We start from the raw sequence: 243,793 nt of genomic DNA, 5'->3' as shown, positions 1-243,793 counted from the left end.
CACAGCAAAATATGAATCTAGGAAAGATTCAAGCTGTAAAGACAAGAATGTGGAGAACTTCTATAAAAGGTAAAGGAAGGGCCCTGCTTTGAACATACGAGTCATAGCACTACCCACCACTCCCTGCCATGAACAATTCTTAAATTGTCAAGATATGAAAGATCCGTCTTCAGGTTGCATCAGTCTCTAGGAACAATATATATACACACACAGAGTTGCTATTTTCTTCTGATCCCATGCCCAAACCAGGTAAGCGATATCACTTCTCATCAACAAATCTAATTACAAATAGCTACATTCTCAACAGTAATGCCTATAATTAGCTGGTACCACAATCAGGCACCTAAAGAGTCTGAGGCAAACACCTTTATTAGTGTAAATCAACTAATCAGAAGATCAAGTGACAATAATATTTGGCGTTTTTAATTTAGATTTGTTTTTATTTAAGTTTAATGTTAATTCCATGCTGTGTTTCAGTAAGAACAATTACAGATTCGGTATCTGTGGCTCCAGTCAGATATCCAGTAGTACAAATCAGCTGCAAGTTACACATACTGAACAAAAGAGGTTGAGCAGGAGAAGGGGGAGGGGGCGAGGGTGGAAGGGTCAAAAAAACATTTTTGAATACGCATGCAGGCCCTTTCAATGCCACCTTCAATGCCAACCTGCTTGGAGGAGAGAAAGTTAAGGGAAGGCAAGAATGAATAGCAACAGATTCTCCAACTTCAACTAGGACAAGGTTTAAGCAACATTTTTGCACAGTTTGGAAACACTGTTTACAGCAAACCCACTACAACAGACACTCTCCAAAACAACCTGCAAAATTCAAGCTCTATACACCACTCATTTTAAACAATGGTATGAAATTCAGTTTAAACAATTAAACAAAGAAAAACCTCCAGCACAAGTTGTACAGTGCGGCTGACTCCAGCTTGTCTAGGGTCTAATGATTCACTCACTGTAAGCATTTCTAATAGTTTATGTGCTGGATGCACCAAGACATTCTAGTAATGCTGAAAAAGCTTCTCTAAAGTCCCATTAGTGTCTTAAAAACCTAAAATGCTGGAAGCAGGGAAATCCACAGGCATTCACTCTTGCCTTTAAGAATTCTTAAACTGTGTAAAAAAATGATAACCCAGGAGGGTAGGAACCTAAATCATGAGAACCAGTGTAAAAAGTCAGATCTGGTGGTCCTCAGAGTGAGACAGGGATCTTAGGAGGGGTGGACAGAGATGGATTCTCTTCTTGGCTTTAATGTCTCACTGGTTGTCATCTTCCACGTCCTGCAGGCACTCCTTATTCTGTTCATCTCCTGTAAAATAATGTAAATTCTTAGTAATGTGTATAGCTTTATGTATTAAAATGCTGCACACAAGCGGGTTCTGCAAACTCCTGCAATTCGATAGTTGGTAAAACGGTTTCAAGCCCCCTCCAGTGGTTAAATCTCACGATGCCCCTTTGTTCAATGCAACTCCGATATAAAATCCCACATTCAAATGTCACTGTTCACCATTTTGCTTGGTCTACATTGCACTCAGTCGAGAACACTTTTTGTGCATCATACATCTGTGACAGATTTACAATCTTTGACAAGAAAAGCATTCAGGTGATGTGAGGCATACAGATCAATAGTTCTAATGACCAAAGACTCAAAAGATTTCCACAAATATTCTGGGCACATAAATAAGAAAGAAAGAAAACTAAGCAGATGGTGTACAACCAACGTAGTCCGGATTCGCCCATGGGAGGCAGACTGGAGACAACATACATTTATTCCTAGCTATCAAATAGCCAGGGATCCGAAAACACAAATTATTTTTCTGTTTTTCGATGCAGAGAATGCATTCAACAGGATAAACCGTCATTTCGTGTTTAAATCCCTGGGCCTCATGAATAGGGATTTCATTAGAACCAACTGTGCCCCACTCAACTAGTCTTAACATAGTTTCACAGCAGAAAATGAATAATGACTTTTGCCATGCAGTACAAGGACGAATATTCAACTGAAACCAAAAGGATCACAAATGTAGCGTGGTAGTCCCAGAGAAAGAGTTGACTGTTTGAACCCAATGTTGGGAGAAGAAAAATCTGAATTGATTTTTGTCATGGTGCATGGGCTTCAGGGGTTGGGGAACGGGGATCAAGGACTCATTTGAAGAAAACCAAACAGCAAACCTCCACATCCAACACTGGATAGTAGGAGTATACAAAGCTTGCGATATACATCAGAAGAGGCTTTGAATGTTATCTTTAAAAAAAAAAAATTCTAACTCTTACTAATGCAAATGCTACTTACCAGTATGCATCTGTTCTTGGCATGTAGGGCTGCTGACATTCATATCTGTGCATAGTCCGCCACCTAGTGTTGGGTCCGGATGATTGCACATTGTTGTCCTGGAAGAGTCTTCGAAGTATCACGAGATAGGTGGCTCCTCCCCTGGACTACAGTGCGCATGGGCATCGCCTCCATCCCCAGATTGTTTTTAGCCATTGGCAGAGATGGAGTGAAGAAAAGTGAGTGATGACCATGCTATGAGCATATGTGTGTATATGAATAAATACTGCAGCTGCTACAGGCGCCGGGGAGGAGGGTGGGCGATATGAATGTCAGCAGCCCTACATGCCAAGAACAGATGCATACTGGTAAGTAGCATTTGCAGTTCGAGGCATGTGGGCTGCTGAATTCATATCTGTGCATAGAATACATAGCAGTCCCTCCATTAACGGCGGCCGCCCGTGCCAGCTGCAGCAGTCTGAAAAAGCGTTTTTAGAACAGCCTGACCAACAGCTGCCTGCTGTTTGGAATGCACGTCTACACAGTAGTGCTTAGTGAAAGTATGTGTGGTAGACCATGCGCCTGCTCTACAGATGTCTTCTAAGGGAATGTTACCTAAGAAAGCCATAGAGGCCCCCAACTTCCTAGTGGAGTGGGCCTTCGGTGGGATAGTGAGAGTGCGCTTAGCTTTAGCGTAACAAATTTGAATGCACTTTACTATCCATCTAGCAATCCCCGCTTTGGAGATAGAATTTCCCTTGTGTTGTGTGGCAAAAGCAACAAAAAGTTGTTTGGTTTTGCGGAAATCTTTTGTCCTGTCCACATAGTACATCAAGGCCCTTTTCACATCAAGAGTGTGGAGCATACGCTCCGCCAGCGTCTCTGGGTTTTGGAAAAACACCGGCAATTCAATTGTTTGGTTTATGTGGAACTGCGAGACCACTTTGGGTAAGAATTTAGGGTTAGTGCGGAGCACCACCCTATTAGCATGTACCTGGAAGAAAGGTTCTTGGATGGTGAGCGCCTGCAGCTCGCTAACCCTCCGTAGCGATGTAATTGCTACTAAGAACGCAACCTTCCAAGTTAAAAACTGGAGCTCACAGGAGTGCAGTGGCTCAAAGGGAGGACCCATCAGTCTTGTAAGAACCACATTGAGGTTCCATTCTGGAGCTGGTGGAGTCCTTGGTGGAATGACCCTTTTGAGTCCTTCCAGAAAGGCCTTGATAGCAGGGACCTTAAAGAGTGACAGGTGCTGCCTATTCTGGAGGTATGCTGCCATAGCAGACAGGTGAATGCGGATGGAAGAGTACGCTAGATTACATCGATACAGGTGAAAAAGGTAGCATATGATGTTTTGAATGGAAGCATCTAGCGGGTCAATGCTGTGGTCCACACAGTAGATGACAAACCTCTTCCATTTAGCCGCATAACAAGCTCTAGTAGTGGGCTTCCTTGCCTCCCGAATGATGTCCATGCAATCGGGAGGAAGATTGAGGTAGCCAAACTCTAGGACTTCAGGAGCCAGATCGCCAGGTTGAGCTGTTGCGGATCTGGGTGCTGAATGTCGCCATGGCTCTGCGTCAGAAGGCTGGGAGTGAGATGAAGCCTTTGATGCGGTACCACGGACAGTTCTAGAAACGTGGTGTACCATGGTTGGCGAGCCCACGTTGGAGCAACTAGGATGAGAGTCATCGAGTGCTGCCTGAGCTTGCGTGCCACCAGCGGTATCAGAGGTGCTGGGGGAAAAGCGTACGCAAATCTGCCTGACCAGTTCATCCACATCGCATTGCCCTGTGATTGGGGGTGTGGGAATCTGGCGGCGAAGCTTTGGCATTTTGCGTTCTCCTTTGTGGCGAACAGGTCTATCTCTGGATGACCCCACTTTTGGAAGTACGGTTGGAGTACTGATGGATGTATCTCCCACTCGTGCATCTGATGGCTGTGCCTGCTGAGCAGATCTGCCATTTGATTGTCCTTGCCCGGGAGATGCTCTGCCATGAGGAAGATGTTCCTCTGAATGGCCCACTTCCACATGCTCTGAGCCAGATGAGACAGCTGTGGAGAGTGTGTACCTCCCTGCTTCTGGATGTAGTACATGGCCGTCATGTTGTCCGTCCGGATCAACACGACCTTGTTGCACAGATGTACTTTGAACGCCTTTAAGGCCATGAAGATTGCCATCAGTTCCAACACATTGATGTGCATCTTCCTTTGCTGAAGTGTCCATAGTCCCTGCACAGTGTAGTGGAGTACATGCGCTCCCCATCCCTGGAGAGAGGCGTCCGTCGTCAGGATGATCTGTGGGACAGGCTCTTGGAATGGTCGGCCCTTGCAAAGGTTTTGTGGATTCCACCAATGCAGAGAGTTGTACGCCCGACCGCTCACCAACACTAGGTCTGTCAGTTGCCCATGAGCCTGAGTCCACTGACGTGCTAGGCACTCCTGAAGCGGACGCATATGTAGTCTCGCGTGCGGGACAATGGAGATGCAGGAGGCCATCATGCCCATCAACTGCATGAAAACCCTCGCTGGAAGCGAGTGTTGGGGTCTGAATCGTTGGATCAGCGTCTGGATACTGGCGATTCTCACTGAATGTGGCTGCCAGAGTGTCGATTGTCGCGCCCAGATACTGTCGCACGTGGGCGGGCTGGAGATGGGACTTTGGGTAGTTCAGAGAGAATCCCAGATCGTGCAGGAGGTTAATGGTGCGTGACACGTGGTCTACGCACTGCTGTTCCGTCTTTGCTTGAATGAGCCAGTCGTCCAGGTATGGAAAGACGTGGACGTGATGGCGACGGAGATGCGCTGCCACAGTCGCTAGGCATTTTGTGAATACTCTTGGTGCCGTGTTGACCCCGAACGGCAGGACTCTGAACTGGTAATGCTGGTCCAAGATCGTAAATCTGAGATACTTTCTGTGGGAAGGATGCAGGGGAATATGAAAATAGGCGTCCTTCAAATCCAGCGTAGCTAGAAAGTCCCCCTGTTGAAGCAGGGGAAGCACTTGCTGCAATGTGAGCATATGGAAGTGCTCCGAGTTGATGTACCAGTTCAGGGGCCTGAGGTCCAGGATCGGTCTGAGTGATCCGTCCTTTTTGGGGATCAAAAAGTACAGGGAGTAAACCCCTGTTCCCCGCTCTTGCAATGGAACGAGCTCTATCGCCCCTTTTTGCAGCATGACCAGAACTTCTTGCTGCAACAAGGTCAAGTGCTCGCCGGACATAGCACGGCTTCTTGGCGGTATGTCCGGTGGAATGGACGTAAGTTCTAGACAGTACCCGTACTGGATAAGAGACCTCACCCACCTGTCCGTGGTGATGGATCTCCACGCCGGCAGGAACTGCTGGAGTCTCCCCCCGACAGGTGTTGTGTGATCGGGGGGCAGTGACAAGACGTCACTGCTTGTTGGTGGTGGTGGACCTGGAGCCATTGTTTCCACGTCCCCTGCCTTTGATATTATTGCCTCTGTAGCCACCCCTGCCCTTGTTGTTGTTATACGAGGTCTGGGTGTTACCCTTGTAGTATTGTGTGGATTGGGATGCCTGTCCCCTTGAGGTGCCTCTTGAATTGGAGCGGCGAAAGGAACCACCCCGAAACTGCTGACTTTGTAAAGCCCCCATAGATTTGGCAGTTTCGGTATCTTTTTTCATCTTTTCTAGGGAGGCATCCACCTCAGGCCCAAACAGATGGTCAGGATTCACTGTTTGACTCAATATCGTGGTTTGGATGTCGGGTTTGAACCCCGAGATTCGAAGCCAGGCATGGCGTCTAAGTAACACACTTGTATTGATAGCCCTGGAGGCAGTGTCTGCCACATCCAGGGCACATTTGATGGATGCATTTGTAATGAGTTTACCCTCCTGAATGAGCATCTCCCCTGCCTCCTTGTACTGGTCAGGCAAGTGTTGCAGAATGGCCTCTAATGTGTCATAATGGGCCCCATCATAACGTGCAAGCAGGGCTTGGGTGTTAGAGATCCTCCAGATGTTAGCTGCCTGTGCAGCAATGCGTTTGCCTGATGCCTCAAAGACTTTGGACTCTTTGTCTGGGGGAGGAGCGTCACCAGTAGTCTGCGAGTTCGCCCTCTTCCGAGCGTTGGAAACCACCAGGGAGTCCAATGGCAAGTGTCCCTTAATATACGTGGGATCCGTGGGCGCCGCTTTATATTTCCTGTCGATGCGAGGGTTGACCACCCGCGCCCGGGTGGGCTCCTTGAAAACCTCCTGTGCATGTTTCAGCACCCCTTTAAGCATCGGTAGTGTCTTGACTTGCTTTTCGGCTACCGAGAAGGTGTCGAATAAGAAGTCTGCATCCACGGGGTCCGAGTGCAGTTCGACGTCATGGTTCGCTGCAGCTCTCTCTATCAAGGCATTGAAGGCCGCCGAGTCCTCTGTCGGGGATGTCTTGGCGGCGAAAAGTTGAGTGTCCTGACCCGACTGCGGGTCTTCTGCGTCGCCTCCTGCGGCCCAGGGCACATGCTCCTCTTCCGGATCCGAGTACGCAGGATAGGTGTACTCGGCATCTTCCTCGTCCGCATCAGGCGCGGGGGAATGCGTCGGCGAGTGTTCCAAGGCCTGTGGGGACACAGGTTCCATCAGAGCCGAAGAGTCCGCAGAGTACTTGTTTTTGAGCGGAATCTTAAAAGGTTCCAAGGCCGGCTCAGACGTAATCTTTCGTTTGAGGAGCGACAATTTTCCGGTGTTGGCGTCGATGATCACCTCACGACGTTCCTCCACCGCAAGCGGTTGGAGCCGAAGCTTCGACACCACCAAGGCAGCTTTCGGCGTTAATACCTCCTTTGCGTGCCCGCCCTGTTTCGGCGCGAAGGCCTTCGGCGCCGACTTGGGTGGAAGGGTAAAACGAATGGGCGTCTGCTCCTTAGTAGGCTTAGGCGTGAGCGTAGGCGCTACGGTGTCCTGAGCAGGAACCTCAGTGGACTTCCGGATCCGCTGTAAGGAGTCCCCCACTTTTTTCGTAAAGGCTGCCGAGGGCTGAACCGGCTCGAGCGACCCCTCATCCTCGAGAGCCTGATCACCGGTAGACTTCCTCTTCGGCCCCGACGGCCCATGTTTAGTCGCGTCGTCGGCCTGACGTTTCCTCGGAACCGTCTTCGGGTCCATGACCACTTTTCGTCGGAGACCTTCGCCTTCGGCGCCGACCCAGAGGGCTTCGGGTCGGCCATTTTTGCGTGGCTCTTCAAGTCGGCCATTTTGGCGTGGCTCTTCGAGTCGGCCATTTTGGGTTTCTTGGAAGTTGACGCCTCCAGAACCTTCTTCACCAGCGCCACTTTCAGTTTCGGTTTCGCATCCGAGGGTGCGTGACCCGTTGGCTTCACTTTCGTTTTCTTCAACATAAGTGATGGCTTAGAAATGTCCGTGACCGGGCCCGTAGGCGGGGACGTAGGACTCATAGTTAGATCTTGGGTAAGGCCCGAAGGCGATCCCTCGACCTGGGCCGCATGAAGAGGAACAACCCCTGAGTCTGTATGGAGATGCTCCTCCTCCGAGCTATCACCCATCGTGGCACAAGCCTGGTCGTCGTCCCCTACCTCGTCGGAGACTTCGTCATAGTCCTCCTCACCCGCGTCGCAGGTCTCCTCCTCGGACGCGGGCCCAGAGTCCGACCCTCGCACGTCGTCTTCTCCCTCGACAGATTCCTGGAAAATGTCATCTGGTGGTGGTGCCGAAGCAGACAACTGAGCCTGGAGCCGATTGGCCCGGCGGATCTTTAAAGTCTTCTTGCTTCGGAACTTTGAACACGCCATACAGGTGTCCTCGCGGTGATCCGGTGACAAGCAGGTATTGCACACAGGGTGCATGTCGAGGTGCGAATATTTAGAGTGACACAGCGGACACTTTTTGAACGGGGTCCGCTCCATAGCAAAGGGTGTAGTGTAGGCCTGTCCACGTCGAAAGCACGTGGAAGGGCAGTAAGAGATCGGAGCTGAGAGTCAGATAGAAAAAAAACGTACGCAACTATACCGACGCCCAGCCTAAAGACCTTTTGGTCTCGAGTATAAAGTAGAACAACTATCGGTTCCGACAGAGGGAACCGAACCCAATGGCGGAAAAAAACAATCTGGGGATGGAGGCGATGCCCATGCGCACTGTAGTCCAGGGGAGGAGCCACCTATCTCGTGATACTTCGAAGACTCTTCCAGGACAACAATGTGCAATCATCCGGACCCAACACTAGGTTGCGGACTATGCACAGATATGAATTCAGCAGCCCACATGCCTCGAACATTAGGTTTCTCAAAAGAATAGATCATGAGCTACTCCAGGGTACAGTCCAGCCTGCTAAATTAAGATTTTGCTTGATGTAATTAAAAAATATGTATACACCAAAATTATAAAATGCGCATTTGAAACATTTTTTTATATTTCCAGAACATGTAAGCTGAGAATTTGCTGACAAGTGGTAATTTCCAAAATATATTTAAAGCTGATAATGGAGTGATTAATCATGTGGTGTAGACTTATTACTATTAACTTGGTGCAAGCAGCATTGCAGCTATGGCTGTTCTGTATTAACCACGTAGAGATATTATACACAGACAAACCCTTTTTTACATTACTGCTGGCAAATTTGCTAAATGAACTGAGGTGATCTTTGCTGGTGTGTGGTGGCCTATAATGCAATTGTCTGTTATGGTCAATATTAGATCACTAACACTACTGATAAATAGTTCATGATGATTTTTATTGTACATGTAGCTCATTTAAATGGAAAAGGTTGATGACTCTTTTCAAGATGTTAGCCCCAGTAGCAGCCCATCAACAAAAAGGAAATCAGGGCTTTCCATACTTTGACAATTGGCTCATAAAAGCTTCCACACATCAACGAGCAGCAACTACCACGTCCATCTGCCTCATTGTTCACCACACTGCCTCACCATCAACTATCAGAATTCTCACTTGCATCCCACAACGTTGACATCTTGGGAGCTTTTCTAGACATGGTGCAAAACACGGTATTTCTCTCACAAGACAGGCGGGTAAAGATGTTAACTAGCTCACAGACTGTCCACAAAAAAGTGTTTCTGTCCAGATCTACAAATCGTTCATGGGTATGATTTCTTCCTGCATTCCTCTTGTTTTAAATTGCCGACTACAAATGTGTCCACTTCAAAAAAGAACGCTCATCAGCGGAATCTCGTCCTGCATAACACATCTGGAACCGGGCTCTTCAATATCAGATATCGCTCAAAGCAGAACATGGGCTAGGAGTGCCCAACATCCTCGCAGACTCGCCAAGCAGGACCATTATCCCTTACATGGTGTGGGAGCTAGACCAGCACATTCTGGACATTCTCTTCTACCAGAGTGGCAAGCCAAACCTGGATCGGTTTGCTAAGGAGAACAAAAATGCCCATTGTTCGCAGGTTGACATTCCCAACAGGGATAGTCCGTAATCTATGCTTATGCTGATCCTGTTGGTCCCAAGGATGCTCAACAAACTGAAGACAGAGACTTGCAGACTTCTCCTCATAGCTCCCAAGTGGCTGAGACAGCTCCTGCTCCTCTTGCAGTAACCTCAATGGTCGCTGACCATGAATCAGGGCCAAGGAAGTCATCCTGACCTGACATTGCTACATTTATCAGCCTGGCTCATGAGTTCAAGGAATTCTCCATGATAGACATTCTGTCAGACTGCAGGGAATCCTTGCCAAAGCAAGAGTGGACACAACAAACAGAGCTTATAAGCTCAAGTGGAAACCAATGCTTCTTCCTTTGGTGTGTAGACTCTAATGTCCACCCTTGTTAACCAAGCAAATTCTCCCAGCTCTGCTCCACCTGGCAAGATCCAGCTTGACTCACTCTTCCATCAGAGTGCATATGGAAGCAATTTTCAGGTTTACACGGTCCACTAATGCATCTTTTCTATGGTCTGGTCGAGTTTTACCATCTCGTTACCTGAATGTGGTGCTGGGACAACTCATGAAAATACCATTTGAGCCCATTCACAAGGCAGAATTTAAGTACCTTACGTGGAAAACTGCACTTCTAGTGGCTCACATCTGCCAAATGCTTGACATTCACACTTTTACCATTAAGGAACTTTCCTACTATTCAAGACATGCAGTTTAATATTTCAAACCAATCCCAAGTTTATTCCCAATGTGCCATCAGACTTCCACTTGAAAGAGCCAGTGGTTCTACGAACATTCTTCCCGATACCAAAGAATTGCAGATATATCTCTACATTATCTAGATGTCAAACGAGGTCTCAAGTTTTACTTACACAGAACCCATCAAATCTGCAGAGTGGACCAATGTTTCTGGCTTACGGGGATATTAGAAAAGGTTTCCCAGTATCCAAACAATCGCCAGATGGATTGCATCCACCACACAATTTTTCACTCGCAAGCCAGAGCTAGAGCTTTTTTGTTGGTGTACCCATCAGCATATATGCAGAGCAGGAACATGGTCCAGGAGGCACACATTTATGAAAATTATTGCCTGGATTAGACTCATAACATTCTAAAAGAAGCAAGGAGTCCTACCACCAGAGCTTGCTATGCAGCAAAATGGAAAAGATTTGTTGTATACTGCAATAAAAAATCAATCCTTTAGATGCTTCCATACAAACGTTGCCGGGTTCATCACGACCTTAAGACCTTTCCAGCCAAATAACAATTGGGATAGCCCTCACCGATTTCTTGGTAGGTTCAGAGGCGTGGAACTTAATAAAATATCTACTTGTCCATGGGACAGGTTGCTTTATAAATCTAATTGTCCTGTAACAAAATGCACTTGCCCCTTTGGTGCCATGTAGCGCAGCAACAAATTATGGCGGCAATCTCATTACATAAGAGCTCTGATAAAGCCTCTCTGATTAGGCCAGGGCTCATACCATAGCAGTGTCTGAATATTTGCAATCCCCTTGTGTTGCCACATTTCCGCAGATCTACATACTGGGGCTGAAGGTAGTGGCAAACAATGGTTCCAGGGTTAGAATGTCCCTTTGAGTCTGTGCAAACCTACTAACTTGCATGTTTTAAGGGTTTTCAACAACTCTTCTCTAATATTTTCCCGTACTGAAAAATGTTGGAAATTTACTCCAGACGATGGCAGACGTAAACCTTCTTCCAAAGTTCGGGAAAAAAATGGTTGGAGGGAATGTGAGCTTACAAACACTCAGATTTTTGCATGAGCAAATCTACTCGTGCATGTTTGTTCATGCTAAAGGAATATGCTACTTACCAGTATGCATCTGTTCTTGGCATGTAGGGCTGCTGACATTCATATCTTGTGCATAGATCGCCGCCTAGTGTGGGGTCCGGACGATTGCACTTGTTGTCTTGGAAGAGTCTTCGAAGTATAACAAGATAGGTGACTCCTCCCCTGGACTACAGTGCGCATGGGCATGCTCTCCATCCTCAGATTGTTTTTCGCCATTGTGGCAGAGATGGAGATAGTAAAGTAAGAGATGGCCATGCCAGAGAGAATGCTGCAGCTGCCTCAGGCACCTGGGAGGAGGGCGGGCAATATGAAAGTCAGCAGCCCTACATGCCAAGAACAGATGCATACTGGTAAGTAGCATATTCGGTTCGAGGCATGTGGGCTGCTGAATTCATATCTTGTGCATAGACTGCATAGCAGGATCTCCTCTAGCGGTGGCTACCTGTGCCAGCTGCAGCAGTTTGAAAAAGAGTTTTGAGGACAGCCTGGCCTACAGCAGCTTGTTGTTTTGTTTGCACATCTACACAGTAATGTTTTGTGAAAGTGTGTATGGTGGTCCATGTGGCGGCCTTACAGATATCTTCAAGAGGAATATTTTCTAGGAAAGCCATGGATGCCCCCATTTTCCTATTGGAGTGTGCTCTTGGGGGGGGACGGTTAAAGTGTGTTTTGTCTTTTGATAGCATATCTGAATGCATTTAACTATCCATCTGGCTATTCCTGATTTTGAAATTGGATTCCCCTTGTGTTGTGGTGCAAAGGCAACAAACAGTTGCTTTGTTTTCCTAAAGGATTTAGTCCTGTCCACATAGTAAAGTAGAGCTCTTTTTACGTCTAGTGTGTGCAGGGCTCTCTCAGCTACGGACTGTGGATTTTGAAAAAACACTGGCAGTTCTATTGATTGGTTGATATGGAAATTGGATACAACCTTAGGCATGAATTTAGGGTTTGTTCTAGAACCACCCTGTTGGCATGTACCTGCAAGAAAGGTTCTTGAATGGTAAGCGCTTGTAATTCACTCACTCTTCTGAGTGAGGTGATGGCCACCCAGAATGCAACTTTCCACGTTAGGAACTGTAGTTCGCATGAATGTAAAGGTTCGAAAGGAGGGCACATGAGTCTGGTAAGCACTATATTGAGATTCAGACTGGGGAAGGGGGACGCCTAGGAGGAATCACCCTTTTTAAACCCTCCATGAAGGCTTTGATTGCTGGTATTCTAAACAGTGAAAGGTGTTGCCTGTTTTGAAGGTATGCTGCTATGGCAGCGAGGTGTAGCCGTATTGAAGAGTATGCTAAGTTACATCTTTGTAGGTGCAGCAGGTAACATATGTTTTGTATTGAAGCATCTAAGGGGTTGATTTGGTTATTGGTGCAGTAAATAACAAATCTTTTCCATTTAGCTGCATAGCACGCTCGTGTGGTTGGTCTTCTTGCCTCCCTAATGATATTCATGCAATCTGGGGGCACGTTAAGGTATCCAAACTCTAAGACCTCAGGAGCTAGATCGCTAGGTTAATTTGATTGGGATCTGGGTGTCTGATTTCTCCATAGTTCTGAGTTAGAAGAGGAGGTGCAATCTTTGATGGGGAACTACAGAGAGTTCCAGGAACGTCGTGTACCATGGTTGTCTCGCCCATGTGGGAGCACGAATATGCTACTTACCAGTACGCATCTGTTCTTAGCATGTTGGGTGCTCCGACATTCATATCTGTGCATAGATCGCCACCTAGTGTTGGGTCCGGATGATCGCACATTGTTGGCCGGGAAGAGTCTTCGAAGTATAACAAGATAGGTGGCTCCTCCCCTGGACTACAGTGCGCATGGGCATCGACTCCATCCCCAGATTGTTTTTAGCCATTGCGGCAAAGATAGTGTAACACCGAGTAATTAGGAGTGCTGCAGACGCTACAGGCACCGGGGAGGAGGGCGGGCGATGTAAATGTCAGCAGCCCTGCATGCCAAGAACAGATGCATACTGGTAAGTAGCATATTTGGTTCGAGGCATGTGGGCTGCTGAATTCATATCTGTGCATAGAATACATAGCAGTCCCTCCATTAGCGGTGGCCGCCTGTACCAGCTGCAGCAGTTGGAAAGGGACTTGTTCTATGGCCCCCTTTTCTAGCATGCAGTTCACCTCTTGATGTAACAGGGTGATGTGTTCTCTGGACATTGGACGATGTCTGGGTGGTATGTTTGGTGGTGTAGAAGTCAGTTCTAGGCAGTAGCTAGACTGGATAATTTCTCTCACCCACCTGTCCGTGGTAATTGCGTTGTAGGAACTGTTGGAGTCTGCCTCCGACCGGTGTTAAGTGGTCTGGAGGTAGTGTGATAAGAGTCCCGGTTTTGAGGCAGTGGAGGCTCTGGTGTTATTGCCTCCACGTCCCCTTCCCTTGGTATTGTTACCTCTGTAGCCTCCTCTGGTTGTGTTTTTGGTTAAGGAACTTTGTGTGTTACCTTTATATGAGGCCGTTGTTTGAGAGGTATGTCCTCGTGTATTCGCCCTGTACGAGGAGCGACGAAAGGAGCCCCTATGTTGCTGAAATTGCAATGCCCCCATTGATTTGAACGTCTGTGTCCTTTTTCATTTTATCTAAAATGGTGTCGACAGAAGGGCCAAATAGAAAATCCTGATTAACAGGTTGATTAAGGATAGTGGACTGCACCTCATTTTTAAAGCCATAAATACGCAGCCATGCATGTCTGCGGAGTAGAACGCTAGTGTTGATTGACCTAGCTGCAGTGTCTGCTGCGTCAAGCGCGCATTTGATGGTGGCGTTTGTTATGAATTTTCCTTCCTGTATGAGATCTTGGGCTTTGTGCTTTGCATTAGGGTCTTTAGCTGGTTGTAATGCGCCCTGTCGTAACGAGCCAGTAGGGCTTGTGTATTAGCGATCCTCCACGAGTTGGAGGCTTGTGCTGCTACTCTTTTCCCTGATGCCTACAGTATTTTTGACTCCTTGTCTGGGGGAGGTGCCTCCCCAGTGGTTTGGGAGTTGGCTCTTTTACGTGCGTTGGCCACTACCAGGGAATCAAGTGGTAACTGTCCTTTGATGTAAGTAGGATCTGTAGGAGCTGCCCTATACTTTTTTTCTATTCTGGGGTTGATTACCCGTGCCCTGGCTGTATCCTTAAATATGTCAGGTGCATGTTTCAGAACTCCCTTTAACATGGGAAGTGTTATGACACTTTTTTCTGATGAAGGGAAGGTGTCAAACAAGTAGTCACAAGAAGTCTTCCTCAACAGGGTCGTTATGCATATCCACGTTGTGGAACTGTGCAGCCCTGTCTATGAGTTGATTAGTAGGATAAGGGGACATATCAGGGATGGGATGGGTGTTGTAAGGGCCAGTTGGCTCTTCCCATGGTTCCTCTTGTGGTTCAGGGTCCTGTGGGAAGTCATATTGAGGCTGTGGCTCATCCCCCGTGTTACCTTCATCGTCCCCGTGATGAGGAGAATAAGGAGTGTATGGATTAAAAGTAGTAGTAGGCATGATAGGTTGAAAAGGAATGAAGGGTCTAGAAGGAGAAGTCCTAAAGTCCTTTTTCTTCAGTGGAATAGGGGACTGAGGTTTAAAGTCCAAAGGCCTCTATTTCCTATGCAGGATGGTAACTTTACCAGTCTCTAGCAGTCTCTGGGTTGATATAAATTTTTGCTTGGTCGTCAGAGGGATCTGGGTGGAAGAGTTCTTCCTCAACAGTCCTGGGTTGTGTGTTCGACTTTTGTTTGTCGACGACTTTTGGTTTAGCAGCCGATTTTTTCGGCTCGGGGCCTTTTTTCAGGTCGACGCGTTTTTTGAGTCCCGTAGATCGACTGGAGTAGTTTCTTTTGAACGAGTGCCCTTTCCCGAGTCGATTGTCTTTTTGGATCGACTGGTGTTTTCGGAGCTGGTGTCTTCAGGCCGATAGGTCGTTCTGGCTTCGACGCGGGCTTCGGTACGGCGCCTTTTGGCGGGTAGACGGATTTTGGTGCCGAAGGCTTGTTTGTGTCGGCGACCTTCTTTGGTTCGGCGCCCTTTGGTTGTGTGGCCTTGTTCGGTTCGACAACCACTTTTGGCTCTACAAGTTTGGGCTGCATGACCTTCTTGGGATCGACAGTCTTTTTCGGCTCAATGCTCTTTGGCTGTGCGGCCGTTTTCAGATAGACGACCTTCTTTGGCTCTGGAACCTTCTTTGGGACGATGTTAGTGGGCCCTGGGATTTCGGTTTCGGAGCCGAGCCGGATGGCAGGGCAAGCAAAACTTTATGATCTTGGCTAAGGCCCTTTGGCGATGCCTTGACTGGAGCCGTTGTTAACGGGGTAGATGGTGTCAGGGGCAGGGTACTCATGATTTGCCCCGGTGGGATGTCGTCATCTGAGTCCGAGTAATCCTCTACGGTGACGTTCTGTAGGTCCGAGTCTGGCGCTTCTTGTAGATCTTGGTCATCATCGAAGATGTTGTCCGGGTCTGGTGCCTATCGCTGCATTTCTTGCCTTCCGAATAGTTTTCTTGGATCAAAACTGTGCGCAGGCTGGACAGCTTTCCTCCTTATGGTATGGGGAAAGGCACTTGTTGCATACTGAGTGCTTATCAGTATGTGGGAACTTGGAGTGGCATTGTGGGCACCTTTTAAACGGGCTTCTTTCCATCGAAGGTCGGCTCACGTGGCGTCAAAAAGGCCCAACGGGCCGCGTCGACGACCGCTTGGAGATGGAAGGCTGGATCGAGTAGAGGTACCGTGCGAGAACAATACTGTTGAATCGAAGGCCTTCAGAAAACTTTTGTTTTTGATTCCAAAGTTGGAGTATAGGAGTTTGCATCCGAACCCAATGGCGGAAAAAAACAATCTGAGGATGGAGAGGATGCCCATGCACACTTTTTGATTCCAAAGTTGGAGTATAGGAGTTTGCATCCAAACCCAATGGCGGAAAAAAACAATCTGAGGATGGAGAGGATGCCCATGCACACTCTAGTCCAGGGGAGGAGTCACCTATCTCGTGATACTTCGAAGACTCTTCCAAGACAACAAGTGCAATCATCCGGACCAAACACTAGGCGGCGATCTATGCACAAGATATGAATTCAGCAGCCCACATGCCTCGAACATGAAGTTCACAAATATTTTCTAGGAGTACTATTTCTTGTCCTACTTCTGTAAATTCTTGGGCATTCACGAAAGCCGTATAGCTGCACTTTATGCAACGACAAATACTGTCTTTAATTGGGCCCCTAATTTGGTCTGGCGTGGACAGTGACCTTTTATGTTAATTAAAATGGTCTCTCTCTCTCCCTGTATCGGCTTGCTTCACTGTGAGTGACACCATTGTGCTCGTTCACAAGGAGCATATCTGCACGCAAAGTAGTTTGTTCAGTGCCAGTAACTACTCTTGCAGCGTGGGCTTTTTGAGACCCAAAAACTATTTTCAAATCTTCAATCTTGCTTTCAAGCTCAAGCAAATATTTGCATCAAATCAGCATTCTGGGAGCATTATACATGACCTCATATTGCTAAACTTTGAAAACGGATGTACACATTTTTATACTGGAACCACTGTCAGTAGTGCAGTCGGAGCTTACAACATTTACTTAGAGCGCTCTCCCTAATTATATAGGCTTTTAATTAATGAACCATAAATACAAGTTTATATAGCATTAACATATGGGCACAAGTATTACATTAACTGCAGACAGTGCCCCTCCCTGATAAATGTGTTACTGCAAACTGGCAGCCAAAGGGTTTGTGCTGCAGGCGTTTGGGCCTACTTGTCCCTAGGACAAAATACACATGAAAGCGTGTTGCACTTGACCCCAAACAATATGTCCTGGGCGTCGGGCTATAGGAATTCCACATCCCTTGAAATCATGGAGGAAACACTACGCTTGTTTTGATAGCATTAGAAGTTCAAACCATTTGACTGCCCTCTCCAAAAAGTCGCCAATGTCCTCAAGCGCAGTCTACTGGTGCTGCTGGTGGGGATGGAGCAGAGATCAGAGTAGTCCTACTCATTGGGCAATGAAGTAGTGTCTAGTATTTCTCCCTCTTCCCCGTTTGTTGTACATCGTCAGCTGGTGGCAGGGCAGGGAGGGAGGGGTGACTGGTGGGTGGGGGAGGAGCAGCTAAGGTATTTGCCAACTCTGGTAGAGGGGTGACCTCAAAGTCTTGGCATTTGACATGTAGTTCTGATGGACTACGAGCTACTCCATAGGGACCTTCATCCTCCGATTCTTTATCCTCACCTAAGAGGTGCACAGGTGTATAACAACACCTTACTCAGAGGTGTGTGAGCTGGCAGAATTGTGGCTGCAGACATTTTGGCTGTCGGCATTGAGTGTTCAATCATGGATGTTCTCTTAGTTGACAGTAAGTTAGTCGTCGATAACATCGCAGAAGGTATCACGATAGGGTCATAGTCAACGGGGGCCTCAAAGGTATAGCTGACAAACCAATCATCAACGATATCGCCGTTGAGCCGTCAACCGGATTTTAGTATCCTTGTTATGATCGCATACAGAGGTGACGAGGACATGATTGGAGATAATGCCGTGGTTAAGTTAGACATTGATGTCTTTACCATAGACTGAGTCGTTGTCAATGAGAATACACCAGCAGAACTCAATGGGACTGTGAAGCACCCTGGGGAAGTGCTTCTTTAGGGAAAGGAGCAGTGGTAGGCTTTGGGTGAATCTTTTCTGACACAAGTTTTCTCTTCTTGGAGGAAGAAAGTCAGTCCTTATACCTCTTTTCATGCCCAGAAGTAATATGTTTGGAATTTAATGGCTTTTGCAGGTGGTTCTGAGGAGAATTTTTCTTTAGATGTGAGTGTCTTGAGGGGGAGATGAAGTCTGAAGACTGATCACTATCCTCAAAGAACGGGCACTATTTGTTAGCCTTTGCAGCCAGCAAACGTTTATCTTCCCTGTATAAGAGACTTGCAACCTCATCTTATGCTTTGGATAGAGGCAATATATTTAGTGTTTAAGTGGCTCTTCCGAATGGAGCCTCTTTATCCCACAGAGTCACAGGATCTGAAAAGTCTTTTTTTAGCTAGTTGGGACATAGTGTACAGTCAGGATATGCAGGTAGCCAAAGAAATTATGCTTTTTTGAAGTAAATTCCTTCGATTCCACCGAGAGATTAAAGTAATTTGAACATAGTACAGGGAAACTCATCACACGACGTGTGGTACAAAATCTGAAGGATTCAGCCTCTCCGGGGAGTGTTCTATGGGGTGCTGTCGCCTGATTGGAACATAGGCTATAACACCTATGGTTCATTACATTCAGTCTATCATAGTAATACCCATTGCTTTATTACAGTACAGTGGGACTCAGACGCCATCAGGGAATGATTCAAGCATGTGAATCCAGTACTTGAGAACAATTGTTCTGCAACTTCAGGATATTCTGGATTCATATGCTGGGCATTCTGCAATCTGGTGGTTGGGTCGGCAAACATTACCAATTTTTTTTTTTGGGTCAACCAAATGAGGAGTCATGCAGATTTGTTTAGGAGTGAAACAAAAGTTCTCAATGCACGAGTACATACCTTGTCGCCATCTTTTGATTCTTTTGGTAACCCTCCTTACTCCACTGGCAAGGTGGGCAAGTTGTGGGAAGCAGGCTCTGTATATACCACACCAAAATGAGGTATAGCGTGCACAGAGACCAGTGGAACCCCAAAGGTAGGCAGAGGTAAAAGTAGACAGCACCTTAAGCTTTATTTGTGGTAGTGAGGGCGAACAGTAAGGCTTTATCAGGGGGTAGTGTTTAGAATTTGTTGTACCCACTCAGGCAGCAAAGGATGTCGCACTCAAAGACTGAATTCAGACCAATTTGTTTAGGTATATTTATTTTCTAGAACCAAGCAAGCCTGGTACAGCTCTAAGTGTAAATGGTAATTTTCAAAGCAGGTTGAACAATACAAGCAAACTGAATGAAAATGTCTATTACAGGTTTTTAAATCTTTTCAATATAGTGGAAATTACTGTTAGATTACTTTACAGATGGCTTTGTAGATATCACACTGACATTTCCTGGAGAAAAGGTAAGTAAGCTGTTTTTAGTCATTTGCACTTTTTCAAGTTCTCATACAAAACAACTCCACATTAGATGAATTTAAGGAAAAACAGTAAATTTATTCCTATGGAGAAAATATGGTTATCGGTTTGAAACGCCCTCAGCGGCAATAGGGCGCTGGGTGCCGAGGTTAAATGTTATCCAATGAGGGTTAGGAGGCTTCCAGTTGGAGGCGGCTCACAAGCAGGCCACAGAGTTGTGGGAGCAAAACTCCTGGTGTGGGGCTCGGTTCAAAGGGAGATAAGAGTTAGCACCCAGAGTACACCTGCAACGACGCAGGGGTGGCATGGTGCAGGGTGTTTTGGCATTGGTTGCCCTGTTGATTTCAATGGGGATTCTTCAGTTGCAACAAAGACTTGCTAAACTATCTTAAAAGGAGTTGACTAGAGGAAAAACATGCACAGTCCATTTAACTATAGGTGAGTCACAGGCTATGAGACTCCTCCACAGTACATGGCCAAAAACCAGGTGATTATAAAGCAAAAAATCCAGGCGGAAATGATGGTCAGAACCACCTTCTCACACGTAGGCATCGAACATTTAGAGTTAAACCCCTACTTGTGTGAAGCTTAACGTATGCCCCAGAAATCTCTCGATGCAGTGACCATCTTCAAATTCTTTTTAATTCCCAAGGTTTGTCAGTATTCTCTGGAGTAGAGTTTGCAATTTCATCTCAACTGATGGAGGTGGGTGGTTGCACGTGGATCCAGAAAATTCTTCTAACTACAAAACTACTCCTCCTATAAAGTAACCGTTTAGTTTAGCAGTGTGAATCTTTTGATTCACATGATGTGCATGGATTAAAAAGAGTGTTCTCTCCTGTGGGTTTGCCGGGGTCTTTCTAGGATGTGTTTACAAATGCTAGCGTACTGTTTGTACCACTCCTGCTTCACTGTTGATCCGATGGTCCATGCAGTAGTGCTTTGTGAAGGAATGTACTGATGACCATGTAACAGGAGCACAAATGACTACGCCACCTATTAAGGCAAGTAGCAGACTTTCTTCAAAATTAAATAAATAAACACGCAAGCTCAATCAGGTCTTAATTTGCAAACTGTGGTCTGGAGTACGTGTTCAATGTCTAAAATCTTAACAGGATCAAACAAGACTTCCAGATGAGAAAAACATGCTGCCAGAATTCGAGATTGTCATGTTTTGTTGTGTTGTAGTTTGAAAGAAGTACATTAGCAACTTTATCTTGGGTAGTCACCCATTGTGCATTAGAAGATTGTTTTCTCCTAAAAACAACGTATACCAAGGGCGAACAAACGTACTGTTTCCCACAAAGCCACAACAAATCATTTATAAACACGCACAAACAGGCACTTCAGACCCAAATGATGCATAGAATCCAAGCATGCTCAGTCAACCTAAATAACTACAAAAACACAAGCAAGTTACCAAGACAACCAAGCATCATAACCTTAGAATCCATTTGACCTCAATTCACAGTGATAAAAAAATTGAGAATCCCATTGATTTTATGGAACCCAGACCACTGGACAGCGAGAAGCCATAACCAGAGTAGGGCATAGAATGGAATTTAAGGTACAGACAGCAGCAAAATAGATGCAAAAATGGACTAAAACATAAGAGCAAGCCATTAGATGGACTTACAAAGGCTGATTTAAAGAAGGGATACGTTGAATTTTCCTCTAGGAATCTAGACAATAGGTAGAGAAGTGGAGACACAAGTTGTATAAATCACACTAAGAGTAAAACAAATTGCTTAAGAAATGTTACTTAAAGTTAGTATTTTGCACTAAGGTACCCATCCTTCAACAAATGACTAAAATCTGAATGAACGGCTTGAACTAAGCTCATGTAATTTCACCAACAAGGAGTCTGAGAACTTGCATAATTGCCTGAAGAGACATGTCAGTTGGGCTTCTATCCCAGTTTTGTTCTGTTACAGAATATCTAAGGAATTGCATGCTTAACACAGACTGAGAAAGGATAGTATAGTAGCCCCGGACTAATAGTGAACTTGTAAACTATTATGTCTTTCCCTGCCCTGGCCTCTAGACTGCCACTGAAATGGCATTATCTGCATTTCGTGAACACCCGAGGGGCGGTGGTAAGGCCAAAAGGGACCACGGTGAACCGAAAATGCTCATGGCCTACCGCGAACAGCAGGTAACGCCGGTGTTCCCGCAGGACTGGGATGTGGAAATAAGCCTGTGTTTCTTTCAGATATTTTGATTTACATATTTTAACCTATTTATAGTGTTTTATTAAGAAACGTACTTGTTGGCTTGAGACACAAACAGCAGACAGTGGGATATTGGGTTAGTGAGGAGTTAGCTAGAAATGAAGATGGGGAATGAATGTTGATCACATCTAAAAAGCTCCTGACTCGCCACTGCCCCCGCCCACGGAGGGAGACGCTTCACAATGGTTGCCGCAGATTAGAGTCTTGGTGAAACAGGTGCTTGGAGTGCTGTTTTACTGCCCCCGATTCTTTTGCTATCTAATTGCTGCTCGCAACACGCAAAGTTGTTAGTAATGAGAACCTGACTCTAGCCCAGATTGAACTGAGTATCGGCCACGTATGCGCGTATTCTTTCTCTGTTCAAAGAGAGTTGGGGCAGCTGCCGCCGACGCACACCTAACTGGGAGAGGCTTACCTTTGACCATGAGGGGAACGGTCCAGCATCTTCCTCATTTCCTAGCGAGCTCTGTGCCAGAGGGAACGCTCCAGCTTTTCGCCGCGAGGAAGGTGACTCTAGGAGAGTAGGGTCTGCAATCCTATGATCACCCAGATTTTTTGCTTTAGTTTCACTGGTTTACGACTTTCTCTGGCTGTGGGCCTGCCAATCAGACCCACAGCCTTGCTGTTCTCTCACTAAATTGACATGTGTACCTTAGGTGCATTATCCAATTGGTACTGGGCCACCTTATCAGACCCTGTAACTCAGGGCATAGGTGTACCCAGGTCCTACCAGGGGCTGAAGCATGTATTATGCCACCCCTGGCTGGCCATCTAAATCTAACACAACTGGCTGCACGACAGCTGGGGCAAGGTGGTGTAATCACCCCTTGCTTTAGATATAGTATACCTATATCTAAGCCTCAAATGGACACACAGATTCCTATCAGTCACTCCTATGGCAGGCCTTGACTATCCTGAAGGCAGAGTGCTTGGAATCGTGTGAGATGGTGCTCTGGCAAGAGCTGAGCCCGTTTGCAGCTTGCGGAACCAAGTCCTAATAGCTGTTCCATGATAACGCATACCATATACTCCGAAGTGCATTATAATCCTCGGGGATAAATGCTATCATTGGTATCGCTTTATCAAAACATGTCGAGTAAGGTGTCATACGAATTGGAATACTAACCCCTTGCCAATTCTGGCGACGGGGTTAGCATTCCACCCTTCTAGAGGGACACGACATGTATGTAACTGTGAACCCCGGTTAAAGTTTACTCAAGCCTCAGCATCACAAAATGGATGCTGCCACCACAGACACGAGTCTGACCCCCTGCAGCTGGGAGTCCTTCCAGCGAGGGGAGCTTGGACAAAGGGTTTCCTGTCAGGGGCGGTGCTAGCACCATCCCAGACAGGGTTTTGTGTATCCTGGGTAGGCAGGGCTTTACAGGAAGGTGACTGCAAGTTGCACCCCGGTGCTCACTACGCATCTGCCGGCTAGAACCAGTTCCAGGGGCACACCAGCCCCTGGCCTGGGGAAAGTCCGGCGTGGGAGAGGGGTGTAACCACCCCCCTTCCTGGTCCCACCCCTAGGGCAGGACCTAGTCGCGTACCCACCCCTTTCTTTAGGATAAAGGCAGGAGCGGGGACCCTTCCAAATTAGATCTTTGAATCAAGAAACTACTTTCTACGAAAGGAACTCTCGACTTCTTCTCAAGATTTCTCCCTTGTGGCTAAGGAGTAGTCACCCTGCAACCGCAGGCACCATCTAAGAACTCTGCGGTTTGCTGCACGTCCTTCCTCCGGAATCCGACTGACCAGCTCGACGAGACCCGGCTTCCCTGGCACCTCTGACCTCTACCTACCTCTACAGCTAAGCTGAGAACCGTAGGTGCGACGAGAACGAGGGACCGGCCATCATCAGAACTGCACGACTTCTACCCAGCACGACTGCCGAGGGATCCGCTGGTGAGTGCTTTGGGGTCCGAGAAGCCCCGACCCTGAGCAGCTCCTGCACCGAAGTCCAGCCCCCCAGCATCCACGAGATCTGCGTGGGGCCCTTCTGCTTTGTGGCTGCTCACCGCGTTGTCTGGCTACTAGCCCGCTGGCTTGTGGCCTTCCCGACGACGACCGACGACATCACCACTGCTGGTCTGGTTGCTCCAGACTGGCCCTTGCTCCCTTCCAAAAGAGGAGCACCCCGGACCCTCCTGGTCCACTCCAGACGCCATTTTAGGTCCACTGCGTGGGCTTGAATTTGCTAAGACTTGTTGCCCCAATCTTGGGTCCAGCGACGTCGACAGCATCAACCATCGTGGGACAGCTCGCACCTCCATCCTGGTCGCCGACAACGCCTCCTGGTCCGTGAGACTGCAGAGCCCAGCGTCGCCCACTCACCTGGTCGAGGTGACTTCGCCCGGTGCCATCCTGGTGCCCACACAATCACTGGCTAGTGATTAAGAACTTGGTCCCCTCTGCTTTCAGGTGTCATCCATCTTCGATCCAGGCTTGGATCCATCGAACAATCTTCACTGGTCGCCTGCCAGCAACTTCTTTCTTCAGGCTCCTGGTTCGTCAACGAGGATTCCCGACGTCTTTTCAGACCTATGCAGCCGCAGCCCCTGGGCTAGGTAACTTCGGCATTTCGGTGCCCCAGCATAGCCTCACTATCCAAGGGTCCAGATCCACTGTCGTTTTTGACCTACCTAGTCGGGTTCGCCCGAGAACACTAACTTTGCTTTTACTAGCTTCCATAGACTTTGTCCCGCATCCCGCGTGAGTGCACACTCTGCACCCGAGTCCCCTAGGCCTCCTACTAGTAATCTGAAGGTTCAGTAACGTAGTCCTAGCGATTCCAAAGCCTATTAGTTCAGTACTTACCTGCTAGTAATTTCGCATTCCACTTTCATAGTATTGAATATGCTACTTACCAGTATGCATCTGTTCTTGGCATGTAGGGCTGCTAACATTCATATCTTCGCATTAGATCGCCGCCTAGTGTTGGGTCCGGATGATTGCACATTGTTGTCCTGGAAGAGTCTTCGAAGTTTCCTGAGATAGGTGGCTCCTCCCCTGGACTACAGTGCGCATGGGCATCGGCTCCATCCCCAGATTGTTTTTCGCCATTGTGGCAGAAGATGGAGTGAAAAGTGTAAAGGATGTCCATGCTAATGATTGAATACAATAGTATATCTGCAGCTGCGACAGGCACCGGGGAGGAGGGTGGGCGATATGAATGTTAGCAGCCCTACATGCCAAGAACAGATGCATACTGGTAAGTAGCATATTCAGTTCGAGGCATGTGGGCTGCTAAATTCATATCTTAGCATAGAATATATAGCAGTCCCTCCATCAGCGGCGGTTGCCCGTGCCAGCTGCAGAAACCTGAAAAAGTGTCTTGAGAACAGCCTGTCCTACAGCCGCTTGCTGCTTGGAATGCACATCAACACAGTAGTGTTTTGTAAAGGTATGTGGTGTAACCCACGTGGCTGCTCTGCAAATGTCCTCTAAAGGAATGTTCCCTAGGAAAGCCATGGATGCCCCCAATTTGCGTGTGGAGTGCGCCCTTGGGGGTACTGTTAAAGTGCGCTTGGCCTTTTGATAACAGATTTGAATGCACTTAACAATCCATCTGGCTATTCCTGCTTTGGAAATCGGGTTGCCTTTGTGTTGTGGTGAGAAGGCAACAAAAAGTTGTTTTGTTTTCCTAAAGTGTTGTGTCCTGTCTATGTAGTACATCAACGCCCTCCTTACGTCTAACGTATGGAGCATTCTTTCCGCCACTGTTTGTGGGTTTTGGAAGAATGCCGGCAAGTCGATAGTTTGGTTGAGATGAAATTGTGACACCACCTTCGGAAGGAATTTGGGGTTAGTACGTAGCACTACCCTATTTGGATGAATCTGAATGAATGGCTCTTGGATTGTGAGCGCCTGTAGCTCACTAACACGCCTTAGTGACGTAATAGCAATTAGGAAAGCTACTTTCCACGTTAGGAACTGTAGTTCACACGAGTGCAGTGGCTCAAATGGTGGTCCCATCAGTCTGGTGAGGACCACATTGAGGTTCCACACCGGAGCTGGCGGTGTTCTTGGGGGAATGACTTGTTTCAGACCTTCAAGGAAAGCTTTAATGGCAGGCACCCTGAAGACAGAGAGATGCTGCCTGTTTTGAAGGTAAGCTGCGATGGCGGATAGATGTATCCGAATAGAAGTGAACGCTAGCTTGTGTAGGAAGGTACATCCTGACTATGGTTGCCCCCAACTTTTTGCCCTGTGTTTTAGCTGGTTTTGGACATAGTCGACCTGGGATCCTGCCAATCAGGACCCCAGGCCTACTGCTCTCTCTTAAAAATGGATTCCATGTACCCTAGGTACATTTCCAATTGGTACTGGGCCACCTTATCAGACCCTGTAACTCAGGGCATAGGTGTACCCAGGGCTGCCAGGGGCTGCAGCATGTATTATGCCACCCCTGGCTGGCCTCCTAAATTTGACACAACTGGCTGCATGACAGCTGGGGCAAAGTCGTGTAATCACCCTTTGCTGTAGGTGTAGTATACCTATACCTAACCCTAAAATGGACACACAGATTCCTATCAGTCACTCCTATGGCAGGCCTTGACAATCCTGAAGGCAGAGTGCTTGGAATCGTGTGAGATGGTGCTCTGGCATGAGCTGAGCCTGTCTGCAGCTTGCGGAATCAAGTCCTAATAGCTGTTCCATGATATCGCATACCATATACCCTTAAGTGCATTATAATCCTCGCGGTTAAATGCTATCTTTGGTATTGCTTTATCAAAACATGTCGAGTAAGGTGTCATACGAATTGGAATACTAACCCCTCGCCAATTCTGGCGACGGGGTTAGCATTCCACCCTTCTAGAGGGACACGACATGTATGTAACTGTGAACCCCGGTTAAAGTTAACTGAAGCCTCAGCTCCACAAAATGGATGCTGCCACCACAGACACGAGTCTGACCCCCTGCAGCTGGGAGTCCTTCCAGCGAGGGGAGCCTGGACAAAGGGTTTCCTGTCAGGGGCGGTGCTAGCACCGTCCCAGACATGGTTTTGTGTATCCTGGGTAGGCAGGGCTTTACAGGAAGGTGACTGCTGAGTGGCACCCCGGTGCTCACTACGCATAGGCCGGTCTGAACCAGTTCCAGGGGCACACCAGCCCCTGGCCTGGGGAAGTCCGGCATGGCTGAGGGGTGTAACCACCCCCCACCTAGTCCCACCCATAGGCAGGACCTAGTCACCGGGTCAGCCCCCTTTTTTAGTATAAAGATGGGAGCGGGCCCCCTGTTAAAATTAGATCATCTTTGGAATCAAGATACCACTTTCTTCGAAAGGACTTCACGATTTCTTCTTCAAGATTCTCCCTTGTGGCTAAGGAGTAGTCACCCTGCATCAAGCGGGCACCATCCTAAAGAACACTGCGGTCTGCTGCAAGTCTTTCATCACGAATCCGACGACCCAGCTCGACGAGACCCGGCTTCCCTGGCACCTCTGACCTCTACTCACCTCTACAGCCAAGCTGAGAACCGTGAGTGCGACGAGACCTCAAGGGACCGACGATCGCCAAGACTGCACGACATCTTTACTGCAAGCCCACCGTGTCCTCCACTGGTGAGTGCTTTGGGGTCCGAGAAGCCCCGACCCTGCGCAGCTCCAGCACCCAAGATCAGCCCCCCTGCATCTCCACGATCGGCGTGGGGCCCTTCTGCTGTTTGCTGTGCACCGCGTTGTTTGGCTACTAGCCGGCTGGCTTGTGGCCTTCTGAACGACGCCCAACGACTTCACGACTGCTGGTCTGGTTGCTCCAGGCTGGCCCTTGCTTCCTTGTTCAAGAGAGGCACCCCGGACCCTCCTGGTCCACTCCAGACGCCATTTTAGGTCCACCGCGTGGGCTTGAATTTGCCAAGGCTTTGTTGCCCAATCCTGGGTCCAGCGACGCCGACAGCTTCCATCTTCGTGGGACAGCTCGATCCTCCATCCTGGTCGCCGACAACGCCTCCTGGTCCGCGAGATCTTCGAGCTACAGCGTCACCCACTCACCTTGTCGAGGTGGCTACCATCCGGTGCCCTCCTGGTGCCCACTGACTACTGGCTAGTAGTCTCGAACTTGGTCCCCTCTGCTTTCAGGTGTCATCTATCTTCAAGATCCAGGCTTGGATCCGACTGAACTTTCTTCACTGGTCACCGGCCAGCATCTTTTCTTCCGGCTCCTGGTCCGTCTACGAGGATTCCCGACGTCTTTTCAGACCTATGCAGCTGCAGCCCCTGGGCTAGGTAACTTCGGCATTTCGGTGCCCCAGCATAGCCTCACTATCCAAGGGTCAGAATCTACTTTCGTTTTCTCCCTACCAGGTCGGGTTCGCCCGAGAACACTAACTTTCTAATTCCTAGCTACCATAGACTTTTGTCCCGCATCTCGCGTGAGAGTGCACACACTGCACCCGAGTCCCCTAGGCCTCCTAGACATAATCTAACGATTCCCTAGTCAAGTCCTAGCGATTCCAAAAGCTATTAATACTGTACTTACCTGCTAGGAATTTCGCATTCCACTTTCAGAGTATATGGTTTTCCGTGCCCCTCGGGCATTTGTATATACTGTGCTAACTTAAGTATTTTTGTAAGAGTTTTGGTTTGTGCTTAGTACCCTGTCCTCATAAAGAGTACAGGGCTGTTGTGATCTTAATAAATAACTGTTTATTTTCATAACACTTGTGTGGTGTCCTTTCACTTGGTATTCAAGGGGTATATGTGTGGTAAACAGCTGGCTTAACACGCCCTCTCGAGTCTTTAGCCTTAGACTGCTCGTATCCATGCTACTAGGATAGCTGGTCTATAAGGTTGACTTACAACCAATCATCAATAAGGGTTGCTGGACTGATACATAGTGTTCACTAGAATAGTGAGCACTGCATATCAGGCCACCTTCTCACATTGGTGAGCAGCGGTTGGGATTTGAGCTTGCTGTTGTTTTACCACACGTATCCTAAGAATATCTTGTTGAAAGATCACATAAGTACTGTTAGGTACATATAACTAAAGCTTAGAATACTCTGAGTTCTACTGAACCAGCTGTTGTAGCTCCTCAAGGCTTAGCACACCTTGGCTACAACTCTAGCAAGGGATCAGTAGGTAACACATAGTGTAGGTAGGTGCATCACTTACACCACACTAGAATCAGCATGTCAGACAAAGGAGGAAACTCTGAGTATCCCCTTGTGTCAGTGGACCCTCCACAGGTCCTTACTTCAAAATATGCTGCTCTTAGCTTCCATGAGATGAGACAAGTGTGTACTCTCAGGAAACTAAAACAGGGGTCTAACCCCACCACTTCCTTTCTGATTGGTCTCTTAGAGGCTTATGATGCCAGTAGGGCTGGTAACCCAGACCCTTCTAATCCAGATGGAAGTTTGCCCTCCTTACAGGGTCCCTTTGATATCCATCCCCTCCATGAGGCAGATGATGCTGAGGAGGAGGATGAGTTGTCTGGGGATGAGGCAGATAAGGGACAGGTAGAAGTCAGAAGACTAACCAGGTCCAACTTAAGCAGACATGAGATTGGTACTGGGGGACCCCTGGGCCCACTCTCAGGTCAGCTTAACATTGGGAATGGACGAGTTAGGTCTCTATCAAGAGGCTCTAGCAGATCCTTTCGAACCAATGGCTCTCTCAACTCTTCTCACAGAGGGATGTCTTCCCCTAAGAGGAGAGTGTATGAAGCTGAAGAAAGGGCAGTCAAACTGAGGATTGAAAGGGAAGAACTTGCCCTGGCCAAAGAGAGACTTGCCCTTGCTAGAGAGCAAGAATTATGTGGGCTAGTTCCCACTGGTGGCAGCAATAAACCTAGCAATAGGGAAAGGAGTTTTGATACAAAGCACCTGAATAAGATAGTGCCCCCCTTTAAAGAAGGGGATGACATCCACAAATGGATTACTGCTTTGGAGAGAGCCTGCACTGTGCAGGGTGTTCCCCAAAGTAAGTGGGCAGCTATCTTGTGGCTCTCCTTTGATGGTAAAGGTAGAGATAAGCTCCTCACCACAAGGGTGGAGGATGCTAACAATTACCAAGTCTTGAAGAATGTACTGGTTGATGGGTTTGGTTTAACCACTGAACAATACAGGATGCTGTTCAGAGACACCCAGAAAACTCAGTCTCAAGATTGGACTGACTTTGTTGATTGTGCCACTAAGGCTTTTGAAGGCTGGCTACTGGGTAGTAAGGTTACTGATTTTAAAGGATTGTATAATCTAATTATGAGGGAGCAAATCTTAAATAATTGTCAGAACCAGCTATTACATCAGCACCTGGTAGACTCTGAGTTGACCTCTCCACAGGAATTGGGTAAGAGGGCAGACAAATGGGTCAGAACCAGGGTTAGGCCTAAAAACCAGGGTGGTGACCAGAAAAAGGAATCAACCAAGCCTCAAGAGAAGGGTGGGGATAAATCCACAGAGAAGACTTCCCAAGGGCCCCAAAACTCCAACAAGGGTGGTGGGTCCCAGAACACTCCTTCTGAACAAAAGAAACCTTATTGCCATACCTGTAAACAGGTGGGCCATTACAAAAGTGATGCCAGTTGCCCTAAAAATGGTAATAAGGGAAATGTACCCCCAGGTAATACTCCTAAACCTCCTGTTACCACTAGTGGTAATCCCCCAGGTGGTGGGAGTGCCCCCAAGAATGTGGTGGGCATTACTTTGGGCAATCAGGAGGACTATGGCTTAGCCAGGTTCCCTGACCACACTCTTGTCTGTGAGACTGGCATGGGGTTTGCCAACTTCACTACTGGACCCCACATTTTGGGCAAGTATAGACAAGAAGTTTTAGTGAATGGTCAGAAAGTTGAGGCATTCAGAGACACAGGGGCCAGCCTCACCATGGTGAGTGACCATCTGGTCCCCTCTGCTCAACTGACCCCTGGTTTTACTTATCAGGTGACAGACATTCATGGAATGAAGAGAAGGCATCCCATGGCAGTAGTCAAGCTCAGCTGGGGTAATGTCACAGGGCCCATGAGAGTGGCAGTGACAGATAACCTACCTGTAGATTGCTTACTGGGGAATGACCTAGAACTCTCAGCATGGGCTGGAGTGGAACAAGAAACTCATTCCAGAATGATAGGCCTATCCAGACAGGTTAGTGGGGCAGTAATAGCTACAGCCCCAGTCCAAGCACCATTCCTCCCTGAAAAGGTTGGAAGGGCAGTGGTAGCCACTGCCCAGGCTCAGACAGACTTTTCAGAACAGGATAGGAGGGCTGTGACAGTCACAGCCCAAACACAGACTGAGTGCCCTCCTGAAAAGGTTGGCAAGGTTGAAATGGTCTCAGCCTCTACTCAGACAGATAGTGAGGTTGTGAAGCCTGAAACAATGGATCACTCCACTCAAACAGAGAGCATTGAGGAGGAAGAAGAGTCTTCCCCCTCCCAGACACTAGGTGAGAGCCAGTCTCCTCAGGGAACTGACTCTACCCCTGTTGAAGGAACTGCCCCAGAGGTAGTCAGGCCTAGCCTGGCAGAACCCCTGATGGCAGTGGACCCTTCCCAGGTGGGACCCAGTCTGGAGCAGGTAACCTGCACCTCTCTACCCTGCCTCAGTCAGCCCAGGGCTGAAGAGACCAGGGAGGCCAGTGGTGGACCCCAAAGGGCCCCCTGTCCAAAAGAACCCCCTAATCAGCAGATTAGGATCACTGAAGCTGGTAAACCCAGCCAAGTGAAAATAAGTCAGACTCCTGAGGGATCCCCCTTAAAAGTAGTTAGGGAACTCCCACAGCTGGACACTGTTGGGCACAGCCAAACATGGGGCCTAAAAACCCCAGACCTGACCTGTCCCTCCAGTAAGCCAAACAGAGGGACTCAGCCTCCAGCTGTAGGTAGCCAGAGGCTGACCCTGAGAGCTCAGTGCATCTCAGCTAAAGAAAGAAAGGCACACATGATGAATGGTGATTGGAGGAAGTTGAGCCCAAAGGTAGAGGAGCCTCACTTCAGTACTCCATCCCAGCATCAGCCTTCTTCTTTCCCAAGACACACCAGAGACAGAGATTCCCTATGGTGGAGACCCTCAGATACCCTTAGGGTGAGGGGTTGCCTAGTGGACCATGACACAGGGGGAAACCAAGCCAGAGCTGGTCCTTCCTTATATGGCCACTTAGGTAATAGAGGCTTACCTGGACAAGGATAGCCTTATCTCCTTTCGTTTGGGGGGGGGTTGTGTAGGAAGGTACATCCTGACTATGGTTGCCCCCAACTTTTTGCCCTGTGTTTTAGCTGGTTTTGGACATAGTCGACCTGGGATCCTGCCAATCAGGACCCCAGGCCTACTGCTCTCTCTTAAAAATGGATTCCATGTACCCTAGGTACATTTCCAATTGGTACTGGGCCACCTTATCAGACCCTGTAACTCAGGGCATAGGTGTACCCAGGGCTGCCAGGGGCTGCAGCATGTATTATGCCACCCCTGGCTGGCCTCCTAAATTTGACACAACTGGCTGCATGACAGCTGGGGCAAAGTCGTGTAATCACCCTTTGCTGTAGGTGTAGTATACCTATACCTAACCCTAAAATGGACACACAGATTCCTATCAGTCACTCCTATGGCAGGCCTTGACAATCCTGAAGGCAGAGTGCTTGGAATCGTGTGAGATGGTGCTCTGGCATGAGCTGAGCCTGTCTGCAGCTTGCGGAATCAAGTCCTAATAGCTGTTCCATGATATCGCATACCATATACCCTTAAGTGCATTATAATCCTCGCGGTTAAATGCTATCTTTGGTATTGCTTTATCAAAACATGTCGAGTAAGGTGTCATACGAATTGGAATACTAACCCCTCGCCAATTCTGGCGACGGGGTTAGCATTCCACCCTTCTAGAGGGACACGACATGTATGTAACTGTGAACCCCGGTTAAAGTTAACTGAAGCCTCAGCTCCACAAAATGGATGCTGCCACCACAGACACGAGTCTGACCCCCTGCAGCTGGGAGTCCTTCCAGCGAGGGGAGCCTGGACAAAGGGTTTCCTGTCAGGGGCGGTGCTAGCACCGTCCCAGACATGGTTTTGTGTATCCTGGGTAGGCAGGGCTTTACAGGAAGGTGACTGCTGAGTGGCACCCCGGTGCTCACTACGCATAGGCCGGTCTGAACCAGTTCCAGGGGCACACCAGCCCCTGGCCTGGGGAAGTCCGGCATGGCTGAGGGGTGTAACCACCCCCCACCTAGTCCCACCCATAGGCAGGACCTAGTCACCGGGTCAGCCCCCTTTTTTAGTATAAAGATGGGAGCGGGCCCCCTGTTAAAATTAGATCATCTTTGGAATCAAGATACCACTTTCTTCGAAAGGACTTCACGATTTCTTCTTCAAGATTCTCCCTTGTGGCTAAGGAGTAGTCACCCTGCATCAAGCGGGCACCATCCTAAAGAACACTGCGGTCTGCTGCAAGTCTTTCATCACGAATCCGACGACCCAGCTCGACGAGACCCGGCTTCCCTGGCACCTCTGACCTCTACTCACCTCTACAGCCAAGCTGAGAACCGTGAGTGCGACGAGACCTCAAGGGACCGACGATCGCCAAGACTGCACGACATCTTTACTGCAAGCCCACCGTGTCCTCCACTGGTGAGTGCTTTGGGGTCCGAGAAGCCCCGACCCTGCGCAGCTCCAGCACCCAAGATCAGCCCCCCTGCATCTCCACGATCGGCGTGGGGCCCTTCTGCTGTTTGCTGTGCACCGCGTTGTTTGGCTACTAGCCGGCTGGCTTGTGGCCTTCTGAACGACGCCCAACGACTTCACGACTGCTGGTCTGGTTGCTCCAGGCTGGCCCTTGCTTCCTTGTTCAAGAGAGGCACCCCGGACCCTCCTGGTCCACTCCAGACGCCATTTTAGGTCCACCGCGTGGGCTTGAATTTGCCAAGGCTTTGTTGCCCAATCCTGGGTCCAGCGACGCCGACAGCTTCCATCTTCGTGGGACAGCTCGATCCTCCATCCTGGTCGCCGACAACGCCTCCTGGTCCGCGAGATCTTCGAGCTACAGCGTCACCCACTCACCTTGTCGAGGTGGCTACCATCCGGTGCCCTCCTGGTGCCCACTGACTACTGGCTAGTAGTCTCGAACTTGGTCCCCTCTGCTTTCAGGTGTCATCTATCTTCAAGATCCAGGCTTGGATCCGACTGAACTTTCTTCACTGGTCACCGGCCAGCATCTTTTCTTCCGGCTCCTGGTCCGTCTACGAGGATTCCCGACGTCTTTTCAGACCTATGCAGCTGCAGCCCCTGGGCTAGGTAACTTCGGCATTTCGGTGCCCCAGCATAGCCTCACTATCCAAGGGTCAGAATCTACTTTCGTTTTCTCCCTACCAGGTCGGGTTCGCCCGAGAACACTAACTTTCTAATTCCTAGCTACCATAGACTTTTGTCCCGCATCTCGCGTGAGAGTGCACACACTGCACCCGAGTCCCCTAGGCCTCCTAGACATAATCTAACGATTCCCTAGTCAAGTCCTAGCGATTCCAAAAGCTATTAATACTGTACTTACCTGCTAGGAATTTCGCATTCCACTTTCAGAGTATATGGTTTTCCGTGCCCCTCGGGCATTTGTATATACTGTGCTAACTTAAGTATTTTTGTAAGAGTTTTGGTTTGTGCTTAGTACCCTGTCCTCATAAAGAGTACAGGGCTGTTGTGATCTTAATAAATAACTGTTTATTTTCATAACACTTGTGTGGTGTCCTTTCACTTGGTATTCAAGGGGTATATGTGTGGTAAACAGCTGGCTTAACACGCCCTCTCGAGTCTTTAGCCTTAGACTGCTCGTATCCATGCTACTAGGATAGCTGGTCTATAAGGTTGACTTACAACCAATCATCAATAAGGGTTGCTGGACTGATACATAGTGTTCACTAGAATAGTGAGCACTGCATATCAGGCCACCTTCTCACAGCTTGCACTTGTAAAGATGTAACAGATAGCAAATGATGTTAGGGATAGATGCATCTAGCGGGTTTATGTCATTGGCTGCACAGTAAATGACAAAACGCTTCCATTTTGCGGCATAGCATGCTCTGGTTGTTGGTTTCCTCGCCTCCTTGATGATGTTCATGCATTCAGGAGGTAGGTTGAGGTATCCAAACTCTAAGACTTCAGGAGCCAGATCGCTAGGTTGAGCTGTTGCGGATCTGGATGCTGAATTTCTCCATGGTTCTGCGTCAAAAGCCTGGGCGTGAGGCGCAGTCTTTGATGCGGTACCACAGAGAATTCGAGGAACGTGGTGTACCAGGCCTGGCGCGCCCACGTTGGAGCAACTAGGATGAGTGTCATCGAGTGTTGCCTTATTTTTCTCGCCACCAGTGGTATCAGAGGTGTCGGCGGAAAAGCGTACGCAAATTTGCCTGACCAGTTCATCCATATCGCATTGCCCTGTGATTGCGGGTGTGGGAACCTGGCGGCAAAGCTTTGGCATTTTGCGTTCTCCCTTGTGGCGAACAGGTCTATCTCTGGACGACCCCACTTTTGGAAGTACGGCTGGAGTACTGATGGATGTATCTCCCACTTGTGCATTTGATGGCTGTATCTGCTGAGCAGATCCGCCATCTGATTGTCCTTCCCTGGGAGGTGTTCTGCCATGAGGAAGATGTTCCTCTTAATGGCCCACTTCCACATGCTCTGAGCCAGATGAGACAGCTGCGGTGAGTGGGTGCCCCCCTGCTTTTGGATGTAGTACATCGCGGTCATGTTGTCCGTCCGGACTAACACGACTTTGTTGCACAGATGTACAATGAAGGACTTGAGCACCATGAAGATCGCAATCAGTTCTAGATAGTTGATGTGCATCTTCTGTTGCTGCGTCGACCATAGTCCCTGCACCGTGTAAGTGAGCAGATGAGCTCCCCATCCCTGGAGAGATGCGTCCGTTGTCAGGATAACCTGTGGCACTGGCTCCTGGAACAGTCGGCCCTTGCAAAGGTTGTGTGGAGTCCACCAATGCAGAGAGTCGTATGCCCGACTGGTAACCAACACTAGGTCTGTTAATTGTCCCTGAGCCTGTGTCCACTGATTTGCTAAGCACTCCTGGAGCGGGCGCATATGCAGCCGTGCGTGAGGGACTATGAAGATGCAGGAGGCCATCATGCCTATCAACTGCATGAACACTCTCGCTGGAAGTGAGTGTTTTGGTCTGAACTTTTGGATTAGAGACTGCATGCTGTCTATCCTGACTTGGTTTGGTTGAGCTTTGGCCGTCAGGGTGTTGATCGTCGCACCCAGAAACTGCCGGACATGTGCCGGCTGAAGATGCGACTTTGGGTAATTCAACGAGAAACCCAGGTCGTGAAGGAGGTGAATGGTAGTTGACATGTCCGCGGCGCACTGTTGTTCCGACTTGGCTTGAACGAGCCAGTCGTCCAGGTAGGGGTAGACATGGATGTTCTGCCTTCTGAGGTGCGCTGCTACTGTCGCCAGACACTTGGTAAACACCCTTGGGGCTGTGGTTGTGGTTGTGGGGCTGCTACTGTCGCCAGACACTTGGTAAACACCCTTGGGGCTGTGGTGACTCCGAAGGGTAGGACCTTGAACTGATAATGCTTGCCTTGGATAGTGAACCTGAGGTATTTTCTGTGGGACGGGTGTAGTGGAATGTGGAAATAAGCATCCTTGAGGTCTAAGGTTGCTAAGAAGTCTCCTTGGTTTAACAAGGGAAGAATCTGTTGCAGTGTAAGCATATGGAAATGTTCTGACAGTATATACAGATTGAGGGGACGGAGATCCAGAATTGGTCTGAGAGATCCGTCCTTCTTTGGAATAAGGAAGTACAGGGAATATACCCCCGTGCCTTCCTCCCCCACTGGCACGAGCTCGATTGCTCCTTTTTGCAGCATCAGCACCACTTCCTGCTGCAATAAGTGCAAGTGCTCTGCGGACATAGGTCTTTGCCTTGGTGGAATGTTGGGTGGAGTGGATTTCAACTCTAGACAATAACCGTACTGGATAAGTTGTCGCACCCACCTGTCTGTGGTGATGTTGATCCAGACGGGCAGGAACTGCTGTAGTCTCCCCCCGACAGGTGTTAAGTGGTCGGGGGGGCAGTGACCGAGAGTCACTGTTTGCTTGGGGTAGAGGAGCGTGAGTTGTTGTTTCCTCTGCCGCGTCCTCTGGTGCTGTTTCCCCTGTAGCCCCCCTTGTTCTGTTTGGGGTACGAGGATTGTGCTCCACCTCTAGAGAATTGTGATTGCTGACCCATCTGTCCTCTGGTGACTCCACGGGCACCTGAGCGACGAAAATTATTGCCACGAAACTGTTGTGATTGTAGGGCCCCCATAGACTTAGCAGTTTCGGTGTCTTTTTTAATTTTTTCTAGGGTGGTGTCAACATCTGGACCAAACAGTCTATCAGGATTGACTGGTTGATTAAGTATGGTTGTTTGAATGTCAGGTTTAAACCCAGATATGCGGAGCCACGCCTGTCGTCTCAGCATGACGCTAGTGTTAATGGTCCTAGCGGCTGTGTCCGCGGCATCAAGTGCACACTTTATGGCCGCGTTGGAGATCAGTTGCCCTTCCTGTATAATCATTTTGGTGCCCTCTTGAAACTGCGGAGGCAGGTGTTGCACAATTTGCTCTAGGGTGTCGTAATGCGACCTATCATAACGTGCCAATAGTGCCTGTGTATTTGCAATACGCCAGAAATTGGCAGCCTGCGCAGCTACACGTTTGCCTCCTGCCTCTAGCACTTTGGACTCCTTATCCGGGGGAGGAGCTTCACCCGTTGTTTGGGAGTTGGCCCTTTTTCGGGCATTTGCGACCACCAGGGAGTCAAGCGGCAACTGTCCCCGAATGTACGCAGGATCTGCAGGTGCCGGTCTGTATTTCTTTTCAATACGTGGATTGACCACCCTCGCCCTGGTAGGCTCTTTAAAGATGTCCGCAGCATGCTTGAGGACTCCTTTGAGCATAGGCAGTGTCTTTACAGTTCTGTCTGAAACTGAAAAAGTGTCGAATAGAAAGTCTTCTTCAACTGGGTCAGCATGCATGTCCACATCATGATTAGCAGCTGCCCTCTCAATGAGTGCATGGAAACCTGCAGAATCCTCTGTTGGGGATGCACGTGTACTGAAAGGCTGTGGGTCCTGCCCCACATTTTGGGTGTCTTGGTCCCCAATGTCATCATATGAATCCGGCTGTGAATCTGGTTCATTGACTGGGAAAGTGTATTGGCCATCTTCATCATAACCCTCACTTTCAGAGTGGTCGGGAGACGGAGTTGGGCTCCTTCTTGGAGGAGGCTGGATAGGTTCCATGAGGCCTGAGGCGTCTTGGGGAAACTTTTTCTTCTTTAGGGGTATGACATAGTCCACCGGCTGTGAAGTGATCCTCCTCTTGTAAAGGGTCAATTTGCCAGTGTCTGCATCGATAAAGCACTCAGAATCCTCTTCTGAGTTGAGTCCTCGACCTGAAAGTGCCCCTGCCGTCGAAGAATCAGACTTCTTTGGCGTCGATTTTGTTGAAAAGGCCTTCGGCGCCTCTTTTGGCGGCAGGAGGAAGAGGAGTTTACTCGCAGGCTTGACCGGAATGTCTATCGCCTTCTGCGGCGATGGCGCCTGCGCCGACGAAGCAGAGGCCATCTCCCTAATTCTTTGTATTGAAGAAGCGATGGGGGACGCGTCACTGACAGTGGCCTTTGGCACCGACGAGGAGGCCTTGCCTTCGGATCCGACGTCGTGTTGGCCCTTCTGAGTTTTGGACGATGATGCCGCGTCCGCCGACCCAGAGTCCTTGGACCGATGCGCAGATGCGCCAGCCTTCGATCCGTGTGACTTTGACGGCACTGCTTCCACCACGCGTCCGACAACCGAAGTCCCAGTCGGAGCTGGAGCTGTGTCGCTGGCTTTGGCGGGCTTAGCCGGCGTCGCAGCGCTTGACCTGTGCGTGCCACCCTTCTTAGAGGATCCCTCCTCTCGCGCCGATTTCGACACTGTGGTATCGACAGATTTCTTCGACTTCTGTGGACCGGAGGTCGACGGAGTCGATGAAGCAGCGGGCTTAGTCGTTTTCGCTGGTACGGCCGCCATCTTAGGGACGCTCGAGTCTTTAAGTTTCGGTTTCGGTTTTGGCTCGGCCATTTTAGGTGTAGTCGATACCGTAGGTTTCAGTTTCGGTTTCGATACCCTATGCGCAGCAAGTATGTCCGTGGCCGGGCCTGAAGGCGGGGCCGTGGCTTGCGCTACGGGGTCTTGGGTAAGGCCGACAGGCGATCCCGTGACCCGCTCTTTATGTCCGTAAACTTCGGGGCATAGCTCGTCCCCTGAGCTATCTTCCGCGGCCCCATAAACCTCTTCACCGTCCCCTACCTCGTCGACGTATTCAAGGCCTTGATCCACGACTCCGTCGTCGTCTTCCGGATCTGCCTCGACCTCCGTCTCAGGCGGGGAGATTTGAAGATGATGGCTCTGGTCCTCCTCTTCTCGGTCGTCGAAGATGTTTTCTGGATCCGGGGCCGCTTGTTTGGCCACAAGGCGCACCGCGCGCCGAATCGTGAGTGTCTTCTTTGACCTGAAACTCGCACAGGCCATGCAGTTGTTTTCGTTATGGTCTGGTGAAAGGCATTTGTTACAGACCGGGTGTACGTCTATATGTGGGTATTTGGACCCACAGAGCGGACAGAGTTTAAACGGACTCCGCTCCATGCTGGAAAGTCGCTGTCGAGTCGCGATGAGAAGGCCTCGATGTCCGAAGAGTGCAAATACTCCGCTGATTCCGGCTCCGAGAGACGGAAGAACTCGAGACCGCACGCAAACAATACCGACGTAAAGAATACAAGGCCTTTTGGCCGTTTAAAGTTATGTTTTCTCGGTTCCGACAGAGAGACGTCGAGACCGCATCCGAACCCAATGGCGGAAAAAAACAATCTGGGGATGGAGCCGATGCCCATGCGCACTGTAGTCCAGGGGAGGAGCCACCTATCTCAGGATACTTCGAAGACTCTTCCAGGACAACAATGTGCGATCATCCGGACCCAACACTAGGCGGCGATCTAATGCTAAGATATGAATTTAGCAGCCCACATGCCTCGAACATGGTTTTCCGTGCCCCTCGGGCAGTTGTGTAAATTGTGCAACTTAAAGTATTTTCGTAAGAGTTTTGTTGTGTGCTTAGTACCCTGTCCTCATAAAGAGCACAGGGCTGTTGTGATCTAAATAAATACACTGTTTATTTTCATAACACTTGTGTGGTGTCCTTTCACTTGGTGTTCAAGGGGTATATGTGATGGTATAACAGCTGGCTTAACACGCCCTCTAGAGTTTAGCCCGAAGACTGCTTTTGTCCATGCTACTAGGATAGCTGGTCTATCGGTTGACTTACAACCAATCACCATAAGGGTTGTTTGGACTGATACATAGTGATCACTAGAATAGTGAACACTGAATATCAGGCCAACTTCTCACAACGGGGATATGAAAATAAGCGTCCTGCAAGTCCAACGCTACCATCCAGTCTCCTGGGTCCATGGCAGCTAACACCTGAGCCAGAGTCAACATTTTAAACTTCTCCTTCCGGAGGAAGACGTTGACGTTCCGTAGGTCCAAGATAGGGCATAGGCCCCCTTTGCCCTTCTTGGGTACCAGAAAGTAGTGGGGAGTAGCAACCACACCTTACTTTCGGCCCAGGAACGTGCTCGAGGGCCCCCCCTTGGCCAAGAGGGCCGAAACCTCCTCCTGCAGATGCCGCAAATGATCCCCCGATACGCGGTGGTGTTGCGGTAGCATGGTATGAGGGTTCGTCTCGAAGGGGAGGGAGTAGCCCTTCGGACGATTTGCAGCACCCACCTGTCCGATGTGACGGTGCGCCAGTGGGAGTGGTGATGGCGAACCCTGCCCCCCACTGGCGTCACATGGGCCTGAAAGCACGGACTAGGAAGGTTTTGAGGCGGATGCTGCAGGGGTAGGTTGGACTGGCCTCGCCTTGGACCTCCGACCAATACCACAGCGGTTTCCACGTCCGCCACCACGCTGGATGTTAGCCCGCGTGGCGGGAGGCACGTGTGGGAGCGCCCCTTCCTTGGCCACGAAAGGAGCGAAAGGCACCCATTTGCTGGCGCAGGCCAAGAGGCCCAAGGACTTTGCCGTAGCCCTGGAGTCCTTAAAGCGCTCAGTCCTTAAAGCGCTCAAGCGCATGGTCTGCCTTCTCGCCAAAGAGGCGACGGCCATAGAACGGTATGTCCATACGTGTGTTTTGGACATCGGCCGAGAAATTGGCAGACCGCAACCAGGCGTGACGACGAATCGCCACAGTCGTTGACATCGCCTTTGCCCAGAGAGTCGGTAGTGTCCAGCCCACACCGGATGGAATACCGTGCTGCATCCCGGCCCTCCACCAGGGCTTGGCAGAGTCTAGCCCGTACCTCCAACGGGCAGTGTGGCAGCACGTCCACGACCGTGTCCCACAGAGAGTGGGTGCAGCGGCGTAAGAGGCACGCGGTATTAACGGACCGCAATCCCAAACTTAAGGACGAGAATATCTTTTCCCTGTAATTCTCGTACCTCTTAGATTCCCGGTCGGGGGGGAGCCGACGGGAATGCGGTCTGGGAATTGGATGCCTGGATAACCAGGCTCTCAGGGGTAGGATGGGTAGACAGAAAGCAAGGGTCACCTGGAGCCGGGCGGTGGCGTCTGGCCACGTTCCTATCCACAGGCTGTCCTGTGGCAGGCCTGGACCAAGTGCCCAAAAGAACATCTTACAAGGCCACATTAAACGAAAGCAGAGGCTCGGCCGAGCTTGACTGCGGTTTAAGGACCTCAGTGAGGAAGTTAGTCCTCACGGCCGTGACGGGGAGCCACCCTCATCAGCACCACACTATAAGCAGCCCCCTCATCTGTAGCCACACTAGGAGGGGAGACAAAGCCAGTGTTGGGTGAAGTGTCCAGCCCACTGGCCTCCCCTAGCTCTCCTGTCCAGTCCACAGAAGACCGACACTCCCGTGCCAGAGGGTCCTCTGACTCCTCCCAATCCTCCTCATCACCCACAGCCTGGTACTCCGGCTCAAATGATGGGGCCATGAGGAAGTCCGCAATCTCCCCCGGCGTCGCGTACTGCCCAGGGACAGGCGGGTGTGGGGCAGGCTGCAACACCTGCGGCTCCTGCGTGGGCCGTGTCGCCCGAACCCCCTGGGGGGGGGGTCGGGGGGGGGGGGGGTTTGGGGACGGGCTGGGGCCTGGTCAGAAGAGCGATGGTGCCTCTTCGAATTTCTGTACCTCTTACCTCCGGGAGCTGTGGGGGCTCCGGCCCCGCAGCTGGTCCCTAGACCTCCTTTCGAACGGGACCTCGAGCAGCGCGGGGCAGACTGCCGAAGCTCGAGTCGCTTACGGGACCGCTCCCGTCTAGCCTTGTACGTCAGGGCCCGGCAGTCTGAGCAGGATTTGTCGTCGTGGTCCAGGCCCAAACAGTGCAGGCACCGGCGATGGTGGTCGGTAACCGACATCAGTCGGTGCAGAGCTTGAACCCGGGAATCCCTACCGCCAGAGTCTATAGACTTCGAAAAAATGGATCAAAAAGGATCTCAAAAGGTTAGTGAAAAAGTGACTTGGGTACAACTTTCTCCAGATCTGCTCTAGCTGGCGCGGAAAAAAGAACTGAAGTCAGCACGCGGAGGCGGCGTCTATATACTCCGACGAAGTCATCACGGCGCCCACGACGGACGCGGAGCCGCAGACGACGCCTACCGACGCGCAAGGGTACTGCTACGCAAAACATTTCTGGATCCAGTCTGACGCCTGGGGATATTCTAAGGTAAGGAATCTATCACTAACGTTTCTCTTACAGATATACCACTCAGAGGCCTGATCATCTCTACCCTCCGAATCATGATCCTCATCCGAGGAATCATCATGAGTGTCAGCAGGTCTGGAAGGCTCCTGTGGAGTTGAGGTCAGTGGTTGAAGAGACTCCTGAGGTGGTGGTACAGGAAGGTTATATGATGTTACAACCCATTCCGTTGCAAAGCATGCCTTTTCAACGCATGCGTTACAACGGAATGCCATTACCACGCATAGTTTAACAACTTTTTTCGTTCTTTAACTATGCATGATATTGGCATTTTCATGTTAAACCGACTGCATGATTGATTATGTAGTTAAAATCTATGTTTTTTTAATTATGCCTAACCTAATAAATTATTTTAATTAAAAAATATACTTACATTTTCTTTTGACGGTATTCTCCTTCTACTCTTTAAGTGGTCCTTTCTCTATTTTTGATGCAGTACGTAGACGCACGTACGTAATCACGTCTGTTAGGGAGGCTCTTTCCATGAAGGACAGAGGCACAGAAGAGCGTGTTTAAGGTAAGTTCTCTTTCTTTTTTTTTAAACCCTCTCCTTTGGTTTTTTTTGGGGGGGGGGGGGGGGGGCCTCCCCATTTTTTTTCGACTTTAACTCACATTCCTTTACTACGTATTTCGTAGTAAAGGAATGCGTGGTAAAGGTTATAGTGGTAACCACGCATGCGTTGTAAAGCATGCGTGGTTAGCGCATTCGTGGAAACTGCTTCGTTGTAGTGGCTGTTTCCCATACATAAACAGCCGTTGAGGGCGGTGCCATGACAGGCATGTTGTGCGCCACAGGAGCTGGAACAGAGTGTGTAGCCTTAGACTTGTAATCTTGCAGCATTTTATGCAGGTCCTGTAGGAAAGATGATGGTACAGTAACCATGCAGCATGACAGTAAGTCATGCTGCCCAACCACCATGCCGTGGTTGGGCAGCATGACTTTCATAGCCCTCCTCTTGGTCATATCCTCCGTCCGAGTCAGTTTCCTGGCATTTACCCAGCAGTTGAGAGGGGCTGTTGGCATAGCCATATGAGTCCTGATCCTCCTCTTCGGACTCATCCTCATCAAACAGTAGAGCTGGAGGAAGAGGGGTTACCCTCCTGGGAGAGGTCATGTCCGGGGTAATCCTGGTCATGGAAATTGTGATTCTCTTGTCCGATGACAAAATCGTCGAGAATTGAGAATGCAGCCGTCGATGGAGTATGTGTCGTCGACACAAAAACACTCAACGACATGGGCGTCGTCGATGCCGTCGACGATGAGACTGTCGACATCCCAGCTGTCGTCAATGTTGCTGTCGTCGACGACCCTGTCATCGACCTAGTTGTCGACACGGTCATCGTCAACAACACCCTAGTCTACGATGCCATCGTTGGCGAGCCCCTGCATCGACGCTGCTGTATCAGTCGTCGACGATCCTGTCGTAGATTGTCCCGTCGACTAGTCTGTCGACGGAACCAGCTTCTGTTTCAATTTCTTCGTCGACAGAGCCTTCGTCGACAACACCTTCTTCGTCGACGACTTGGAACTTCTGTCAGAAGAATGGGAAGAGGGCTTCTTGAAGGCTGGATCAGTCTTCAACCCTTCAGAAGGCATAGATGGTCCTACCCTCTCCTTTTCACCTCGGTGAGATTTGCCTGGACCCTGGCTTTCAGACTCACTGGGGGTCTTATTTGAGGCCTTAGGAACCCCTACCCCTTTTCACCGACCTTCTTGAGGAAGATGCCGATTCCTCACTGTCACTGGAGACCGTATCCTTCCTGGATTTCAACTTCTGGAGCCATGTCAGAAGCCTACCCTCACGGTCCCTGAGGGTCTTAGTTGAAAAGGTGCGGCAGATCTTACAGTCCGCAGCCTTGTGGTCAGGATAGAGGCAGTAGATGCAATCCTTATGCTTATCCTCAATGAAAAGCCTTTTCTTACCACAGGTGGAACATGGCTTGAAAAGGGTTTTCTTCTTGTCAGACATCCTGGAAGGATCAGCAGACAAACTGAAGAGAAGACTGAAGAAAAATGTTGAAGAATAAACTCCTGAAGATTAGATTGAGCAGAGCTCAAAGAAGACTCCCTAAGCACAACGTGCGGTAGAAAATCTGAGGCTCCTTCAGGAGGGTTCTAAGGGGTGAGGCTCTTCTGATTGGCTGATGCCTAAGTTTGGTCTCTTTTACACAAAGAGAGTGATGGGCTACAAAAGGGAATGAGGCCTAGGCCTTTTTCTTTCTCTTTTGTGCCTACTGCTATGCTATTTTTCTTACCGAGACTCCCATTCCAACGACTGGGAATGGCAAAAAACCATGGGAATCTATGAAAGTTCCAATACTGGGGCAAACAATACTTATACCACAAACTATAACGAATATGCTACTTACCAGTATGCATCTGTTCTTGGCATGTAGGGCTGCTGACATTCATATCTGTGCATAGATCGCCGCCTAGTGTTGGGTCCGGATGATTGCACATTGTTGTCCTGCAAGAGTCTTCGAAGTATCACGAGATAGGTGGCTCCTCCCCTGGACTACAGTGCGCATGGGCATCGCCTCCATCCCCAGATAGTTTTTAGCCATTGCGGCCAAGATGGAGTGAAACTAAGTGAATGATGACCATGCTAGAAGTATATGTGAATCCTGCAGCTGCTACAGGCGCTGGGGAGGAGGGCGGGCGATATGAATGTCAGCAGCCCTACATGCCAAGAACAGATGCATACTGGTAAGTAGCATATTCGGTTCGAGGCATGTGGGCTGCTGAATTCATATCTGTGCATAGAATACATAGCAGTCCCTCCATTAACAGCGGCCACCTGTGCCAGCTGCAGCAGTTTGGAAAAGTGTTTTTAGAACAGCCTGCCCTACAGCTGCCTGCTGTTTGGAGTGCACATCAACACAATAATGCTTTGTAAATGTGTGTGTGGTAGACCATGTGGCTGCTCTACATATGTCTTCCAAAGGCATATTTCCAAGGAAAGCCATGGAGGCCCCCATCTTTCTGGTGGAGTGGGCCCTTGGTGGAACAGTGAGAGTACGCTTGGCTTTCAGATAGCAGATCTGAATACATTTAACAATCCACCTAGCTATACCACCCTTGGAAATGGGGTTAACTTTGTGTTGTGGCGCAAAGGCAACAAAGAGTTGTTTAGTCTTTCTAAAATCCTTGGTCCTATCGATATAACTAATAAAAGAGAGAGGGACCCCAAGACCAAAGGGATAGGGTTCCACAATTGACACAAGTCAAGAAGTTAATTCCCTTTGGGCGAATTAGCATCAATACAAGAGTACTTAAAAACAAACAAAAAACTCACTAATACATAAATGTAACAAGGAAGCAATGATAAAAATGAGAAATTCAAAACACGTGAAAACACTATATTAAAATTAAATCTCAGTACAATTTATTAACATACATTATGTTGATTAAAAATAGGGAAACATACACAGGACGGAATAATGAATAAAAAACATTCCAATTGTACTGAGATTTAATTTTAATAGTGTTTTCACGTGTTTTGAATTTCTCATTTTTATCATTGCTTCCTTGTTACATTTATGTATTAGTGAGTTTTTTGTTTGTTTTTAAGTACTCTTGTATTGATGCTAATTCGCCCAAAGGGAATTAACTTCTTGACTTGTGCCTATCGATGTAATACATCAGGGCCCTTTTTACGTCAAGGGTGTGGAGCATTCTCTCCGCCAATGACTCAGGATTTTGAAAGAAAACAGGCAACCCAATAGTCTGGTTAATATGGAATTGAGACACTACCTTAGAAAGGAATTTAGGGTTAGTGCGAAGCACCACCCTGTTGGAATGAATTTGAATAAATGGCTCTTGGATAGTTAGGGCTTGGAGCTCACTAACGCGTCGCAGTGATGTAATTGCTACAAGGAAAGCCACTTTCCACGTCAAGAATTGAATCTCGCAGGAATGCAGCGGTTCAAAGGGAGGACCCATCAGCCGGGTGAGGACCACATTGAGGTTCCACTCCGGAGCTGGTGGAGTCTGCGGAGGGATGACTCGAGTCCTTCCAGAAAGGCTTTAATGGCAGGCACCCTGAAGAGTGAGAGGTGCTGCCTGTTCTGGAGATAAGTGGCCATTGCGGACAGGTGTATGTGAATGGAAGCATAGGCCAGATTACATTTGTACAGATGGAAAAGATAACAAATGATGTCATGAATAGATGCATCTAGCGGGTTAATGTTGTGGTCTTTACAATAAAATGACAAACCGCTTCCACTTTGCCGCATAGCATGCTCTTGTGGTGGGCTTCCTCGCCTCCCGGATGATGTCCATACAGTCGAGTGGCAAGTTCAGGTAGCCAAACTCTAAGACCTCAGGAGCCAGAACGCCAGGTTGAGCTGTTGCGGATCTGGATGCTGAATGTCGCCATGGCTCTGCGTCAGAAGGCTGGGTGTGAGGCGTAGCCTTTGATGCGGTACCACGGACAGTTCCAGAAACGTGGTGTACCATGGTTGGCGAGCCCACGTTGGAGCAACCAGGATGAGTCATCGAGTGCTGCCTGAGCTTGCGTGCCACCAGCGGTATTTGAGGTGCTGGGGGAAAAGCGTACGCAAATTTGCCTGACCAGTTCATCCATATCGCATTGCCCTGCGACTGTGGGAACCTGGCGGCGAAGCTTTGGCATTTCGCGTTCTCCCTTGCTGCGAACAGGTCTATCTCTGGATGACCCCACATTTGGAAGTACGGTTGGAGTACTGATGGATGTATCTCCCACTCGTGCATTTGGTGGCTGTGTCTGCTGAGCAGATCCGCCATCTGGTTGTCCTTGCCCGGGAGGTGTTCCGCCATGAGGAAGATGTTCCTCTGAATTGCCCACTTCCACATGCTCTGAGCCAGATGAGACAACTGTGGAGAGTGTGTTCCTCCCTGCTTCTGTATGTAGTACATGGCAGTCATGTTGTCCGTCCGGATCAACACGACCTTGTTGCACAAGTGTACCTTGAAAGCTTTCATCGCCATGAAGATTGCCATCAGTTCCAGAAGGTTGATGTGCATCATCTTCTGCTGTGCTGTCTATAGTCCCTGCACTGTGTAGTGGAGTACATGAGCTCCCCATCCCTGGAGAGACGCGTCCGCCGTCAGTACAATTTGTGGCACAGGCTCTTGGAGCGGTCAGCCCTTGAAAAGGTTTCGTGGTTTCCACCAATGCAGAGAGTTGTATGCCCGACCGCTCACCAACACTAGGTCTTTCAACTGCCCGTGTGCCTGAGTCCACTGACGTGCTAAGCACTCCTGAAGCGGACGCATATGTAGTCTTGCGTGCGGCACTATGGAGATGCAGGAGGCCATCATGCCTATCAACTGCATGAACACTCTTGCTGGAAGCGAGTGTTGAGGTCTGAACTTCTGTATCAGCGATTGAATGCTGCTGACCCGCACTGAATTTGGCTGTGCTGTGGCTGCCAGAGTGTTTATGGTCACACCCAGATACTGCCGTATGTGGGCGGGATTTTGGGTAATTCAGTGAGAATCCCAGATCGTGCAGGAGGTGAATGGTGTGGGACATGTGGGCGGCACACTGCTGGGCTGACTTCGCCTGGACGAGCCAGTCGTCCAGATAAGGGTAGACATGGATATTCTGTCTCATGAGGTGCGCCGCCACAGTCGCCAGGCACTTCGTGAACACCCTGGGTGCCGTGGTGACCCTGAAAGGCAAAACCTTGAACTGGTAGTGCTGGTTTTGCATGGTGAACCGGAGGTACTTCCTGTGGGAAGGGTGCAGTGGAATGTGAAAATACGCATCCTTAAGTCTAAAGTCGCAAGAAAATCCCCCTGACTGAGCAACGGGAGCACTTGCTGCAGGGTCAGCATATGGAAGTGCTCCGACAGGATGTATTGGTTGAGTGGCCTGAAGTCCAGGATGGGCCGGAGGGACCCGTCTTCCTTTGGTATTAAGAAGTACAGGGAGTAGACCCCTGTGCCTCTTTCCGGCACTGGCACGAGCTCGATTGCCCCTTTTTGCAGCATGACGATGACCTCCTGCTGCAATAAGTGCAAATGCTCGGCCGACATAGGACAGTGTCTTGGGGATATGTTGGGTGGAGTGGATGTTAACTCCAGACAATAACCGTATTGTACAAGCTTTCTGACCCACCTGTCTGTGGTGATGGACTTCCAGACTGGCAGGAACTGCTGGAGTCTCCCCCCGACCGGTGTTGTATGGTCGGGGGGCAGTGACAAGGCGTCACTGTTTGTTGGTGGCAGAGGATCTGGAGTTGTTGTTTCCGCGACCTCTGCCTTTGGCGCTGTTACCACAATATCCACCTCGGCTCTTGTTGGTGTATGTGGATTGAGTGTTGGCCTTGTAGTACTGCGTGGACTGGGAGAGCTGGCCTCTGGAAAAGCTTCTAGTGCCTGAGCGACGAAAAGACCCACCCCGAAACTGCTGGGACTGTAAGGCACCCATGGATTTAGCAGTTTCCGTGTCCTTTATTTTTTCTAGGGTGGTGTCAACCTCCGGGCCAAACAGGTGATCTGGATTCACTGTTTGATTCAGGATGGTGGTTTGGATTTTTGGCTTAAATCCAGAGATTCTCAGCCAGGCATGTCGTCGTAGCATAACACTAGTGTTCACAGCTCTGGCAGCGGTATCAGCCGCGTCCAGAGCGCACTTAATCGAAGCGTTAGAAATGAGCTTCCCTTCCTGAATAAGCATTTCAGCCGCCCTCTTGTATTCATAAGGCAGGTGCTGCAACAGGGTCTCCAGTGAGTCATAGTGTGCCCTGTCATACCGCACCAGAAGCGCTTGTGTATTGGAAATGCGCCAGATGTTGGCTGCCTGTGCTGCTACCCTCTTCCCCGATGCCTCAAAGACCTTTGATTCTTTGTCTGGGGGAGGAGCATCACCCGTAGTCTGAGAATTAGCCCTCTTCCGGGCATTCGAGACGACAAGGGAGTCCAGAGGCAACTGTCCTTTGATGTAGGTAGGATCAGTAGGCGCCGACTTGTATTTCGTCTCAATCCTAGGGTTTATCACCCCCGCCCTGGTAGGTTCTTTAAAGATCTCGCCAGCATGTTTCAGAACACCTTTCAGCATAGGCAGAGTCTTGACCGTTCTTTCTGAGACTGAGAAGGTATCAAAAAGGAAGTCTACATCAACAGGGTTAGCATGGAGCTGGACGTTGTGATTGTTAGCTGCCCGTTCGGTGAGGGCATTGAAAGCAGCAGAGTCTTCTGTAGGAGACGTTTTTGCCGAAAATAGTTGAGGGTCCTGTCCCGCTTGAGGGTCACCTGGGTCAGCACCAGCGGCCAAAGGTTCGTTGGTATCCTCAGGGTCTGTATAGACAGGATAACTATACTCATCCTCATCATCACCCTCCCCAGCGTCCCCATCAGAGTAAGTGGGCGAAACATCATGAGTCTGTGGAGAGAGTGGTTCCACCAAGACGGGATTAAAACTAGAGTCCTTCTTGAGAGGGATCTTGTAGGACTCCATTGGACGTTCTGGGGCGATTTTCCGCTTGTGGAGGGAAAGCCTGACCGTTCGACATCAATGAAGTGTTCCTGATGCTCGTCCACTGAAGGTAGTCGAGGCTGTGGGCTGGGGGCCACCGTTGAGGACTTCGGCGTCGAGGAAACCTTCTCGGGAACGCCAGCGACCGCCTAAGGAGCGAAAGCCTTCGGCGCCGTCTTTGGCGGCAACGTAAAATCGAGGGGCGTGGACGCCTTACGCGGTTTCTCAACCGGTTTCAGAGGCTGAGGATCCTTCGGTCCGACCGATAAGGTCTTGTCCCCGATGCGTTGTAGGGAGTCGTAACCTTCTTGGTGAACGCGGCGGATGGGCGCGCCGGTTCGATGGACTCCTTCGAGACCTCACCTGGAGTCGACTCCCGGGGTGCGCTGCTCTTGGCCCTGTCCCGTTGACGCGGAGTTACGAGAACCTTCAGGTCACCCAGTCCTTTTTTCGGGTCACCGAGATCTTTCTTCGGGTCGCCGATGCCTTTACTGGTGTCGACCGTCTTCGGCGCTGAGGCGCTCGGCTCGACCACCTTGACTTTAGTCTTCGGCACGGCAGTCTTCGTCTCGACGCCCTTGACTTGAGCCTTTGGCTCAACAGCACCCTTCGTCTTCTTCGGCACCGAGGGCTCCGAGGCCTTGGAGCCGACCAAAGCTATGCGCACTTTCGGTTTCGAGGACGGCACCTGCGCAGTGTCTTGTGTCGAGACTGTAGGTTTCAGTTTCGATTTGCCAGGGTGCGGCTCAACAGCAATGTCCGTGGCCGAGCCCGAAGGCGGGGCCGTAGAACCCATTGTAAGATCTTGGGTAAGGCCCGATGGCGATCCCTCGACCTGAGCCTTATGAATTGGCACGGCCCCAGAGTCAGTTTGAGGATGCTCCTCGTCCAAGCTATCCTCCATGGCCCCGAGGGCCCCGTCGTCATCCCCTACCTAGTCGACGACTTAATCGGCCTCGAACATCTCAGCATCCGCGTCGTAGCTGTAGTCGACGTTAGACGCGGGGTTTGACTCACTAATGTCCTGGATAGATTCTTCCTTGACATCCCCTGTATCGAAGATGTCCACAGGCGCCGGTGCAGAATGCTGGGCCTCCTGGCGCGCAGCTCGTCGAAGCTTAAGCGTCTTCTTGGACCTGAAGCGTGAACAAGCCTTACACTTGGCTTCATCGTGGTCCGGCGACAGACACTTGTTGCACACCGGGTGGACGTCGATGTGGGGATACTTCGAGTTGCAGACTGGACATTTCTTAAATGGACTACGTTCCATGATGACCGGTCGATAGGGTCTGAAGCGCCGACCGGGCCTTCCGCGTCGAAAGCACGCGGGTGTAGGGAATCCAGCTCAAGGCCGAGCTGGAAGAACTAAGAACGAACGCAAGACTATACCGACGTATTAGGCAAAAGACCTTTTGGTCTTAAGAAAGTTTTCTATCGATTCCGACAAGAGGAAAACCCAATGGCGGAAAAAACCAATCTGGGGATGGAGTCGATGCCCATGCGCACCGTAGTCCAGGGGAGGAGCCACCTATCTTGTGATACTTCGAAGACTCTTCCAGGACAACAATGTGCAATCATCCGGACCCAACACTAGGCGGCGATCTATGCACAGATATGAATTCAGCAGCCCACATGCCTCGAACACAAGTTTTTGGAAGGGGGGATTTGGGCTAAACTGGAAGCGGTAATCTGTTCTCATCTAAAAGAAAACAAGTTACTTACCTGTAACTTTGGGTTCCCAGTTTTGGTAACTTTCATAGATTCCCATGCTTTGTATCATTCCCCGTCGTTGGAATGGGAGCCTCGGTAAATAGAAAATACCTTAGTAGTAAGCACAAAGTGAAAAAATAGGCCTAGGCCTCATCTCATTTTGTAGCTTATCCACCTCTTTTTGTAAAAGAGACCAAATTCTTGCAGTAGCCAATCAGAGCAGCCTCACCCCATAGAACCTTCCTGAGAGAGCCTCAGAGCCTCAGATTTTCATAGCCGTTGTGAACAGCAACATCATAGGACAATAAGGCTGAGCTTTCCCAGGGGAGGAGGGTGGGCGCATGGGAATCTATGAAAGTTACCAATACTGGGGAACCAAAGTTACAGGTAAGTAACTTGTTTTCTTGCCCCAGTATTGGAACTTTCATAGATTCCCATGCTTTGTATCAGAATAGCTAGCAGTAAAGAGAAAAAGCATATTTTGTAATATGTGTACCTGAAAATGTCATACACAATTCTGATAAGAAAAACCAGATACACATTAGCATCACAAAGCAAAATAATAACAAGTAATACAAAATATGCAAACAGGAAGGCGGGATAGTAAGGAAAGCTCACCGACTTATTGGAAAAGGTTCCTCAAAACCGCCTGGCCCACTGCTGCATCCTCTTTCACAGAAGAATCCAAGCAGTAGTGGCGAGTGAAGGTGTGGACACTGCTCCATGTCGTCGCTCTACATATGTCCTTGATCGGGACACCTGAGAATAGAGCCACCGATGAAGCCATTGATCTCGTAGAATGAGCACGAACTGCTCGTTGAAGTGGTTTCCCCGCTGCTTGATGGCAAAAGTGTATTGCACTGGATATCCAGCGGGAAATGCAGGGTTTAGAAACTGGACAACCCTTTCGAGGAGCGCTGAATTAAACAAAAAGCTGGGAAGATTTTCTGAATAGTCTTGTTCGCTCCAAGTAGAACTTAAGACATCTGTGAATGTCCAAAGAGTGCAAAGCCCTTTCAGCTGGAGTGGAGGGCCACGGGAAGAAGGATTTTAAGACCACCGGCTCATTCAGATGAAATTCTGAGGGTACCTTCGGAATAAATTTAGGATTTGTTCTTAGGATGAGAACATCATTTTTGAATTGTAGAAAAGGTTCCTCAATTGTGAAAGCCTGGAGCTCTTCTAGCAGATGTCAGGGCCAAGAGAAGAGCCAGTTTCCATGAGAGAAACTTAAGATCCGCCCCATGAATAGGTTCAAATGGGGCCTTCATTAGATGTGACAGTACCAAATTAAGATGCCAGGCTGGTGGTGGAGGCCGGACTGGTGGAAAAACCCTGAATAAACCCTTCAGGAATAGTTTAATGATCCTTGCAGACCAAAGGGAAGGACCTGATGATGAACGTCTAAATCTAGAAATGGCCGCTAGATGTACCTTTAAAGAAGAAGGAGCCAATCCAGATTTCGCAAGAGAAAGGATGTATGCCAAGAGTTGGTGCGGTGCAGAAGTATATGGATGTAGACCTTCCCTCCGACACCAAAGGCAGAATCTTTTCCACTTAGCCCGATAGGTTTTGTTCGTACTAGCCGCTCGGGCCTGGGCCAAAATGTCTTTACATTCTCCTGAAAGATTTAAACCCTGGAACTCTCTGAACTCAGGAGCCAAGCTGTCAATCGTAGGGACTTCAGGTCTGGATGCAGAACCTGCCAGTGAGCCTATGTCAACAGTGACGGAACAGGACGCAGGAGAATTGGTTGATCTTGGGAGAGGAGAAGAAGTTCTGTGTACCAAAACTGCCTGGGCCATGCTGGTGCAATCAGAATCATCCTGCACGGTTCCGCCTTGAGCTTGCGGCTCAATCTCGGGATCAGCGGAATGGGAGGAAAGGCGTAAACAAATGCGCCGTACCAGGCAATCAAAAGCGCATTCCCCAAGGATTCCCAATGGTGAACCCTACTTGCGTAGGACTGGCACTGGGCGTTCTGGGGAGTTGCAAACAGTTCCTCTAGAATGGTCTGATCCAGTTCCCATTCGTAGCTGATAGTCTTTTGGCGACTCAAAGCGTCCGCTGTGGCATTGAGTGTTCCCGCCAGATGTTCCGCTGAAAGGGTGTGTTGGATCACCCAATTCCAAAGCCTCTGTGCTTCCTTCGAAAGGGTGCACGTTCTCGTTCCGCCTTGCTTGTTTATGTAGTGCATGGCTGTGGTGTTGTCTGTACGAACCAGCACTGAACGGTTGCGGATCCTCGGAAGGAAAGCCTGTAAGGCTAGACGAATGGCCATAAGTTCCAGTAGATTGATGTGGAACTTGACTTGGACTGGGCTCCAATGACCACTGACCTTTAGTTCTTGGAGGACAGCTCCCCATCCTTCCATGGAAGCATCTGTCGTCAATACCATGGGAGATGGTGGAAGTTGGAATGGTAAACCCATGGAAAGATTGTCTTTTAGCAACCACCAGCTGCTTGCCTTCCTCATTTCCGGAGTGATGACTGTGAGAAGGTGGCCTGATATGCAGTGCTCACTATTCTAGTGAACACTATGTATCAGTCCAGCAACCCTTATTGATGATTGGTTGTAAGTCAACCTTATAGACCAGCTATCCTAGTAGCATGGATACGAGCAGTCTAAGGCTAAAGACTCGAGAGGGCGTGTTAAGCCAGCTGTTTACCACACATATACCCCTTGAACACCAAGTGAAAGGACACCACACAAGTGTTATGAAAATAAACAAGATATTTATTAAGAATCACAACAGCCCTGTACTCTTTATGAGGACAGGGTACTAAGCACAAAACAAAACTCTTACGAAAATACTTAAGTTAGTACAGTATATACAAATGCCCGAGGGGCACGGAAAACCATATACTCTGAAAGTGGAATGCGAAATTACTAGCAGGTAAGTACAGTACTAATAGGCTTAGGAATCGCTAGGACTTGACTATAGAATCTTCAGATTACTTCTAGGAGGCCTAGGGGACTCGGGTGCAGTGTGTGCACTCTCACGCGTGATGCGGGACAAAGTCTATGGTAGCTAGTAATGACAAAGTTAGTGTTCTCGGGCGAACCCGAATTGGAAGGAGGAAAACAAAAGTGGATTCTGACCCTTGGATAGTGAGGCTATGCTGGGGCACCGAAATGCCGAAGTTACCTAGCCCAGGGGCTGCAGCTGCATAGGTCTCAAAAGACGTCGGGAATCCTCGTAGACGGACCAGGAGCCTGGAAGAAAGAAGTTGCTGGCAGGCGACCAGTGAAGAAAGTTCGATGGATCCAAGCCTGGATCGAAGGAAGATGACACCTGAAAGCAGAGGGGACCAAGTTCGAGACTACTAGCCAGTAGTCAGTGGGCACCAGGAGGGCACCGGATGGTAGCCACCTCGACAAGGTGAGTGGGTGACGCTGTGATCGCAGATCTCACGGACCAGGAGGCGTTGTCGGCGACCAGGATGGAGGAGCGATCTGTCCCACAATGGATGAAGCTGTCGGCGTCGCTGGACCCAGGATTGGGCAACAAAGCCTTGGCAAATTCAAGCCCACGCGGTGGACTTAAAATGGCGTCTGGAGTGGACCAGGAGGGTCCGGGGTGCCTTGCTTGAAGAAGGAAGCAAGGGCCAGTCTGGAGCAACCAGACCAGCAGCAGTGATGTCGTCGGGCGTCGTGAAGAAGGCCACAAGCCAGCCGGCTAGTAGCCACACAGCGCGGTGAGCACGCAAAAGCAGAAGGGCCCCACGCAGATCGTGGAGATGCTGGAGGGCTGATCTTCGGTGCTGGAGCTGCTCAGGGTTGGGGCTTCTCGGACCCCAAAGCACTCACCAGTGGAGCACACGGTGGGCTTGTTGCTAAGAAGTCGTGCAGTCTTGGCGATCGTCGGTCCCTCGAGGTCTCGTTGCACTCACGGTTCTCAGCTTTGCTGTAGAGGTGAGTAGAGGTCAGAGGTGCCAGGGAAGCCAGGTCTCGTCGAGCTGGGTCGTCGGATTCGTGGAGAAGGACTTGCAGCAGACCGCAGTGTTCTTAGGATGGTGCCTGCGGATGCAGGGTGACTACTCCTTAGCCACAAGGGAGAATCTTGAAGAAGGAAATCTTGATGCCTTTCGCAGAAAGTCGGGTCTTGATTCCAAAGATGATCTAATTTGAACAGGGGGCCCGCTCCCATCTTTATACTAAAAAAGGGGGCTGACCCGGTGACTAGGTCCTGCCTATGGGTGGGACTAGGAGGGGGGTGGTTACACCCCTCTGCCATGCCGGACTTTCCCCAGGCCAGGGGCTGGTGTGCCCCTGGAACTGGTTCTGACCGGCCTATGCGTAGTGAGCACCGGGGTGCCACTCAGCAGTCACCTTCCTGTAAAGCCCTGCCTACCCAGGATACACAAAACCATGTCTGGGATGGTGCTAGCACCGCCCCGGACAGGAAACCCTTTGTCCAAGCCTCCCTCGCTGGAAGGACTCCCAGCAGCAGGAGGTCAGACTCGTGTCTGTGGTGGCAGCATCCATTTTGTGGAGCTGAGGCTTCAGTTAACTTTAACCGGGGTTCACAGTTACATACATGTCGTGTCCCTCTAGAAGGGTGGAATGCTAACCCCGTCGCCAGAATTGGCGAGGGGTTAGTATTCCAATTCGTATGACACCTTACTCGACATGTTTTGATAAAGCAATACCAAAGATAGCATTTAACCGCGAGGATTATAATGCACTTAAGAGTATATGGTATGCGATATCATGGAACAGCTATTAGGACTTGGTTCCGCAAGCTGCAGACAGGCTCAGCTCATGCCAGAGCACCATCTCACACGATTCCAAGCACTCTGCCTTCAGGATTGTCAAGGCCTGCCATAGGAGTGACTGATAGGAATCTGTGTGTCCATTTTAGGGTTAGGTATAGGTATACTACACCTACAGCAAAGGGTGATTACACGACTTTGCCCCAGCTGTCATGCAGCCAGTAGTGTCAAATTTAGGAGGCCAGCCAGGGGTGGCATAATACATGCTTCAGCCCCTGGTAGGCCCTGGGTACACCTATGCCCTGAGTTACAGGGTCTGATAAGGTGGCCCAGTCCCAATTGGAAATGTACCTAGGGTACATGGAATCCATTTTAAAGAGAGAGCAGTAGGCCTGGGGTCCTGATTGGCAGGATCCCAGGTCGACTATGTCAAAAACCAGCTAAAACACAGGGCAAAAAGTTGGGGGCAACCATAGTCAGGATGTACCTTCCTACAATGACAATCCTGTCGTCGAAGGAGCCTGTCACCTGACGCCATTGTTTGTCCAACTGTTCCTGCAGTGGACGCATTCGCAGCCTGCTGTGTGGTACCAATGGTAGCAGGATGATATCGATCAGAGAAGCGATTTGTATTTGCGAACTGACAGAAACTTCCGTGTCTGTAGAAGGCGAGTCGAAAGAATTAGCTTGGACTGGCGTTCTTCCGAAGGAAAAGCCCGGCAGCACTCAGTGTCTAGAATCGCACCCAAAAACTTCACTGTTTTGGAGGGGCGCAAAATCGATTTTTTTCTGTTAAGCCAAAGGCCCAGTTGCTCGAACAGCTGTCTGCAGCTCGTGACTGCCCTGGACGCCTCTAGGAACAAAGGAGCCTTTAGCAGCCAATCGTCCAGATATGGGAAGACTTCGAAAGACTGCTTTCTGAGAAAGCCTGCCACCGGAGCCAGTACCTTTGTAAAGATCCGCGGAGCGGACCGGAGACCAAAAGGCAGTACTTTGAATTGAAAATGGCTCTTGCCTACTGTAAATCGAAGATATTGCCTGTGAGCTGGATGAATGGGTACATGGAAGTAAGCGTCTTCCAAATCTAGGGTCGCCATGTAGTCCCCTGGATTGAGAAGGCGGAGGATGTCCTGAAGAGTGATCATCCTGAAGGACAACTTGATGAGATAAGTGTTGAGCTGCCGTAGATCTGAGATCGGACGCCACTTGTCATTCGTCTTCCGAACCAGGAAGAACCTGGAATAGAACCCTTTCCCCTTTTGGGAGAGAGGTACAGGTTCTATTGCCCCCTTGGTGAAGAGTTGGTGGGCCTCGAGATGAAGGATTTTCAGATGTTTGGGTGTAAAGGCGTCTGGAGCTCTCGTTGGAGGAAGATCTTGGAACTCCGTGTGTCCTTTCTTGATGAGGTTTAGGACCCACTGGTCTGTTATGACCATCCAGTTGTTGAGGCAATGGGCAATCCTGCCCCCCACTGGTGTTAGAGGGCACAGGAACAGTAGAAAGAGCCACCTGGCCGCTATTGTCTCTTAGTTTTGTCCCTCCTCTGCTGCCCTTGTCGTCCTCTCCGCGGCTGGCGAGAGAAAGAACCCCTCTGAGAATACTGGGGTTTGTATGTTTGGCCAGGTTGTGAGCTGGAAGAGTAGCGGTGCTGATTGCCGCCTCTATAGCAGGAGAATCCTCTTCCTCTTGCTCCTCTGAAGGGCACTTTGCGATATTGTAAAGTTCCTAAGGACTTGGCTGTATCCGTATCTTTCTTTATGCCCTGTAGGGCGTCATCCACGTGTTTGCCAAATAACATCTCTCCATCGTATGGCAGATCTAGAATTTTATTTTGTACCTCCTGTCTGAACTATGTGGCTCTCAACCATCCCTGGTGTCTCGGAACCGCCGAGCCGGCTAGCGCTCGGAATGCTGTGGTTGCTATATCCATAGCGCAGTCGATTACCTCCGAAGAGGCTCGCTCTCCCTCCAGTAAGATCTTTTTTACCTCGTCCTTAGATGTATCCTGAGGTTCTTCCATGAACGGAGAGAGGTCACACCACATCTGGCGATCGAATCTCCCCAGAATCGCCAAAGCATTAGCCTCCCTAACGAGGAGGCTGGCCATTGCAGAGAATCTTTTTCCAACATTGTCCAAACGCCTGCCCTCTTTATCCGGAGGAGTCGTTAGCGGCGTGGATGGGTTTTTAGATTTGCACTGTGCGGCCTGGGAAATGACAGAGTCCGGTTTTGGTTGACCTAGTAGACATGCCGGGCTGCCATCTGGCGCCTTATATTTTTTCTCCAGTCTGGGGAGCACCAGGAGGACTGTGGCCGGATTCTGCATAGCCTTTAGGCCTTCAGACCAAACATGTTCAATGATGGGGATTGAACGTATGGATTTCCGGAATGGTTCTTTGAAAACGTACAAAAAACATAAGGACTGAACTGTGGTAACCGGAAGACCAAATCTCTTGGAAGCTCGTTCCATCAAGTTGTGAAAGCCTCCAATATCTGCTGGAGGAGAGATTGCGTTATCAGGCCCTGTGACGTCTGGATCTCGAGGGTTATCCCGATTCCAGTCTATATTCTGGTCTTGGTCAGGGTCCACTTGTTGATCCACGTCTGATGATGCATTATCATCATCTGTATCGTCCTTTATGGGCACTACCTCTTGTGGATGCTCTACCGGCTCTGTGTCACGCCCTCTTGAAGGCAAAGAGTGTCCTGCCACAGGCTGTGATAACGGAGGTGTAGGAGGGCGCACCTGTTGAACCTCTTGAGGAGTAGGAAATCGCCTCCGATAGTCCTGCAACATTAGCTGTAGATCCAAGATGAGTGCATGGCATCGCCACCATCTCCTGCTGAGATTGACGTGAAGGTTTCTGCAAAGGAACTTGCATGCTTGGCATTTCCTGCTGTTCATAATCTTGCAAGTCAGAAGGGCTATAAGCCTGGCCAAAATCGCTATAAGCCTCCTCTTCAGAATCCTCATCCAGCAATAGGTTAGGAGGAAACTTTTGGACTTGCCGTGGAGATGTCATTTCCGGTGTTATTTGCCTCCTTCTGCGTGAAAAAACAATTTTTTCAGTCGTCGACCGAGTCGTCTTAGACTGTAGTGCCTTCATAGACCGTTTCGTCGACGGAGGCGCCGACGAAGAAACTGCGCTCGTCGAGGATTGCGTCGTCGACGGGGAGAAGGTCATCGTCGACGATGGTTGGATCGTCGACGGGACCGTCGACGAACTCGTCGTCAGCAGCAAGGTCACAGGTGTCGACATGGTCGTCGTCTACGTCGTCCTAGTCGTCGCAGCGACTCTCGTCGTCGACGTGGAGAAAGTAATTTTCGTCAACGACGAACAGGCATCAGGCGTCTTAAACAGTCGACGGCGCAGGTGCCGTCGTTGCAGCCGTCGTAGACGAGGCTAATTTCACAGACAAGTCTTTTTTAATAGAAATCGTCGGCGTACCTGTGGTTTTCACTGTCGACGAAAGCTGTTTCTTGTCTGAAACGACCTCCTGAGTCGTAGTAGAAGGCTTTTTCAACCCTCTATCCCTGTCAGAGGGTGGTGAAGTCACAGGGACAACCTTCTTCGCCTTTTTTGAGGGTTGAGACTCCTCAAGCTTTCCCTGCCTCTCCTTTTCACCGCGGTGAGATTTTTGGGAAGCAGGCCTATCAGACCTATCAGAGGTCCCTGGCAAGGCCTTGAAAAGGGGCTCGTCACAAATAGAAGGGGGAGACCTACCTCTCTTTTTCGACCTTTTTGATGACACCATCGACGAGGAGCCCTCACTGCCAGAAGACATAAGTTCCTTGCGGACTTTCATTTTCTGTAGCCAAGTGAGGAGACGTCCCTCTCTGTCCCTCAAGGTCTTGGTGGAGAAGGTTCTGCAAATCTTGCAGTCCGTGGCTTTATGGTCCGGATATAAGCAGTATATGCAGTCTTCATGTTTGTCCTCGACAAACAACCTCTTTTTTGAGCAAGTAGCACAGGCTCTGAAAAGTGCTTTCTTCTCCTTGTCAGACATGACGAAAAAATAGACACAAGTTGAAGAAAATATACTAAGAATTGAAGAAAAATTAGCAGAGCTCAATGGAGACTCCCTTGCACAACGTGCGGTAGAAAATCTGAGGCTCTGAGGCTCTCTCAGGAAGGTTCTATGGGGTGAGGCTGCTCCGATTGGCTACTGCAAGAATTTGGTCTCTTTTACAAAAAGGTGGATAAGCTACAAAATGAGATTAGGCCTATTTTTTCACTTTGTGCTTACTACTAAGGTATTTTCTATTACCGAGGCTCCCATTCCGACGACGGGGAATGATACAAAGCATGGGATTCTATGAAAGTTCCAATACTGGGGCAACCAGTGTTTCAAAAATTGACAACCATTGATAAGATTTTCGCGTTTAGAGAATCAATAATCCTGCACTTGTGCTTCACATCCCGAAATGAGACCCAGCATAAAAAGACTCAAAGGAAACTCTGATAATATGGATGTAGATAAATCTGACCCCCGGGGGAAAAAAACTGTACACAATGGGAACGGGAGGGGAAAGCCTGGGACTCCAGGTCCCGTCTTATATACTACTCCGATAACATCGGAGGACCGTACCAAGGATGGCCCCCCAGGTCCTTAGTATTAATAAATCTGTACGGGATCGAAACAGTCAAAATAAAGGACACAGTAAATATGCCTCAAAGTGCGGAATATCAGCTAAATTATTCGTCCCAGAAGAGCCCTCATTCGACTCTTAATCTACCCCCACAAACTACTCCTTACATTATTGTTCTATCAAATGTTCCTCCTTTAGCTTCAGGAGAAAGTGAAGATTGGCCGTCTCTGAGGAACAAGTCCATACACTTCATAAACGCCAAAACAGGTATAAGCCAAAACATACTGTTCCCAGAACTTAAGATGGCTCGCAGGGTTAGATGGGTTGGCCCAGCCAAGAAAACAATGGAGGGAGATTGTATCGTTTTGACTTTCAGGCCCCCTGGCTTGGTAAGAGCCATAATTGATAGGGTAAATGAGCAGAACATGCACAAATCTAGGGTTTTGATACTTCCTCTAGGGTTTTTTTTATCGACATCTCGTGGGACGATCAAGTCAGATAGAATCTGTATCCCAAATAGGGCAAAAGTTATCTCCTTTGATACCCCCATGGTATCATCCAAATCGTTTCGATCCTTTGAGTTCTTTGGCTGAGGTAGATTGACTTCAACTAGAGAAGGGTGATGAAAATACCAATATAAAAATTTTTCTCTCTCTCCCTGATCCTCTGGCCAATAGCGACTCGCCGATGTCTTCTGGTACTATTGATAAAATCAAAAGCCCATTAACGGACAGCGAGGAAGAGCGGACTATGATCCAAGCTGAACATATAATAGAAAGGAACTGGTCGACTAAATCCACTAGTTAAGCAAATACACAGCCAGCTGGTCGCATTATTCGCCTGATTTCATGGAATGTAGCAGGTATTTTGACAAGGCTATCAGATGAGGCATGGACAGAATACATCAAATCCTTTAACATAATTTGTCTCCAAGAAACATGAGTAGAGCGAACCTTTTCTTGGATGGTTATAATACCTTGTCTGTTGCCGCTGAATCCTTCCCCTCTGGAAGGGCAAAGGGTAGTCTCATGACCGCAATCTCAATTTGTAATAGGTCATTGAGGACAGAATAAATATGTTCTTCTCCATGGTATTAATTGATTTTGTGCACTAATTTGATTGTTGTACCTTTGCTTATAGTTAACTGGTATTAGAACATCTTTGATACACATGTGTCGCTTGTCTGACAATTTGCAGGTGGAAATCACTTAAGTGACTGGAAACATTTCACCCTTATGTTTTACATGGTTTGGGGATTTTAATTTCAATCTATGTCCACTTAGTGGGAGCCACGTCTGTGGGTTATTGGACACTGATGAACAACCCCTGGCCCATATTAAGCACACTACACAGGGAAATGCCGTAAATAACATCATTGTGGTAAATGACCTCTGTATACTTGAAATCCGACCGATAGGTCAAAGGCCCCCCATTCCAACTTTCCAGGGTGCTAGAGAGTCGACGAGTATAATAGACGTTATTTTAATATCCAGAAGTTATGCTTTTTTAGTTGATGACTTTAGGATAGAACTGAACCCGGCTAGTGATCATAACCCCCTTACGTTATCAAGGAGTACAGTGACACCAAGGACAATGCCCCTAGAACAATCAACATATAACCACAATCAAGGGGTTAGAATAAAATGGGACCAGATCAATCCCAAGAAAATGGAGGAACGGATCCTTGAAGTTAATTCATTAGAAATAATGACATGCCTAACGGCCACGTCTGATCCAGAGAAGATAGTGCAAAGTTTTGAGGCCCTCTGTAAGAGTGTGGCCACAAATCTATTTAAACCAGTTAAGAAAGGTGTCACCAAAGATAAGAAATGGTTTAATGGGGAATGTTCCAAAGCACAAACCGTGCTGAGGACGGCTATCCATGTGGTACCCCTGGATAAAGAAATGGTCAGGAATGCAAGGCAAATGTATAGAAAGGCAGTTGAGAAGAGAAAAACTGAACAAAAAGGTGAAGGCCTGGGATGATTTGGAAAAAGCCATTGATCTGCGAGATAGTAGGTTGTTTTAGGAGGTCATAAACCGCCCACTTTTTATTAGTCAAGACAGGTCTATGATATCGCATATAACCGGGGAGGCTTGGGAGACCCACTATTGAAAAATATTTAATCCGAAAGGCATTTTAATAGTGAATGATTGTGAGGATGATGTTCCCTTAAATGTTGAGTCTGCACGGCAGCTCAGCCTATCGCTTTCCCTGGAGGAAGTGGAGGAGGCTTTAAGAAAAGGTATTGCTCTGAAGGCCCCAGGGCCTGATGCCGTACCATTGGACTTGTTTAAAAATAATCTTCAACGTTGGGCACCCCTCCTGCTAAATGTTTTTAAGGCAACTATTGTGAGACACATCCCATCATCCTGGAAAGAGGAGGTAATCGTTCCCAACTCCAAGAAGGGAAAAAAAGATGATCCCCGTTGCTATAGGCCGATCTCCCTAATCGACGCCTCATGTAAACTATTGGGGAGAGTAATATTGGCGCGATTGGAAACATGGGCGGATGTATCAGGCATTATTGTGGACTCTCAATACGGTTTTAGGAGAGGTAGGGGGACTACAGAGCAGTGCCTAAATTTAGCAATGATCAAGGGTAAGTACATGAAGGCCAGGGGTGTTTCAATACACTTGGCCTTCATGGACTTATCCAGTGCTTTAGATACTGTTTGTAGGGGAACGCTCTGGTCTTTAATGGAGTCTATGGGGTTCGAGGAGCCACTGGTCACCCGGTTACGTAGATTGCATGCTGCAACTTCTGTTGCTGTACAGTATGGCCCAGGCGGCGAAAAAAACTGAAAATTGCCTCATCTGAAGGCATCCACCAGGGCTGTAGTATGGCACCCTTCTTGTTTTTAATTTACACAAATGGTTTGGAACAGTTTTTATTGCAAAAATGCTTAGATTTTCCCAAGATAAACGGCAATTATGTACCGCTGCTGTCATATGCGGACAATACAGTTTTAATGACTAACGGCTAACAGCATGCAGAAATGTCTGGATGCTTTTTATTGAATTCATGTTGGGCTTAGATCTCAGGGGCAATTTTAATAAATCATATGCTATGCCCTGTGGCCCAGGCCGAATTAAGACCTGTAAATATACCGTGGACAATATGGTCATTGAAAAAAGTCATACATTTTCATTATTTAGGAAATCTTTTTAATAGAACTTTGAATTGGGATGACTTGATAAACACTCGGATCCAAAAAAACATCTAGATCTATAGAGGCCCTTTTCCGCTTTGCTAGTAAATTGGGGCAAAAAACAATAGGGGGTTGGATGACCCTGTATAAATCAAAGTGTGTGTCTGTGGCGACCTACGGAGCAGGGGTATGGGGATGCCATAAAAGCGAAAAGATCCAAATTATGGAAAATACATTTTTAAAGCCCTAATTATCAATCCCCAACAGCTCTTCAAATATTTTCTGCCACACAGAGGTGGGATTGCAACCTGTGAAGGACAGAATTCATGTGTCCCCTTTACTCCGCTGGGAAAAATATGGACCTCTGAGGATTTGTTATTCTCAAAAGAAATTTTAAAGGATTGTATGACACTTGACAAGGCCATGTCGATCCCCTGGTTATGCTATGTAAAGGAAACTTTATAAAATAGGGCTAGAAAGTTTTTATGATGATCCGGCCTCTATTAATTTGAACATGAAGAGGGTCATCAAGAATGCTTATTGCACTGTTGAAGGATCGCATAGGCAAGAAATATTAACATCTAATCAAGCGGTCATGTCACAACAGATTTATTTGTCTTTTACCATGCATACACAATGGCGTTTCTATTTGACTAGACTTCGGTTACAAATATTGCACTTTTTGTCTGCTTTTCCGAAACAAGGGGGCTGGTGTGAGAGACTGCCCCCTTGCCCATGTAACAATACAGCCCAACAATGCACTGTGCACTTTGTTCTCTTCTGTTCACTTCATAAAGTTCCAAGAGATCGTTTTATCAAACCCCTTCTGAAGGACATTAGACCTTGTACATATATGGAAGGCTACGAGTATCTGAGATCATTGTCATCTGTTGCTATATGTAGCTCTATGCTTAGTTTTTATTAGATCTGCACTTTCGATTAGGAATCGTTACGAGCTATGAATTTTTTTATTGATTTTATGTCTTTAAATTTGATATTTTGTATGTTGTGAATACACTTCCGTAAATTCTGGAATTTTGAATATGATCTGTGAAATACCATTTGTGATTGAATGTATGATACTTGTTATTTTAATAGTATACTTTTATTATTATTTTTTTAACCGAATAAAGTTATTTGAAATGCAAAATGAGTAGAAAAATATCAAAGGAAAGAAAATAGATGTAATGTGGAAAGGGTAAAGGACAAAGACTGAGGATTACAGCTGTATCCGACTGATGCTCTTCTCTTTGTTAGCAAATATATGCATGCTCCTGTATGAATGTATCAGCAAGAGCTTACCAAATAAATAAGACAGCTCAAGGAGATAACCCAGAAGGCTGACCAGGTCAGCCTTAATCAGGATCGGGTTAAGAGGCAATACAATGACTAGAGAATAGCGCTATAGCCCAGCAGTTTAACAGAATGAATTGTTAGCTCCCATAAGAATTAAAACTGGCAAAAACCACCCACACCGAAGAGTTGGTCTGTGATGATTGAAGCCAGAGGTAATTAATCTATCCAGAATACCATGCACTATCAACAAAGGAACAGACAATCACAGGAAAACATGAAACAAGTATTAGAGAGTCATTCAATGCTTGCAGATTAAACCCTTCCAACATAGCTCGTTTAGATTTCTTACCATCTCCCTGCATGTCCGAAGTCCATAGTGTCAGGTTATCACGTAACAACTGCATTATAAGAGTAGAGTCTTTGTAACTTTCTTCGTTCAGTGTATCTAGCTCTGCAATGGCATCATCGAAAGCTGCTTTTGCCAACCTACATGGAGAAGCAAGTTAGCACTTGTTTATAAAAGGCATCAAGACACTTTGCAAACATTGACTAGACAAACAGCTCCTTCCATTATCTTCAAATGATTAGCAGAAACATGAACACTGACCATAGGAGACAAACTGGGTACAAAACGTGACAGTTTTTATTCAGTCTATATCTGCATCTAACAAACACCTAACTCTTTTGAGAATATGTCCAATAGAGTTTTGCATGGCAAATAAAAATGCTCACTGATAATGAAGGAAGCAGAAGAAGGAAAATTCTACTTACCCGGTATGCATCTGTTCTTGGCATGCAGAGCTTTAGTCACATGCTGTGCATAAGTCTGCCATCTAGTGTTGGGCCCAGATGTTTGTACTTCGTTTTTGTTAGAAGAAGTCTTCTCCAGTCACGAGGTAGGGCACTCCTCCTTTTGGTGGTAGTGTGCATGGGCATCGACTCAATTGTCGGATTGTTTTCCCGCAGAGGGTGAGAATAGAGTTAGAGTAGAATAGAGATGTCCATGTGTAAGTATCTAATTAAGATAGCACTGCAACAGGTACAGGTAACCAGGGAGGTGGGTGGGCGCATGTGACTACAGCTCTACATGCCAATAACAGAGGCATACTGGGTAAGTAGCATTTTCCGTTCGAGGCCTGAGTTGTCTGCCGGCTACGCAGTCTGTACCCCTCATTGTGGAGCGTGGTGATTCCCCTAGATTGGAAACATTATCAGCCCATGAAAGAATTGAAGTAGCTCTTCCCTTGTCGTCTGATGTACTTATCAATGCCCCCAATTTGCCGCCTTGCAGTAGGGCATCTGCCCCTCGAGTAAAAAGGGGCTGTAGGAAGCAACAACCAAAACGGGGGATAGTTAGTGTTAGTAGGGGGATCTAAATCGATTCCTGCCCCAGCCTCTAATACAGATGAACAATTAGATGACACTAATATTGGGGTTCTAAATGGTATTCAGATGGATCAGATCATTAATTCACTAGCTGCTAAAATTGATGTTTATCTCAAGCCATTGTCTGATAAATTGGATATACTGAATAAAGAAGTTGCCAGGATAGGTGGGGAGTTAACCACCCAAAATGAGTTACTTTGGGCATTGAAAGTTACACCGGTGGTAACCCCGAAAGATATAAGTAATGCAACCGCAGAAATAACACCTGCAGAGGCAATAGGTAATGATTGGTGGGAGAACAATACAAGAGGGGGAAATAGTAAACAAATACTGTGTTCTAGGGAGAACACTCCGCATACAAGATCTCTTGAGGGAAATCGGAGTAATTCTATTAATCTACAGCCAGACTATGCCCCCTATGTGGCAGTCCTGACGAAAGTACCGGCCCTTAATCGAACCCAAGAGGAAACCCATGACTCGCTTAAGAACAAAACTATCCACTGGCTTAACCATCATTGTGGGTTCCGAATCATTCAGACCAGATCCTCACTACCAGAAGGGTCAACTGGATAGGACAATCTAAAAAGAGTATACAGGGTGATTTGGTGTCATAAACTTAAAAAACCCTCATTATGCTAGCAGTTCCATGATTAGAGCAGCAACGTTACCCATTAATGTACAGGGTGTGACACTACGACCACTTGGCTTCTTTTATAGCCCACAAATGTATGAAACCGGGGGGAGGAAAGCACAATTATCTCAATGGCCGGTCCGCACCATCTAAATCCAGGTACCTGTTGGTAATCGATTTTAAGCACTCGGCACCCTCGATTTGAATGGACAGGTTTCGTACGCCCTATATCGAATAGGGCGGACAATCATTTAACTACTGTCATAGAGGGGGAGATTATAGCTGGCCATGGAGCTAGAATTAGGGATATCCCATGGCAGGTTAATCCTCGTATATCCTTGTAATATTAATACAGGGTAGGGGGTACCACCCGAACAAAATACCAACTCCTTGAACGAACTGGTTTTGGACTGCCCCATACTGGATAAGGTGGACAATAATAGGATTTCTGCCACAGGACTAGGGATATTCAAGGGCACCCACCCGAACAAATCACCAACCCATCGACCGAACCGGCAGCTATAAGTAATAGCACAGGGATATCTATAGCAAGCTGGAACATAGCTGGGTTGGCCTCAAAAAGAGAAAAGCTGGGGTGGAAGGATTTTCTTAGCTCTTTTGACATCATTTGCCTTCAAGAAACTTGGTGTACTTAAGTGGTTAGTTATGACGGGATGCCTCATAATTCACCAGCTGTGGGTCCGGCGTCAGTAAGGGCAAAGGGAGGCCTTTTAATTCTGGTCTTAAGAAGTCTCCCACTATTAGTGACAAGCATTTACAATGCAACGGTTTCGCCTTTGTAAAAGTTAGAGCTATTGGCATTGTAAATGACAATTTTTTTATTTATGTGTTGGTTTTGAAAACAGATAAATTAATGGCATTGTCATTTAGAATGCCAATAGCTTAATCTCTCGCAAATGGACGATACCTTACACGTATTGTTTCTAAGCACTGTATTAAAGGTAGAACGACAACACATTTCACGAGCACTTAGATACATTTGATATATTGAAAACGGTTGCTAACCCAACCCAACACCCATCTTGCTACAACCCGTATGTTGAGCACTTCGAACAGCAAATATAAATTATATAGCTGCAGTACACATTCAAAACTCGGACACACAAAATTAATACCAGTCTTCCACTGGAACACCTTCCCCAAAGATTTGTTTACTTTACTATTCCTTCTCACTTTCAAGACAGAACTGAAGGCCAATGTGTTCAGTTTCAAAATACCCTAGACACCGCTCCACAGCTATGGGTCTTGCTTAAAGCGCACCTGATATTATTTAGCCCACAAAATCAGTAATTGCCTAAATGTAATGTAATTGTATTGTTTCATTCACCAATCATGCTCACTACTGTTGCATGTGACAATGTTATCACAGAGCCAACAATCCAATATACCAAATTTGTGGTAGAAATAGTTCATCAAGAAATACAGACACATGGGTATAGGTCCCCCACAGAGAGGGCATAAAAGTATGATTTACCACATGGATTCAGACATTCTATTGCACGCTGCTTTGGAGAGCCAGAATTTCGGCACAAATTTGCGAAGAACATTTTTTCTCACTACTACATTGCTCTTAAAAGTTTTTGGGGTCTAGTTCGTATCCTACTTTTCTTTTCTATAAGCAACCTTAAGGCAGCTGCAGTAAAGAATGCTGCTCTCAGCAATACAGGATGTAGAACTACTGCTGGAAAAAAACACAATGATGTTATTTTTTCCCCCGGCTTGTCCTTCTGTGTCTGTCTAAGTGTAAACCATTCCCTTATCAGCGTCAGATGGAATGAATGACTAACTTCATGAAGGACACAGCAGCATAAGTTGTCTGGTGTATTGCTTGTTTTGCATCTTCCTCGGTTATAAACAAACTTTCCAGAGACAAGCTCAGATATCTGACCAGTTTGGTTCAATAAAGAAATTAAAACAGGCACATTTAACTCTAAAAAGCATCTTACAATGTGTTATTGGCCTAAATTTTCAACCCTGAAGTGGTTCGTCCACCCAAAAGAATCAGAAGAGACGACATGGAAATTTATATACGAAGTACCTGAAAATAATACATTCAGCTTGATTTAAACTTGAAACCTGTCTGCAATATCTGCAGAAACATGTAAAAAGTGCTTTAGTATTGTAATTGTTCTTATGCCAAGCGATCCAACGCCCATCAAGTCTAGCTCACTATGTACAACTGCAACATACATTAATAGTCACTATTACACATGCCCAGTCAGTTTTATTCTCCAGGTCAATTTATCAATTCACATGTTGTATGTACAGTTAATCTACCCTGGGGAACATTAGAGAACGTCACAGAGTAACTATGAAAAGCATTTACAAAAAGACTTCTGGCAGACAGGTATGGGGGTGGTAGGCTGGAAGCAGCAACATGGAGGGACAGAGCACTCAACAAGGAGAAACAGGGGGCAACATGCAACAACACAGAAAAACAGGACGGAGCACAACAAGGATAGAAACAGGACAGTGCAGGTAACAACAGTGAGAGGAACACGGCGGATCACACAACAACAGAGAGAGAAACAGGACAGAGCATGCAACAACACAGAGAAACAAGATTGAGCATGCTACAACATGGAGAGAAACAGGATTGAGCATGCTACAACATGGAGAAAAACAGGATTGAGCATGCTACAACATGGAGAGAAACAGGATTGAGCATGCTACAACATGGAGAGAAACAGAAGGGTGGAAGTGAAGACGGTGGAAGTGAAAAAAAACGGGAAAGGAGTAGGTTATGGCAACAGCTAACAGCGGGGTAAGGAGAGAGACAACATATAAAAACACATGCACTCTTAATAGGTGCTGCAATTAGATGGGAAAAAAATTAGGCTGGGCCAGAAAGCGTGAGCAGTAGAAGGACACTCACAATGAAAGGAAGCAGTAATTGGTCCAAGCTACAGAAATACATGAAGAGAAAGTGACACTGGCTTGCACTGACCTAACAGCAGCCAGAAAATGAGTGACGCTTAAGTCAAACAAAGGTAAGCTCCAAGCCCCTTTTAACCTAACAAAATCTCTCAGAAGCAGGTGCTGTCTCGGCCAAAAACTGATTCTACACATACAAAGTGCTTAGGCTCACACACACAAACTTCCTTGCGTGGAAACATGATGTTTAATTGCAAGCATGAAAACACAGGTTGTGCAAGTAAGACTCAATTCCATTCATATTGATAGGACGGCATATTTCCAATCTTAGACAGTAATACAAATAAAAGTGCATTCTGGGAGTTGCAGTTTAATTTCATGTATATTTCACACATTGGTCTAATGTTCCAGCTACACATGATTTCTAAAGGGAAATCCAGGCCTAAAAACCTGCTGTGCTGATGACATCACGGGAAAGCTCAAGGGGCGGGGGGGTCAGGTGGTCCATGTGTGGTGAAAGCACTGAGATCTCCTAAACGAGTTTTGTCGGGCACGAGCGTTACTGGGGTTGACAAGGGCTAAAAGGTCGGGTGCACCTGGGGATGCTGGAGAACCTTACATACAGCACTGGGGCCTGTGCGGATGGTTTCTAGATAGGCAGTTGTCTCTAAAATGCTAGTGGGGCTGTGCAGAGTCGAACACAAAGCATACAAGAACACTAGGGTCACTGGTCACTTAAATGGCGGTACTGTGACACTGGAATCACTGGTCACTTAAATGGCGGTACTGTGACACTGGAATCACTGGACACTTAAATGGCGGTCCTGTTTCGGATCGGTTTTAGGAGATGGGGGACGTGGAACTAGCTAGTCTTGTAGTCAGGTGCACCGGTGGGCGAGGAAGGTTCTTACACGCGCCCATCTGCAGAAGGTGTGCATAATGCCAGTGTTTCCTGCAACTTTACACTCGTGGGCGGCACGAGGTGCACAGAGCTATGGACACGCATGCAGCTGTTCAAGCTTCTGGTAGCCTTCCAGACAAACAGTTAATGTATGTTAGTCCCGCACCTGCAGAACCAACACTGGTGCCATTTTGAAATTAGGGCCCTGAAAGGGATGTCCCTAACCCTAGGTATCAGTTCGCAGAACGGGGAGGATGGGTGGGGCGGTGAGGAATCTAATACTAACTACTGTTTCTTACAGATATATCGTTACCGAAGGTAAGTAACTTGTTCATCTGAAAGAAACAGGTTAGTATTAGATTCCTTACCTTAGAATAGATACCCCAGCAATATCAACCCCGGTGGTGGGTCTGCGAACCAATACAATGTTACACCAGAAAGTCCTGGAGGACAGAACGGCCAAAGAAGCCATCCCTCTGGACTTGACTGTCCAGGCAGTAGTGCCTTGCAAAAGTGTGCAGCGAGGCCCACGTAGCCGCCCGGCAAATGTCCTGCAAGGAGGCTCCCCGGCCCAGGGCAGTAGTAGCCGCCGTGGCCCGAGTGGAATGGGCCCGCAGCCCAACAGGAGGCTCCTTCCGAGCCAAAGAGTAGCACGCTTTGATGCACAGAACGACCCACCAAGAGATGGTCCGTTTATGTACCGCCCGTCCTTTCTTCGCACCCACGTAGCCAACAAACAGTTGGTCATCCACCCGGAACTGGCGTGTGCGATCCATATAGAATGAAAGCGCACGTTTTGGGTCCAGACGATGGAGCCCCTCTTCATCCTTTGAAGGATGCGGAGGCGGGAAGAAGGGGGGTAAGGTAATGGACTGCCCGATGTGAAAAGCAGAGACTACTTTGGGCAGGAAAGAAGGTCTAGTACGTAGAACCACCTTGTCGGGATGAATGGACAAGAAAGGAGGTTTGACAGAAAGAGCCTGGAGCTCATTTACTCTCCTGGCAGAGGTGATGGCAACCAGGAAAGCAGTCTTTAAAGTCAGGAGACGGAGAGGACAGGAATGAAGGGGCTCAAAGTGAGCACACATCAAGAAGGTTAGAACCAGGTTCAAGTCCCACTGAGGCATCACAAACGGAACAGGTGGATACATGTGTGTGATGCCCTTCAAGAATCTTGTTACAATGGGGGACTTGAACAAAGAAGGTTGATCAGGCAGCCTCAGAAAGTCCGAAAGGGCAGAAAGGTAGCCCTTGATAGTGCCCAGAGCAGAGCCCTGCTGGGCAAGAGAAAGAAGGAAGAGAAGAAAGAGGGGCAGAGAGAGGATCCACAGCCTTTGCTGTGCACCATGCCACAAATTTGTTCCACCGACAGGCATATACCGATTTCGTGGAGGAACGCCTGGCTGCCAGAATCACATCACAGACTTCAGGAAGCAAGTCAAATGGCCTCAACTGTCGCCGCTCAATCTCCACGCATGGAGGTGGAGGCTGGACAGGTTCGGGTGGAGGACCGTCCCCTGCTGCTGCGACAGAAGGTCCTCCTGAAGGGGCAGGCGGATCGGGGGACCGACTGACATGCTGAGTAGCTCGGGATACCAGTACCTTCGAGCCCAGTCCGGAGCCACAAGGATGACTTGGGCCCGGTCGCGCCTGATCTTCTTCAGCACTCTGGGCAGAAGTGGTATAGGCGGAAAGGCGTATAACAGACCGCAGCTCCACTCGCGCCGAAAGGCATCGCCGTGCGAGTGCCGTCTTGGAAACTCCAACGCGCAGAACTGATGACATTGCGCGTTCTCTTTTGTGGCAAATAGATCTAACCAGGGCTCTTCCCATCGCAGAAAGAGGCCTTGCACCACGTCCGAGTTCAGACGCCATTCGTGATCCATCGAGCACCGACGGCTGAGTTCGTCCGCCCTGGCGTTCAGAGAACCTGGCAGGTGTTGAACCGTCAGAGTCACGCCCTGACGTTCCAGCCATTGCCAAAGGCGCAGAGCCTCTTGGCAAAGGGTCCACGACCCCACCCCGCCCTGTTTGTTGCAGTACCACATGGCGGTGGTGTTGTCTGTGAACACCTGCACTACACTCCCGCTGACAAAGGGGAGGAATGCCTTCGGTGCTAGACGAATCGCCCGCAGCTCCAACTGGTTTATATGGAGCCGGGACTCCGCCGGAGCCCAGATGCCTCTGATCTCTGCCTCTCCCAAGTGGCCCCCCCAGCCCTGGAGGGACGCGTCCGTCACAACAACGTGCTCCGGTTGGGGAAGGGAGAGGGATCTGCCCCTGACCCAATCGCGGTCCGTAAGCCACCACTGCAGTTGTCTCGCAGTGCCCTCCGAGATCAAGACATGGTCGGACAAGTTGCTCTGATGCTGGGCCCACTGAAACTTCAGGTCCCACTGCAGAGCCCGCATCCGCCACCGGGCGTGATGCACCAGAAGGATGCAGGAAGCCATCAGCCCCAGCAGCCGCAGCGTCAACCTGACCGAAACCCGGGATAACGGCTGGAAGATGGGAATCAAAGCCTGTATATCCTGGACCCGCCGTTCCGGAGGATAAACCCGAAACTGCGCAGAGTCGAGAACCGCTCTGATGAAAAGGAGCTTTTGAGAGGGACACAGGTGTGATTTCGGCACATTGATGGAAAACCCCAGCTCGTGCAGTAGGTCTGCCGTCATCTAAAGGTGGTGGACGACTGTCTGGGGCGAGCTCGCCTTCAACAACCAGTCGTCTAGGTAGGGGAAGACTGAAACCCCTAACCTGCGCAGAAGGGCTGCGACCACCGCCATCACCTTTGTGAACACCCGTGGGGCGCTGGTAAGGCCGAAGGGGAGCACGATAAACTGAAAGTGCTCCTGGCCTACCGTGAACCGCAGGTAACGCCGGTGGGCCGGCAGGACGGGGATGTGAAAATATGCATCCTGCAAGTCCAACGCTACCATCCAGTCTTGCGGGTCTAGAGCAGCCAAGACCTGAGCCAATGTCAACATCTTGAACTTCTCCTTCCGGAAGAAGCCGTTGACGTTCCTTAGATCCAAGATAGGACGTAGGCCCCCTTTGTCCTTCTTGGGTACCAGAAAGTAGTTAGAATAGCAACCACGCCCTACTTCTGGCCCAGGAACGCGCACGATGGCCCCCTTGGCCAAGAGGGCCGTAACTTCCTCCTTCAGAAGTGTCAAGTGGTCCCCCGACACACAGTGGTTCTGCGGTGGCATGGCTGGAGGAGTGGTCTCGAAGGGGAGGGAGTAGCCCCTTCGGACGATCTGCAGCACCCACCTGTACGATGTTATCGTGCGCCAGTGGGAGTGGTGATGGCGAACCCTGCCACCCACCGGCGTCACATGGGCCTGAAAGCACGGACTAGGAGGATTTAGTGGCGGATGCTGCGGGGGGGAGGTGTGGTCTGACCTTGCCGTTGTCCCCAACCGCCACCACAGCGGTTTCCACGGCCACCACCGCGTTAAGTTTGTTGCGGCGCGTGGCTGGCAGCACGCGTGGGACCGCCCCTTCCTTGGCCACGAAAGGAGCGAAACGAACCCGTTTGCTGGCGCTGGGTCGAGAGACCCAAGGACATGGCTGTGACCCTGGAGTCCTTGAAGCGCTCCAGCGCGTGGTCCGCTTTGTCGCCAAACAGGCGACTGCCATCAAACGGCATGTCCATCAAAGCATTCTGGACATCTGCCGAGAAGTTGGCGGATCTCAGCCAGGCGTGGCGACGAATCGCCACCGGCGTGGACATCGCTCTGCCCAGCGAGTTGGTCGTATCAAGACCACACATGATTGAGTATTTCGCTGCGTCTCGGCCTTCATTCATAGCCTTGCCGAGCTTAGCCCGTACCTCCGGCGGGCATTCTGGCCGCAGGTCCGTGACCGTATCCCACAGAGAGTGGGTGTAACGGCCCAAGAGGCATGCGGTGTTGCAAGACCGCAGTCCCAGACTCAGGGACGAGAAGACCTTTTTTCCATATTGGTCGTACCTCTTAGATTCCCGGTCGGGCGGGGCAGACGGGAATGTGGTCTGGGAAGTTGAGGCCTGGATCACCAGACTCTCAGGGGTGGGATGGGTGGACAGGAACTTGGGGTCATCCGTACACGGACGGTGGCGTCTGGCCACGTTCCTATCAACAGGCGAACCTGAAGCGGGCCTGGACCACGTGCCCAAAAGAACGTCAGACAAGGCCTCGTTGAACTGCAGCAGTGGCTCCTGTGGGCATGACTGCGGTTTGAGGACCTCAGTGAGGATGTTAGTCCTCACGGCCGCGACGGGGAGCTCAAGGTTTAAGGCCTTGGCAGCCCTCAACACCACCACTGAATAAGCAGCCCCCTCCTCCGTAGCCACGGCAGGAGGCGAGACAAAGCCAGGGTTAGGTGAGTCATCTAGCCCACTGGCGTCACCCAAGTCACCTGTCCATTCCACATCGTACCGACACTCACGTGTCAGAGGGTCCTTAGACCCCTCCCACTCCTCTCTGTAATCTACCTCCTCTTCATAGTCGTCAACAAGGTAGACCGGTTCCACGGGGTTCACAGACCCGATCGGCGTCGGACTCTGCGTCGGGCGATGCCGGTTCGGCTCCGGTACCGGAGAGGGTATGGGGGCGCCGCCGCCGGAGAACCGGCGTCGCGCGGGGACGGCGTCGGGGGCAGCCCCGATGGAAGTGGAGCCGGGGAGGTCGGTTGGCCAGCCGGCGTCTATCCTGAAGGCCCCTGCGGCCCCGGGGCCGTCTGCAGCACCGGAGCACCCGGCGGCGTCGAGGCAGGAGCACCCGACCCGCTAGGGCCCTCGGACGGGGCCACAGGGCCAGAAGGCGCCGAAGGCCCCGTCGGAGGAGCTAGCTTCCTCATGGCCATGAGGAACTCTTCTACCTCCTCGGGCGTCGCGCCTTGCCCAGGGACCGCAGGGTATGGAGTAGGCCGCGCCGGCAGCTCATGCGGAGCCGCGGGGGTGGAGCCACCCGAACCTCCGGCCGCATCGCGTGAGCGTCGGGGGGAGTCGGGGGTACGATGACGACGCCCCGACTTCTTGTGTTTCCTACCTGAGGAACCAGATGAATGGCAACGACTTCCGGAGCGTTCGTGACGGCTCCGCGACCGCTCCCTCGACCGTTCCCTTGACCTCCGGCCGGACCGAGACCTCTCTCGACGCGGGGCCGACACCCGCAGCTCGAGTAGCTTGCGGGACCGCTTCCGTCTAGCTTTACTCGTCAAGGCCCGGCAATCGACAGGAGTCCACGTCGTGGTCGGGGCCCAGGCACCGGAGGCAGAGTCAGTGATGGTCCGTGACCAACATAGTGCGGTTGCAGTCATCACAGTTCTTAAAACCAGGCATCCTACCGGCACCGTAAGAAGATTATCAAAAACTTTGGTCAAAAACCGGAGTACTGCTCTCCTCGGATCTGCGCTAACTGGCGCGGAAAAAAGAACTGACGTCAACGCGCGGAGGCGGCGTCTATATACTCCAGCGACGTCATCACGGCGCACGACGCCAACGACTGACGCGGAGCCGCAGGGGACGCCTGCAGACGACGCCTACCGACACGCAGGGGTACTGCTACGCAAAAGTTTCCGGATCCAGACTGACGCCTGGGGATATTCTAAGGTAAGGAATCTAATACTAACTACTGTTTCTTACAGATATATCGTTACCGAAGGTAAGTAACTTGTTCGTCAAGGCTTGTTTTTCTTTGGCTCGAAAGGAGCCTCCTGTGCCCATTCCACTCGTGCCACAGCGGCTACTACTGCCCTGGGTCGGGGAGTCCCCTTGCAGGACATATGTAGCTACGTGGGCCTCGCTGCACACATTAGCAAGATACTACTGCCTGGACAGCCAAGTCCGGAGAAATGGCTTTTTCGGCCGTTCCGTTCTCCAGGACTTTCTGGTGTGATCATTGGTTCGCAGACCTACCTCCGGGGTTGGTATTGCTCGGGTATCTATTCTAAGGTAAGGAATCCTATACTAACCTGTTTCAGATGCACAAGTTACTTACCTTCGGTAACGATATATCTGTAAGAAACAGTAGTTAGTATTAGATTCCTTACCGCCCCACCCATCCTCCCTGTACTGCAAACCGATATCTAGGGTTAAGGTCATCCCCTTCGGGGCCCTAGTTTTCGTGGCATCAGATGCACAAGACTACCCATCGAGAAATGGTCCGTTTGTGCACCGCCAGACCCTTCTTAGCGCCCAAGTAACCAACAGAGTTGGTCATCCACCCGGAACTGGCGTGTGTGGTCCAGATAGAATGAGACCGCACGTTTTGGGTCCAGACGCTGGAGCCTCTCTTCCTCTTTCGAGGGCTGCAGAGACGGAAAGAAGGTGGGCATGGTGATGGACTGCCCGATGTGGAAGGCTGTGACTACCTTGGGCAGGAAAGCTGCTGCCTATTTTGGAGGTAAGCTGCTATGGCAGCTAAGTGTATCCTTATGGATGTATAGGCTAGATTGCAGCGGTGAAGGTGCAAAAGATAGCATATGATATTTTGAGTTGATGCGTCTAGTGGGTTTATGTCATTGTTACAATAAATGACAAAACGTTTCCACTTTGCCGCATAGCATGCTCTTGTGGTAGGTCTTCTTGCCTCTTTGATAATGGTCATGCAGTCAGGAGGTAAGTTTAGGTAGCCAAACTCTAGGACTTCAGGAGCCAGATTGCAAGGTTCAGCTGCTGCGGATCTGGGTGCTGATTGTCTCCATGGCTCTGCGTTAAGAGACTGGGTGTTAGTTTTAGTCTTTGATGAGGCACCACGGAAAGTTCTAGGAACGTGGTGTACCACGGTTGCCTCGCCCATGTTGGAGCAACCAAGATTAGCGTCATGGAATGCTGGCGCAGTTTGCGTGCCACTAGCGGTATCAACGGTGCTGGTGGAAAAGCGTAGGCAAATTTGCCTGACCAGTTCATCCATATCACATTGCCAGGATACTGCGGGTGTGGGAACCTTTCGGGGAAGTACTGGCATTTTGCGTTTTGTGGCGACACGGTCTATCTCTGGTTGTCCCCACTGTTGGAAGTATGGTTGAAGCACTGTGGGATGAATCTCCCACTCGTGCACCCGTTGGCTGTGTCTGCTGAGCAGATCCGCTATTTGATGGTCCTTGCCTGGGAGGTGTTCCGCCATGAGAAAAATGTTTCTCTGAATGGCCCACTTCCACATGCTCTGAGCTAGATGTGACAGCTGTGGAGAGTGTGTTCCTCCCTGTTTCTGTATGTAGTACATTGCAGTCATGTTGTCCGTCCGGATCAACACTGTCTTGTTGCACAGATGAACTTTGAACGCTTTCATTGCCATAAAAATTGCCATCAGCTCCAGTAGGTTGATGTGCATTTTCTTCTGTTGCGTGGTCCATAAGCCCTGCACTGTGTGGTGGAGGACATGGGCTCCCCACCCTATTAGGGAAGCGTCCGTCGTCAAGACTATTTGTGGTACAGGCTCTTGGAACAGTCGTCCCTTGCAAAGGTTTTGTGGATTCCACCAATGCAGAGTGTTGTATGCACGACTGGTCAGCAACACTAGGTCGTTTAATTGTCCTTGAGCCTAGTTCCACTGACGTGCTAGGCACTCCTGCATCGGACGCATGTGTAGTCTCGCGTGAGGGACTATGAAAATTCAAGAGGCCATCATGCCTATTCATTGCATAAACACTCGGGCTGGGAGAGAGTGTTGGGGTCTGAATTTCAGAATCAGCAACTGAATACCGCGGACTCTTGCTGAGTTTGGCTGTGCTTTGGCCACCAGAGTGTCTATCGTCGCTCCTAGGTACTGTTGTACGTGAGCGGGTTGGAGATGAGACTTTGCGTAGTTCAATGAGAATCCTGGGCTGTGCAGGAGGTGAATAGTGTGCGACATGTGGCTGGCACATTGCTGGGCCGACTTTGCCTGGATGAGCGAGTCGTCCAGATAGGGGTAGACGTGGACATGGTTTCTCCTCAGTTGTGCCGCTACTGTCGCCAGGCACTTGGTAAACACCCTGGGGGCTGTTACCCCGAAAGGTAGGGCCTTGAACTGGTAGTGCTGGATTTATATGGTAAACCTGAGATACTTCCTGTGTGCTGGATGTATTGGTATGTGGAAGTACGCGTGTTTTAGGTCTAGTGTTGCTAGGAAATCTCCCTGCCTGAGCAATGGTAGAACCTGCTGTAAAGTGAGCATGTGAAAATGTTCTGACAAGATGTATTGGTTTAGGGGCCTGAGGTCCAGTATTGGCCTGAGAGACCCGTCCTTTTTGGGGATTAAGTACAGCGAGTATACCCATGTACCTTGTTCATGTATAGGGACGAGTTCTATGGCCCCTTTTTTGCAGCATGCTGATGACCTCTTGCTGCAATAAGTCTATGTGCTCTGCTGACATAGGACGGTGTCTTGGGGGTATGTTGGGTGGAGTGGAGGTTAGCTCTAGACAATAGTCGTACTGAATAAGTTGCCTCACCCACCTGTCTGTGGTAATGCTCTCCCAGACTGGCAGGAACTGTTGTAATCGTCCCCCGACCGGTGTGATATGGTCCGGGGCAGTGACAAGGCGTCACTGTTTAGTATTGGCGGAGCATCTGGTGTTATTCCCTCGCCCTCTGCCTTTGCTGCTGTTGCCACGGTATCCACCTCTCTTATTTTTATTGTAGGTGGTTTGCGTGCTCCCTTTATTGTATGGTATTTGTTGTGATGCCTGGCCTCGTGTAGCTCCTCTGTTATTGGAGCGACGAAAGGAATCTCCTAAATTGTTGGGACTGTAAGGCACCCATGGACTTGGCTGTCTGTGTAAATCTGGGTTCACAGGCTGGTTTAGTAATGTTGTCTGAATCTCAGGTTTGAATCCAGAGATGCGCAACCAAGCATGCCTCCTGAGCAGGACGCTTGTGTTGATGGTCCTGGCTGCAGTGCCCTATCGTATCTGGCTAATAGGGCCTGTGTATTAGAGATCCCCCAGATATTAGCTGCTTGAGCAGCCACCCTTTTCCCAGAAGCTTCAAGTACTTTAGATTCTTTGTCTGGAGGAGGAGCATCACCCGTAGTTTGAGAGTTGGCGTGCTTACGAGCATTTAAGACCACCAGGGAGTCTAACGGCAGCTGTCCCTTAATATATGTAGGGTCCACAGACGCCGGTCTGTATTTCCTTTCAATCCTGGGGTTAATAACCATTGCTCTAGTGGTTTCCTTGAAAATGTCCCCTGCATGTTTAAGGACACCCTTTAGCATTGGCAAAGTTTTAACAGATTTCTCTTAAGTGGAGAAAGTGTCAAACAGGAAGTCCTCTTCAACTGGGTCAGCATGCATGTCCACATCATGATTTAGTGCTGCCCTTTCAATTAAAGCGTTGAACGCAGCCGTATCTTCCGTTGGTGAAGTTTTCACAGGATAAGAGGGAGTACCAGGAATAGTCTGTGTTTCCCCTTGGTCAGCAGGGTCTGTCCAGGCTTGAGTTTGGTCATCCTGATCAGTGTCCACAGGGTAATGATCATCATCATACCCTAAATCCTCAGTAGTGGGCGTGGGTGAATATGCCGAAGTGCCCGGATTCAAAAAGGACAGGTGATGTTGCAGAATCCCTTTTCCTTTTAAGTGGAATTTTGTATGATTCCAAGGTATTTTCTGACCTTATTTTTCTCGGATAACATTCTATAGCCCAGCGTCAAGGCCCGGCTAAGAAACCATTACATGAGCCATCGGTTCCACTACTGAAAACTAAACCGAAAGCCGTCGAGCCAATATCGAACCCGAAAGTGCTGAAAACAGTCTTCGGGTCGAAAACCTCGAACCCATCTGAGTCGATGAAGAAATCAGGTGTCTATGACCCTACAGGGTCAAAAGTAAAGAGTGTCGAAACTAGGATCGGGGCGCTAAAATCCGCCATTATAACCAAGCATGTCGAACCGAAGAAGTCGACGCCGATGGACAGTGACAAACAAAGGACTCTAGTCTCGGAAGGGTCTCGATCCGAAGCATCAGGTCGACAGACCACAGCTTGTCAAAGGCCTCGAGTCGAAAGTCAAAAGCGCCTCGAAGGACCACGTCGAGGCAGAAGAGCGCGCCTCCGACGCCACAAGCACCGAAGACGGCGCACGCCAAGACAATTATTAGCGAAAAGGCAAAGCTGGTCGGGCCTACATCGACGCCGAAGGTCAGTCTGCCTAAAGACACTGTACCAGCGATAAAATTCGAACTACCACCGACTGCACGCCCCAAAGCGCTCGATCCAAAGCCTGGGGTTGAAACCCCCAAACAGGTGTCATTGGAAAAAAGGAGTCATCCTATGGAAGAGGACGTTATGTACCAGGAGCCCTCATATGATGACCAGTTCAAATTACATATCGACTCAGAATCTGGTACAACTTACTATTTCTTCATGATCTCGGCTAAGGCCCTCTGGCGATGCCTCGACCTGAGCCTTTGAAAGTCTGAGGGTCTGTTTCGGGCCCCGTACCCACGGTTGGGCCTGTTTCATCGCTCGAGTCGTCCTAGACGGCTCCGATGGGGGATACGCCGTCCCTTACCTAGACGACATTTTCAAATTCGACGTGGTCTTAGTCTTCTTCATAATCGTCGGAGCCATGCTCCGAACCGGGAAACGGCTGCTGTTCTGGATCCTCAGTCTCGACGACCTCATAGTCCTCTTCATCAAAGATATTCACCGGGTCGGGCGCTGGCTTCGACAGTTTGCCTCGCTGCGCGTCGGAGTCTAAGCATCTTCTTTGACCTGAATCGAGCACAAGCTAGACAGTTGTTCTCGTCGTGCTCCGGTGATAAGCACTTGTTGCACACCGGGTGTACATCGATGTGCGGGTACTTGGAGTTACAGAGGGGGCATCGTTTGAACGGGCTCCGTTCCATCGACGATCAGGCCTCCGGTGTCAAAAAGGCCACGCGGCACTCTTCGACGTCCTGCTCAAGAAAACTGGAACAAGAACTCGGCACCGATCGAAACAATACCGACGACCCCGAAGGCCTTTTGGCCTTTATAAAGTTTCCGAACTTGAGTAAAGAAGAGTACATCCGAACCCAATGGCGGAAAAAAACAATCTGAGGATGCCCATGCGCACTGTAGTCCAGGGGAGGAGCCACCTATCTCGTGATACTTCTAAGACTCTTCCAGGACAACAATGTGCAATCATCCGGATCCAACACTAGGCGGCGATCTATGCACAGATATGAATTCAGCAGCCTACATACCTCGAACACACATGATACTTGCACATAGTAGTAACTATCAAAATACACAGACATTTCGCCAATAAATGACATATCCAATATGATACAATAATAAAATATGCTTTTCTTACCAACCAAAGGAAGGAGGGATGAGAAAGGAGGATCACCAATATTGGAAAATGTTCCTCAGCACTGCTTGTCCCACTGCTACATCGCTTCTTGCAATGTGCATCCAGGCAGTAATGCCTGGTGAAGGTATGCGTACTCCAGGTAGCTGCTCTGAAGATGTCCTGAATAGAGACGCCTGAAAATAGAGCAGTAGAGGTTGATACCGCTCTTGTGGAATGTGCACAAACATGTGCTGGTAATGGCTTCCCTGCCGCCTGATGGCAGAATTGAATGGCATTTGAGATCCATCGTGCAATTCCCCGTTTTGATAACGGGAAACCGATCCTGGGGGCACTAAAAGCCACAAACTATTGTGCAAATTTTCTGAAAGATCTTGTCCTCTGCAAATAAAATTTCAGGCAACGCTGCACATCCAGAGTCTGGAGAGTCCTCTCCGCCGCCGTAGATGATTGAGGAAAGAATCTTTTCAGGATTAATGGCTCATTTAAGTGAAAATCCGTTGGTACTTTTGGAATAAACTTGGGATTTGTTCTGAGCATCAATCGGTCTTCCCTGAATTGCAGAAAAGGTTCTTGCGTCGTAAGGGCTTGTATTTCTCCCACCTTTCTGGCTGATGTTAGAGCTATTAATAGAGCCACCTTCTAGGATAGGAATTTTAGATCAGTTTTGTGAATTGGCTCAAATGATGGTTTCATCAGTTGTGATAAGACAATGTTCAGTTGCCATAGAGGCATTGGAGGCCTAATGGGTGGATAAACTCGAAACAACCCCTTCATGAATTGTTTCACAATTCTTTCAGACCACAGAGATGACCTACTGAGCTTCTCCTGTATCTAGAAATCGCGGCCAAATGCACTTTAATTGATGCATGGGGTAATCCAGATTTTGCCAGCTTTAGTAAATATGGGATGATTTGATGCGCCTCTGCTCGCAGAGGATGCAATGCATTCTCCTGACACCAGAAGCAGAATCTTATCCATTTTATCCTGTACGTCCTGTGCCTTCAGCTCTTGCCAGGATTTCTCTGCATTCTGCCGGAATGTTTAAGCTATGAAATTCTCCGTAGTCAGGAGCCAGGCCGCTAATTGCAGTGATGTCGGGCCTGGATGCCGTGCTCGTGGTGTTTCTGTGCGTGAGACTCCTGTTTTTTGCTTTTGTGCTCCACCCTTGGAGTTTTTTGTAGGGTGTGCACTGTCAATGAGGCAGAGTCACTTGGAGGTGGTTTGCTGTCCACCCCTCCTGGTGTTTCCACGTCCTCTCGCTCTCCAGCCAAAGGACTGGCCCCTATGTTGGTATTGCCATTGCTGTTTTTGATGGCCATGTTGTGTATGGGTGTCGCTGTGGTGGGAATGTTGGAAGGACTGATGAGACGTTCCCAGCTGGTTCCCACCTCTCCCGTGTGGTCTCCTTGACGGGGTCCCTGCTCTTTGCTCCCCTGAATTGCAAGGCCCCATGGATCTTGCGGTGTCATTATCCTTTTTGAACTGTGAGAGCTTGTCGTCCACTATTGCACCGAACATTGTCTCACCGTTGAACGGAGTGTTCAGGATGCTGTGTTGCACCTCCGGTTCAAAGCCTGATATTCTGAGCCAGGCTTGTCTTCTTTCTGTGATGCCCAGCATCATAAGCCTGCTGGCCGTGTCTGCCCCGTCCAGTGCTGTTTTTAGGCAAGAGTTTGTCAAGTTCTTGCCTTCCTCTACTAGGTGCGAAGCCCTTTGTTGGTGCTCCTGAGGTAGGTGTTTCACCAACTGCCCCAGTTCCTCCATGATCTGGTAATGGTGTCTGTTGAGTAGTGCATTGGAATTAGCCATGCGCCAGTGCATAGCGGCATTCCTTTCAATCTTCCTTCCTGTTAGGTCCATCCTTCTGCTCTCTTTATCAGGGGGTGGACCCGAAGTAGTTGGCACATTGGCCCTTCTTGCTGTTGCCGTGATGATAGAGTCAGCAGCGACCGTCCCCTGTATGTAGGCTGAGTCCTTTGAGGAGTGCTTGAATTTTATCTCTGTCCTTGGCGTGACGGGTTTAAAAGTAGCAGGCTCCTTGAATGCCTCTCTTCCTTGCCCTTTGATGCTTTCAAGCATTGGCAGGTACTGTCTCCTAGTGTGCATTGGAAGTAGTGTCTCTACTTGGAAATCCCCTTTCGGCACCTCCTCTTCGAGCTTGACACTGAACACTGTTGCAGCGTTCTTGATGCATTCATTATAGAGCCCAATGTCGTCCGGTGGCGAGGGCCTCGCTGGATGTCCTGCCACTCGACCTCCTGTGTATCAGAGTATGTTGATTCTTGGTACACCGTCTGTTCGTCCTCTCTCTCCTCCTCGTAATAGGCATTATTATCTTCCTGATATGCCAGATCTTCCAAGCTCTCCGACGCTTGTTCTACTTCGAAATCTTCCTCTTTGACCACCTGTACCTCTGGTGACTTTGGCCTCGAGGGAATTGTGTAAGATTTCATTTTTTCTTCGAAATCTTTCTTTCGCTGCAGGATGTCCTCCATCTCTGCTTCGAGTCTCCACTTCTTTCTTTCCATCTCCGCGGCCTGGTCGGCGTCGAGTGGTTGTGCCAGTCTCTCAGGCGCGTTAGCTGGCGCCGAGATGGTTTTCGGCGTAGAGACTGGTTTCGGCGGTGACGCGGTTTGTCGTAGAGGCTGGTCTTGCGTCTTTCGTCGTCGACTTCGAAGATGTTTTCGTAGTTGAGCGCTCCTTTTCTTGGAGGCTTTTCGATGACTTTGGTTGATCGCTGTCCTTCGGCGCCAGGGAGTCCTTCTGAGAGGATCCGCTGGGCCTGGATGTGGCTGCGGACCATGAAGTTCTCGGCGTCTGCGCTTTCGGCGTCCTGGTCTCGTTTTTTCGAGAGTCTTGGGTGGACTGTCGAGTCTTTCGGGCCTTTTTGGGGCGTCGATTCTCCTACCTTTTCAGTAGTCTTCTTATTATCGGTCTCTGCGACCGTGTAGCCGATGTCTTCTTCGGCGACGTAATCCTCCTCGTCGGTCGCGAGTCCCAGGTCTCGAAGGGTCGGAGGTTGGGCCTTGCCCTTCATGGTGTAGTTTGCGACCCTTTGCGGTCTTCGGGGTGAATGCGGAGCAGGCCTTGCAATCTCTGCTTTCGTGGTGGACAGACAGAGGTTATAGACTGGGTGTTGGTCCTTCTGCGCGTACTTATGATGGCAGTTGCGGCAGAATTTGAATGGTGTGTTGTCCATGTCTTGCGTTCAGGAGGGCCCTTGATTGCGCAGTCTCCTCTGGACGACAACAACATTCGAAATTCTTCCCTTCTTCGTCGTCCTGACGATGGTGTAGTCTTCCTTTATCTTCTCCAATGTTTTTTTCTCCCAAAACTCAAATCTTGCTTCTTTTCTTCAAATCTCTGGAGCCCTCTCGGGAACGATCCAGACCCAACGGCGGAAATAAGAATCTGAAGATGGCACCCAAGGGTTGGAGCTTCCGCAGGAAGCATGCCGACGTCACAGGACAGACACCAAAAGGTGGGACGTCGATGCCCACCTGGGCACGAACAAAAAAAAAAACAACCAAAGAAAAGACTATGATTCCGGACCCAACCACTAGACTGCGGAATAATGCACAGCATAGTGAATCCAGAAAGATTCACGCTGCAAAACTGGCATTTCTTGTTCTGGACTGTGGCAAACAGATCCACCGTGGGTATCCCCCACTTGGCGAAGATGGTCCTCAGCGTGTCCTGATCCAGCTCCCACTCGTGACAGGTCGTATTTTGCAAGCTGAGGGTGTCCGCAGTCATGTTTTGATCTCCTGAAAGATGTATGGCCGTCAGAGTCACTCCATGATCTATCGCCCATTTCCAAAATTTTTGAGCTTCCTTTGACAGAGAGAGATCGATCTTGTGCCCCTCCTGTTTGTTTATGTAGTGCATGGCAGTTGTGTTGTCAGTTCGTACTAGCAATGATCTCCCTTCAATTCTTGGCAGGAAGGCCAACAATGCCAATCCTATTGTCCTTAATTCCAATAGGTTTATGTGAAGGTGTTGTTCTTGTTTGTTCCATCCGCCACTGACTTGTAACTGCTGTAGGACTGCTCCCCATCCTTCGAGAGAAGCGCTGTGGTAACTACTAACGGAGCTGGTTCGGTCAGGAAGGATAGACCCACCGAGATATAGTTTCTGCGAGTCCACCACTTTACCGCCTTCAACATTGGTTGCGTGACTTTAATTTTGTCTTGTCCTCGAAGGATCCCTTTGCTTAGCACCACTAAAGGTGTAACTCTTCTTGTAACGGCCGCATTCTCAAACATAGGGGAATGAGTGGAATGCATGAAGACATTGTCCCCAGAAACGATTTGTATTTTCCGACTGAAAGACTTTCTTCTGCTGAATCGTTTGGCTAGAGATACTAGTCCCAATTGCCTCTATGGATGGGAATGCCTTGTTTTGAGAGGTATCTAGGATCGCAACTAGAAACTTGATCGTTCTGGATAGCCGCAGAGATGATTTTTCCACATTTAAGGTCAGGTCCAGATTCGCAAACAACTCCATACAAGCCCAGGTTGAAGCGTGAGCTGCCTCCTGCGATGGTGCCTTTACCAACCAGTCGTCCAGGTATGGTAATATTTGATGTTTTTGTCTTCTTAGATAGGCTCCCACTGGCGCCAGATATTTTGTAAATATTCTCGGTGCAGATTTGAGGCCGAATGGCAGCACTTTAAATTGGTAATCTAGGTAGGTCATCTGATCTCCTGGGTTTAAGAGCAACACAATATTTTGGAGGGTCACCATTCTGAATGATTTCCTTGAGATAGGCATTTAGGGACCGTAGGTCCAAGTTTGGACGCCACCTGAGAGCATCCTTTCTGATCAAGAAGAATCGGGAATAAAATCCTCGTCCTTTTTGGGAGTTTGGCACCGGTTCTATTGCTCCCTTTCGGAGCATTGCCCGAATCTCCCGACGCATCTGAGACAGGTGTTTTACTTCTTGATATGTGGTTGGCGTGGGAGGAGGGAAGTGGAGGAATTCCAGAGTATGTCCGAATTTTATTATGTGGAGGACCCATATGTCCGATGTTCTTTTCTGCCACTGCTGTAACTAATAAGTTACTCTTCCACCGAGGGGAACATTTGACAGGGTAGGAGGATAAGCACCCGTAACTTGTAGGTTGTCAGTCTTTTATTGTTATCCTTCCCAGAACGTCCTCCTCGACCTCTGGGCGTGGACTTACGAGTAGCCACCAGAATGCTTCTGGCCATATTGCTGCCAGTAGGGCTGCGAAGAGGAAGAATAGGATGTGTATCTTTCTTACTGGTAGCCACCTCTATAAGAAGGTTGTCCTCTTCCACGGGCGCCTCGAATGGGCACCTTTCTGTACTGTAACGTACTCAAGGCTTTCGCCGTATCAGTGTCTCATCCACTAGACGTCCAAACAGATCTTCCCCATCAATAGGTAGGTCCAAAATCTTATTTTGGACCTCCGGTCTAAAGGCGGTGGCCCTCAGCCAACCCTGGCGCCTTAAAACTGCTGCTCCTCCTAGGAAACGAAAGGCTGTGGTAGCTATGTCCATAGCACAATCAATAACTTCAGCTGAAGTTCTCTCCCCTTCCTGCAGAACTTTCTTCGCCTCCTGCTTGCTGTCTTCCGGAAGGAGGTCGACATATGGAGCTATATCGCACCACTGCCATTTCTGGCAAGGGCATTAGCTGCTCTGACTAGGAGCTCTGATATCGCGGAAAATCGTTCAACTGTTGTCTAAACGCCGTCCCTCTATCTGGAGGTGCAGAAATAGGTGGAGATGGATTTTTTTACTTTTGTTGCGCTGCCTGCGAAATGATAGAGTCCGGTTTAGGATGGCCCAACAAACACGCCGGAGCGTCCGCAGGCGCCTTATATTTCTTGTCCATCCTAGCTAGTACCGGTGTAACCGTCGCTGGAGTCGTCATTACTTGTAACCCTTCCTTCCATTCGAGGTCAATGATTGGAATGGGCCTGATTGACTTTTGATAGGGCTCTTTAAAGTCATAAAGAAAACACTCTGCTTGAGTCGTTTTCATTAGTAGCTGAAATCTCTTTGCAGCTCTCTCCATTAAGTTGTGGAATCCACCAATATCCACCGGTGGAGAATCCGCTGGTAATTGGGTGGGTGATGGTGGAGAGGGAATTAGATAGTCATTCCATTCTCTGTGGGTCTCCGGTAGCTCCCCTTCTTCGCGGTCATAATCATCTGTTGTCACAGGATCCGGCTGCTATTGGACCGGAGATGTCTGCAGAGCAGTGTCTAGTAGGCTTTCCCTATTGCGGACTGGAGTGGCTGGAATAGAACGAGGACGTGAAGGTGGAACGTCCTGAGGGAGCCCCGATGGCAGAAACCTCTTATAATCCGCCAACATGAATTGCAAATCCATCATCATTGAAGGTGGCAGTGCGACCATCTCTTCCGGAGGCTCTTGTTGGTAGAGATGGTGTGAGACGACGTGGTATTCTTCATGCCCCTCTTCGTCATTTTCTTGACATTTTACGTGGAGTTCAGATGGGCTTGTGGCATACCCAAAGAGTCCATCATCCTCATCCGACTTTTCCTCCTCTAAAAGGTGCGACGGGACCAGAGGAGTAATCTTGCTCGGGGAAGTCACAGCGGGCGTGATTTTCTCTTCTGCTTTTCTGGAGCTGGTCTCGTCGCGAGCCCGTCGACGAGATAGTCGTCGATACTACCGTCGAAGCCGTTGTCGTCGACAGTGCTGAAGAACCACTCCCAGCCGTCGACATAGTAATCGTTGTCATCGCCGACAAATCTAGTCGTCGACATTACCGTCGTCATCACCACCGTCGACGATGTAGTCTATGTTACCGGCGTCGACGTTTCTGTCGTCAACGCTGCTGTTGACTCCCGACAACGTTGACTAATGCAATCAAAAGTAGCTTCTGTATCTCTGTGGTAGTCGCCGTTGGCGATGACTTCTTCGTCGACGGTCTTGTCGACTAGGTCGATTTTTTCACTTTCTCCTAAGGAATACTAGAGGATGGCTTCTTGAATGATTCTGGAGCTAAAGGTGGTGTCTTTGAAGGCTCAGAAGAGGCTCTTTTGGATTATTTTTCTCTCAAAGTGTGTACTTTGCTCTCCTTTGGTTTTGGTTGAGATTTGGAAGGACTACGCCCTGAAGACCCCGGAGTGGTCTTTTTGTAAGGCCTTCTCAGGACTGTCCCTAAGGAATGAGCCGGAGGAGATCTTGATCTTTTCTGCGATCTCCTTGACAAAGAGGTGGATTCCTGGTCACTATCACTAGAAACCACCTCCTTTCTGTCCTTGATCTTCAGAAGCCAAATCAAAAGGCGTCCCTCACGATCTCTAAGGGTCTTGCTAGAAAAAGTGCGACATACCTTGCAATCCTTTGCTTGGTTGTCCAGATAAAGACAGGAAATGCAGTCGTCAGTCTTCTTTTCAGTGTATAGTCTGTTTAGAGCAGGTAGCACAGGCTCTAGAAAGCCTCTTCTTCTCCTTTCCAGATATTCTCAAAGATGTAGTTAAGAAATAGATTATAAAATTCTTAATTCCACAAGAAATAGAATTAAAATTATGCTTCTACAAAGTTGGAAATCCAGAGTTTGAGCACAGCTCAAAGACTCCCTAGCACAACGTGCCGGTAGAAAATCTGAGGGGCAGAAGGTTCTCTCGGGAGGGTTCTAAAGGGTGAGTGACTGATTGGCTAAGGAAAAGTTTGGTCCTTTTTTACACAACAACGGTTATGGGTTGCAAAAGGGAATGGGCCTAAGGCCTTTTTTAGTTAGCTATATTGCTAACCATTGCTTTTTTATACATCAGTGACTCCTTACTCGACGACGGGGAAATGATTCAGGTATGTGAATCTATGAAAGCTCCAATACTGGAGTAATGTAGGCTTATTTCTCCACCTTTCAGGACATCTTTAATTCTCACTCTGCTGCATTAGAAGGAACATTTACTTGCTCCTAATATTAAGTGAAGTCAAACAGTGACTAGTCCCACCCATGTGCACAATCAGGGGACTATTCAGTATGACTATTTATGATCATCTCATTAAGTTTAGCATTGAAACAGAAAAGACATTTCTACCGAGACACTGAGCAGTGTAAATGTAATGACTAGGTTTGCTTCAAATTGAATAGAAATCGTTACAACATTTTGATCAGCACTCTGGATGTTTATTACCACTCTTTCAGTAGTTAAGCTAAAGTGGCACTGAACTCTACAAACTAGGAAAACTCAAATACATTTTGCTAGGTACCTGCAGGCACGGTCAGGGGAGTTGAGAATTTCATAATAGAACACAGAGAAGTTGAGTGCAAGGCCCAGGCGAATGGGGTGCGTTGGTGGAAGTTCTGTCATCGCAATATCGCTTGCAGCTTTGTAAGCCACTAGGCTATTCTCTGCCGCCTCCTTCCTATCGTTCGATGTTGCAAATTCTGCAAGATACCGGTGGTAGTCACCTTTCCTGTGAGACGACAAAATTTAACAGTTAACTTTTCTCAGTTTACAAATCCACTTATTGTCAAAGGAAGGTTTGAACATAATTCAGACACTGTATTCAAAATAAGAACTAGAGAGCTTCTAATCACAAAAGCACTGAACTGATGAACAATAGATGAAAAACTGAAAATCTATTTTAATGTAATCTCATTATTCAACAGTTATGCCATAGCCATTTCGTTACTTAGGGTACCTGACAAATCTGCAAACTCTAGGTTGACAAAACCTTAAAAATACGACCTTTTTTTCAAACAGTCCGTGGCACGTGCTAAAATTTTGAAAACTGCCAGCTTTTAGAAAAGCCTTTACATCCTACAAACTGCAAAGTTTACCGTACAGCCCAGTGCCAGATCTCAAGAGGCAATTCTTAACATGTGTGCTCAGACCAGACCCACAGAAATCGCAGGCTACTTTCTGTTCCAACATCCTGCCCTTTACTGAAAGGTTATTCAAAGGAGGTTCCTAGGCTGAGCCTGTAGTGATTGTCATTTGCGATAGAGGTTATTCTGCTTTTTCCAAAGATTTTGCAACTGTAGTGTTGAACCTGTAACTAGTAACTTAAGGTGCCTCTGCCAGGGGCTGTGACATTTGGCAAAGGTAAATCACGTCCCAATAGGACTGTACTCATTCTAGCGTAGGACACCTAATTTAGTAAAATGCAAACATACACGGCAACAGTCTAACTTAGTCTCAAAGAAATTAAACAAGCACTAGCAAAGCCAACAGGTTAGCTCCCAAACTTACTGGTTAATGTTCGATTTGTTTTGGGTTTTGTAAAATGTTGAGAGAGAAGATGTCAGACCCTACCAATATATAAAAAAAAATACATTGGCTAAAAACAAAGCAATTTCTGGTCTCAAAAAGCACACATTACCACAGTGATGATTTGGCGATGAAGGGAACTAATTTGTGCACAGATGTGCTCTTAACGAAAGAGGGGAATACAATTGCTCGGCAAGGCAGGCTAAAAGGTGACGTAGGCTTATCCTGTGCTTCTTGCTTTACACTGCAATGGGTGGAAGCACAATGTCACTATCAATAATGGATAAGGAGGCTGACAAAGCCTGTTTTAATTTAAACAAAATACCCTGGCTACTGTCACAGTTAAAAATTGTTTTGTGTATAAAATTCATGGGTGAGAAATAATTAAATGTTTAATGACTGTAATTTCCAGGGAGTAAAACCGGTTCCTAAGAAAAATTTAACAAGGCTGAAGGGTACACCGGAATAGTCAAAGTGTCTCCAGCACAGCGCTTAAGGTTATTAACTGCTGAAAGTAGATGATTCAAAGTCCTTTTGAGTAAGCCCAAACTTCAATAAGTTTGCCTTGAATTATATAAGCACCAATACACACAAAACTTAAAATGAGAGATCCTGAAATTAGGGGCGTGCTAATACACGTAAATTGCTTTTGTGCCATGAAGTCAAATTAGGGCAAAATTACACAAAATTATGCATAATTACGCTAATGAAAATCCATATTTTAGTGCGAAAAGCATCATGAACATCCGCTGTCCTGGTTCATTCGCCATTGTATTTGTAGCAGTGTGGATAAAAGAAGTGTTTAGCCAAACAAATATGGCATCCTTAGATTCAAGATGATTCACTGTCAGAGGAACTTTCAACACTTGGTGGTGAATGGACCTTTTACTTAAGAACAAAGGTGGGCTACAGCACTGTGGGACGGGAGTGAGCTTTAAAAACAAAAAAAAACTTTCACTGGTGGAGCATTGGGGGAATGCATGCATGCACTGTTCTCAACTGTTTATTTTTGCAAGAAAGTGTATAGTATCCTTAAATGTAAGATAGTTGGTTAGGTGGTGTGGGGATGTCTCAGACTGGGGTGGAGGTAGACAATGTTTCTTTCAGAAGGGCTACTTCTGAACCTGGTGGGGAAATAATGTATTAACATGTTAATGCAGCTAAGGTTCTTGGGAGATTTATAATAGAACATAAGAATTTTTTTTACAATACCAAAATAGGCAAACCTCTCAGACCACAGAATGGACTCCTAGAATAAACTCTTTTTTGCCTACTCTAGCACAAGCAGAAATTGTAGGTTGTGTCTGGGGAAGACACACTGGAGACAAAAAGGGCAGTTGAAAGTCAATCATAGGATGCACAAGGAAAGAAGAAAAAATGGCGTCTGATATCAACGAGTGTTCTTTTTGATAGGTTTCTTGCAAATATTAGTTTGGCACAGACTGAGTGGGTTCTAGAGACCGAGTACCCAACAGCCAGGACCATGATCAATATCAGTTACTGAATAAGGAATATGCAGGAAGAGTCAAGACGGCTCTAATTTTTGTTTTCATTGTCTGTAAAGCCACCAGCACAATAAGTTGGACAGAATGCAAACATTCAGGGGATTAAATTGGAAAGAGACTTCCAAATGTCCTTCATTTGCAAATTATGTGGAATCCCTGAAAGACTCAAAATTAACTCACAGTACTGCAGATTGTTGCAGGCATTTTAAGACGTAGGAATTAATGTAAAAGGGTGTTGGTGCGCCCTGTTGCAGCGTCCCCATGGCTGGCACTACTAGGCTTACTTGAAGAGGTCAGGGATCCAGAGGGGAGTGCAATGGTGGGTTTAGGTGCCCAAGCGGCCAAAAGAGATATTGTTCATGCCTGCACTGCGACAGAGCACCATTGATACAAGCATGGCACAAGGAAATGGACTGGTGTGGCCAGAGGCTGCTCTATGTCACTTTAATTTATTAAGCGTGCAAATCATCCCGGGAGGGATATCTCAGCTCGAATACCAAGGTAACAGGAGGAAAATACTACTTTTGGAAAATTATGTGCTCGCACAAGAGAATGTTGGAGCAATGGTGGAAGCACTATGGCTTGGAATTCGTGCAATTGTAGCAAAGAACTGTGTGGCTCTTTAAGTCAACTGTACTGACCATTTGTCATGGTTGGCTTGTATTCTATATATTTGCGACAAAACATTTTTGGTACAAAAAAAGCAAAATGGTAGTAGCTTTAACTCATTTTCAAACACACTGGGAAGCTTTAAGAACACTGTCAGAATGTGTGGGAATTATTTTAAGATATACAAAATGAAATGGACACGTACTCAAAGGACGTCCTGCCTTTTAGTGGTCAGGTCCAGAATTATTCTTTTAGCCCTCTTCCCAACCTGCCGTCCCAAACTCTCACCAGTGGTCGGGGAGGACCATTTGGTAACATGTCCTCCCTTTTGTGAAATCAGACATATGCCACATCGTTATCTTCAGATTTACGCACTCCTCTCTCCTTTTGAGACAACTTCTTCTGACTTCCTATTGTTTGTATGAGGCCATCTCTTGTGCCCTTAAAGACACCTCATTTCTGAGGAGGCAGGAAGGTTATTGTATTGTAATTGCAGTTATATAGAGCTTACTACGCCTGACGAGGCCTCGAAACGCTTTTTCGGCGAGTAGCACGCTACTCCGGGACCCACAGAGGATTAGTGTTGTATTAGTATAGTGAAACATGCAAGTACATTTGAAGTGGAGGCTAGGTTAGTCTAGAGTGAATCTTTGGTGGCATCACATTTTATGCAATTATTTTTTAGAGCTATTCTTCCCCGACTGGAGGCTGTGTGTTTTAATAACTTATGTCCCACCTGTGCCGCTCCCTTGGCCTGAATGTCTAAACAATAGCATGTGGCAATTACATAGGGTGTGGACTGAAAAGTTAAGAAAGAAATGAGTTACTTACCTGTAACTGCAGTTATCCAGTACTGGTATCTTTCATAGATTCACATTCCTGAATCATTCCCAGTCGTCGGGATGGGAGTCCTCGGTACATAAATAAAGTAATGTCCCATTAGACATAAAAAGTAATAGGCCCAAGGGCCTCACATTAGTAACATTTCCATGTCCTTTTGTAAAAAAGGACCACATTCTAGAGAAGAGCCAATCAGCTATCACCTCCCTCTAGAACCCTCCTAGAACAAGCTCCAGCCCATCAGATTTTCGTAAGCACCGTGCTAAGTAGGCGTACTTCTGAGAGAATTAGATGAGCCCTTCCAGGGGAGGTGGGAAGGTTGCATGTGAATCTATGAAAGATACCAATACTGGATAACTGCAGTTACAGGTAAGTAATGCATTTCTCATCCAGTATTAGGGTATCTTTCATAGATTCACATGCCTGAATCAGAGTAGCAAGCAATAAGCACATTTCGGATGGTACAGTAAATACAAATTCACCAGATAAGAACATATCAAAGTGACAAATAGAAAACATCAGAATGTAAGCAAAGATACCATAAAGAAATACAATAGAGAAATGTGCGTATATGAAAAAAGGATGGTGGGATGAAAAGAAGGCTCAACTCTATTGAAATAGATGACGAAGTACTGCTTGTCCCACTGCATCATCCTTCATAAGTTCTGTATCCAGGCAGTAATGCTTGGTGAATGTATGCAGCTTCTTACACATTGCCGCTCTGCAAATGTCTATTATAGGCACTCCTGCGAAGAGCGCCATGGATGTAGACATCGCTCTAGTGGAATGTGCCCTTACTTTAGATTGCAGGGTTTGCCCGGCCTGCTCGTGACAGAATGAAATAGCTGCAGAGATCCAGCGAGAAATACTTTGTTTAGTGAGTGGAAGCCCTTTTCTAGGTCTGCTGTAGGTCACAAAGAGCTGGTTTGATTTACAGAAGGTTTTCGTCTTCTCAATATAAAACTTCAGGCAGCGTTTGAGATCCAGAGAATGCAGAGTCTTCTCTGCCGTGGTGTGGGGGTTTGGAAAGAAAGAGCGTAAGACTACAGGTTTGTTGAGATGGAAGTCAGACGGGACCTTTGGTACTAATTTTGGGTGTGTTCGTAATATAACTTTGTCCTGTTTTAACTGCAGGAAAGGCTCCTGAACTGAGAAAGCCTGGAGCTCACTGTAGGAGAGTAGGGTCTGCAATCCTATGATCACCCAGATTTTTTGCTTTTGTTTCACTGGTTTACGACTTTCTCTGGCTGTGGGCCTGCCAATCAGACCCACAGCCTGGCTGTTCTCTTTCTAAATTACCTCATGTACCCTAGGTGCATCTACCAATTGGTACTGGGCCACCTTATCAGACCCTGTAACTCAGGGCATAGGTGTACCCAGGGCTGCCAGGGGCTGCAGCATGTATTATGCCACCCCTGGCTGGCCTCCTAAATCTGACACAACTGGCTGCATGACAGCTGGGGCAAAGTCGTGTAATCACCCTTTGCTGTAGGTGTAGTATCCCTATACCTAACCCTAAAATGGACACACAGATTCCTATCAGTCACTCCTATGGCAGGCCTTGACAATCCTGAAGGCAGAGTGCTTGGAATCGTGTGAGATGGTGCTCTGGCATGAGCTGAGCCTGTCTGCAGCTTGCGGAATCAAGTCCTAATAGCTGTTCCATGATATCGCATACCATATACTCTTAAGTGCATTATAATCCTCGCGGTTAAATGCTATCTTTGGTATTGCTTTATCAAAACATGTCGAGTAAGGTGTCATACGAATTGGAATACTAACCCCTCGCCAATTCTGGCGACGGGGTTAGCATTCCACCCTTCTAGAGGGACACGACATGTATGTAACTGTGAACCCCGGTTAAAGTTAACTGAAGCCTCAGCTCCACAAAATGGATGCTGCCACCACAGACACGAGTCTGACCCCCTGCAGCTGGGAGTCCTTCCAGCGAGGGGAGCCTGGACAAAGGGTTTCCTGTCAGGGGCGGTGCTAGCACCGTCCCAGACATGGTTTTGTGTATCCTGGGTAGGCAGGGCTTTACAGGAAGGTGACTGCTGAGTGGCACCCCGGTGCTCACTACGCATAGGCCGGTCTGAACCAGTTCCAGGGGCACACCAGCCCCTGGCCTGGGGAAGTCCGGCATGGCTGAGGGGTGTAACCACCCCCCACCTAGTCCCACCCATAGGCAGGACCTAGTCACCGGGTCAGCCCCCTTTTTTAATATAAAGATGGGAGCGGGCCCCCTGTTAAAATTAGATCATCTTTGGAATCAAGATACCACTTTCTTCGAAAGGACTTCACGATTTCTTCTTCAAGATTCTCCCTTGTGGCTAAGGAGTAGTCACCCTGCATCAAGCGGGCACCATCCTAAAGAACACTGCGGTCTGCTGCAAGTCCTTCATCACGAATCCGACGACCCAGCTCGACGAGACCCGGCTTCCCTGGCACCTCTGACCTCTACTCACCTCTACAGCCAAGCTGAGAACCGTGAGTGCGACGAGACCTCAAGGGACCGACGATCGCCAAGACTGCACGACATCTTTACTGCAAGCCCACCGTGTCCTCCACTGGTGAGTGCTTTGGGGTCCGAGAAGCCCCGACCCTGCGCAGCTCCAGCACCCAAGATCAGCCCCCCTGCATCTCCACGATCTGCGTGGGGCCCTTCTGCTGTTTGCTGTGCACCGCGTTGTTTGGCTACTAGCCGGCTGGCTTGTGGCCTTCTGAACGACGCCCAACGACTTCACGACTGCTGGTCTGGTTGCTCCAGGCTGGCCCTTGCTTCCTTCTTCAAGAGAGGCACCCCGGACCCTCCTGGTCCACTCCAGACGCCATTTTAGGTCCACCGCGTGGGCTTGAATTTGCCAAGGCTTTGTTGCCCAATCCTGGGTCCAGCGACGCCGACAGCTTCTATCTTCGTGGGACAGCTCGATCCTCCATCCTGGTCGCCGACAACGCCTCCTGGTCCGTGAGATCTTCGAGTCAAGCGTCACCCACTCACCTTGTCGAGGTGGCTACCATCCGGTGCCCTCCTGGTGCCCACTGACTACTGGCTAGTAGTCTCGAACTTGGTCCCCTCTGCTTTCAGGTGTCATCTATCTTCGAGATCCAGGCTTGGATCCAACTGAACTTTCTTCACTGGTCACCGGCCAGCATCTTTTCTTCCGGCTCCTGGTCCGTCTACGAGGATTCCCGACGTCTTTTCAGACCTATGCAGCTGCAGCCCCTGGGCTAGGTAACTTTGGCATTTCGGTGCCCCAGCATAGCCTCACTATCCAAGGGTCAGAATCTACTTTCGTTTTCTCCCTACCAGGTCGGGTTCGCCCGAGAACACTAACTTTCTATTTCCTAGCTACCATAGACTTTTGTCCCGCATCTCGCGTGAGAGTGCACATACTGCACCCGAGTCCCCTAGGCCTCCTAGAAGTAATCTAACGATTCCCTAGTCAAGTCCTAGCGATTCCAAAAGCTATTAGTACTGTACTTACCTGCTAGGAATTTCGCATTCCACTTTCAGAGTATATGGTTTTCCGTGCCCCTCGGGCATTTGTATATACTGTGCTAACTTAAGTATTTTTGTAAGAGTTTTGGTTTGTGCTTAGTACCCTGTCCTCATAAAGAGTACAGGGCTGTTGTGATCTTTAAATAAATAACTGTTTATTTTCATAACACTTGTGTGGTGTCCTTTCACTTGGTATTCAAGGGGTATATGTGTGGTAAACAGCTGGCTTAACACGCCCTCTCGAGTCTTTTAGCCTTAGACTGCTCGTATCCACGCTACTAGGATAGCTGGTCTATTAGGTTGACTTACAACCAATCATCAATAAGGGTTGCTGGACTGATACATAGTGTTCACTAGAATAGTGAGCACTGCATATCAGGCCACCTTCTCACATTGGTGAGCAGCGGTTGGGATTTGAGCTTGCTGTTGTTTTACCACACGTATCCTAAGAATATCTTGTTGAAAGATCACATAAGTACTGTTAGGTACATATAACTAAAGCTTAGAATACTCTGAGTTCTACTGGACCAGCTGTTGTAGCTCCTCAAGGCTTAGCACACCTTGGCTGCAACTCTAGCAAGGGACCAGTAGGTAACACATAGTGTAGGTAGGTGCATCACTTACACCACACTAGAAGCAGTATGTCGGTCACAGGAGGAAACATTGAGTCTCCCCTTGTGTCAGTTGACCCTCCACAGGTCATCCCTTCAAGATATACTGCGCTTAGCTTCCATGAGTTACGACAAGTATGTACCTCTAGGAAGATTAAGCAGGGGTCTAACCCCACAACTGCTTTTCTGATTGGTCTCTTAGAGACTCATGATGCAAGGAGGGCTGGTAACCCAGACCCTTCTACTTCAGAAGGCAATATGCCCTCCCTACAGGGACCCTTTGATAACCAGGACCATCCCCTTCAAGAAGCAGATGATGCTGATGATGAGGATGATGACTTGGAGTCTAGGGGTGAGGCAGACCAGGGACCGGTAGAAGTCGTCAGACTAACCAGGACCAACTTAAGCAGACATGAGAGGGACTCTAGGGGAGCCCTGGGGCCACTCTCAGGTCAGCTTAACATGGGGAATGGACGAGTTAGATCTCTATCAAGAGGCTCTAACAGATCCCTTCATACCAATGGCTCTCAACGTTCCTCTCAAAGGGGAATGACATCTCCCCAGAGGAGAATGTATGAAGCTAAGGAAAAGGCAGCCAATCTGAGGATTGAAAGGGAAGAACTTGCCCTGGCCAAAGAAAGGCTTGCCTTTGCTAGAGAGCAACAATTGAGTGGGACAGTCCCCACTGGTGGCAGCATTGTACCTAGCAATAGGGAAAGGAGTTTTGATACAAAACACCTTGGTAAGATAGTGCCCCCCTTTAAGCAAGGGGATGACATCCACAAATGGATTACTGCTTTGGAGAGGGCCTGCACTGTGCAAGGTGTTCCCCCAAGTCAGTGGGCAGCTATCTTGTGGCTCTCCTTTGAGGGTAAAGGAAGAGACAAGCTCCTCACCACAAGGGTGGAGGATGCTAATGATTACCAAGTCTTGAAAAGTGCACTGGTTGATGGGTTTGGCCTAACCACTGAGCAGTACAGGGTGCTGTTCAGGGATACCCAGAAAACTCAGTCTCAAGATTGGGCTGACTTTGTAGATTGTGCCACTAAGGCTTTTGAGGGCTGGTTGCTGGGCAGTAAGGTTACTGATTATAAAGGATTGTACAATTTGATGATGAGAGAGCAAATTTTAAACAATTGTCAGAACCAGTTGTTGCATCAGCATCTTGTTGACTCAGATCTGACCTCTCCCCAAGAATTGGGAAAGAAGGCAGACAGATGGGTTAGAACAAGAGTTAAACAGAACCAGGGCCAGAATCAAGGTGGTCAGAAGAAAGCAGACCAGAAGGGTAAAGATTCGAAAGGGGAACAAAATGACCAGAAGTCTTCGACAGGTCCCCAACAACCCAAAGAGGGTGGGGGTCAGGCTCCCCAAAAGAAGAAAGAAGGCCAATCTAAAAGGTGGTGCCAATACTGCAAAAGTAAAACTCACTGGTTTAGTGAGTGCACCAAGAAAGGAGGAGGGCAGACTCCTGCCACTGCAGCCCCTAAGGCACCTGTGCCCCCTAGTACAGCCAGCAGTGGTAGTGCACCTCCCAAGGGTTTAGTAGGGTTAACCCTGGGTTCTGAGGGGAGTGACAACTTAGTTGGCACCCTCACTCAGGCTGTCCTTGTCAGTACAGGGGATATGGATATGTCCCCTGACATAAGTCCCAATACTTTGGGCAAATACAGACAGACACCTTTTATTAATGGAAAAATGGCTCAGGCCTATAGGGACACTTGTGCCAGTGTCACAATGGTGACACCTGGCTTTGTGGACCCTGGACAGATCATGCCAGGTACAGAATTCCTGGTGACCAATGCAAGCAATGTCACTACCAATCATAGTATGGCAATTGTAGCTTTCTCCTGGGGAGGGGTAACTGGCCAAAAGAAGGTTGTAGTTAGTTCAGACCTCCCAGTGGATTGTTTGTTGGGCAATGATTTGGAGTCATCACAATGGTCAGAAGTGGAGCAGAGGACTCATCTGGAAATGTTAGGCTTGCCAGCACATGTGTTTGCTGTGACCAGGTCACAGGCCAGAAAATGCCCCACTGAACAGGTGCTGGATCCTGGAACAATGGACCAGACACCTTCCAAGAAAAGGAGCAGCAGGGTTAAGGCTGTGCCTTCCCCCTTGCCCCAGGTTGAGGATCAAGTCTCAGAGGAGGCTGACCTACAGGAATTGAGGGAAACTGAGCCCAGAGAGTTTGAACTTGATCAAGTTGAATTCTTGGGTTCAGGGGGACCCTCAAGGGAAGACCTGGGGAAGGACCAGTTAAGCTGCCCTTCTCTTGAACCCCTCAGACAGCAGGCTGCTGCTGAGGCTGCTGGGAACGCCACAGGTACCCACAAGGTATACTGGGAAGATGGACTCCTGTACACTGAGTCAAGAGACCCCAAGCCTGGCATGGCCAGGAGGCTGGTTGTACCCTTGTCTCAGAGAGGTTTCCTACTTACCTTGGCCCATGAGATTCCCTTAGCAGGTCACTTAGGCCAGACAAAGACTTGGGACAGGCTTGTCTCACACTTTCACTGGCCTCACATGAATGAGGATACCAAGGAGTTTTGTCGCTCCTGTGTCACTTGCCAAGCCAGTGGTAAGTCAGGTGGCACAACAAAGGCCCCCCTTATACCAATGCCTGTGGTGGGGGTGCCCTTTGAAAGAGTGGGGATTGACATTGTTGGTCCAATGGAACCCCAGACAGCATCAGGGCACAAGTTTATACTGGTGGTAGTGGATCATGCCACCAGGTATCCTAAAGCTATTCCACTTAGGACCACCACAGCACCTGTGGTGGCAAGGGCCCTAGTTGGAGTGTTCTCCAGAGTGGGCTTCCCTAAGGAGGTTGTCTCTGACAGAGGTGCAAACTTCATGTCAAGCTACTTAACTGCTATGTGGAAGGAGTGTGGTGTCAATTACAAATTCACTACACCCCATCACCCACAATGCAATGGGCTTGTTGAAAGGTTCAACAGGACCCTAAAAGGGATGATTCATGGACTACCTGAAACACTCAGGCGTAGATGGGATGTCCTGATGCCCTGCCTTCTGTTTGCTTACAGAGAGGTCCCACAAAAGGGGGTTGGCTACAGCCCTTTTGAACTTTTGTATGGGCACCCTGTGAGAGGCCCCTTGTGTTTGGTGAAGGAAGGATGGGAGAGACCTCTCAAAAAGCCTGCAACCAACATAATGGACTATGTACTTGGTCTCCGCTCCAGGATGGCTGAGTATATGGAGAAGGCATCAGAAAACCTTAAGGCCAGTCAAGAACTTCAAAAAGCTTGGCATGACCAAAAGGCTGTCCTGACTGTTTATCAGCCTGGACAGAAGGTGTGGGTGTTGGAGCCAGTGGCCCCAGCAGCACTCAAAGACAAATGGTCTGGGCCCCACACAATTCTTGAGCAAAAGGGAGAGGTCACCTACCTGGTGGACCTTGGAACTCCCAGGAGTCCCCACAGGGTACTCCATGTCAACAGGCTCAAAGCATATGTTGACAGGAAGGACATGAGCTTGCTCATGGCCATAGATGAGGGACAGGAGGAAGAGAGTGACCCTCTCCCAGACCTGCTCACTCAGAATCCTGATGATGGGTCAGTAGATGGTGTTGTCTTTTGTGGCAGCCTCTCTGAACATCAGCAGAAAGACTGTAAACAGGTTCTTCAGTCTTTCAGACATATGTTCTCTCTGACACCCAGTCAGACCAATTGGTGCACCCATGAGGTTGACACTGGTGACAGCCTGCCAGTCAAGAGTAAAATCTACAGGCAGCCTGATCATGTTAGAGACTGCATAAAAACTGAAGTGCAGAAAATGTTGGAATTGGGAGTCATTGAACCCTCAGATAGCCCTTGGGCTAGTCCAGTAGTTCTAGTGCCAAAGCCTCACACCCAAGATGGTAAGAGAGAGATGAGGTTTTGCGTAGACTACAGGGGTCTCAATGCAGTCACTAAGACTGATGCCCATCCAATACCAAGGGCAGATGAACTTATAGATAGATTGGCTTCTGCCAACTACTTAAGTACATTTGACTTAACAGCTGGGTATTGGCAAATCAGGTTAGCTGAGGATGCCAAGCCCAAAACAGCATTTTCAACCCCTGGTGGGCATTATCAATTTGTGGTAATGCCCTTTGGTCTGAAAAATGCACCTGCCACCTTCCAAAGGTTGGTGAATCAAGTCCTTACTGGGCTGGATGACTTCTGTGCAGCATATCTAGATGATATTGCTGTCTTTAGCTCCACCTGGGAGGATCACCTGGTCCACCTGAGGAAAGTGTTAGAGGCTCTGCAAGCAGCAGGCCTCACTATCAAGGCCACCAAGTGCCAGATAGGGCAGACACAGGTTGTATACCTGGGCCACCTTGTAGGTGGAGGCCAGGTTCAGCCACTGGAGAGCAAAATACAGTCAATCAGGGACTGGGCTCCTCCAACCACCCAGACTCAGGTTCGAGCTTTCTTGGGCCTGACTGGATACTACAGAAAGTTTGTCAGGAACTATGGTTCCATTGTGACACCATTAAATGAACTGACAAGTAAGAAAATGCCAAAAAAGGTTCAGTGGACAGCAGGCTGTCAAAAAGCATTCGATGACCTAAAGCAGGCCATGTGCACAGCACCTATCCTTAAGAGTCCAGACTACTCCAAACCATTCATTGTCCAAACAGATGCTTCTGAGTTGGGTGTGGGAGCTGTTCTTTCTCAACTGAATTTTGATGGTCAGGATCAGCCCATTGCTTTTATAAGCAGAAGGCTGACCCCCAGAGAGAAGAATTGGTCAGCTATTGAGAGGGAGGCCTTTGCTGTGGTTTGGGCCCTGAAGAAGCTGAGGCCATACTTGTTTGGCACTCACTTCAAGATTCAGACCGACCATAAGCCCCTCTTGTGGCTAAATCAGATGAAGGGTGAAAACCCCAAACTGCTTAGGTGGTCCATTTCCCTACAGGGGATGGACTTTACAGTGGAACATAGACCTGGTACTGATCATGGCAATGCCGATGGGCTCTCCAGATATTTCCACTTAGAACAAGAAGACTCACCTGGTCAAGGTTAGCTTATTGTCCCAAAGTTTGGGGGGGGGTCATGTAGGAGAGTAGGGTCTGCAATCCTATGATCACCCAGATTTTTTGCTTTTGTTTCACTGGTTTACGACTTTCTCTGGCTGTGGGCCTGCCAATCAGACCCACAGCCTGGCTGTTCTCTTTCTAAATTACCTCATGTACCCTAGGTGCATCTACCAATTGGTACTGGGCCACCTTATCAGACCCTGTAACTCAGGGCATAGGTGTACCCAGGGCTGCCAGGGGCTGCAGCATGTATTATGCCACCCCTGGCTGGCCTCCTAAATCTGACACAACTGGCTGCATGACAGCTGGGGCAAAGTCGTGTAATCACCCTTTGCTGTAGGTGTAGTATCCCTATACCTAACCCTAAAATGGACACACAGATTCCTATCAGTCACTCCTATGGCAGGCCTTGACAATCCTGAAGGCAGAGTGCTTGGAATCGTGTGAGATGGTGCTCTGGCATGAGCTGAGCCTGTCTGCAGCTTGCGGAATCAAGTCCTAATAGCTGTTCCATGATATCGCATACCATATACTCTTAAGTGCATTATAATCCTCGCGGTTAAATGCTATCTTTGGTATTGCTTTATCAAAACATGTCGAGTAAGGTGTCATACGAATTGGAATACTAACCCCTCGCCAATTCTGGCGACGGGGTTAGCATTCCACCCTTCTAGAGGGACACGACATGTATGTAACTGTGAACCCCGGTTAAAGTTAACTGAAGCCTCAGCTCCACAAAATGGATGCTGCCACCACAGACACGAGTCTGACCCCCTGCAGCTGGGAGTCCTTCCAGCGAGGGGAGCCTGGACAAAGGGTTTCCTGTCAGGGGCGGTGCTAGCACCGTCCCAGACATGGTTTTGTGTATCCTGGGTAGGCAGGGCTTTACAGGAAGGTGACTGCTGAGTGGCACCCCGGTGCTCACTACGCATAGGCCGGTCTGAACCAGTTCCAGGGGCACACCAGCCCCTGGCCTGGGGAAGTCCGGCATGGCTGAGGGGTGTAACCACCCCCCACCTAGTCCCACCCATAGGCAGGACCTAGTCACCGGGTCAGCCCCCTTTTTTAATATAAAGATGGGAGCGGGCCCCCTGTTAAAATTAGATCATCTTTGGAATCAAGATACCACTTTCTTCGAAAGGACTTCACGATTTCTTCTTCAAGATTCTCCCTTGTGGCTAAGGAGTAGTCACCCTGCATCAAGCGGGCACCATCCTAAAGAACACTGCGGTCTGCTGCAAGTCCTTCATCACGAATCCGACGACCCAGCTCGACGAGACCCGGCTTCCCTGGCACCTCTGACCTCTACTCACCTCTACAGCCAAGCTGAGAACCGTGAGTGCGACGAGACCTCAAGGGACCGACGATCGCCAAGACTGCACGACATCTTTACTGCAAGCCCACCGTGTCCTCCACTGGTGAGTGCTTTGGGGTCCGAGAAGCCCCGACCCTGCGCAGCTCCAGCACCCAAGATCAGCCCCCCTGCATCTCCACGATCTGCGTGGGGCCCTTCTGCTGTTTGCTGTGCACCGCGTTGTTTGGCTACTAGCCGGCTGGCTTGTGGCCTTCTGAACGACGCCCAACGACTTCACGACTGCTGGTCTGGTTGCTCCAGGCTGGCCCTTGCTTCCTTCTTCAAGAGAGGCACCCCGGACCCTCCTGGTCCACTCCAGACGCCATTTTAGGTCCACCGCGTGGGCTTGAATTTGCCAAGGCTTTGTTGCCCAATCCTGGGTCCAGCGACGCCGACAGCTTCTATCTTCGTGGGACAGCTCGATCCTCCATCCTGGTCGCCGACAACGCCTCCTGGTCCGTGAGATCTTCGAGTCAAGCGTCACCCACTCACCTTGTCGAGGTGGCTACCATCCGGTGCCCTCCTGGTGCCCACTGACTACTGGCTAGTAGTCTCGAACTTGGTCCCCTCTGCTTTCAGGTGTCATCTATCTTCGAGATCCAGGCTTGGATCCAACTGAACTTTCTTCACTGGTCACCGGCCAGCATCTTTTCTTCCGGCTCCTGGTCCGTCTACGAGGATTCCCGACGTCTTTTCAGACCTATGCAGCTGCAGCCCCTGGGCTAGGTAACTTCGGCATTTCGGTGCCCCAGCATAGCCTCACTATCCAAGGGTCAGAATCTACTTTCGTTTTCTCCCTACCAGGTCGGGTTCGCCCGAGAACACTAACTTTCTATTTCCTAGCTACCATAGACTTTTGTCCCGCATCTCGCGTGAGAGTGCACATACTGCACCCGAGTCCCCTAGGCCTCCTAGAAGTAATCTAACGATTCCCTAGTCAAGTCCTAGCGATTCCAAAAGCTATTAGTACTGTACTTACCTGCTAGGAATTTCGCATTCCACTTTCAGAGTATATGGTTTTCCGTGCCCCTCGGGCATTTGTATATACTGTGCTAACTTAAGTATTTTTGTAAGAGTTTTGGTTTGTGCTTAGTACCCTGTCCTCATAAAGAGTACAGGGCTGTTGTGATCTTTAAATAAATAACTGTTTATTTTCATAACACTTGTGTGGTGTCCTTTCACTTGGTATTCAAGGGGTATATGTGTGGTAAACAGCTGGCTTAACACGCCCTCTCGAGTCTTTTAGCCTTAGACTGCTCGTATCCACGCTACTAGGATAGCTGGTCTATTAGGTTGACTTACAACCAATCATCAATAAGGGTTGCTGGACTGATACATAGTGTTCACTAGAATAGTGAGCACTGCATATCAGGCCACCTTCTCACACTCACTTACCAGTCTTGTTGAAGTAAGTGTGAGAAGGAGTGCCGTTTTCCAAGAGAGGTACTTAAGATCAGACCAGTGTGTCGGCTCAAAGGGATGTTTCATGAGTTGATTAAGGACTGTGTTGAGCTGCCAAGTAGGAGGTAAAGTCTTCACAGGAGGAAAACTCCTGAAGAGGCCTTTGAGAAATTGTTTATCAATCTATGATAACAGAGAGAAGGTCCAGAAGAACATCTTCTGTAACGGGATATTGCCGCCAGGTGAACTCTGATAGAGGCATGAGCGAGGCCTGAGTTTGCCAAATGGAGAAGGTAAGGCAATATTTGTACTGGAGAAGAAAAGGGATGTACTTTCTGAGTTTTAAATCAAATGCAAAACCTTTTCCATTTTAAAGAGCAGGTCTTATTGGTACCGCCTGCTTCAGAACGAGCCAGAATGGCCCTACAATACGGCGGAATATTTAGATTTTGAAATTCTTTGTACTCCGGAGCCAGGTGGATAACATGAGAGATGCCAGATTTGGATGCTGGACGTTCATCGTGAGGAGAGAAGGGAACTGCCTCAACCGTACTGGCGGTTCCAGAGAAAGAATCTCTGTGAACCAATGTTGGCTTGGCAAATTTGGGGCTATGAGAATGAGCGTGCAAGGTTCCGCTCCCAATTTCCTGAGGACTCTGGGAATCATCGGATACGGTGGAAAAGCGTATGCAAAGACGTTGCACCATGCGATCGAAATTGCATTCTGGGGATGCCAGCTTGCGAAGTGTTGGCATTTGGCATTGTGTTTTGTATCGAACAGATCGATTAGAGGAGTGCCCCATTGTGAGAATATCTGGTCGAGGATCCCCTGATCCAATTCCCACTTGTGAGACGTTGAGCGTTGTCTGCTTAGTTAATCGGCTAGAATGCTGTCCATGCCTGGGACATACTCCACCCGAAGGGAGATATTGTGTAGGACCAACCAGTTCCAGATTTTTTGCGACTCGCAAGAGTGTTAGAGAGCGAGTTCCTCATTGTTTTTTGAGATAGTGCATTGTTGTGGTATTTTGTGTAGGTACAAGCACCAGAGAATTTTTGATTTTTGGGAGAAAAGCTTGAAGGGCGAGGAAGACCGCCCGTAGTTCGAGATTTATAGGAAATCCTTTTTCGAAGAGGGACCACTTTCTGCTTATCTGTAGTTCCTGAAGGGAAGCTCCCCAGCCTCCCAGTGAGGCGTCTGTTGTGATGATATGCGGTGAAGTTGGAAGCAAGAAGGGAAAGCCTAGAGAAAGGTTCTGAGGAGAAATCCACCATTGCAGAGCCTTGATCATCTGAGGGGTCATTCTTACGAGATCGTCGAATGAACCTGTGCATTGAACCCATTGTGCTGAGAGCGCCTCCTGGAGAGGGCGCATTCAAAGGCGGCAGTGTGGAACCAGCAAGATACATGATGACATTATTCCGAGAAGGGATTTGAAGAGGCGAACCGTCAAGATTCTCTTGGAGGCTACGAGAATGGCCAATGCTAAGAGTTTGTCCTTTCTTTCCTGTGATGGGAAAGCTTTCTTTAGTTTTGTGGAGAGGGTAGCACCTAGGAAATGTATACGTTGAGAAGGTATAAGGACTGATTTGTACCGATTGAGTGCGAGTCCTAAACGTTTGAAAAGTTGTAGACAAGCGTTGGAAGACTTGCACGCATCTAAGGATCGTGGCTTGATCAGCCAATCGTCCAGATATGGAATAACTTGATGGTGATGCGGTCTGAGATATGCAGCCTCTGGAGAGAGGCACTGCATAAAGATGCGAGGTGCAGACGAGCCCGAAAGGCAGGACGCAAAATTGAAAGTGTCTGCCCGCTACTGCAAACCTCAAGAACTTCTTGTGATTCCTGTGAATAGGGATATGAAAGTAAGCATCCTGAAGATCCAGAGAAACCATGTAATCTTCCACATCTAGATTGTCACCATACGAAACAATTGCTTTTTTAGGAATTTGTTGAGAGCTCTGAGAAGCAGTTCCGAGAGTGGATGACCAATAAACCAGTGATCTTCCCTTCATCTTGCCTCGTCATTTTCTTGAAACTTACAATACTGGCGACGATCCTGCGCAGGGGGCAGATTGGTCATCTCCCCTTTCCATTATCTCTCAGTGAAGGGCTGGGGTCGTGCTCCTGCAAGTTCAGTCTGTACTGCAGTGGCTCCTTGGCGCTGCTCTCTGCTGTCAAGTGGTGCTTTGCTGACTGAACCTTCATGCCATTCTGCTGTTTGCTGACAGGGTTTTCTCCTTGTCTACTGGAGTCTGCAGTGCAACTAAGCCTCCCAGCTGGAACCCCGTGCGGTTCCGCATTCTTACCAGCGGATACACTGCTTTACCTTTCCTCGACGGACTTGGTGGCGTGACCTCTCCGCTCAAGGCCTTTGCAAGTCTTTTAGGAGCAAGCTTGGCTAGCGAGCCTCGGTGAGTGGGAGGTGTACGCTCCCTGGAGTCCTCGTCGCCTCAGCCAGTCAACGCTTCGCTGCCTCCTTCCCTCTCCATCAGCACTGCGGGCGCTAGGGCCGAACCTTTGCGCAGGTTCAGGATCACCCGCAGCCTCCGCCACCCTCCCGGTTGACACTGTGGGCACGGAGGTAAACTGCACACCTCTACAGGCATCTGAAGCGGAGCCCTTCATCTCCAGTTGGCAGAGTGATCTGCAGGCTCTCTAGCGCTGCCTGCCTCAGGCTGTTCCTGCCACCACCTCCTCCTTCCGGCGCACCAGCATCTCACTCGGCCCTGACGTGTATCCTGGGCGGCTGCTCCTGAACGAGTGCTCCACGTCCCTCGTCCAGTTTGACAGTTCTTCCTTGGGGCTGTTAAGGACTTCTGTGCACCAGTCATGTATGCGGTAAGGTGCCTGGTGGAGTTTTGCAACTTATACGGTGAGACTGTTTTTTGTGATGATTTCGGTACAGAACCTCCGCATCTCTACGCTTAAAGCGTGCTCATTTTCACGCAATCTGACTCTTATTCCTCCTCACTGCTTATTTTAAATAGCCACGAAGCTCTCAGCGCCGGATGGACAGACATGTATATGCAGTCTTCTGAGGTGTGCAGCTACTTTTGCCAGGCACTTGGTGAACACCCTTGGGGCTGTTACCCCAAAAGGGAGGACCTTGAATTTGTACTGCTGGTTTAGAATTGTGAACCTGAGATATTTCCTGTGTGCTGTGTGTATAGGAATATGGAAATATGCGTCTTTGAGGTCCAAGGAAGTCTCCTTGACGCAACAGTAGCAACACCTGCTGTAGAGTGATCATGTGGAAATGCTCTGATAAGATGTATTGGTTTAGGGGCCTGAGGTCTAAAATTGGTCTGAGAGACCCGTCCTTTTTGGGGATTAGAAAGTACAGAGAGTACACCCCTGTACCTTGGTGTTCTAAAGGTACTAGTTCTATGGCCCTCTTTTGTAGCATGCTGATTACTTCCTGCTGCAATAAGTGTAGGTGTTCTGCGGACATAGGACGGTGTCTTGGGGGTATGTTGGGTGGTGTGGACATTAACTCTAGGCAATATCCATGTTGCATAATTTGCCTCACCCACCTGTCTGTAGTTGTGGTTTCCCAGACTGGCAGGAACTGCTGTAGTCTTCCCCAGACCGGTGTTACATGGTCCGGGGGCAGTGACAAGAAGTCACTGTTTGGTGTTGGTGGAGGATCTGGAGCGGTTATTTCCTCGTCCTCTACCCTTGGTGCTATTGCCACGGTATCCACCTCTACTGTTCTTGTAGGTGTTTTGCGTGTTACTTTTAGTATAAGAGGTTTGCTGTGTTGAGGCTCCTCTAAGAGCTCCTCTGTTGCCGGAGCGACGAAAGGAACCGCCTCTTTATTGCTGTGATTGCAGGGCACCCATAGACTTGGCTGTCTCTGTGTCCTATTTCATTTTGTCCAGTATGGTGTCCACATCAGGACCAAATAAATAGTCAGGGTTAACGGGTTGATTAAGTAAAGTGGTTTGAACTTCATTTTTAAACCCGGAGATGCGTAGCCACGCATGTCGTCTGAGCAAGACGCTAGTGTTGATAGCCCTGGCTGCCGTGTCTGCTGCATCTGAGGCACATTTTATGGATGCATTAGATATGAGCTTGCCCTCTTGTATCAGGAATTGTGCCTGTTCCTTATAAAGGTCAGGTAGGTGTTAAAAGATTTGTTCTAGTGTGTCATTGTGCGCCCTGTCATACCTAGCTAACAGGGCTTGCATGTTTGCAATTCACCAGATGTTAGCCGCTTGAGCAGCCATCCTTTTTCCTGATGCCTCCAGAATTTTGGACTCTTTGTCCGGAGGCGGAGCTTCGCCAGATGTTTGCGAATTAACACGTTTACGTGCATTGGAGACAACTAGAGAGTCCAAAGGCAGTTGTCCCTTAATATATGTACGGTCAACCGGGGCTGGTCTATATTTTCTCTCTATCCTAGGGTTAATGACCCGTGCCCTGGTAGTCTTTAAATATGTCCCCTGCATGTTTAAGCACCCATTTCAGCATTGGCAATGTTTTGACATTTTTCTCCGAGGTGCTAAAAGTGTCAAAGAGGAAGTCTTCATCAATGGGATCTGCGTGCATCTCCACATGGTGATTATATGCTGCCCTTTCTATCAGTGCGTTAAAGGTAGCTGTGTCCTCTGTAGGCGATGTTTTTACAGGGTATGCAGGTGTCAGGAATAGTTTGAGAATCTCCAGGATCCACAGGGTCAGTCCATGGCTGAGTTTGTGTGTCCTGGTCAGTATCCGTTGGATAATTGTATTGCTCATTGTCCTTCTACTCCCCATAGTCGTGTGGGCGAGTACATATAGGTTTCCTGTACATATGGTGTGATAGTTTCAAAGAGAACTGGAGATGTCGAAGTGTCTCTTTTCCTCTTTAGAGGTATCTTGTGGAACTCAACGGTAGTTTCAGGCCTGATTTTCCTTTTTAACAGGGTCACCCTCCCAGTGTCGGGGTCGACATACAGTTTAGACTGTTCTTCGGCTGAGGGATCCTGTTCTTGTACTACTGTAGGTTTTTCCCCCAATCTCGGCCTTTTTGGCTGTGTTGGTTCGAATCGCTATCCTTTTCTACCACCCTTGGCTTGACATGCGGAGGGAGTCCGAATTTTATCAGTCCAAGGGGTTGTTGGACCGGTTTAGTAGCCTGCATTAACTTTTTTGGAGCCGTGGTTTTCAATCAGACTGTTTTTGGTTGTTCGATAACCAGTCTGTGGTCCGGCGTCGACTTTGGAGCATGTTACTTCGGAGCGATGCTTTTGTCCATCGGTTCGACGGAGCTCTTCGGCTCGATTTTGGAATAAGTGTCTTTGTGTGCACTTGCTTTGGTTGTTCTACGCGTACCTTCGGATCGACAACCGTTGTCCGTTCGAGTCCCTTTTTAGTCTTGGCAGGCGTCGACGTCGATGTTGTCGGGTAGACTGCTTTCCGCTTAATCGCGGACGTGGGAGTAGTTGCTTTGGCCCCGACAACCTCTGCAAGCGACCTCGATGGGTCGATGACCTGTTTTTGCTTGGTCGGCTTCAACGGATCTGCCATTTTCGGTCCAAAGAATGGGATGTCGATCAGTTTCTGTTTGGCAGCTATCTCTTTCGGTTTAGATTTCTCCAGAATTTGGAAATGTCGTACCGATGGCTCTTGCAATATATTCGTAGCCGGGCTTAGCTGCGGGGCTATCAAATAGTCGATGTGATCTTGGCTAAGGTCTTCCGGCAATGACTCGACCTGAGCCTCTGGATCTGAACCAGCGAATATATTGGCCCAGTGTCATCGCCGGAGTCGTCCTCGACGGCTCCTATGCCTGGTATGTCGTCCCCTACATAGATGATGTCTTCCTCTTCATCGACGCAGTAGTTGGAGTCGTGTTCAGACCCCTGCTCCGACAGCAGATCAGAGTCCTCAGGGTCAACGACCTCTTTGTCATCTTCAAAGATGTTCTCCGGCTCGGGCGCTGACCTCTGCATCGTCTGTCGCGCCGCACGTCGAACCCGAAGAGTCTTTTTCGACCTAAATTGAGCACAAGCTAAGCAGTCGGCTTCGTTGTGTTCAGGAGATAAACACTTATTACAAACTGGGTGTTTATCAATGTGTGGGTATTTAGAGTTACAGTTGGGGCATCGCTTGAACGGACTTCGTTCCATCGACGATTGGCCCTGGTGTCGAGAAGGCCACGCGGCCCTATTTGACGTCCTGAGTAGAAAGAACAGGAATAAGTTGTAGGTACCGATCGAAGATACAATACCGACGCCCGAAAGTCCTTTAAAAAGTTAGAAATATATTTCCGAATTCAGAGTAACGAAAGTATATCCGAACCCAATGGCGGGAAAAAACAATCTGAGGATGGAGAGGATGCCTATGCGCACTGTAGTCTAGAGGAGGAGCCACCTATCTCGTGATACTTCGAAGACTCTTCCAGGACAACAATGTGCAATCATCCGGACCCAACACTAGGCGGCGATCTATGCACAGATATGAATTCAGCAGCCCACATGCCTCGAACAGACCCTTTTTAGGTGTCTCGGCCAAGAAGAAATCAGGAACCTCAGTCCAGAATATGAAGAAAATCACCAGAAACACCAGAAAACCAGTAGAGAAGAAACCTGAGCAGAGCTCAGAGGAGACTCCCTCAGCACAATGTGCGGTAGAAAATCTGAGGGACAGGAGCTCCTTCCAGGAGGGTTCTAGAGGGAGGTGATAGCAGATTGGCTCTTCTCTAGTTTGATCCTTTTTACAAAAGGACATGGATATGTTACTAATGTGAAGCCCTTGGACCTATTACTCTGTCTAATGGGACATTTCTTTATTTATGTATCGGGGACTCCCATCCCGACGACGGGGAATGATTCAGGCATGTGAATCTATGAAAGATATCCTAATACTGGATAATAAAAAGAAAATAGTGAAACAGACAAAGAAGTCGACACATTGCTATTTTGTGGTACCTTTTGAGAGGCACAGTGCCAACCATAAGACATCTGGCTGGGGCGCCTCCCAGTCAAACACTCCTCGGGTACGAATTAACGAACCAGGTTGTTTCTCAGGGAGCAACTCAACACCGCAACTCCACAGGAAAGGTGAGCGAATGTTGCCCCCTTTTTAGGTCTCGCCTAGCGATGCGGCGCATGTGCTGCTCCCTTGCAAGATCTATTGTTGTCTTGCTTCGAAAGAGGGGTGAAAGCTCCACCCATGCATCGGATTGGTGCAGGTCCAAAATTGTCATTGGAAAGGAAGCATGTTTTGTTGCCTCCGTGTCTCCTGCTCGCATGCCTGCCCGGACAGGAGATGTGCACACGTACAGCTCGCAGCGTTTCAGCACAACGCATGGCACGCATTCACTTACCCTCCGTCCCCCCAGTCGGCTCCAGATCATCTCGGAAGCTTTGTGGACAGCTTCAACAGTCTCTGAATCAGCTCACCGTTCTGTGATTCTGGGCAAGTCACTAATCCCCATCTCTTCCACCTTGTTTATTCTTTTCCCACAGTTGCGCTCTTAATTTTTTATGGGCTTCCCGAGGAGGAGGGCAAAGTTCGCAGCATTGTAACTTTATTTGGAGCTTATACTGCTGCGCAATTTGTCTGGTGCAGCTTGTTACTTTAAGCCTAGCACTTAGCTGCTGCACGCCTGCCTCACCAGGGTGGAAGGCCTCCTGCTCCGGAGTGCACTTTACTGTACCCTGGCCCAGCAATGCAATAAGTCTCGTATTTTTTTGTTTTACTTAAAACGCAGCACATTGGTAACGGCGCTAATGCATCTTCTTTGTGAAATGTGGGTAATGCTCTGGAATCATGTCAAAGGGGCGCCCTTTTGTAACATTTGGTTTCTCCTCTACCTTGTGCAGACTGTTTCTCAGGGTTAGTAGGCTGGGATCTGTTCTTAGTTTAGCAATTGAATTTAGACTACATTTCCCAGGATGCACTAGCATGTATGTTAAATATCTCGGCTATCACTCCTGGAGCCATGGGCAAGTATGGCCATCCTTCATATTGGTATGGTCTAGTTTGAAAAGTATAATTTGATTTCTGCTCTACTCCTTTGACTGAGTATGATTTATAATACCTCGAGCTAACCTAGCCTACAGGAGCGTTGAACTGGGTTCTGGAAAGAGGACTGGCGCTTGACTGCTGGAATCTTTCGACAGGTCACTTGCGCGTTGCCGTTCAGTGTGTTCCACCTTCTGCTCAAGGCGGCCAGGCTTGTTTAATCTGCATTATTCACATCTTGCAGAGAAAGAGACAGTGGCTGCCATGAGCAGCATTGGGTCTAGTGCTCCTTGGACTGAAATTCACAAGAAAAGTAGAGTTGTAGGTTGCCGAATGTAAACAATGACCTAGCAAAGCGGTTTAATAATGGCGCCAGAGAGCTTTGAAAGTAGGGTTTTGTTTTTTCAGGCTCTTTAATTTTCAACAGCCACTGCTGCTATGTAACTTGGCTCGAAGTGATTTGACGCAGTCTATGTGTTGATAGCTCCTAAAGGCCTTTTATTCACATTACAATTAACATTTACTCACTCTCCATATCAAGTCAGAACAAGCTTTATTCGATTGTTAAAATCATAAAAGCAGAGTCAGGCAATAAAAAGACAATGTCACATTTCATCAGTTTAAAAAGACATTAAACATTAATGATAATATTGAATACATACAAAGATTATTAAAAATGGGCATGCTGAAAAGTTGAAAGCAGTAAAAAAGAACACAGTATATTCAGTCACCCCGCCAGGTTATTCGGGGATAGCTTCCTGGTCTTAATACGCATGGTAGCTACCAGAAAGCTAGCAGCACCAAAAATTACATTTGTGGTTCCTAAAAGTTGTAAGTAAAAGAGAGCTGGGCGTACTTGTAAAAAACCTGCGTCTCTTAGAATTGGGGCTAAGAACCGCCTTCTACCCTCCTTGAAGTGGTCACAGAACATTACAAAGTGCATGAGAGACTGCTCTGAGAAGTTATCACAGCTACATGGGCTCAGTATATCAGGTACCTCCCACACTGGGAAGTCACCCAGGGAGTATTGTATAATGTTAAACCTGAATCTAATGAGGTGACGATGGAATGATTTACTAACAATTTTTAAATAGGGTTCTAGAGAGGGAGTAGTTAAGAGCAGAAAATTTGCTCTAACTTTTGGCGTAATTAATTCCTCCTCTTCCCTAGCCTGATTCGCCCTAGCCAGGAAGTTTTCTTTAATCCATTTTACGTCTCCTTTAACTATGTTCGGGTATTTGTAAAGATCTGGCCTGCCCATTTTATTCAACGTGTTCTTAATGTATACTAGCCAAGGAATTTTAGACACCTTGTCTAACGCCATGCAGTCCTCTCCATATGTTTTCAAGACACAAGCTCAATTTCCCTCTTTTTCCTTTTCTTTTTTATGTTGCTGTACAGCATGTGAAAAATAAAAGTTGCCAAACAACGTTTTGCTTTGTTTCCCTACACCCACTCATTTTTCAATTCATACACCCAGGATCCCAGCTTACACTTGTATATAGAATAGAGTGCGAACTTTAAAAGACAAATGGCACTAGCAGCAGAAGATCCTGTTCCTACATTTTCCATTGCAGTCACAAACATCTATGGTTTTGAACGTTGGTAAGCTCGCTGGAGTATACTTTCCTTATTAAACATAGTTTTAAGTGATTGTTCGACTGATGTGACCTTAATGGTACTTCTGTTTTTTCAAGCTAGTGATGTTTGGACACGAAATTTGTCTTTTTTGTCTAAAACCTTTAAATAAAATCACATTTTAATTTTCCTCCAAAACAGAAACTACAAATGTGCCGTGCTTTTCATGAGAAACCAACTTAGTGCACGAGCTTTAAAGGAACAGAAGCCTAGGTTGGACAATGATATTAACAGAGCCAACGAACAGATTGAGACATGGATTACCGATGCGCTAGATAAGGTAGCACCATGGAGCACGAGAATCCCTAAAAGACCAAGGGAAAAAGCACCTTGGTATAATGACGAGTTAAGGAAGGCTAGGAAATGTAAGAAATCAGAACGCATCTGGAGAAAGAACTACTGTAATAAACTTACAGAAGATTATAATAAAAACTGAAAGTCTATCATGCACGGATCAAAAAAATCTGATGTGAATTCTATATAGATAAAATAGATAGGGCCAATAACTCACATAAGGAAATGTTTATTCTAAAATCTCTCAGAAACCAAGTAGAGAAGAAAGAGGATACCCCTGCCACGAAAGAGTCCTGCAATGAGATAGCAGAATTCTTTGCTAATAAAGTAACAAATATATATGATACATTTGAGGCACGACTTGGCACCATTGCATCGGTAACGAAAGCGGTGAGCAATGTAAGAACTACGCTTGATGGTTTTAGAATACAGGAAAGTGAGGTTCTGAAAGCTACAGTAAAAGGAATAAAGTCCAGCTCTCCTCGAGACCCGACACGACCGGAGAAAATGATGGAGGGGATGGACATAATCCTACCTTATATCACAGATCTTATCTCGCACTCCTTCCAGACGGGTATAGTTGAAGAAAAAAAATGGAAACAAGCCATTGACAGACCTCAAGAAAAATCTATAGCTAGAATATACCAAGCTAGACAATCTGCGCCCCATTTCACTGCTCCCATTTGTGTCTAAAGTCGCAGAAAAAAAATCTGTACAAACAGCTGGTAGATCACATTAAAACGAATGACCTTCTGCACCCCTCACAGTCAGGCTTTAGAATGACACATTCCAACAGAATCAGCGTTACTCATGGCGGCAGATGCGCTCAGGAAATATGTTGACGGGGGACAAACAGCCGCGCTGATCTTGTTGGATCCAGGAGCGGCATTTGACCTCGTTTTGCACCCCTTGTTACTTCAAAAACTTGAGGCCTGTGGCATCAGGAACAACGCTCTGAAGTGGCTGACCTCGTTCCTGGACGAACGTAGCTTCCAAGTCGCCCAAGGAACGTTTCGGTCCGATAGCTAGCCTCTGCCCTAAGAGGTCCCACAGGGATCAATTCTGAGTCCCACCTTGTTCAATCTGTATGTGGGACCACTAGCAGAATGTGTAGTAAACATGCGGTGTCGATGGTGTCCTACGCAGACGACACACAGCTAATTGCAATGTTATCCCAGAACAAAGCTCAGGCAGCGACCCGCCTTACCTCCTCTAAGCATTTGGCAGCAGACTGGATGTCGAACCACTGCCTCAAATAAATGGGAGTAAGACGGAGGTACTGGTGGTGGGTAAAGCACCCTCCATTTGGTCATCTGCTTGGTGGCCAGAAGTACTTGGCCAGGTCCCGCACCCAAAATCAGAGGTGAAAAATCTCGGAATCTGGTTCGACTCCAAACTGTCTTTCGACAATCAGATACGGAAGGTAGCGGGGAAGTGTTATGGTGCCATGAGAACCCGGAGAAAAATCTTAGATCTACTACCATCTAAAGCCAGGAAAACCATAGTGCACGCAGTAATAACCTCACAATTAGACTATGGTAATGTGCTGTATTTAGGCGCTTCCAAACAAAGCCTTGCTAAACTACAAAGCCTGCAAAATGCTGCGGCACGTCTGGTTCTCGGCTGTCCAAGTAGAGCTAAGAAAGCCCTGTCCACCTTACACTGGTTGCCAGTGGAGAAGAGAACCACGTTCATGGCATTGTGCTATTGCCACTGCATCCTCTCACATAAAAGCCCAAGATACCTGCAACCATTGCAGACTAAATATACCCCAGGACGAAATGAGATCCAGGGACATGGCGCTAGTAAGCATCCCAAGAATATTCAAGGCCCGTATGGGGGCTCGTTCTTTTAGGTAGTTAGCAGGCCAAGGCTGGAACGCCCTGCCGATTACCTTAACCGAGCCTAATGAAGGTCCATTCCGCAAGCAGATGAAGACATGGCTGTTTGCAAAAGCTGAGGACGGCACGAACTAAGGACCTTGGTAATCCACATTCTCACTCATCTAGATATGTCTCAGCACGGGGACAAACCGTTGGTGTAACCAGGCGCTCTACAAATGAAATAAATAAATACATTTAGGTTTGAGCCCATAGTTCTCACAAACCCAGGGCTACCGTGCTGGAAGTGTAATTTCAGTCTAGTAGGATTTAACTTTTTCTATCAAAAATGGAAGTCATAACTCCTTAGCCACAAAGGATATGCCTCACTCTGAACTTCTGACATTTGGACAAATGCACTTGTGAATTGGTCAATTTTTTGGTACAGTGACTGCTTCCACCACACAGATTTCAACTTTAAAAATTTAGCAGCGAGGAAAACGCTACCGTGGCAAAAATGTTCCTTTAAAGATAATTGTTAAATTAATATTTTAATTTTTTTACTTATTGTCAGGGCCACTAGAATTGTGCAATTCTGCTGCTGTGGCGATTTCTGCAAAATTACATATTTGCTGCACTTGCTACATAATCCAGCATCTTCTGCATAATGCCCAGATTTACGAACAGTCAATAAGCATTTGCAGTTTAACAGGTCTCACATTTGCGCAAGTGGAAGCTATTGGCATTGTAAATGGCAATGCCTTTTATTTATGTTTTGGTTTTCAAAACATAAAAGGCAATGCCAATAGCTTAAGCTCGCGTAAATGCGAGACCTATTGCATTGCAAATGCTTGTTCCTCCTGCAGTGAGGCCTCAGCTTCTCCTTCAGTGTCACTCAGGCTTTTTTGTAGCATTTCTCGGTTGTCTGTACTATCTATCTTGCCATGGTTCCTATGGACACAGGTAAACTTTTGTTCACTTGTGCAAAGGAAATAAAGTTATTTTCCGGACTTTTTTTCTTGTAGGTAGTACACATGTCCTCACATCAAACACATTTAAAGTCTTTTGTGCATGTGTCTGACTGCTGGAAGAACCTAGATAGCTGAATGGACTGGTTAACTTGGAAGCATGTGGTGACCTTCCGCAGGAATGGTGGATTTGTTTTCATAAGCACCCTTTTGTGGTGTATTTGTTGGTTTCCTGTGTTTTCAGTGCAAGGAATCCACTCGCTCTGCACAGTGATAGATGACTACCAGGAAGATTGTTTTTATTGTTAAATACTGGAGTTTTCCACCTACATTGGTTCAAAGGATTCCTTCATTCGCTGAGGGAGCATTAAGCTCAGATTCCACATGGGTGCAGGTACTGCCGTACGGCGAGTCCACTCTTTGTTTGATAACTGGTGCAGTAAAAAAGCTTCTTCCTATATATCCCCTAATGTCTGTAAGCAAGGCTACCAAGTGGACCTTGAGTGACGCATAGGCTACAAGAAAATCTAGAAGAAAAGGTATCCAAGGTTTGTACGTGGTGTTTTACTGTTAAATGTCCCTTCCCTGTTCCACCAGTAAATGCATCTGTTCCACTTCACTGTGTAGTGCCTGCTCATTGTTGGCCTCCCTGAGGATCTCCATACTTCTTTGTGAGAGACCCAAGTGCCCGAATTCCACGTTCTCATATGCTCCGCTGCTAGCTTCAGCTGCCTGGCAGTCTAGTCTCTCCTGTATTGTTAGTAGGTCCTGTGAACGTGGTACTTTTACTGCTGCTCACTGTGACATCTACATCAGTTCCTAGTACCTCATTGGTCTGGCCCATTGTGGTACAAGCCTGATTAGGGTCACTGGTACTTGTTTGCACTTATCGGTGGTATTTGAGTAAAAGTAAAAGCGTATGCAAATTTACCTGATCAGTCCATCGATGGAACATTCTCTCTTGACAAGTGATGTGGGTACCTGGACTCAAGGTTTTGGCATTGTGTGTTTTCTGGTGTTGTGAACAGGTCTGCCTCACCTTCGAAACACCTTGTAATATCTGATCTTTCAGTTATTTGTGTGAGGAACCTCATTACCTGCTTCGTCCATCTGTTTCTACATCATGTACCTCTGGAAGGTGTACTGCTACCAGACCTGTGTAACTTTGATTGGTTCATTTCAAGATGGTCTGGGCCAGTTTGGAAAGAACATACAATCTTGTTCCCCTCTGCTTGCTGAGGTAAAACATGGTAGCTATGTTGCCATGTTTGTATTTGTACAGTTTTTCCTTTAATCTGGCTGTGAAAATCAGTCTGAGCTAAGACAACTGTCTTATGTCCGCAAGCTCATACCCACCAGAAGCGGGCGAACAGATAAATGCATAGCTACACTTTCAATCCATAGTATTTAGCTAGACTTAGCAAACAAATTTCTGAGGGATGCTTGTCCCACTTGTGCATCAAACTGCGCATCAGAATCTAGACAGTAAGGGCGTGTAAACTTATGCACTGAACGCCAAGTAGCAGCTTTACATATCTCTGACATAGCCACATTCCTAAGGAGAGCTGTGGTAGAAGCTTTCCCCTTCGTAGAATGCGCCCTAGGTCTACCTGATAAAGACTTGTGGGCTAGCTGATAAGCCAGTAGGATACATGACACTAGCCATCTAGAAATGGATCTCTTGGACGCTGCCAAACCAGTATTTGTAGGACCATAGTTCACAAAAAGACGGTCTGTGTGCCTCAAAGACTTTGTTTTATCTAAGTAAAACTTCAAAACCCTTTTCAGATATAATAAATGTAGAGCCCGTTCAGCCGGACTCGAAGGGTTTGGGAAGAAAGTAGGCTATGGTATGGTTTGATTAATATGTAAATCCGACACCACCTTAGGCAGGAAAGCAGGATGAGTTCTGAGTACCACTCTGTTCCCATGAAAAATAGTGTACGGTTCATTGCAACACAGAGCCTGGATTTCGCTCACCCTACGAGCAGAAGTGATGGCCACCAGGAACGCTACTTTCCAAGATAAGTGTTGTAAAGACGCTTTATGTATGGGCTCAAAGGGGGGAACCCATTAACTAGGTAAACCTCACATTAAGCTCCTAAGGTGGAGAAGGGGACCTGACTGGAGGATACACCTTCCTTAACCCTTCCAGAAAATCCTTCACCACAGGCATCCGAAAGATAGATATCTGTTTTGGCGATTTTCTATAAGCAGTTATTGCAGCAAGATGGACTTTGATGGAACTAAACTGCAAACCAGATTCAGCAAGGTAAAGTAGATAAGGCAAGATCACCTGTTCTTGACCATGAATAGGGTCAAGACCCTTACTCTGACACCAAAGGTAAAAGCGTTTCCACTTAAATCCGTAGGATTGTCTTGTAGAAGGTTGCTTTGCCTCCTTAAGGATGTTCATACACTCCGGATTCAGCTGTAAGTGCCCGTACTGGATGACTTCAGGAGCCATGCTGCCAAGCGCAGGGAGGGCAGATTGGGATGAAACGCTCGCCGCTCCTGTTTGGACAGAAGATCCGGGCGACACGGCAATCTCCTGTGTGGCATTATTGACAACTGGAGGAGATCTGGGAACCACCACTGGCGTGGCCATTCTGGGAAAATCAGAATCATTCTGGAGTCGGTCTTCTACAACCGATTGATCACTGCTGGTATCAACGGTGTCGGTGGAAATGTGTACAGCAAGTTTCGACACCAGTGTATCAAAAGGGCATTCCCTTGAAACCCTGTCTGGTAAAACCTGGATGTGAAAACGGGGCATTTTGCGTTTGCCGCGTCTGCGAACAGATCGATGTCTGGTGTTCCCCAAGCCTGGAAAATGCGGTGTGCGACGTCTTCGTTGAGAACCCAGTTGTGCGCTTCGACGAAGTCTCTGCTGAGGTCGTCCGCCTGTGAGTTGAGACTCCCTGGTAGGTGAATCGCTGTTATGGACAGGTCTCGTGCAAGTAACAAATGCCAGATGGTCTGGGCTTCTATGAACAGAGTCCTGGATCTGGTACCGCCCTGCTTGTTTAAGTAATACATTGTAGTTGTATTGTCTGTTTGCACCATGAGGGACTGAGTCTGTATAGATGGAGCCAGGGACTTGAGAGCAAGATGGACCGCTCTGAGTTAGAGTAGATTGATGTGATATCCTTTCTCGAAGTCTGACCATAGCCCTTGTACCTGCAGAGGGCCCATATGCGCCCCCCAACCTTGGAGAGAGGCATCTGTGATCAGAGTCTGCGTTGGTGGGTCCTGATGAAAAGGAACTCCCTTCATCAAGTTTGCCTTTTTCATCCACCACCGGATGGAATCTCTTGCAGACTGTTGGAGATTGATTCGATCCTCCCAGCATCCCGTCCTCTGTTTCCACTGATCTTCCAGACACTGCTGTAGAGGACGCATATGCAGACGTGCGTTTGGCACGATGAAGATGCACGATGCCATGGACCCCAGGAGAGAGGACACTTGCTGAACTGTCGGACGTGCAGACTGAAGGAGAAGAAAACACTTTGCCTTGATGGATGACCACCTCTCCTCCGGACACACGCTTTCTTCTTCCGTGTCCAGTTGAGCACCCAGGTAGTGGATCTTCTGGGTGGGGTTCATTATGGACTTCTTGTAATTGACTTGAAGACCCAACTTGCACATGAGTTGGAGACATATCGATAGATGTTCTTCCAGTAGCGATGGGGATGAACTCTTAAGAAGCCAGTCGTCTAAGTACGGATATATGAAAATCCGTCTCTTTCGAAGACAAGCCGCAACTACCGCCATACATTTTGAAAATGTTCTGGGAGCTGATCTCAGGCCAAAAGGGAGCACTGTGTACTGATAATGATGAGCAGCTACTTGAAACCTGAGAAACTTGCGATGTTTTCTGGATACCGGAATATGAAAATAAGCATCTTTCAGATCGATGGAGCACATCCAATCCCCCTGGTGCAACTGAGGGTTGATCTGATCAAGAGCCAGCATTCGAAACCTCTCCTTTCGAATGAATTTGTTCAGCCGTCTCAAATCCAGAATGGGTCTGAACTCCGAGAGTACAGGCTTTGACATCTCTGCTGAGACGGTACCGGTTCTATGGCCTTCTTCAGAAGGATGTTCGCTTCCTGTTGTAAACGCTTTATATTCCACTGTAACCTCGTTAGAGGACACATGACAGGGGGTGGCTTCTTGAATGTCAAAAGGTACCCGTTTTGAATGATACCCAGTACCTATCTGTCCTTTGTGATCTGTTTCCACTCGTCCAGACAACACACAATACTTCCTCCAACCGGAGTGGCACACGGTTGCAGAGGAAGCCTCCGTTCATTGTTTTTGAGGCTGCTTGGTAGCAGATGACTGCTGTTTATTTCCATTGCCTCTGCCTCGTACAGGTCGTCGCTGTTGGAATTGAGACCTCTGTTGATTCTGGCCTTGGTTTTGCGAAGACCAATTAGTCTGTTGGTTCCTCTGCTGGAAAGATCTCTTATCAAAGGGGCGAAAATTGCCCGACGTTTAAATTCTTTCTTTTCAAGACCTACGGCCTTAAGAGTGTCCAACTCCACTTTCATTTTAGCCATCTCGTCGTCAGCGTGAGATCCAAACAGAGTCGAACCATTATACGGTAAATTTACCATTTTCCTCTGGGCCTCAGGCTTTAGCCCAGTAAGGCGAAGCCAAGCTGAACGCCTAGCACAAACACCGTGTGCATAACCATGAGCTGAAAGATCCGCCGCATCAGCAGCTGCGCTAATGCTCTGGTTAGCCACTAATCCTCCTTCCACAATTTCCAAGAAGTCCTTCTGATCCTCTTTAGGGAGTTTATCCGCAAAACGAGCCACCGAGTCCCAGAGCAGACGATCATAGCGGCCCAATAAGGCTGCCGCGCTGGCCACTCTCATAACCGACCCCGAGGTGTTGCACAATCTTCGCCCCAAGGAATCCATACTTTTACTATCCTTTTCAGGTGGAGCAGAAGAGGTAGATGCTGCAGAATGCGCTTTTCTGACTGCCGCCACAATAAGTGAGTCTGGAGGTGGGTCAGAACGCAAAAATATTGGTTCTTCTGGAGCCTTTTACTTCTTTGCAATCCTAGAAGGACCTGAACCCACCGTGGCCGGAGTTAAGAATGTTCTCATTGCTGGTTCTATCAAACCGGGCACTAACGGCAGAAGAGGCCTGCCAGACGTCTTGTGATGCAGGGTTTCAAAGATAACCGACGTTGCCACTTGGGGAACTGCCATCTTGATGTTGAACTTATTCGCCCCACGACTTAACACATCATTAAATGTGCTCAAATCATCCACAGGAGACACTCTGGAAGGCGGAGTAGATCTAGTGGGAGAATAGTTTCTATATGAAGATCTTAAAGAAGACGACGTAGAAGAAGGTGAAGGGGTTCTACGCCGCCTCTGAGGAGGTGCCGATCGCTGCCTCCTACGCTCCCTTGAACGTGATCTCTCTCCAACAAGGGATTTCGAGCGCGACCTTCTATGCAGCTCCGTCTGAGGGACCGGAGCCCTCTTACCCATTAGTCCCACATCTGGACGCATCTTCCAATGTCTAAGACTTTCCAGCCACCTCGGTGACATGTTAATAGGTCGCTCTGTACGCTCAGGTGAAGCCTCAGGTGAAACCTGCACAATATGCAGTCCTGCTGAAGACTTGGAGGGTCTGGAAACTACACTGTGCTCAGAAACCAATGAGCCAGTTGGAGTCTGTTGTCTGGGCACCAATTGTCTGTCATCTGCCCTGAGGTTGAGCCAGAATGAGCCACCACAGAAGAGTCCTGGTGCACTGTCTCTTGACCCACCGCAGACCTGACGTCTTGCTGATCCTGCGGTGAAGACGCCACTTAAGGTTGTGGACTTATTTCTGACCTCGACAAAGACCTAAGTGAGGTCTGAGAGGCTGGTCTTGATAGTCTCGAAGCCGACCTGTATTAAGGTAAGGGAGACCTAGACACTCCATGCTTCGAGCCCAAAGCAAGCTTCGACGTCGACCTACGTCGCGATGGAGACCTTTATCTTCTCCTTTTAGGTCTCGACGTCGAATCCTTCGGCGTCGTTCTTCCTCTCTACGTCGACCTTTTCCTCGATGACGACGTACGTCTCTCTCTCTCTCGGTCTTTCCTTCAACGTCGATCGATGACTCCCTCTCGACGTCGCACCCTTTGACGTAGACACTCGATCCTTCGACGTCAGACACCTCTCTTCCCTCGACGTCGATCTCATACGATCCTTCGACGTCGTCCTTACTGCAATCGACACCAGATGTCTTGACGTCGAAAAAGATTGATGGCGACTGTCGAGACGCTGAACCTTGCCTCACCGGCAAAGTCCTCGACGTCGATGGAGCTCTCTTCGACGCAGACAATGCCGACGGCGATCTGGATCTCGACGTCGAGCGCACCTTTTTTGACGGCGACGCTCCCTGGAGTCGATGTTTTTTAGTTTTACCTTCTGGAGAAGCTGTTCTTCGACGTTTGGGTTGAGAAGATGGCTTAGCAGAGAAGCTCTTGGAACTCTTCTCACCACGGTTTTCTCTCTCCAAAAGGCCCAGCAACCTCATTTTCTCCCTTTCTCTTAAAGTCCTGCTAGAAAGGTTGAGGCAGTGATAACACTCGCCCACCTTATGAGAAGCTGGAAGACAAACCACACAAACAGAGTGTGGATCAGTTTTTGACATTTTCTTCCCACAGGAGGGACATTTGTAAAATAAAGGTGGCATTCTGACTAAAAAACACCAACAGTTTAGTCAGAAAAAGATATTAAGCCACCACCAAAGTAATTTATTGTCAACAAAGACAAGAAAAAAATTCTGAAAGAAAAAACTACAAATGAGCAGAGCTCAAGTTCCAGGTTCCTCACAGAACAAGCCGGAAAAAAGAACTGACCTAACTGACACCTGTGGTGCATGATGGGAACAGAGTTCTCCTGGAGGCCTTAAAGGCAAAGTGTGCAGATTCTCTGGGGCCTTAAAGGGAGGGTGCCAGTCTGATTTTCTGTACACAGACATTTTTTCATATGCAGCCTTGTAGGCTAATAACTGTTTACAGCAGGTTCTTTGATGAAAATAAAGGGTGTTTAATGGTTATGAAATGCATTTTAGGCTCATGCCTGTTCATTGCATTTATATATAGCATATTTTCATGCTTCAGAACGTGTGTACGGTTTGGCTTTATTAGCCTATGTATACATGTTAGGCTGCATATTATGGTGATTATACATGTATATGTGTATAATTAGTTAGTACTATGTACTTTTGGTTATATTTACACATATATATATGTATATTGTTTATGTGTTCCGGGTTCCCGCTCACGAGCGGAGATAATTCAGTGCTTATGACTATTAATGAGTATCCCCTGGAAGAGAAGTTTCTTGAGGAATATAGTGGCCATATAAAGTCTCTTCAGAAGTAGTTTGATCTCCTGCAGTGTGGTAATTTGGCCTAGTTGAGGGGGTCACTGGGGGGTGGGGGGTCTTGAGTATCAATGCCGTAGGTACCCATGTACCTTGTACTAGGGACTTCGAAGAGGCCTGAAGGGCCAATTGTGGATCAGGTTTAGGGAAAGAACACTTGTAAAGGGAACCTGGGCACCAGTACTCTACAGTGAAGGTAGCATCAAAAGCCAGGCAAAAATATGTGTATGTTTGGGGCAGTGGTACTGCAACAGTACCCCATTTTCTCACACAAGCTATAATGAATAATGAGTCCTACTAAGGGCGAAACTAGGCGTGGCAGTCCGGGCTAGACTTAACATTGAAGCAAGATCAAGACGATTTGCACATGGCTGAGACCAAACTGAAGTGGCATTGTGTGCAAAATAATGATGGACTGGGATGCAGCCAGAATAATTATCATTGGCTAGGATTAATTCCAGCATTCCATTCATCACTTTTTCATACACCTCATGTGGATATAATGGCACCCTGTGCACTTAACTATATGCACAAAATCTTTTATTTGAAGTGTTCCAGGGTCAGATACAGCAGGGAATTATTCTAATATTTAGGACTATCAATTAAGGTACTGCAAAGCAGAATAAAGACGACTCTGCTTTACAAATAAATTATAACATAATAAAAGGCACTTCATAGCTTTGACCTTTTCACTGTACTTTGGGTGACCGGTAAAAACTGGTAACTGGGATGAGGAGGAAGAAGTAGCTGCCTCATTTCTCAAGTCCGAGACCGTAAGGAGACTATAGAAAAATGCCTTTCACAAGACAATTTTGACCAACCACTCCATGATTGAATTCTTAAGGGTGTTTCATCAGCTCCGTTTTCATGAAAGCTGTCACAGAAGCATTAAAGCAAACATTTCTCATTAGACACACACGGGCAGAAACTTCAAGGCGTATTAAGAGGTTTATACTTACATTTTGTAATAGAAAACCTTTGATTCACCGCTGTTGGCACATGGGATGAGATGTTTATCCAGTACACCCAGAATGTCTTTACAGATGTCTCTTAACTCACACTCAACCTGAAAATAATACAAGGCACAAGGATTAATCAAACAAAACACATTTTGCTCCACCTACAAGTAGCCCGGTGCCAGAACACAAATACTTAGTGAATCCAAAAGGCGACTGTGATAGGAAAATTAGTTAGGCATTCTCTTACAACGCGCTACCCCTCCATCCCAAGATAGTCCAGCCAATGTTTCATTTTCCAGAAATGTAGTTTTTCAGCTTTTAAGGTCATGATGCTGCTGTGCAGTCATGTTTGAGAAAGTAGTCAAGTCATTTATTAGAAATATACGTAGTGGAGTGGTGTGGCTCACTGGTTCGAGGCGGGAGACCCGTAAGCAGAGAACGGCCCGGGACCAGGGTTCAATCCCCGACGCGGCAGGGTCGTGGACCAGGGTCAAACGGACTCGATAATTCTCACCTCGGTGCCTACTCTAACCAGGGAACACACTCTGCAACTCTGGGCATTAAGCTTGCCTCATCTCTACAACGGCCCCCCACAGACGCAGGGGATGCCTGGTTTCACCTTGGAGATACCCAGAAAGGGACCATCTCACAGGGAAAACCAGGACGGGTTCCCCAGCGGTCTTCAGCGCCAGGATACTCCTTGGAGTCACAGTGCGCTTTACAAGTACACCCACATTTACGTATTTATTAATGTTTATGAGTGGGTTTAAAGCACAAGTTGCTACTTGTGTAATAATATATCTGTAAGAGACCTTAGTGATAGATTCCTTACCTTAGAATATCCCCCAGCGATCCGGAAAGTTTGTCAGCAGTACCCCTGCGCGTCAGTAGGTGGCATCCTGCGGCTACGCGTCCATCGTTGGCGTCCTAACCGCTGAGATGACGTCACATACTAGTTCGACATCGTCCATGCGTGCGGACGTCAGTTCTGTACACTACTTTCTGCGCCAGGAAGGCAGAGCCATGCAAGAAACTGACCACTGGTGCCATGAAACTAGGGCCTTGAAAGAGATGACCATAACCCTAGAAATCAGTTCGCAGAACGGGGAGGATGGGGGGGAGGGGCAGTAAGTAATCTACCACTAATTAAGGTCTCTTACAGATATATTGTTACACAAGTAGTAACTTGTGCATCTGAAAGACACGTTAGTGAGTTTACTTACCTTAGAATAGATACCCCAGCAAGAACAATTGTTACTTACCTATAAACGGTGGTTCTCCAGTATGGAGTAGTTTGTCCTGTAACTCCAGTTCTGTAGTAGGGTATCTCTGTGTATAGTCATAATCTAGTGAATAGTCCCGTTCATAAGCTTGGACCCCGGAGCAATCAAAAATAATCTCGTAAGGTGTCTAAAAATGCAGTCCTGCACAAACACTTATGAGAGAATTTAAGACAGATAATGCAGCCTATATCCACAGGCTACACTGTCCAGTACTTCAACTAGACATTCCACCAAAAGAACAAACAGCACAGCCTGCAAAGTTTTCATCATAGAGGAAAAACTTCCCCTTTTACCAACAAAGCCTCTGGAATGATAGAGAGGAAGGGGAGGACAGACAAGCCCCATAGGCTGCATTATGTGGCTCAAAAATGCCAGCATTGTTTGATAAATGCCCGGAGTGCTCAAGGAAGAAGGCCATGTCGGACCCACACCCTGTGTGTATCCTGTGCCTCCCTTCTACTCATCTGCCTGAGAAGTGTGAGATTTGCCAGACCTTCTCCTCCAGGACCATGAGAGACAGAAAGAAGATCAAGCTCCAAGGACTGGAAGAAAGAAGGTTGCAGAGTCAAGATTGGTCTGGGCATGCTGGATCTGCTATCTCTGCTTCCATGCTGAGGCTTCTGGGGGGCTCTCCAGCATCAAGAAGGCCAAAAAGAGTCACCGTTCTCAGTTGACGACATGGACGACGGCGTCGAGGCATGACGGCGATCTGCTCCCCGTCTCCCCAGGGCTCTGGGTCGAGACTACGTCAACGTTGGTCGTCGAGGGGCTGACGAGACCGCAGTCGAGGTCGCCGCCGAAGAAGTCATCATCATCGTTGTCATCTTAGAAGCCGTGGTCGATACTTCGACGTCGTGAGGATTCCAGACTGCGTCGGCGCTCGCCGTCGAGGCGACACCGCCGTTCGCCCTCGACTCGACGATCGGCGTCGAGAAGGTCATCACATTCGACGTCATGGGGCAGATCCTCAGCGCCGAAGCCCTTCACCGAGGCATAGGTCGTCGATGCCGAGACTACGTTAGTCTGCGTCGAGGAGGCGTTAGACGCCGAAGAGGTGCTCGGCGCCTAAGAGGAAGAGATCATCCTCCAGGAGGCGTTCTGGAGCCAGGAGTACTTCCAGATCCTCCGGAGCACGACGGCAACGTCAGTCACCGACAGGGGGCGCTGCCTCTCGATCGCCTACACCAAGGAAGAAGATAAGGGAGTCACCGGGCTCGGTGTACTTGCCCCCCCAAGCCGAAGTCACCTACTCCTCCTCCTCCTCCTCCACTGCCCAAGGAGCCGCCGCCGCGCACTCCTTCGCCACCTCCTCCTCCTGTTCCTCCACATGGACCGCCACGGGCTCTGAGGTCGGTCTCACTGACGCACCTCCCTATGCCGCCTAAGGGGGCACCTCGGCCGAGGTCCCCGGTCAGGCCACCACCGCAGGCTCCGCCGCAAGCACCCGAGCAACGCCCAAGGCCTAGAAGACCTAGATCTCGCTCCGGACGGAGAGGCAGATCCAGGAGTCGCCGTCGTTCGGCGAGATCCAGATGACACCGCAGGAGGGGGTCGGTCTAGGTACACCACGGATTCGTCCAGCGCAGGGAACTATTCGCCAATTTTATCAGAATCCCCTCGGGCGAGGGTATCCCCTGTGGATGACGTGGTCTCCTTTCAGGAAGTCTTGTTGAGGGGTGCGAGCAAGCTGGGCATCCAACTGACTGTGCCGACGCCTACGACCTCCGTGGTATTTGAGACTCTCCACAAGAAGCACTTATCTAGGCCTCTGTTGCCCTTGGTGCCTGGATTAATGGAACCCGCCATGGAGCTCTTCCTCACTCCGGCGGTCACGAAGGCAGCCCCCTCCAGGCTTCCAGGCTACAAAAGAAATACAAGGCTCCTGATGCGGACCCGGCTTTCCTCCGAGTGGACTCAGTTCCGGATTCTGTAATTGTGACGGCGGCGAGGAAGTAACAAGCCACCACCCCGTCCTCAAATGTGCCTCTGGACAAGGAGTGTCGCTGGTTGGACTCAGCGAGCAGGAAGGTATGCGGGATGGCCGCTATCTCCATGAAGGCTGCCAGTGCATCTGCGCTGTTGGGGGCGCTATGATCGGGCGCTGTGGGAGTCCCTCCAACAGTTCGCCGACCTCCTCCCACGGGAGAAGGAGGATTTTATGGAAATCCTGAATGAGGGATTGCTGGTGTTGAACCAGCTGATCAGCGGAGTTCCAGACTCATCGCTCTTGGCAGCCCACGGGTACTGCCATGGAGTTAATCAGAGGCGCCACGCTTGGCTCAGATGACATCACTGAAGCCCAGCAGAGGGTGGCCAACCTGCCCTTCTCAGGCGAGACCCTATTCGGGAAACACGCCGACGATGAGATGGCCCGCATGAAGGCGGAGGCTGAGACTGACGGCTTGGAGAAGTCCAAGGACCAGAAGAAGAACTACCACCCGTTCCAGAGACGGTACGGGCGCAGGGCAGAGGGCGAGGTCCACAGTCCGGAGAGCAAACACAGCAGCAGCAGTTTCAGAGGAAGCCCTTCCAGAAACGTAAGAGTGGCAGAGGTGGTCAGCAGTCAGCCAACGCGACCAAATGCCCGGCCGGGTATAGGCCCTGAGCGATTACTTCCCCGTCATCCGTTACCCACTCCAGTGGGGGAAAGCGTTCAATATTTTCTTGCAGAGTGGAGAAAAATTACCCAGGACAAGTGGGTGTTGAATATTGTTTGCAATGGATACAGTCTTCGGTTCACCAGCCCGCCTCCAGCAATTCCACCGGGTTGCTCGCAGTTTCAGCTGAGCGAGCTCCAGGCGGAGGCAGATACCCTGTTAAGGAAAAAGGCGATAGAAGACGTCTCTGTCTCAAAGGGGAAACGGTCTGTACTCGCGATTCTTTCTGGTCCGAAAAAAGGACAAGAACGAGTTCAGGCCTATTCTGGATTTGCGGCAAGCAAACAAGTGGTTTCGCAGAGAGAAATTTCGCATGCTGTCTTTGCACCAGATTTACCCTCAACTGCAAAGGGGAGACTGGCTGTGCGTGATAGACCTACAGGATACGTACTTCCACGTGCCCATTTGCACAGAAACACCGGAAGTTCCTGCGATTCCAAGTCGGCGCCAATCACTATCAATACACAGTGTTACCGTTCAGGCTGAAGTCTGCGCCCAGGACCTTATCCAAACGCATGGCAGTGGTAGCGACACACCTGAGAAAGAACAAGGTGTTGGTCTACCCGTACCTGGAGGATTGGTTGATCAAGGCATCCTTCTCGGAAGCTCAAGCGCACTTCCAGAAGACGTCATTTCTCTTGAACAAGCTGGGGTTGCACATCAACATGTCCAAGTCCGTCCCGACTGCGGTCCAATGCCTACAGTACTTTGGAGCCTCCATCAATACGCTGTCAGCAAGCGTGTCTCCTTTGGAGAAAAGACGTTTATCACTCCTTCGGAAGGCTCAGACTCTTATGACCGCTCCATCTACAACAGTGAGGACGGTGTCTTCTCTACTGGGGTCGATGGCCTCTTGTATCTTCCTCACGCCACACGCACGGCTACACATGAGACCGCTGCAGTAGTGTCTGAAGGATCAGAGGAGAGGAAACTGGGACGACAAGATAAGACTGTCTCTGCATGCTCTACAGTCTCTGAAATGGTGGTGTTCAGCGGAGACTCTCCTCAAGGGGGTTCCCTTCCACAAGGACATTCCCACTCAGACTATCGCATTCCGGGGGAGTTACAAGGTAACATCGGCTCCACCACTGAAGAAGGAGAACGGAGTACCTCCGTTAAAATGTTAGATTTAAACTCCGCAGTTGGCAGTTCCAAATCTAAGAGTTCAGTAGCCTTTCTAATGACCATGTGATATGGTGCAACATCCTTTGATGGAACATCAGGAGCCGAGGAAAGCTGCCACTCGGGAAATAATTCCAAACCACTTGCTTCTTTAAGTTCAAACAATTTATCAGTATCTTGTAACTCTCCTTCCTCCATTTCCTCTGCTCAATACCTTTGCTCCTCCAGTATCCTTTGAGCCTCCCGCCTGGATCTCATTCTCGGGATCGGCGTCGACGGAGCCACAATCGATTCAGACAGGGCTGGCGCCGTGTTCGGATCCGGAGGAACAGCCTGGAGCGTATGAGGCCGAGTCGGGTCCGGAGACGGCGAAGATGGAATCGGCGGCGATGACCTTGGCGCCGAGAAATGCCAAGATGGCGTCGCAGGCATAAACGGCACCGGTGCATTTGACTGAGGGACGCCCAGATTGAAGGCCACTGGACCCATGGGACCAGATGGTGCTCCAGAGGGGTACATGGCTCTTGAAAAGACCACTTATATTGCATTCAGATAATGCGTTGGGTCTTGACCCGGGCCTGGAAAGGGTGGATAAGGCCCAGATTCTGCTCCTGTCGAGGAATAGCCAGAATAGAGTCAATCGGATCCGATGGATGACGCGCTGGAGTCTGAGACTCTTCAGGCAATGGAGCTTCTCTCGAGGTGGAGAGTGCGTCGACATCAGGGATGGATTCAACGCCAGAGCCTGCTCCGAGACTCTACAGGAGAAGGCTCACCTTCCAGGATTCGGTGCAATAGGAGAAGGAGACACATAGTCCTTCCGATGTCTACATTTTGGAGACTTCGGATCGGACCCTCTCCCGGAATCACGTAGAGACCCGTGCTGCTTCTTCTTGGATAGATAAGCATGCCCCGAAGCAGACCTAGAGCTGGACCTCGAACGTCTCCTACCTTTCTCCCCCTTCAACTTCGCAACAAGCAGCTTTGCCTCTCTCTCTGTGTGCCTTTGGGTTCATCTTCTTACAACAGGGGCATCCTTGGACTTCGTGGTCCGACAACAAACACCACGCGCAGTCTTAGTGCGGATCCGTAATGGACATCAACTTTCCGCACTCCCCACAAGGCTTGAACCCAGATTTCCTCGAAGACATTTGACAGCAAAAACAAGATTTAACTCGAAAAAGACAACAACAAAGTAACAAATGAGCTACTGAGGATCCCAAGAAAAACAGTTAGTGGCGACGACGCGGAAAAAAGGGAACTGATGTCATCACGCCGACAGAGTCCTATTATGGAGTCAGTGACTCCAGCAGAGCCGCGCGCGATGCTCCGTTCACGTCGGCATGAAGAGCTACAAAATAATTTTCCGAATGTTGCTGATGCAGGGGATATACACACGGTGAGGAATCCACTGGCAGATGTATCCATCAGAAACTAGCAGCAAAGAAAAGCCTCGAGGGTAGCAACACCAGTCCCAGCCGACGGGCAAATAGAGCAACTTGCCCCGCACAACTAAAGCCCCTTATTTCTGCTTACCTCCTTGTAAATATCATCCGGACTCCACCTATTATCAGGCAACTCAAGTGGGGAGGGGGGATAGTTTTGTTACAGAACAGTTCTGGGGGAAAATATACCACGATTGAACCAGCACAAATGTACATGCATATGTGTTGGTTGCCATAGCACAAATGCCAATAAAATGTCTAAAAAAAAAGAAATCATAGAAAATGCTGAAACCCTGTTCTATCAGATTAGCAGTGTTGGTGTGGAAGCAAGCCCCTGTCGATATCCCAACCCAATATCCCCACAAGCAAAGCCTCTGCTTGGAAGGCCATCAGCCCAACTGCTGCACCAATAATTAGGAAGGTTATAGAAAATTCAGTGTTGCCCTTTATTAGTCTTTCTAGAGTTACAGAGGTCTATAATGCTGAGCACCTTAAATCAGTGGCCACCTCAAGCAGTCGTGAAGCAAGAGTACAATGCCTTACAGTGTATACTCACCGTGTGTCTGTACTCTTTCATCTTCGGGACTTTGTCATGCCCACCTTTATTCTCTTCTTTCTGCTCGATGCTGCTGATGATTCTCCAGGATGCCCTTCTGGCTCCAATAACATTTTTATAGGCAACGGACAGCAAATTTCTTTCTTCCACTGTCAACTCCACATCCATTCCTGCTACTTTCTTCATTGATTCAACCATTTCTGGAAGAAAAAAAAAGGTTCAGAGCAAGTTTTGATAACTGCCCAATTTCTTAGAAGAACATGATCCTAAGCGGAGGTAAACTCAGGTCGCAAACATCCCACTCAATGCTGGAAGGATAATTAAAGAACATTTTCAGGCTAAAAGACATTAGGTAGGTATGAGCCTACAAAACAGCCATTCAGCTTTGCCAGTAGTACACCAGCAACCAAACCTTTGTGATATTTTCAAAAGTACCATGGCTCTGAATCTGAAAGGTGACTCAGTAAATTAGAATGAAAGCCACTATCAGGACAAAAACGAGGGATGTTATAACAGTTTTAGGTATATACATAGAAAAGAAAGTTAACAAACCTACACTAATACGACACAAAAATGCTGCACTACAATGTAAGCTGGGCTGCAGGTGTTATGCCCAGAATCAAACCAAATTAGCACACAAATTCAGTGCCTCATTTTCTTACTTTTCAAATCATGAAACAATGAAAATTATTTACAAGGTCTAAAAGGGCGCATATCCCCAATTATAAATACTGAATCCACAGAGATTTATTTAATGAGTATTTTAATGGATCAAATAAATTGGAGAGAAAGAGGAGGAAGCTAGAGTGCTTGTTTGTCTCCCCTGGTAAGAAGTACATATAAACAAAGAACAAGCTTAGAACTGCGCTCTAAAAATCAATCTGAAGGGTTAATTGAGCTTTTGCCTCCTTGACAGGGAAACTTTTTTTTTTTTTTTTTTTAGAAGAAGAACAGTCACCCACCAACCTAGTTGGCGGTATGCTTCATCATCAGGTTCCCACCCAGAAGGCTGAATGCCTCCTAGTTGTGCTTCGGCGCCCGATTACAGCGGAGCTGGTTTTTTTGTTTGTATTATGTGAAAGGATACCGTGAGAGTGAAAGGTTAAAACTACCTACAGGGTGCCTAATCCTTTATTATATAGTTCCTGGGGTAGGATTAAAACATTTAATTTGAATGGACGCGAGTAAGACACTGGTCTCGCACGTCTCCTCAAATTATGTGAAAAGTTAATTGTGAGGTGGTCTACATGTATCAGCCAAAAGTGTCAAATCAAATGGTTTTCTTCAGGACCCGTGGCTCAGAGTAAACCCTGAGCTCACATAAACCATGCACACACTCTAAGGTGTGCATAGGGTTGTAACTGACGTAACTAAAGTTTCTGTACCTAGAAAGAACAAGCATTTGCAATGCAATGGGTCTCGCATTTACGCAGGTTTGAGCTATTGACAATGCGCATTTTATGTGTTTTTAAAACAAAAACAAAAAAAAAGGATTGTTATTTCCAATGTCAATAGATCAAACTTGCGTAAATGCGAGACCTATTGCATTGCAAATGCTTGTTTTTAGATGCAGGCACACAAATTCGGTCCATTCAGATGCTGTACTCGAGGGACCTAATGTCAGTGGAGCTAAAGTCCCTCTTCGGGTAGAGCTTCCTGAAGCTACTTTTATGCTGCGCGGTTAAGACCGAAAACGGTGGCACTCTATTCCTGAAATGACAAATGCTTGCTCATTTTAGACAGTTTACGCAAAAGAGGTAGAAAATTCCGAAGGATTAATAGTAGTGTAGTGTCACCTGCATTAAATGTTATAGACTCACACACACACAAAGCAAAAGGAAGGCATGCGTTTTGGCTTTTCGAAATTGATTAAGGGTGGGGTTTGAGCTCGATATTCCCAAGCAAATGTGTATATTCCAAACATTCCTGTCTGAATATTAAAAGCTAAAATAGCCCTCTTTACCTAGAAGGCCTTTCAATTTTATCGCCATCTAGAGCCAGGCTTTTAATACTGCTCTGCGGGAGCCCTAGTACTTCAGGTTGAAAACCAGCAGGACATTTGTTGCATCGATTAGTTTGAACCTTTAGTCTTGGTTACCAAATGTTACTGCTAAAGGGTTGCGAAAGGCCTTTCCACGCAAAGCAGGCTGAATTTGGTATAAATGATAGCACGCCGAGAAACGTATATATCATTTACCTCAAACTGGCGGTACATGCCCTCGCAAACTCAGTGGCAATTTAAAAATTAGCACGCCCACGAACGAAAGTGAAAGCGCAAGGATGTCGAGCCGGCAAGGTGATCGCAAGCAGGCCAATGTAAACAAGCGTGTGCTTGTCCCTAATTACAAACAGATGGCCCCAGCGAACGCCACTGCTCGCTCGCTCCCGCAAGGAGGAAGCCAACACAAGCGCATGAAAAGGGCAGACCAAAGAGGTCATCTCCTAGAGCAGCGTATGCGTGCCGCCTAGGCAAGACCTAAAAAAGGACCTTTACTTGACAGAGCAGCTGTCTGCAATACATATTGTTACCAAGTTCTTAAAATGTACATAAGATTAGGTAAACCCGCCTTCCATTGGAATGCAAGAGGCACTATTTTACTTCTAAAAAGTCCTGGCGCCGTTTGCCAGATTATTTGAGGGCGGTTTAGTGAATGATGGAGAAAAAAAAAACAATTTTGGGCAGTACTTCAGTTTTCCAAAGAGTTACGTAGTGGAAAGCTATGGATGCATGCTGCTTTTTAGGAGCGTGTATCGTACTATTGAAACGTGGGTGACATTCTTCGAATGCAAGTGAAGTGTCAGGTTTCCGACACGGTTTGTTGTTTTGCCTCGGCACCGGTAAAAATCAATAAGGCAGTCTTAAAATGTGATAAACAGTAAAGGTGAATGCAACGTAGGTGAACATAATTTACGAACGCCTGTGTTTATAAGAGTTTGCAAATTAAACCCAGGCATAATGGCATTAATAATGCTAGTTAGCAAACAGAGTGGCTGTCTGTAGGGGTGTAATAACTGGACATTGGAAGGAGTGACAAAGTAGAAAGGGAATCTGGCTGTCCGTAAGATTTAGAAGCAGAGATAACTGGAAGTTGTAACATAGGGCGACACGACAAGAACTGGCCAAACCGTACATTGTAAAATGTGGGAAGGCTTCACCAGACGCCTGTGCTTCGCTTTCGAAAGTCAGTGTACACAAGAAGCAGGTATGCCACCAGTGTCATATGCTTTACACAGGATGTGGCAGGCTACGGTTCAACTACAGACTGCCAATGTTTCTCACCTGTCTCAGTTCATCTAGGATGCTGCGCGTGATGGGCATGGCCACTGGTTGTTTTTGTGCAAAGGGCTGCCTCTTCTGGTCAGTGGGAGCAGCTGCGGGCCTTGGAGTGCCAGGTGACCATGATCCCCGCCCCTCTCAGCTCTCTTCCCTCCTTGGCGTTCTCGGTTGTTGCTGGGTCCATCTACACGTTGCTATGTTTTCCATGAGTGGTAGGATCAGAGTGTGCTGACAAAGCATCTTTTTACAGTGAAGCCATACCCTGTTGGTGCTGTTCTGCTGTATACGTTGTGGAAATCTTGATACCTATACCTTCTAGTTTGCTATAATTTGATCTGCGATGGCAGTTTGACCGCGCAAATAAAGTGAAGAGCATTCGTTCTCTGTAAATTACGGCAGGCGTCCATCAAAGTAGTGGCCAGGAGAGCCTTATTAAGTAAATTTTTTTCTTATCCTTTAGGGTTTGGAGAAGCTGTCCTACTCTTAGTTGGGAGTTCTGGATAAAATATGGTATATATAGCCAGGTGGGCAGCTTGCATGTGACAGGATGGACCCCTGTCCTCTCTCACTTGCTCACAGCATTCTACAGCGCTACAAGGGGTCAGTGAATAAATAGTGGGGGACTGCAGTTGAACTTACGCTACGTATTTCAGCCATGCTCGTGGTCGTTGAAGGTTTATGTTTGCGGTTTATACTTGATGTGGTTGCGCCCCTCATAGTTTTAACATTGTTCCAGCAGCAATGATCAGTAGCAAACTATTTTTCTTTTGCCTTTTACACGGACTGTTAAATTTGATCATGTGACTGCAATTATTTAATACACTGGTGCTGGTTACTCGGAGTGAGATCACTCTCGAAGGTGGGCAGGGACGAAAAGGATTTGGTTTGAAACGCTTAGAGGTCTACCCCGGAGGAAACGGTGCATTGTTGTTGTTCCAAAGAAACAATTTCTTTGTTTGGTATGAAGAGGTATGTATTTTGTTTATCTGCAACCATTTACACCGACTCCTATTTCAGACAGCATGGGCGCACACTTGTATAGTTTACTTGAACTGGTCTTGGATGGTGAGAGGGATGCAAGTGTCAACTACAAACTTCTTATTTCCAATTCTCATATAGTCTTTTTTTTAAATTGAAACAAAAACAAACAAGTCGGAAGAGATGCTGTGCCAGAGCTAAAGACGCTGTGCGCATGCACAATCCCCATTCCGGATGGGCCAGCTGGAAAGGAGACAGGGAGGGGAGAAAAAAAGCCTCACTGCTAATCGAAGGCGCGCTTTTAACAAAGTGACGTGCGCCAATGAAAAGCAGAGGCGGAGCTTCCACCCCACTTCAACAAGCAACTCGATAACAATAGATTTCGCAGAGCAAGCAGCGTATGCCCTGCGACGCTAGGCGAGACCTAAAAAGGACAAGGAGACAGAGTAATTATAAAACAGTAGGTCAATTATGAAGAGGACCCCGCACTAATGCATGTATTTGCAGGTGGTATAAGATGGACTGCTGACAAAACAGTCAGTGCGTGGAGTACGCTGTTTTTCAGACATGCAACACTTGAGAGCGTAGTCCCTGGTAAATGGTACGCCCATGCAGTGGCTTTTTTTGCGATAAGTTAAAACGGCAATCGTTAGTTATGCCCTGTCAAATTATAGATCTGTATTTTTTTTTAGGAGCGTAATGTAGATCAAGGCAAAGCACGTATAACTATTTAAAGCCTATTTTAGTCGCTAGATGCACATTAACAAAATTGCAAGACACCTACTTTGATCACGAGTACTTCTTGTGACATAATCACATAGATCCTGGAGGTAGGCGGTGCCTATTATCACTATAATTGGCAGAGTAAGTGGACAAAATGAAGAATGAATCATTATAACGGAAAAAAAGAAGAATTTTTATTGCACGTCGGCTCAAGCGTGTGGGGAGCTAGAGCTCTTTTACTCACTGCATCAAAGTTGGCCTCCTGCATTAGAACCCAGTTGTTACGCTCTTGGGATCTCGGCGAGGCAGAGTGCCGGCTTTCTCAGTGCCTTAAAAAGTAAAATCAGGAAACCCGGCAGCAGTCAACTGTTGCCTAACTATAAAAGTTGATACAGCCTTGCGTGGGACAAAACCCAATCCTTTGTTCAGAACTATCGATTCAATTTCATACAGGGACCCTGATTTCATACAAGGACCCAAATCCAGGGACCAGCACAAGCTGAGAATAGTAACAAACCTATCCTTACGCGGTTTGAAATTAAAACATAAGCTTTGAACAAAAGATTGGGTTTTCTCCCTACACCAAACATCAAAAAATTCTCACTTAACTGCAAACTATCGGAGTTCTTCAGAAAACTCAGACTCAAGGCCCTCTTCAAGGACACCACACCACGGGAAACACCGGACATTATGGGAGACCCCAAATTTAGAAACAAATCTAGATCCTGCCCGTAAACAATGACCTCGCTGGTGGAACTTTTTATATTCAAACAGGCACTGATGGAGGAGACTGGAGAATTACAGCCGCCCAATACTTTTCACAACATGACAAGAGCTGAATCACAGGCACTAAAACAACTACGACAAGATGACATTGTGAGGAAAGAGGAGGACAAAGGAGGAGTTGTTGTGATGAACAAAACAGACTATACAACTGAGAGTAGAAGACTGATAGACAACAAGAAGAACTACAAACCACTCAATAAGAATCCATCCACACAATTAAAAAATAGGATTGGACACCTGGTGGTAGAAGTAGAGTCGAATGGCTACATCACCAACAAAAAGGTAGACTTTTTACTTAAAAAAATAGCTTAAGATTCCATACTTCTATACTGTGCCAAAAATCCATAAAATAGGATTTCCCTCCTTTTCCCATGAGAACGCCAGCCTACAGACCAAACCCCACAATAAACCCAAAGCAAAGAATACCTTGCAAAAGTTCCAGTGTTTTCACCCCAGGGCTCCGAGGGAAAACTTACCCTACGGCCAATTTCTAATAATAAGAAGGAATTTTAGCAAATTAGAGGACTTCAAATTGCAAGTGAAGGATCTCTAAAAAAAAAAAAACTGAGGACCAGGGGCGTGGCTAGCAGCCGATGATGGCGGCAGCAAACTAGAGAGGCTCCCGGAGTAAGGCGGCTTCTCGCATCAATTTGCATGCCTATCCGCTTAACAACGAACCCAGACGGGGTGCCCCGGGTCCGGTGACCGAACGGCACTTAGAGAAGTTTTGGAGCAGCGGTGCCCTGGGAACTGGTGGAAAAGACGACATTCGTACGCGGCCTGGTGGCACGTGCAAAGCAGCGGCAGCTGGTTGGGACGCTGCCCGGGAGGAAGTGGAGCCTCGGCGGTGCTGTCAACCGGAAGTGCCCGTAGTGAGGACGATCCAAGCGACGGCGGCGAGAGTCCGAAGCCCCCGCAGATCATCCAAGGGCTAAACATATCGCTCAAACGACAAGGCAGTGCTGCAGGCAACGGCGACGCTACCGGAAACCGAAGCTGAAAAACAAGTGTGCAGTCGCCGCCATTTTACATTTCATACGCCACTGTGGGCACAAACTTTCTCGACTGCCGAGCTGGGTGGCCTGTGCCGAGGTCTCCGCAAGCTCAACAACGGATCCTAAGAATACCAACGCAATTAAAGAAGGGGTGCACACCCGACTGTGGGGATCAGGCCCGGAAAAGCCCAACTAATGCGTGGACGAGGCGCCGCTGGAACTCGGGCGGCCCCATCGACCACTCGCCGCGAAGAACCCCCTGGCAAAACATCACCACAGGCTGTGTGCAACAGTGCTTGAACTCTTGGTGTGTGAACATGGCGGGCAGAGGGTCCAGGAATAGTTCCACCCAAGCTAAGCTCGATAAGTTTGCCTACGAGAAACAGTCTCTCCCCAGACGGAACAACGCAAGTCTCTGAGCAAAGGAACGGAAGGGGACGGTACGAAGAAAGCCAGGCTGGAGGATGTACTGAACGCCTTGGCCCAAGTGCAAGCGACGGTGGGGGCGACTGCAACGGAAGTAACCCTTATTCGGGCAGACCTCCAGAAAATGAGCGAAAGGGTGAAGCAAGTGGAGGTGGTAGCTAAATCCCTGGTGGAAGATGTCTCTGATCTGCAGGTAGAAATGGAGAAATTGCAAGCCGATAACAAGTTGCTCAAGGAAAAGCTGGATGACCATGAAGGACTCTCCCGGCAGAACAACGTCCGTATTTTGGGGGTCCCGGAATCTGAAACCACGGGTGCTATAGATCTATACATGGAAGACCTGATCAAGAACTAGCTAGCCCCCAAGTGTCTCTCTAACTTCTTCACTGAGGAAAGGGCCCACAGAGTACCAGGAGGAAAACCGAAACCAGGGGCCTCGCCACGGCCGATCTTGGCGAGACTTTTCAACTTTCGAGACCGAGACACCATTCTTCAGGCGGCCAGAGTGGCGCCAGCCATCTAAATTCAAAATTCAAGGATATCCTTCTTCCCCGATTACACAGCGGAGGTATCACGGCGGAGGAGGACATTCTTAGAAGCAAAAAAGACGTTGCATGAGCAAGAATTACCCTACTCCATGTTATTCCCGGCCCGGCTAAGGGTGGTCGCCGATAAGAAGGTGTGGTTTTTTGACTCTCCTGAGGCAGCCAGAGACTAGCTTGATGGATGGTGCAATGTGGGTCCCCCGCGCAGGTCCCGCAGAACGAACCATGGACATCGGGACGACAGACTGACTGGCTCACTAACGTCAGGCAGAAGAGGCGCGAGCAAGTCGCCGACACAAGAACTATCTGAGGCCTGCGGGGGGAATAATATGGACACCCGTGAACAAATTGGACGCCGACTCCTTTTCTTGACTACAGTTGCACAAAACGTCATGGATAGACGCTGGCCTGGGTGCCCTGAAGGGAGCAGGGATGTCGCCTGCTCAGGAAGACACTCTCCCCCATCGTGCAAGTACTCTGTTTTTGGGATGGGTTAAGCGCTCTGCTCAGTTGGGGAGGCGGGCAGTTGAAGGACCGTTAAGCAGGGAGGCAGGGAGGGGGTGGGAGAGGGGGTGTTGTTGGTTATTGGTTGGAAATTCACTACGGTGGTCAAAAAATGGTATTTTTTGTGTACATACTATAGCTGGATGGGTAACCCTAGGGGTCCGGATAATCCTCCTAGATTCAACTGTGCCTGCATGACCGGAAATGGCAGATGGTCTGATACGTAATGCGGGGGACGCCGAGTCACGGACACGTGGCTCCCCCCTTCGAATACGGTCGTCGAATGTAAGGGGACTTGGAGATAAGGTGAAACGTGGCCTGGTACTGAACGCGCTGAAGAGACAAAAACCCCACCTAGCGCTGTTACAAGAAACACACTTAACGGGGGGGCTTCTAAGGCCCGAGACAGGAGGGGGTACAAGATGGTGGCCCACTCCGAGTTCACCTCAGGCTCCCGGGGCACTGGCATCTTGATTAAAAAATCCTCACAATTCATCCCACTAAGCACGAAAACTGACGGGCAAGGTTGCTTCGCAGCCCTGCAGGGACAATGGGAGGGTTGCCCCCTAACTGTGGTATTGGTATATGTCCCGCCATCCCTTCACTCAATAATGCTTCCGGCGCTCAGTGACTTTTTGTTGTCCCTCCCCGAAGGTGATGTAATCTTGGGAGGGGACTTTAATGCTACAATAGACACACAACTTGACAAATTCCCAGCGACGGGCCCGACCGGGAGACCTTCCCGGTTTCAACGTTTCCTGATAGCAATGGGTCTAGTAGACATCTGGCGGCACGTCCACCCCCAGGATAGGCAGTACACATTTCATTCCACGGTCCACAACAGCCTTTCACGAATTGATTACTTTTTAGCTCTGGGTGACGGCTTACAACACGTCGATACCGCAGACATCCACCCTAGAGGCATATCAGATCACTCCCCCGATCACCCTAACAGTTTCCACTCAAGAAAAGTCTTGCAGCCGTATATATCCCATCCAGGCATCATACCTTAAAATCCCGAAAGTCAGGAAAACCCTCCAGAAGGCTACAACACAATATTTCGAGGAAAACGTGGCCACCGTGACCTCTTCAGAGGAGCTATGGGAGGCCTAGAAAACAGTGTTGAGAGGGCAGGCAATAAGCTCCATCACGGCCCACAAAAAGGAGCAAGCAGCCGAACAGTCTAAGCTCGAATCAACACTGCGCGACATGACAACTTTACAAGAGGCAAACCCCATAACAGACACGGCACACACACACACACACACACACACTCCACCAACAACTATACACGGACCATGTTCGGCAGATGGTGACGGGGCACATAACTGATACAAACAGGATATACGATGTGGGGGATAAGGCGGGAAACATGCTGGCCTGGCTAGATAAGAGGGGGGGTAGTTCTAGAGGAATCCAACAGATGAGAGAGAAGCGGTGGCATTCAGACAAGCCCTGAACGGATAGTGGAAGTATTGGCGGCACGTTTTGAGGAAGTTTATACTCCAGAACGGGTAGTGTCTACTGACATGGCACGGGCGGCGCTAGGCAAGATAGAAACCCCAATATTGCAGCCAGAAGCAGCAGCCGACTTAGATGCGGCCATAACTAGAGTTGAAATAAAATTGGCTATACGAGCACTGAAACCTGGCAAGGCACTTGGACCAAATGGCATCCCAGTGGAATGGTATCAGTCCCAGTCAGAGGAGCTAAGTGCATATCTACTCGCCATGTATGAGGAATGCCTAGAAAAGGGCGAACTTCCGCTCGATCAGAGAATGGCCACTATAGTAGTGATTCCCAAACCCGGGAAACCGCAAGAGGAGTGCTCCTCATACCGCCCTATCTCTCTGCTGAATGCGGAAGGTAAAATTTTGGCCAAGCTCCTGGCTAACCGGTTGATGGCACATCTACCTGATCTCATACATCCGGATCAATCAGGGTTTATGTCCCATAGGAACACAGCACTGAACCTTTGCAGGGTGCATGGGGTACTGGCAAAAGCAGACTTGCTCCACGATCAAGCAGTAATACTGGCCCTAGACGCGAAAATGGCATTTGATCTAGTGGAATGGAGCTACCTGTGTGAGATTCTTGTCTGTCTGGGCTTCGGCTCGAAATTTATACCCTGGATCAGACTGCTGTACACGAAACCAATGGCACATGTGGTAGCAAACGGTCACATTTCCCGAACATTCCCATCGGGGAGAGGCACCCGCCAGGGCTGCCCCCTCTCGCCATTGCTTTTCACGCTCTCCCTAGAGCCACTAGCGAATCTGATAAGACAAACGCCCTTACTTAAAGGGATACAATGGAAGGAAGGCTGGGAAGACCGGCTGTCCCTTTACGCGGATGACATGCTGATGTACTTAACAGACCCCGAGCGTGGTGTACCGGTGCTCTTGGACCTGTGTGATGAGTATGGTAAAATTTCAGGTTACACAATCAACTGGAACAAATCAGAAATGTATGTTCTGAAAGGCCTGGTCCCGGTGCTGGGTCCCGACTGCCCCTTAAGGTTAGCTGGCTTCTCTTTTAAATATTTGGGGATATGTGTCACAATGGACCTAACGGAATTTGCACATCTGAATCTGACACCGCCCTTGGAACGGCTTAAACAAGACTCCAAGTTCTGGGCGGGGTTGCCCTTGACAATGCTGGGAAAAGCAGTGCTATACAAAATGATGTCCTTACCCCGCTTCCTATACATACTAGAAAACACGCTGGTTCCAGTGGCGCCAGGGTACTTTAAAAAGGTGGCAGCAGTGGTTTCTGGTCTGCTGTGGAGCAATTGCTCGACGCGTATTGCACAAGCCAAATTACACAGGGGTTGGTACGATGGTGGAATCGAGTTACCGAATCTTAACCTGTATTACTGGGCAGCTCATCTTAAGCCTATTAACCAGTGGATATATGCCCCACAGACTGACCCAGCTTTCCAAGCAGATAGGGCACAACTGGGTACCAACACTGTGCTGGCCCCACTCTACGACCAACGTAGAGTGCGAAAATTAACGGGACCCACTAGACTTACCGCAGCGCTGTGGCATACGCCACTAGCGGCGCTGGGCTGGAAGGGGAAAATTACCAAACTCACCCCGCTCTGGGATACACGTGCCTTGGGATATCCACGGTGGGTTACCTGTGGAAAGAGGAGAGGATATTACATTTGACCGCCTGAGGGAATTGTACGAACTGGGGCCACAAGAATCGTACCGCTATGTCCAGATACGCCATGCTTTGCTCACGGCCATCCCCTCCGGGGCGGATATACCAGAATCATTCCCGATGGAGGATCGTCTTCTAACTGACTTTATGATTGAGCGAGCGACATCATTGACATACAGCAAGCTCCTTAATAACTTACCTGACCCGCTGACTTCATTGAAAGAAAGATGGGAAGGGGAAGTGGACGCCCTGGACGAACACGAATGGAATGAGGCACTAGCATCCCCAAAAGAGGTAGGCATCTCAGCCAGGCTGAGAATCGTACAGCTAAAGGTCCTACACAGAGTGTATTACACGAGAACACTATTACACCGCATCCACAGAATACAACATCCTTACTGTCTCCGTGGCTGTGGGGAGGAGGGGTCCTTCTACCACACAATCTGGGACTACTCACGCATCCAAGACTATTGGAGACAAATAATGCGCACTGTGTCACAGACTCTGGAGACCTCTTTACTTCCCGAATCGCGACAATGTCTCTTCAATGTGTGGGGATTGAATGATCTGTCCAGATGTGGCTAACTTTGGGTTACGTTAGGCATGATCGTGGCCAAGAGAGATATCGCACAGTGCTGGGTGCGACAGAATTACCCACGAAGTCGCAGTGGTGCATGAACATGGATAAGATAATGGTGACAGAGAGGGCGGTATACTTGAGTCGTGCATGTCCTGGGAAGTGGAACAAGATATGGACCCCATGGAATGTGTACCGAGGTGAAATTTGTGATCCTCTGCCAGAGGACGACCCGTTGGAGTCAGATGAAGAGGGGGAGATCGGGTGAGGTGTCACGAGAGGGTTGCAGAGGGGAGAGGATATTGTGTGTGGGAGGGGTCCCGAGGAGTGGGCAGTACGGGTAGACAGGGTTGGGACTGGAGTACAGTAACGCGTAGGCACATGGGGGTTACTGCCTGTCAATCTGGGATGAATCCATGACTATAAATAGTAGCATATACTGTCGGGGTAGACTTTCAATGCAGCTATACAGCACTAATTACTTTTGGACGACCGCAATGTGATTTCCTTATTGTTCTTTTTTGTTATTTTCATAAAAACCAGAAAACTAAAACGATAACTGATTAGCAACATATTGTCAGTTATGTACCGCTCACTTTGCCGTGTGATGAACCTTTTACTTTTCGGCAACGTGACCAAAGTATGGACTTATCCTCATGCGTGGCATCCAATGCTCAATTATTAGCGGCCAGCCCTTTGGGTTGTAGGCGAGTGGCTGTGTAACTATGTAAAGGTACAATAAAGGATTTTTTTTTTTAAAGAAAAAAAAAACTGAGGACCAGAACGAATTGTTGCAGACTTTAATAAGAGCCAGAAATCAAAATAGGGACGCACTATTAGAGAACACTGATAAGAGCATCAAAGATCCACCTCAGACATCAGTTACAACTTACAATACAATCCCCTATCAGAGTATAAAGACCACGAACTGGTGAGTCACACCAAGACTACCCCCAGAGATCAGAGCCTGATCAACGATATTCCCTGGAATACTCTATAATCCAGAAGGTAAGTGGAACTAGATTGAAGGTCTAATTACTTCAAGAGATTTATTTAGATGCTATGCTAAACGTTACAGAAAAACACTTAGTAGCAATTCCTGCTACTATAAACAAAAATCTATTAGATTAGTCCAGCTAGAACCCTTTTTTACAAGGACTCGCCTTTTTTAACATATCACAGGTAGCGCTCGCTCGGACCCATCGACAATTAAGGCTATATCAAATTTTACAGTCAGGCAACAATTAACTCCTGCCAAAGGGCATAACTAACGAACGCAGTTTTAACTTCTCGCAAAAAAGCCACTGCATGGGCGTAGTGTCTTTACACTTCAGTGTTGCATGCCTGAAAAACAACACACTGAATGCACGGCCTTTTTGTCAGTAGTCAATCTTATACCACCTGCAGATACATGCATGAAAGCGGAGTCACCATCATACTCGACTGACTGTTGATTTACAATTACGCGGTCTCCTTGTCCTTTTTAGGTCGAGGTACTATCCGAACCGGAAGTTCTGAGATTTAATGATTCTTAGAGTGGACAAATTGTCCTGCCTCTGTTTTTGCCTCTCTCCCATTGGCTGGCTTCCTAAACTGAGGCCAGCCATTGGAAGAGAGCTGTCCCTCAGAATAGGCTCCTTCCTTTTCGGATTTGGAGGTGTGTTCGGTGTTCTACTTTCCACTTTTAGGCCACGCCCATTCTCAGAACACCGAACACGCCCCCAAATCCGAAACATTTCTGAAGCTTGAGGCCGCCATTTTTCTGCTGGTAAAGTTGAGGTAGGCTGCTCTTTCCTCTCTCGCCGTTTTTTTCCCGCCCCCTCCCGCTGTCCATTTCCCGCTGTCCGTGTCTTTTTGTTCCCGGTGTGTCCGTGTCTTTTTGTTCCCGTTATATCCCGCCCCCCTCCCGCTGTCCGTGTTTTTGTATCCAGCCCCCCTTTGTTGTTTTGAGAACCAGCTTTGATGTTAAGCAGTGTGGTCAGTTTAGCCCCGGCCGTGCTGCAGGGTGTCTGATTCTGACTTTGTGCTTGTGCCTGATGACGTGCAGTCCCGCTCGATCAGGACTACACTGAAAGTGGTGTCTGTTTCAACCAGGAATTTTTTCGCCTCCCCCTGGGCCCCCCCTCCCCCCCCTGTTCTGCTGGGCGTGTACGTGTGGGCAAGAGGCAGGGACCGAGGCCTGAAGGGGCGTCTCATCCCAGCAGCAACAGCCAGCATCCTGCGGCGGGCAGGACCGGGGGCCTGGTACCGGAGGCCTGCGCCAGGCAGGGGGAGCACCCGGTCTGTGGAAGGGAAAACTAGGGTAGAGGAAGCAGGGAGGAAGTTTGGGTGCAGCGGTGGACATAAGAGAGAGAGAGAGCAGGAAACTGGGGCAAAGCAAGGGAGTCCTGGGGCGACAGGGTAGCGACAACACGTGCGGGGGTATGGTCGTAATAGCAACAGAGGAAGTGTAGGGATGGGCCTAGTAACACAGACCGCAGGAAAGAGGAGAAAGTGCTGCGAAGGAGGTGGGCACGAAAACACAGAGCTGAGGAACGCACGGGGAGGGGCTTCCAAGAGAGAGGAGGGGTGCATGAGGGTACCTGCCAGGGCAGAGGCTGCCGTGGTAAAACATCGGCGCTGGGCATCTGATAAAGGAAGGGCACTTTAAGAATCACGCGCAGCTTATGGCGTGTACTCTTTCGACTGAGAGTCGAGAGACCGGGTCCTCCGAAACTTGCCTGTTTTTGGACAAAGCTGAACTTTGAACTAATGATGGGCGAGAGCTCACAGATGCTGAACTCAGAGTAACTTCACTACAACAGAGAGACCCTGAGGTGTACGGAGTACAAGGAGATACCCGGCGTAGGCAGATGGGTGGGGTGATGCTATCAGTGAGTGCTAAGGAAGTGGAGGGCAGCGCCGGAGAGCATTAAAAGGGGAAGTGGGCTATGAGTACCGGCAGAGGAAGGCAGGAAAGGCTGAGAGGGCCGGGGAGGGACGCCAGGGGCTGCAGAAGTGTGGAGAGAGGGCGCCCAAGGCTTGATTGATTGCTTAAGTGAGTGAGTGAGGGTGTGGAGGTACCCGAGGGTTCAGCAGCTGTTGTAGTGAGAGCTGTAGTGACAGGGTAGGGGGCTGCGACACCGGACACTCCCGGACCAGCCATGAGTGTGCACGTTGTCCGGACCAGCGCCAGCACCGTGACGGTGTCCCAGGACTCCGGCCCCATCGACAGGGGCTAACTCCGAACCGTGCAGGCGATGCTCAAAGTGGTGCAGATGGTAAGTGCCATCCCCACCCCACTTCACCCCCTCGGTCAGGAGGTTGACCCTCTTTGTGTTATAACTTATTGCGTGGAGCTGGAGTCCTTTCCGACATGAGACAGGCCACACTCTGCAGCATCGTAGTATCATTTTCCGTAGCGCCGATATAAAGCCCGGATGCAACTTTATAGCACTATGTTCACATACAACGCGTTATTATTTGAACACGGTGTATTTTTTTTTATTGCCTGTCAAGCGCGGTGGGAGGCTGTAAACGTACAGAAATGCCAATAACAGTAGCAGGGAGCGGTTTTATAATGCCTATAAAGCAAAACTACTAGTACCAGCCTGCAAGAGGGATTCTGTATTCTGCTCTCAAATGACACGAGGTCACGTGACATCTTTGATAGCTCGAACATGTTAGCCTTACTCGTGAAATCACATTTACAATGGCAATGCGTTTCGAAAGCTGACTGTATTTTTCGTTATAACTCAACAGAATACATCTGGAAAAATATGTATTAGTTGAGCTTTATGAATGCTGTGCTTGTTTATTATCACTCCGCACATTCACGGACAATCTATACGCCAGTGGCGTAGGCCGGGGATTGGGACGGGCGAGACGCTTACGCCAGGGGAGCAGCTGGTGGATTGTTACTGTCGAATGGAAGGCAGGCTGGTGGAGGCTTAAGGAGACAACAGCAGGGCGAAGAGAGCAAGGAGAATGAAGGGATTAATGGTGCAGGAGAGGACTGCCGCCCCCCCCCCCTGTGACCGTCCAAGACAGGTAAAAAGCCTCCAGACGTGCATGGGGTGTTGGGTCTGAATTGCGGGCAGGCGGCTGTGACTTCATCCTGTTGCTTACGTTGAACACATCTCTTCCTGTTGGCCAATTGAGGGAGGCTTTGGGAACTCATCTGTAAGAGGCCTTACCCACCCCTTGAGGAAGGGAAGATACCCTCTTTTCCCCATTCTCTTAGGAGACGTTTTCGGACCCATTATGGTTGGACCACCAATCGTTTTGCAAAGTCAGGATCATTTCACTCGTGGGAGACACAACACCCACACTCTCTTCAGGGTGAAGCTTCATCTAAAATTGGCAGAGTGGACAGAGGCCCTTCTCATTCCCAGGAAACAGGCGCCCCTCATCAGTGGAAATAAATGCTTATATTTGTAGTGATCTGAGGCCCCTCTCTTATGCAAAAGGGAGAATAGCCCACACACCTGCAAAGGGCACTCACTTCATCAGCACGAGGCAACAATACAGCCCACTTATCTGCTAGAGGTAGAGTTGTCTAATCACATGTGCAAGAGGCAGAGTGCCACCACAATATGTAAGAACAACCAGTCACTCCATCTGCTAGATGAGAAACTCCTGTGGGTTAGAGCCCACACACAGCTGCAATGAGTAGAGTAACCCCTGCCAGGGGCTACTTTTCCATCTGCTAGATGCATGCCTCCCTCCATGCAAAAGGCAGAGAAGTGCCAAGTCTCTTCTTGTCCCCAGGGGCTGTGGCCAAGGCCAAGCCTCGTCCGCAGGGGCCGGATCACCCCTTCTCGGATCTGCAGGGAACGATCCTTCACATCTGCATGGCATAGTCGCCATATTTTCTAGGGGCAGAGCACCCTTCTTTCTAAGAGGTAAATAGATTGTCTCACCGATTTAATGTGCGGAGTTAAATAGGGTGTTCCTCCCACGCCCATTCTGTAAAGTACAGAGTACTTTCCCCATCTCCAATGGGCCATGTTGTGTCCTCCTTGCTGTCATCCTCAAAAATGCAAATGCTACTTACCAGTATGCATCTGTTCTTGGCATGTAGGGCTGCTGACATTCATATCTGTGCATGGATCGCCGCCTAGTGTTGGGTCCGGATGATTGCACATTGTTGTCCTGGAAGTCTTCGAAGTATCACGAGATAGGTGGCTCCTCCCCTGGACTACAGTGCGCATGGGCATAGACTCCATCCCCAGATTGTTTTTAGCCATTGTGGCCAAGATGGAGTGAAACTCAGTGAATGATGACCATGCCATGAAATGATATGTGAATACTGCAGCTGCTACAGGCGCCGGGGAGGAGGGCGGGCGATATGAATGTCAGCAGCCCTACATGCCAAGAACAGATGCATACTGGTAAGTAGCATTTGCAGTTCGAGGCATGTGAGCTGCTGAATTCATATCTGTGCATAGAATACATAGCAGTCCCTCCATTAGCGGCGGCCGCCCGTGCCAGCTGCAGCAGTTTGGAAAAGTGTCATGAGAACAGCCTGCCCTACAGCTGCCTGCTGTTTGGAGTGCACGTCTACACAGTAATGCTTAGTGAATGTATGTGTGGAAGACCATGTGGCTGCTCTACATATGTCCTCTAAGGGAATGTTTCCAAGGAAAGCCATAGAGGCCCCCAACTTTCTGGTGGAGTGGGCTCTTGGTGGAATTGTAAGAGTACGTTTTGCCTTTGCATAGCAGATTTGAATACATTTCACGATCCACCTAGCAATACCAGCCTTGGAAATAGGGTTACCTTTGTGATGTGGCGCAAAGGCAACAAAAAGCTGTTTAGTCTTTCTAAAATCTTTGGTCCTATCAATGTAATACATTAGGGCCCGTTTAACGTCAAGGGTGTGGAGCATTCGCTCCGCCAGTGACTCTGGATTTTGAAAGAACACCGGCAACTCAATGGTTTGGTTGATGTGGAACTGAGACACAACCTTGGGTAGAAATTTAGGGTTAGTGCGGAGCACTACCCTGTTTGAATGAACTTGGAAGAAAGGTTCTTGGATTGTGAGGGCCTGCAGCTCACTAACCCTCCGTAGCGATGTAATTGCTACCAGGAAAGCCACTTTCCATGTCAAGAACTGAAGTTCGCAAGAATGTAGTGGCTCAAAGGGAGGACCCATCAGTCTTGTAAGAACCACATTGAGGTTCCAGTCCGGAGCTGGTGGGAGTCCGTGGCGGAATGACTCTTTTGAGGCCTTCCAGAAATGCCTTGATGGCAGGCACTTTGAAAAGTGAAAGGTGCTGTCTATTTTGCAGGTATGCGGCCATCGCAGACAGGTGAATGCGAATGGAAGTATATGCCAGATTACACTTGTATAGATGGAACAGGTAACAGATGATGTTCTGAATGGAAGCATCTAGTGGATCAATGTTGTGGTTTGCGCAATAGATGACAAACCGCGTCCATTTTGCCGCATAACATGCTCTAGTAGTGGGCTTTCTCGCCTCCCGAATGATGTCCATGCAATTGAGAGGAAGGTTAAGGTAGCCAAACTCTAGGACTTCAGGAGCCAGATCGCCAGGTTGAGCTGTTGCGGATCTGGGTGCTGAATGTCGCCATGGCTCTGCGTCAGAAGGATGGGTGTGAGATGAAGCCTTTGATGCGGTACCACGGAAAGTTCCAGAAACGTGGTGTACCATGGTTGGCGAGCCCACGTTGGAGCAACTAGGATGAGAGTCATCGAGTGATGCCTGAGCTTGCGCGCCACCAGCGGTATCAGAGGTGCTGGGGGAAAAGCGTACGCAAATCTGCCTGACCAGTTCATCCATATCGCATTGCCCTGCGATTGCGGGAACCTGGCGGCGAAGCTTTGGCATTTTGCGTTCTCCCTTGTGGCGAACAGGTCGATCTCTGGATGACCCCACCTGTGGAAGTACGGTTGGAGTACTGATGGATGTATCTCCCACTCGTGCATTTGGTGGCTGTGTCTGCTGAGCAGGTCCGCCATCCGATTGTCCTTGCCTGGGAGATGTTCTGCCATGAGGAAAATGTTCCTTTGAATGGCCCACTTCCACATGCTCTGAGACAGATGAGACCCCTGTTTCTGAATGTAGTACATGGCCGTCATGTTGTCCGTCCGGATCAACACGACCTTGTTGCACAGATGTACTTTGAATGCCTTGAAGGCCATGAAGATTGCCATCAGTTCCAGTACATTGATGTGCATCTTCTTTTGCTGTAGTGTCCATAGTGCCTCCACAGTGTATTGGAGTACATGCGCTCCCCATCCCTGGAGAGAAGCGTCCGTTGTCAGGATAATCTGTGGCACAGGCTCCTGGAACGGTCGGCCCTTGCAAAGGTTTCGTGGATTCCACCAATGCAGAGAGTTGTATGCCCGACCGCTCACCAACACTAGGTCTTTCAACTGCCCGTGAGCCTGAGTCCACTGACGTGCTAAGCACTCCTGAAGCGGACGCATATGTAGTCTTGCGTGTGGGACTATGGAGATGCAGGAGGCCATCATGCCTATTAACTGCATGAACACTCTTGCTGGAAGCGAGTGTTGAGGTCTGAATCGTTGGATCAGCGACTGAATGCTGTTGACTCACTGAATTTGGCTGCGCAGTGGCCGCCAGAGTGTTTATGGTCGCACCCAGATACTGCCGTATGTGGGCGGGCTGGAGATGGGACTTTGGGTAATTCAGCGAGAACCCCAGATCGTGCAGAAGGTGAATGGTGTGGGACACGTGGTCGGCGCACTGCTGGGCCGACTTCGCTTGAATAAGCCAGTCGTCCAGATAGGGGTAGACGTGGATGTTCTGACGTCTTAGATGCGCCGCCACCGTCGCTAGGCACTTTGTGAAGACCCTGGGCGCTGTGGTGACCCCAAAAGGCAAAACCTTGAACTGGTAGTGCTGGTTTTGAATGGTGAACCTGAGGTACTTTCTGTGTGAAGGATGCAGTGGAATGTGAAAGTACGCATCCTTGAGGTCCAGAGTTGCCAGGAAGTCCCCTTGCTGAAGCAGTGGGAGAACCTGCTGCAGCGTGAGCATATGGAAATGTTCTGACAGAATGTAAAAGTTGAGAGGTCTGAGGTCTAGGATGGGCCTGAGGGATCCGTCCTTCTTTGGAATCAGAAAATACAGGGAGTAAACTCCCGTACCTCTTTCCTGCAGGGGCACGAGCTCTATTGCTCCTTTTTGCAGCATGACGTTGACTTCCTGCTGCAAGTGCTCGCCGGACATAGGACGGCTCTTTGGGGGTATGTTGGGTGGAGTGGATGTGAGCTCCAAACAATAACCATATTGGATAAGAGATCTGACCCACCTGTCCGTGGTGATGGACTTCCACACGGGCAGGAACTGCTGGAGTCTCCCCCCGACCGGTGTTGCATGGTAGGGGGGCAGTGACAAGGCGTCACTGTTTGTTGGCGGTGGAGGACCTTAAGCTGTTATTCCCACGTCCTCTGCCTTGGACGTTGTTGCCACGGTATCCACCCCGACCCTTGTTGGTATAGGAGGGTTGGGTGTTACTCTTATAGAACTGCGTTGACTGACGCTTGACCACTCGAGGTGCCTCTATTATTGGAGCGGCGAAAGGAACCACCCCGAAACTGCTGTGACTGCAAGGCACCCATAGACTTAGCAGTGTTGGTGTCTTTCTTCATTTTTTCGAGGGTGGTATCTACCTCTGGGCCAAACAGGTGGTCTGGGTTGACAGTTTGGTTGAGGATAGTAGTTTGAATGTCTGGTTTGAAACCGGATATTCGGAGCCATGCATGCCTACGCAGTAGAACGCTAGTGTTTATCGCTCTTGAGGCGGTGTCAGCCACATCCAGAGCGCACTTAATTGAAGCATTGGTGATAAGCTTCCCCTCCTGTATCAACATTTCTGCTCCTTCTTTATATTGATCTGGCAAGTGCTGTAGAAGGGTCTCTAGAGTGTCGTAGTGTGCCCTGTCGTAACGTGCAAGTAGCGCCTGTGTGTTGGATATGGGCCATATGTTGGCTGCCTGCGCAGCAACACGTTTCCCTGAAGCCTCAAACACTTTTGATTCCTTGTCTGGGGGAGGAGCGTCACCCGTAGTCTGTGAGTTGGCTCTTTTGCGAGCATTGGAGACAACCAAGGAATCCAGAGGCAACTGTCCTTTGATGTATGTTGGATCAGTGGGCGCTGCCTTGTACTTTTTGTCGATACGTGGGTTGACGACTCTTGCCCGGGTGGGCTCCTTGAAGACCTCCGGCGCATGTTTTAAAACACCCCTTTTAACATTGGCAAGGTCTTTACAGTTTTCTCAGCAACTGAGAAGGTGTCAAACAGAAAATCGACGTCCACGGGGTCAGCATGGAGCTCGACGTCATGATTGGCTGCCGCTCTTTCAATTAGAGCATTGAAAGCTGCAGAGTCCTCAGTTGGGGAAGTCTTTGCTGAGAAAAGCTGAGGCTCCTGTCCTGAATGCGGGTCCCCAGGGTCGCCACCAGCAGACCAAGGCTCAGTTCCATCCTCAGGGTCCGAGTAGACTGGATAGGCATACTCATCCTCGTCGTTACCATCACCCTCCTCAACATTGGAATGAGTGGGTGAAAGTTCATGGCCTTGAGGTGATGCAGGTTCCATAGTGGCCGAGGCACCAGCAGAGTCCACCTTTTTCTTAAGGGGAATTTGGAAATGTTCCAATGCCGGTTCAGGGGTTATCTTCCTTTTAAGGAGAGAGAGAGCTTGCCGGTGTTGGCGTCGATGATCACCTCTCGACGCTCTTCTTCAGCCAGTGGTTGGTGGCGTGGGCTTGGAACCACCGACGATGCCTTCGGCGTCGAAGAGAACTTTAAGGGCACACCGGCCCCAGGTTTCGCCGTGAAAGCCTTCGGCGCCGTCTTTGGCGGCAACGTGACCAGAATCGGCGTTGTTGTTTTCACCGTCTTTTGGATAGGCTTGGGCGGCATAGTGTCCTTCGGCTCGACTGCCGCGGTCCCCTCTTTAATACGCTGAAGGGACTCCGTGACCTTTTTAGTGAACGAGGCGGAGGGATGCACCGACTCGAGAGAGTCTTCTGAAGCCGGTTTTGGTGCGGCGACCAATGCCGCAGTCTTCGGAGCCGACGCAGCTGCCCCCTTGGCCTTGTCGAGCGGAAGCGTGGCAGTGAGAGACTTGGGGTCGTCCTGCAGCCTCTTTGTGGCCTTCTTATGGTCGTCGACCTTCTTGGTATCGATGCGACTCTTAAGTGCGTCGACCAACTTCGGCGCCGACGTAGCCGCGTCGGCCGATTTTACCTTCGGCTTCGATCCCGTAGTCTTCGGGTCGGCCATTTTGGCGCGGCTCTTGAGCTCGACGGCCATCTTGGATGTCTTCGGCGCCGAGGCCTCCGAAGTCTTCGACCCGACCAGTGCGACTTGCGCTTTCGGTTTCGATACGTTCGGCGTCGAAACAGATGGTTTCACTTTCGGTTTCTGTACCGTGAGTGGTGCCGTATCAATGTCCGTGGCCGGGCCTGGAGGCGGAGCCGTGGGACAGGAATCAAGGGTTTGGGTAAGGCCCGAAGGCGATCCCTCGGCCTGGGCCTTAGAATGGTGGCTGGCCCCGGAGTCAGTGTGAGGAAGCTCTTCTTCCGAGCTATCCTCTACGGTGGCAATGGCCCCGTCGTCGTCCCCTACCTCCTCGACGACTTCATCGAAATCCTCGTCCTCCGCGTCGTAGTCCTCCTCGACCTCCGACGCCGGGTTAGATTCCGTGATATCTTGGATAGTTTCGTCGCCGACATCCTCCGCGTCGAAGATGTCCGTCGGAGGGGGTGCCGATCGCTGGGCCTGCAGTCGTGCAGCTCGGCGGAGCTTAAGTGTCTTCTTCGACCGGAACTTGGAGGAGGCCATACACTTGGCCTCGTCGTGGTCCGACGGCACACTGGGTGCACGTCGATATGTGGGTACTTTGAGGCACACACCGGGCACCTCTTAAATGGACTTCGTTCCATGATGAAGTAGTCTAGAGCGTCGTGTAGGCCCGTCCGCGTCGAAAGCACGCGGAAGGCCAATGTTGGTTCGGAGTCGATGAAACTAACGAACCCGAACGATAACAATACCGACGCGAGTCCTAAAGACCTTTTGGTCTCGAGTAAAAGAAGTTAAACAACTATCGATTCCGACAGAGGGAACCGAAACACATCCGAACCCAATGGCGGAAAAAAACTATCTGGGGATGGAGTCTATGCCCATGCGCACTGTAGTCCAGGGGAGGAGCCACCTATCTTGTGATACTTCGAAGACTCTTCCAGGACAACAATGTGCAATCATCCGGACCCAACACTAGGCGGCGATCTATGCACAGATGAATTCAGCAGCCCACATGCCTCGAACACATTGTTATACCCCCGCCCCCTTCTCAATGATCAGGGTTGTATCTTTCCAGATCTCACTGTCCATGCCCTCATTGTCAAGGGACATAACTGTATCATCCCTTACCTTATCATTGAGGAACAGAGTCTTCATACCCACCACCGCCCAAATCCGCAAGGAGCAGTAGTACCCCTCATTGTTAAAAGGTAGAGTGCGAGAGTGCGAGAGTGCGAGAGTGCGAGAGTGCGAGAGTGCGAGAGTGCGAGAGTGCGAGAGTGCGAGAGTGCGAGAGTGCGAGAGTGAGAGAGTGAGAGAGTGAGAGAGTGAGAGAGTGAGAGAGTGAGAGAGAGAGAGAGAGAGAGAGAGAGAGTGTGAGTGTGTGTGTGTGTGTGTGTGTGTGTGTGTGTGTGTCTCTGTATGTGTGTGTGCATGCGAGCGATTAAGCTATTGGCATTCTAAATGACAATGCAATTTATTTATGATTTTAAAAAAAAAAAACACCCCAAAAAAATGTCATGAGCAATGCCAATAGCTCTACCTTTAATAATGCCGAGACCATTGCATTGTAAATGCTTGTTCTTTACAGGTACAGAAACGGACAGTAAAAACCCGTAAATAACGTCCTAAACAACCCTATGCACACTTTAGTGTGTGTGCATAGTTTACGTGAGCTCATGGTTTACTTTGAGCCACGGCTCCAGAAGAAAGCCATTAGATTTGACACTCGGCCAAAACATGTAGACCACCTCACAAAAATTCACGTTTCACATAATTTGAGGAGAGGTGCGAGACTAGTGTCTCACACATCCATTCAAATAATTTTTTATTCATACCCCAGGGACCATATAATAAAGGATTAGGCACCCTCTAGGTAGTTTTAACCTTTCGCTCCCACAATACCCACCTTTTACATAATACAAACAAAAATAATAGCTCTGCTGTAATCAGGCGTCGAAGCACACCTAGGAGGCATTTGGCATTCTGAATGGGAACCCGATAAAGCATGCCACCAACTACGTTGGTGGGTGAGGGTTCTTCTAAAAAACCAACTGCTTTCCCTGTGAAGGCCGCAAAACGTAATTAACCCTTCAGATTGGGTTTTCTAGAGCGCAGCTCTAAGCTTATTCTCTTTGTTTGTATATTTTAATTAATTTACAAAAGGTACTCTGCAATTATCTTAGTGCACTCCTCCCATCCTAAAGCCTGAATAGAATGATGTTTGAAGTATGTACACACACGTACAAAATCTTCCACGAAGGGTGTAACATAGCTTAAAGCTCATTTATGAGGTACCAAACAGATGGCTCCTTATTGAAATTTCTAATCATGCAACACATTAACTGAGGACAGTAGATGCGGTTGAATTTTCTAATGTTACCTTGGAGTTGTAATTAATGTGTCAACACAGTCCCCTTCAGGACTATTTACGAACACACACAAACATCAAATTGACGTTTAAGAAGGCGGGTTCTTTCTTTGATCGCCTTTAAGTCAACCCCAAATGCTCTAACAGACAAATCTTAAAACACTAGCTGGTGAAAATCCAACTTTAAGCAAATCGAAGTTCCATTTTAATTTGGAGGCTTCTCTAAATTGCATAGTTGCAACCAACATTTTAGAAATTAGCAATTTGTTTTCAGAACTGTTAGGAGGACTTTGGTTGAGGCAGCTTGAGGCGCTCTCCATCACCTGGTCCCATATTTCTACAACACTAGAGTTGGATGATACTTTAAATCTGTTCAAAGTCTTACTGCTTAGCAAAGGAAGTGCAGAATTACTGGGTCTGAGTGTTGCCTCTATCATACAGAGCTTGTATTTTAGGCCCTACCTGGTTCCTGTCATTGGGCTTAACCCCTAGGTGCACTACTTCTATCATACAGAGCGGCGGTTAGCCAGCATCAACTGTTTACAGAAATGCAGAAGGGGACGTTTTGTTGGGTCATTAAATAATATTATGAAACGAAGGTCTGCATACCAACGGGAAATCTGATGCTACTAATGTGCAATCTGGAGGAGAACTCTGCTGTTCTGTAGAAACCCAAACCGAAGAAAAGGGCACAATGTTGATCCACCCACCCCATGTGACACTTTGCAAAAGAGCCCAGATCTAGTTTATCCTGGAAGGAGCAGACGGGTGTTCCTATATGACAAGAACTAGAGCCAGAACATACACACAGTGGAAAAATATGAGCATATATAACAGACGTACATAGAGAGTAAGGCAGCTGCCCAAAATCCATCAAACTGCTATTAAAGGGATCACAGTAGAAAACCTTGATAAATAATGAGACTAAACAGTTAAATGCCAGAAGAATCAATTTTACCACCTTTCCTACTGTTAGCCCCACAGCTCAAATTGTTAAAGCAGTGCCAAAGAAACCAACTATAAAAAATTCAAAGAAAAACATTTCAAGGCCAGGCTTGAGAAGAGTAGGATTCAGCTGCCATTAAAGACAGACTTCCACTGAACACCAGCAGGAACATTCAAGGGGCCACTAGGAATCAAAAAACTGCTTTAGCCCCGTTCACTAGATGCAAAATGAATAATAAATAAACACAGTATACATAGTTCACCTGCATTTTACAAAAGAGCGAATAATAGCTACCGTAAAGTCAGCTGAGCACTCCCCAGCAAAAGGCACTCGCGCTCATTACCGACTAAAATATCACGATCCTGAATCAACAGAAAACATTTCAAGTCAGGCATGCTGCAAAATACAGGAAGGTACTTCTTTACTAATGCAACTCCAACAGACTTCCCACGCCTAGCCTTGTAGACTACAAGTAAGGAAACCGTTGATAAATGCATTGGAACAGAAATACAAAAATTCTGCAACTCAGGTGGTAAAAGTGGATGTGGGGAATGGGTTGCAAGGAGAGTTGGAGACCACCAAACCTAAAGTTAGCTTTGGAAAAAAATAGGCAATCCATGGTCTGACTGAGGTTCAGTTGGTTTGGAATTGTACTGCAATATATTTTAACGGGGATTGTGTTGGGGGCATTCATCTTTTTGTTTTTATTGGCCAGGAAGATGGTGAGCCTGATAGAGCCTATTTCACATTACTTTGGACGCCATTCTGGGTGCAACACTTGGAGGAGCAGTCTGTGCTCAAGCGTGCCTCCTATGTGCACCGGCATCACATTTAAGGGCGCCAATGCTCAGACCCACCAATGCCAAGCCTGTCTGCGCCAGAGATGCTGACAGCCAGGAAAATCATGGATGTATTCAAGTCAGACTCTGCTCGATTTAGACAATGATTCTGGGGCAATCTGTGAGTGGGTAAACCCTGGTAAAGGGGATAAATGGGTATGTCGGGCGCAATTGGTCTCTTGGGACTGGTAAAGGTCGAGATAGGCCGATGGGGAATGACAAAGAAGAGAAGAACATAATCAAATGTGCACTGGTTAATGCTCGATCTATGACCAAGCACTCTACAGAAATTTGTTAACTGATTTTTGCGACTCGGGTCAACTGTCTGTTCACTACAGGATCCTGGGCTAGAGCAGATTCTGGACTAGACTTGATAATTTCTACCCCACTGGGATATGCTATTGCTAGGGTGGATAGAGGCACTGACAGGAGGGGGCATGGCTATTATTTACAGGGATAGGTTGGTGTGCACTCTCGAACCGCTATCGTCCTTCACTATTGAAGGATGTGAGGTAGGGCACTTTAATACACTGTCCAGCCACTCGCAGTTACTGGCAGGACTATTGGTGTACCACCCACCAAGTCCCAAAGCACAGTTCCTAATGAACTGGAATCAGGTGCTTGAACCCCTCATAAATAGCAAGAATTGTACAATTTAGGGGATTTTAACTTGTACCAGAAGAAACAGGTTGATAAGGATACTGCCCGCCTTTGGTGCTGAAACTGATCTCCGATATTATTGAAGAAAGTTTACTCTTGGGTGTTGGGAGTTTGCCTCAGTGTTGGAAGGACGTGATTGCACTACAAAAGAAGCCCAAACAGTGATGCGGGGACCTTAAAAATCTACGACTGAGCTCCCTGCCCATTACAACATTCTGGAGAAACAAATTAACCTGAAATTAGCACAATTTTTCAATGTGTATGGACATCTGGATCCATCACAAAATGTATTCAGAAGTGATCACAGCATGGAATCTGGCGGCTGACTACATCCGCAATCAGGTTGATTCTGGGGGACCGCCTATTCTGTATGTATGTATGGCATATTTGTATAGCGCTAAACTGTCACCCATAGGGTATCCTGGCGCTTGACTTGGTCAACCATATGCTACTTTTTGCTGCCTTATAACTTTACACTAACCTGGGGAAAAGGTGTGTTTTTAGACCTTTTTTGAAGAAGGAGAGGTCCTCTTTACTTCTTAAGGACAAGGGTAGACCATTCCATAGCTTGGCTGCAGTGAACCTCAAGGAGCGCCCGCCCATCCGCGTCCTTAGGATTTTAGGGATTACCACCAAGCATGCAGAGGAGGAACGGAGAGATCTAGTAGGGACATACCAGGAGAACATCATCTGCAAAGAGGAAGGTCCCTGGCCATGAAGGGCCCTGAAGACAAGACATAGTGCTTTAAAATCAATGTGCCGAGAGATAGGCAGCCAGTGGAGGTCCATGAGCGCCAGAGAGGATGAATCAAGACGTCTGGAGAGAGCCAGCTTAGCCGCCATGTTCTGCACTCGCTGCAGTTTACCCACTAGGGCAGCAGGCGCGCACAGAAGTAGCGCGTTGCAGTAATCAAGCCTACTTAAGATGATACTACGCACTACCTCTGGGCGGGCATGAGCCGGAAGGAAAGATAGAATCTTCTGCAATGTTCGGAGCAGCAGCATGCACATTGCCACGGTTTTGTTGACAAACGCGTCAAGCTGTAGATTAGATTCATACAGCACCCCCAGGTTTCGGGTGGAGACTGGTGCTGCCCCCGTACCCTGGAAGGAAGGAGGCCAACATTCCGGTGGCAAAGGGCGAAGGATACGATCCGAGGAGCAGTGCAATAGCTCGGTTTTTGAACTATTAAATTGCAGAGAATTCAGACTCAGCCATTCTGCAGTAGCTGGCATGCAGCGGTGATAGGTCTCCTGAGACACGGCATCCCTACCCTCAAACGAGAAGATAAGTTGCGTGTCGTCCGCATAGTTGATGACCGCAATGCCAAAGGACTTAATTAAACTGACCAGGGGGCGGAGATATAGGTTGAATAAAATAGGGCTAATGGCCGACCCTTGCTGTACGCCCTGCCCCACCCGCCTGATGTCCGAACGGTAGGGCGGCAAGGCTACCACTTGGTGTCTGTTACCAAGGTAAGATACCAACCAGTCAAGGGCCCGGCCAGATACCCCAATCTCCTCTAGTCTCCTGATCTGGTTTTGCTCGACCTGTCTGCAGCCTTTGACACCATATCTCCATCTATTTAGGTGCAAAGGCTGAGACAAGTGAGACTGCACAACGCTGCATAAAAAATATTAGAATCCTTCTTGAAGAATAGAAAACTCTCAATCGTGCTCTGTCTCTTTATGCAGACGACATCATCTTGTACTTTAAGCCTCTGCAGAATAATTTATTCCCTGTAGCAAGCTTGTTTGCACAGTTCAAACGCATTGCCGGCCTACCATTAATTATGAAAAATCACAGTGCAAACCTTCCCCTGCGGCTCGAATATAATTGACCAGACTATACCATTTGGACATCATGCTACAACTGTTGCCCACCACACTTAAATACTTAGGGATACAGGTGTACAGTACTAAAACAGTTTTAATGGACTGCAACTTACACAATGCTATCTGGTCCCTAAGGGGACAAACTGCGTTTTGGACCTCACTCCCTCTTTCGGTATCGGGACGGTTGGCAATCTCTAAGATGATCATGCTCCCACGTCTTTTGTATTATTTTGTTAATCTGCTGGTGGTTACCCCTAGAGCTGTCTTCACAACCCTGAATACACTCCTGATTTCCTTAATTTGGGGCTCGGGCCAAAGGCGCCTGAGCTTAGCGAAGTTATTGCTCCCAACCGACGATGGGGGAATGGGTGCTGATTTCTATGCCTACTCCTTAGCTTCTCACCTGCAATGGCTCTCCTATTGGCTAGCTGAGGCTAGTTTACAGGAGATTGTATATTCGGAGCTAGCTCAGGGCACACTGCATAGGCTCCTCTCTCCGAGAGGCACATTACATCATACAGCGGGCACTCTTAGAACGGCTATCACTTATTGGAAGCAGGCATTACGATACAAAAACACTCTTGCCACATATCTCCCAAATGGGCATCCCAACTACCTCTGGCACGTTCACTTCTCGCCGGTTAGACCCATGGACGCAAGCTGGGATGACAACAGTGGGCCACATGTTTTGTGATAAAATGCTACTCACACTCGGATTTCATAAATGAGAAGGGTGTCACAGACTCACAGTTTCTGACGTACGTGAGGCAGATACAATGTTAAAAAAACATTGGGCACCTCATTGTGCAGAACCCATGAGTTGGTTCACCGGATGTATCTAACTAGATGGTTCTCCGGGGAGTACGTGCACACCATCCTACCCAACTCGCCGAAACTCGTTCCAGGTGGGAGTTGGATATTGGTAGGCCAATATATGTTCAAACAAACAGCGTACTTGACCCCCCGTTAATCGCCTGTGTGCCATTTTCCCTGACTTCCCGGTGTGATGGGGTGTGGCGGAGTGTGTAGCAATCCGCAGGGAAGAGAATAGAGGAACCGATCGCTTTGAGTTGGGACCAATTGTTCGAATCCTTCAGACTTTGTAGATGTTCAATTTGGGGACTCCACTGTTGTAGCTTCTTGTAAGTAATAAGTGCACTTTTATTTTTTCTTAGCCTAGGCCTGCACCGGTTATGAGTGTTCATTTTGACACTGGTCATCAGCACCGAATACTGGGAACACTGCTCGTCAGCACGCGGGGTGGTTATTAAAAGTGTTTCCGTCCATTTATGTACACAGGTACTACTATACTTGCTACACAATAAGTCATGCAGGAGTAATCAGTCACAATGCCCCCGGCTCCACGGACTGCCCTTGCTTGTGAGACTAGGTTTGTATTACATGAACGCGCACTGGTATGTCTTCCTCATGTGCGGATACCATAGCGCACATGTGTATGGGTCTGTTATAAAGAAAATATTTATATGACTTTTATATCTGTATCTTACCTGGAGACGACAAATAAAGTTTCATCAACTCCAGGTAAGATACAAATAGACAAGTCATATGAAGCTGTGGCAATTTCAGGGCTTAACCATTTCAGCTTCACTGCAGGGTCCTCCAGGGTTCCTTACTGAGCCCCAAGCCCTTTAACTTGTACATTTCCCCTTTGGCTAAGCTAGTGTGCTCTTTTGACTCAAGTCTCCTCCTATACAGACGATACCAAAATAATTGTTTTCATCTCTGATGATTTGGATAATGTGGCCAATAAATGTAGCTCTTGCATGGCCGCAGTCAGCAGCTGGATGAAGGCCCATTGGCTTAAAATGATCGGCAAAAAAATTAAACAGTGTTTCAGGAGCAGAGAATACCATCTGACCCAACTCCTGTTGGCCTGAAACCTTTGGGACGTTCCTAGTACCAGTTAACATGGCAAAACATCTAGAGGTAGTTTTTGATAATACATTGATCGTTGATATAAAGTTCCACAAATCTGTGAGCACTTGACTAACTGTTAGAAACAGTTTTAACTTTAAATCAGTATGTCTAATGTATAAGACTCTCCATTAGAGGGGTGCAGTCTCGCTTAGGTCAGTTTTTAACTGGCAAGACCCCAGCAAAAAATTTCCATCTGCAGGACAAAGAAAGTGGTCATTGCATTGTAATTGCATTTATATATCGCTTACTACCCCTGACAAGTTGTCAAAACGCTTTGAGGAGTAGCACGGTACTCCGGAATAAAGAAAGGATTAGTGGGGGATTAGTATAGTAAAATTTGCGAGGTGAACATGTGACTTGGTTGGATTGAAATGGGCAATTGGGGGGGAGGGGGGATATAAGAGGGTACTGTCTAGATTAGAAAGTGTTTATTAGGAGACCTTACCAGTAAGAGGAGGTTTAGGATGGGTATAAGGAGAGATGGAGGAAATAATCTCTAGAAATGGATTAGGGAGATCATAGCAGTAAATCGAGTTTTGGATGAATCAAAGGGGAAATAGGCGAGGGAAGAATATAGAAGGGTAATTTTGGAGATATTAATATTAAAATTAGGTTTGGGGTGATCCAAGGAGGGATAAAGGAGAGAAGAGTCTTGAAAGGGTTATTTTGGAGATCAAAGAAGAACGAGGTTTTGGAGGAGTCAGAGTGGAGGTAAAGGATATATTGGAAAAAGTATAGGGTGAAATATAGGGTAGTGCATCGAAAAAAAATGCTAAGTTTTTTTATAGTAGGAGTAACGTAATAGATACACAAGTACATATTTATATCAAGAAAAACAAAAATTCATACTAAAAAATTTGATGTTAATAAACACAGGGATATGCTGTACATTTGTGTTTGAGTATGGTGGTTATGTAGGAAAGAACCAACAAGAGTAGTCTTCTGAAAATTAGATAGTTATCTATGGGGGTAATGAATCCTATTGTATGGGTGCCTGAACAGAGAAAGATATTCCACCTATGCTTTTAGGGAAAGCCTGGGCAGCGCATACGCTGCGAGGTATGCTGTATTAAGGTATGGAATTGAAGCTCTGACTGTCCTTTAGAAACTGTGGCTTTTCATTTTTTTTCATTTTCATCCATGTGGACGGTAAACTGTCCATGAAAAAACAAGTTACGGCTGTATTGGGCACCTGCGTTGGCCTCCTCCGACAACTCGGCAAAGTCTCCTCGTTGTTGTCCTTTTCCACCCTGAGGAGTGCGGTCTCTGCTATGATTTTAGCCAGGCAGGACTATGGCAACTCTTATATAGGACTACCGCAAAGACTTTTAAATAAAATGCAGGTTGTCATGAACGACGCTGCCAGACTCATCTTTAAAAAGCCGAGGAACACTCATGCATCCCCCCTTCTGCGTGAACTATATTGGCTGCCAGTCAAGCAGAGGCTAATGTTTAAGGGGCTATGTATTGTCCATAAAGCCCTTTATGGTAGGGCACCAAGCTACATGAAATCACGCCTGACTCTACAGGCCGGGGAGGTCGCTCAGATCTGCAGAAGCTACCCTCCTTGTTCAGCCACGTTGTAGACTGGCTACTGTGGGTGGTCGTGCTCTCACACAAACTCCCAGCTCTCTGGAATAAATTGCCACTGGAACTGCGGAAAGAAACTAAACTGCTACCTTTCCGAAAGAAATTAAAAACTGTGCTCTTCCAGCAAGCGTGGGGCTCCCTTAATCTGTGACCAGCTGTATCCTTCTGAATCGCTTAGCGGACCCTGCCAAAGCACTTAGAGACCCCTGGGTTATAATGCGCTATATAAATCAAATAAATAAATAGGTAAATTGGCTTAGAAGTCCCTCCTTTATTCCGCCTTCTCATTTTGCAACCTCCCATGAGGAAGCCCAGTTACATGAGTCGTTACTCAGTAGGCTTTAATTACAGCCTCAGGACACTATTCGCTTAAATGTTTTTTTTCCCCATTGTATGGCACGCTCATAAAAGCGCTTCTAGTTTAATGGCAGCCCGCCCCTTTCTTTAGACACAGTTTGTCTAATAAAAGAGTTCGGCCAACTTCAAAGTGAAAGCGCCACATGACCACATTTACAAACAAGCATTTGCAATGCAATAGGTGTTGCATACAAGAGTTTTGTAAATGCGAGACACTGCACTGCAAATGCTTGTTTCTCTTGTGTGGGGAGATTTTAAAAAGGTCAATCTGGAACGGAGGTTCCTTTGAGTGGATTTGGTGATTTTTATTCCCGATTTTTTAAAACAAGTTATCTGATTTATTTGATCACTGCAGGGGCTGACCGTTGTCTCACTAACACCTAACCTTAGCCATGTGCTTAAAGAAAGTCTGGTAAAACCAGATTGGGGGGGCAGGGGGGAAGTTTGCTACAACCTTCCTGAATCGATCAGGAGGGTCAGCCCTTAAATTAGATTTTGCAGGCATGTTAAAACTTGGTGTCTCCTTAGATGGGCAGGGGGCTTCTTGGTCTAGGTGGTTACAAATACATGCCACCCATGTGAAATACCATGCAGGATCCTTAATAGCATGGGACACTTACTAGCAAAAGATGATTAACCTAAAAAACACTCAGAAAAGGTTTAAATATTAAGTGGCTAGCTTCAATGAGGTGCCAAGACTAGGCATGGTGATGATCAGATATTAAAGTATTGTAAAGAGTGAACACACTTATTTTGTACCTGTAGATCAACAATGAATCCAATAAGAATCATCAATCTTAAACGTATGTATTCACTGTGATATGGTCAAATCAATTGCATGAGAATTTATGAAATGGCCTTGACCCGGGATGCTGTATCTGTTTTGCATTAACACGGCCTCTTATGCTCCTTTTCAACACCTCCCACCTATTGCTCGTTAGATACCCATGAGAGCATTTAAGAGCACTGATGAGTTTACCGGATATGCTTGCGATCCATTATGTGGAATTACGATTTTAGTGTGTTGAGCCCACAAGTCAAACCACTTTACAACTAACCTGCATTCCCTAATCTAGAGAGAGTACTTTAACCATGCTGTTTTAGCGCTTTAGAAAAGGGGGTGGTGATGGGCCAGGGACAGACTGATTTGCATATAGCCAGGTTCTGAGCTGGGATGGGGCAGTGAGATAAATAACGGTGATGGATCAAGCCCTGATCTTTGGACTGGGTAAGAGTGGTCTGCTTAATTCAGACACTCTGTTCATCACCACCCCCTTTTCTGAATCGTTTTTGGCCACTATAGGTGTGGCAGGGTATACTCAGACATGAGTCCCTTTCTCACTGCTCCATCAGGATTCAAGCAAGCCGGGCCGAAGACGGCTGAAATGCCAGAAACCGGTCCCCGGTAGCTTGTCTCCTTTCTGGTGAAGAATTGGCTTGGTAGTTTAGTCTGCCCTGTTCCCATGATGCACTGGGCCAGGGACAGACTGATTTGCATATAGCCAGGTTCTGAGCTGGGATGGGGCAGTGAGATGGGGCAGTGAGATAAATAACGGTGATGGATCAAGCCCTGATCTTTGGACTGGGTAAGAGTGGTCTGCTTAATTCAGACACTCTGTTCATCACCACCCCCTTTTCTGAATCGTTTTAGCGCTTTAAACGTGCCGATTTACTTTGTGTGGAAAACTGATGGACACCCTGCAACTACAGAAGGTGGATGTGTTCTTATAAAAAAAGAAAGTTGTGTTTAGGGAAGCAAAAGTTACACTCAACCAAGAAACTGTGGTAAGCCATAAACTACTTTCAAGCTTGGCTTTATTACGGATGTATGAACATGGCATATTCCATGACAATGTTCAGAAGATTCTTAATAGCTAATATTTTCCCTTTTTAAGAACAAATATTAGTGGAGCAAGAGGGCTAACAATGGTCACATATTACACAAAAAAGATGGGGAAAAAAACGGGTAGAATCCAGGTCCATGCACACCTTGGCATTTTACAACTAATCAAATTCCATGCCAATAACCTAGCAATGTGGAGCAGCGCCTTAGTATATACAAAATGCCTGACAATTTCTTTCAAGTGCATTTGTTTAGCTCCATGGTTGAGTCAAGGGAGTGAAGACATCAGTGTGCATTAAGGAAAGACAAGGTTTAGAATAATCAGGACAGTGGAAAACTCTTGCAATGATGAAGTAGTAAGCAATCCACAGGAGTGAAAGATCATTCGTCACCATAGAGAACTTAAAAGTAACAAAAGTGTCAGGGAATCGGGGCTTGGTCTCGCTGGCAATACAGTAAGACGCACGCTGAGGGAGCTCCGGCCATCTACTGCTAACAAAAGCAATTTCAGGGGAGCTAAGGGGGGGGGGGATCCACTGCTGCCAATCCTGGGAGTACCCAGATAGCAGACGGCGAGGGGCACATCCTGCAGAGCGGGGAGCTGACGGAAGAGGTGCAATCCCCCTGGGTATCTCCAGCACCAGAGCAGACGGCGCAAAAGCAGGGGCACCTGCACCAGAGAGACGGGTGCGTGCAACTGGCCCGGAACGGGTGACTGGTCCGGTAGTGGACCTTGGGGCACCATTTTGAAAAGCACGCTGGGGACATCCCCAGGGGTGGGACACTGCGGGCAGCCTGGCACGGCAGAGCTCGCCTTGGAACTGCCTACCAGGTGACAAACGGCACCCGGATCCTAGTGGGTGAATAAGCGAAAGCAGCGACGGATGCTGATGGACATTTTGCAACAACCGGACCGTGGATCTTCCGAGGTGAGGTGATAACAGTGCCTGTGCACCTGGGGGCCCCTTGACCACATTCAACACAGGTATCGACGGCGGAGCAGCGGGGGTGCCGGCCCTGAAAGAAAGGACACGCAAAACTGGCCCGGAACGAGCTGACAACCCCGTAGCTGGCACTGGGGCACGGTTTCTGCCTACTGCACTGGTGCAGGGCAAAGCAGGCTGCCCTTTCCGGCCTCATCGGAGCTGACCAGCGGAGGCAGCGCTTGGATCATCGCAGGGGACGACGTGAAGGACCCCACCTGTGAGCATGACACTAGCCTCGGGAAGCCTGCTGTGGTGACGGCCGCCATTTAGAGCCTGTGAGTGGTTGGCGCGCGGCCCTGGGGGAGCCCTGTGGGGGGTCCCAGGAACCGGCATTTCCGCAGCCCTGTATAAAGCCTCGGCCCCCGCGTGACTGGGACTATCACCTTGGGCTCCACCTGCCCCTTGGAGCTGGCGTGGGACGGGTGGTAGGCCTACAGGCCCACTGGTGATTCACTGAAGTAAAGGTAGTGCCTTCTCTGAGGGACCTGCTGCGGGGACACCAGTCAAGCGGACACACAGCACGGGAGGCGTGTGTAAACCCCTGCTGCTGACTGGTCAAATTGCCCACCCCTCCTTGGACACTGTGCCCTGCTATCTCACGAAGCCTGGGCATTCTACGCCTGCCCCGGGCCTTGACAGCCACAATGATGAGAAGCTTGAGCGACCACTAGGGGGCCCTGACGACTAGCAGTCCTGCTGCTCCGGTCTCCCCTGGGTGGGCTGGCACCCTTGCATGGTTTGTGGCTTTTACCTATCCACTGGTGGATCCCGGGAGGAGGGGACGGGGTGGTTGGGGGTGGCAATAACAGCATGCACGCACTAACACCCTGGACACAGGATTTGCACACCCTGGGGCCTTTGCTGGTAGAGTCCCACTAAGACACCATTGCGGCTCCTAGACACCCTACACAGACGACACCTTGGCAGTACCCTGCAAGCTGCGTAGGGATGTTCAGTGGGTGGGGGGACGGGGGGGGCAACAGTGAATTGTCGGCCCCTGGCGGAGACTGGTTGCTCCCTACAGTTACGGTCCCTGGGATTTTAACCTCCAGACTGGGCGCTGGAGTGGCTCTATGTGATCTCACGTCAATTCAGATCCTGCACCTCTGGGCCTCCTCTGACTTGCTTGATAGCGCACCTAGTGAACGGGCGGGGAGCAGTGATGAGACCCCACATGCAAAAAGGGGCTCGGACCCTTTTCGTCTTCCAGGACCCGCAGTGTTGCTGCTGAACCTGAAGCGGCTCGCCCGACCCCCTCCATCTGACGCAAAAAAAGTGTACTTGGCACTCAGGCGTACCTATGGGCAAACCTACGGACTCCCACTGGCCTCTACGATTGGCGTTGAAGGACGTCCAAAGACAGGGGATAACACGCACCACAGTGAGAAAAGACTCCTCGGCGACAACCCTGTAGCTGCAATGTGGGGCAAGGCGGGTACATCGGCCCCTACAGAGGAGGCTTTACAAACTGGAGGGGACTCACCGCCTGTCACACAAGCTTTTATGGCCTCATTCATGCCCAAACTCAAGAATGAGATAGACTCTCTGTGCACTGAGGTTCATTCCTGTGTCTGGGAGCCCAAGAAGGAGGTTACAGGCTTGGGAGAAAGAGTAGACTGGTTGGAAAAGACAGTTGACGCTCAGACTGAATACCAGGAACAACTCTGGCAGCGCCTGGCCACCCTGGAAGAGCAGCACATAGAACTCCAAGTGAAGCAGGAGGACCTGGAGGATTGGAGCCGCCGGAATAACCTTCGCATCCGGGGGGTTCCTCTCGGGGCAGAGGGTAAAGACATTATGACCTACGTATGGCAGCTCCTGCATGAGGTCTGGGGGATGACTATGCCTCCCAGCCGACCCTGGACCAGGCCTATCGGGTCTCTGACCACACAGGCAGGCCGGGCGTTCTCCCGGACATCCTAACTAGGGTCCACTTCTTCGCACCAGACACCCTAAGAAGTCGCTGAGACTTCAAGCCCGTCACAGAAACTGTGAAGCATGGATATCTCCATGGGGCGCTAGGTGGCGCACGAGCGGAATGGCCGCGAGTTCGTGAGGCTCCCGCCGTCCGGTCCGATATTCTACAAACATCCTGGCTATGCATCGATAGTTTGAGCTGAAAATAATCTCCCTTTGTGTCAGAGATCCTGGTGCATTCTCATGTGCTGACACTGCCCCGCTACGAGAGACGGCACAGCGCCCTGTGTAAGCGGTACCTTTGCCGAACTGCGGTGGAACTGAGGCTCAGGCGCCAATGCTACGCAAGAGCTGTGGTCGCCACGAGGCAAGAGGGCCCCACTGGTGTTTTGTCGCCGAGGCGGCAGATTGCGCCTGCCGGAGGAGACGGGCGGCGGCGCTGGCAGGTTGAAAGCTGACCAAAGACGCGGAGACCCCTGGAATAGCGGCTGCCCCTCCCCTCCAGAGACCTGCTATCCTAGTATGTAGTGAGTGGCGGCGCGAGTGGGACAGCGTGGCAAGGCGGACATGGCCTGGTGACGGCCCTGCAGCTTGGGGCATTGCCACGGTACTTTTGCTGACAGACACTCCGAAAAGGCCTGCTGGCGGTGAAGCCCCATCATTTAGATCCTCACTGTAGGGGCACCCCACTACCTGTGCTATGTGACTGGTGTTGTTGCCTATATATGGACCTCTCCACCCATTGCTGGAAGTACGGGAGTGGAGCAGAAATCAGTGTAAGACAAGAGGTATGGTGCAGAAGGGGCATTGTTAATGAGACTGTACTCCTGCGGCTGTGAAGCTGGGAAGCAGCTGTGGACTTACACAAGTGTGCCGATACCCCTGACTCTCCCCTAAGTGGTGGTGTGATATTGAAGCTTGGCTCCTGAGATTTGGCGCCCAATCGCTATAGTGGTGGCGGCCTGATACTTGTGCCCCAGCGCAGAGTTCGTGTGCGCATAGGGACGATTAGGGTCCGCTGCCAAAATGGGAAACTGCGGGCCCCGCACAGTTCGATCGACACCAGTCGCAGGGCGTTGGTGGGCCTACCCTCTTGGCACGGCGGAGGCACACTGGTCTTTGGTGCTGTACTATTAGTGCGGGTGATTGCTACGGGTCTGCAGTAGCACGGTTGGAAGCCATTCCCTCCTACCCTCCAGTCTACAACATGGGTAGAATGGACTCACGGCAGCCGCGCCTCACATTTGAGGCCAAGAAAACTGCATGGCAGCCTGGTGCAGTGGGGGGAAATGGTGCGAAGGAGATGGATGCCGCGCAGAAAGATGGCCCCAGTGGTGACATGCATACGCTCCTAGAAGAAATGCGTCACAGCTTCACAACAATAGGAGAAAAAATGGACACTCACTACTAGAATGGATTCTATCGAGCGCAAGCTGGAGGGCCATGACGCATGCATAAAAGAGGCAGAACAAAGGATATCAGATGCGGAGGACGTCACAGAACAACTGAAAACCGCGATGTCCCAAATGGATAAATGAATATCATAGATGCGAAGAACGAGAATATTGAAGCCTGCAGCCGCCGGAACAATATTCGTATTTTAGGCGTACAAGAAAGTACCAGCACGGGACGACTATGTTGAAAAATTGCTTCCTGCGGTGACCGGTGCTGGTGTGCTGTCGTCGCAGTTCATCATCGAACGGGCGCATAGGACCTTGGGCCCGAGGCCTCCGCCTGGGAGCGCGCCTAGACCCATCATAGCGCAATTCCTTAATTACAGGGATAGAGATGCTGTGCTACGGGTGGCGAGAGAGAAAAAGTAGCTGAACTACGATGGCGTCACCTTCACTATATTTCCTGATTTCACGTCATGTGTTCAGGAGGAACGTCGTAAGTTCAACACCATAAAGCAGAAGCCGAGACAGGCTCAGGTGGACTACGCCCTACTGTACCCAGCCCACCTGAGGATAACACATCATGGGAAGCAAACCATTTATACGACTCCGAAACAGGTGGAGGAATTTCTAAAAAAGATCAAGAACCGAAAGACTGCCACACCCAACCGAGATGACCTGCTGGAGGCACGATTATCCGATGTGGAGTGATCCCTGTTGAGAATGTTGCAATAGTCCACATTTATGTAAGCATGGGCTGTCCTGGGCATGGGCTGGAATCTCTTTATCTGTTTGACTCTACGTAAGATTATATTACTTCCCAGTACAAGCTCTGACTGATGGCATCAATTGCGCAGTTGGGTAGTTCGGATAGAACTCAATGACCGATATAATTGAGAAGACCGGACACCCTTGCTGCCTAAGGGGGAGACTGAACAGTGTAGTATGTCTCCTATATAGGCACGAGGTACACGTGAATCACCTAGTGGAGATCCCCCACACAGGGATACCCCTAATGTATTGTTATTTGGGGTTTTTGACAAGGGGGGGGGGGGGGCATGGACTGTTTCTGGCATCTTTTTGATGCTTCAGTGGGTTGGGGGGGGGGGGGGGGGGAGGGTTTAGTTCTTGGTATGACGGATTTATATATTATTTTCATCAACAGTGCTACACACTACAGGTATGTGTCAACTGGTCTATTGTGCTAGCCACTCATCCACGATGCTATGCAGGCTGATATGGCAGGGTTGGGAGGCGCTTCCGAACTGACTATACTGTCCTGGAATGTACGGAGTTTAAATGATGCGAGGAAGAAGAGGCAGATATTAGCATATCTAGATAGACAGCAAGTGCAGGTAGCATTGCTACAAGAGACACAAAATAATCCACAGTCTCCCTGTCCCTTTGCCAACAGATGGGCCTGTGTTCGGGCTTTTTTTTCCTTTTCCTCATACACCAGAGGTACTGCTATCTTGATAAAAAAAGAATGTTCCCTTCGCTCTTGCTGGGGTGCTGTCTGACCCCCAGGGTAGATTGGTTATTGTGTGGGGGAGACTGGGTAGGGATTCAGTTACCATCTCTAATTGTTACGCCCCAAATGTGGATACACCAGAATTCTTTGCGACTTTATGGGGTAAGGTATTGGATATAGGATCTATGCATATTATCTGGGGGAGGGGATTTTAATTTAGCTTTGGTGCCTGCACAGGAAAGGGCTGATTGGGTCACCCACTATCATGCTAAATCTCGAGATATGCTGGCGGGTATAAGAGGAGGGGAATCTAGTGGATAGCTGGAGAAGAATGCACCCTACCAGACAGCAAGGAACACATTTCACATCGTACAGTGGTACATGGGCCAATTTTGATTATTGTTGCCTTAAAAAGAGGGTTGAACATAGGCCTCTGCTCAGCTCTACATCAGGCTAGAACGTACTCGGACCACAGCCCTGTTAAAGTCATTGTTGCCTTGCCTGGCTTCGATGGGCCTCGGCAGGTATGGCGCTTACAACAGACTGCTTTGCTTGACATAGTCTTCAAGACTGAGCTTGGGGAGGAAATTGCAGACTTTCTCACGCAACAGGGGATCAGTAGATTGTGTAGAAATAATATGGGAAGCTTTTAAAGTCACAATGCGAGGTTACTGTCTGGCTAAAAGCTTCGGAGTGTTGAAAGACATACAGCGTATGCTACGGAACCTGGAGCATGATTTGAAGAAGCTAGAGGAATTGATGGAGCGGGGAGACGCGGGGCAAGCACAGGCAGACTTTAGGGTCAAACTATCTGAATTCGAGGAGGGCCGCCAGAGAAGCAAAATTTCGAGGGAGTTATTGGGTGGCGCGCAAATATGGGGAGAGGGAGAGGCCGGGAAAAATCTTAGCGCAAGTTACAAGATGCCCACGTTCTAACACTAGTGTGTTGGGGATTACTCGTCCGGATGGGCAGATCAGTAGGGATGCCCTGGGGATACCGGAAGCTTTCACATCGCATTACTCCAATTTATATACTACACAAAATATTGCTGAGATTGATCTTGAGGGGTTTATGGGCGATGTAGCATTATGCTGACTTAGTGACGTGCACAGAAAGTTCCTTAGTGCCCCTATAGAAGTCGACGAGATATGAGAAGCTATTATGGCATTGAAGAACGGCAAGGCACCTGGCCTTGATGGCCTGCCTGCCGAGTTCTATAAATGTTCTCGATATCATGGCACCAGTGTTGCGTGAGGTGTTCGAAAAATCCCTCGAGGTTGGGGTACTCCTGCAATCAATGAGAGAGGTCGTTATAACTGCTCTTTTGAAACCTGGTAAATCTCCCATGGCCTGCGATTCCCATCGCCCACTTTCTCTAACATTGACACAAAAATATTGGCTTAAGTTCTCGCGAACCGGTTGTCCCTCCTGATGAATGAGATCATACTCCCAGATCAATCTGGTTTTGTCCAGGGTAGGGCCACCAATCAAAATTTGCGCACGCTATTCTCTCCTCTACAATCAGTGGCGCCCGACTTCCCAGTGGCGGCAGTGTTCCTTGATGCCTCAAAGGCATTCCATTCTGTGGAATGGAATTATCTATTTGCGGTCCTGCAGAGACCCCAAGATGTATATATCATGGATACAGTTGTCATACCAATAGCCTATTGCTGAGGTGCTGATCAATGGACAGTTATCCTCTATCTCGGGGTACCCGCTTTCCCCCCTTCTTTTTGCTATAGCGATAGAACAGTTGGCGTGTAGACTGCGTCAACTGCATAAAGATAGAGCATTTCAATGCTTCCAGCGTCAAATCCTCATATCGTTATATGCGGACGATATTAGGCAGGGCTCGACAAATTCACTCGCCCGCTCGCATTTGCGAGGGAGAATGGATCAGGACGAGCTATTTTTAGGTCCTACTCGCCCTTTCTGGCGAGTAGGAAGTCAAACTAACTTTGGTCCTCTGTCTTTGAAAACAGAGCAAAAGTGACAAGATAACATGATTTAAAGGCACTTTTATTGCCCCTAAAGAGAATGAGCAATAAAGATGCCATTAAATCTTGTTATCTTGTCACTTTTGCTCCGTTTTCAGAGACGGAGGTCAAGTGGGTTGCAGTCAGGTCGAGGGGATTTTCCATGGTACTAGACCTGCAGGACTAGTACCATTTTTCGGATTTGTCGAGCCCTGCTAGGTAGTATGTTAGAGACCCCCAGCAGAATCTAAACCCCTTGTTAAGTGAGAGTTAGGTATTTGGTAGGCTTTCGGGGGTTAATATAAATAGGGGAAAATCGCAATTCTTCCCCCTCACCCCTGCAGTCTCTTTCCCACTAGATTTTCCTCTTGAATGGTGTCATGCTGATCTTAGGTACCTGGGGATACAGGTCTCGAGGGATAGGGAAGAATCGCTTAGGTTGAACTATGGCACTGCAGTCCAGAAACTGGAGGCCAACATTACCTGTTGGATTTCGCTTATAAAGATGGTAGTTCTCCCTCAATTTTTACATTTCTGTCTTAATATTCCCTACTACCCTGGTACATGTTTTTTACAACCCTGCAGACAGCACTTATTAGGCTTTTCTGGGGTGGCAAACAGCCCCGACTGCAATGGTCGATCGTTACACAACCCCATGATAGGGGCAGATTGATATACCGGATTTCGAAATCTACTATATCAGTGTGCAGGCGCATTTTTGCTTATCATTGGATGGAGCCTCTACCCTTTTTGCCTCAGACAGCAACTGATGATTGGCTGGCGCAACCCCTTCCCCTAAATGGTATTATACATGGACCTGTGGGGGTGCTGGAGACACCGCCCACAACTATAACCTGTACGGTTGACGCATGGCGTCGCGTGGCGAAAGTACTGAAGGTTCCCCTTTTGTATTCCCCGCGGCTCCCTCTTACATATCACCCGAAACTGGTATTGCTCCAGCAAAAAGGGTTTCAGGCGCTTTGCAAAAGACTTAACGTTATCACCTAGGGGGACTTGTTTGTGGAGATGACATTTCGGACCATGGACCTATTTCTTGGAGCTGCTCATCCCACGCCGCTGGAGGTTTTTCTATATGTACCGCTTAGACAGGGGATGCAGGACATACTGCCTGACTTCCCTAGTGAACCGGACACGTTGGCTCCACTGCACCTTCTGCTCAGCTCTAGGGAGGGGAAGCATTTAGTGTCAGGCATCACCAGTAGCATTAGGGCACATTGTTCGGGGATTGTCAACACGGCTCGTCTATGCTGGAGCGAGGATCTGGGGCGGGAAATCTCGGACGAGCAGTGGCTCTACTGCAGTTGACTCACGGGCCATGTCTCAGCCAGTTGTGGGTTTAAAATCATACACAATAAGTTTTTACACCGTCTGTATTACACTACCGCCAAAAAATATAGATTCAAGCTATCAGACAATGACAGATGCGAAAGATGCGAAAGATGTAGAAGCGCTGGGGCAGGATTTATGCATTTAGCTTGGGAATGCCCCGGTGTAGCGGAGTACTGGTCACAAGTGCATGAAGCCCTAAAGAGCATGTTACAAATTGCATTGGAGATAGACCCCCTTGGTTATGCTGCTGGGATACACTGCCCTTATACCTACACACTGCAGGAAGTTTTTAGATCACCTCCTTATTGTTAGCTAAACGCAGGCTGGCCTGCCGATGGGGTCGGGGGAAGGGCACCGAAGTTTAAGGTCTGGCTTCGGGATGTCACATATTGTCAAGAACAAACTGCTGTCCATGCGGAAACACTGCCAACCGCCTCCAGATCCAGAGATATCTGGGGGCCGCTACAGGCGTATCTGTTGTGATCTGCAAAAGAGGACCTGTAGGCATCCATCCAGGAGATTGGTCCTCTGCTTGAGGTTGGGGCAGGTTCGGTGTGGCCTACATTGCTGAGCTCTTTGGAGCCCCTCACATTGCTGTTGGACGGGCCTTGGGTCGAGACGCATGCCCCGCCGTACTCTTACTTGATACCCGATTTCCTGCTGAGCTGGATGTATTATACTGTGCATTGTCCTGTGATGTCCCTGTTACTTCTGTCAGTTAGTATGCACTGTCTTCCTGCTTTGAATAGAAGGTATTGACGAGGACGTAATCACCTGCTGTGGTTGAATACTGAACCCTGTAACTGTTGCGAAGACGCACAATATCATAGTTTGCTGTTAACAATGATGTATTAATTGCACTGTGAACAAATCCGTGATGTTTAATGTCTTGAAAAAAAACTATAAAGTTATTTAAAAAAAAAGAATGGATATCTCCTACCAGTATGGCCACCCATTTGCCCTCATCTTTCAGTGGGAATCTAAACGTAGGGTGATGCGGTCTTACAAAGAAGCAGCTCAACTACTTCAACTCCTCAACACCGCCTGCCAGCCCCGCTCGGGGGGATGCCTGGCTTTCACTTTGCGGATACCCTGCTGGGGTTCTCACAGGGGAATACCAGGACGGGTTCCCTAAGCAAGCGCTTAGAAACCGCTCTGTGATTTGCGCTATATAAATTCCTGTACATTTACTACGCCAGCTACACAGCAGAAGCACTGTCCCAAGAACAAATTAACGACGTCCTGGGCCAGTGCCCCTGGCCCCAATACACCCTCATAACGCCAAACAACTGGAGGGACCTCTCACTGTGGAGGAGCTGGCGGAAGCGCTAAAGGACCTCCTTCTTGGGAAGTCACAGGGACCGGAGCGCCTACCGCTGGCGTCTATTGCCCGTTTCTGGTGCAACGCCTTCCCTGGGTATGGCAGAAATAGCCCTTATCCCCAAAGTGGGGAAAGATCCCACGTTGTGTGCAACACGGATCTTAAAATCTACACTAAAATGCTGGCCAAACGCCTAGACTCCCCCCCCCCCCCCCCCCCCCCACATGCCTGGCATTGTGGAGCCGGACCAGGTCAGCTTCATACGGAGCCAACAGGGGGCGGACAATGTGCGTAGAATCTCACACCTTGTGGAGAAGGGCACCACTGGAACATACCAGCATGCCTTCTACGCACCTTCGACGCGGAGAAGGCGTTCGATCGGGTGGACTGGTCCTTCCTCCGGGCAGTGCTGCAGAAAATCGGATTGGGCCAGAACATGATAACTATGATCATGGCCCCCTACCACAAGCCAGGGTACGGTTCAGCGGACAGCTTACGGACCCTTTCTCCATTCATAGGGGTACACGGCAGGGCTGCCCCATGACCCCCCTGTTTGCCCTTGTGGTAGAGATGATCAGACAGGCTGCGGACATACATGGCCTTCCCCTTGGGGGTCGGCAGAATAAGGGGGCGCTTTTTGCGGATGACCGCATCCTCATGCTGTCAAGCCCACATATATCACTCCCGGCGCTCCACTCCCTACAGAGGTCTGCCTCCTGAGTGTCTATGTTCCAAATCTGGATGATGGTGGGTATTATTTGGAACTGGAGGAACAACTGCTCCCACATGTGGGAGTGGTTCTATTATGGGCAGGAGACTTAAATTGTATGCTTGATGGTGCTTTGGATAGACATCCTCCTCCACCCCCCCCAAGGTAGCATACTAAACCCCACATGACTGACACTGCATACACAGTAAAGAACCGTTTGTGCTGTGATGTGGCGAGCGACAACTTGGAGTACATAACTGCACTTGTTGCCCCCATTTGTGATGCATATGGGGTGTGCGTGGAGTCTGTGATCGGAGATGCCTTGTTCCGGAAGGCGACCATCGGGTATTTGGCGACTAACTGGCTATCCGCTTCTAATAGGGGACTGCAGTGAGACATGTTCAAGGTGGTGATGCGTGGGGAGTGCCTGTCCCGGGTGGGCAGCACAAGAAGGCAACTCAAGACCTTGCTGATGCAGAGACTGTACTGACTGACCTACAGGGACAGGGGATCCCACCTTCCCCTCCCCATCAGTTGGGCATCACGCAACTATACAGTGAGCGCATTGTCAGGTGGGCAATATCTTGGACAGACTAGATTGCTTAATCAAGCAGGAGTATCAGCAGCTACTGCACCGGGAGGGTGACAAATTTAAGAGATTGTTGACATGTTTACTGAAGCGGAACACCCACCGCCGCTCATATTAGCACTCAGACTCCGGAAAAGGACAGAGGCAGTCCCAGAGGTAGTTTTTAACAACCTACTACAAGAACATTTAGCAGCTGTGTGTAAGAGGGGCCCTTGAGTGACCAGACTGCAATTGAGTTTTGGGAAGGGGGAGGGGGGCCACAGGGTGGGGTTCAAGAGGGCCTGCAGATCCTGCACCTTCCGGACTCGCAAAGAGTGACTGGCGCTTAGACCTGCGGAAATCCTCGACTAGCATTGCTCGTTGCAGCGCCCTGGGCACGGAGAGTCTTCCAGTGGAGTTGCATCAGATGTTTCCCCGATCCCTTGTTGCCTTGCTTACTGGAGACCCTCCAGGTCACACGAGCAGGTTCCTTGCCAATCTCTATGCGAGAGGCCTAGATCGGCATGCTCCCCAAGACCGGTAAAGACCAGCTAGATCCCAGTTCCTACCGGCCCAGTCCATGTGTGAAGTGGATGTTAAAATGCTGGCTTAGTTGTTGGTGCTGCGCCTCAGCTGTGTGGTGACCCATTTGGTCTATGAAGACCAGAGTGAGGTTATACCAGGCAGAGAGACACATGAATCTGAGGCGATTCTTCGACGTCGTTCACTCGATGACAGGTGTTGCTGTGCTGGTGGCGATGGTTGCCTTAGACATCGAAAAAAGCATTTGCTACCTTAAGCTGGATACAAGATGTGATAGATCTCACGCAATGGTATGCTGGGGGTTGCTTGATGGGAGGGAATCCATATTTAATATGTTACCTGCCTCCCATTTGAAGATGCGAGGTACTGTTAGCAGTTACCATCTGGACAGTTACTTCAAATTTTCTAAATCTCCTGCGCTACCCGCGAGCTGTGGGTGACACTTCAGGATGAGCGGGAACACCGCAAAGCATTGCGGTTGCTGGTCAACTAGCTCCACCAGGGGCATAATTCTACGCATACATAAAGCCCTGAAGGATTATCGCACAGTAGCCGTAACTAATTTAAGGGACAAGTAGTTGGCGGACCTGCAGCCGCCCCCCCACTTAAGGGGGGAGCGGTGGCAAGCATTTACGCAGGTCCCCGAGGTTGCAAGCAGCATCTGCTTCCAGCTCACGCAGTTCGATTATCTTCATCGCACCTGCCCGATGCCTCAGCGACTGTCACACATCAACGCATCGCACTCTTCTGCAGGCTCTAGGCGTGGACAGGAACCAGCGGCGTTCCTTCACATGACTTGGACCTGTGTGAAACTGCAGATTATTAGACTGAAATACTGAGGCGGCTGCGGAACGCTACGTGGATCCATATCGAGCCCTTAATTAAACACTGCCTTTTAGGTGTACTTCCTACCCCGCTAACTGGATCGCATAAGTGTGCCCTGTTGGGGCTCGTATGAGCCAAAAGCTGCATTGCAATAAACTGGATGTGTCCCGTTTAATGCACATGCGTTGCTCCCACTAATCAATCTGAGGAAATTTAACTTAATTTTTAGCCCCCAAATGTATATTTCTCCACATTTACAGAACGTTTTAAAAATGTCAACTTTACACTTTAGTTCTTCATTCATACACCGTTTGAAATCTGATATTTGATTTTCTAAGCAGCCACGGACCACCGGAGTAGGCTTTGTGGATCCCTGGAACAATGCCAGTAAAAGATGTCAAGTGCTTCAACAGTCAATTTGATTGGTTCCTTAAAGTAAGTCTTAAGACAATGCATCTTAATTTACATCAAGGCAAGTATTTCTGTGATCAGTCAGGTATTTGTACAAATCTTAATATGCTACTTTGCGCGCTAGCCTTTATATGAATGAAAATTATATTTATAAAGTGCAAGAATTACACCCAAAGACTTCAATAGCACTTAAACTGAAGTAATCCAGGTGATGCAGCATAAAGGATGGGATTTAAATGTTTGTTTTTTTATGTTTCATGGCATTAAATATGACGAAGAACTAGAAGGTAATTTTAGAGGGAAAGCACAACCATGGATAATGTCACACCTGCATTGTTAAGAATTTCTGAAATGTGGTACAGTTAAGAGGCAATGATCTAGAGTGTAGAGGTGTTAAACATTTTTTAATAAATTCAGAAAAGATATAGGACCTGTCCCTAAAAGGTTTTACGTAGCAAGCAACATGTCTTGAAGTGCATACCGCTGAAAATCGACAACCAGCGAAGAATATGAAAGTATAGGGAGGCCTGGTTGAATTTTTTTTAAATAAAGACAAGCCAGACTGTCAAATTCCGCAAACACTGCAATGTGTGGACAGAGGACATTGGAAAGCCTAAGCAGTAAACATAGGCATAATTTAGTCTAGAGACAATAAGATTCAGGACATGCATGTGGTAAAACACAATTCATTAAAATGGACGCAAACAAAAGGGATGGTCTCCTTTAAAACCCCTTACCAAAACTATGGCGTCCCTAAACAGGGACACCCAAGTTCTGAAAACCAATGTGACTCAAGGTAAAGAAAGTGAAGATTAAGCCATTTGTTGCCGAGTTGCTAGATTTCAGAATCAAAACGAATATGAGCTAAAAGATGAACTTGAAGTCATAGGACTTGAAGATTTGAGCAAGAAGAACGGAGTAGATGTTAAAGAGTATAGGGAAAGAGACAACCTTGGGTAACCCCACACTGAACCCAAAATGCCTGTGAAGGATCACAAGAGTTTTTACCTCTCCCGAAGAGTAAGGAAACAAATCAACGGCTGCCAATTCTGCAAACTGACGTCCTCCATTTGCTTAAGTAAGATTGAATAGTCCACTGTATCACGTCAGAGGCACCACCCAAAAAAACCTTGTACACAGCTTGTATACATCTCCAAAACAGAACCCCACGCCCTAAATGGGAAGCCTGCACCTATGAGAAATCCAGCATGAGACAGGTGGAAGAATTAGAATTATCAAGAGTAGCTGTTGGTATGCTCTGTCCCCAGATTACGACTAAAGCCAATCTGGCTAGTATGTAATAGGTGACCATCGAGGAATTTAATGAGTCATTGGGCTTAACACCCCGAAAACTTAGAAGTATAAGGTATGAGCAAAACTGACCTCTAGTTAGCTTCAACTATAGAGTCAAGATTACGCTTCTTTAAAGGTTTGACCACATGACCATTCATTTTTGTAGCTCTAACGAGGGTAGAGATTTTAGCACCGTCACTGGATAAATATCACCTGGCACAGTTTAGACAATTTGGTTCAGAGAGTAGCTGAAATAAGGCATAGGAGAGTTGGCAGGCGCGGCCATACAAATACCACAGACTGGTTTAGTGGGGCTCAGACATCAATGATATGCTTAATTACTGGTGAAAGGCCAGACAAGTGACCTTCAAGCAGAACAGCACCGAGTCGTGCAGCAATATGAAGCCTCTTCTTTTAACCACATGGCTGCTAGGCGTTTTCCCGTCCTGTGCTGCAAATTGTTGTTTTTCATTGTTTTATGACGAGCTGGCCTTGTCATCAGCGCACGGCAGGTAAGCGCCATGACGAGCCCAGCTCGTCATTAGCTTCGAAGGGGTTAACCATCAGGGGAATTATTAGGTTTCTGCATTGTTCTAGATTCTAATCACAGACAGGGGGCCTGGTAAAAGGGTTCATTCAAAGAGGCACTGAAGTTATGGCATAGTTCATTAGGGTCGATGGAGGCACTAAAAGGCTCCTACAGTGTCATGAAAATTACAACTGGCAGCATCATGGTGATCCAATATTCTGGCCTCCGAGATATGGCGCTTCATACGACTAATGTACTGTGGCCAACCATACATGGTATTCCCATTTCAATGCACCCAAAACGCTATCAGTGCAAACAACTGGCGGGGCAGTCTTTAAGTACCCCTATCAGTCAATTCAGTTATTTACTCGAAATATCAATAATTTAAAGATCGGATCACAGGCATAATCCTGCAATATCTCAAAAAATACCTTTATCTGCAACACAAAGATGGATTGAAAGAATAGTTTTAAGGGGGGGGGGTTTGTATGTTTTTTAGGAAACAAACCAAGATTTAAGTTAAGTAAGCACAACACAGGTGGATCAGAGGTAAGAGATGGTGGTGAGAGTGGACAATTCATCGAGTTGTGCCCACGAATTCAGCAAATCGGCACTGGATGGTCCAGGAGTTCTGTATTTGATGGAATTAAGTTCAAAGAGGTAGCTTGATGGCAGAAATGTTGGGAAGCAAGCAAATAGTTCTACTGGAGATTATGAAGTATCGGTTGAAATGTATGAAGAAAAGTTGGTTTCATATTTGTAGACGATACAACCAACTTTTAAAATCTTGACAAACTATCCTTTAGGACCACAAAATTCATGGGTTTTTAATTAAAACTATAGTACTTCAAAATAGGAAGCAAAATACCTCCAAAAAACATGGGTGGTGGCTGTAGAGGAAAACATAATAAATGAAAACTATTGAGCTCGCAGAAAATCTACTACAAAAAAGCAATTCCAGTAATGCAATGTCACAAGTAATTACAATAAATCATTCCATCATGAAATGGGCACTGCTTTCCTTGAATCCCTGGTGTCAACTTCCTGCTGAATTGTGGTGCTCTAGTTCTGTCACAGAAGATTGGCTCGACAGGTGTGCGCCTGATCACGCAACAAATTGTTAGTATTGTCATTTTACTTCCCCGAAGAGCGTTTCATTTGCTAGTCCAAATGCATATTTAATTCCCAGCTCACGTTTCATTTCATTTTTTTTTTTTGCTCGTATGTATTGTTTTGTTAGGAAAATGGTGATGCTATATCTTCACGAGGACTGTGCGTTTATAAACCACAATTATCCTAAGAATACTTTGCATTTCTACATACACAGAAAAGGTTTCCCAACTTTACCACAAACAAAATGCAAAAACGGATTTGTATGAATGCTCCATAGCCTGCTGATATTTGATTAAATGTTTCTACTGCTAAAAGTAGACATTTCAATACAATACATTTCGAAGCAGGAGGATACAAAAGACAAAGTCACTGAATTGAATGCAGTTACTAACTATGGATTGTATAGCAGAATACATTTGAGTAAATTAAGCCATGTATTTTGTTGGATAGTCAATGTGTTCAGTATCAAATATAAAAAGTAACACCAAGTAAGCAAGTCTATTTTAGCAAAATATGCTCATCAGTACTACACAATAAAACCTTAGGCAGGATCGCAATTCATATAGTTCGGCTCCTCAAACATGCAGTTTGGATTGGACTGTTCCTATTGGAGCAGGGTCAAGATTGATTGTTATCTGGCTGGGTTCAAACTGAGGTGGCCTTGTGTGCAAAATAACAATAATGTGATGCAGCCCAAAACTGCCAGGCTGAGATTAATTCAAGCATTCCACCTATAACGTTTTCGTATGCTTCGGTTTTGCTGATGGATCAAAATTCTAACTGCTCACCATCAAGAAGACTCCTTGCAAATGATTACCCAGCCACTGGGTAACAATACAGGTCTCCTTGTGTGGGTAGCCACAAGACCTGATCCTAGAAGTCACTTATTCAACCCTGCTGAACACAACTGAACATGTTCAATGTTTTGTCAATGTCTGAGAGAGACTGACAGCAACAGATGATGGTCGTTAGACAAGTATCTACAATGGAGTTAAGAGAAATCCTAAATATACAGAGACACCACACAACCAATGAAGTGGTAGTCCTAGTAGTCTTACTTTATATACAGGGGATACCCTAATATCGCTGCAATGGCTACTGCTTCTCTTTCAAAGGTCGGGTCAATTTTATCAGTAAATATCTAAAGACACTTTGGCCTTCAACCCATTCAAAACCACTTTCTTGATAGCCTCTAAAGTTGCAAAGCATCAAGGATACGCCCGAAAGCAGAGTGCAAACAAAGACGAGATTGTGCACACCAGAAATATAGCACCGGCCACAAAACAAGGTTTTCAAATTGCTCCCATCATAGAAGACCTACTGAATAAGACCTTGGAAAGAGCTTGTATATGTCGCCAAAACTGAACCCCAAGTCCTAAATGGATCATGATTATCCAGGAATACAGACAAGCAAATTTATCAAAAGCCACCTCCTTATCAAGCATCATCATCCTAGTACGCCTAGACCTACCATTCCCAAACAGAAGCAATACTGTATGCCAATTTAAGTCCCCCATAGAATGGCCACACTGTGCCACAATTCTGTAGCAAAAATAGAAAAATATTTTATAGGTAGTTGACCAAAGTTTAAGACACATACCCAACAAATAACTATCCCTATTTACCATCTGTCCAATGCCAATTTTAATGCGCATTGGATACCTGCTAAATCTGCCTTTCTGTACCAAAACTCCTGTGTCGTTTGCTAACCATGGTGATGAAGCAATCCCTGTTCTTAGGAGGGAAAGTGTCTTGTGCAAACACACTAAGCTAGCCCTAATAAACTGAAGTCTCACAACACCATTTATCTATTACTAGCATTATTCACACCATTCAACTTCCAAGCCGTAATCAGCAAAACGCCCACTGGGGAGAGGAAAAGATAACAATTTGCCATTTGAGAAATAGTAACTCCTTACGATGCCAAGCACTATGTTGCACACTTTTTCCCTACTTTTCACAAAACTGGAGAATATTAAAATTAAAATAAACCTTAACTAAGGCCTGATGGGTCCCACCAAGACCATACAAGGAAACCACTGCATTTCCCTTAGGAGCATCCTCAACACCGGTTAACATGTATAGAAAAAAAATGTCAAAGCAGAATTAGGACTATTATGGAGGGTGGGCTTGGGCAGGGGTTGCAGATCATTCTGGGATACCGCAACCCATCAAACTATCATCAAAGACAGAGATGCCGTGCCCCAGGGGATGAAGGAGTCTTGTAGCACTGTGCAGCTGCATCTTAATCACTGCACTCAATATATACATTTATCCAAAACAACTGACCAGGTGTAGCTTAAGAGAACTGTTTGTTGGGCTTTGAACTAATTTCACACCCTTATCACTGGTTTACAAAAGTACCAATATCCTACTCCTTGAGTGAAAGGTGTACAGTAAGGGACTGCTTACAACATATGTTAAAACACAGAGCACTTAATGGCTGGTGGAAACCAAGTCAATTAGGAATTCACTTCTGAATATAAATGAATGAACTCTAATCAGGTTTCTTGATGTTCTCAGCGCACGGTGGGAGCCCACTACAGAGACTATCATCCTACACCATGCTTTAAACATGTATGTCTATGTATTTTATCATCACCACCAAAATAAACTTTATAGTAGCGGTTTACTTCTCTACGTGTTACTAGTTAAAAACTGACTGTAATTAAGGTTTACAACTTGTACATTTTTAAGTGGCCCAATAGACGTCTTTGCAGCCTTTTAACGTATGGGATGAGCCATGCAGACTCTATAAAAATAGATAAATAAATAAAAATCAAAGCAACATAACTCTTAAACTGTAGAACAAAGTGGGAGGTTGTGGATAAACTGTGATTTTGCATAAATAATTGAATTAGGTTGGGTAGTTCGTTTTGAACATCATAGGACTATACAATTTTTGGATCCAACACAAATGTTTAATGGCATTTAATTCATTTTTTTTAAACAGAAAAATACAGGCATGTGCGTTATCAGATCCACTTACCAATTGCACTAGTCCTAACTTAAATCACCAAAGAAACAGTAAATATGAGTCATGAACACAATATACAAACAGTAAACAACGAATTAGATATTTCTTGACTTGCATTCCAGTTCTTATGAATACACAAGCTCCTGAGAGAGGAGTTAAAAAAAAATGTGAATAAGAAGCTGAACTATTTGAAAGTCTCAAGAGTAACCTGTTGTACTTTAGTTCTGCCAGCATTCAGGTCATGGTTAGTTTGACACTAGGGAGGGAGATATATATATATCCATCTCAATATGGACCAAGAATCTCACTAGCGGACAATGTCAAAATGGCACTATTTCATTGATAGCATTCACATAATCCAATTGTGCCGATAGAAAGGATTAATGGAGGGGAATTAAAAGGGGGCGCTGTTCATGCCATCCAAATAGCAGCAAGGACAAAAAAAAAAAAAAAAAAAAGGAACCCCGATTCATGTAGCCGACATTTATTGAAAAGGACGTCACTCTTGCACCACAAAACACTAGCTCCAATCCAACAATCTAGCCGCGCTCAACTTAAGCTTCAGCCAGTTACCACTTATCCGGTTCAGTACTTTTAAGGAGCACTTTACAAGAGCAGTTAGGTGGCAGGATATGCCATGCCTTTTTTAATTTCTTTTTTATTTAACAAAAGAGTCGACAGCTGTTGAGCACAAATAGCAGGGATAATTGTAAAAACCAATATACATACAAGGATTTTTTTTATAAATATATGCATTATATAGTGGTTCATCGACAATAATGGCTTTGCAGGATCTTCAAGAAAAGAGACACATGGTGCGGTACAAATATTGCCACAGAAGTCATTCCAATTGCTCCATATAACACTCCGTTTTTTGTGGCACACCCTTGCAATGTATACCATTTTTTTTCTTATCATACACCAGTCCATATCAGCTGCCAGGCCTCCACCTTGGGCAATACCTCCAGAACCCCACAGTTGAGCTATATTCCTTTTTGCCACCATCAAACCCAGTGTTACCCATATTTTGCCTTTACTGCTTAAGTCGGTGGGTTCCCAGACATTCAGGAGACATCTTTTGGCTTCAAGCCTCAACCCGAAGACCTCACCAATGTGGTCATGGATTACCCTCCAGAAGTTCTGAGTATATGCTCATCTTCCCACACAATATGCATGAGTAATACACACTATCTTCTACAAATTCCCTCATCTGCTTTACCCATTTTGATGAGCTGGGGCCCCGTAATATAGATTCGGTGGAGAATCTTGATCTGAACTAGTCACATTCTGGAGGAGATCGCGACCTTCCGAGGAGAGGCCAGTGCCTACTGCCAGTCCTCATCTTCAAGTTCCAGTTCATCTTCAAGTTCCAGTCCATCCCCCTACCAATGTTCCCAGAGCTGTTTGAGGGGGATCGGGTGTTATTAATAAACTTTTTATAAGTTAGGGATATCGCTTTCGTTGGCATGTATCTAATCTGTCCTCCAGGGGTGAGGATTCTGGGGGAGTGGTACCCTTTGTGATGTTAGTGCGTGCCTCACCTGCAGTGTTCGGTGGGGGCCAGCTCATATTCCTATGGTAGAAATGCAAATGTGACCACCTCGTCCTCTCTCCACAGGTCTCCAATCTTTGTGATCCCGAACAGATTCCACTTATCAAACCCCTTTGTGGTCCTCAGGGTGCCCACTTGTTTAAAGTCACACAGTGGAGTAGCCAGTGTACGCTTTCGATCCCATACCAAGCTTCAATTGGCAGCGTGCCATACCTGTACTGAGTGTTTGGTCTCCGGGGCTTGGAGAATAACGTGGCATTATAGTTGCCGTTTGTCCATCCTGTAGCCTGGGTCGTCCCAGGGGTGGTATGTGCAATGAAGGGTAGATGGGCCACCCAATAGTATTTTTTAACATCCGGGATACCAATCCCCCGTCGTACCAACTCAAGGCGATTTTCTGCAAGGCGATACAGGGTCCGGCCCTCCCAAAGTAATTCTTCCTGAAGGCCATCAATCTCATTAAAATAATGCGCCGAGACAATTTCTGGGAAGGTTTGGAGCGCGTAGAGGAACAGAGGAAGCAAAATCATTTTGAACAGCTCTGACCTACCAAATAACGATAGCGGGAGCCCCTTCCAGCTAGCTATGATTTGCTTTAGTCTCTGCAGGGGCGGGAGCAAGTTCCGTTCATAACATATCCTGGAATGTGACGTGAAATAGATTCACAAATATTTGAATCCATCCCTTGTCACCTGGTTAGGACATCCCCAGGCAGGGGAGGAGACGCAAGGTACCACAGGATATCATCCGCATAAAGAGATATGCGGTCCTCCCATGCTTCAGACCACTTCGGCCCCCGGATTACCAGGTCTCTCCTGATCCATGCCGCCATGGGCTCTAGGGTAAGGGCAAAGAGTAAGGGGGAAAACGGACAACCTGGCGAGTCCCACGGCCCAGCCCGAACACCTCAGACTTTGTTGTTAATCACCATTTGCACCAAGGTTTTGGTGTAAAGGAGACGCAACCAGCCAATAAAGTTGGGCCCATCTTAGTCAAGACCAAAAACAGGTATAGCCATTATATGGTGTTGTTTGCCATTGTAGCGTCTAGCGAGACCACAGCTGCGGCTTCCTGGATTGTGCCCTGCCTTCCCAGCACCCCATGCAATCTCCTCAAGTTTAGCAGTGTTACGATGAGGCGTAAAGCTGATCAGGGTGTACCAAAGCACTGATCACCTGAATTAAGCGCACCACCAGTAGTTTAGCTAGAAGTTTAGGTTCTACATTTAGTTAAAAAAAAATGGGTCTATACACCCTTTGGTCGTGGGGAAGCAATCCCACTTCTCGACTCTGCTCGAGCATGACCCGTAGGTGAGGGGCTGTTATGTCTGGCTTCAACTTGTATAACTCGATTGGTAGGCCATTTGGGCCCAGGGCTTTGCCAGACTGCAGGTTCTTAATTGCCGGAGCAATTTCATTGTTGGTGAACTCACTATCCAGTTCATTATTTAGGTCTCGCCTAGCGAGATCTATTGCTGTCGATTTTCTGCCAAAGAGGAACAGGAGATGTGCATGCGCCCGGACAGGCGATGTGCACGTGGACGGCTGGCGTAGTTTGAGCACAATGCGTACATGGCGCACTTTCACTTAGACAAGCTGTCTGACCTTGCAGGGCCAACTGCCTGTGTTCCTGATCCAAACTCAGGTAAAACACTATTGTCTGCATAGTAGCAATTTACCCCAGCATCTTTCATATTCCTGCCATCGAGTGTCTTTTCATCAGCGACGGGCATCTAACGTTTAAGTACAGGCTCAGCGACCCCTTTGGCTTTAATGGCGTTTCACACACACAGTAGCCGCTGTAGTCAAAACATTCTGTACCTCGCACCCGTGGACTTCAGGCCCCTTCCGTGGTCTCAAGAATCCAGGGGTGTGAGGAGGGATTCGGAGGCCTGTGATCTCATTGCCTCGCTCGTGTAAACCAGCAGCGCTCTCGTGCACACACATGCTTGTGGTACTTCCATACTTCGAGGGGACGAAGCCACCAAGCAGTAATGGCGGCTGATCTGGTAAATGATTACCCGTCCTAAATAATCTTGCTCCCCTGCAGAGCCACTGGCTGGCATCCTCCCTATGGGACTAGAAGATCTGTTGTGGATGATAAAGTTTCTCTTGTTGTTTTTAACTGGTGTGTAAAGTTGTTTTTTTTTCTTCCCCTGATGCATGGTAGAAAGGGGGAGGTTTTGCTTGTGTGCTTTTCTATTTCTTGCCATTGTGCACTGTATTGGACTTAACCCACAGTGAGCTAGTGTAAACAAGCATTCGCAATGCAATAGGCCTCGCAGTTACGAGAGTTTCAGCCGTTGGCATTGTCAACAACGCCTTTTATTTATGTTTTTACAACAAAAACAGAAGGCATTACTATTTGCAATGTCAATAGCTCAAACTTGCGTAAATGAGAGACCCATTGCATCGCAAATACTTGTTTCTTCTGTGGTGAGTCTGGGGAGTTGTATATCAGAAAGCAGGGCCAGCGAGTCGTCCTCCATTAGGGTGGAACTCGCTGGGTATATAGAGCGATAACGCTCAGCAAACTTGTTGACTATTTCTTGCAGATCCGTTATTTTCCCGCTCGAGTCTTCGGATATCTCTGCTACCAATCTACTTGTCATCTCTTTCTTATCTAACCAGGCAAGCAACTTCCCAGCTTTGTTCCCCAGGTCGTACAACATTCCGTCCTCGTCTCCGCCCAAAGTTTTTTCCAACACAGAACTCAACAAGTCAAAATTAACAACTGTCTTTCCAACCCCTCTCCGGTGTCCCTAGGCTTCCCCCAAGGCTCTATTGTCTCCCCCTCCATCTTTAACCTCTTTATGGAACCTCTTACCCTCACCCGGAAACAAGCAAGAATGATCTACCACCTCTATGCTGACGACGCACAACTGTACTACAAGATTAGGTCTCACGCTGATGGACTTTATCTTAATCACACCTTAAACAAGATCTAACACTGGTTCCACTCCAACCACCTCAAACTCAACCACAAGAAAACTGAAAGCATCCTCTTCTGCCCTAAAAACAACAGACTCCCCATCCATATCTGAATCTCTGACCGCATGCACTAAACTGCTTGCTCTCTGTCAAACGCAGTGAAATCTCTCGGTTTTACCGTTGACAAAAATCTAACCCTCAATGATCACATAAAAACCTCTCCTAAAGTAGCTCTTCACTCCCCGCCACCTAAAGAAAATCAAACCCTTTATCTCACCTGAAGACTTCAAATGGGTCATACAATTTTTGCTAAACAGCCCTAACTACATACTTAGGAGTCAGTGGGAATCTCAGCGCCAAGACGCCTTTTGGCATTCGCGCGCTATACAAATTTAAATCAAATCAAAAATCAAATCCCTGGTACTCTCAAAAATTGACTATGGGAACGCTATCCTCAAAGGAACACCCAAATTCACCTAGCCACACTCAAATCTGTGCTCCACCTAGCAGCCAGGCTCATCGCTGGCTATAAAAGTTGACCACATCACCCCAGCCCTGAAGGCTCTCAACTGGCTTCCTGCTGAAGGTAGATCCTCCTACAAGACAGCATACATCACAAAAAGCCCTACGCCAGAAACCCCTGCTGTACCTCACAAACAAACGTTAGAAAACGGGCAGCTCCAGAACGAGGAGAACAAACACTTTCCTCCTCACCCCCCCCCCTATTCAAAAAGAAAACCATTCAATCTCGCCCCTTCTCTGGAAACGTGCCTATGGTCTAGAATGCCTTCCCAAAGGAACTGTGTTGCAACCCCTCCTACATTGCCTTCAAAAAAGACCTTAAACTGCATCTCCTCTGCAAATACTTGGGTCCTTAATCAGACCTTCGACCTCCTCCGACCCTACCCTCCTCTACTTCACTCCCTCCCCTTCACCTCTCCCCTCCCACCGTCTGTCTCCCCATCCTACTCCCACCTCCCTTTTAAAATCCCTCCCGGTGGACCATAACCCCCTGCCAATCTGCTCTTCCCCCCACCTTTCCTCCAATATTTCTACCTCACCCACAGCTCAGCCCTTAATGCCCCCCCCCCCCAAGCCACTATATAAGTGTATTTGCTCTGGCTATGTCTCCGTTTTATTAGACTTTAATGGAACGTTTGTTTTCATTTATTGTTTATATTGTGTGCTGTTTGAGCAACTCCTGTGATCTTGTTTTTCACACATGTAAAGCGCTCAGATACCTCCGGGTCTAGCCAACGCTATATAAAACCTTTCAAATAAATAAAATATTTGGGATGCTGGAACAATGAGGTAGTCGATACGAGACAGGCTGTTATGTATCCCCGAGCGGAAGGTATGTTGGATGCATTCCATGCCTTTTTAAAACAGAGACAGAGTTGCACTTGATTCATGAAAAAAAATTATTGTATTGTCATCGTAGGCCTGTGGAGAACGTTTTTAAAGAAGGACGTGCAGATGCAAGTCTGTCTTCTTAGCATACAATCAAATGCACCTGTTTCTGCATTAGATGGATAAGCAGTCGTCAAATATGCTAACATCTTGGATTACATACACAACCGATTCCTACAAAGCATTAATTAGTACTGCAAACTGATTTAAGACTCAAATATGGAAAATCCAGTCTATAAAAGCCTCCTCCAGACTCATCTGCATGACAGGATTCACGTGGCTATGCCAAATAAATTCCACAACCCCTCACCCGTTTCAACAAAAGGGAGGGCACTGTATTAGGCCCACAAAGATGCAGGGGTACTAAACCGTGCAAGCAGTCAACTTTCTGCCTTGCCCAATGCCCTTGCAACCCAACGCTCTATTGTCTCCACCCACTGCGAAATCAAACCTATAGATGACATCCCCAGCCAAATTAATCATGACAGCTCCGCCACAGTCACACTCAAAAGACATCTTCCCATGTATAAACCCGAATCTTACAGAACTGCAAGATACCCATTGTCGCATCTCTGCCTTTTCTCCATGCATAAAATATACTCACTTAGGCCACAGATGTGGCAGTAAAAAGTTTCCTTGTATAGTCCATTGATAATGACCCAGTATTGTTGAACAGATGTAGCATATACATTAATCTGATCGGAATGCAATTGGTTCATTGGAACTTAGTGAGCGGGTGAAGTGGGATTGCTGGGTATGTATAAGACGAATAGTTGTTGAGCTTATGATAAAGAAATAATAGTGCAATGTGAATATGTGTATTTATTATGAATTGTGAAAATAAATATATATTGTACAAGAAATAAATTGTTATTTTTTTCTCCTTGTTTGTCATAGTATCGATCGTTGCCAACCGATTTCTCTACAGACGAAGTAAAGGTTGCGATTAAGTTTTAGTGATATATGTATGCTTCCGAACCTAAGAATGAATTGTAGTGTTACCTTCGTGGTTTTTCATTCACGTGACACGGCTTTTCACATCAAAATTCTAGAATGCTGGACAAGGGCATCACTTTGTCACTTAAGCCAACAGACCTAACGGGCAATTGCCAAATGTCACGATGATCTGCTAAATAGTTGAACTGCATTGATGTGTCAAAATGCACAAAAGCATGTCCCAGTTTTGATGTCCCATCTTGGTACTACTAAAATCTCACCTGTGCCGGCTGTAAACTCAGAACTCAATTTAAGTGGCAATAGGCAAGAGAATAATAACTAGCATCACAAAACACAAAATCATAAAAAATCTCAAGCCTCTGACGAAACATGGGCGGATTTCGACAGGTTTTGTAAGTCAAACCACAATTAATATTTGGGAGGAACATAAAGCGTTCAAATAAAAAGGCAACAAAATCAACATGTTTATTTAAAAAAACGTCTCAGATTTTGAAGTCACTGCGTCCAATATGAGTGACTGAAATGTGTAAGTTACCGCACAGGACGAGGACTGACGGACGCACCCTCCAGAGTGATCATTTGAAGTTCTCTCTACCAGCGACACCCTGCAGACAAACCAGACCCAAACGTTTTAGCAAACAATATCGTGTCGTGCTACATTGTGCGCTACCAGACCCAAATATCCAGATGGAATGAACGTAAGCCCACTGTCAGTGCTATACTGCGCAAACATGCCTCTCAGTGCCATCGATCAGTGAACGATGCGCCTTCCTTCTGTCACGGGAATCACATCCTGCATGATAAATAGTGTTCCAATGCTAGTGCCATGCTGCAATGGCAGTCCATCCATATTTGCTCCACAGGGAGGTGGTCAATGTTATCTTTCATAACGATTAACTGTACCAACAGGCCAACCTAACGTGTTTTGCCATGAGGCCTAGATCGGTCACACTTGACACCATGTTGACAACTTGAGTCCAACTTAGCGCACGTCAATAGAGCGGAGCCTTTAACAACAACGTAGCACTCTGCCTCCCTTCTAAAAACACTAATCATAAAAGGTCAGGACATCAGGACTGTTAACACTCGTGTTACATGCAGCCTAGGAGGGAATAAACCACTCTTTATTCCAGTAAAATAACCGATGGTCATGGGGTACAACACAATTGTTTGATGGCACCCCTGGCCAACACACTGATAACACATCACCCCTTAACCCGATGTACACAAAATGAATCTCTGGTTCAATCTCGCCACGGCGGGAAGAGGATAAGAGCTCATGACCTCACAAGCCAACGTTGATCAGCTGTTTCACGCCTCGACCAACCTCCAGCAAACTGATCAGCACATAAGACATTCTCATCAATTTTAAGGACAACATTCTGCACTGAACTCCTTGACCTGCCAGCCAGCTGATCATGACTGTTACAAACAGCGTCGCTCTTCAAGTGACTTAACACCATTGGCCTCTTGAGCCAACATCCCAGACGACAGAGTAAAAGTATTCTGCCACAACGTTACTGTTTTTTCAGAGCTAACCACTTATCGGTTCCCATGGGCTCCTCTGATCGCTAGAGCATATCGACTAACACCATGCTTTAACGCACGCGGACCAGAAGTGCATGTATGTGGTGGGATCACCGCCAAAGGCCTCGCATTTCCACATTTCATCTTCCCGAACAGCAACACATTTTCAATGCTGCACCGAGGTAGCTAGTGCAGGTCGCCATTAGAAAATGACAAACCAGCCATTCCAACCAATGGACAGCGTTGCTTTTTCATTAACTGGCCCACCCAGTCTACGCCCATGAAACACATCCATCTTCATCCACAAACAGCCTCTTCATTATCGACCCCAGGAAGAGCTCAGTCGCACCCGCCTTTACAGCCAGTCCGCCCCACTTGTTTTCTATGGACACTCCCTTTATTTTATCTGATCATCCTCTTTCTACACTACCTGGCTCACCCCCAATGCACACTAATCGTCCATACAAGTGTATTGCTTCCTCGCTATACATTCAACATCACTCTCCTCACGAATTCCTACCGTAAACCTACACCTGCTCCTTCCTGCCCAGCACGGCGCTTAATCACTCTGCTTCACTACTTTACCTCCTTGCCCTTACCGCTAGGAGGTTACCCGTCTCATTTTATGTCCCCCCCTACCTGATTCTTTACAGCCCACCCAATCTCTCGCGCCTCCACCCGCCTGAGAGCGGCCGCCATTTTGTGCCGGTCGGCAGGGCCCGGGCGCGGTTCTCACCGTCATATCGTTCGGCCTGCTCGGCCAATTTGGCCTGGTACACGCGGTCCTCACGCTCTTGGTCCATGCTGTGTGGGGTAGGGATGGCACACGGCGGGGCGGATGGACGCGGATTCACTCTGGGGCTCCGGGCGCCGCTCCCTGTCTCTCTCCGTCCGTGGCAAGATGGCGGCGGCTCATCCGGGCACTTCCGCCTGCGCACGCGGACAGGCGCAGAGCTCCATGGCAACAGGTCCCCAGCAACAGAGGGGGCGGGGTCTACGGCTCGTGTGCAAAGCTCATGCCGTCCCATCATACAACAGCAGTCATACTCTGATGTATAGATAATGTGCTTTTTAGGCGGCGGCCGGTCCCCTTACAAGTCAGTAGTTGGCCCATTGTGTTAAACCCTCCTTGGTGACCACACACATGTAACTCCCATTTAGTGTTATTCGTACCCGCCAACGGACCAGATTCAAGCGGGAGAATCCCGACTTTTAAAGGCAAATAACAGTCAATGGGTGGTGGGGGAGTACATTCTCCGATTCATTTTTTTTAATTACCAATGAAGCAAAGGCATCGGACTATAAAGACTGCACCTGAGTCGTTGTTCCAAATATTATCATTAAGCATAAATATGTAGCAATGGGTGCGCACACTACAAGCAACTGCTGCCAAAGTGCATAAACCAAAGGATGGATACAAATGACAATATGGAAGGTATGGACGCACAACAATAACCCAAAAACACAAGGTTGAGATTTTTGTCTTTATTTTCTTATTTTCTCTTTTTTATAAAGTTTCACATATATGCAGTGAAGACAGAATCACAACCTTGTTTTTTCGTTATTGTTGTGGTGCAGCTCTACGTTTCATATTGTTCTTTTTTTAACCCGTTGCCTGCTGATGACGGAACCGCTCCGTCATCAGCTGCGGTGACGCTGTGCTGATGACGGAGCGGTTCCGTCATGGCCCGCCCGACGCTCCTGCGCGGCGCGAATTCCGCGCCTGCGCTGAGCGTTCTATTGAGCGGGCGGGACCATGACGGAACCGCTCCGTCATAAGCACAGCGCAACCTACGCTGGTGACGGATCGGTTCCGTCACCAGCATGTGCCCGCCGCTCTCCCGCCCGCCCCCTTAGCACTGCGGCGGAATAGCCGCCACAGTGAAGGGGTTAAGATCTCCCACTTTCCTCCTCTAAAATCTTGGCATGTATGGATATTGTAATTGAATTTATTTTGGGCTTACTACCCTTTAACAAGGTGTTGAAGTTCTTTATGAGGAGTAGCATTCCACTCAAGGCAAGGTTAGTGGTTAGACCTGTGGCTATTGGGATTTGTCTTGTCGCTCAAGGAAACCGTTCCATGAATTTGCTCCCCTTGTCTTTGTGGGTAGTTCAATTAATAGGAGAGTTAAGTGCAAACGTTAGTGTTAGTTCATACATGTGGTCGGTAGAGTGGATAGACTACTGGAGATTAGTTATTGTTAGATTAAAGAAAGAAGGTTTTCAAAAGAACGAGAGGTTGTTATCTGCAAAACGTGTGCACAATTTGCAGGAGTACTGTTGTACCCTGCACATTAAGACACTGGTAGCCATGTAGTATTATCCAAGTCTTCCTAATTGGTTCCCTGTCAGGGTAGCGTCAATCATAGTTCAGCCAGCTCTAGTCAGGTACTAGCCATGTACCAGCCCCAACAGGAGCAGCCTGCCTAGCTGCTCAGCCCATCTCCAACTGTCACCACTTATCCACACAGGCACCCAGGCATTCCATTCTTCACAGTCACACCAACATTCCGTTACCATCTCTCACTCTGGGTGAGCAGCTAGGAGGACCTAGGCTGATTACATATACATGTAATACTTGGAATATAACATTATCCCTTTCCTTTAAGTAGAAACAAAAATTACAAATCTAAAAAAGAAAACTATACACAAGAAAGCAGTAATGTTCATAACTCAGGGATGCAACTAAAAGCAAAACATCACGAGAGTGTGAACAATGCAAATCAAGAAAAGATGGGCCAAATACAAATATATAATATGTGCATCAATATCCCCTATCCCCCCTCATGAAAATTATCAAGACATTTCAAAACGTGAAATAAATTATTAAGTCACAAACAACGTTAAAAGGCAGAGAAGCGAAACTAATAGCAATTTCGCCAGAGTATAAACACTGCGTACCTTCAGGAAGGAATAAAATTGTCAAGCAGTAATAATTACCAAGCAATAATAAATACCAAGCAAGCAATAACCCCATCCTTCCCAAAAAAACATTAGAAAATAATGTAGTGAAGGGTGGACACACCCCACGACTAACACCCGCAGCCAGAAACAGACAAGGGTGAACCAACACCAAAAACATACGTGTACCACAAAATGGCCCACATAGACGGTACACACAGTGAGGCACATGGCGACTAACACACAACAACATCTGAAGCGTGGAGCGACTTACACAGGACAGCATGAGATACGCATGGCGACTTACACACAAAACTGCAACATTTGATGCGCGAGGCAACTTACACTCATACAGACATGACGTGCAGCGCAAGGCGACTTACCCAGTGGTCGAAGTGGGCGTGCCCCTACTTCTTAAATTCCAAAGACTCCGTTCCCCAACTTATTTATTTTGAAAATGCTTCCCAGGACGCAAGAAATTGCCATCACCTATAGATAAAGCTCAGCGTACCTGGCGTTCGTGACGGGCTGGGCAGCAGAGAAGTAACAGGACTCTGTCTTTTCCTTCTTGCCCAGAGAAGACAAAGACCGTGTCCACTTGTGCTCTGTTGCTCCAGCTGCCGCCCCCCCACCCACCCCTTCCTTCTTTCCTCTCTTTCTGTCTAGCAGTTTCTCTCTTTCTGAAAACCATGACTTCAAGAAGGGGCTCTCGCTCTCTTTCCTCTCCTTTCTTTTATTTGCTCTCCTGTGAAATGGATCCAAAAAAGAAAACCACTTTTGCTGGAAGTGTTGTATTCTTTTGACTTATTTTAATTCCAAAGTAAGCATCGGGAATAAAAGGTTAAAACTATGAAAAATAAATAAAGTAAGACAGAGTGGGAGCAAACTGGCCAGATTGATTTTATTCACACCCAAACACATTAACTCCACTTTTACAGATTTGGCTAGTGAAGGGCTATTTTTGTTTTCTTGTCTTTGTTATCCCCGGGCTTGGAACTAGTGCACCAAACCTGGAGGTACTGCAATGCATGGATTGGAAAACAAAATGTGTACTGCGGCTCTGTGTTCAGGGATGTGGTCTTTTTACAATACTGCTTATGTTTTGTAAGGATATAAGTAATGGACAGGACCCTGTACTCATGTCCTTAAGTTTTCAGGCAAAAGCGCTCACTGACTTATGAATAGTGAGTGTAAAACCGTTAAGGTAACCATATTGTTCCTGCTTACATTTAACATGGTTTGCTAAATTTAGCATTCTCTTTGAGTGTTTGCTTTTTCCAAGATGATGTTAGTTTTTTTGTAGGCCGCATATTGCTCTTGTCTAGTGCCTAATTTAAATTGAGCCGCATCCAGGTGTTTATAGCCGGCAACAATTGGGTTGTAGTTGAAGGCAGTGTGAGTTTTTCTCAGTGGGGCAGTATGATGTTCAGAGGGGGAGAGGATTTGGCACTATGGCCAAAGCTGTTGAATTTGGAATTGGGGAACCAGGTTCAGCCTTAATAACCAGTTGACGAGACCACTCTCCTGAGGGAGCACAATCTCATGCTAGACCTTAGAAGGCTTCGCAAGACCTTAGAAGCCCTGGTGTCTTAGCACCAGCAGCTGGACCCTAGCATGACAAGTTTAAGTTAACCTTGAAAGCCTGTCCACCACAATACATTCTTAAGTTCACCTCCAGTCTTGGGGGCAGGCTTATGAAGCAGCACACCCTAGAACAACAGTGACACTGTCACTGAGGTCACAGGACCCTTGAGAAGGGCCAACTCTAGGGCGGTGTAACCGGTGTGAATGCACCGGGTGCTGACTTTGGATGGAGGCATCATTTCTGCATTTCTGGTTTTAAAAGCGCTTGCTGCCTCCTTCGTGGCCTCCAGCAATTTTCGGCAACAATAAAAATGTCATTATGACTCTGGTGATTAATGTTCTTTCTAGAGAGAGATTGGAGGTTTGTTTAGTGGAAGTTTTGACTCAGGGAAAGGTAGCTCAGAGGGTTAAAGTGCCTGGTTTTTTCCCCCCCAAGACCTTTATTATTCAAAATGCATGGTACACAGCTCTCAGCTTACAAACCCTCAGGGCCAGCCGCGCAAGTCAATAATCATATAAACATTATCAAATGAACAAAGCCTGAAGGCCAACAGCCCTGGGGTTCGGCGGCGTAAGTTGTCCCATTGCAGCATTTCTCATTCAGCAAACCATTTAGCGTTATAAATGTGTAGGTCTGTAGGTTTTTCTCGTTTTTTTTGTGGTCATTCCATAGTTACAGAGCTATGGTGGTATTCATCGATGCCGCCAGAAGGAGAGTGGTCCATTCCCACTAATGAGTGCACTGGGTAATTGTGTCGGCAAGGTCCGCCTTCTGGGTGGGCTCAGGCATGAGTGTCAGAAGATAATGCTGTGCGACATCGTGAGTGTGTCGAAGAGCGAGTGTCTATGTAGCGTATTGTTCCTAGAAGGAGAAGTTGATTTCGACGGTGGTGTCCAGCTGGGATCACCTCGGCCATGGCTGTCGCTCTCAAAGGCCCCATGGTGCAATGTGTTCAGGAACTAACTGCAAAAGAGCCTGGTCAAAAAAAGAAAGTGGGACCAGCGCATTAATAAAACATCAGAACGATAACATGGGGAGTATGTGCTAGAGGGAAGGGGAGCGTGGGTAGATGTATCCATGTGTTTTAAGGAAAGGAGTGTGTTGTCATTATGTCAGCGTTGGTCTAAAGGGCGGGTAGGAGGTTGCGTTTCGAGGTTCGTGTGTGTAGCAATAAGATAGAGGGGGGGGTTTACCGCCATGAGGGCGTATCGAATTTGGCAATAGAGCATGGCTCATGAGGTAGCCCTCAGTCAGGGTGTATAGTGAGGGTGGGGCATGTGGGGGCGTGGGCAGGGGAGGGGCGACAAATGCGTCACTGCTAAACAATCAGATATGTATTGTGCGTTTTTCAGAGCTTGGGTTCAGCACAGGGGGCGGTCAGTGCAGCATGTGCAATATAACAATGGTGTGTGGGCGTGGGGGGGGGACCAAATGAGCAGGGAGGGCTAGTGGGTGCGGGCGCGTCTCGTAGTGTCCACTGCAGGGGGGGCATGGGGGCAGGGCGCGGACCTCTTCACGTGATTCCCTGTTCCAAGCATTTCTGTTGGAAGGAGTGGAGGATGTCATCCCACTGTTAGAGGTTTAAAGTGCCCGTTGCAAAGAACATGTACTATGCAGATCACAAAGTGCATATAATATAAATAGGTCAGTGAGTTACTGCTATTGTCAGAGAGATCCTTTTGTTACTTGCAGTTTCTAAGTTAAATTCCTAACATAGAACATTGAGCTATTAACTGTCATCTAAGAGCTGCATACAAACTGCAAGGTATACATTAGAGTGTTATGTTTTTTCCCCCCAGTGTTTGATTATCCTAATGTTGCAAAGAGTGTTCTTTTGGATAGAAATCAATTCTGTTTATTAAAGAGAACCCTCAACCATGGTATTACGTTTTAAATTATGAGTTTGTGTTTCTCCAGACCAATCACTATTAAACTATACAGTCTACTAGTATGGTTGTCATGTGACTCCTACACCCTGTAGTCCTTTTTCTTATGTAACATTTTCTATACTGTGATTTACACACATATTGATTGTACTGTAATGTGTGTGATGTAAAGTGCTCTGACACCCTACAATGGTATGAGTGGCGCTGTAAAATGTTGCAAAGAGTGTTCTTTTGGATAGAAATCAATTCTGATTATTAAAGAGATCCCCCAACCATGGTATTACGTTTTAAATGATGATTTTGTGTTTCTCCAGACCAATCACCATTAAACTATACAGTCTACTAGTATGGTTGTCCTGTGACTCCTACACTTTGTAGTCCTTAGTCTTATGTAACATTTTCTATACAGTGATTTACACACATATTGATTGTCTCTGTGTAATGTGTGTCATGTAAAGTGCTCTGACACCCTACAATGCTATAAGTGGCGCTGTAAATCAAATTAAATGCAGCTAAGAGAGAGTGTGGTTATGGAGACTTGAGGGGCACTGTTAAAGGGTGGTAGTGAGGGAATCTGTGGCGGAGGTGGTCATTGGGGGGCACCAACAAACATTAATGCACCGGGTGCTACCAGTGCTAACGCTGTCCCTGCCCTTGAGGCAGCCTGCCTCACCCATAGGTAACTCCATTGGCCTTGTTTCAGCAGTAGAAGCTGCAACTCACCAGGGATTGGCAATGTAGTATTTGCACTCACACCGAACTAAGTTCACAAACTTTACAATCTCTCTGCTTCATTCACAAGCACTTTTAACGTGCTGCCTGCTGTGGGGCCACTGGAATTAATTCTGCAGCTAAGAAGGACTAAATGATGCCGCAGTGTTGACTAAATTATGCATTAAAAAAGGCTGCGGAATAATGCAGTATATTTTCTGATATTTTATTATTTTGACATGTGTACCTAGGCTACCTGCCTCTGGAAAGATTTTGCCTTATTAGTACCAATGTAACAAACAAATGTAGCCGTGAGAAAGGTGATCAGTCAACTTTTACAATAAGCCATCCATCCCGCAGTAACACAACTCACTTTTTTTATTAACTTTTGATACGTTTGAGCTACAAACAATTTATTAGTTTAAATGGTCAGATCATGCAGCAGGTCTTGCATTATGAGGCAAATATGGCAGAGCCATAATTATATAGAAAACATTAGCAAACTAGGATATTTTGCCATTCATGTTTGAACTGCTGTTGTGGAAAAAGGGAGAAGTGCTGATAACAGACACTCCATGTCTCAGAGACAAATGGTTTGTACTTCCACATTTTGTCTAATTTAGGACATTCTGTGATTAGAAGCATATCCCACTTTCTGAATGTATTTTAATTTAATGTAACCTTAAAAAATCATGTGTATCCATTGTTTGATTAAACTGGGCAGTGAAATGCCAAATACAAAAAATTGGGATAGTTGCGCATTCTGGCCACACCTCTGGCTCCGCCCACTGATCCAATCCTTGGGTTATTCCCGCTCTCTGATTTTCCGTCCACAGTTCCCCTACTTTTTCCCCCCACATTCGACCACTGGACTTACCAACACATCAGACCAAAATTTCAGACCAAACGTGCAGCGCAAGACGACTAACACACAATGATCACAACACAAAACCACATATGTAACATACCCACAACACATAGAGGTGGGAAACCGCCCACCAAGACCAGAACCACCATCATATAAGGGAGTGTAAAGTAAATCCCGCCTCAGTGTAAAGAGGCAGAAACTGTGGCATACAAACGCAATGTACCCTTGTACATAAATTGGGAATGACACCCACAGGTATAAAGGAGCTAATCTATATATATATATACATATATATATATGTGTCTTTGGTAGACCATACATCGCTGGAACCACAGGGCATTCTTTATTGAGGAATACATATTCATCATCGCATATATATCCACCCCTTAACGCTTCTTGTGTTAGTTCCTTTATAGATCTATTCAATCGTAACAGTTCCCTGGGTTGTGCTGGTCTGTAATCTTCTACATTGGTCAGCATTTCTTGCATTTTTCTGTCATATTCTACTTTGTCAAATATTGTAATACCTCCCCCCTTTATCACAGGGTTTAATCACAAGGTGAGCATTATTTTCAATAGATTTCAAAGCTACATTTTTCTGTTTTGATAAGTTGAAACAAGGTCTAATTTTTCCTCTCAACAAACGATTTATGTCTTGTAATACTTTTTGTTCAAAAATCTGGACTTCAGGTACTACCATATCCAGGGTCGGGGTAAAGGTGGAAGAGGGCTTACATTGAGATAGATTATCATTCTCTTGATCAGTTGGTCTCCCCTGAAAAAACTTTTTTAATCTGACCTTTCTGAAAAAGGCAAAAAGATCTTCATGAAGTTTGAATTTATTTAAGGAAGTACAAAGGACAAAAGACAAACCACGACTTAACACTGTCGATTCCTCCCTGTTAAGATTAGTGGATGAAAGATTATAAATTGGTAGAATGTCTTTACATGTGTCAATATTATTGGATTTCTCCACATCTACCACCAATATTGTTGGTTTCGTGTTTTTACATATTGTTGTTGAGGTTGTGGGCTCATCATTTGATGTCCCCCTCTATCTGATTGCCATTGTACATTCCTTCCTCTGTAGGGACCTCTCGATAAAAAACCTCTGCTCTAGGCATTTTGGTGTGTTTGTCTACCTCTAAAGGGTCTGGTATTATACCGTCCTGTCCCAGGGTCTTGATAGTTGTCAGTATCAGATTCTGAGGACCCAGTATCTGAAAAGTTGGTGTATCGTCTTCTATAGCTGTTATTGGGATTAGGTATAAAATTCCCTTGATTTCCTCTTGATAATAAGTTGCATTTAAATAGGGATAGATCTTTTCCCTAGTAAACCAACGTATGTCATTTTTCAATTTCTCTGATTTTTTATTTGTCAGATATGTGTCGAAATCCTTCATATCTGTTTGGATTTTGTCTAACTTGTTTTTGGCTTCCTCAACTGCACTTGAGGATTGTAATTTTTCTTCAAGAGCTGAAATTTCTTCACTTAAAACCCCCATAAGTTATTTTGCGGTCTCAATAATTAACATCATCCAGTCCCTTGAGCAGCGGTTTGAAATCAGTGACCACCGCTCCAGGAACTTACGGATTTCAATAAATAATGCTGGTGCATTATGAACTCTGAGACTGAACGGAATTACTCCTACTTTTAAATATTCCAGCATGTAAAAGGCATGAGATTCAATACGTTTTAATTTTTTCTTCATATTTAACAAATTTTGCCACTCACTGTAATCACCTAATGAGGAGACGGGGGCATTTGTGCTGTCTACCACCTGGCCCAACAGGGAGGAAAATTCCTCATCTGTGAAGCCAAAGGTCTTTAATCCTTCCATTTTAGGAGGAGGGATGTTTAGATTTCAGATTTAGATTCTCTACTTTATATTCTAGAATATGTCTTCTTTTTAGTAATTTCCTTATTTATGTGTGGCAAAAGTGAAGAGAGAAAAAAGGGGACAAATCCAAGTATCCAAGAAGGAATTAAAAGAGTTTGACAAATAGACAATCAATACAACATTCACCCAAACCAAACCAAAAAGATAGCCCTCGTTGAGAAAAAATATGTGCACATAAACAACCAATAAGTCAGGGTTTTCACAAAAAACCAACTACTATTTCAAAGCAATCCCACAGTTGAAAAACAGTGAATGCAAAAAACATAAATATGGGGACCCCTTCTTAATTTACTTAGAGCCAGGGAGAAGAGAGGAAAGTATACATACAACAAAAGGAAGTTTCCCTCATGGCCCACATACTTTATACATTATAACATAGTTCATATCAATGTATTATGTCCTTCAAGATATGCCAGTAACACTTTTTTTTTGGTATGTTTTTCCAAACTTTATTACTTTTTTTAGGATATATATCAAAAAACTTTTTTAAAATTATTCTTACTTTTTTTTGAAGATTTCTTTCTTATAAATACATTTTATTTTTCTTAGTCCATCTTTCAACATTTCAAATTTCTATACACAATGAATAAATAAAGTTAAAACCACCCTAATATCATCATTCATACCACTTACTCATACATACATGTGCCACTCATTCATTCCTCATCCAAACACTCTTTTCTATACATAAGGTTTAGCAGAGACTCACTCTGTCTAAGTGAATACCCCAGAATGTTATGTGGGAATCCACGCCAGGTCTACGTGCGTTTCGTTGGGTTTTGTACCACCTTCTTCAGGACCTCAACAGAATCACTGTCTTCTTGTCGGGTGCGTGTAGGGTATCTGTAATTACAAACACAACTTATTGTATATGCCTCCAATTACGGATTTACAGAAGGACAATTTGTTTCATATTTCTACAATTTGTTAACCATGATTTCATTGGAGTTTAATGAGCACATAAAAATCTCTAACAGAGCTAAAAGATCAGTCATATACAGAATAAAGATTTTTCCAATGTATAAAGATTCTTTAACTTATTACATGAGCTTTCTTTTTAAGTCTGCTCTTACTTTAAACGTAACCCAGTAACAGTATGGCTCGTAATTCGAGAATAATAAAGACAAGAAATATTCAACCAACTAAAATATCAATGCTTAAAATAGTCTATGCTAAATACTTAATTTAAAAAGGACATGTGTAAGTAGCACGATATGCTCGAACAAAGTGCTTGGAGTTGCAATATGGTGTAAAACCTAAGCTTATATGCAGAGGCCAGCACCCTTAAAAGATGGCGCCCGCAATAAGAGAGACGGTATTCAGTAAAAGTACACGTCTTGCCAAATGCCTTTAGCAATCGACATCACATGACCACTATTTCGCGCCATAGAGACATTTAAATACTGGGCTCCGGTTGAGTTTTAACGTTGCTGTCTCTCGGGCGTACGGCTACAAACGACTCTGTTGGAAAACATGGTGAGTAAATACCTGGGGAGTGACAGTCGGTTAGGTCGTAACTTAGTCAGTATACTGTGATTCTACATCGTGGGCTTAAATATATATGAAATAATTGTGAAAATATTGCAGAGTGTTGGAGCATCTAGTTAGACAGTATTAAAAACTTGGAGAATGTTTGCTGGAATTAACAAGAACAATGCAGACAACTCGAGGTAGTAATTTTGCGGCCATAGATAGTATCGTCATTTCTAAAAACCACCATTCTTGCAGTATGTCAGGGTGTATAAGCTCCACCATAATATAGACTTGAAATTGATACTACCAAGGCGGACAACTTGAGTGAAGTGATTCTGTGGTTTTAATACCTGCCTTATCAATTTTTGGGATCAACAAAACCCATCCGGATAGATATCGGGTGCGTGAAAAATATATTAAAAATATCTGAAAATGGTTCCTTTGATAAAATAACGAATGCAGATAACTAACAGATACTAGTGAGAGTATTTTCTTGCATACAACTTTGAATGCACTCTCTTATTTCCGTAATATTTTTGCAGGTATTTTGAAAAATATTGCTTTATAAATAAAACCTCATTTGTGACCATCTAAGTAACGAAAACACTAACCATAGGAAAGGACTGTGAAAAGACGAGGAAAATAAGGTTAGTATGTGGTTAACTGATATGTGAAATCTTAAGTTCTCACATACACATTCTCAGAAAGGCAAAGACTGATACATTGGAGATAAACATGTAAAACATCAGCCTCAATTTATTAAATTAGGCCACTCTGGACAGGATGCGTTTTGGCTGAAAAACAGCCTTGATCCCCTCAACTAACCGCAATTCTTTGAAATATTAGAAGGTGGTTGTTATTAAATACAACCCACTAAAATTCCTTGTTTATTAATATATATATAGTTTTTTTATGATAATACTACCATAGTTTTTAATCAAGTTTTGATTTCTACATTAGGGGAAATATTTAACCTCCTGATTTGGCAGTATTAAATAACCGCAGTGCTGTGTTCACCGGTAAAGAAGTTACATTCTAAGATGGACACCATTCAAATGGGCTTAGATGGACTGATTTGATCTTTAAGTGACCCGGAAGCACTCGAGATCCGATCAGGAAGAGCATAATGAATAGGTAGATATTGGTTAAACAAATGTGATACGCTAAACGAACGTGAAGCCTGTATATACCGATGCTGTCCGACCGCAAAAGACTATTTTGAGGGTGACTCTCGATCCGTTGAATGAGCACTTTTGAACACTGTAAGTAATATTTAGATACAAGACTGGCTTTTATTTAAGACAAGCTCAGGCAATAAGTATAAGGTACAGAGGTAGAAAGTAATAACCTGGGATATCATACAATACCATGTTTTTATTAAAAATAAGGCATCTTTTTAAGGGGAAATTAATTATGTCTATTTTGGAGAGCTTTAAAACTTTTATACTAGAACGAAATTAAATAGAATCTCTTTGGGATGAGGTCCCCATAATAAAAAAAGTGTCTACAGAAAGAGAAAGGAGTTGTAATAATCCAAGTAAGAAACCACTTGAATTGGAGATAAACATGTAAAACAGATTGTCTATACATTAAATGGGTGTACCCTAGAGTTCAGTATGGCTTTTTAAGAACAAGAGGCAAAGCTTTGAGAAAAATAACGATGAAACTTCATATGGTATTAGAAGTATATAAACATAAAATTTGTCTTAAACCCGATTTTATATAAAACTATATGTGTACATTTTACAGATCCTGAGTCTAATGATAAATGAAAGTGTTTTCTAATAATCGGATAAGACGTAAGGGTGAAGAAACTAAGGATGCCTTTGCAACAATCCTAAATTGAGGTTAAGACTGCAGCTATATACAGCCTAGAGATTAACGGATCAAGTCTAAAATACCTTGCAATTGAGGGTGAGCAATCATATTTAAACTATATATCAAAATTATAGCACAAATATTAAATAGGAAAATGAAATCAATGTATATCCTAACAGAAAGTAAAGGAGATAAGAGAGAAAATCCCGGCCGAAAAACTCACTGGTGAATTACATTTCGAGGAAGTGAACTACCACACAAGATTGATACATACTCAATTTATGGGATAAACTGAAAGTAAGTAACTGCTAAGAAAGATTGGACATAGAATGCTAGTACAGATGAATGTGGAATATGTAAAGGTGTTGCACTGAAAAAATATTTGAGTCTGTGTTAAAGTATAGAAGATAATTTAATGACCTCTACTTGAGTATAAAAAAGGAGAGGCTTTCAGAGATGAATATGAATGGAGTACTAGAGAGTGTAATATGTTTACATGATCTATAGCCTGTTTTTTGGTGGATATAAGAGGTCCTACTTTATTGAATATTTATGTATTTATTGTTTTTACCTTTAGAGTGAACAAGATTGTTTTTAAACCAAAGTCTGTCCTGAAGAAGGTGGTGTCAACCAATCTGAGTCCACCAAAACGCCGCTTCGACAATTTGTTTTTATTGCTTGTTTTTAATACTATTGAGTTGCAGATATGGTCTAAAAGTAACTAATTTCAGTGGAACATTGATGTCTCTGAGTTGTTGCAATGCTGAAATATTAGTGTCTTCACAGATTTTTCATGTGGCATCTCCTACCAGAGGTCACTCCTTTCACTCCCACAATTCCCTTAGAGCTAGATCTAGGGAGAAGCACCCCCCAAGGACGTGGTGTCACTTCCAAACAACATTGAGAAGTATGATGATAAAGTTTGCCAAATCACCCATTTAGTCACTGTTGACAGGTAAGCACTCAAAGACAACACAACACATGAGGAGGAGGAGGAGCCAGCGACCATGATGACCACTTGGAGCTGAAGCTCTGAGGGGAACCTGCATGCCAGTATCCGAAGTGGTGCTTTGCCGTTGTCAAATCCCACTGGAATCTCCAGTCCAGTAATCGGAATACTGGCGGATCACACAGACGTTTAAACCGCCTTTCTACGATCCTCATCAGCCGAGTTATGAGCTGTTATGTCCCCGTGAGAAAGTGAGCTAAGATGGCCGTTCGGACGTAATCCACGGCTGCTACGTGGGCACTGATTTGAAACTGCAGGAAATTATCTATTAATCACCAGCTATTTACTGGCAATCAGTGCATCCATGTCCCAGATGAAATCATGGGGATTCTGGTGGCACAACAGGGCCTGTGCAAGCCCAGATTTACCCCGGAGCTACTGTGCACGGTGCGCTTGAAGACACCCATTGTGCATACTAGTGGGCCGGGGGTCATGAGGACCCGCTGTGGAGGGGCACCAGTACCTCGGCGAAAGAGGACCCTGCAGAGAGGGGGTGGGACCGATGCTCCGGAATAACTGCCTCATTATGGTGGTCCCCCCTGGCTGTACCAGAATAGGCAGACGGTACTGGGAACATACTGGAAACCGGGGGAAAGCGGTTCTCAAAAACCCAGCGGTCAGGAGCAATGACTGGCAGTGTTCCCTTGTGCACATCTCAGCTGCACAACCCGGAGGTATTCTGAGAAGGGGTAGCTGCCTGAGCTACGGTGCAGGTCGTTCTGTCGGTACTAAAGCCACACCTGACCCTAAGACGGTGTCTGGGTTGCCCGTGAATAGGCGGTGAGTGTGACGATTTTGATCTGGGTGGCAGCCTTTCACGACCTAAGCTCGGGTTTTGGGATCCTGCTGATGCCTAGTTTGACCCCCATTGAACTCAGCACTTACTTTCTAGATGGAACCCGTCATCGACAACGCCGCCCACCAATGTATTTTCACCGGTATGGGAAGATGTTCCCATCTGACAAGGGGTTCCCAATGTTTCACTAGGACAATGGGCTTAGCTGAGGAAACAATCCTAAGATCTAGAGACAATACCACCTACAGAGTATTGGAGATCAACAGACTCGAATTGCCTGACTTTATGATGGCTGCCAAGCTACACTCCCCTTCCTATACTGCCACCCTTGCCAGATCTACCAACCCGTCTCTGGACTTTAGACTTTTGGTCCCTTCCTGATCCTCATTTTTATCCGTCGGAGTCCGAAATGTATGACCAATTCGTGGTGGAGCTGCTCCGACAGCTATAGGGGACACAGGCTCTGGCACACTGCTATGGCCATTACCTACCCAGCCGGACCTCGGACTTATGTCTCATCACTTTCTCCGCTGCTGACTCCCTCCCGTGGACTCCCTGCTCTCCCTGGCCTTTTTCTTGTTTTCTTTTCTGTGGATCTTGTGTTTCATGGTCGCTAATAACTACTATATTGAACTTGTAACCTTTCTGTCATTAATGTGATTATTTTTGTAACTTGTAACACGCTGTTTCCTTATGTAAAGCGCTCTAATACCTCCGGGTCTAGCCAGCGACATATAAAACTCAAATAAGTAAATAAAATTGTATTCTTTCATTATTATTCATAATTATGTTTATGTTTTTACTTTGGAGACTCACTGTTAGAGGTACCATCTGAATACTGCTGTCAATTATTATATATGTACTAGTGAACAAAATGGTATGTGGTTCCTTGCCTATAATGCAATATTAAATAAGTGCAAAATATAATTGAATCATAGCTATATGACTACTACATATAGAAGTGGCTAATCCAGTATAATTACATATGCGGTCTCTTATGTATAAAGATTTTATGAATTATTTATGAAGTGTTTCGATTTGTAATTTTTTTGTTGTATGCAAAATTATTTTCAATAAAGGAGGAGAGATTTTCACTAAAAATAAGGCTTATGTTTAGATGCATTACGTGTAACTGTGTGAGAAGTATGACGTGGAGAAAGTAAATGAAATATTAATCATAACACGGGGAACAACATTTTGTTATTGGCTTTTTTAACCCAGATCACTATGTTCTAGGACGGTTGCTCTGAAATTCGTTTGTTGTGCTTTCTTTCTAAACACTGTCTGGGTTTGGGAGTTCTGGGATGGGGATGAAGCCTACTGCTAAGGCATCCAACCCCTTTCTATGTTTGTAACATTTTGGGGCTGCCGGGGGTTAGACAAAGGAAAGGAAAAACTAATTGTGCAGTTTAAAACAGACAATTCTTTAACAGGCACTATCAACGATACTCCATAGGCTAAGAGACAATTGCATAGGAGTAGAAATAGACTGCCATATTTTCCAAGCAGCCAACTGCTGAGCACAAAGTTGGCATTCCACAGAATGCAGACCGTGCAAACTCCTAATCAAATATACTAACACGTTATTTTGGAGAGCTGCACAACAATTAACCTCTCGTATATGTTCTGGGACTGTCGTTTTGCGAGAGCCTTCTGGAATGCCGTTTGCACAACACTCCTATGCAACCGCAGCCGCTGCAGGTAAGAGCAGTGAGGCTGGTTGGGGTTGATTTCAAGAGACGCCCATGAGGGAAAATGTATTATTTAATTAATTTACCCTTGTGGTCGTCTCTCAAAATCCCCCTCCTCCCCCCCAGCCGGCCCCAATGTCCCACTTATTTTACCTAAAGCGGCCCCGTCTGCTATGAGTAACGGGTCGACAAAACCTAAACAGCATGGCCAGACGCGTCCTGGGCCTTTATAGGCAGCCACAAGCGGGAGGAGCCACCACCCACTTCATCGATTTAGCACTGAGAGCGCACTGCGAATCTTATGAAAACCCGATTGTATTCATTTTTTGACGCAAGCTGTTGAATGTAAGTTGGCGGCAGTGGCAATCTAGTATAGACTCGGCCCTCATAAAAAAGTGCTGGTGCTAAGCACCGGAAAGCACCGGCACAAATTAAGCCCTGACTGTAACTGGTTAGATGTGTTAATGTGGTGAAGTGGAAGGCGGGGGTATTGCACTGGAAGGCCGCAAGGATCAAGTGGGCAGAGGCAGAATCTGCGACGCTACCTACAATGGGTGGAAGTGTGTGGTCTACATAAATGTTCCATATCACTGACCCCAAATATGCTACCCGACAACCGTAGCTAAAGGTGAGCTCCCCCATCCCATGTATAGTGAATAATAGACCGAGGTACAGCGAGAAGTTACTACCCAGGCGCTATACTAACACATTTATCATGGGCATGGGTCGCCTACACAGGCTAAAGAAGAAACCCACATCAGGGACAAAAGCTCAAAGATTAAGTCTGTTAACTTTCTGTAGTGGGCTGGCCCCACGTGTTCAGGTGACATAGTAGATATAGCCGCGATGATTTTATGTAGATTATTAAGTCCATAAGTAGATGTTACAGCAAACAAATAAGTAGAGTAGATACAGAGATGCAGAGCCCCACCAGGAGCAAACTCCTAGCTGCTCATCCCATCTTCCAACTGCCAAACTGACACACCAGGCACCCAAACATTCCATTCATCAGGGCTCGAGTCGGGGTACCACGCGGGTGGACGGCGCCCCCCCACTTATTTTACCAGGTTTTACCGGGTGGACGCCGTCCCCCCTGCCTGCTGCCATTTCTCCATTTCAAATGTGGTGGTGCGTGCTCAGTGTGCAGGCGCTAGCATATAGCAAAACAAGACCAGACAAGATAGCTACACCGGATCCCCAGGAGTGCACGTCTTCTGTACTCAGCAGGCTCTGTCCAATGTCTGTGCTGATTGTCATCCACTAAATTGCACGTTTAATTTGTCTCGGGGAAACTCTCAATTCTGGGGCGAGATCGGAACCCATTTAGAACGCTGCTTACGCTGGTTTCTCTGATGCAGTCGCATATAATGGGTGAGAGAGGGGAGCCAATGAGTCTGATGGTGCAAGCCACCTTTCGTGACGTCACTTACTGCTGTGACGTCACTTTCGGTAACACCACCTAACTTGGAGCGTCCCCCCACTTATTTTTTTAGGACTTGTGCCCTGCCATTCATGTCAATCACACTAACATTCTACACGGAACAATCACACTGGCTGAGCAGCTAGGTACCGGATGAAAAGGAACATATTAACATAACCTGAGGATACTACACTTTCTTAACCTGTTATATTTCTTCAAATACCTATGCCATCCTGATTCCGCACTTTGACCTGAGGCGTAAATATAGTTTGATGAGAGTATGATACAATGCAATTAATCTCATATGGCCATTTTCTGTGCATAAAACTAAGATAGTTTTTTTTAAAAAAAGGCTAGCTGCACAACAATTCAAAATGTAACTGCAATGGCCACTACAGAGCTAAGTAATATTTGTATTGTCATTGCTACGAAGGACATGAAGAGAAGAATAGACTCTTCACTAATCTGTAGTGAGGTCAAGATTAGACTAAGAACAAAGTCACTATCAATTGTGCTTGTCTAGTAAATACAAGTGTATACAGAAAGGCTCTCAGACCACCCCAACCATTCCTAAAGGCCAAAGAATTTATAGAACATTCCTAAAGGGGAAAAGTGATTTATTTTTAATACCATCCATGATTTAGCTTTAGATGCAATCTATGCTCGAAAAGTTTTTCACAGGAAACAAAAATGCATTCATGGTTAGCTGCCTCGTTTGATTCACTAAATGTATATAGCACTTTTCGCTCAGTTAGCTCATTTGACTCTAGTCGAAATACCTACTAGCCCAAACAAATGACTCAAATGTTTTCATAAAGGTCAGAAGAATGGTTGACTTTACTCTCCAAAGAGAATGTATTCCAAAACATGGGTGCCACTGGAGAAAATGAGCAGTCAGGGGGATACTGAATTATATTTAGGGGAAACTGGTCTAATCTGAGCTTCAGATCATAGGTCACAGATGGAGGATCCAGGAATTCATTTTGTGGACAGTACCCGGAGGGTGTAATTTGAAGTTTAAAGAATGTTTCTGCATCAAAAACATAACTGCCGATTTGCGACTTAAGATGGAACTTACAATCCTACACTAGGATGAATAAATGTTGAACAATGCTAGGAGAAGGTAGATCCTTGTGGTACATCGTGCTTTTGCTACGAAACAAAGTAAGGGGTATGTGCTCCAAAATTGGGTGCAATAAGTCACCCACACACAGAAGATAGAGGAAAGGGGAAAAGGGGGGAGGTGAAAATGGTCCACTAGTTCTTTCAAAAGTCTTGTTCTCATGCTGCCCTTACACACCCCGAAGGTGTGTGAGGGCAGCATGAGAATAATGCTTGTGCTTGCCTCTTACTAGTGGGTTCTACACCTAGGACCTTTTCTCCTCTCCTCCCCTCCCTTTTTCCCTTTTCCTCTTTCTTCTGTGTGTGGGTGACTTATTGTTAACCACCCCGCAGACTTCAACCTCCAACGACTACCACCCCAGGCACTGGGAACTCAACATTACTTTACTGAATAATTCCAAGCAGTTGCAGAAGCTCCTTCGGTTGTTGTCAAGATTAGCCAGGTTTAATGTTTTTGTCTGTGGTGGCATTAGTCGTCAAGCTTGGACCTCTCTGATATGAAGCGCTCTTGGGGCAATGAAGTTTCCTGAAATATTTAACCAAATGGTTAATTAGATGTTCCCATTGTTTCAGAGACTATTTCTCCTTGCCCTGAACTGTCTTTGACAATTTTTTTCATTCCAAGATCTGTCACAGCCTTTCTAGACACTACGTTGGTATCATTGCACTTGTGACAAGACCCCTCCAAACCTCTGAGTCTACAACGTACTTATTGGAGAAGTGTTGCGTGATAATGATTGAGGAGGTTGGGTATCCCCAGGCCTCTTTGTGAAAGTGCAGTGGTGCACTGGCAGCAACTGATTCCTATTTTCTGTTTTGCTAAATAAACTTTGTGCAACAAAGTTACAGCTCTTCTAGGAGCACACTTTTTGGTTGAAATCTTTTTTATTATTGAAAAGAAGAAGACTCAACATGTACACAGCAAGTCGCCTACAACCCTTTGACGGGCCTCCCGCGTGATGGAACCAGGAGTCGGAATGCAAGAGTTCTGGGATGGGGATGAAGCCTACTAAGCATGGACATTGGGTTACACAGCAAGTGCAGGGCTGGCCGTGTAGCATGGTAATCGTACGTGGTGGACGTAAATTTAGAGCTCCTTCAAATAATAAAATCAAGAGAACTCAAACGTGGAAGGAGGAACAAAAGAAAAGAAAAGAGATGAAATACAGGAGGAGAGCCCCAGAGCTCCCTTTTTAAGTGCAATGGTACTGTCTGAAACAGGTAGAGTTAGGTAATATCAACATTTTAATGACTGGATAACCCTGTTCAAGTTTGCTTATTTGGTAACTGCTACACCCAATCCCTTTTATTGTGGAATCAGCCCGTTGCAGCAGGGCATGGTTCTATGTACTGTTACCACTCCAGGACCCCTCCTGGCGCCAGGCTGCACAGTCCACCAGAGAACTTAAGTTGTCTTGCTTCATGACGACATACCTCCATTGTTCTGACACCAGGGAAGGATGGCTTGGTAGTTCACCCCACACTCAAAGGTCTTTGGTCCACAGGGATACCCCCGGTGGAGCCATCACTTGGGAATTGGCATCACTGATAGGGCCTCTCACCCCCCACCCCCACTACTAAAACCCTACAAAGATGCTCAGTTCAGTGGTGGGAGGCAAGGCGTCAGCTTTCCTTTGCTATGTTTCTCCGGCCCAGGAAGTGGTTTGTCATGGTTAACAATAGCTCTAGACTGGAGGTAGGCCCAGGACAATGGAGCCAGCCGACCACCCTGTCACGGGTAGCCTCTTGCCAGAAAGCAGCACACCGTGGACTTGGCTTACCCCTTCACTGCTCGCATGAGCTTTCAATGGGGTCCCACAGTGGCTGCTTTAGTATCCCTGTAAAGCATGAACCCTCAAACTGCTATATTTCCCAGTTAGGGCCTCAGTTCCAGAGAGGGCAGCTGCCGTGGTTCAAGTCGGTGGTGGCTAAATCTACCTATAAGGTTGGATTTTCAACCGCCACACTCTAGCAGGACCGCCAGCATGCGCATTTAGCACTTTGTTTTTCCCTGGGACTGGGGAGTGCTCAGGCTGGTGGCCGATGCAGAGCCTTGGATCAAGCAGCTGCTACCATCTGGGTGCAAACGCCACAACCTCACTGAAACAGTTTACAGGAAAGTGCACCAAAGGGTCCCATCATCTGACACCGCTGTAATGCCGCCTTTGGGAGTCGGGGTCCCTCAGGGCTCTATATTGAGCCCGACCCTTTTTAACATCTTTATGACCCCTTTGGCGGCGGTGGCGGAGTCATTTGGTGCCCGGATCGTGTCGTATGCCGACGACACCCAGCTCCTCTTCTCTTGCAAGAGAGGGGCTGACTTTGACGGGGAGAGTATCCAGAATTGCCTTGGGGCTGTGTTCGCATGGTTCCAACTGAACAGCCTCAAGTGCAATTCCGACAAATCGGAGGTACTCTTCTTCGGGTGCGATACGGAGCCTAGCTGGCAGGCCTGGTGGCCCATCGACATGTTCCCTCCGTCCGGCTCCTCTCCCATGGCTAAAAACTTGGGGGTTAAGATGGACAAGGGGCTGACGATTAAAGCCCAGATCTTGGGGGTTACCGGCACCTGCTTCGGCCTGTTAAAAATGCTGCGGAGGTTTCTGCCTCTCTTGTCCGAGGAGCACAGGAGGCTGACGGTGCAGGCTCTGATAGGCTCCAGGTTGGATTATGCCAACATTCTCTACCTGGGCCTGCCAGAGTATCTGCTGCAAAGGCTTCAAGTTGCACAGAACGCGGCAGCCAGGGCCATCTTTGGCCTAAGTAGACGCACCAGCGCCTCTGGGTTGTTGGTGACGTTACACTGGCTACCCATCCGCAAACGGATCGCCTTTAAGGCTCTGACCTTGGCCTACAAAGCGCTCCATGCTGTGGGAGCTAAACATCTCCAAAAGAGACTGACCTTTTACCATCCGACTCGCTCGTTGAGGTCAGAATCTCTACTTTTGGCGGCTGTTCCGCGTGTGAAGAGGGCTCGCCTCGGGGGCCGCTCTTTCAGTCTGTTGGCCCCACAGATGTGGAATTCATTACCGCTCCCTTTGCGGGGGGCGTCTACTCTCCTTGATTTTAGAAGAGGTCTCAAAACCTGGCTGTTTTCCCAATAGGTCTGCCTGTAGTTCCGCTTTTTCTCGGTTTATTTTTTAACCTCTTTTAGCTGTGTTGTGTTATTCTGAAATCTGTTCTCCTTGCCTAAAGCGCCGGGACACTCTTTTTGAGTAACCGTTGCGCTATACAAAAGAATAAATAACATAACATAACATAACATAGAAGGTGAAGTAGGTGACAATAGCTTAGCAGTTGCAACAACTGCTTCTCTAATTTTTTTTTTATCTGAAAAATAGGAATTAGGTGCACTACAAACGTTTTGCAGTGGAATGCCTGAATTTGTATTGCTGGAATGTTGTACTGCAGTCTGCAGAGTTAGCTAAATGAAAAAGTGCAATAGAAAGACTAGCTGCTTAGTCAGCTTCTTAATTTCTCCCATCATACTAGCTTATTAGTATGCTTGCACTATTTTATTCTAGCACATTCCAATTGTACATAAGAGAGGTAAAGGAAAGGAGAACTACATGAAAGACTGTCCTTTTTCATGGTAATCACAGGTCTATGGTTTATCGAGGAGCAGTTTTATACAATTTTCTGGATCCAATTGTTTGCATCTCCTAGAAACTGCAAAAGTTAAGTACAGAACTCTGAGATTTTTGATTTACTGATGGCAAGTAAATAAATTACCGGACTAAATACAATGGCCAATCGATTTAATAGCAATTTCAATTTTAATAGTGAAAGAAGTGTCAAGTATGTGACCTTTCCCATGTGTGGGGCTGTGGCCGTATATGGTGAATCTCAAGGCAGGAAGACCCTATACTAGAAGCTTTATCAGTTTGTCTTATGCCACATCCGAATAGACATTAAAGTATCCAAGAATTATTACAGTAGGATAAGTGGGGTGCGTAGACTCAGTCTTAGACATCCCAAGCCTGGCCATATTATAGATAGTGACAATGACTGGAGTTGGAAATTGGATCTAAATGTAGATGCGTCAACCTTATTTCCTTTTTCATTACAGCTCCCAATTTTGCTGTATTTTTGTTTCAAGGTTACTGTCTGCATCTGTCCGTATTTATGTTTAGCACATTTTTCTACATTTATTCATTATTTTGTCTTCTGTGAAAACATTTATATTCTAACTAGTATATCTCCACATTTAACGATAACTGTAAAATCATACTTCAATGCCTCTGCCTCATAGGGTTAACCTATGTAAGTAACCATATATTTAACATTAATGTACTCATGAAAACATAAGCATTACTGAACAATAATGCACATCTGCCACAGTTTAATTTTCTTTTGTGAGACCTGCCCTCACTTTATAGCAAAAGAATAAGATAAAAAAAATAATACCATGATGCTTGTCAATTTGTAAAGGTTTTGGCATTGGAGTCATAATTAACGGTGTTGACAACCACTCCCAAAAAAATAATAAAAATAAGTTTTCCATATTTCAAGTAAATGGCAACAAAAAATGACATGTTCTCTCTCTGTACAAATCAGCAAAAAAAAAAATGGCAAGCCGCCTATCTAACGGAATAGCCATTGGAGACCGAATCAGGCAAACATGAGGATAAACCCAGGCTTCTGTAAGAAAACGGATGTCCTGCTTTGGGGCAGAAACAAAGTCTGCAACTTGAGTTTATTGAGCCATGACAAGTGTATATTATTAAGGCAACACTTAATTGATGAAGTGTATTGAGTGGAGTTTCATCAGTGGTGAGAGGCGGCCCATGATTGGGATGCATGATTTTAATGCCAACCAAATGATTCTGTAACATGTAATCAGGGCATAGTTTTTGTGCACACTGGCCACATTTTTCACCTATCTGGAGGACATAAGATTGTTTGTCATGAACACAGCAAATAGTTGCAAGCTATACAAGTAGAAATGTATGTAAAGGGTTATATCTCACATGACAGGCTGATAAGTCACAGAAGACATGTGGACCACCTTAATGTCCCATTCCATCACCCTGAATGCCCAGGGAAAAGGTAGCAATAGATATAGATCCATTCAAGATGATGGGGGTATTAATAGTGCCAATAGGTTTTTTTCAAAGTAGCCAGTGATAAAAACAACAGTCAGTTAACTTGCATCACACAGAATTTGATGAGGAATAAAATGACTTTTTTTTCAGGGGCCCAGCCTACACTAGCATCCACCAGGATGTACACTAATGGGCCAAAATACTTTTATTTTATTTCTATATTGGTGTTTACATGGATGGGAATCTATTGCACAAAGCACACTGTTTACCAACTATACAGCCCAGAGGAACCAGAATTCTATTACCGCAAAACTAATGCTGGCTGTTATAAAGAAATATGATTCATGTAAATTGTAGAGATATGAAGACTTGTAACAGTGTATATGCATTAATTTAGGACATCTGGAGTTTGACTCATGAAAGTTTCGTGAGACTGCACTTTAAAATGTTTCTCATCTTGTAAACCAGTATATGTAAAATTGTGTGTTCATTGTAAATGCATCTGGAATAGTAAGCTAGCATTGCAAATCATTTACCTCTCACTCAATAGTGCCGAAGGGAACTAAGTTGAAGAACAGTTTGAAGGTGTTGAAATTCATATTTTGTTCTGAATGCATGGTGTGCTTATCAGTGATAATAGGGTGTAATTCAAGTCTGATACAGTGAAGGGTTGTCTGTAAAATATGATAACTGATTATAAGAGGAATACATTTTACCATCCGAGTGGCAATTGTTTAGTAGAGCGGCTCAGTCGTGTTATTAAAATATGATTCAACTGTCAATAAAAGCCAGGATACATTGGGAGGAACAGATAAAAATAAAGAGTTGTGGTCAAATGGAACAGAGAGCAACGACACCACAGGGTTAAGCCCCTTTGGTGTGAGAAGGGGTAGAAGTCCCTTCTCTCAAGTCACCCCAGGGTGGGCGCAACAGTCTACAATTGTAAAATTCAGAAGAGGAATTGAAAGAAACGATGGAGAAGGGTCAAGCAGTATATAAGGCATCATGTGTCAGGATGTACTCCGCAGGATCTGATTGCAGCAAGTATGTTCCACCTCCGGACCTCACCAACACACTGGGATATAATACACAGGGTGTTCGAGGGATCGAGCGAGGGAAGGAAAGGAAGGGAACAGCAGGGAAAGGAAAGCTGTAAATGAAAACACACCATATTTAGTACATGTATATATATGTGCTACTCTCAGTACATTCTCGCTAGTGGTCTTTCGCTATTCACCTGACTCAGGCCCTCAATGACTCTTGTTTCTGCATAGGTTGCGTATGAGCTCAGAGTTTCTCCTTTCCCTATAAACAACATAAGATACGCATTAATCTCACAGTCTTAACTAACTATTCGTAATGTACTAAGCGTATGAATTCCTGCCAAACATACCCACAGTATCTATAATCACACTTGGAGTGAGGGTTCTCCTTTTCCACCAAAATGCCAATAAGTCTTGACTCTTTCTCTCCAGAGAGTAAGGGCAAATACGAATGAGCCTGCGCTTATTCCAAGATTTTATGAACATAAAGTTTATAGCTCTCAGAGGGTCCTTCACCCTCTGTAACAGTTGCACTGAGTGCATTAGTCTAAACACAGTAAGATGTAGTGAGGTTACCACTATCTTCCGCTTTGACCATTCTCCATAGTTTCTCCAGAAACAATCCTTTTAAGAACGCGATCTCCAAACACGGTAAAGCGTAGTTAACTGTCACTACTGCTTTCCGCTTTGGCACTTATGCTACAATGTCCAGCCAATTCCTCCTCCAACTTTATTTCATAACGATAGTACGTGGAAGCCTCCACCGCACTCTGCACTCCGCACTTGCTCTCTCAGAACTCACAATACAACAATTCACTTGAGCAGCCCAGAAGCCTTTGGTATTCCGACTCCACCATAGAGTCCAATGCACGCTAGGCTTTCGTGCCTTTCATTACCCCACCTCGCTCAGCCGCAAGTGCTCAGTAATCGCACCCACCGGCGTTCTAGAGCGGAACACGGTTATAAACCAAAAGTCAGGAATGAGAAGGAAACAGAAACGCGCTAGCAAGTAGCTGAGCGCTGCGGGGAAAGACAAAGTACCGTAATCCAACGAGGATAATGAAGCCGTCAATACTCTCACTATTTCAAGGAACAATGGTCCCTAACAGTTTGCGGATAATGAAAAAATAAATATAGATCAAAATTGAAATCCATATAATCTGTCCAGCCGGACTGGGTTTAATAACACAATTAGAAGTATAGTCAGTCAATCTCGTACAATATCAAAGTGGAACACAGCCTGTGTCCTACTACTGTATAGAAACAATAATGACATATACGAACAAGTGAGGCAAGAACGGACAGTCTGCATACAATCCAAGTTTTGCAGACAATTGCAAGAAGTACCCTTTTGTGATTTAACTAATAATACAATCAAATCATCAAGTGTAAATTGTCGACGGCGTTTCGATCCCCTTTAAGGCATAGCGGGATCATCATCAGGACATTTAAAATCCATGCCTTTATATAAAAGCCAAAGTCAAGCCCAAACATGTAAATAAACCATACAAACATAAATACAAAACAATAGGATTAAGGGAAAAAACGGGATGGGTAGTGGGAAGAAAAGGGTTAAGAAACATTATAATATGTTTACAAACATACAAAACACAAAGAACATTATCATATGAATACAATACATATAATGACATGTCTGCTAAAGTGAATACAGCTAAGGTCATGCTGTGAGACAATTAACTGTAGTGGTGCCCGTGAATACATAAGGAGTGACTACTGGTTTAAAGTTAGGTAAATGTGAAATGGATTGAAGGTTAAAAACCGTAAGGTGAGATGGAACTGGTGAAATTAAAAGAAGGATAAAAACTACGATTGTGAAGTTGGCTCAACCACAGTAGTGGCGAATTTGTGAACCCATGGAGTCATAGTGAGTGAATGCCGTGTGGGGTTACCGACGAAACATCCAGAGGACGAGTGACCGCAAGCCAGGTTGTGTATTAATATTGTTATCAGCCGATAATTCGGCTTACCTCAATGGTATGAGGTGTTCAAATCTCGAAGGATTGAACAAGAATTACGGGATAGTAAATGAGAACCTGTAATGGAAATTACATAGTGAGTAAGGTACCAAAGGGTAACGCAGTGACGCTTCGGAAAACAAAACCTGCCTTCCTTACCACAGGAGCAGTTCAATTTGATACGGGGGACGTGATAGTAACCCCTGTAAAACAAAAGGAAGGAGAAGGAGTCGGTACTGCCTAAGCACATGCGGAGACTCTCTTCAGTTAACCAGTACAAGGAACAGAGCTTACCGGGGATATATGCCGGTCAGTTCCACAATGGGATTCTGGTGCCGCGTAGAGCCGTTACTCGGGTGAAACGCGAAACTACAGGAAGCTTCAATTAACGAAGCTGGGCGGTCACGTGATCAAGGCATGCGATCTAATAAGACTAGTGGAGGGGCTTGGTTCGGAAACCACGGCAGCCATCTTATAATGTGCAATTAAGTGCAGAAGGGGTGCAATTGGGTCCTTAAGAAAGTGAAATGACCGTGCAAAACACAATTATTACTATTCAAGCACATGTAATTCGAGCACATGTAATTCAGCCAACCATTTGTTCAGATTACCATTAGACGATCAGAATATGAAAACAGAACTAGAGTATATGACCATAATACATGTTCTAGTCAGAGAGCACAAGTAAGCGTGCAAAAATTGATTAGCTATTCATGCACATACAAGTCGGCCAACAATCGGTTCAAAATACAGTTTAGACTATCAAGTATAAAAGCCAGAACTAAATCATATGTGACCAAAGTGTAAGGTCTAGTCAGAGAGCACATTCCAGAATTATAGTTCCAAAGTTTATAATAACGAAGTCCTGTCCTCAAGGCGATTGAGGCCAGTATGGATACTTTTGGTCCAGAGTATCCATTTCAACTCCTCTTTATTCAGCAGTGTGCTCAAATCTCTTCCTCTGGGCGGACTTTTCACCACATCGATAATTGTCCATTTCAAGTCCAATTCACTGTGACCCAACTCCACAAAGTGATCTACTAAGGGCGCGTTGGGTGTCTTACACCGAATTCTGCTCTTGTGGGTAGTCTTTTCTATATATATCAAATTGCAAGGACATACAATTGCATAAATCACATTAGTGCTGTTACAGTTGGTAAGATGTTGGGTATGAAAGGTGATGTGTTCGAAAATAAAGTCCTTTCCCTCAATCGTACAATCACACACACTGCATGAACCACATTTTACATGCCCGGTTACCATGGATTTAGATCTCCTTCCACTCAATCCTGGTATAAGGAGATTCAGATTTAATAATGCCCTTCTTTTAGATTCCACGTTTACACAGCCTTTGAACAATTTATCAATACATTTTTTCTTGAAAATGAAACTCCCAATATTTCCCCTCAAACTATTTGAGGTACTTTTAAAGCTAATTCTAGAGATGTCATTATTTCCTTGGTGGTCCGGAAATGCAAATTATCTTCCCTTAACTCAAAGGCACTTATTTCTCATATTAAACAATTAGAATCTTCCTTTTATAATTCCAAATCTAAAACTGATCTTGATGAACTAGTCGAAGCAAAATTTTCATTCAATGACCTTTCCACAGAACTGGCTAATTCATGTTTATCCATGTCCACTGCCAAATATTATGGTGATCAGATTAAGGAAGGAAAGCTTCTTGCTAATTACCTTAAAATTAGAAAATACCGTACTAAAATTGATTATCTTCTTACTTCCTCCAATAGAACTATTCATAAAAATGAAGATATACTTTTGGAATGTATTCAATTCTTTCAGACCCTCTATACCCAGGAATCTCAATCTACTCACCAGGAAGCTTTTCAATTCCTATCATCGATTTCTCCCCCTCCCAATCCTGACATAGATTTCTCCTCCTGCGCTGCTGATATTCAAATTCAAGATATTTCTAATGCTATTCCTCTGATTAAGCGTGGTAAAGCCCCAGGACCTGATGGTTTCACTATAGCTTTTATTCCCATTTTTTCAAACTTCTAATACCAAAATTACACCATCTTCTCCTATTTTATATATAATAAGACATTGTGTGGTTCATTTCAAGAAGCCTTAATATGTCTTCTTCCTAAGAACAACAAAGATCACACATTATGTAAACATTATCACTCGATATTCTTAATTAATTAGATTATAAGATATTTGCAAAAATTCTTTCTTTACGCTTAGATCCTATCTTACTTCATCTAATTGGGAAGGAGCAGTGTGCTTCATTAAAGGTCAACATCTTTCGGATAACACAAAATTATTTTTAATGCTCCAAGTAAGTCTAAAACATATAAATCTTTTTTAGCAGAGATATCCTTGGATGACGAAAAAGCTTTTAATCAAGTCAGTTGACCTTACATTTTTTCTGCACTTTCCTGGTTTGGTTTATGTTCTAAATGTATTAGTTATGTTTCTTTGTTGTATTCTTGTATTCTTCCCCAAATCCTCTTTTCTGGCTAATGGTTTTATGTCTCCATTCTTCCCTAGAGGTGTTTGCAAGGTTGCCCTATTTCACATCTATTATCTATTCTTGCTTTAGTACCTTTTTTTAATTAAAACGTGTTCCAATATAGATATAATGGGTTTTGTTTACGGTGATAAACAGCTCAAACTTCCTGTCTATGCAGATAATATTTTACTTTTTATTTCTCACCCCCAAACGTCTTTACCAGCTTTTCTTTCAGAAGTGGTCAATTTTGCATCTGTCTCAGGTTATAAGTTAAATGCTGATAAATGTGAAATCCTTCCCTTAAATAGACTATGTTTTCATACAGACTTTGCTTCCTGTCTTTTCGCTGGAATCCAGATAAAATTGAATATCTTGGATTGTGGTTTACTGACTCCATCAAAGATACGGTCTCTTTAAATTCTAAGTCTCTACTTACCGTATTATATTCACTCTCCTCTCGATAGAACCATTTATTTTTATCTTGGTGGGTTCATTTGGACAGTATAAAAATCAGGGCCAGACTGGCCATACCGGGCACCAGGCATTTCCCCAGTAGGCCGCTAGGTTGGGGGCCGGTTTTGGGCCCCGGGACTGTGTTTGTTACTGAGGGTCGGCAATATCGCCCCCCTGTAACAAAATCGTCCGAAACCAGCCCTCACAAACTGCTCGGCTGCACTCCCCCTCAGCCCGGGGTATTGGCTGAGCAGTTTGTCAGGGCCGGTTTCTGTTCCCAGTCCGGCCCTGATAAAAATTATGTTAGCACCTACAATTTTATTTTATCTCTCTAATATGCTGGTAAATATTCTACTTTTTCACTATAAAAAATATACTTCATCCTGTCCAAATGTTTATGGTATAACAAAAAAACCTTGGATGTCTCTTCAAAAACCAAAGCATTTGGGGTGGGGATAACTTTCTGTATTTTCACACATATCATTTAAGATTTTTTCTTAAACAAACTTCCCTCTCTTACAAGAATATGATTCTTTACAATCTCCTTTATGGATTGATTTGGAAAAACTTTCTTTCACCCTTTCTCACTTATGGAAACTGTTTTTTACGGCCAGACATTCATCATTATCTCTTCCAATTTTTTTAATTTTTAAAAATCTTTTTATTAACAAAACCACAAAGAAAAACATCAGGTGACATTCGCCGCTCCCACGTTTGTCATAAATACATTTCCATACTTCAAATAATACATGCAGAATAACGCTAAGTGATCACAGGGACTCATGCACCTCCACTTCATCCTGACCTATCGGGGACACACAAATATCTCCACAATATGGATTCCAGGGCTCCCAAACCTTGCCTCACTTTGCAGGACAACCCCAGGCAACGTAAACCGACCTCTCCCTGAACATGCACCAATCCAGGTCTTCCATCCACTTCTCGACTCGGGCGGTTGGCTATCTCCCCACATCTGAGCAATGTTACGCTTAGCTACAATACATGCTAGGGTCACCCATTGTCTGCCATACACACTCAGATCCGTGGGTTCCTAAACATTCAAGATGCACCTACGGGCCTCCGGTGCTATCTCCACCCCAGAACATCTTGCATCGTATCGTGAATCTTTACCCAATATACCTGTATCTCCGCACAATGCCACAAAATATGCACAAACGTTCCAAGATCTCCGCACCCCCTCCGACACTCCACGCTTTCCGCCCGACCCATGTGAACCAGCCGGGGCCCCGTGACATACGACCGATGGAGAATCTTTAGTTGCACTAGCTTGAGTCTCATTTGAATACCCACCACCTTTGGAGAGGAGACCACCTCCCTCCAGTCCTCGTCATCCAGTTCCAACCCATCGGCACCCCATTGTGTCCTAACAGTTACCAGCGGGTCCTCCATATTATTAATAAGTTTCTTATATATTAATGAAATAGTATTTTCCGGGAGATGACCGTCTAACACTCGATCTTCCAGGGGGGAGGCGTCTGGGAGCTTTGTGCCTCTAGGGATGTGTGTAAGTAAAGCATGCCTAATTTGGAGGTATCGGTAATGCTCGCTCTCCTGAAGGTTGAATTTTTCCTGAAGGGAACCGAACGTGTGAACTGTGTCCTGTCCCCAAATATCATTGATCTGCGTGATCCCGATAAGATCCCAATTGTCAAATCCCTTTAATTTCCACAAACTGCCCAGCCTCTCCGAGTTACACTATGGGGTAGCAAGTGTGAGTTTCCACTCCCACTTAAGATGCCGATTAGCTGTGTGTCACACCTACACCACGTGTGCTGATGATCCAGCGAGGGGGAATCGATTAGATCTGGCATAAAATGCCCTCGTGAAGTCGCCCCCTGGCACCTGCCAGCGGTCCATAGCGTACCCGGGGTCTACGGGGGCCCATATATATGGCATGGTTCACCGCCGCTAACTGGGAGGCCCTATAATATTTCTGCACGATCCGGCAAGCCTATCCCACCGTCATACCAGGGGAGAGTAAGCTTAGAGGAGGCGATGCGAGGCTTGCCCTCCCAAAGAAGCTGCCTTTGAAGAGCCTCTATTTCCTTAAAGTAGGATGATGGTACAGGGTCCATTGCGTTCTGAAGTCCGTACAGGAATCGCGGAAGGGCCATCATCTTGAAAAGCACTGCCGTACCCAAAAGGGAGAGCAGGAGTGCCTTCCACCTCAGCATATCCCCCTTAAATCAAGTCAGTGGGGGGCCCAAGTTTTCGGCATATCTTAACTTCCGCGCTAACGTGACATAAATGCCGAGATATTGAAACCGTACCGGTTCAATTTGTATCGGGCAGGTACTCGGGATTACCTGCGGATCTCCTCCAAGGACAAAGAGCACTGATTTTGACCAGTTAATTGCAAAGCCAGAGTATCTCCCGAATATAGCAAGCACGTCAAGAAAACATATCAAGGATCCCCTAGGACTGGTGAGGTAGAGCAGGATATCATCCGCGTATAACGAGATCATGTCCTCCCATTCAAGCGTCCAACGCAACCCTCTGATTGACCGGTCCCACCAGACCCACGCTGCCAAAGGCTCGAGAGCCAGGGCAAATAGGAGCAGGGACAAGGGACACCCCTGTATCATGCCTCTGCCCAGAAAGAAGTCAGCGGACTTTTGATTATTCACCACTACCCTGGCAGGGGATCAGCATACAAGAGACAGACCCAGTTAATAAACTCCAAAGCCCATCTTCCCCAGGACTGCTAACAAGTAGGGCCACTCAACCCTATCAAAAGCCATGGTGGCATCTAAAGATACCAGTACCGCCGGCTCCTGTATCGTCGGGGCCCTGCCCATTATCCCGTGCAGCCTCCTAAGGTTAAGGGCTGTAGTGCGACGCGGCATGAAGCCGGATTGATCCAGGTGGATCAGGGTGTTAATGATCTTAGTTCGCCTGGTCACCAGCAGCTTCGCCAGTAGCTTCGCCAGAACTTTAGGCTCAGCGTTTAGCAATGAAATGGGCCTATAGGAGGAGCAGAGCGTCCTGGGCTTACCTGCTCTTTATGAATGAGAAACAATATTCGCGAATCACAGGTCCTACGGGAGCTGACCCCTCTCTTTACTCTCTACGAACATGGTGCGGAGAAACGGAGCGAGCCTGTTTGCACTCAGTTTATACAGTTCTATAGGGATGCCGTTCGGGCCCGTGGCCTTCCCTAAGTGCACTCCTCTGGTGGCCTGCGCTATTTAATCGTTCGTGAGTGGGGAATCTAAGTATTTCTGATCATCGTACGATAGCATGGGCATCTGAATGTCATGGATCATGGCCATGTTTTCATCCTCCTTGTATACCCCTGTGGACGTATACACTTCCCCATAGTATTCCGAGAACTCATTTGCTATGGTTTGCGGGTCAGTTATCGTCTCAGGATCACCTCTCTGCAACGCCGGTACTAGCCGCGACGCCCACTCTCCCTTCTCAAGCCACGCTCTCAGCTAGCCCGCTTTATCACCATGTTCATATATCCTGCTCTGGGTCTCACCGTGCTGTGATTTGGCCCTATCTCTAGCTAGGCCCCTATATTCATCCTGGAGGAGTTTCAACCGGTGTGTACCTTCTGGAGTCGCGTCCTTAGATACCTCAATCTCCAGCCTGATCACCTCCGCCCATTCTATTTTGTCCTGACGTTTCCTTTTTTCCCTGCGACCAAAGATAAAACCTCTCCTCGAATAACAGTCTTGTATGCCTCCCACAGGGTCTGTGCTGAGTCTACAGAATCCGTATTCTCCTGGAAGTACCTTTCCGTACTTTTAATGATTTCCTTCTTGGTAGCGAGGTCTCTCAGGTGCCATGCATTTATTGGGTCTACTCTACCTACATCAGATTGGCCAGTTTCCAACCGGAGCCAAATCTGTGAGTGATCAGATATTCTCCTTCCCATGTGTCGCACCTCCCGGACCGCCGCCTGGGCCGCCGGTGTCAGTACGTAGTATATTCTAGATAGGGTACGGACACGTGTGTATAATTTACCCTGCTTGGGTTGTTCAACCTCCAACCATCAATAAGCCCTGTTGTTTCTAAGAAGTCGGGAAGCCACCTCCACGCCGGCCTCAGAATTTGGGCCGGGTGTCTGTCTACCTCTCCATCCATCACCGCATTACAGTCCCCTCCCATCACCAGTAGGCCCATGGGCAAAGTCAGGAAGATTGCACACAGGTCTCGAAAAGTGTCAATATTGCAGGCCTGGTGAGACTTAGACAGACATGAAAGTGACAGTCTTCCCTTCCCACTGCCCCGATACGGCGATGTATCTGCCTCGATGATCAGCCCATGTGGCCTGTATGGTTAGGGGAAAGGAGTTTTTCACCAAGACACCTACTCCCCTAGACCCTGTGGTGAATCCAGTGTGTGCCACCAGCTTATAACCCCCTTTGTGTTGGGCCATGCAACGATTACCTACCAACTAGATGTGTCTCTTGCAATAGCACTACATCTGGGGAATGCCACTTAATCAATTGGTTCACCATTCCCCTCTTAATTTTGTCTCCAAGACCATTCACGGTCCAACTAATCACATTCATTCTCGATCCTCACCCAACAGTTGACATTCTAATGGTAAGGAATCAGCCCAGTCATAGCTATGTCACCAGATGCAAAAAGAAAAAGAAAACAAATTGCAAACAAAACTACACACAATACAATCCCAAATCTCAAAACCTAAAAATCCCATCGATCCCGAAACCCCCCCTCACTGCACCCCTGCACATGGCCAACGCCCATCCCCAACTAGCAGTGTGCCTGTCGCCCACCATCCCAACTACGAACTAACTAATGGTAGTAATGAGGAGGAGGCCAGTGCCACCCCCCCAGCCCCGAAAAACAAATCCCCAGAACCCGGGGTCATTCACAGCTGTCTTATAGTCAAGGATTCTAGCATGAGTCTAGCTGCGGATCTACCCCGCTAACTGACATAGGAAATAGGAAAGTTCTGATGGCTGCTCTCATTCCTGCTCCTGCCGTCCGCCACTTCCTCCACCATCTCTCTCTTCCAGACCAGCAGCATATCTACTATCCAACCACTCCAAAGCAACCTCCGGGTTGTCAAAAAACCAGGCCCTTCCCTCGGCCTCCACACGCAGGCGAGCCTGAAACATCATGGCATACTTCAGTCCCCTGTCCATGAGTTTCAATTTCACTGGGAGAAAACTCTGCCATTGTTTCTGCATTCTCATACCACAAGGGGGCCCCCACACGTGGCGCCTGTTGGATCGGGTCCCTGTCGCAGAAAATTCAGCACCCTCACGATCATCGGGCTGTGTTTCCCCCCTGGCACCCTATGGGCGCGTTTGATTGTAAAGAAGTTGCCCAGCCCCTTGGGCTTCAGATGGTTGAGGATAAGTTCTTTGATAAACAAGTCCGGGGCCGGCCCCTTCAACTTCTCAGGCACCCCAAGGATGCATATGTTATTACGCCTAACTCTCCCTTCGTAGTCGTCGAGTTTCCCGTTCGTGAGATCCCAGGAGTTCTGAAGATCACGCACCTCCTGTTGCAGCAGCGCCATATTATCAATCAGGCTAGCGGTCTTAATGTCCAGCAACTTGACTTTTTCGCTCGCCTTTGTGAGGTCCGCCCGTATCAAATTAACCTCTATAGTAACAGTGACAAGTTTATTGTCCAATGCCCCCATCTTCTGACCCAGAGAAGACTGGACCCTACTGATGGCCGCCATGACGTCGGAAAGCGTAGGTTCCAGGGCAGATCCCAAATAATCACTCCCCACTGACTGAGAACGTTTCGACTCCGTAGGGGAACTCCGGGGCATCGTGTACCGGTCTAGATTGTTGGCCTGTACTGGTTTCGGCCCCTTGGAGGACCTGGGCGGTGGCCTCTCGGTGTCCGGTTTGGTCGCCATCGTGACGTCATCAACTCTCCAATGCAAAGCACGAAGCCCACTGGGTCACCGGAAATCTCAGGTCAACAGTCCCACCACCGGAGGGAGCCCACCAAGGCCCGGATGGAAGCCGTCAAGAGTCAATACGCCCGATGGGAACGTTGTAAAGTTGAAGTACTTTACAAGTAGTCCTAAAAATTGGAAGAGATGAGGAGGAGCCACGCGCTGGTCCAAGATGGCCGCGTGAGGGCTTAGCTCTGTCGACCCCTTTCTTCAGGCCCAGTATCCTGGTTTCAATCCTGATTTCTTGCCCCGCAGCCTGACAGCGGCTGTGAAGCGACGCACGTTGCGGTGCTCCCGGGTCCCTGGCGGCGTCCAGGGCCCGAGTTATGCCGTCTATAGATCTGCGGCCTTCAACTCGTCGGAGCCGGGGGATTGAGTTCCCTGCAATTGGTAAACACCGGGCCGAAAACCGGAAGTCGCCGGTCCGGCCTCGGAGCTGGTCAACAGGCGGACGGTGGCCACAAGAACAAGCCCTGACAGAAGCGGGGGTCCGAGGTTCCCCCGTTGGACCTCCCCTACATTAAACAGGTGGCCTGGCTCTCCCTGGTAAGGCGGAACGCCGATTCAGGAGTCGTGCTTCGGCTGCTGCCGCGGCGGGAGCACTGCAGCGGAGAGATCCCGACCGGGTGCTGGAGGAGAGGTGAGCCCCCGCGGTGCAGGGAAGAGAAATTCCTGCTGCGGCCTCGGTGACCCTCCTGCTTGGAAAGACTGTGCTGTGTTGCCTTGGGAGGGCGCACATTTCGGGAGTATACCGGACTGGGCTGTTGTGGGGAGCGGAGTCCGGTGTGCAATAAGGCCGATTTGAGGAGCAGCTAGTGGCGGCCACGGCCCTCGGGCATTGGGGGACGGCGGCTGTCGAGCCTGCGCGGCAGAACTTGGTGGTGGGGCCGGTCCCTGGAGGTACAGTGGGACTTTGAGGCCCCTACTGTGGCTGGAGGTTTCTTGGTGGTGGATATTTTGCAACAGCGGACGTCTGTCACCTGACCTGTGCTTGCTGGGCGCTCGCCTCACCCCCCCACTTGTAGCATCTTTGGTGAGGGGCTGTGGGAGCCTTTTGGTGTTCGTGTGACTGTTGTAGAGCCCCCGGGCGCTTGTGATTCCTGGTGAGCCGGTGGATGCAGAGTTGCCAAACTGGTGGTCACCGCCCCGTGGGGGAATTCTGCGGGTGTTTGAGGTGCTGGACCGTGTCCCACGTTGCCGTGCCACACGCATGTAGATTACAGATGCTCCGATTGAAAAGACAAAGGGAGCAGAAGACGGGGAGAACTGTCCGTCTGTACACATCTGTTATATGTAAAGTACAAGTGTCAAAATGATACAGTGCGTTAGACAATACAATATTTACAATAAAAATGCAAGTGCTATTTACATAACCTACTTCAATGCATATATATTTGGATGTCTCGAGCACAATATCCACAAACAGTGTGTGGAACAATACAAGGGAACAAAGCAGATGCTATTTAAATGATTCCAACAACATTATTCATTCAAATATTATTTGCATTAGTATTTTTTCAAGGGAGAATACCATTTAAGAGAAAAGTTCATACTATCAATGCCTCGAGCCCCAGGCTATGATCACAAAGTAGATACAATTGCTATTTACATGATTTAACCGCCAGTGTTCATACAAACAATATTTACATTAGTATATTTACAAGGGAAATTAACATCTAAGGGAAGGATCATTTTAAAAGGCCTAGAGCCCCAGGCTATGATCACACATTAGCCAATGTGTGACAAGTGGTGGATTTGCGCCAATTGTGAACATAGTGTTCGAATGCGCAAGCTGGCAGCTTGATGTGCAGTTTCCTCATATTCGTTCAGTCCTTTCAATATGTTATTAGAAGTATGTATCCATTTGCATTCACGGTAATTCAGGTTGTGGCTGGTACAGCCTCCCCTCAAGTTGACATGTACCTTTTCGATTACCCACCATCTTAGACTTTCAGCAGTATGGCCAAATCCAGTGAAGTGCTCCACTAGTGGGGCTCCCTGCGTAGCGCACCTTATCTTGCTACAGTGTTGCAAAATGCGACACTTGACTTTCTAAGTTGTCTGACCTATGTAAATAAAATCGTAGGGGCATTGGATAGCATAAATCACCCCTGAGGAGTTGCAGTTGCTGTGTTCTTTGTGAGTGTAAGTGTAATCATTATGAGTGAATGATTGGATTTCTTTTGTCATTGGGCAAGCCATACAACTACCACACTTAAAGTAGCCCACTATGGGAGGAATGTGCCATAAATTCATCTGTACATTCACCTTTTTGGATGGGAGAAGGGATTGTACCAGTGTGTTCCTAAGGCTTGAGGCCAGGCGTGGCTCCAGGTCAAGGTCAGTAGACTAAGACTCACTAGACTTCTTGTGTCTTACCACACACACACCAGAGCAGATTTTGATTTTGAATTCTCAATCATAGGTTGCAAACACACAGTCCTGATGAAGACTCGCAGCTAAGGTTTTAATCCCTGACAGCACAGTCGAGTCAAAATGTCGACGCCCACCAACCAATCAAGACCTGTACCAACAGTCTCATGTTCTTATTGTTGAAAATGCATTAAGTGCACATCTGACATTTACAGATTACTTGTTAAATCACAATTTTTGGACAGGCTTGTGCTGACTGGTCTCCGTTACCAGTAATTGTAAAATATCTAACGTATTACCATCATTCTTTGATCCAATCTTTCACCTGCCACCACCACTACCCTCCCTTTTCACTTCTTTCACGGGCAACCTTTGGTCATTGAAAGAGTATTACTATTTTTTGATTCATGCAAATAAATACTTGTTATTTAACTACAGTATTTAGCGCTTTTTGCTTGTGTGTTCCACTTTCTCTTGTACTTGCATGAATAGGTATTAATTACATGCATATAAATCTTTGTTAAGAATCCAGATTGTAGTGTCTTTAAACAACCTGAACAGTTTAACCTTTTTGAATTGAGGTCACGGACCATTGTTTTCATTCCCTTTTTCTGTAGCTCAATCTCGTTTTTCTTTTACGCTTTATTATCAAACCAAATACACACCCTTAATTTCTGCAATTCAATCTTCATATATTAATCTTACTCATATTTCTAATTCTTCTTACCCCCTTTATACAGTGTCAATAAATTCTTGTATACATCCCCATCTCAATTTTAAGCATTTGATCGCTCTCCCGGATATTAGGGATAAAACAGAGGTGGAACACTTTTGAGAAATTGATTTACAAACTACATTTTCAATCTCAATCTGGAAAAGGATTTGGAATAAAATAAGGAAATCTTCTAGAGCAGCTAATACTGCCCAAACACTGTTTTTAATCTACAATAGGCTTTTAATCACTCCTGCTACACTACATAGGATAGACTCTAATATTCCACGGACATGCTGGTCGTGCTCTGCTGCTCCAGCAGATCTGAATCATATGCTATATGAGTGCCCTCATATTTATCAACTTTGGTTACAAATTTGGCAACATATCAGTACTATTTTTCACACACACATCCCATTCACTTTTATTAAGCTCTTTTTAGGAAGAGTTTCCGAATATTGGGACACTCAGTCTAAGGCTGCTGGTATCATTGATTTACTCCTTGTAATTGCCTTTCAAGAAATTACAAAAACATGGAAAGATACTTTGTAAGTATCCTTTCAGGCATGGTGGTATGGAGTTTGTTATAATCACAGGCTAGACAGAATATGTGTCCACACAATTACTCTTGCTATTAAAAGGGATCTACTATGGCTTCCTATAACAACGTTTTTTAAATGTACTGCTTGAATATCATATTTCCCTAATCCTCAGATTGAAGAAGTCCATAAACCTCAATGAATTTTCTTTAGCTCATTGTCATTGACAATAATTATTATTGTCTCCGTTTATTCTGTTTTTTACATTAATGCTTTGTAATTATTAACTTTTGTATGATGGTATATGAATATTTTCTTTTTTTTCTCTCTCTCTCCCCTTTCTTAATAAACCTTATTTGTTTTAAATGAAAAGGAAAGGCAAGATCTGCTATTTTGTTTATTCGACCCCATGACACAAATGTTAAATGTTCAAGATTGATACTATCTGCAAGGTACTGCATGACTAGAATGTTATCGCCCACTAACTCGAGGGTGCTTTTTGTGCTGGGCATGCCTCTGTGGTCTCTGCCGAATTTCCAAAGGTTGGACAATCAGATACATGTGTGTGCCTTTGAGGCTGCAGAGGTAAAGGAGTTTGGGGACCTAATTGAGGGCGGTAGATTCTGCACGTTTCAGGAGCTCAAGCAGTTAAGTGTTTTAAAAGTAGATTCCACAACAAAATTAGTAAAGAAATTCTGAAGTTTATTAGCAGAAAAAGACCCCTTAGATGTTCACTTAAGAACAGCAATCTTCAAAATGACCAAACAACATTCTGGCCTGGATCATAGACGTATTAACATTCTAATGGTTTAAAGAAACATCACATATAAGAATGTAAAACATCTTCCTTTCCAAAAATTAAAAACAAAACAAAACAAAAAAAACTATCATGAATATAACATATAATCATTGAACTTGACAGGCTTCACAACAATTCTTCCAGATAATCTCCTTGAACTAGGAACATCTTTCTTAAGAAAAATGGAAGACATTTGTTGAACCTTATTTGGAGGTATTTCCGTTGATACGGAAGGAACAATAGGTTTGGGTACAGAAATATTGTTGTTTCCGTTTAACCATAAATTCCGTTCTAGCTCATTGCATAAAACAATGTTACAAAAATTCCATTTCCGTCCATCATCTAAAAGCACACAATTTCCCATTACCTCCAACACTTTCTTTGGATGAGACCACCTGGAAGAGCCATCCTTTGACAAACCAAAACGAGAAGTTCTCACCAGATCACCAATATGGAAAGATTTTTCCAATTTCCTGATTTTATTGTTGTGTCTATCCACATATTTCTGTTGATAAACATTCATTCTATCATTGAGACTCTCTTTATGAATATGACCTCTAGAAGTTTTAAGCATCCATGCAGGAGTTACCTTATTACTAGCAGAACGTCCTTTGAGAAGGTGAAAGGGTGATACTAAAGTTGCAGAATGTGGAATATTACGATAACTCCAAATCATGTCCTTGACCGCAACCTTACAATCAGCACCTTCAACCATAGCCAACTATATGCATTCCTTGAATACTCGGTTGAATCTCTCAACCATACTGTTCTCTCTAGGACAATAAACAGCAGTAGTAATGTGTTTCACACCATACAAGCGTAAATAGCTTTGAAACTCGCTAGCTACAAATTGTGGACCATTGTCTGTAGTAATAGTTTCAGGAAAACCCTCTCTATGGTACAACTCATCACAAAAATTAACAATATTGGAAGCTTTGATCTCCCTCACAAATGCTACTTCAGGCCATTTGCTGTAATAATCCATTAAAACAATGGCATATTTTCCAGCAATGTTACCAATGCTAAACGGACCACAAATGTCCATAGCTAATCTTTGCCACGGTTTGTCTGGAAACAAGACTGGACTAATGTTGGATTCTTGGGAAACATGAGATTTATCACTGCAAGTGCAAGCTGAGCAATTCCTAACCCGCCTTTCTACATCTTTATCCATGCCTGGCCACCAGAAATCACACCTATATCTTCTCTTTATACCGGACATTCCTGATGCCCCACATGAACAAGATCTAACAACCTATCATGTAAACTAGATGGTACAACAAGTGTATCTGCTCTTCTAACAATACCCGCTGCCGCATCATAAGACAGTTCTGGCCACACAGTTTTATATTCAGACAATTCACAGTCACTCCATGAGAAACTATTGCACGGTGAGGTTAACCGTACAATTACTTCCTTCAAAACCAGATCCTCTTGAACAGCTTTTTTCCATTCTACTTCATCAATTGCACCATTACAAACTTCTTGTACAGTGGCTATTGACCAATCCTCATCTTGATCCAGTACAGAATCCTCATTACAAACTGGAAGACGAGATAAGCAATCAGCATTGACATTCTTAATGCCTGGTACATATTTCATCGAAAAATCATACTCCTGTAGTTTGTAAATCCACTTTGCAATTCTAGGAGTAGCTTTTCCAGCACCTTTGGTTGAAAATATGTCTACAAGGGGTTTGTGGTCAGTTCTCAATTCGAAATTTGTGCCCCAAACATAATTCCTAAAGTAATTTGCCCCCCAAAAACAAGCCAAAGCTTCTTTCTCTATGACTGAATATGAAGGTTCAGCACCCTTTAATGTACGGGAAGCAAAAGCTACAACCCATTCCAATTTGTCCTTACCTTGCATCAAAACCGCTCCTAACCCATATGCACTTGCATCAACAACAATAATTGACTTCTTGTTGGGATCAAAAGGTTTAAGTGCAACAGCATCTATTATGTCTTTTTTTACATCGTCAAAAACTGATTGGCATTCAGAACTCCACACGAACTTAGTGCCTTTTTTCATTAACAATCTTAAACAAAAAACTTTAGAAGCAAAATTCGGCACAAATTTAGAATAGTACTCCGCAAGTCCGAAAAAAGAACGAAGTTGATCTTTATCAGACGGAGATGGAGCATTTTTGATAGCGTCTAACACATTTTTCTTAGGTCTAACCCCATCCGCTGACAAAGTGTGCCCCAAGTATTCAATTTCATTAGTAGCAAACTTGCATTTCTCAACAGCAACAGTTAAACCAGCACTTTGAAGTTTGTGTAACACATCATTTAGGATTTTATCGTGGACAGTTTTATTTTCCCCCCACACAAGTACATCATCTTGAAAAACCAACATGTTAGGTATTCCCTCAAGAACCCTACTGATAACTCTCTGAAAAACAGCTGATGCAGAAGACAACCCAAAAGGCATTCTTAGAAATTGAAAAGCTACCTCAGGAGTAACAAAAGACGTTAAATGGCGAGACTCAGGATGTAATTTTATCTGATGGTAAGCATTAGATAAGTCAATTGACAAAAAATATTTAGCATCTCTAACAGATGCCACCATCTCATTGATTTTGGGTAAAGGATAGCGATCTACCCAAATGTTCTTGTTTAGATCTCTTAAATCGACACACATGCGCAATTTGCCGTTGGGTTTTCGTGCCAAAACAACTGGACTAAGCCAATCAGATGCTTCGATGGGTTCAATGATGTTTTGTTGACATAAACGATCAAGTTCTACCTTAAGTTGAGATCTTAACACTAAGGGAACATTGCGCACTTTATGGACAACAGGTACACAGTCAGGTTTAAGAATAATACGATGCTCAAACTTTTTAAGACATCCCAATTTTGGACTTAATAAATCAGGTAATTTTTTATGCCACTCTAAACTTTTTTTTGCGTTCAGCTTAGAACTGTTTATGCTACAGACAACATAAAAAACCATAATACTTGTGAACATTGCCTCTTTCAATAACGTAGGTGTGCCTGCATAATTTCACCTTAATAAAGTTGCAAACGAAAAAACAACGCGTTTCCTTTAAAAGCAAACGAGGTCACATGACCGGGAGCTACTCGCACTGAAGGATTGCTTGCCTACACTGTGGAGACGCCACATTGTGAGAAACTGACAAGTGAGTGTGTTATACGAGAGTGCAAGAAAGCTAAATTACCTCTTGTTTGAAGCCTTACGTTGTAGAAAAACGGGACGCATTAGCTCATTTCGGGCCGTTTATTACAGGACTGCGTGCATTGAATGCATTGTTTGTAAAGAGATGGCGGCCACTTGAAGCACTAGCCCCGAACCACAAGAACGCCTGGTACAGCGAACCGCATTTCAATACCGGGTAAGCCGTGTAAACAAAAGGCGACAGCAGTTTTCGAATTGCGCTCTTAAAGACAGATAATTGAACAACGGCATTGTACTTTCTCTTTCACCCACAGGCACCCCAAGCGATCTTCAGTTGCTTGCGAGGTGAGCGGATTTATTAACTGCCAAAATGGGTAGCACCGGCCTCCATAGAGCAGGATTCACCTATAATGTATGTGCATCACCGGCATCCATAAAGCAGGATTAGCCTGTAATGTATGTGTATTGTGTTTTTGTGTTTCAGTGTATTTAACACAACATCTACTACAGTCCTGAGAGACACCTTTAACTTGACTCATAAGGTATGTTGGTTTTAGCCGGTTGGTGGCTGCTTTAGAGAATGATTTTGGACATTATCTAACAGGATAGCCTAATTTTGGAACATATTTCTCTTCTTCCCCTAGAAATCGGTCTGATCCTGAGGAGAACCCCGCAATCAGGGTGTTCGAAACACGTAGATCTGTTGTGGTCTTTGTCAACAAATAAAAGGGTTTAGAGACACTAGATTAATACAGTATTTGATTTGAACTGTTTGAAGTATAAGAACTCTAAAAAACTGTGACTCATTTAATTTGTTACAACCTCTTGCAATACAAATAATTTCGTGTTGACACTGACCTATACCTCAGAGGTAACATTTGTTATATGTATGAATGTGACTTGAACGTTTGTAGTGTGAAAGGTTTGGTATGGATGTGTTGTGTGGAAATTAGAAGACAGTTACTGTAAATCTTGTAAAAATTTGTATATTTTGTATATTTGTACAGTTTGTATATGCACCCAAAAAAAAAAAATGTTCAGAAACTGAGAAAATGAAAAAGTGTTCTGACAATAAAAAATGAGTATATAAAAAAAACTAGTAATAAAAGAAAGAATAGACTGCTATGTTTGATTCATAGCTGATCTTTGAAAAATAAAGAAAAAAGTACTTCCAGTACTGGCAGTTGTTTTGCTTTTGTGATTTAAATAGGCTTAGCCTTACTGTAGAGGAGCCTAGACCCTGTTCTATTCCTATGACCTACAAACTTTTTAAGACATCCCAATTTTGGACTAAATAAATCAGGAAATTTTTTATGCCACTCTAAACTTGCATCTTCTTGAGTTACCAGAACTTCATCAGAGTGTTTTTTATGCCAATTAGGAGATAATAAAACGTGATCAGGATGGTTGGGATCAAGAGTCATGCCTAAATTCCATAGTTCTTTCCACCCTAATAAGGCTCTCCCTTTTTCTACAACATACACAGTTCCAGAAGTATTTCTGTCTTTAAAAATGATTTCAGATGTAAAACATCCAATTACAGGTAATTTGATACCTAAATAACCTACAGGAGTTTTTTGAGAACATATAAGATCTGGTTTGCCACAAGCCTCCCACATGTTTTTGTCAATAATGGTATATAATGAACAAGAATCTGCCCAGAGAAATAACTTATGATTATTGATCATAACCTCACACTTGGGAGGTTGAATTTCCTCAGAAACATGATTAACTTCATTCCAAATTGCCATAACTTCAATGTCACTGTCACTACCAGAATAAGTAGATTGATCAATGAGGTTAACAGAATTTTTCCATGCATTAGGATTGTCGGATCTACACATTTTTGCGAAATGGCCAGTTTTGTTACACTTAAAACATGTAACATTTGATGCAGGACACCAAGAATTCTCAGTAGTATGCCTTGTATTCCCACATCTGAAACAAAATTGTTTGTTAAAATTTTGTGTCTTGCTAGAAGATGGTTTGTTGTATGACATGGTATTTTTATTACTACTAGAAAATGTTCGAGGTTTAACCTTGATATCACGTTTAGTGTTATATCTATTGTCAAAAGATTTTGATTTGTTGTTGACTACAGCACATATATCACTAGATTCTTTGGTATCAGAAAACTACTGTGTGCACTACTTAATTCTTTAACATATCGAGAATTATTCTTAACTCTTCTAGCAATTGAAATGGTTTTATGAAGAGACGGATCTTTTAAATCTAATAATTTCTCTTGAATCTTAGTATTATTAGTTCTATTAATGAATTGATCCCTTATAATTTCCTCGTGTAAATCCTTAAACTTACAAGTAACTGCTAATCTTCTTAAAACAGCAACATATTGTTCTACTATCTCACCAGGTAATTGTGCCCTAGAAAAGAATTTATGTCTTTCTACAACTATGCTTGTTTTTTTACCAAAGTTTTCCTCTAAAGCTTTTAATGAATCGAGGTATTCATCAGATGAAAATACTTCAATTTTTGAACAATCAAATACAACCTTTTCATCACTGAGATCTTCATTACCACTTTCACATACCACCTTAGAAGAAGTGTTACCAGATTGTATAGGTAAAGTTTTTAACACTTTCCTACCCTCAACACCAAGACTGTGTTTAAGTAATGCTAATTTCCGTGAAGCTAAAAACGCTTCTCCACCAATAGCTTCTAGGTAAGTTTCAAAAGATTCGCGCCAATCTTCCCAATTCATAAGAATACCAGGATCCTGTAAAAATTTTGGTGGAGCTAAAATAGTATTAGTTTCCATGCTAACAATTAAATGAATCAACAATATCAATTGTATGTGAGACAGAGAAAAAATAAAATTAACAAAATAAAGGTAGTCACCGTTGTCTTGTATGTAATTCAATGGTTTTTCTTGTTGAAGATTGTTTGAGCTTTAAAATAAAGTCAATATTCAGTTTTAATAGTTAAAATCTTGTGTAATGTCTTAAGCACGAAGAAATACTTAATAAAAACAAAAACGGAGATGGTTGCTAGGGAACGCGCCCCAGAATGCATTGCACTTCCCAGAATG

General features: G+C 47.0%; 1 protein-coding gene and 1 pseudogene across 1 annotated transcript; both read right to left on the bottom strand.

Annotated features, from left to right (window-relative positions):
• Positions 1-412: 412 nt before the first annotated feature.
• YWHAE (tyrosine 3-monooxygenase/tryptophan 5-monooxygenase activation protein epsilon) lies at positions 413-198,131 on the bottom strand. The gene is made up of 6 exons (XM_086955223.1): positions 197,829-198,131; positions 134,694-134,893; positions 127,631-127,737; positions 90,713-90,919; positions 65,762-65,898; positions 413-1,312 (listed from the first exon to the last, which is right to left on the bottom strand). The coding sequence occupies exons 1-6, from the start codon at positions 198,121-198,123 to the stop codon at positions 1,260-1,262; spliced, it is 999 nt and encodes a 332-aa protein (XP_086811349.1). The 5' UTR covers positions 198,124-198,131; the 3' UTR covers positions 413-1,259.
• LOC147730415 (uncharacterized) lies at positions 36,632-39,346 on the bottom strand (annotated as a pseudogene).
• Positions 198,132-243,793: the final 45,662 nt, after the last annotated feature.

The sequence above is a fragment of the Lissotriton vulgaris genome, chromosome 2_1 (assembly GCF_964263255.1).
Source record: "Lissotriton vulgaris chromosome 2_1, aLisVul1.2, whole genome shotgun sequence".
Taxonomy (NCBI): domain Eukaryota; kingdom Metazoa; phylum Chordata; class Amphibia; order Caudata; family Salamandridae; genus Lissotriton; species Lissotriton vulgaris.
This window is presented reverse-complemented; position numbering and strand designations above follow the sequence as displayed.

Bases quoted from the DNA above. Each gene is read 5' to 3' on its own strand.
- YWHAE (XM_086955223.1), bottom strand. From the start codon at position 198,123: ATGATGGGACGGCATGAGCTTTGCACACGAGCCGTAGACCCCGCCCCC. The intron at 134,894-197,828 runs GTGAGAACCGCG...TTTTTCTTCCAG, and splicing joins GCAGGCCGAACGATATGACG to AAATGGTTGAATCAATGAAG. The intron at 1,313-65,761 runs GTAAGAAATCTA...ATTATTTTACAG, and splicing joins TTCGGACATGCAGGGAGATG to GAGATGAACAGAATAAGGAG.